Raw genomic sequence first — 288,358 nt, forward strand, 5'->3', positions numbered from 1 at the left:
CCCTCATTGCCAAGACAATCTTAAACTAAAAGAACAAAGCTGGAGGCATCACGCTACCTGACTTCCAGCTATACTACAAGGCTACAGTAACCAAAACAGCATAGTACTGTTACCAAAACAGAGATATAGACCAATGGAACAGAATAGAGCCCTCAGAAATAACACCACACATTTACAACCATCTGATCTTTGACAAACCTGACAAAAACAAGCAATGGGGAAAGGATTCCCTATTTAACAAATGGTGCTGGGAAAACTGGCTAGCCATATGTAGAAAGCTGAAACTGGAACCCTTCCTTACACCTTATACAAAAATTAATTCAAGATGGATTAAAGACTTAAATGTTGGACCTAAAACCATAAAAACCCTAGAAGAAAACCTAGGCAATACCATTCAGGACATAGGCATGGGCAAGGACTTCTTGACCAAAACACTGAAAGCAATGGCAACAAAAGCCTAAATTGACAAATGGGATCTTATTAAACTAAAGAGCTTCTGCACGGCAAAAGAAACTACCATCGGAGTGAACAGGCAACCTACAGAATGGGAGAAAATTTTTACAATCTACCCATCTGACAAAGGGCTAATATCCAGAATCTACAAAGATCTTAAACAAATGTATGAGAAAAAATCAAACAACCCCATCAAAAAGTGGGCAAAGGATACGAACAGACACTTCTCAAAAGAAGACATTTATGCAGCCAACAGACACATGAAAAAGTGCTCATCATCACTGGTCATCAGAGAAATGCAAATCAAAACCACAATGAGATACCATCTCACACTGGTTAGAATGGTGATCATTAAAAAGTCAGGAAACAATAGGTGCTGGAGTGGATGTGGAGAAATAGGAATGCTTTTACACTGTTAGTGTGACTGTAAACTAGTTCAACCATTGTGGAAGACAGTGTGGCAATTCCTTAAGGATCTAGAACTAGAAGTACCATTTGACCCAGCCACCCCATTACTGGGTATATACCCAAAAGATTATAAATCATGCTGCTATAAAGACACATGTACACATATGTTTATTGCAGCACTATTCCCAATAGCAAAGACTTGGAACCAACCCAAATGTCCATCAATGATAGACTGGATTAAGAAAATGTGGCACATATACACCATGGAATACTATGCAGCCATAAAAAAGGATGAGTTCATGTCCTCTGTAAGGACATGAATGAAGCTAGAAACCATAATTCTGAGAAAACTATCACAAGGACAGAAAACCAAACACCACATGTTCTCACTCATAGGTGGGAAATGAACAATGAGAACACTTAGACACAGGGTGGGGAACATCACACACCGGGGCCTCTTCATGGGGTGGGGAGAGGGGGAGGGATAGCATTAGGAGATATACCAAATGTATACGACGAGTTAACAGGTGCAGCACACCAACACGGCACAAGTATACATATGTAACAAACCTGCACGTTGTGCACATGTACCCTAGAATTTATAGTATAATATTTAAAAAAAAGAATTGTTTTAAAAGAGTAAAAAAAAAAAATGCTTGTGAAAAGTGTGCCAGCCTATTATCTAAGCAGGCAGGTAGCACTAATTCTCTGGGAAGGAGGTAGTTGAGTGAAAAGATGTAGGTTTCTGCTTCTTTGATGTATAGTTAGCTGATGTTCAACCAAGGGTTTTTGTGGGTGTGTGTTTCATTTTGAACTAAAAATCATCATTTTACAAGTATATCCAATTTCCCTTGATATTGAAAAGTGAGATGAGAAAATGGATCAAAATGAAATAATAAACAAAATCACAAATGGGAAATGAAAATTTAAACGTGAAGTATTTCATCTTTTAATTCCTTGGCTATGTGGCTAACGGGGACTTTGTGTTCCCCGCAGTCTCAAAGATTGTACACGTCTTTGATATTATGCTAAATAAATATCCCCAGGTAATCAGCATATGAAATACTATTTCTGTTAGATTATAAATTTTAGCACTTTTATATAAGAGGTACTTGATATTTTAGTCAATGGCCAGCTCACTGAGCAATATTCCTTTCACTCTCTCATCATGTTTTAAGCTGTTATTGTCTAGCTTAGGCAATCAATAATTGATCTCAATAATTCGGCTATCTACTTAGTCATAGAGCAGCAATCTGAAGTGAGGATATATTTCTACTGAAACTCTTGACTATGGCCCATGGGGCAGTGATTTTAATGTCAGTTCCATGCTTGATGAAACAAGTGCTCTTTGGTGAGCTGAACTCTTTTAATGAGATTATTTGTAAGTATAATGGGGAGTGTGGAAACGTGCCAATTGAGGAGTCAATGGAAGAGGAATAATAAGAATAATGAGAGAGAAACAGGTAAAGCCAAGGAAACTGGGCATATTGAGAACTCTGCAAAATCAAGTGAGTGAATTATGGCTGTGAGAGGACGTCTAATGGTAATTATTGATGTGTTTTATACCCCAGAGTGTGAAAGTCACTTTATGCATTCTCTTTTTGATAATTAAGAGTAATTTATAGGCTTTCCACCTTTCCTGTTTCCAGTGGCAAGCCTCCAGATGCCTTCTGGACTAGCACACTGCAGTGTGAAGTGGCAACGAAACAAGCCCTCAATAAGAGTGCTCAAATTCCTAAGTTATTTCTATCAAATACATGTGTTGTTAAGTAATTGTTATATTTTGGTTTTATTTAGCATATTCTTTTTAGTAGGGATATTAAACTGTATTTGATGATAGTTTGTGTTTATGCATTTTCTTCATGGGAACATAAAGAATCTAACTTTGACAGAACTGGAGAATAAATATCTGTAATAATAATTTAATGATATCTGCACTTGTATTTCTATTTCCTGAGGGTTTAGGCAGATAGATCTTTGAGAAACATATAGTGCAGATCTTTTCAGCATTTGTATCTCTTATAGATGATCGTTTTATTATTGCTGTGGTTGTCAAACTAATTATTTTCCCACATCCACAACTCAAAATATGGCATGTTTTAAGATGATGATAATTAGTATAGTTTTACATTTTTACAGTGGACAAAGGAGGAAATTGAATGAAGGAGGAAATTAGAGTGACGTAACAAATAAGACTAAAACCTGTTGTTTACTGCTATTAAAAACATGGAAAATGTATCTAGAGTAGGAAAGCAATGCCAATATAAAGGTAGGTTCTGTTGCTGTTTGCTTATTTTTAAATTTCTCTGCATAGTTGATTAGTGTCAATGGGGTCAAATATGAAGTTAAATACTATTTCTAATGTTACATTTGAATATTAGATGAATGGGTTAATCTTCATGAACTTTAGTTACCATTTCTTTGAAGTGAAGATTCTTACCTATTTCATAGATTTTTCACATGCACGTAATATGAGATGCTCACTATTTGATTTCCATCCCTCTCCATACACTTGTTTCTCCGTTTCTCTGCCTCTTCTCTGACCCATCACATTCCCTATAATAACAACTTGACAAATGTCATCAGTCTTACCTATGCCCCATGTTTTCATTGATCTCGATGCTCAATTTTACCCACATATCACTGTCAACATTTAAAACAGCACATCGTAAAGGCAGAAGCCAACACACACATGTACATTTTCCCACGTCTTTAATAGGTAAAATGTGTGATATAGTTTGTATGTGTGTCCCTGCCCCAATTTCATATTGAAATATAATCCCCAACGTTGGTGGGAGGTGATTGGATTATGGGGGCAGATTGCTCATGAATGTGTTAGCACCATCTCATGTAGTACTGCTCTGGCAATAGTGAGTGAGTTGTCCTGAAATCTGAATGATCTCCTCCCTTGCTCTTCCATGCTCCTGCTTTTGCCATATGATATGCAAGCTCACACTTTGCTTTCCACCGTGACTGGAAGCCTCCTGAGGCCTCCCCAAAAGCCAAACAGATGTTGCAATGCTTCCTGTACAGCCTGCAGAACTGTGATCCAATTAAACCTATTTTCATTATGAATTTCCAAGTCCCAGGTATTTTTTATAGCCAATGTGAAAACAGACTAATAAAACATGTTTAACTTATGGTGAATAAAGAACACCTAATATCTTGTTACAAGGCAGGAAGGAGAATGTAGAATCTGTGGGGTCTATCTCACTCTAGAATTCACAAGAATAATCTTGGTGTCAGATGAGTCCCCATTTCTAAATGACTCTGGTATTTTACTTCCTAGAGCACTGTACTTACACTTTTGTTGTCATTTGATCAATATAAAGGCAAAACTTCACATTTTTAGCTATAGTTTTCATTTGCAAGAATATTACATAAAATCAGACTTTAGTCTCTTCAGTCAGTAAATACAAATTGAAATCTATGGACACCTGGGAAAACTACAGATATATTTAAGGAATTTAAAGAAATGTTTCCCTTCAAAGTGTCTCTGTGTTACTCATATTTAAGATACACTTCTCTAATTTGTTGCTTTGGAAAAATCCCATTAAATACACACTAAAGTTTTATAATAAGATTTGATAATTTATATATATATATATATAGCACCTTAATAAAGTTGGTTCATCCTGTTTATTGAGATCAAAGTCATATGCAATTTATTCCCTCATTTCTGTCTTCCAGTAGTCCACCCTGTAAAAGAATGTGTATACATATCTGTTTATTTTTAAAATGGCACCAACAGAGAATCATTTTCTTTCAAGATAATGGTCAAATAGCACATTGGTGTTTTAGCACTACAATCTAAGTGGTTTTTTAATAAATAAAATTAATTACATGGGTGCTACACATGACATTCCTATACACAGGTTTTCCATATTTAACAATCAATTTAACATGTTTTTACTATATATTAAATATGTTAAGCCCTATACAATGACTTATATTATAAATTAAAACATTGAGTTTAACTGAGCTTTTGAAATCATACGAAATACTCTTGAGAATGCTGATTATAACTTTCTAATTTATCCACAATACATTTAATTTTTGTAAGTACTGGAAATCTGCATATAATAACTGTAAGTCAAAGGAATATAGCATATTATGAAGTCTGGCTAATTTATCATAGGCAGTTATATCAAGAACATCAGATCATTTCATTCTTACCAATACAGAATGAACATTTTTTGTAAATGCATTATGCTTTCTTCCACATTATTTTTCGGAAGAGCCACAGTGAGCTTAAATCTTTAAAAAAAATGCCATGTCGCAAAAGGAAGAGGAAGATTTGAACTGTGTCAGCTATACTATAAAAACCCTTTTGATCAGATAGTCTCTCAATTTTTGTAAATTCAACATTCTGAGCTTTAATTAACAGAAAATATGACATCCTAATACTGAAAACGTTTTATCATGTTGAAAATGCCCTTGAAGACTTAAAAAAATGACTTTGGAATTCTTACATATTTTCAGAGAAATAAAGCTGTTAAAGCAACTATATCTGGTTATTTGGCATGTTGTCTCAAATTGGAAACAACTTTCCAATTTAATAAATCATTTTTCAAAATTCCACATAAAATCTATTATCTGAATTGCAGGAGAAAATAAAAATGTATTTAAAAATAAGAGTAGGCACCATAGCAATGACTGGATATGATAATGAGACCATGAGAATAATTTGTCGTGAAGTGTCACCAACCACCTTCAGGTTCCTATTGATTCCTTTTTACCATTGACTCTAGGTAAACGTGGGAGGACAGTCTCTACACATGGAAAATGCCAGTGTGGGTGGATAACTGCTTTACGATTGTGCAGATCATTGAAATCTAACATCAAAACTGTTTCTGTTTTTGTTCTTTTCCTTCATTTATTCAGATAATTCAATGTATTCAAAAATAATATTTTCCTGAGCACCAAGATAGATGTTTATCATATGATCAAGAAAATAAGGCAGAATTCCTATATGTGTGTGTGTATATATATATATATATATATATATATATATAGCATCTTGTTGCCTATAGTCCATAGAGTAAAATAAATAATTTTTTGAGTTTGTTATAATAGTAATAATAATATAATTTTGTATGAGAATTCGAGAATTTTACAAACAGAGAAAATTTAATTTCTTACTTTGGTACACATTCAATGTTAAAAATAAGTGTTTAATATCAGTATGATTAACTTCAAACTTTTGTTGATGAAGATAATTTAATGATTTACAAATTTATTTTTGATAGTCTGTGAACTTATTTCTATTATATTTCTGCTTTTGATTTTCACAGACAAGTTGGTTACTTAGCTTTAGGCTAACATTTAACCTAAACATTATTATTATGGATGGTCTAGAAAGACTTTTTTCATTACAAAGAAAAGAAATGAGAAATTTAGATTATCTTCAAGTACCCTTGATAATAAAAAATTATATTTGCTCCAATTTTTTAATTTTGAAGCACTTATTATTTGAAACTTCAGCAAAGTTCAGAGCAGATTGTGACAAAAGTCTATTTTCATAAAAACTTGCTATTTGCTTTTTTGATGGTGTTTTCCAACTATTAAAAACTGTACAAATAAATAATTATTATTTAAAAAGAAATTTAACCTCCACATCCACATCTTCATACACACACACATACACACACACATATATAATACTTATATACACATACATACATGCACATGAATTCAAAACACAGACTTTTAATATGATTGAATAATTTTATAGACATACAGTATCAACACTAACCAATAATAAAGCCTGTTTTTTATTCCTTATACAGTATGTATCTAAAAACTAGAATGAAAACTGCGTATTTAGTGAAGTAATTCTATCATTAGCCATAGCCCACGTGGATGACTCAGTGCGGTAAAGATCAATAACAGATGGCCAATTATAGCCCAAGCAAAACAGTTAAACTCTCCCAGCAGAGCTTTTGGCTTAGCCAATGTATAAACTGTCTTAGTTTCTTTGGAATAAAAATTTACTCAATACAATTTTACAGGTGTGTAGAAAGTGGATTTCCCAAGAGTACTATATTTGCCTGGTCAAATTCAGAGCAAAGAAAAATGGTATAGATTTAGGAATTCTGCATATGTTGTTCTAATCACCTTTATTTCAATTATAAACCCAGGGTTTGGTAAATTTATTCATTTGGTGAATCATCAGTAAAAACAAAAAATCAAACAAAAATTCCTGGTCAAATTTTGCAGCTCTGTGAGAACTTCTCTCTGAGGTTCTATATGAAAGCAAGAGAAGGAAATTATTGAGATCAATTTTATGAAGTTGTGTTTTTTTCCTAAGCAATATTATTTAAATGTAAGAACATTGCTCCCTAGAGCATTCTAGGAGCCAGTCATAAGTATTAGAGAGCAGAGTCATGGGCTAATCATAAGTATAGTGGGGTTCAAATAAGAATCAAGAATAAATATATAAGCGAAGTTATTAAGGTAAGGGAGATTATTTGGGTCATAAAGAAAATCCAACAATTAAATTATGAAACGTTTAAAATTTAAGAATAACTGATACAATATTCAGTAGTCTTCTCTCTGAAAGTATAACATTTAATGTAGATATAATTCATGATAGATATAATTCATGTAGACGTAATTCATGATAAATGTAGATTTAATTCATTATATCATGTAGATATAATTCATGATAAATGTTGGCACCCAATATTTAATTTATATTTTATTATATTTAATTTATATTTTTACTGTTACTTTTTTGTCTTAAGATTTATATTGACAGCTAGAAAGTATAATGGTATACTCATCTCATTTTATATAACAGTTTCAGAAACAGATGAAAAAGTTCAGATAAGCTGATTTATATAAACATCTAGGAGATGTACATGGATTTTAATTTTTTATATGTTAGCAAAACAATCAATATTTTTATTTAGTTTCTATTCTAATAAAATACCATAGACAAATATGTAGGTTTCTATTAGTTTTTATGTTGGGAAGAGAATTAGAGCCACCATCAAGAGAGATTTTCCTGCTTAATTTTCCTGAATGGATATGCGTAAAAACACTGATTGACACGAGTCTATTCAAATCACAAATGGAATTTTAAGATCTCACTCACAGACACATTTCTGGCCCCAACATGACTGCTGTTCTTCAGTAGCCATTCAGAGTTTATCAAACCATACATATAGATCAAGGAGAGAAGGACCCTTTGCTCAGGAGAAATTCCAATGTATCTTGTCTTCTGTGATACTTCACTTTATCTCATTATATTAAAAAATATGGTTCATGGGGAACATGTGTAGATTTCTGATGATCTCACTACAGAATCTGTGGTGCTATAGTTTACAGTCTTCCCTATATATTTACTGGGAAGGCAGTCACCTTCTGTTTGAGTTAGTACCTCAACACTAAGCAGATGCAAATATGTGGATTATTTAAAGATTTAATATCAATCAATAATAATTAATACATAGTTTACAAAGAATAACTTAATAATATGTCAATAATAAATAACATAATGTAAACACATACACATACATGTGGCACACACACATTCTCCATTCTACAGTCCATATCTGGATTCTAGATTCTGAAGAAAAGAAATCCATTTGTGTGAAGCAGGGTAACTGTGCAGTACAGTCATTACTACTGCAACTCACTGCTTCTGAGGCTGCAGTTTTACTACTTGCCTGAATCCAGTGAGACAGAACACTTAAACGCACTACGATTTACATGATGTGGGTTCTTTACTTACAGAGAGACAGCAAGGAGCAACAGAAGCCTAGGATTCATCAGGAGCCAGTCCCACAGGATCAGGAAAGCTTCTGGGGCAGGTGGAGTCTCATGTGCATGTGCTCCACTTGCACCAAAGCTGAAGGACCCTGGAAAGTATCCCGTGGTAGGTTTTTTTTTTTTAGACAGAGTCTCACTCTGTCGCCCAGGCTGGAGTGTAGTGGTGCAATCTCGGCTCACTGCAACGTCCGCCTCCCAGGTTCAAGCGAGGATTGAACCTGCCTCAGCCTCCCGAGTAGCTGGGATTACAGATGCCCGCCACCACGCCCAGCTAAATTTTGTATTTTCTTTTTTTAGTAGAGACACTATGTTGGCTAGGCTGGTCTTGAACTCCTGACCTCAAGTGATCCACCTGCCTCAGCCTCCCAAAGTGCTGGGATTACAGGCCCAGCCCCATGCTGGGTTTTACAACCTGGGGTTGTATGATGAATCGAATTAAAGCAATGAAGGACATTCTTTCTAGGAGGGACTGGAACAGAGCCTGAGGCTATTCCAGTCACTTCCTCCTTATTTCAGTATGTTGTACTCTAGCATATTTTACAGTCATTCTTGAAAACTACAAGCAAGAAAGTGGGAAGAACTAGGTTGGTCCAAGGCCACCCAGTGAACTGATCTGCAATTTGATATTTAGACTACATATGGTATATGGTATACTCATTATGTCTGTGTTTGAATAGATATTCTTAGTTGTCAGCATGACCTTTGCAATAACCTGAACTTTCCAGTGATCTTGGTAATATTTTCACACTGTGTTTGGAAAGAATTCAAGAGACTTGGGATCGACTCCTGGTTTAGGCATTTTCTGTACGGAAATAGACAAATCACCTGTTTTCTTTGGGTATCAGGTGTTTTTATTTTCATTATTAGACAAAACAGAAAAAAATGATATGAAATAAAAGAGCTCAGACAAAAACTAATGGCAGAATTAGTGTGCCTATGCTTACACATAATGGTGTCTGAAAGTACTCGTGGATAAAACAAGCAAACTGGTAGTGACAGAGGGTAGTGAGTTCTATTATGAAACTTAATTAACCAATTAAATTCTTATATTCCTTAATAATTCCTACAAAGTTACCTATAGTGAAGGTCAAAAATATTCCTACATAGTTTTAAGATATACATACATATATATGTATAAATACATATGTACACACTTATACATATATCTTATAACAAAGCATAATGAATATATATGCATGCATACCTATTTCAGTCCAAATTATTTGGCTATAAGAAAAGTAGGCAGAAGCAGTTACTAAGAAACATGAGCCATTTGAAGGGGTCTTGAGGAGTGTATCAGACACATCCTATGAAGTTCTTAATTCTCTTAGATTCAGAGAACCTAAGATCAAAGAACCTTTGGTCACTGGTTCCAACTCCAGTCAACACTGTATAGCAAACAGTTTTACGTGGACTCTGTCCAACTTTCTGCAGGTCTAGATTGACAGCAGACTTTTTCTCATACTCATACTGCACATTCTTTGCCTTATTTTTGGGATCTCCCTGTCAAGGCTGAGATGTTAAACATGGGGACCACTGAGCACCATGCATTCACAACCCAGCAGTGCAGAGGAATTAATGTACCGTGAGGCAAACCTTTGTATAAACAGAAAAAAGACTCAGGAAAGAAACCTCTCTATCCCCTTTGGGTTGATTGTCTCAGGCAACAGTTATATAGCAGCTTACAAGACAGCTCTGAAAGCAGTCAGAGTGATTTCATATCATGCAATGGCTGATTAAAAACATAGTACCGGCTGGGCATGGTGGCTCACACCTGTAATCCCAGCACTTTAGGAGGCCGAGGCGGGCAGATCACGAGGTCAGGAGATCGAGATCATCCTGGCTAACATGGTGAAACCCAATCTCCACTAAAAAATACAAAAAATTATCCGGGCATGGTGGCAGGCACCTGTAGTCCCAGCTATTCGGGAGGCTGAGGCAGGAGAATGCCGTCTCAAAAAACAACAACAACAACAAAAAACTTAGTACCAATATGTTGACTGTTTTTCTTTCCTTCCCTGTCTCCCCTTTCCCCTCACTCAGGCCAGGATTGCATTCCCTTATACAGTGCTAGTACATATACCTTTCCTCAGGCTCTCCTCTCTGGGGAAATCAAGCTAAGACAACTGATGTTAGACATGACCCTAGAAAGCAGAACTCAGGATAACAGTACGGGTCTGAATTACTCATAGTTCTGACAGCAGTCAAGGACTCCATTACTGATGGTAGATATGGTGGGTATAATCACTGGAAAGGAATAGAACCAAAACTGTTAATAGTAATTTGGCTGACATACAGGATGGAATCTAAATCCATTAAGGCATTCTCAACAGCCACTACCTCCAATATCTGGGTATCAAATGCCATTTCATGGTATATTATGAGTAGCTTCCATTCAATTTTTTAGACACTGCAATATCAGGACAGAATCAAATTATAATACTGTAAGACTGTATGATATGATTAAGTGTGCAATTTCAAAAACTCACATTTGTCAGTGTGAGTTTTTAGAAGAGTAGAGACCTAAAATCTGTGATGGGGAATATGATTGGATAAATCTGAAAAATTTGAATTCTCAATTTCACTAAATGTATTGTTTCAGCAGAAGCTGCCCCTTATTCCTTTGTTAGAGAAAATAAGCCTCTTCTTGAATGGTGACCTTGAAATGACCTCACTTGAATCAGACATTTAATAAGATGGAGCTTATTTTCATAAAAGAACTTTTCCTGCCTTTCCTCATTGCTTCTAGGATAATTGTATTAGGCGGGGTTCTTTAGAGGGACAGGACTAATAGGAGTATAAATGAAAGGGAGTTTATTAAGGAGTATTGACTCACATATCAGAACGTGAAGTCCCACAGTAGGCCATCTGCAAACTGAGGAGCAAGGAAGTCAGTCTGAGTTCCAAAACCTCAAAAGTAGGAAAACCCACAGTGCAGGCTTCAGTCTGTGGCTGAAAGCCTGAGCGCCCCGGGCGAACCACTGGTGTAGATCCAAGAGTCCAAAAGCTGAAGAACTTGGAGTCCAGTGTTTGAGGGCAGGAAGCATCCAGCACGGGAGAAAGATGGAGGTCAGAAGACTCAGCCAGTCTGCTCTTTCCATTCCTGCTTTTATGCTGGCAGCTGATTAGATGGTGCCCACCCAGATTGAAGGTGGGGCTGCCTCTCCGAGTCCACACACTCAAATGTCAATCTCCTTTGGCGACAACCTCACAGACACACCCAGGAATAATACTTTGCATCCACCAATCCAATCAACACTCAATATTAACCATCGCAGTGTGTAAGGACAGAATTAAGCACAAACCAAAAAGGGAAGTACAATCCCTCTTCTAGAAGGATATAGATTGCGCATTACAGGAACTACAGAAACTAGCTAATTTTTACTGGTAGAAGCTATTGGACAATATGTAAGCATTGATATTGAGTATATTCATCAAAAGGGTATAAAATAAGGCTAACAGTAGATAATCTCATGATTTTGGAGTGAGGCATAACCATGATAAGATTCCTAGGATATCCTAACAACCTATTAGGATGGCTAGTAGAATCTTGCTCTCATTTATAGCAAATTAAGAATAAAGGTGCTTATTTCATTGACACAGCAATGAGAATGAAATCAGAAGGCTCTCAGAATATAGAATAAAAAAATAGAATTAATCCTTAAGAGCTAAGAACCCACCATGAGTCTTCTTCCTCAGAATAGCCTAAATAATTTTCTGTTTAATATAAAGCAGTAAGGAATGCATTGATAGGGGGTGCTATGATCCTAATGAGGACTATGTTTCCTGCCAGGAAAAACCAAATGGCTGCATGACTGGGATTGTCCGTTTTTTAGGTCTGTTTTATTATGTTTATTTTGGCATAATAGAATGGATGGATCTATTGTGAAATTTGCATGACACAGTAGAAAGATTTCTTTCAAGAATATCAGACAACATGCTTAAGCTGCATGAACAAGTGACCCTGATGTCTATGTCCCCTATCTCTTAGTACAAATGACCTATCTTCATCTCATGGTTATGGTTTCATGGGGTTCCCAACTGACGGAGTAGGATAAACCTCAGCCTGACTCACAGATGGATTATTGCAATATGTTTGTGACAGGTGAAAGAGGATTGCTGCCTCATTGCAACTCCAGAAATGAGTGGTATTAAAGTACAGTTATAAGGGGCATCATTCCAATGGGCAAAGCTGTGTGCAGTTACTTAGCTGTCACTTCCTATGAGAGAGAAGTAGACATAGATATATGGGTATACCTGGACTCTACGGCAGAAGTAAAGTGTTTGGTCCGTTAGTCTGGACCTGGAAAGACAAGAGAAGAAAATTGAAAAGTAACAATTCATAGCTCAAAGGAAAGACCCGTGGGAGTGGGCACAAAGCATGTCAATATGTGGATCTTTATTTTTCATGTCAATGCCTGCAACAATGACAAATACTGTAACTTTCAGTGAGCCTTTCTTCTTAGCCCACCCATGTTTGGGCAATAGCCCAGGGACAGTAAGATCATTGTGAAAGATGGAGTCAATGCATAATATATGTATTAGCACCTGTGAGCTGATCTAGCTAACTGCTACAGCTGAATGGACATGCTGCCTTTGGCAGAGACCAATGGTGTGCCTCAGTATGGCATCATTTCTCAGAAAGCTTGGTCATAAGCTTAGCTTTACATCGCTTGTTTCAAACACTTTCCCCTGATAAGAAAGAGGCAGTAATTCATACTCACTAAAACCTTTACTTACTCTGGATATGAGCTTACCTTACCATCTCACAGTCCCTCTGTCAACACCACTCCAAAATGCTTGATAATTAAACTGTCTTCTTATTAGTTCTCCCTCCTTCCCTTCTACCTTGCTCTCTGCTTTCAGCTCAGGTGTTTAGGATTGCACTCTCTAATGAAATGGCAACACAAAAACTTTTAACCTCAGGCTCTGTGTGCTGGGGGACTTGGATTAAAACAGAAAGTATTTGACAACTTTAATCATTCTTAGCAATCATATAAAAATTCTTTATTTTAGGTCACCATCTTCTCTTTCAAATTATGGTGGCAATCCTCTGTAGTCTTTACTTTGCATTCAAATTCACCTTCCTATAACTGAAATGTGATAGTTATCTTACATACAAATTTAAAATGATTATTTTAAGTAATAACGATCTTACTGTTCATTATTGCAGGATAAAATCCCAGCTTCATAGCACAGCATACATGGCCTTCCGTCCTTCAGAAAAAGTTCAGATTAACCTCATAGGCTGTTTATCCCCCATCAGTGACTCTGACGCTTACTTGCCGGTTTAGAATTTTTCAGATATTCTACTTTCTTTGCCTAAACAAAGCCCTTTATACTCATGATTTCTGGGTACCTACCTCATGACACTCATAACTTATCCTAGATAGAATATCCTAAAATTTTTGAGAATGATCAGGGCCAAGTTACATGTACCTCATCTGTTCTTCCATCACACATGGACATTTCCTAATCACAAGATTTAGCACACGTAATTTTATTGAGTTTTTTTGCCTATTATGAAAAAGGTGGAGAGAAACCATAAGAATGCATTATTTTTGTTGCATGATTTTATTTTTGTCTTTTTTTTTTTTGCTTAATTTGATAAATCTTGTCGTTGAGGGAAGAAAATATCTTTTAAGGGTGGGGACTTAATATTTTTTCTGAAGAGCTTATATATTTTAAAGTACCACATTTCTGACATGTAAACATCAGAGCTGCATAGAACTTATTTTCTCACATTTGAAAAGGGATAGCCCTCTTAAGAGGTACCATATTAATTTGTATTGATTATTCACTTTTTTCATAAATTAGTTTACAGAATTTTTCTAAGCATAATTGGAGTATACATGGAACAGAAGAGAAGAGCATGACGTGCTGGAAAAACTTAGTAACAGGAGATGACAAGGAGAGATTATAAATTAGAGAAAACACAGGAGATTGAGGAGACAAACACTATCTCACAGATACATCAAGACAGACCCTAGAATTAGAGTAAATGTCAAGATGTTTGTTAAATTAGTTTACAAAATGAAACTCAATGATATTATGTTAACTACTTACTGGTTTTGGAAAAACAATTCATATGTATACACAGAGAGAGAAAGAAATGAGGTGTGGGGGTGTGTATGCGTAATAGACACGGAAGGATTTGCAAAGAGAAACTGTAAAAAGAGCGTGCATTGCCTCTCCTGACGGCTAGACCTGAAGACCAAATTCTCTTTCCATTCCATTTTATGTCACAGATTTGTTTATGGCAGGAAAACAAGTTTCTTTTTTTGAAGTATTTTCTGAAACATACTAGCAAAGACTCACAGATCATATGGACCAATCAGAGGTCACTATCAAGGAGAAGAAAATTAACAAGGAACATTGCTAGAAACATTTACACTGTAGCCTGTAAAACAACAATAACAATAAAACAAAAGGAAAAGAAACAAACACAAATGCAAAACCAAAGGAAAAGCAAACCAAGAAGTCAGTTTGAGCAATCCCATTCCTTCCCTCAGAAAATAAAATAATGACATCAACATCTCAACAAAAACAACAATAGTAGTGGTAGTTGTAGTAACAGCAGTAGAACGACTAATAGTTTCATAATATTCATAATAACAGAATGTAATAGTAACAGTAAATAACTTATATGTGCAGAATTTAACAATATTTTTATATATTTAAGCATATTAGTTATCTGTGGAAGAGAATCTTACCTCAAGTTATATGTCAAATACTGCCAAAATGTAAGGGCTCAGATATGTGCATAAAACTGATAACAGACCCACGAGGGTTTATGCCAAGTCATAAGTAAAGAGTTAAGAGAAGTTGAAGGTCTCTCTTCAGACTGTGGATAACATTTCTTTCTGATCTACAGCAGCCACTCATTTGGTTACTGAGTGAAAAAAAAAATGCAATGATTATTTCTGCTGAAGACATGTATTATGGAAATTAAGTATCACAAATTATTTTACATTATATATTAGTGGATAAGCCCAAGAAATAAAAAGTCTTACAAATTATCAAGTCAGATGCTTTGAGAATCATTTATATCCATACAATGAGTAGCTAGTGCTACAAGTTTTTTTTAAAACGAACAAATAATAGGGTTAAGTGGAGCATTTGGCTCTCTATTAAGAAGAGTCTGCATCATATTAGATATCTTAATCTGTCATAAATTGCTTCCTGTACCAAAGTTTCCAGAAATTTTAAACATTGGTCAGTCAAAAAATTACAAATAAAAGTAACTAGCAAATGTATTCAGCAGCTTCTTCCACATGATTTTAAAGTTAAATACATAAACCAAGAAAAAGCACACCGAGATTTTCACTTTATCACTAAATTAGAAGAAATTTTGCTAACTTCCTTATTCTCCTTCTTATGACTTAAAATTTTTTTCATGAAAAATATTGATAACACAGAACATCTAGACCTCTGTGGGGCTTGATGATTGTCAGAAATAACTTTACTCTTTGTGTCACAATTATAAACTATATGCAGACATTTCATTCCATGAGAATTTTAATCTTTTTAATTTATAAAAATATTAATAATCACTACTTTTTTGTCTTTTTTTATTTGTATAAAGTTAGGGGGTACAAATGAAGTTCTGGCACATGGATACATTATGCAGTCTTGTAGTCTGGGTCTTTTGACTAAACTATTAATAACTAATGGTGAATATTACAAATATTAGATACTGTTATACAATTGAAACTGCATCACCGTAGATATAGCAAAACAGAAAAGGATTGGAATAAACACAAAATAATACAATGCTCTAAAAGATGAGATCATTGACCCCTATTCATTTAAATTTATGTGCACAAATATTACTGTTTTGATATAAAATAATTTTCAAAAGCAATAACTAATTCACTGAACAAATAAGGATGGAAACTTGCTAGTTTCTGCATGTGCTTACCTTCCAGATGTGCTTGCTCTTCATGTTATGTTTGTTATCAGTATATGTTTATTAAATTGAGCTATAATATGCCTTAGATATAATTATATTTTAGTAGCATGAGTCATTAGCAAAACTTACATTATCATAATTTTGAATATATATATATTTCTAGACTATTATAGTAAATATATGTTTCAATGTATATATATATATACACATTTAGTCAAATATATGGATAGACACATAAAAATGCATACATTCTTACTGAAACAAAAAATCACACATACATTGTTATACTTAATCAAGAACAAGAAATTTGCTTTTTAATTTCATGTTACAAATTTTATGACTTTATAATTGACAGAGATGATCAAAAGCTGTCATCTATCCAAACAATATTTGTGATCTGAAATTAAAAAAAAAAAATCTGTAGGAATTATTCCTTCTGGAAAAGAAATATCACTTATAGTCTCAGAAGTCATTAAAAAGTTCTTGGCAATGAAGTTTAATATAAGAGTACCTTGAATAAGGACTTAATTTTAAGTAGAAAAGCTCACAAATATATTAAAAGATTATGAGGTTCTCACTGGAGCAAAATAATATGAGAATAGAAAATTTTGTTCCTCTTTATTAATAAGCTTTTTTGTAACCACCTGGCATTTGGCAGTCAGTTCTTGAAACAAATCAGTATCACTTACAGAAAACATAAACAATGGAATTTAATCAAGATTAATTGTGAGTTTGTGTTTCACTCCAGAAATACTATAATAGTCAAAAGTACGAATAAAGCTATTCCTCTCTTTTTATGGCAGTAAAATAGAAAGAGATGAATGCTTTAAGTGTAATTCTGCCTGTGGTTTCAGTAGTTTTGGACAGGAAATCAGTCGTCAATCTAGTTTAGAAACTTTTGTGCATATATATATATGTGGACAGATGATAGATAGATGCCTTTATATACATTTAAATATGTAAATGTGTTACGTAATACTTAATCTAGAATAAGAAATTTGCTAATGTTGAATAGTTTCTTCAGTTTAAAATAAAACTGACTTTTATATATGAGAACAATTAAATCATATTGAAAAATGGTGTTTGGGATTACAGATAATTTTGGAACTCAGTATATAATAGAAATTAGCTTTGTCATGAGTAAGAATATTAATAAATGTTCAAATATCTCTAAGTATCAAATTAGTTCAAGTGATTAAGATTGACGAAACTACATGCTAACCTCCAGCAGTAGGGCTGCGCTTCTGATTTGAATAACAGAATAAATGACAGTATTAGTTTCATATTACTTTGCAACAAATTACCACAAACTAGTGAATTAAAATGATAGTTATCTATTATCTTGCAGTTTCTGTAGGTCATAGAACCCATATGGTTGAGTTCTCTATTCAGAACCTCACTGTCCTGAAGTCAACATGTTGGCCAGGTCTGTGGTCTCATGTGAGCATTAGGTTCTTCTTTCATGCCCACTCAATTTGTTGGCAGAGTTGAGTTTCTTGTGGTTGTAGCAAGGAAGTACATATTTTCTTGCTGGCTGTAAGCCTAGGGTTGGTCTCAGCTACTAAAAGCCACTTTTGGGGTCTCCCTTTTCACAAGCTGTTCATAACTTAATTGTTGACATTCTTTCTGGGCAGTAGAGAGCATCTGCTGCTGCTTCCTCTTTCTTTAAAAAGTGCACGTGATCAGGTCAAGCCCACCCCAAACAATTTCCCTTTTAGTTAACTCAAGTAAATTGATTACAGACCTTAACTACTATGTAAAATGTATTTTGCCATTGTATCAGTTTGCTTGGGATGCTGTAAGAGAATCCCATAGACAGGGTAACTTAAAAAACAAATATTTATTTTTACAGTTCAAAAGGTAGAGGAGTCCAAGATTAATGGGCCAGCAAATTAGGAACTTGGTGAAGGCTATTTTTCCGGCTTCTTGCTGTAGTCTGACGTGGCAGAGAGTGAGAGAGCTCTAGCCTCCCCCTCTTCTTATAAGAACATTATTCGCACATTGGGGGCCCTGTACTCATGACCTCATCTAAACTTAATCATCCCCCAAAGCTCCACTTCCAAATATCATCACATTGGGGGTTACAGCTTCAAAATATGAATGTTGGAAGGGACACAAATATTTAGTCCATAACATCCATGCAGCAGATTATAATTATGAGAGTGATATCTCATTATATTCACAGGCACTCTCTGCATTCAAAGGAAAGGGGTATTACACTGCATATGTACATCTGGGGACAGAAATTCTGGAGGTAATTGTGGAATTAGGCATAAGAAATTAGCTTTTTACTTTGTCAATTACCAGTTAAGTCAACATCAAAGCTGAGTCAATCAAGGGATCCAAGCCAAAAATTCAAAAAGCAGAAAACAAGTAGATAAATGGAATATAGAGATAGAGAAGGGAGAAAAGAGTGAGAGAAAAAAGAGAAATAAGAAGTGGAAAGAAAGAGAAATAAATATAAAAGTGAAACAAAAAATATAATTATGATTGAGGTAATAACCAGGATAAAGGCACTGGACAGAATACTCTAGTGTGACCATCTATGTTGTAATTTTATACTTATCAACATGATTCAAAATATTTAATAGTCTGAACAAAAAGACCTATACTATTTTCTTGTTTGTTGTAATTATTGAAAAGTTTATAATCAGATATTTCCTTATTTTACTAAAAAATAACACACTGGCTCACTGTTGTTGTCAGTAATAACATCACCACCACCACAATCTTTTCCCTCTACACCTTTTTATCTTCTACCTCCTTCTCCTCCTCACCTCATTCCTCTTTTCTTTATATTCTTTCTCCTCCTCCTTATCCTCCCTCCTCTTCTTCCCTTTTCCACTTCTCCTTCCTTTCCTCTTTTTTCCTCCTTCTTTGTCCTTTTTCTTCTTGTCTGTCATTATCATCAGCAGTATATCATAATCACTCCAGATAACCTGAGAGCCATGCTTGACCCTTCTCATTCAACACCATGTTCAACTGATCAATAAGCTCTGTCAACTCTGATTGCTAAATATCGTGGATGTAAAATACTGACTTCTCATAAATACTTCTAGTTTCTTAACTAATGCTTACATTGTTTGCATTATATTTTCCATGTCTGGTCTTATACTACTAAAATCTATTCTCTAAGGCAATAAATCCACCATTTTATTTCTCCCCACTTAGAATAATATAGTTTCCCCATAGTGGAAACATCATTTAACCTTTTTTTATAACTTGGTTTTTTGTTTACCTCCTAAGTTTTGAATCTGTTTTAAACCCTGTGCTTCATATTGTTCCTGTATAGATCCTGAGTGTCACACTATTTATAATCTACTTTTATTTGTACATCCTGCTCTCCTTTCTCTTGAGTGCTTTTTGTATGGTATAGAGGGTTGAATTGTGTCCTGCAAAATGATACATTCAAGTCCTGACCCTTGCAACCTAAGAATAAACATTATTTGGAAATAAATTACTTGAAGATATAATCAAGTTAAAATGAGATTATGCTGGATTAGAACTGTTCTTAAATCCAATGACTGGTATCCCAATAGAAGAGAAGAGTAAACACACCGGGAAAAAGGCCATCTGACGATGCAGGAAGAGACTGGTGTAAAGCAGCTACAAGTTAAGGTACACCAAGGATTTTTGAGAGCCATCAGAAACTACAAAGTCGGAAGAAAGGGATATTTGCAAGAGCCCTCAGGGGCTCTTGATCCTGTTGCCACCTTGAGGACTTTGAGAGAATAAATTTCTATTGTTTTAAGTCACCAAGTTTCTGGTAATTTATTACAAAAATCCTAAGAAACTAATATATATGGATAACTTCTTTTGGTTTTCAAAACTTAATTCAGTTGTTACCTATACTGGGAAATTATCACGACTTCCTCACTCTGAATTAAATCTCTTTCTATATGCATAACCCATTCATACACTATCATATAGTATAGGAGGAGTATTTCTTTGTTTGCTTGTTTACCTACACAGGTTGCTTCATGAGCTCTTTCAGCAGGATCCTGTTTTCAACACAGTGACTGGGACTCAATAAACACGAAATAAGATGAGTTTGAGTAAATAACTAAATCCATTAAATGCCTCATACAATGCGCTTGGCACTAAGATACAGAAATACGTAGGGTAATCTCAGTAAACATCCTCCAACACCCTCTACTCTCTTCCCCAACTCAAGCAGTGACCAGATCTCATTTATTAAAAACTAAATTCTTCTTTTTCAGCTCAGAGTAATGTTTCTATATAGTCATTTTGAACTTTCAAGATTATTTTTAACTCCATTCATGGTATCTTAAAGAAACAAAATTCCTAGTTTTGTTTCTTTAGTTAACTATTTAACCGTAACATTTGCCTTGAAATGGTTCCATCACTTCCACCATTCAGGCTATGACATGAAACTGTTCTCTAGAGCAGCTGCATCATGGAGTAATGCCTAAGCCATTTGAAATTTTGAGTAATTCAAGGGAACCCTGTTGGTCTGGCCTGGTGCAAGTTTATTGACTCTTAATTGCGTTGGGTGAGGGGAGAGGGAAGAAGAGAAGTGAGACTCAAGAGGCAATTCTCGGGTTCTCTCAGGAACTGCAATATAGATTCCATTTATTCATTTTGGCAGTTATAAACATAAGTATCTAAAAGGATTTGGGGAAGAAAGAGTTATTTGTTGCCTAATTCCAAAGCACTAGAGAAAGCATGTTTTACTTTCACTTTGTCAAAGTACTTATAAAAGTTACATTAAAAAATAACTTTGAGTAGCCCACATATCCTCACATAAAGCCTGACTGTGTAAGTGAGCCATAGTATGGGATTAATGCCTGAAAACTATTTTTTTTTTTTTGAGACGGACTCTTGCTCTGTTGCCCAGGCTGGAGTGCAGTGGCACGATCTCGGCACACTGCAACCTCCACCTCCCAGGTTCCAGCAATTCTCCTGCCTCAGCCTCCAGAGTAGTTGGCATTACAGGCAGCTTTTGAACTTCTGACCTCATGATCTAACTGCCTCTGCCTCCCAAGGTGCTGGGATTACAGGTGTGAGCCACTGCGCCAGGCCAGATGACTGAAAACTCTTAAAGAGCCCTCAAGATGATTCAAGTCCTTTATCTAGAAGTATTTACAAAAAAAAGATGAAGTTTATTTGCAGTAACTTTAGGTGGCAATATAATACTTAGGGGCATTTTGGGGTTTGGGGAAGCTATCAGAGAGGCCAATTATTAGAAACAAAAGAGATGACAGTGAGTAGGTAAGTGGAATCTAAGACCAAGATTCTCTCATTTTAGAGATAAGACCAAGACCACCATCACACGCATAAGAGGTCATATGTGAAATGGTTTTTGATACCCTTACTCTATGTTAATACTTGTTACCAAAATAAAACCATAGCAATAATAAGACTCAGAGAAACATATTTTATCTTTTTGAAACTATGAATCAACTTCATCTAACTAATGGTCACTTTTGTGCGTGTGTGAACTATTTTTTGGCTAGATGTAACATACTCAGTTTAATTTAGCATTTGTACAGATTTCTCATCTTCACTGACACTGTAAAGTGAGCATGGGGTGGGGAAACCTAATGATACTCATTTGAAAAAGAGATGGGGATGAATTCTCTTTCAACTAAGATGTAAGATTCAGGTTTTCTCCAAGATTGTGTAAGATGGTAGATCAAAGAAGTGATTTAGTAAATATTGCTGTAATATTTCATAGTGGTCTAAAACTTTGAATTTGAAATAGAAATCAAGTTCATTACATCCTTTTATAGTAATAATGTATCATTTTAATAGTAAAGTTCCTAGACACCTGTCAGACCAAACAACGGTAATTTCAGTGCTTCATGCCAATTGTATTAATCGATATAATTATACTTTTCTGACTATTCTTGAGTATAAATGCAAAAAGAATGAGGAAAGAATTGTCGTAATAGTGATGGGGAAATATTTATGTCACCTCCAATATGTAATAAGTACATGAGTACCTGTTTATTTATAATATACATTTTGCATTAATATGGTACAAGGAAGCACCACTAATATAAGAAAGACCTACTGAAATATCTTTAAAAAAAAACAGAAATACTAACCAAATGCATTTTCATATATTAAAAGTGCATGTCTGAGAGAAGATTCTGGAAAGATGGAGTAGAAAGAAACAGGAGTCTGTCTGCCTATCTAGACAACAATTGAACTGGCAGATTCAATTGATACGATATATGGCTATTGATATATGACTATTCTGGAACTTTGGAATCTATTGAAAAATTGTAACTTCTGGAGGAACCTTGGATGGTAAATTAAGTTAATTTTGGTCAGTTTCAACCCCTGGCATAGTAGCAGCTACCCATTCTCCACCCAAGCCCTGTGGCAGGTAGTTGTACACAGGTTCCTGAAACAGCTTGCATGTAGTTTGCAGGGTCAGGGTGGCAAAAAATGATGCTATTCTCCAAAGATTGGGTATTTGTCTCTGTTCACTGATTGTTGCTTCGGATCACTGAAGTTCACACAAAGAGGCAGATGATCATTATTTTTACACTTCCTCCTCTGGCTGAAGTGAGTTCCAAGGGATTTAAGGGTTTGACACTCTTTTTCTCCCTTAATCTTTCTCTTTTTTCAATTTTGGGAGCCAGACATTAAAGACTAGGACATTCAAAAGTGACTGCATATGAAGAAAAAATAGGAAGTTAATAAAAATGCCCAAAGAAAGGCATAGGATCAGAGACAACCTGAGAAGACCTTAAATACACACTTTAGGCTGATTCCTGGGACAAAGGCAGCCTACAAGCAATCAAAACAAAAGGCAATTAAAAACAAATAGCAACCAAGCAAAAACAATAAATGCAGGAAAGTGGGGGCAGAATCTGATTTCTAGAGTTGCCACATTGTTAGATTTAAATGTCCACTTTTTGATCATAAATCACAGTGCACACAAAGACACAGGAAAGTATGTCTCATTAAAATAAATAAATATACATAAATAAACAGGAACTGTTCCTGAAAAAGATCCGATGGCAGATCTACTAGACAAAGGTTTTAAAACAATTATCTTAATGAGTAATGATGCTCAAATATCTAAAGAAAAATATGGATAAAGTCAAGAAAATGATGTATAAACAAAATAAAGATATCAACAAAGAGAGAGAATCTAAAAAGAAACTGAAAACAAATTCTGAATCTGAAAAGTACAATATCTGAAATGAAATATTTACTAGCTAGATCAAAGTGTACATTTGAACAAATACAGAATTGGTAAACTAGGATATGGGAGAATGATAATTACTGAGTCTGAAGAATGGAAAGAAAAAAGATTGAAGAAAAGTGAGCAGAGCCTCAGAGACCTGTAAGACACCATCAAGCAGATCAACATACACACTGTGTGAATTCCAAAAGGAAAAGAGAGAGAAAAAAGGGTGGGAGAGTATATGAAAAAATAATGTTTGAAAATTTCCCAAATTTGACAAAAGACATCAAACATCCAAAAAGCTCAATGAACTCCAGGAAAAATGAACTCCACACCAAGACATTGTAATCAAATATTTGAAAGCCAAAGACCAAAAAAGAGTATTGAAAGTAGAAAAAAATAAAAAAGCAACTGATCACGTACAAGGCAGTCTTAGTAAGATCATTATCAGATTTCTCATCAGAAACTTCAGAGGCCAGAAGATAGCAGGCTAATAAATTTAAACTGCTGAAAGAGAAAAATAAAACCTGTTAAGTTAGAATTCTATATCTGTCCTTCAAAAGTAAGGGAGAAATTAAGGCATTTCCAGATAAACAAAATCAGAGGGAGTTCATTACCTGTAAACCTGCCGGGAATACATTCAGGATGAAATGAAAAGACACTAGGTTGTACCTTGAAAAAAAAAAAAAAAAAAGATTTCAGTAAAGGTAAATACATGAGTGATTATAAAAGCTAGTATTATTGTAATAATAATTTGTAACTCTACTTTTTTCTTTCTACATGATTTAAGAGACTAATAGATTAAAAATTATTTGTCTAAAAGCTATTAAAATTTAACTTTGATTTTTAACTCCACATTTGGTTTTCTACAAAATTTAAGAAACAAAAGTATATAAAAGAGTTATTAATTTATGCTTTCATACACACAATGTGTGAATATATAACCTTATGACATCAACAACAGAAGGGTGGTAATGAGGCTGTAAAGGGGCAGAGTATTCATATGCTACTGATGTTAAGTTGGTATAAATTCAGATTAGAGTGTTATAATATTAGGATGCTAAATGTAACCCTCATGGCTACCACAAAGAAATTTACTATATGATATACACAAGAGAAGATAAAAAGAAATTTAAACATTTCACTACAAAAAAATTCAACAAAACACAAAGATAGTAACGCAAGAAATGAAAAACAAAAAAGCCATAAGATATACAAAAAATAGCAAAATGACAGAGGTAAGTCTCTCATTATCAATAATTATTTTAACTGTAAATTGATTAACCTCTTCCTTTGAAATACAGAGATTGGCAGAATCGGTAAAAACACATAATCCAACTATATTCTGTCTATAGGAGACTTATTTTAGATATACATGCAATGGAATATTATTCAGTCTTACAAAGAAAAGAAATTCCGATGTATGCTACAATGTGGATAAACTTTGAGGAAAATATGCTCTGTGAAATAAGTTAGTCACAACACACACAAATACTGCATGATTACACTATGTGCAGGACTTAGAATAGCAAAATCACAAACACAGAGATTTGAAGGATGGCAACCAGGGGCTGAAAGGAGGGGAATTAGGGAAGTTTATCTTTAAAGATGAAGTTTTAGAAGATGAAAAGAGTTATGGAGATGGATGGTGGTGATGGTTACACATTATAAATATACACTTAAAAATAATTAACATGTATAGTATATGATACACACACTTGATGACAATGCTTTTTTTTGGAAAAAAAATTCATGTCCAAACATCTTCACATCTCTCACACGCCTTCCCTAGCATTGATATATTCAAAGTAGTTTCTAAATTGGTTATTTTCAGAATTAATGCAGAATGAAATTTTAATAATAAACTTACAATATATACCTGATATTTATCTTCTTAATTTGCATCATGTGTTATTTGTGGAATGAGAGACAGGACAGTCTTGGATTTATTCTGCCTGATGCAGAGACCATGCTCATCAAGTCACTGTATCAAATGCTGTACTAAAATTTCTTGTCATGTTGTTAGTTACTGTAGTTTGCTGCTATTCTATTTTGTCATGCCTGGTTTCTGAAGCATTTGGTGATTCACCCAAATATTTTATTTAGTCACAATTGCCTACATCCTTGACACTTGACAGATCTCTGATAGCCCCATTTTTACCACGAAATGTCATTTATCTTGCATATCAATAGCTCCATTGACTCCTCTATATTACTGTGGCAGATATGGGGTAGACATTGCCCAGGTTCCTTTGTCCATTACACACAAAGTCAACATGTTAATCGTACTACTTATCTAATGGAATGCAAAAATAATTTAATATCTATTGAATCAGAATAAATAAAAATAAACTTTTTTCAAGAACAGTAAAAATATATTTTTCTGTTACAAAAGTTAAAATTAACAAACATCTTTTGACAGAAAAGCAGCTGATAGGTTGGAAATAGACTGGAAAATAAGAATGGCTGTTTTAACATCCTGGATGAGAGATTAGATTAAAAAGTAAAAACCAACTGACTATCTTTGTTTATAGGGACCTGCAGATGAATGAATGAGAACACTGAAAAGAAAGAATAGAGGAAATAATGTGTGTTTTCTAAAGAGAAACACAACGGTGCTGTGAAAGACAATGAACAAAATAAGAAATGTATACAATGTATAATTATGGACACTGTATAATTAGGAGGCTTCAAAATTACTTTCAATGAATATCTGCCAATTAAACGTCTGTAAGGCATGAGTTCCTTTATATTGAGGTATGTATGTGAAATGACTTGTGTTACCTTTTGCAACAATTTTGTCAATAGTGAAATACTGTCATCACCTACTTTCCAAATTATTATTTTAAGCACTTATATCTTGACATATTTTAATTAAAATAAAGTATTTCTTTAAAACTCCTTCATCAAAATTAATTCCTTGACATTATTTTAGCTATATCTAAAGAGTATCAAAGACTACTTCAAAAATATTTGAGTTTTATATTTTTTTATAAAAATAAATTTTATAGAAGACAAATTTAAGAGTCTTTTAAATACTTTATTATATTTACATACATCCACAAAAAATGAGGAGTCTATTAATGTATTTGTACTATATCTTAAAATTTGAATGTCTAAAGTATGTACACTTTTGGCTTTCTTCATTCAGTTACTTGAAATAAATGTTCATAAGCAAATATTCATATTTACAAATGCATTCTCTAAATAATAACATTATAACTATATGAAATTGTCTCAGTTAAATAAAGGTTTTGTTTTCTTTAAGGGAACAAATTTGTACTCCTTATTTTTAAAAACTGAAGATTACTTTCAATCTTAAAATTATCACTTTTTTCATCATTATACAATTTATTTGAATTTAATTTCAATGAATATTTTAGGGTGTCTTTTGGTTATAGCTTCATTATGTATACATGTATATTAATCAGAAAAACAGGATCACTAACAAGTGATCTGTGAATGGGATTATGGGATTTAATTTAGGAGACAGGGTAGCAGGGTGGAAAGACCTGTTAGAGTGTCCATGAAGAAATCATTTTCTTCCAAAGTAAAAATATAATATTTGAATCTAGAACATGCCCGACTATTTCAAAAACATCTTAGCAAGTTGTTACTACTTCCCTCATCCTGAAAGGCAGTACTATGTTTATTGGTTAAGAATTTAGACTGCAAGTCAGCCTGCCAGGCTTGAAATCAAGCTCCACCATTTACTAGGTGGGTACATTAGAGCAAATTACTTAACAAGCCATATCTAATTTTTCCTAAGCGTACAAGGAGGACATTAACAGTGCCTACTTTATGAGGCTGCAATACTAAGTAAATTACTTCATCATACAACATTTAGAACAGCACACTATCTAAAACAATAAATGCTAAAAAGTAACCCATTAACGATTAGATTATTAATTCTGCTAGGTCTAACCTTGATGTACTTTACCTGGCTTCAACTTCTAAGCAATTTATAATTTAAATTGCAGTTTACTTTGCCCCTCATTTCATAACTTCCTTCTTAAAACAGAAAAAAAAAAAAGTGCCCTTTTCAACATAGGAAGTGCACCGAAAGAGAACCTGTAAAGCACATACCCACACGTGTTTTCTTTTAGGTACCAATTTATCTCCAGTTTTACATTTTCCTACTACAGTTTAAACTAATCTTAGCCTAGAAAATCACTTTCTCACTCATTTCAAATTGCAGAAACAGGTAGAAAGATCTTCTTATCAAACTAATCTGCTTTAAATAGGGTACCTTAAGTCTAACATGATGTGTTTCGTAGAAGTTATTCGACCTGAAAGAGAAAAGCATTGTATCTCAAAATCCTGTTCAGTTTCTCACAAGTATCTTAATATTCCAAGTACATTGTATTATTGTGCAGGCATTCACTCATTCGCTCCCTGTCCAACCACTCACTGCCAAGTGGTTTGTGCTTTCAGTAAATTAATTTCTCTTCCCTATCCTACTGAAAATGTCTGGCCAGGCGCAGTGGTTCACGCCTGTAATCCCAGCACTTTGGGAGGCCGAGGCGGGCGGATCACGAGGTCAGGAGATGGAGACCATGCTGGCTAACATGGTGAAATCCCGTCTCTACTAAAAATACAAAAAACTAGCTGGGCGTGGTGGCGGGCGCCTGTAGTCCCAGCTACTCGGGAGGCTGAGGCGGGAGAATGGCGTGAACCCGGGAGGCGGAGCTTGCAGTGAGCCGAGATTGCACCACTGCACTCCAGCCTGGGTAACAGAGCGAGACTCTGACTCCGGGGGAAAAAAAAAGAAAAGGAAAGATAGAGAAAGAAAGAAAGACAGAAAGAGAGAAAGAGAGAAAGAGAGAGAGGGAGGGAGGGAGAGAGAGAGAGAAAGAAAGAAGGAAGGAAAGGAAGAGAAAGAAAATGTCTCAGCCTTATGACTTGCTTTAACCAATGAAATTTGAGCCATTATGTTATATGCCATAGTTGTGTTATATGTAACATCAGAGTAGAATGTGTAAGTGGAATTGCATGATTCAACTCACCCTCTTTTCCTTTTCCCCTTTGCCACATAAAGAACATATTTCTCTTAGGGATTTAGCCTCCAGGTAAAGAAATTAGCTGGAGATATATAAAGGATTGGCAGATAGAAACAATCTGAAACAATTTCGCTTAAACTGAGACATAGCTCTTCTTTGGTCATCCATCTGCATGTAAGATAAAAATATTATTGTAAGCCACTTAAATTTTGGAGTTATTTACTATGTAGCAAAGATAAGACTTAAATGATGTAACTTCTAGGTATAAGACAGAGCAATTATGTAGTTATTTTGCTATTGGGCTTCCAATAACTCAGTCCTATATAGAGAGGCCCCTACTGTTATTCACCCTGCCTTTACTCAGCTTAATTTAAATTATAAAGATGGTGATTTTTATTAGTACTGGTTTTTTTTAGTCGCAAGTGACAGAAAATCTAAGCCAAAAGTGCTTTGAAAAAGAGTGGGTGAAATTTAATGGTACACATAACTCAAAAGAAATAAAATTTGAGATTCAAGTAATTTCCCCGTGACAAATCCTTCTCCAACTCTACTCTGCTCTGGATTCATTGTCAAGGTCTGTGTGGTGTCATGGTAGCTGCCAACTACTCTTGGCATACATCCTCAGAGGCACAATTACATTGATAATAATTAACCTTTGAGTGCTTACAATGTGCCAGACACTCTTCTAAGGCATTTGCATGAATTAGCTCATTTCATCCTCAAAATGAATATATCAAATAGAAACTAATATTATCCTAATTTTATAGTTAAAAAAACAGATGGACAAAAAAATAAGATGCCTCATAATAACATATATATCTATAGATCCATGTGTATATATGTATATATGTGTGTATATACATACACGACTTGTGTATGTGTGTGTGTATATATATCTAACACACACTCGACTTCTTATGGAATCTAACAGAAACAGTGATAGCAAGAATATTGCAAATAACCGTATTTGCAATAATCTAACAGAAACAGTAATAGCAAGAATATTGCAAATAACTCTATTAATCATAGTCTACTAGAAAATATATTGTTGCAAAAGTGTTCAAACAAAATATACTTTCCAGCCACAAAATATTTGTTATGGTTTTAAAATCATAACAACAAATTAAAGAACAAATAAAACCATACTGAGATGGCCTGCATGAAAAAAAATAATGTTTTATTACATAGGCAAAAATATCTAGGACACAGACCTTGGATACACTGCATATACCTTCTAGTACGATGATACAGGCTATGCAGTTGAGGGTAAGTACTTAAAATTGCTACAAATTATTCCTTTAGAATGTTAGGTGTAGGATAAAAACTAAAATTTTTCTATAAATTCTATCTGTAGCAACATGAGTTTTCTATAACATATTAAAGGAACACAGAATAAATCAAAAGTTGAAGAAACATAAATTATTTTTTACTTTAGCCAACTTATATACTTTTATTGCATAACTTGTAATTTTTGTTTATGTAAAGAAGAGCATTGGCCCTATGATTTTTTAAGCTTTGTATAAGAACTTGATGGTAACATTAAAAAGTAGCAAATCAAATATAATATAAAAGCAGACCTACTCAGTAACTTTCAGCTTATTGGGCTTTTGTACTAATATATTTGTTAATATTTAATAAATATAAGATGTTTTTGTACCTGTGGAAACCCCTTAGCTGCTCTTTGCTAAATACACAGGTGCCTTGGTGTTTCTCAAAGCACACATTGCTTCAGGACTTTTGAATTCCTTTCCACCTGCCAGCAGCATTCTTCTAAAATATTCCTCCATAATTCAAGTTTATGCTCAAATTTTACTTTAGAGAAAATGGGCTATATGGGTTTTTATAAAAACCCATGTAAAAAACATTGCTTTTCACACTAGTTATTCTTCTATGTCCCGTATTTATTTTTCTTCATAGCATTTATTACACACAACATGGTACCTCTTTGAAGTAGAAGCTCATGAGGGCAGGAATGTTACTTTGTCTATTTCTACATCCACTGTGTCTAGAACAGGGTCTAGTACATGGTAGGCATTTCACATATTTCTGTAATGAATGGTAATATAAGTAGAAATCATGATACTATTTAGTAAACCTCATGTACCAAGTGTTACTCAACACGAATAAACTCTAGGCAAAAGATGTTATTTTGGATTATATTAATAATTTCAGGACATACTTCTTACATATTGGTAAGTATTGTACCTTTGTGTGTCAGGGGGATGTTGAAGTTCAAATTTTACTTTTAAGATCTGGGAGAATGTTTAGTAAATTAATTGCTGATGATTTTAATGTACATAATATTAAAATAATCATGTTTATAATAGTTCAACAATAATTTCATAACAATTCACCTATTTTGTGAATGTTTAAGATAAGACTAGCTAACAATTATTAATACAAGTATGTACACACTTAAAATTTACACTTTACAACAATTCTATCAGTTAATAGCATTATTCTCATTTTTCCCCTTTGGAACACTGAGGCACAGAGAAGATTTTCAAATGCCCAAGACATGAGAGTACAGGTTTGAAATTTGGAAATGGAATCCATCCACACTAACAATAGTATTACTTTTCTTTTCTTTTTTTTTTTTCCTTTTTTGAGACGGAGTCTCGCTCTGTCTCCCAGGCTGGAGTGCAGTGGCGCGATCTCGGCTCACTGCAAGCTCCGCCTCCCGGGTTCACGCCATTCTCCTGCCTCAGCCTCCTGAGTAGCTGGGACTACAGGCGCCCGCCGCCACGCCCGGCTAATTTTTTTTTTTTTTTTTGTATTTTTAGTAGAGACGGGGTTTCACCGTGTTAGCCAGGATGGTCTCGATCTCCTGACCTCGTGATCCACCAGCCTCAGCCTCCCAAAGTGCTGGGATTACAGGCGTGAACCACCACGCCCGGCAATTAGGTGAAATTAAAGAAGATGAGGCAGTGAAATTGAGCACTTGTATTTCAAAAGTGTAGACCGCTTATTAAATTATATTGAATCATTATTCTATAATGTTTGGGAACTTATTGTTTATTTCCAGAGTAGAATTCAATTACTTTAACAGTAGATCATAGTGGGCTCTAGAGAATTAACAGTCTAATTAGTTATTTAAAAGGTTAGAATTAAACTTTCTTAAGTTCTTTAAGCATTTTATAATCATTAACATTTTCATAGTACTCCCATAATCATAGCACATGTAACTGGGTCTCATTTCAAAGTGACCAATTAAAAGAATTGGAAAAACAACTAACCCTGGTTTCCATGTTAATAATTGAATGTAGGGTGGATATGGGTATATGTGTCTATTATGCCTTTGTGGTATGATTATTTGTTAATATTGTCTGTAAGTAGGCTTCAGAAGTGTCCTGACATTGTAACTACAAGACAAATCATCCATAAATATAGGAAAGCATATCTTTAATAGAAGTCTGTAATTTTATCAGACTTTCTTTTTGAAATATATGTCACAAGAAGCACTGAGAATCACTGCTTTAAAAAAGCCACTGCTTGTGGCTTAAAATTTTGTGTATTTCTCATTACTCATATGACAGTTTGCATTACCAAGTATTAGTAATTCAGTTGTTTAGTTGGTTGGATATACAACAAATCATTTCTATCATCTGAATAATTTTGTTGAAAACTAGGCATCGTAGTAATTTTCTGTTTTCTGTTAGACTAATAGCGGGGCTTCCAGAACTGAGAAAACAATTTTCAGGAGGGACATGAAAAATCCATTCAGTCATAAAAAAAAGTAACAACTATATATTTACAATTTATTCTATGATAAAGGCATATATTTGCACATTTATACCTGTATCGTGCTTATGAGAATCTGAACCTCTCAGAAATAAGGCAGTTTCCAAAGCCTGATAGTCCAGTGGCATCAGAGAGTTAATATAATGTATCCTTTACTCCACATTCATAGATTAGAGAGTCAAAGATAATAGCTACGGTGCAAATCTTATAAATTGAGAATATACATTTTGTTTTTCTTTGTAATAGTTTGTTACTATTAAAAGATAAGCTTGAAACTCAATGTGAGTTTTCTTTATTCTTCCAGTACCACTCTTTTTCATGTTTCTTCTTAAGATAATTGATAGTCTCTAGAGAATTATCTATCCAGTGATCCAGGTCACTTTCTTAGAAACATTCTAGAAAAAAAAAAAAAAAGAAAGAAATTCTCTTTAAAGGTGGGAAACATATTTATTTCTCATTGGAAATGCCAAGCTCCTTTTATCTTATTAGATAAGGAACAGTTCATTGCTATTTTTAAGAAAATGCTTCATGCAGTTTCAAACCCAGTATTTATGCTGGGTCTGGATTTGAGACAACTTTCTTTAGACTCTCAGATTCTTCCCTCAGACTTTAGCAGGCACTGCCTACCTCTGCCACAAAGAAGTCTCAGGGTTCCTGCCACACTCCCATCATTCTTCTAAACAATTGGTAGGGACCAGAGAAAAGATTTAGCAAGAGGTGCACACAGTCATTAATTATGTAATTTCCAGAGATTTAAAAACTGTTATGTTGATCCATCCTTGGCTGATTAGAGTTCATTAAAATTTCAGCCAAAAAATAAAGGAAATACAGAAATACACAGAATCTTCCCAACGTGAGTTGTGAACTCAGAATAAAATAGAATAGAGTTAACATATGATTTGCCTTAAATGACTAAGCTTTTCTATATGTCTTCGTGATACTGTGGTGCAAACTTGTTATTTTTACTGTGAAAATTTATTTGTGATCATATGCTTTAAGGCAAAACATGATTTTGAAATTTATCAGCCTTGAAGAAACAAAACACAATTTAGCAGTTTTGTAGATAACAGAAGCTTTGTTTATTTTATATATTACTGTTTATATTGTACTGTTAATTAAATCTGTTCTCAAGCAAATTTCATAATTTCTGAGTTGTATCTCAAGAGAAATAATTTATTATATTTTGCCAATGTTTATAAACATTGTTAAAGTTGCTGTCCTCTCTTCGTTATATAGATTAGAGATGCACTGTCAAACTATTGTATAATACGATAGTCATCATTACTATCAATTCTTCTTTCTGAATTTTAACTCATTTAGTGATTAAAACATAGGTATATTAAAACACTGAAACTATCAGACAGTAAACAATATTTCAAAAGTAGCAAGATCCATCATCTATCATCTATCTACCTATCATCTATCATCTATATATATATATCTCTCCATATATATATATATCCATATATATATGGATATATAAACACGTGGCACTTTCATCAGGTTATCAAAACTAACAATGGAAGATTATGAATAGACCACTATTCATCTAAAACTAATAGTTTCAGTATGTAAAAGAGTGTTGTATCTTTGTAAGTAATTATATTTATTCAAAAAAGCTTTTGCACATACCTTGCTATCTATACCCAACCCCCTCAAATTGCCTAAATGTTTGCAGAGACTCAGCTATTGTCTGTTCTACTTTGGAAGCTTTACCTTATGAATAAATAATAATTATAGATCATCAATATTTTCTTTAGTTGAATTTGAAAGGCACTGCCAAGTAATTCAAGTTTTTAACATTATATATTTTTTAAAGTTAGTATTTATTAAATGTAGAACACTCTCCAAAATTACCTTTGGCATATTTTAAAATGCTTAGTATTATCTATTCTTAATGTTGCTAATAAATTTTGGAATACGTAAAAAATATTTAGTACAAATACCAGGCTTTAGAAGATTTCTACCAGCTTGATAAAAGCTTTGAGAATCTACCTATCTTGTCATTTGTAATGCAAATATACCCCTCTTTCCCCCTCAGCATACTGTGGATTATTAATGGTTAACTGTGAGTATTTGATGCTATTAGTAATATATTATTCATGTCCATACACCAATATTATTTTCTTAAATTGTCATACTATTAATATCAGCTTACAGAGGCAAGAGTGGAATCTCAATTACTGCAGAATTTTGTCTGAATATTGGTAGTAACGTATAACATAGTTTAAATAGGTTGCTATTCTGCAATGTGTTTACAACCTGAGCTAATAAATAAATAAAAATTTAAATGAAATTCAGGTCACTTTCATGAGGATTCCTCTGAAGTCAGCATTAATAAAAAGTTATATGAATGTCAAAAGATAATATTAATTATGATATTTCATTATTATTTGCAGCATATTAAAGTTGAAAAGTTCTACTATATTTATGATACTATTACATTTTGGATTAAAAGATCTGTTGAGTAAGAATCATAATATTGATAGTAAATAGTTCTACTTTTGTCCATAATTGGAATTGACATTGCCTTGACATCTCCTTGAAATTACTAGACCAGAAAGTAAAACCAGAGCACACAAAGAAAGAACAGGATCAGAGCCAGGAGACCAATTACCTCTAATCTTTACCACATCAGTTTTAAAAAGTCTTGTGGTCATTTCCCCTCATATGGGGTGACTGGTTTGGTCTTTACAGGTGGATTACTATGATAACTTAGACTTTCTCTATCCAGGATGGAACACACTTGAGAGCCTTGTCAGTGGCATAACTGGACATTTTTGATAATTGAGTGCCCTTCGACATATGTCCAAAGAAGCTGGTTTGAATTCCTGAATCACAAAATACACTTTGTGCATGATAATTTCTGGTGATGCATTTTTATCAAGTACACAAGAACATTATTATGAACGTGTAGGTCTAATACTGGACTGCCTGGATTAAGCCCTGCTGTGCAGAGAACTGAGAGTATGCTGTGGCTGGGTCAAAGTAATAACTGGATATGAATAAGATGACAAGGGATGTGTGACTGTTATTTGACTTCTTTAAGGACAGGAGAACACCTTTTACATCTGTTCTTAGAGTTGTAAGAGTGATGCTAAAAACCAAATTTGAGGAGGGCATTGAAATCTCAAAAAGTCAATGTAGACCCCTCTTGGGTCAGAGAGTTCTATAGAACAAGATCCTATCAAATGGCTGAATCCTTTATTCAATTACCCATTCACGAGTAAATAGAGCTTGTTGTAGAAGAAACATTGGGATGTGACACAGAGAAAACTACACAGTAATTGCCCATTACAACTACTAGAGGACAGAATAAATCTCAAAGTAGGAAATGGCTAGAGAGTTATTTAACAGGTTAAAAAAATTAAACAGATAAAATATCTACAGAATTTAAGAGATTCTTTTTTTTTTGAATATAGGAATTTGGCCTGGTTAAAAGGATGACTACTTTGAAAAGAAATGATTTGTCCATTTTATACTTTATGAAATTTATTATGAAGAAATATTACAGTCATTACTTTTAACATTATAGTTCAGTAGCAACATAATATATGTGGAAAAGTATATACAGTAAGAAAGACAAATATTACAAAATTACTTATTTTATAATAAGACAGACTCTATAGAAAAAAATATGTAAAACAGAACATTTTGAAAATAAAGTATTGATAAAAGTTAGAATGGGAGGGTAGTGGATCTATGATACAGAAGGAAGAAAAGGCACAGAGAAATAATAAATTTTTGAGGTAATGAGTATCCCCAATTACCCTGATTTGATCATTACACATTGTATGCATGTATCAAAATATCACATGTACCCCATAAATATGTACAAGTATTATGTGTCAATTTGAAAAGTTAATACATTCAAAAGAAATAGAACAGGCAGGTTTTGATGAGAAAGAACTAGAATTCGACTTTAAAATGAAAAGCTAGAGAAAAAAATTAATAGGAAACAAGCCTACTCTTAGAGTCCTTTTTACTTTTTAAAATATCCCAAGAGTAAATAAAGTCATCATCACAGGATGAAACTGACCAAGTGGGGTTAAATTATCTAACAAAATTACACCACACCTCATGATGATGGCATTTTAATGGGAAATACTGCGGGCAACTGGTGTGACCACCATCACAGGAAGAGTCATATGTGATCAATGTAGTCCCACCTTGAAGGAAAATCTGAGAAACTGTGGCAGCACATCATGAGTCAGAATAAGATATGAGAAAATAAGAGAAAAATAATGAGAGCTAGATATAAAACAGTGACCTTGCCCAGACTATTGCATGGTTTTGTATGACTGTACATATGTGATTTCTTATGGGGACACTTTTTACATCAACTATTTTTGGTGCACAACACCCTTAGCATTTCATTATTTTTTTCACGTTTCTCTTAGACAAAAAGAAAAATATAACTGAAACATATTAGGTCTAAACAATTTAATCATCGTCATATGCACAGTTTCTGGCAAATGTTGCAGTAATTCTCTCAAAAATGTTAAATACCATAGGGCACCCTTGTGAATTTTCCATGATGCCCCAGGATGCTTTGGCACATAGTTTGAGAACCATGTGTAGTTATTTGGTCGAGTAATCACATATTCATGTTGGCCTCCTTGTTTTACTCATTGGCACTGCTGGCGCAAACAAACCATTGATTGTAGGCCTCCGTAAGTTGACCAAGGTTTGGAATCATTCAGTAGCTTACCTCTCTGAACTCTTACACTTTCATCTCTCCAGAAGTTCAAACTTACACAGAATTAGATCCAAGGCCAAGCCAACTAGATCATCTAGAGTTGATGTGAAGGTACTCACTAGGAAATAAAATATCATAAAAAGTGTTTTTGTTTCTACATATATGTCTCTGTTTTCATAAGATATGTGTTTAGTTTTATGGCATTGCATGGAAATAACACTCTGAACCTCCATGGTGATAAACTTTGTATGATTTTTTATTTAATTATTCAATTATATATGATAGTTGATATCATTATTTCAATATTTTAGATGAGGAAGCTGTGACTTAGTAGGTCTATGAAAAATTTCCAAATTTGAAAATGACAGGGACAGATAATATGCACTTCACACCAAAGTTTTCTGACTCTAAATTTTATAGATTTTCTTTTAAATTTTATACAGTCTATATGTGTGTGTTAGAGTTATAAATAAGATTTAAGATGGTTACTCAAATAACAAAATCACTGAAGAAATTTCAGAAAGTATAGAGAAGTTTATAAAAGAAAATAAGTATATAATTATAAATTTGTAGATGGAGACATAGAGACAGATTGATGATAGCTGATAGATGATAGGTTTGTTGATAGATCAATTGATTGATTGATGGAGAGTGATATCTTATTGTTACTAGGTAGGGTCCTCTTGTCACAGGATCCTTAGAATGTGCCTTTGCTAGCCGAAAACCTCTGTGGTCAGTGGCGCCTTTGCCCGAGTTTTGCTCAGGCCCACTGGGCTCATTCAGCCCACTCAGCCTGGCAGGCTGCATTCGGCTTTCACTCTTGGCCCAGATCCCATGCCTGCCAAGGGCAAGCCAGGCGTGGAGCAGCAAGTGGTGTGTGAGTGAGTGTGCGCAGGGACCAGCCACTGTGCACAGCCAGGCACGCCAGCTATGGCGGGGCAGGCAACTCCAGGTGCTGGCATCGGTGCTGGCTCCTTGCTGCGGCTGGACCAGACATACCACAAGCACCTTGCACTGCAGGCATTGGGCAACACTGTTGGACCCTGAAGCTTGGATATATCAGGAACTGCAGAACCCCAAAGAGGGTGTCACAGCCCTGGCTTCGGGAGCTCCTAAGTCTGGCTCCCCGAAGGAATGCAGCTCTTCTCACCTTCTCTCTTCTGATCGCCTGCAACATGGCAAGAGGTGGGGAGAGGGACGTGTTTCAGCCCTCTGTGTTACAACTCTTCCTGTCTCACCATTTGGGGGGTCTCGCCTTCTTGTTCTGCGTCCAAGAATGAGGTACACGGACAACTAGAGAGTGAGGAAGGAAAAGAGGTGCTTTACTGAGTGACAATATAGCTCTCAGGGGACCCGAAGTGGGTAGCTCCTTTCCCCAGGCAGCTCGTCCCGACAGTGTCCAGCCTTTAGTGGAGGGGAGACTCACAGTGAGTAGCAGGCAGGTTGTCCTGTAGTTCACGGGCAGCTATTGGTGGGCCGGAAAATCCATCATAAGTTCTCACTCCGGTCTGCAGAACTGACAGCCCAGTCCCCAGGCTTCAGACTGGCCCAGCCTTGAAGGTGGGGCTTCACTGGGGACCCGCCCCTTTCTGCCCAGGAGCTGTCTCCTGCTGCCATCAACCTACTGCTACGTTGCCTACAGTGCCCAGGCTGTTCATGCCAAGCGCCAACTGCAGGCCCATGCCAAGCTGCCCTTATCCCCACCTCGGCCTCCCTCCCATGCTCCTTGGTGCCCAAAGTCCAAAAGGGGCAGAGGTAGCAGGGAGCTGGTGTGTCAGTGCTGTCCTGAGTGCAAGCACACCTAGAGGGGTTGCGACAGAGCCTGGGCTTGACTTTAACTTTGCTCTGAAATCAGAGAGGACCCCGGGAGTGGGGAGAGGCCAGGCAGTGGGAGCAGGTACTTCCAAGCCTGCAGGGTCAGAGGAGCTTCCCAGGCCCTTGAGTTGATAGGAATGCCTGGGTCCGCAGCCAAGCTTGGATGGCTGCAGCTGCGTCCTGGAGGGCGGGGCTCTCGCCCCTTTAACTCAGAAGCGGGTGTGGCTCCCACTTGTTACCCGCTCCCCCTGGCTCCCTGGAGTGCAGAGCCCCGGCCACGCCTTCCCTGCTGAAGTCAGCGTCTTTGAAGCAGATGGGCTGCTGCTGCCATAAATTCCTCTTCTGAAACGGTACATCCAACTGCCATTAGGGATGAAGATGATGATCGCTCTTAACTGCTGACAGGGGGCATTATTTTGGAGAAAACAGCAGTTAGATCTTTCTCAGAGGCCTATCTAAGGGTCCTCAGTAAAAAGGGAGCCAAGGCTCAAGTTGTGTGACTCCTTGAAGTTTGATGGTCTCTAGATGAGAAGAAACAAAATTTACCAGGAGGTTAAGCATGTGAAGGAAAAAAAATCTAGTGTCAACAATAACAGAAATAAGAAGTAAAACAGACTAATTCTTAAAACAATGTTGTGGCTAGAGCTGTCTCATCCTGGTGAAAGAAACTGAATCTTGTATGAGGGCCGGTAAACTTTAAAAGAGAAATAACTTTTAGGGGAGTAGGTAATCCTCTGGGAGTTCAGAATAGAGGAGTCCTTGACAAAGACGCCTTATGGTGAGGAACAGAACAAAGGTAAGGATGGTAAGCTAGAGGTCTCCCCAACTATAACTAAGGGGTTGGGGAAAATATTGGATTAAACTTTTTCTTGAGATGCCCTCCATGGTCCTACTAAGAGAGGAGTGGAGGGGTCAGATTAGAGAGGAAAACTGAAAGTCTGCTATGGTGTCCAGGAGGAGGTCCACCTTCCTCCCTTGAAATCTGAACCATCAGAGGTGGGAGAGGAGCCCTGGGACCCATCAGGTCTCCTGGACCCAGTGACCTGTGTCTCTGGAGACAGTCTGCCTTCTAATGGTCCTGTGATGGTTAATAGTAAGTGTGAACTTGATTGGATTGGAGGTTGCAAAGTATTGTTTCTGGGTGCATCTGTGAGGGAGTAGTCAAAGGAGATTGTATTAGTCCATTTTCATGCTGCTAACAAAGATATAGCCAAGACTGGGTAATTTATAAAGGGAAGAGATTTAATGGACTCACAGTTCCACATGGCTGGAGAGGCCTCAAAATCATAGCAGAAGATAAAGGAAGAGCAAAGGGGCATCTTACATAGTGGCTTCAGGCTGTCCCCGGCTTAAAGGTGAGGCTTCACAGTGGACCTACCCCTTTCTGCCCAGGAGCCTATCTGCCTCCTGCTGCCATCAACCTGCCATCCATGGCACTCACGGTGTCCAGACTGTTTGTGCCTAGGGGCACCTGCAGGCCCACGCTCAGCTGCCCTCAGTCATCCCTTTGCCTCCCTCCCTTGCTCATTGGTGCCCAAAGTCTGGAAGGGGCTGAGGCAGCAGGGGACTGGCATGTCATTGCTGTCCCAAGCACATGCAAACCCAGCCAGGTCACAACAGTGCCTGGGCTCAGCCTCAACTTTGCACCAAAATTGGAGCATGCATTGGGAGCATGAGCTGCATCCAGGATGGAGGGACCCCCCACTCCTTTAACTCAGAAGTGGTCATTGCTCCCATGTATTCCTAGCTTCCATTGAGTCTTGTGGAATGTGCAGTCCTGGCCATGCCTCCCCCACTGCAGCCAGCATCTTTGCAGCAGCCACTCCAGATGGTCTCCTATTATTATGAGATTAACACAGTTTAGTGTGTATTTGTATTTTAGTTTGATACTGTGGTTCTAAGTTTTATTATAGAAAGAGCAATAAGAAGGTTTATATTATGGTTTGAATGTTTGTGTGTCTTCCAAAATTCATGTTGACATTTAATTCCTGATGCAAAGGTATTAAGAGGTGGGGCATTTAGGAGGTGATTATGTCATGAGGACTCCATCCTCATAAATGGATTAACGCCTTATATGAAGTCTCAAAGGGATGTAGTTGCCACTTCTTTTCTTTCTACCATGTGAGGACATACTGCCAGTCCCCTTTGGAGGATGCAATGTTAAAGGTGCCATCCTGGAAACAGAGAAAGCAGCCTTCACCAGACACTGAACCTGCTGGTGACTTGACTTTGGACTTCCCAGTCTCCACAACTTTGAAAAACAAGTTCCTGTTGTTTATAAATTACTTAGTCTCAGATATTTTATTATTGCAGCACAATGAATTAAGATAGTTTACAATAACTTTATGAGTCCTGGGACAATAGGAAGAATGTAATGGCAATAAAAAATAACTCTGAAAGCAATAAGGCTTTAATTGTTTACTGCAATGGTATGAGAATGAATCTAAACCAGAAAAAGCAACAACTCCCCCTGTTACATTTCCCTCCATAGAGACTCAGAGTCACTTTAATCAGCATGGATGGGGGCGGGAGGATTATTTCACTATAGAGGGAATTCAGAACAAATGCTGTGGCAGTTTTATGATGCTATGCTTGGGGGAAATGATGGGAAAGGGTTAGGATTAGAAAAGCACTGAGTACTGAGTCAGTAAAGAAATGTGTGCTCAGCTAGGCATGGTGGCTCACTCCTGTAATCCCAGCACTTTGAGAGGCCGAGGCAGGTGGATCACCTGAGGCCAGGAGTTCGAGACGAGCCTGATCAACATGGTGAAACCCCGTCTCTACTAAAAATACAAAAATTAGCTAGGTGAGATGGTGCACACCTGTTATCCCAGCTACTGGGGAGGCTAAGGCAGGAGAATTGCTTGAACCCTGGAGGCAGAGGTTGCAGTGAGTTGAGATTGTGCCACTGCACTCCAGCCTGGGTGACAGTGCGAGACTCCACCTCAAAAAAAAAAAAAAAAAGGAAATGGGCATTCACGGTTTTCCCTCATCTTCTCTGTCCCCACTTCACCCTCCATAAGGAGGTCTTAGCAGAAGCACCTGAAGAGGGCCATACAGATGGCCTCATATGAAGATACCTAGAAATAGAGACACCTAGGCTAGGAATGTCGATGCTTACAAGGGCATGGCTTACCAGCGGGCCTGAGATTTTTATTGTCACACTCTCTGGAGACTGCAATGTAGTGGCTGTGCACTAGCTAGTTTGGAGAGGTAGTTTTTCTCCTGAGGCTTGTCAGGTAAGGCCTTTGTGATTGCTTATGGTTAGGCCTGGAAAAATCACACAGCTTCTTAACTGGGAGCCAGGACTCTTCAAGAGTAGACATGACTAAAAGAGCAGCAAATACATGTCCTTGGTTCAAGAAGCTATTAGGTAAAAAAAAAAAAAAAAAAAAAAAAACCAGAAATTATAACACCTCTAAACAGTATTTTGCATGGCACCCATCTGGATGAGAGAGAATTAAGATACATCAGTCACCTTATAAATCTTCTCTCATTTAAATCTTACAGTAATCAGTGAGATTGATGTCATTAGACACACTTTATAGAGAAATAGTGTTCTGAGAAATTTTTAAAAATTCATGAATTTCACAGTGCTTTTACTGGACAAAGAAAAAGTAGATTTATTCTATGTGATTGTTACTAAATATTCAAAAGACTCAGTGTGTTACCTGACTTCCATTTCCCTTAATTTGTTTTTAATACATGTAAATCATTTTTATAAAACTAATTTTGAAAACTGGATTGAGTTTCAAATTTTCATGTGATCACATTTATCACTTTTTGTGCAAATGTTTTTTTTTGTGAATTGTCTAAGACATTATTTCCGACTACAAACAGATAAATTAGTTGTATTATTTTTTACTATTCCTTTATATTTTAAATAATCTTAAAGATTTGTTTTCAAAAATATGATTATAATAAAGTTTAAATTAATAAATGTTATATGGTAGTTATCTACTAACCACCAACAATACTATTATCCAAATATGATTTAATGTACAGTTCATTTCTTACTTTATGCTGGCTGTAAGATTATTTCAGCCTACTAAAATCTATTTTGTAATATCTACTGTATCATATGTTATGTTTCTACTTGTGCATGGATCTATTTCTAATCATTTTATAATTAAATGTAAAGATAAGGAATGAATACCTGTATGCAAATTCAGTGATTCAAATCGTTTCCGCGTTTTCAAAAAAGAATGTAATAGCTTGAAAAATTTAAGTAAAATGGGTATGTTTTATATGCAAAGATTGCTTTGCTAATATTTGAGAGAAAATATAGAAAATTTATGAGTAGATACAGAATGGTGGTTTCACAGTTATTTGAAACATTATTTTCCAGACTTTTCTGGTTTTTTTTCAATATAAAGGACTTTTCAATAAAATCTTAGTATTCACTTTCCCTTAATGTCATAATGGAAAATTATTTGGCTATTTACTAATAAAGAGGTTTTAGACAAAAATAATTGCATTGCTGGACTGAACTGAAGAGTGATTTGTATTAAATACATCCCTAGAAGTGTCTTTCAAATGCCTGCAACTGCTTCTGTTAACTTATGTTCCCAGCTTCATTTTATTATTGGGAATGACCTTAATAAGTAGGCAGGACACAGAAACCATCTATAAGGTACTATTTTATGGGCACCAGGAAGGCCAACTACCCAAAATTTATACCCTGCAACCTGTTATGGTCTCTGAACTCAATTATTAAAGATTTATTTCTTTGTTGCTCAGACCCTTTTCAGTCTTCTGAAACACTGTCAGAATGCAAATAGTCCTCAGATTGTGCGGTCTGAAACCATAGCATTTACTAAAAAACAAAGGCGAATATAAAAACACAAGTGGATTTAATCCACATCCACACCACTTATTTGAATTATAAGAACTGAATGTAAATAATATAACCAATTTGTGATCAAGTCTGAAATCAAACCCAGGACTCATGACTGTCAGTCTAAAGCTCTTGTTTTATAATGAATCTATTTCTACTAGATAAATATAAAATAAAGACCAATTTGTTTTAAATGCATTTTGCCTTCTGCCATATGCTCTTGTAATAGGAAGGAAAAAGGCTGTCTCAAACTTCAATTTGACTTCTCCATTATCTTCTCTTTACTCATAAAATACACACATGTGCACACACACACACGCAACAGCAAAAAATAACCCTGTATCTATATTAATTAAAAGATTAAATTAAACCAATGGAGCAATTATTTGCTATATGTTATTTATCATTCACTTACTAAGTGACAGCAAATACATTTAATCTTAACATTTGGTTCATATTTCAGTTCCTCCACTATTCGGTCCTAATTTTCTATATTTACATTTATTTAGTAATTTTATATAACAAAAATAAATTCTAGTTTATGTAACAAGAATTCTTATATATGCTTAGTTGCCTATAAGTAAACTTCAAAGTGAAATAAAATTCTTTCAATTTCCAGAGCCATTTCTCTTTTCTTACTTTAGGCTGGCTGTAAGATTATTTCAGCCTCTGAGTATGGCTGTCTACCATCATTCATGATGATATACCTCTCCCCACTCTCATTCAAAGAAGTCTGCCCTATGTCTATTGCTTACATGATATTAACCACTGGTATTTAATCTTTCTTCTATATTAATTATATAAATATTGTCAAATATATGCTATTAAATAAAAATACATATTTTAGAATCTGGTATTTAAGAATTTTTTACAGCTTTTTTTTTCCTACAACTAACTTAAATATCCTGTGTGATGGTTAACACAGTAAGCCTTTATTTATTATGGCAGATAGATGCCTTCAATTATATTCCTCATGCTACTCACTCTAAAGGTGACAAAGAGGTTGTATCTTTCAGGCCAAATTCATTTGAATAAAGATCTGGTTCAAGGACACGGGTTCTGAGGCAACAAGCTGGACACTAGAGAAATAAGTGATGGCACAAAGGTTGTGTTATTGCTGAAGCATATTTGAATCTTGCTCCATGCCTTCTTTTACTTGTTCCATCAGTTCTAGCTGCCGACTCAATTCTCTCCTCCATGATGTATTTTGTGTTTATCGCTAATTCAAAATGTATCACATTGTATCATAATTTATGGCTTATCTATTCTGTTAAAAACTTAATCCATTAAGTAAAGAGTTTTATTGACTCATCTATTTTCAGTGCCCAGGAAGATGCTTAGCATATAGCCCAATACATATACTGAACGAAATAATTTTAAAAATGAAATTACATTGTTAATTTTTGTATAATGAGAAATGATTAAATTGAATAAAAGACCAATGTGGAAAACACATCTAAGGATTAGCAAACGTGAGCATGTCAAATTATTCCTAAAACATGAAGGTATACGTGGAAATTGCCTAATTATCTAATAAAAATATAAGTCAAATAAAAATTAAAAAGCTCTTTCATTGCCTTTTTAAAAGTAGAAATGCTTAGGCGAAATTCTATGCCAAAAGTCAATAATAATAAAGGTAGATGGCCAAATTAACATATAAACATTTAACATTTGTATATGTGTACATATATATGTGTGTGTGTGTGTCAGCTGTATAAAGGAAAATAAGCTTTAGTAGATTACCCCAGGTTGCAGTTTTTAGTGACTTCTTCATGCTAAGTGAATGTAACAGTACATTTGAATGTGTCGTATTATTAACGGTCCTAGAAAAAAACATAATGACTTTAAAAAGTTAACAGTGTGAAGAAAGTAGTACCAATCACACACATAATATATCAGATAATCTGTTTTCTGAAAATGAGCTTTTTAAATTAAAGTCAAGAATATGAATTAAAAATATAAATAAATCCAAAATGGAATAAATAGGCCTTTCAAGGACATAATTCTATATGTTTAAATATGATATTAAAAATTTTTATTCATGTGCCGTTGCTTCATTTTTTTTTTTTGCTCACTCAGCTTTCTAGTTTGATTGCTGTTAATATTTTGATAAGAAACAGCGAACTGTGGATAATCTTTCTTAAAAGTAAATATGATTCTACTTCTGCTACAATAAGAATGCTCAAGTATGAATAAGCACATCTAAATCCTTTAGGGGAACTCATTCAATGTGAAATTGAATAGATGTTCTGATAACCAACGAAACATATCCTCTCAGAAACTAAATTCACTATATACAAATTTGAACCTCTTCTCCAAATCTTATCTCTGTCAATGGCAACAGCATTTATCTGATATCATATAGACACTATTCTGGAGAATTTTTTCTTCCTTCCTTTCTTCTTTGTACTCTTGCATATGTGAGCCTCAGTTTCCATATCTGAAAAAAATAAGATATTGGAAATAAGGCACCACACAAAACCAACTACCACACTGACGTGGTTGATGATAACAAAGGTTAGTCCTCAAAATCGATCATGTTCACTATCACCAACACCACGTCTATTTGCAACGTTATGTTCCACACATGTCTACTGCACAATCCCACATTTGCCAAGGTTATTTTAATTTCCTCTCTGGATTTTAGTAACTGTATTTTTAAAATAAACTTTTGTATCTGCCTTTTTCACTTTCATTTTATGTCAACTTTAAAAAATAATATGTTCCCTGAAAAATTTATATATGTCAGAAGCCTAGCTGGCAAAATCTAAATTTATGGTCTTGACATTAAAAACCTTACATTAATTCACTCTACCATATCTATGTTACTGAATCTTTCTTTATTCACCTTTATTCACAAATTTATTTATGCCTTTTTTTTTTTTTTTTTTTTGGAGACGGAGTCTCACTCTGTGACCAGGCTGGAGTGCAGTGGCGTGATCTTGGCTCACTGCAACCTCCGACTCCTGGGTTCAAGAGATTATCCTGCCTTGGCCTCCCAAGTAGCTGGGACTACAGATGGGCCACCATGCCCAGAAAATTTTTTCTGTGTTTTTAGTAGAGACGGGGTTTCGCCATGTTGGCCAGGATGGTCTCGATCTCTTGACCTCGTGATCCACCCACCTCGGCCTCCCAAAGTGCTGGGATTACAGGCATGAGCCACTGCACCCGGCCTATTTATGCCATATTTTAACTAGAATTTAAATTAGCCTGAGATTCTCAAAGCACAATATAATTTACATCGAAGGTATAAAAGTAAATATTACAACTACTTCAGAAAGAAATTTACCAATAATTAGTCAAATTGAAGATTTGAATAGCTACATTTTACCTAAAAAACTCCTAGGAGTACACTTACTGGAAATTTTGGCTTCTGTGTACAATGATCAGGGTACCTGGCTATTCATTGCAGCATTGTGTGTGATAGAGAAAACATTAAATGCATGTATACATACTATTACAGGTAGGAGTATGCATCACTGTTGTAATAAATATAATGTAATATTATTTTTGAGAAATGCTTTGGAGCTGTAAGGAAAAATGGTGTAGAAAGAATCATCCACTCTATGGGTCTAGATTTAGGGTTGTTGCAATGATCAGAAAAACTAACACAGTTTGACAGAATGGATAGGAGGAAGCAGAAACTCGATGGTCTTGATGGTAGTATGAAGGTTGAAGAGTCCATTACAGTGACCCATGAGTAAATTTTCTGAGCACTAAGGAAAGCACTAGTCATGCAGATGTACCAAGAGTAGTTAGGGTACCTTGTATTGCATAAAAAAAGTATAATAAATTGCCAATTTTTAGACACCCAAGGATTTTCTTTCCTAACCCTACAACCTGCCATGGCAATACTATTACTTCTACCCAATACCCCTGAATTTGAAGGGAGGGATTTCATTGCAAAAGAGTTCCACCTATCTGGCTTATGAAAATAAACCTGAGAATGCCTGATTTCTAATAGGCATCATGTCTAAAATATTTTCCATGATATTACCATGGAAAATATCTGTTGATCTATGGTGATATGTTATATGTAGTTAATATCATATGAATGACAACATAATATATGCTATGATGATATTTTATACAATGATAATCACCAAATTTACATATAGTAATAATATCACAAATTGTTAACATATATTAGGGGCTTATTTTGTGCCAAACGCTGTTCTGTTCTCATTTCTTATAATCAATACACTTAATTATCAAAACAACCATAACATAAGGGTATTCTGAAAATTACCATTTTACACATGAGGTAAGAGAGGTCAGAGAAGTTGAACAATTTTTCTAGGGTCATACAACAGGTAGGTGGTAGAGTTAACTAGTATTATCAAGTTTGTCAGTCTCTAGACCACAGATTTTAAATATAATTTAAATTAATTTCTATATAATTTTATTCTTAGAAATTATATCTCAGAAGCATATTTTTATGTAACGTGTTTTATGTCACTTAAGTTTAAAATAATGATATTGGAGTGTGTTTTGAAAACAGAGAATGAAGAGGCAGAGATTAGAAGGAACAGCAAATTAATGGAGAAGACAGGAAGGAATGTCATCAAAAGAGTTTAATCCCATCAAGATCCCCAAAGAAGAATTGGATGCCAGTACTCTTTTTGCTTCTAACTTTCTACTCACATCAAGTTTTTCCCCTGAGTTAATGAGATATACATTTGGCCCTTGAACAACATGAGTTTGAACTGTACAGATCCACTTATACATGGATTTTCTTATGCCTGTTGCTCCGCTAAGATAGCAAGACCTACCATTCTTCTTTCTACTCCTCCTCCTCAGCCTACTAAACATGAAGATGACAAAGATGAAAACTCTCATTATGATCCACTTTCACTTAATGAATAGTAAACATATTTCTTCATTCTTACGATTTTAATAACTTTTCTTTAGCTTACTTTCTTGTAAGGATACAGTATATAATACATATAATATGCAAAATAAATGTTAATCAATTGTGTATATTTATCAGTAAGGCTTTTCATCAATAGTAAGCTATTAGAAGTTAGGCTTTTGAGGAGTCAAAAGTTATACATGCATTTTCTATTGTGTTAAGGGGCTCCCTTAACTCTTGCAGTGTTCAAGGGTCAACTGTACTTCAATTTTACAGAATATTTGAGACAGAAGAGAAGACCAGTGTTTGATGTAGTTCTTGAATTTGAGATATTTGATTTTCCAAAGTCTTATATATAATTTAATTATTTTCAAAAGCCTTATGATATTGATCATTTATGTTTTTGTTTTACTGTTAGCTTAAATATGAATGAATTGTTCATTCTGCCTAGAAAAAGTATGCTTTCAAGCCTATTCTGTCGCTCCATGTATTAAACAAATAGCTTATATGTGGCTGTGGAAATGAGCATTTTTTATCTCATGTCAAAATCCTACCTATATATTGTTCCTAGGTAGTTCAGATGTACCAAAAAGCCTTAGCCAGTTCTCACCTTTCATTGGTAAATGTTTTCTTTGGTTTTGTTCTTGTTTATTTACTTCCTACTCTGAGCATATAAACCTAGCAATATAATCTATTTGCTTGTGTTTGTTCATCCCATTAAACTGCCTTTTAAGGGCAAGGAGCAAATAAAACCTGTAAATCTCAAACTACTTACTGCAATGTCAGGAACCTGGGAATGCATGGTAAATATGAGTGGATGACATATAGTGGTGTCCGGAGCCATGAATAAAGACAAGGAGAGTGGGAACCTAGTACCACACAACTCCCAGGCAACTTGCCTTACCCTGAAAGGCAAGTTAAGGCCAGGAAATCAAGTTTTGTGTTGATTTGCTCTATGGCATCGTCATTTGTACAATGTAGAGGGCATACTGCTTAGTATCGATTTTACTCTGATGATTGCTTAACAAGCATAGTTATGCCTAAATGACTGATGAGACAAGTGACCCACCAAGGTGGCAGTGAGACAAAGAAATGTATCTACTATAAAGATGAAATAATTAGAATGAAATATACTGCCCAGGCTTTGCCAGTATTGACTTGCTGAGTCAAACTTTAAATACGTCTTTTCTTAATAGAAGGAAAAAAATGAATTGCATAGGGATATCAACATACCTTTCCCAAATATCTAATTTGTTCTGGAATTTGGTTTCAAAATAATTCTGCTAATTATTCCTATAAGCTAAAATTGATATGGTTTGTCTTATATTGATTGCATGGCCATCACTGTATTATTGAAAGTTCTGCTTTATCTGAAAAATAAAAGTTTAGGGACAAAATAGTTTCTGCTATTAACAGCAGAATACTTATGCTTTTGTCCCAAAGTGATATTTGAGTCTTTAAGACTTTTTTATACCATACAAGTGTCACTCACTCTGGTGACAGCACAAGTGTTAGAGTTTCCAATCCCAATAACAAATAATTTTCAATCATCTAGGGGTCTGCATACCAATCTGTCCTTGATTACATCCCCATATAACTGGAAACACATGTAAAAGTTTTGTGAAATACCACATTCTTTTGACTGGCAATTTTAATTTGATCTTGTGCCATAATTAAACATTACTTCCTATATGGGCCCAACCTAAACTTGACAAAGAAAAAAGCCCAAATGCAGCATAATTGGTTGATTAAATACATTAAATGGAAAGAAAAAAATGATTAAAGAAATGAATGTCCCAAGAAATAGGTTATCAGTAATATTTAGCCCAAAATGGAAGTTTCATATTAGTAGTAGTCTCCACATTTTCTGAATTTCATTTTCAAACCCACTCAACATTCAAGTTGATATTGTTTATCATTTCACTCTATTATGCCTCTAGTCATTTATTAATTTTAACCTGAAGTCTTTTATTTAGCTTATGATACAACTACTGAAATGATTTCTAGGGAAGTTCAATGATTATTTTGAAAAGGGCATAAGACCAGTTCAAATAAGGTTAAGGTTGAAATTTTTACACATTTTTATTGTCCAGAGTTACAAACTTAATTGGATTTAACAAAGGCCCTTGACTTTGAAGAAAAGCTGAAGAATGGAGGCACTAATGTTTGCTAAATGTAGTGTCCATTGCTCAGAAAATCAGATGATGTGTCTTGCTAGAAAGTGCAACTAGCTACACACTAAAAAGAATATGAAAATCAGAAGGTATATTTCACAAATTATAATAATATACTGGATGTGAACAGGAGAGACAGTTACTGAACACAAACATAATAACGCGGATCCTGTAACGCATGGTGTGTGTCAAAAAAAAACCACTGTACAACGTATTTTAAAACTTATGTACACAAAACCAAAGATTTTCTTTTTTACCTAGCCCAAATGCCATCCCAGCCTTAGAGTCCTGCTCTTTATAAAAATAAAATAAAGAAAAAGAAAAAAATTATAATAATAATTGGTCTCTTTTCACTAGGTGTTCAAGGGAATGGGCAAACATGAGTGACCAATAATTCATTTGACAAATAATTATTTTTGATTATTGTGTACCTAGCAATATGCAGAAGACACGAAACAGAATCATGGTAAGGAGAAAGAAACAAGTAGGATAAAGTATACAAAGTGTGAGAAAAGCTAAATTTTACAGTAAATTTTAATTTTACTAAATCCATGCATGCTGGGCTATCTTTTGGAGTGAGTACTGATGTGTGTGCCTCTTTTTGTCAAGGAGGGAGTAATGATAAAAGAATAGAGATGTGTTCAGTCATATTAACAATTCTTGTTTTCTCAACTTATTAATTTACTTTCATTATTCCTGCTTATTATTTGGGAGTGGTTGGAAGACATTTTAATTTTCAGAATGAGATAGGATAAACATTAACATAAATCAATATGGTATAATTATTGTGTGTGTCAGGCAATCCAATATTTCTGAAATATGTTCAAACTCAGAGGGCAATGGGAAAATGCAACAGCAAGGAGAATAAGTCAAGAATATTGACTTGTGTCACCTCTCTTTATTGACAGCTCATTGATTTCCTATACATGTGTATGTGCGTGTGTGTGTGTGTGCGTGTGTGTGTGCATGTGTGTGTGTAACATATTAGGAAACCAGCTAGAAATATTAGTAAAAGCTATGGAAAAGTACAAACTTTTCACTTCTTTTCAAACAAAAACAATGACATATTTTGATTTTATCTCATTATAAGTATCCACTGATTTTAACCATAATATTATGGGACAGTTGTGGATCAGTAGAGAAGAAGAGAGGATCTATTGTTAACATGTTGGAAATGCTGAAAGCCCATCTCCTCTAATCAGGAGTCACTAATATGATGAAAACCAAATATAAAAGTGTGTCTCAAATAAGAACATTATCTATTGAGTATTTTTCAAAACATTTGAGGGTATGTATATAAGGGAAACAAATTTAGAAAGCCCTAGCCTATAGACACACACACACAAGGACACACACAAGCATGTGAGCCCATGCGCGCACACACACACACACACACAAACCTATAAAAATGTATGAAAATTTCACAACAAAATATTTTAAGTATGATAAAATTCTGTTTTGCATTTTTATCCTTGTAAAATAGATAGTATCGCCAGTTACTTGCTACTTTCCCACTGCTTGGAGGTTTTGAATTAGGACATTTAAGTATGTTTGGGATTTAGGAACACATATATATATATATTCACAGTCATGAAAGCATAATAAAATATAACCTTATAAGATAACATATGTGGGAAACTTAAGAAGCTGGTGATGTTTGAGTTATGTACATTTTATATTCCTACATAGTTTGATTCAGCTGGGTGTAGTTTTCTGTGTTCACCTAGTCTTTCTTGCAAATTAAATCATGCATAAGCAAGCAAATAACTCCCATTACATTCAGAGTTTTCTGTAATATAACAATCATGTAGGAACAAATTTGCAGTTTCAAAAAAAAGTATTTTAGCTGAACTGATTGTGTTTGTCTATCTTGACTCTTTCCATGTGGCCTCAAGGCTGTGCAGTTTCTAAAGTAATTCTCACAGTACATTTGTTGCTTGCTGTTGAAATTATCTTATTTATATCCCTTTTATGAGAGACACAGATTATTGGTAATAGACACAGAATGAGAGAGGGATATGGATTGGGAATAATTGCTACAAACATTTCATTTTTTGCTTATGGAGCACCTGTGCAAGCAGTGTTAAGTCTTCTCTACCACTTCAATACAATTTAGAACACTAGATTATAATAATAAATGGTATATGCATATTCCACTTTTTGGAAATATGCAATTAATCTGGAATTCAGATACACACAAAATTACTCTCTGTCTCTCTCTCTCTCTCTCTCTCACACACACACACACACACACACCATAAATCAATATCTTTCCTAAAAGTGATCTCTATCAGGTAAGTCCCTGGGTAGTCCAAAAAGTCTCCTTGGGCTTGACATCCACAGATGATGAATCTCCAGTTTCATGTCAGTTCTAGCAAGGTTCATGAAAAGGTTTAGGAAGTTTGCTGTCAGGCAGTGGGATCACTTCCAGCCTGTGCAAGACTTCAATGCTAAACCAAGTTAAAAACAAACAAAAAATAAATAGGTAAGAAAATAAGAATGAATAAAGTAAGAAAAAATAGCAAAGGTAGAATTTGTATTGCTGTAAGTCAGATATCTCAAAAAGTAGTCTAGGGACTTCTAGCATTCACCACTTTCAAAACTATTTGCATAATAATACTAAGCCATTATTTACTTTTGCATTCTCATTCTCTCAAAAGAGAAAAGTAGAATTTCTGAAGGCTACATGAATTTTGACATCACAAAATATTAAAATACAGTAGATTTGATAATCTAGTTGTTTTTTATTGTCAGACTTTTGAAAAAAGGAAAATGACTCTACACTTTTATTAATATTTATATTTAAATATACTTATTTTTATATATTTTATTTATATTAACATGTAATGGGTACATTATTGTTAAATTAACAGAAATATTTTACAAAATTATTTTAATTTTCAATATGGTAAATATTGATGCATATAGCCACTTAAAATGTATTTGGAGTCTCAATAATGTTGAATAATTTAAAGTTATCTTGACCAAGAAGTTTAAGAAGTGTCACAGTTAATTTAAAAAAATCTATTATAGCAAATAAAGTAGTTGAAAAAAACAACTGTGAAATTAAATGTCTAAAACTGATTTGCATTACATCTGTATTAATGTCATGAGATAGCAATAATCTGCAGAATACTGTAGCAATTTTAAAATTTTTCCCATTCATTTAGAGTCACACTTAAAATGCATGATAAGTGAATCCATAATAAATGATAAAATCAAGTAGAAATATTGCTGTTGGAAATATGTTAAGCTCAATTGTTTGTAAGTTCATAAACAATTTGAACTACCAAATTAAGAAACATCATCCATTTAAATGAACCTTCATGAAAGTAAGACATATATAAATCCAAAACTAATAATATGGAGAGAACCCATTCTGAAAAATAAAACACGTAAGTTAAGAAAATATTGGTTGTTTAATAACAAAAATGGCCTCTGCCTTGAAGTACAGACTAACAACCATCCATTTGATTATTCCCTTTGATGTTTACTTTGCAGTTTTAACTGGACTTGAGTAAAATTAAACTTTTTACCTTGGAACAAACCTATATGTCCTAAAGTTACACTGATTTAAATTTTATGGAGAGAAAAAATATAGAGACTGAGAAGACCTAGACATGGGAGTTACTAGACAAAGACTTTAAATTAGTTATTAAATATGTTCAAAGAGCTAAATGCTAAAAAACAGAAACATGAGAATAATCTCCCACCAAATAAAGAAGAGCAACAGAGAGAAATTATTTTACAAAAATAAATTTAAATACTGGGTTTTTAAAAAAAATAATTAAAATTTATAAAAACCATGCTAGAATTTCTTAATAACTAATTTGAGATGGCAAAAGTAAGATTCAGCAAACTTGAAGACAAATTAAAATCAGCCTTCTGGGGAGCAGAAATACATCTGAATGAAGAAAATTAAACACAGAAACAGTGACATGAGGAATATCACAAAGCATCAAGCACTTCATCAGGAAAGTCATGTAATAAAAGAGGGACAAAAATGTCATAAGATATATAGCAAAAGAGAAAAGTAGTATGCATAAATCCTATCTCATTAAAAATTGAATTAACTGTGAATGATTTTAAAATTTCAATTAAAAGTCACGGTTTGTAATATTGAGCTTTACAAAGTGATCCAATTATATGCTCTCTATAACAAATGCACTTTAGATTCAGGCATAAATAGGTTGAAAGTAAAAGTATGGAAAATATATACTATGAAAATCAAAACCAAAAGAGAATTGAGGTGGGTATAACAATATCAGACTAAATAGACTTTAGAAAAAAAAAGTTACTAGAGATAACATGTAGAGGAATATATTATAATAATAACATAAAGAGGAAATATATTATAATAACAAAAGTGTCAATCCCTCAGGAAGATATAAGAAAATTATACACATATAAGCATCTAAGAACAAAACCTCAAAATAAGTAAAACAGAAACTAATAAAATTGAGTGGAGAAATAGACAATTTAACAACAATAACTGGAAACTTTAATATCCCACTTTCAATAATGAATAGAACAAATAGCAGAATGTCAAGAAAGAGAGGACTTATAAGGACGTTATAAGCCTACTAGTCATTATACACATTTGTAGATGTGTATAAACAGCAGAATACACATTCATCTCTAATACACATCCCTCTCACTTTCAATAATGAATAGAACAAATAGCAGAATGTCAAGAAAGAGGGCTTAAACAACACCATAAGCCTACCAGTTATAATACACATCTGTAGCGACCTCCATCCAACAACAGGAGAATACGCATTCCTCTCTAATGCATATGGAATAAACAGGCAATAAAACATGACTCAGCAAATCTAAAAAGTAAATCATACAAAATATGTTGTCCAGCCAGAAAAGACTAAAATTAAATATCAATAACAGAGGAAACTTGGAAAAGTCATACATAGGTGAAAATTAAACAGGAAACTACTAAGTAACCAACTGATCAAAAATAAATTACAACAGCATTTAGAAAATATTTTGACATGAAGGAAAATGAAAACACAACATGCCAAACTCATAAGATGTATGGAAATTAGTGCTAAAAGGGAAATGTATAGCTATAAATGCACACATTAAAAAACAGGAATTATTTTAAATTAATAATGAGACCTCCAATTTAAAAAACTATTAAAAGAAGAACTGAATACAGAAGAAAGAAAAGGAGGTACATGTTAACAATTAGCTCTATTTTAGTCCATAAAATAGAGAATAGAAATACAATTTAAAAATGAATGAATAGCCAGGAGTGGTGGCACACACCTGTAATCCAAGCTACTCAGGAGGCTGAGGAAGAAGAATTGCTTGAACTCGGGAGGTGGAGGTTACAGTGAGCCGAGATTGCGCCACTGCACTCTACCCTGGGTGATGCAGTGAGACTCCACCTCAAAAAAATAAAATAAATTAAAATAAAATAAATCAATAAATACTTAAAAAATCAATGAAACAATATTTATTCTTCAGAAAGATTTTAAAAATTGACAATCTTTTAGAAAGATTTGAATACAAAAAAAAATAGGAGACTCAAATTACTGAAGTCAAGAAATAGAAAGGTGACGCTACTACTTACCTGAAAAAAAACAAAAAAGGATTGTAAGAGAATAGTATGAGCGCACCATTGCCAACAAATTAGATAACCTAGATGAAATAGGCAAACTCCTACAAAGGCACAAACTATCAGGACTGACTTAAGAAGAAATAGAAAAACCTAAATAAACCTATAACAAGTCTATATCCACAAATAAAAACTTAGCAATGCTGAATTCTATTAAATGTTTAAAGAATAATTATAATGGCCAGGCGCGGTGGCCCACGCCTGCAGTCGCAGCACTTTGGGAGGCCGAGGCGGGCAGATCACGAGGTCGGGAGATCGAGATCATCCCAGCTAACATGGTGAAACCCCGTCTCTACTAAAAATACAAAAAAATTAGTTGGGCGTGGTGGCAGGCGTCTGTAGTCCCATCTACTCGGGAGACTGAGGCAGGAAAATGGCATGAACCTGGGAGGCGGAACTGGCAGTGAGCCGAGACTGCCCCACTGCATTCCAGCCTGGGTGACAGAGCAAGACTCCGTCTCAAAAAAAAAAAAAGAAGAATATTTATAATAAATCCTTTACTAATTTTACCAAAAATGGAATAAGACAGAACATGTCCTAACTTTATCTATGAGGCTGGTGTTGCCCTAATACTGAAAATAGACAAAAGCATTACAAAAAAAGAACACCAGTATCCTTTATGACTAAACACACAAAGATTCTGAAAAAAATGCAGGGTAACTGAAACCAGCAGCACATAAAAAGTATCATACACCATAGTCAAGTGTGTTTTATCCTAAAAAACAAGATTGGTTCAACATACCAAAACAAAACAAAATAAAACAAAAATGAACAAAAAACAGTGTTGTAGGTTATATTACTAGAATAAAAAGAAAAAATACCCATAGCCATTTCAATGACCAAATCCAACAACCTTTTATAATTAAAAAAACAGTCAGAAGACTAGGACTAGAGAGGAACATCCTCATTCTAAAATTGGCATTTGTTAAAACCCCACAGCTATTATCATACTTTATAATAAAATATTAAAAATCTTCCACCACAGATCAGGAAATGGATAAGGATCTTCATTGTTGCCACTACTATTCAAATTTTACTGGAAGTTCCGGCGATTAGGCAATAAATAAATAAATAAATAAATAAATAAATAAATCTAGGTAAGAGAGGATGTAGCAAAATTATCTCCATTGAGGGAGACATGATATTCTCTGTAAACAAACATGAGGAACACAGAATAAAAATACTATAGAGCTGATAAGGAGTTCAGTAATGCTGCAGGATAAAAGATCAATATACAGAAATCAATTGTATTTTTATATGCTAGTAATTAACAATCCAAAAATGAACTTAAGAGAACAATATCATTTGTAACACTATCAAAACAATTAAAATATATAAGAATATTTAAATAGATAAGTGCAAGAATTGTACACTGAAAGTTACAAAGATGGTAGTATGTCCTCAATTGATATACAGATTAAACACTATCCCTATAGAAATCCAAGTGGCTTCTTTTCAAAACTTGAAAAGTTGATGCTAAAATTTATATGGAAATGCATAAGAGTAAGAATAGCAAACACGATTTTGACAAAGAAGAATATAATTAAAGAATCCATACTTTCTGATTTCACAACTTGTTACAAAAATACAATAAACAAAATTTTGTGATAGCAGCATAAAGATAGACAAATTGAGCAGTGTAACAGAACGGAAAATCAAGAAATAAACCTACTTTTTATGAGCAATTGTTTTTGACAAAGGTATAAAGAGATTACAGTGAGGAAAAACCTTTTTAACAGATGGTGCTGGGACAACTGTATATCCACATGTAAAGCAATGAAGTTGGACATCATACTCCACATTCTATGCAAAAAAGAATAACTCAAAATGTATCAAAGACCCAAATATAAGAGCTTAAACTATAAAACTCTTAGTAAGGCTGGGTGTGGTGGCTCAGACCTGTAATCCCAGCACTTTGGGAGGCTGAGATGGGCGAATCATGAGGTCAAGGGATCAAGACCATACTGGCCAACATGGTGAAACCCCATCGCTACTAAAAATACAAAAAATTAGCTGGACATGGTGGCACGCACCTGTCGTCCCAGCTACTTGGGATGCTGAGGCAGGAGAATCACTTGAACCTGGGAGGCGGAGGTTGCAGTGAGCCGAGATCATGCCACCGCACTCCAGCCTGGTGACAGAGCAAGACTCTATCTGAAAAAACAAACCAACAAACAGAACTCTTAGTAAATCATATGGACATAACTCTTTGTAATCTTGAATTATGCAGCAACTTCTTAGATATGACATGGAATGTGGAAGCAACAAAAGAGAAAATAGATAAAGTGGACTCCAACAAATTTTAAAACTTTGTACTCTAAGGAATCTATCAAGAAAATGCAAAAACAACCAACAACGTTGGAAAAAAATTGGTAAATAATATACAAGATAATGGTCTAATATTTTGAATATGCAAAGAACTCTTACAAGTCAATTAAAAGACAACCCAATAAAATTATGCAAAGGATTTGAATAGACGTTTGTTCAAAAAATATATACAAATGCTTAATAAGCAAGTGAAATGATGCTCAAAATTATTAGCCATTAAAGAAATACAAATCTCACTTCACCTCATTAGTGTGACTATTATTTTAAAAAAGGCAGATATATCAATTCCTGGCAAGGTTGTGGAGAATTTGGAACTATCCTACCTTGCTGGTGTGAAATGTAAAATAGTGTAGTCTCTTTGGAATATGTTTTCCCAATTCTGCACAATTACACATTATTACAGTATGATTCAGTCTTTCCAATTCTAAATATATAGCCAATTGAAAACATATATCCACACAAAAGTATTTGTATTAGTTTGTTCTCACACTGCTATAAAGAAATACCCAAGGCTGGGCAATTTATAAAGGAAAGAAACTTAATTGACTCACAGTTCTGCATGGCTGGGGAGGCCTCAGGAAACTTACAATCATGTGGAAGGCAGAGGAGAAGCAGCCATCTTCTTCACAGGGCCCCTTATAAAACCATCAGATCTCATGAGAACTCACTCACTACCAAGAGAACAGCATGAGGGAAACCGCCCCCATGATTCAATTATCTCCACCTGTTCCACAATCAACATGTGGGGATTATGGGGATTACAAGTCAAGATGAAATTTTGGTGGAGACACAGAGCCTAACTATATCAGTCTTATATTTGGATATTAATAGCGGCATAATTTATAATAGCTAAAATGTATAAACAAACAAATGTCCATCCACTAATAAATGAATGAACAAAACACAACATTTCCATACAATGGAATATTTTCATCTAGCAAACGTAATAAAGAATTGATTCATGCTAAAATATGGAGGCAAGTTGAAAACATTATACTGAGTAAAAGAGACCAGCACAAAAGGTTAAATATTGTGTGATTCTATTTATATGAAGGGATCAAAATAGTCAAATCCACCAATTCAGAAAATAGGTTGCCAGGTTTGTGGGTAACCAGGGAGTTACTGCTGATGGGTACACGTTGTCTCTTTGGGGTCATGGAAATATTCTGAAATAAAGTATTGCTGGTATTTGCACGATTTTATTAGTACATAAAAACCACTGAATTGCACACTTTAAAAGGATAAAATTTATGTCATGTGACATATCTCAATTAAAAGCATCATATGTGGAAAGCTGGATTTGGCCCAAAGGCAGAAGTTTGTTAACTCTTTCATCTCCTCATGTGAACCATAAAAAAGGATCTAAATTACTAACCTATTGTCACTAGGTAAATTCCACAAGAGCAATGACAAAGATACTAGAAATGTCCTCGTTTCCAAGGTCTTTATTTTGAATCATCACTTGTTTAGATAGAATCAATCAGTTCTTCCTTCTACTTGGTTTGAGTTGTCACATGTGGATTTGCTTTTTATTATATTAGAGTCACTCAAGGAAGCATTATTGCCAGGGTTCATTAAATTTTGAGAAAATTTTTCAAATTTTATTAATATATGAACTGTTAAGTCAAAAATGACTTGGCATCTTAAAAGCTTCACAATTAAGCTGATACTGAAGATATTTTACCACATCAGTTCTCTCAATGTTTCCAAATTTTGGGGTTAGACTTTTTATAAGCGAACTTGATTTTATCCATTGGCTCTTTGAAAAATCAAAAGCCTTGGTTTAGTTGATTGATAGATTTTTTTCCTCCAAAATTTTGTTTGGAAGATTTATTGCCAATACATGATTGCATTATCTTATTGCTACACCTGTGATCTGCCAGCCCCCCACACCCAAAATTGGAACAATTATTTCATTAGTGTTTCTAACTGGAAACTATTTGGCTCTTTAATGGTAGATGATCACAATTTGTCTCATCGTCTACTCTAATCTCCTTAGGAGTCCTAGATTTAGTCCTCTGATAAGATGCCATAAAATAAAATAAAGAAAACTCTAATCTACAGACCTTACTTTAGTCTGCTCTGATATTGAATGTTACTTTAGAGAAATCTGAAAGTAGCATTTTTTATTCATGAGAAATTTATTTCTTAATATTAGTGATTCACATCAATTTCCTTGAGAGCATATAGGAAATAGAAATGATCAGTAACATTTATTGAATGCACAAACTATTTTTTGAAACTAAGTAAAATATTTCAGTATTGTTAGACAATTTCTGGTTTCAAAAATATTAAAAAACATCTTGGATTTAATAAAAAGCAGTTTAATATACTAGCTATTATATGCAAGCTATTCATTATGCCACTCAATCAATAATACTACTCTGAAATAATGATCTCAGGTATACCGATAAGGAAACTGGAGATCGTATGGAGAAAGACAAATGATAAAAATTACAATAAAGATATGAAAGATGAGCTGCTAAAAGCCAAAACAAATGATGACAGACCTTCTTAGAGAGAGAGAAAGTAACTTTCTCTCTGCGGTGGTCTGCCTAAAAATGAATACAATCATGGACTAAAGGAAGTAAATGATTGATCATAGATGACACAAACAAATGGAAAAGTATTTCATATGCATGGATTAGAAGAGTCAATAATGTTAAAATGGCCATATTGCCCAAAGCAATTTACAGATTTAATACTATTCCTATCAAACTACCAATGACATTTTTTGCAAAGTTAGAAAAAAAAACTATTCTAAATTTCTTGTGGAGTCAAAAAATAGCCCTAATAGCCAAAGCAATCCTAAGCCAAAAGAACAAAGCCAGAGACATCACATTACCTGATTTGAAACTATACTATCAGGCTATAGTAACAAAAACAGTATGGTACTGGTACAAAAATAGACACATATACGAATGAAACAGAATAGAGAACTCAGAAATAAAGCTGCACACCTACAGCCATATGATCTTCAATAAACTTGATAAAAATAAGCAATGGGAAAAGGACACCCTATTCAATAAATGATGTTGGGATAACCAGCTAGTCATGTTTAGAAGAATGAAACTGGACACAAGATGGTTTAAAGATTTCAAAGTAAGACTTTAAATTAGAAGAAACCTAGAAGAAAACCTAGGAAACAGAATTCTGGACATCAGCCTTGAGAAAGAATGTATTACTAAGTACTCAAAAGCAATTGCAAGAAAAACAAAAATTGAAGAATGGGCCCTAATTAAACTAAAGAGCTTCTGCACAACAAAAGAAGTTATCAACAATGTAAACAGGCAACCTACAGAATGAGAGAAAATTTTTGCAAGCCATGCATGTGACAAAGGTCTAATATCCAGAATCTATAAGGAACTTAAATGAATCAACTAATAACCCTACTAAAAAATTGGCAAAAGGCATGAACACACACGTCTCAAAAGAAGACATACACATGGCTAACAAACATGAAAAAATGCTATCATCACTAATCAGAGAAATGCAAATCAAAACCACAATGAAATACTATCTCAGCCCAGTCAGAATGGCTGTTACTAAAAAGCCAAAAAGCAACAGATGCTGGTGAGGCTGAAGAGAAAAGGGAAGGCTCATACAATGTTCGTGGGAATGTAAATGAGTTCAGACACTTTGGAAAGAAGTTTGGACATTTCTCAAAGAACTGAAAACAGCTATCATCAAACCAGCAATCCCATTACTTGGTATATATCCAAAAGAAAACAAGTTATCCTATCAGAAAAAACACGTGCCGTTTTATGGTCATTGCAGCACTCTTCACAATAGCAAAGACATGGAAACAACCTACGTGCCCATCAATTGCGGATTGGATAAGGAAAATGTGGTACCTATACACCATGGAATACTATGCAGCCATAAAAAAAAGAACAAATTCATGTTTCTTGCAGCAACATGGATGCAGCTGCAGGACATATTCTAAGTGAATTAATGCAGGTACAGAAAACCATGTACCACATGTTCTCACTTATACGTGGGAGCTGAAGACTGGGTGCTCATGCACATAAAGATGGCAATAATAGACACTGGAGACTACTGGGAAGGAAAGAGGGAACGGAGCAAGGGTTGAAAAACTATTAGATATTATGCTCACTACCTGAATGCTAGGAACTGTGAAGACCAGAAGAAATATTGATAAGTTATCCTGGACCCTGATACCATCTCAGAAGAAAATATATTTCTGGATAATTGACAACCCTTGAGACTCAGGAAAGGAAAGCTTATGGATATATTTATGTAAAAGAAAAACTAAATTTAGGAAATTTTAGTGACGTAATTAGTCCTAGTATTAATGAGAGAGTAGTTTCCTGCAAATGAATTCACTTTCAATGATGTAATACGATTCGGAATTGTTCAGAGAATGAACAAAAGGTTCTAAATTCACTTTTAGATAAACATATTACCTCCAGCCAAAAGGACACTTACAGTTTTATTTCTTGTTATTTATGCAAAACTAGGTATGATATATGTGCTCTTTCAAACTGTATATCTTTGATCTGATATTATACCCTTTTGTCTTCCATGTGTCAGAGACAGATATACCACAAGGTTTGATTTGCTTTAAAAATGCTATTTGTTTTACTTAGTTTTACTTTACACCAATTTGGAGTATTAATAAGTTTGTTTTAGTTCAAATGATCCTGCATTAAGTGTTGATAAGGCAAAGGAAAACATTGATCTATCAACAGGACCAGTAAAATCTGAAAGAAAGTCTAGCTTCGCAAATATAAAAACATATATAGAAAGAAATAAATGTAAGGAGATTGTTGAATTAGTGCATCCAGCATAATCAGTTTTAACTATTCTGTGAAGTACTCAAAATCGAAGTGACAAGGAATAAAATTATGGCCTTTGTTATCATTAGGCCATTTAAAGTCTCAGGAAATTACAAGGTGACAGTTTAGCAGAAAGTGACAGAGCATGGACTTTGAAAGCAAGTAAGACCAGATATGGACATTGCAATTCATGTCTGGAAATACCTTTGATAAGTAGCTTGGCTTTTATAATCATCAATTTAATTTATTTAACCTCTATAGCAAAGGCGATAATATTATACATCATTTAAAGATTTTTGTAAAAATTAAATGAAACAACAATGTAAAGTGTGTAGGCTGTCACACAGCTTTTAGTATATATTAGCTATTCTATTATTTGCACAGGTTTCTATTATTTGTATTTTAATTTTGTATGACAGGTCATACTACCAACATCAAAAAGATGTTAAGGTTTTCCTTTTCTTTTCAGTCAAGGGCAAGTTATTTTTATTTTTATTTATTCATTTATTTATTTTTTTGAGACTGAGTCTTGCTCTGTTACCCAGGCTGTAGTGCAGTGGCGCGATCCAGGCTCACTGCCAGCTCCGCCTCCCGGGTTCACGCCATTCTCCTACCTCAGCCTCCTGAGTAGCTGGGACTACAGGCGCCCGCCACCACGCCCAGCTAATGTTTTTGTATTTTTAGTAGAGACGGGGTTTCACCGTGTTAGCCAGGATCGTCTTGATCTCCTGACCTCGTCATCCGCCCGCCTCGGCCTCCCAAAGTGCTGGGATTACAAGCGTGAGCCATCGCGCCCAGCCAGTCAAGGGCAAGTTCTATAACAAAATAAAGAACAATCATTGCATTATTTTTTTAAAAACAATTTGAGTTCTGAAATTTTTAATGCCAGTTTTAGGATATCTCTTTACTGCAATAGCATCATCCAGTTCTCTGTACTGCAGAGAGTATGTATTGCAACTTTCTATGCAAATTGCATTCACATTTACATGTTGAATGCACAGATTTGATCATGCAACTTCACTCCTCAAAAAAGGAAAAAAGGAACCCTAGTTTCTTAATGTATAAAACTTGAAGTTTAATACCTTTAGAATCAAATTTAATTATCTTCCCAACTTGGCCCCAATCTAACTTGCCTTCGATTTTCTTATGTCACTCCCGCCCCCATTCCTGTAACATATGGATAGTCAAATTTTAGTGGGACGATTTGGAAAGATTTAATTGCTTTAATATAAAGATTTCAGGCAAAATACTCAAAAGTACAGCCCAACAATACATATCTCTGTAATATGTGTATCATATTTTGAAAGCTACAGAAATAGCAATTTAATGTTACAAAAAGATGTTTTTATCCTTTTACTTCATAGCTGTTATCTTTTAAAATTGTAAAAAATCAATACCCTAAGTCATAATGACATGGTTCTTACTACAACTTGTGATTCTTTTAAATTTATAAATTAAGACTAAATTGTGACTTAAACATAATGGATTTAATGTTTGTAAAATAAACAAATTTTTTAAAATATACATTAATATTTAAATCTATTAAAGTTAATACTAAACATTAACTTTATTATCTAAAATAAAATCAATTCTATTATATTTATCTTTTAAAGTGGTTAATTCGTGAATTTTGTTCACTAAAGAGAACAAATTAATGGCATCCTCTACTTTAAAATGGCAATCTTAGTTTGATATTTATGTAACAACCTCTCACTGCAGTAGCTCCGATAAATTATTAAAATCACTAGTGACTTGAATACTATCTATCTATTTAAGTTATTAGAGGCCTGGACACAATGCACACTCCTGAAATTCTGAAAAATATTAACATATGTGACACAATTATATTTATTCATATAAAAGCTCCTATAAGTAAGACAGCATTATAAAAAGAAATATCCAAATTTTGGTTAAATTAATGTTAAAATAAAACAAAAACAATGAAAATTAACTTGCTGGAAAAAAAAGAAAACTAAAATTAAATATCAGAATTTAAATAAAACTCCAGCTTTTATGCAGAAATAGGCTGAAATGAGCAATGTGTAAAAGAGCAAGCGATGGGAGCAAATAGGGATTTGGTGGTAACCTCCAGGATTTGCATGAACAGATGGGTTTCATACTATGGGAACATGTTGTGGACCCTTCAGGGCACCCCTAGAGTAGACTGTGTGCTGAACAGAATGGGAGTACTCTAGAGAAGGTTCCTAGAGATGACAATTATGCAAGGTAGAGATAAGAACCTCTTCTTGTGAATAATTTTTGCTAGCACAATACGTTAGGAAGGAAACTTGTGAGTGCAGAAGTGAGATATATCACAGCTATGCCTTTGAGATTTATAAATATTAATTATGTACATATGTATACTTCTACTAAGTCTATAGAATAATGCCTATGTCAAGTAATTTTAACATAATATATTTACTTTAATAATAAATGCACATCCTTTGCATTGATTAAAGATCTCTAACTCATCTGTATCAAAAGTAAGATTCTAATATTTAAATTAGGCCTCATTCTAATAACTTAAAATTTCATTTGCATATGCATATATACAAGTATATAAATATATTCCTAAGTGCATACTAAATATCTAATTGTTTCAATCACACATAGCTTTTCTCTTTTTCCAATATCAAAATGTTGATATGTGTTTGCTTTGTAAAAGAAAATACCCAGAGGTATATAGTATTGTAAAAATCAGTGAAAAAATATTTAGAGATAAGCTTTATGAATAATCTATTTTATAGAAGTTATTTCTTCCAGAAGTAAGATATTTTTAATCACAGAAAACCTCCGAGTTAAGTATGTAAGCACTAGAATGAGTTATGAATAAATAAAGCGGCACTATCTATAAACATATTTCATTCTTAAGGAGGAAATTTCTGAAATATCAAAAACACATTGTTTGTATCCTTATGAAATAGGCTTAGAAGTAAAAGATAGCCTAACAATAATTTTTAAATTATTTTTAAAGCTATGAATGCATTTTTCTTCCTTACATTGTATTTTCATAGTTTAGTATTTGCCTGAAGTACTTCAACAAAGATTGAGATTGGCAGGGTAAAGGAAAAGAGTGCTCCCTATGATATCCCATCAAAGGTAGAAGAAAGAGAGTGGTTAGGTTAAAAAAAATTTTTTTTCATGGTAGATACCAACACAATCATCCTGTTATTATTATCTGTTGAATTGATGACAATTTTCAAGTGGCACTTAACACAGACACAAAAGTCATCTATAGCCTTCTCTGGTGTTTACAGGTACTATGCAGTCACCAGGGACTTCATAACTGTGCTTGAGGCTATTATTCCTTTCATTAGGCTTTCCTTTTTTTTATTATGTTTGGGCTTTGAGTTTTCACCGAAGGTCAAAGTATAACTTTCATGCCTGAAAGCCTGTTTTTTTGAGTACAAAGAAAGTGTCAGCTAAAATAAAACATCTTCCACTAACAAACCCATTTCTACCTTCAAGTTTAGCAGGACTTTTACAATGAAACTAGAGATAGATAAATTCCCTAGCTGGGAGAAGAAATATGCAGGACTGAGTTAGTTGTTACTCTATTTACAATAATATAATAATAGAATAATTGGTGAAAATATTTTAAGCACACTGTCATTCATATAAGTCCCAATGTGAAGAATTTTTCACTCTGTTCTCACCATAATTTTGGTTATTTCCCTTTTAAAAATAGTAAATTTTATTGCAACATACTGTTCATTCCCCAATTGGGTCAAGCCTGGCAATTTCCAAGCAGGGCTGGTGCAGTTTAGTCAATGTAGCAAGAGCACCATCTTTACTCTTCAAATTGAGGAAACAGTACAAAACTAAGTCCACAAGAAGCAAAGGAGAGAAAAAAGTTAAAATGACCAACACAATTCCTGTGAATTTCCATATGTCCTTAACTTTTAAACTTCCCACAGTCCTGACAGGTGGGTGGTTTCCCCTACTCTTTCTCTTTTATGTTATGCTGCCTCCAAATTTAAATATGCTTTCAGCTAGGACCAAGATGGGCCTTGACACATGGAGTGTAAAAAAAACCTCAATGTCCATACTTCCAAGGGTGTTAGGTCCTAGTTCTAAATGAGACTGGTCATTAAAGTTGTTTGTAAATGAGAAAATGTGGAAACAAAGTATAGCCTCATAAAATGGGCCAGAAACACTTTTAAATTGAGTCAGATCACCAAAGCTCACCAAAGCTAAGGTTTAGGGATAGGTTGCTATCCTCGTGGAGAATTACCATGTGAAATTCTCATGGTGAAATTACCTTGTGAAATAGGAAGGACTAGGGCAGAGACGCCATTGAGCCAAGTGAAGACCATCAGTTTGAGTTAGATAGAAAAGTTCAACCCTGATCATCACAGAAACTTCTCAGGTGGCTAAATGTCTCTCAAAGACATATGGGCAATAGTGTGGGGGATGGTAACAACAACAAAAACAACTGCAACAACAGTAGGAACAACCATAAACAGTTCACATTACTCAAACTTCTGGAGATACAGAGAAAACACAAAATTGAAATAAAAAAGACCTAAACTGAAGTCTTGCTCCATCTATTACTAGCAAGGCAGTATGGATCAAAAGTTTCTAAGTTATAATAATTACACATTATTGTGGCCCATGAGCTAAAATGTGCTGACCTGTGTTCTATTAATTTATAGTAAACAAATGAAAAACTCTTATTAGGAGAAGTTGTAAAGGCAAAATGGAATCTTTCTCAAATAGTTCCAATGCCCCTGTATCTTACTGCCTTCTTCACATTTCTATTTGTATATACAATAGACATATCAATCATAATATTCCCAAATTAGAGCTCCAGAGCTCCCCACCTTCCAACCCACTTCTTTGATAGTCTTTGTCAACTCAATTTCTGGTAACTCCACATTTCTAGTTACTTAGGCAAGAATTGAGAAGTCTACTATGCCTTCAAAAAGTATGTCTTTAAAATTATTTAAGGTAATGGCACATAGCTTTCACTTGAAAATGAAAAATTGCAAGGCGTCCTAAGAACTAGGATAAGAATTGGCTGTCAGATCTGCCTCATTTTAATGGCCCAAGCAAATCACAAGCTGCACACTAAGAAATGATGAAGAGAAAATATACCTTCCTCTTTTCATAGGAGGGTCTACATAGTCTCATGACAAAAGGAGTGGATACAGGAAAAGTTGAATAGGTAAGGATGAAAATGAAATATACCAAAGGATAATTTAACCTCCCCCTCATGCTTATATTTATTCATGAAACAAAAAATACTGTCTACTCTGTGCTAGATTTGTGTATAGGTAGTGGCAAAATATTTTTTGTTCCTTTTTAATGATATTTTTAAGTGGAAGAGTTAAATAATTGAACAATTTAAAAATCATGTAAGAAATATATAGTTTGTGATAAGTACTATGAGTAGATAAGCAGCATGCTCTGATTTTTTTTAGAAAATTTTATTTTGCTTAGCCAGGTAGGTGATTAAGTTGAGATATGAAAGATGAAGGGAGAATACATAAGAAAAACTCAAGCAAAAGTCATTTAAAGAAGATCAGTGCAAGTAGGGGTGTGTGTGTGTGTGTGTCTGTGTGTCTGTGTCTGTGTGTCTTGTGTATGTGTGAGATGGGAAAAACATGAACCGTGGCACCAGAAGTACTAAATTTAAATCCTGCTCTTTGTTTAAGTTCCTGGTGCTGCAATTACAAGTACTTCATACAATTACAACAAAAGCAAACACTGACAAACGGGAGCTAATCAAACTAAAGAGCTTCTGCATAGCAAAACAAACTATCAACAGACTAAACAGGCAAGCTACAGAATGTGAGGAAATTTTTGCAAACTATGCATCTGACAAATGTCTAATATCCAGCATCTGTAAGGAACTTAAACAAATTTACAAGAAAAAAAAACCCCATAAAAAAGTGGGCAAAGGACGTGAACAAACACTTTTCAAAAGAACATACATGTGGCCAAAAAACATGAAAAATAACTCAAAATCACTGTCATCAAAAAAATGCAAATCAAAGCCACAATAAGTTAGCATTTCATGCCACTCAGAATTATTATTATTACTATTATTTTGAGATGGAGTCTCGCTCTGTCACCCAGGCTGGAGTACAGTGGCCCAATCTCAGCTCACTGCAAGCTCTGCCTCCCGGAATCACACCGTTTTCCTACCTCAGCCTCCTGAGTAGCTGGGACTACAGGCGTTCGCCACCACACCCAGCTAATTTTTTGTATTTTTAGTAGACATGAGGTTTCACCGTGTTAGCCAGGATGGTCTCGATCTCCTGACCTCATGATTGCCCACCTCAGCCTCCCAAAGTGCTGGGATTACAGGCATGAGCCACTGCGCACAGCCCGGAATGGTTATTATAAAAAAAAAAAATAAAAGGATGCTGGTGAGGTTGCAGAGAAAAAGGAACACTTACACACTATTGCTGGAAGTGTAAATTCACTCAACCATTGTGGAAGACAGTGTGATGATTCCTCAAAGACCTAAAGACAGAAATACCATTAGACCCAGCAATCCCATTACTGAGTATATACCCAAAGGAATATGAACCCTTCTATTATAAAGACACATGGACACATATGTTTATTGTAGCACTATTCACAATAACAAAGATATGGAATAAATTTAAATGATAGACTGGATAAAGAAAATGTGGTACATATACAACATGGAATACTATGCAGCTATGAAAAAGAATGATATAATGTCTGTGCAGGAACATGGATGGAGCTGGAGGCTATTATCCTTAGCAAACTAATGCAGGAACAGGAAACCAAATACTGCATCCTCTCACTTATAAGAAGGAGCTAAATGATGAGGATACACGGACACATAGAGAGGAACAACAGATGCTGGGGCCTACTGAAGGTTGGAGGGTGGAATGAGGGAGAGAATCAGGAAAAATAAATAATGGGTACTAGGCATAATACCTAGGTGATGAAATAATCTGTACAACAAAACTTCATGACACGAGTTTACCTGTATAACACACCTGCACATGTACCCCTGAACCTAAAATAAAAGTTTTTAAAAAGGAATATAATAATACTGAGTGTGGAATCCTACTTGGATATTGAAGGACAATACTGAAGGATCACTTTTGAATGATCATAGACATAAACATTCAGAATACTACTCTATACATTATAAAAATTATTTAGGTCAACTGCTTGAGATCAATGTGATCATCATCTCTGTTTTATAATTCAGAAAATAAAGATTTGTAAAAGCTAACCATTTGACTACAAAAACAAGACTAAGACAGCTGAAACTGGAATTTGTTCCTGGGCTGTATGCTTAGCTACTGTAGTCTGTATCATTGTATATTACTTTAGAACATTTAAAAACCAGTTTGTATTTGCGTTATATCACGCAAATAAAAGACAAATTTAAAAAGAGACACATTATTTTTCTACCTTTTTTTCCCTCACATTTGAAATATCTTCCGTGGACAACCTCCACTTTCATATCTCTAGTCAGAGAACTATGTGGTGCTATGAAATTTACATAGCAGTTCAGGGTACCACACCCTTTTATTTTACTCTAAATTTAATCTAAAAAAGTTTCTCCAAGAATTCCACCCTCAGTTTTTTTTTTTTGCTCTAATTGTTTTTCCCTAGCAATTCCATCTATTCTAACAATTAAATTAATTAAAGGCTATTCTGATCCCTTCTACAACTGTACTTCTAGTATCAGTTTATTCACTGCGTTGAGAAGAAATGCATAATTCTAACAACCTGCCAGATAGTTCCGTCTTGAAGGTCTAAAGTCATTTCAACAAGACCAACAGAGTGATAATTACTCTTTTCGCTACCAAAACTTGTTCTTAATTCCCAACTTTGTATCCAGTTAAAAATATTAGTGCTGATCTGGCCGGGCGTAGTGGCTCATGCGTGTAATTCCAGCACTTTGGGAGGCTGAGGCCGGTGGATCATGAGGTCAGGAGTTCAAGACCAGCCTGGCCAAGATGATGAAACCCCGTCTGTACTAAAAACTACAAAAAAATTAGCCAGATGCGGTGGCAGGAGCCTGTAATCCCAGCTACTCGGGAGGCTGAGGCAGGAGAATCACTTGAACCCGGGTGGCAAAGGTTGCAGTGAGCCAAGATGGTGCCACTGCACCACTCCAGCCTGGGTGACGGAGTGAGAATCTGTCTCAGAAAAAAAAAAAAAAAAAAAAAAGTTAGTGCTGATCGAATCCAATTTCAGAGTTATCATCAACTTACAATTTTTCTTTCAATATATATTGCCATTTTTGGACTAATAATTTCTTATTGATGCCAACAGAAATATTGATTTCGTATTTATTGTATTGAAAATTTATTAAAATTGCCATATTTATAAGGCTTTTCTTTATTTTTCCCCCTCTCCCATTTTTTCCACCAATGGCCCCTCACCACCTGAAACACAGATGTGGTTTTATTTCTATGTTTAATGATTGTGTTAGACTAAATAAGTCCCTACAAAATTCAAATGTTGAAATGCGAACCCTCAATGTGATGGTCTTAGGAGAAGGGGTCTTTAGGAGATGATTAGATAATGAAGATGGAGACTTCATGAACACCATTATTGCCCATAAAAAGGGACCCCAGAGTTCTCTAGACCTCTTTCTTCTATGTGAGGATACAACAATTATATAGCTACATATGAACCAAAAAGTGAGCCCTCACCAGAATCAAGCCATGCTGACATCTAAAATATCCAGCTTTCAGAACTGTGAAAAATAAATTTATGTTATTTGTAAGCCACCCCATCTATGGTATTTTGTTATAGCGATAGGACTAATATGATGTTTTTCAATGATATCTACTTTTTAATGTTCACTGATTAACAAACAAATAGGAAAAGAAAACAAGCTTAACATATGATATATGATTCTCTACATTTTGCTCCCAAACTTTTCTGAAGTTTCACACAATGTTTCTTCTAGTATGGTAAGATTAAAACCATTTGCTATTAATGGTTCCAGTGAATTTCCTTAGACTCATCAAATTCCTTTAAAGTAATCACTTATACATCATGATGTTATAAAATCAACTTTTCAAACAGTGAGTATTTGTATACTTAATTTTATTTACTGGCCATCACAATTCTTATATTTATAATATATCTTTTATAAATATTTTTTCCTAATAATCATGTTTAAATCCTTCAGTACAGTCCACAAAACACCTACCTGTTTACATTTCAAGGCATGTTTTGTTATTTGTTTGTTTTTGATTTGTATGAATATTTTCTCAATTTTAAATTTATTTAAATTTAGTGTTATGGCACTAACTAAATAATATTTTATTGAAACTCTGAATGGATATAGTAATATTGACACATGTAGAATGATATACTTTAGTTATCACTGTGCAGATATAAATATTCCTGTGTGTGTGTATTAGTCTGTCAGAGTGAACCACTTTGTTTTATGTACAAGACAGTAGTCTAATGGCAAATGTTTATTCTGGTACAAGTCCTTTGCTGGACAATTTTACTTCAGCTTTAATATATCAGTATGACTATTCATAATATGTAGTAATTTTACAAATGTGCTTGAGTAGGCAGCAATAATTGCTGCAATATGTTGAGAATTAAATTAACTGAAGATAACAAAAGTAGCAGGAAGTAATTAAAAAACTGGAACAAGAATGAATGGAGATGTTTTCAAAGTACCTTATGAAATGTTTAGTAGCCAGTTCATTTCTGAGAGAAACACATATTATAATTAAGAAATTATTCTGTTCCAGATGTATTGAAAATTTTTGCCTTTACTAATTATTTTGGTGTTAACAAACATATAAAAATAATTAGTTGGAACAAATATATCTCTGGTATGCCTGCGAAATTCGGGTTCTAGGGAGGAATAATTAATAATTAACAAATTCAATAAATATTTTTATTTTGTATCTACTACATGTAAATAAATAGACTAAATTATTTGAGGAATTAAAGACTGGCAATACTTGGCCTAAGGAATAATGCTATTTACTAGGGAAGATAAAAGGCACTTAAGCTTGATGAAAATGACAAAGTAGGATGTTGAATGATACCAAGATATCAAGAGAAGATTAAAGAAGGGTATTTCACGGAAAGAATATAGGAACATGGCATTGTGATTTAAAAAAAAAAGCAATGTGTTCACAGATACCACATTCTTTTTCTTCCTTGGTACCCAACACAAGTAAAGTATACTCCAGCCTCGTGGCAGTTGGATATGTCCATATTACCGAGTTTTAGCCTGGGGACATTTCCAGCCCCTTGCATAAAACTTCCCTTCTACTCCTCTCCATGGCCTTTCTGGAATCGAAAGACTCTGAAGCCACAGAAAATAGTGGAACTCCATTATGGAAGGATCTTGATTGCATGACGCCTCTGTTTAGTAAACATGGTGTGATAAATACCCAGTATAGTTATATGAGTCAGAAATAAACTGTGTTAAAACACTAATATTGGAAAGGTAATTTGTTACAATATCAGCTGATTTCTAACAAAGGAAATGTATTCAATTTCACACAAATTCATACAGATCATCGGTAAGATGAAGGAGTATAGTGAGAAGTAAAAATGGAAAAATGGGAAAGCAGACTGAAAGCTGATATAAAGAGAACCATATTCAGGAAAAAAGAATTTTAAAATTTATTTTCCAGACAATAAGATAATGTCAGACAAGTTACGATGAAATAGGATGAATAGAACTTGTGTAACCAAGAATACTCTGGCAGCAAAATAAAGGATGGAGGATAAAGAGAAGATAACAGGAACAAGAAATCAGCAAGTAGTCCATGTTTAGAAGAACTAAATTACTTTAATTCCACAAAATAGAAGTGTAGGTTTAAAATAGGGTTAGGGATAAAGTTAACAGGCTTTTTAAAAGGTATTTGATAAGTCAGGCAAAGCATGAGCACCCAAGAGTTGGTCAATGATTCCAGGAGGAGCTTAGAAAAAGACAATGAGAAAGCTTAACAGAATAAACCCCCAGCAGGGTTGAAACTGGTTTTGCTCAGGGATGGCCTGACAAAGATATTGACCTTTGATTCTCCCAGGCTCACAGTAAATTTTCAGTACTGTGTCAGGATTATGTTATTTATGCCAGTTACTTATGTGTGATGAGTAGGTAACATGGCCAGAATCTCAAGTGTGCAGTGACTGACAGACTGGCCAAAGTGAGATCATCATGCATGGTGCAAGCCTCATAGTAAAAAATTGCATTTTCTTGTGGGAGACTGGAATCTGGATAGTTCCAAGAAATTGAATTCTTATTATCTTGAGTCTAGTGTGAGTGAAAATCTTTGAATATCAGTATCATTTGTCATTAAAAATATGTAACTGTGCCTTTTATAAATCTTTTGATCACATCTTGGGAAATCTACATAGCAAAAAGAATAAACAACAAATCAGTAGAAAGATGATGTTTTTAGAGAATAATGGAGAGTTTACATTGTCTTCTTATTTATTTATTATTTTCTTTTAACTTTTAAGTTCAGGGGTACATGTGCAGGTTTGTCATATAGGTAAGCTTGAGTCATAGGGGTTTGTTGTACAGATTATTTCATCACACAGTGATATGGTTTGGTTCTGTGTCCCCACCCAAATTTCATCTTGAATTGTAATTCCCATGTGTCAAGGGAGGGACCTGTAATCCCCATATCTTGAGGGAGAGAGGTGATTGGATCATAGGAGTGTTTTCCCCATGCTGTTCTTGTGATAATGATGCTTTTATAAGTTCTCATGAGAAATGATGGTTTTATAAGCATCTGTCATTTCCCCTGCTTACACTTCTCTCTCCTGCCACCATGTGAAGAAGTTCCTTGCTTGCTTTTCACCTTCCACCATGATTATAAGTTTCCTGAGGCCTCCCCAGCCATGTGGAATTGTGAGTCAATTAAACATCTTTCTTTTATAAATTATCCAGTCTTGGGTATTTCTTTATATTAAGTCAGTGTGAAAACAGACTGTTACACTCAGGTATTAAGCCTAGTACCCATTGGTTATTTTTCCTGATCCTCTCCCTCCTCCCATCCTTTGCCCTCCACCCTCCAATAGACAGCAGTGTGTTTTTTGTTTGTTTGTTTGTTTTTGAGACGGAGTCTCCCTCTACTGCCTAGGGTGGAGTGCAGTAGTGAAATCTCAGCTCACTGCAACCTCTGCCTACTGGGTCCAAGCGATTCTCCTGCCTCAGCCTCCCGAGTAGCTGGGACTACAGGTGCATGTCACCACGCCTGGCTAGTTTTTTGTATTTTTAGTAAAGACAGGGTTTCACCATATTGGCCAGGCTGGTCCCAATCTCCTGACCTCGTGATCCACTCGCCTGGGCCTTCCAAAGTGCTGGGATTACAGGCGCAGTCTCAGCTCAGAAACTGTGGCCTTTAAAAATATATAACTTTTTTTTATTCTGTGAAGTTTCCTCTGAAACAAGAAGTTTCTTGTCCCTCTTTATATATACACCTGCAATATTTATCTTCTCATTTCTAGCAGGTCCTTTCTCCACATATGAATCTATATTTGCCTTTAATTTCACTCTGCCTATGGACACTTTAGTCTAGGCATATGAATTATGCAAGAGTATCACTTTTCAAAATACATAAAAACAAGCTATCCTCCCCTTGGTCTGGCATCTTTCCTACCTCCCTGCTAATCCTCTCATGCGCACTTCTAGAAAGACTGCTTTATGCTTGCCTCCTTTACCTCCGCAGATACAGTAATAACTTTTCAATGCATTGTTCTTGGCCTTTTTATTCTCTGTAAACTGTTCTTGCAAATATATCTGATATGGTTTGGCTCTGTGTCCCCATCCAAATCTCATGTTGAATTGTATCTCCCAATGTTGGTGGAGGGATCTGGTGGGAAGTGATTGCATTATGAGGGCAGATTTCGCCATGGTGTTCTCACTATAGTGATTTCAGTCTCATGAGATCTGATGGTTCGAAACCGTGTGGAACTCCCCCCTCGTTCTCTCTCTCTCCTGCCACCATGTGAAGAATGTGCTTGCTGCGGGGAGCGGTGGCTCACGCCTGTAATCCCAGCACTTTCGGAGGCGAGGCGGGTGGATCAGGAGGTCAGGAGATCGAGACCATCATAGCTAACACGGTGAAACTCCGTCTCTACTAAAAATACAAAAAATTAGCCAGGCGTGGTGGCGGGCGCCCGTAGTCCCAGCTACTCTGGAGGCTGAGGCAGCAGAATGGCGTGAACCCGGGAGGCGGAGCTTGCAGTGAGCCGAGATCGAGCCACTGCACTCCAGCCTGGGCAACAAAGCCAGACTCCGTCTCAAAAAAAAAAAGAAAGAATGTGCTTGCTTCCCCTCCGCCCTCCACCATGATTGTAAGTTTCCTGAGGCCTCTCAGTTATACTTCCTGTTAAGCCTGTGGAACTGTGAATCAATTAAACCTCTTTCTTCATAAATTACTCAGTTTCAGATAGTTCTTTATAGCAGTGTGAAAACAGACTAATACAATATCCAACATCATACAAATTTAAAAAACGGAAATTTTCCTGTCATACAATTGTACTTTGCTGATAATATTTAACACTATTAGTTGTTTTTTAAACTTTGTTTAAATCTCTACCTTTTTTTCCAGGTTTCCTACCCTTTCCCCTTCACTTACCGTGTGTGTTTTTAAATTGAAGTTAAAAGTAGAAAAGATAAATTGTGCCTTTTAATTGAAATATTTTGTTTGTTGACATATATTGTTTTCTTTCTTATATTTGAGTTTATGTAGACCGTTTTTCTTTACTGTTTGTCTCAACTCTTTTGTTTTTTCTTTACTATATTACCTCCTTTGGGATTAACCAAGTTTTTTTAATTCCAATTTTTCCATTTTTCCTATGTTACTATCAATATACATTTTTTAACTACTGTATTATCCCAGCAACATGAATCTTTGACATATTATACCCATGTATAAATAAGAAAATTTACAACTTGTCAGATAATATTATGACCTTAAAACAGTTTACTCCTCTCACCATTTATGTGATTTTAAAAATTAATTTTATTTCTCTATGTATTTAACACTTACGGGTGATCAGCTGGTTCTTTTCTTCTTAAATATTAATTTACTTGTATTGTTACCATCTCTATTGTTCTTTATTTCTGTCTACATACTTATGCTTCCCTCCAGGATCATGTTCCTTCTGCCTAAAGTGGCACATTAATATTTTTTAAAAACAGGTCTACTAGGACATTTTTCAGCCTTGTATTATACCATGCTATAAATTTTATAATGAGGGAGGGCCCTTTCCTCTTTTAGGGAGTGGCCAACATTTAACGTATTTCAGGAAAACATTAAAAATTAAACAGGACAAGTACTTGTTTTTTTTATTTTTTATTATACTTTAAGTTCTAGGGTACATGTGCACAACGTGCAGGTTTGTTACATATGTATACATGCGCCATGTTGGTGTGCTGCACCCATTAACTTGTCATTTACATTAGGTATGTCTCCTAATGCTGGACATGTACTTGTTGATGGCTTACTTTTATTTCCTTAATTTTCTTTGCTTTTATGAAACAACCAACAACTTTCCTCTCATCCTACTCATAACAACTCTCCATTTACTAGTATCCACTCACAGAGATCAAAATTTGACATATCGACATTATATTTTTGACCTTGGTATTACTTAGGAAATGTTTTGGTCCACTTTGGATTGCTACCAAATAGAGTGGTGACTAAGTTTTAGCACATTTTGGATCTTGACAGTGGCCCAGTGTAGAGGTGGTGACCTACTTCCCAGCAGGGCAGACTTGAAGTCCAGATGAATGACTGTGGTAGATGATGGCTATGTGGAGTATAAGAAGCAAACATTCTTAGTATGCTTTTCTTGGAGAGAAAATTGTGCAGAGAAAATACATTTTCCTGATCCTTTCAGAAAAATTCTACCTCTGAAGGGAGTGGAGGTTGGAGAGTGAAGAGGTTGAAGTCTTCCCAAGTTCAGTGTTGTTTTTTTCTATGGGTAACTGTCTTTCTCTTACAGTAAAATATATACATAAGTTAGATAACACCTATCAGTAATACCTTAGATTATTTCTACAATGTAGGCTGCAAAACATTAAAGGGTCAAGCAGTTTTCACATTTTAAGCAATTTACTTTTAATTAACAAAAAATGGTTTTACTTATTTACGGTGTGGCATGTGATGCTTCAATAAATTGATGCACTGTGGAATGACCATATCAAGCTAACAAATTTAACATATTTATTATCTCACATATTTACCATTGTTTTTTGCAGTGAGAAAACTTTTAAAATCTCCTCTCAGCAACTTTGAAATATATAATACATAAATATCAACTCTAGTCCCTTCACTGCGCAATAGATCACCAGAAGTTATTCCTCTCATTTAACTGAAATTTGTGTCTTTTGAACAAAATTTTCCCTTTTCCCATCCATGTCCTCCTCATCCCTCAGGCTCTGGTAACCACAAATCTACTCTCTGCATTTATGAATTCAAATTTTTAATTCTGCATATAAGTGAGATCATGTGATAATTGTTTTTCTGTGTTTGGCTTATTTTACTTAGCATAATATCCTCCAGATTTGCTTATTTTGTTGCAAACCTTAAAAGCTTAATAGAATTCCATGCTCTCTCTGTCTCTCTGTGTTTGTGTGTGTGTGTGTATCTATGTGTTTCTGTGTGTATCACATTTTAAAAATGTATTTATCTGCTGATGGATACTTATGTTTCTTCCAAATATTGCCTACTGTGAATAATACTGGAGTGAATATAGGAGTGCAAACATCTCTTCACCATACTTATTTCAATTCATTTGAATATACCCAAAAACGGGATTGCTGGATTAGATGGTAATTCTATTTTTCTTTTTTTGTGAAACTTCCATAATATTTTTCCAAAGTATTTTTCAAAATGTAGACAGTTATATATACCAAAATATATGCATATATGAGTAGATATATACAGCATTGTGAAAAAGAGAACAAACATGGAGTGGGATCTATCTTACTTAATGTTACAAAAAAAAAGAGAAGAAGGATTTTTCTGAGGAAATAATGCCTGTTCCTATTTTATGTAGTAAATGAAAGTTCTTCAGGAGAAAAAAAACTGAAAAAGAGTAAGTATAAAGCAGTTATGCCCAAAGAAATAAAAATACAAAATAGCCTGTGTTATTCCATTTGTGTCACTATAAACAAATACAGAGGCTGGAAAATTTATAAAGAAAAGCCATTTAATTGGCTCACATTCTGCAGGCTTCTACAAGAATAGTGCTGGCATCTGCTCAGCTTTGGGTGAGGGTGTCAGGGAGCTTATAATCATCACAGGAAGTGAAGAGAGAGCCACGGTCTCACGTGGAAAGAGGGGAGCAAGAGAGAGAGCGGGGAGGTGCCACACTCTTTTAGACAATGAGATCTCATGTGAACTCCGAGGGAGAACTCCCTCATTATTGTGAGGACAGCGTCAAGACTCATGAATGATGTATCCCCATGACCCACACACCTCCCACCAGGGCCCATCTCTAACACTGGGGATGAGTTTTCAACATGAGGTTTGATTTTTCAACATATCCTAGCCCTACATGAAGTTTGGCATGCTCTCTGTATCTCTGGGCAGGTATACCTTTCTCTCTGTCAGAGTGTCATTTTCTATTTCCATTCTCAACTCAGAAAGTGTGGACTTTAAAAATATATCTACTTTTTTTTGTCTGTAAACTTTCCCCTGAAACAAGAAGTTTCTTTTCCCTCTTGATATATACACCTGAAACATTTATCTTCTCATTTCTAGCAGGTCCTTTCTCCACATATGAATCTATATTTGCCTTTAATTTCACTCTGCCTATGGACACTTTAGTCTAAGCATATGAATTATACAAGAGTATCACTTTTCAAAATACATAAAAACAAATAAGCTATCCTCCCCTTGGTCTGGCATCTTTTCTACCTCCCTGCTAATCCTCTCATGCGCACTTCTAGAAAGACTGCTTTATGCTTGCCTCCTTTACCTCCGCAGATACAGTAACTTTTCAATGCATTGTTCTTGGCCTTTTTATTTTCTGTAAAGTGTTCTTGCAAATATACCTGATATGGTTTGGCTCTGTGTCCCCATCCAAATCTCATGTTGAATTGTATCTCCCAATGTTGGTGGAGGGATCTGGTGAGAAGTGACTGCATTATGAGGGCAGATTTCGCCATGCTGTTCTCATGATAGTGAGTTTAGTCTCAGGAGATCTGATGGTTTAAAACTGTATGGAACTTCCCCCTCGTTCTTTCTCTCTCTCCTGCCACCATGTGAAGAATGTGCTTGCTTCCCCTCCACCTTACACCATGACTGTAAGTTTCCTGAGGCCTCTCAGTTATGCTTCCTGTTAAGCCTGTGGAACGGTGAGCCAATTAAATCTCTTTCTTCATAAATTACTCAGTTTCAGGTAGTTCTTTATAGCAGTAATACTCTGGGGCATACCTAAGTCTATATATATAACTAACATGCTAGAACAGGTCTAGAATTGCTTTGGTAGATAAATGAATAAATTAATATAGGGTGGACATTTGCCTTTTTTTGGTGAACTTTATACTTTGGGCATATACAACATTGCAATACAATTTACTAAAGAAACAAATCATGGTAGATATTCACTTTACTAACTTTACTTGTAATTCAACAACAAGCCTATGATATTTTCTTTGTCAGTCAAATAAACCCACCCCAAATTGAGTTATTTGAAGGAGAATGAATCATGCAGATGAATGGTGTGTTATATGTGTCATGAGCTAAATCTCATTTTCAGAGATAACATTGGCAATGAATCTAGGGCAGTCTCTAAAATCCATTGTCTGTTGGCAGTGCTAACTTTGAGTTCTTAAGGTAGTGGAGGTTAAATATCCTTTGGACCATGAATTCTTTGCACTATGATAAAAGGATAAATTAAATCCTAATTTGGGGAGACTATTTTGATGATATCTATTCAAATTCATGTCTTTTGACTCAACAAGTACACACCTATTTGATTGTATTATAGATTTTCTTGCTCATTAGCCACAAATAAAAATAATTTTTGTTTATTGTTTAGCAGGATTCTAAAAACAGCACATTGGTGAAACAGTGGTAACTATATATTCATAATACAGAAAAATACTATGGGTCTCACAATCTGCTATCAAAGGTGTGTATTTATCTGGAGTCTCAAATGGCAAAATAACTCACTTCCAAGCTCGTGTAGGCTGTTGGTAGAATTTGTTTTCTTGAAGCTCTGTGGCTGAGGGCTCTGGATCCATAAAGGTTGTCAAATGGAGGCCACCTTTAGTGCTTAGCCATTTATTTTTTCTGCCACGTAACCTTTTTCGTAAGCAGACCCTCACCAAAACATCTCAGTTTGCTTCTTAAAGATCAACAGGACAAGGAGAGCTAGCAGAACAGTTTTACACAGTGTAATGTAATCACAGATGTGACATTGCTTTATGTGTGTCATATTCTGTTAGTTAGAAGCAAGTCACAAATCTAGTTCACATTCTAAAGAAGGGGATTACACAAAGGCTTTAACACCAAGAGATTGAAAACCTTAGGGTCTGTCTGCCACAACAGAAAGAATCAAATATTAAGAGAGAAAAATATGTTCCATTTGCATATAGCACAGAGTGCCTAAAGAAAATACAGAAATGTGTTAATATTTATACAGGATGGTGATATATATAACTTAGTAAGTAAAAATCTGTACCAATTGCATTGCATTTTCAAGGGAGTCTTAAATAACATAAAACATTTGATGACTAAGTACTAATGAAGTAGTATTCCTTGACTGTGACTTTGTGCCAATAATAAAATATTCCTTTCTCTAGGCTAATTTATTACTTATTTTTATAATAAAATATATTCTGTGTAATCAAATTGAAAACACATATTTTCAAACTAGTGATATGAGTGGATATGGTGACATTTTAATGGAGGTTACCATGCTTTATATAATTTAACCGAGGATATAATCTTATTATTTGCATTACAACACCAATCTCAGTCCAATAATTATGGAGTGGCATTATTTGTACACCTCCAGATTGTCACTGTTTAACCCCTCTGATGAAGTAATCAAGTGTCTGGTTTTCAATATTGTTTAAAATACTCTTAATGTCTCTAGATAGTGGAAATTAGGTTAAGCTGAAGCATCTTAAAGCTTCATAACACCAAACAGATGTTCTTAAAGCTTCATAACATCTTAAAGCTTCTTAACACCAAACACTATGATCAGGAGGTAGTGGTTCATTTCCACCCTATTTCCTCTTACCTTTCATGAACTCCATTCAAACATATGCATGTTGCTGAGATATAGTATGGTGCTTAATATCGCTGGGGAAGGAAATAGAAAAATAATAACTACATTGCATTGAAATATGTGCAAGTAATAGTGTTCTAATAAAGGTGTAATATATTTTGTTGAATATAGAAAAATTGTGTAGTGTAAAACATTTTCCAAACTTTCTGTCTATTGTATTATATTTGTAAGATTTAAACTGATGCTCCTTAGACTGTAAAACAAATACTGCCTTTCAAAAATAACTAAAATAATTAGATTGTGTTTTCAGATGAATTTTCTGGTGCTCATATAATTAAAAAATAGTCCAATAGAATAAGAACTTCCAACTGAAAAAGAATAAAGGCATTGCCTATTGGAGTAACATATATACAGCTGTCTCTTGAGTAAAATACTGGAAAATAAAGATGCAAGTACCTCAATGACATAATACCTAACATTTTCTAGCACATTATAAAATGTAGTCTACAATTACGTGTATTATTATTTATCTCCTGCAATAATGTAAGCTTTGTAAATGTAGAAATTTCTGTCTATATTGTTCTCTGATATAAAACTACTGTTTAGAGTAGTGCTGAATACAGGGTATATATATATATGTAACTTTTCCTAAAATTTCTAGATAGTTGCAAACTTTACAGTTTTAATAGTTTGTTTTTTAAAAAGCATAATTTACAAAGCATACATGTATGCCCTTCCTTCCTTCCCTTTCTTCCTTCCTTTCCTTCCTTCTTTCCTTCCTTCCTCCCTCCCTGCTCGCTTGCTTTCTCTCTTTTCTTTTCATTTTCTTTCCTTCCTTCCTTCCCTCCCCCTCCCTCCCTTCATTCCTTCCTTCTCTCTCTCTCTCTCTCTCTCTCTCTCCTTTTATTTATTTTTTTTTTGTGAGACAGGGTCTCATTCTGTCACCCAGGCTAGAGTGCCATGGTGCCATCTTGGCTCACTGTAACCTCCACCTCCCAGGCTCAAGCAATCCTCACACCTCAGCCTCCTGAGTAGCCTCCTGAGTAGCCGGAACTAGAGGAGTGTGTCATCACGCTGGCTAATTCTTGTAATTTCGGCTGGTCTCGAACTCCTGGGCTCAAGCAATCCACCTGCCTCTGCCTCCCAAAGTGCTGGGATAACATGTGTGAACCATCGTGCCCAGCCCAGCACGTATTCTTTTTAAATACAGCCCAGGTTTTCCCATCTACAGTTATTTGATGTTATGACTTGTTCAAATAATCAAGTTATTCTTAAATTTTGTTTTCTTTTTCATCTAAGCAAAAGTTTATGGATGTTATATCAACTACATTTCATGTGGGGCATGCTTCACTACTATATATATTTATTGGTAATTGGGCGACAGAGTGAGACTTCATCACACAAAAAAATCTAAATCTTTAGTAGTGTAATTTAAAAACAAGAATTTTATTTCCACACCAGCTTGAAGTCTGTGGTTTTAAAACAATTTCTTTTTAAGGTGTGCTTTACCTCAAAACTGGGAGAGTCTGTCTTTTATCTCAAACAAAACTACATGGAGAAAAGGTACTAAAGAAAGACAAATGCATTAGATAAATATTTTACCGTATAGTTGTCAGTAAACCAACTTAGAATTATCCTGCAGGGATTACATAAATAAATAAATACATAAATAAACAAACAAAATAAACACCTTTATGAACACTCCGACTGAGTGGAATATGTCTATATTCTTATAACTGCTTCAGTTCTAAAAGCCGGAGACACAGGAATCATTAAGAGGGGTTGAGTCAAGATGGCGGCCTGGAAGTAGCTCCTGCGCGCTGCTCTCACAGGGAGGAGACAAAGGGCTGGTGAACACTGACCCTACAAGCTGATATCTAAGAAACCGTGTCGGACTCGATCAAGGCAGCAAGCCGACACAGAGAACAGAGAGGAGTGCAGCTGGGCAGCAGCCTGTCTGGGATAAACGCGGAGCCAGGAGAAGCTCCCCAACACAGGAAAGGGTGAGTGAGTAAGAGGCCCCTGAGGGCTTCACACTCTCCGCGGGAACCTGTGTAAGGTTGCGAATGGAAGACCCCCACCACCGCCCCCCTTCCCCCCGCCGGCCTCCCTGCACCCTCCCCCCAGCTTCTAAACTGAGGCAGAGAGCCACCGGAAATGTTGCAGCGGCAGCTCTCAAGTCCAAGGGGACCTCCACAAGCCTTGGACCCTGGAACAGAGGCACCAGTGCCATCTCCCCAGTAGAGACTGCAGTCACAGTGCCCAGGAGCAGCAGGATTGTTCCCCTCCCTCCAGCCGCCAGCCGCCCCTCCACCCTACACATGCACAGGGTTCAGCGCCAGCTTCCAGGCCAGCAGCCCCACGTATGCCTGAACTTAGCTGGTGGGCGCAACCACTTGTTCCAGGAAACATCCCTCAGAGAGCAGACAGTGAGGTAGTCAGGCAACGCCCGCTAGAGCTCCCAGCCCAGCTTTCCTGCCCCTGAGTGAATTCATCCGGCAGGTGCAGTCTCTTGTTGTCCCAGGAAATCCCTGAATATCAGGAGGGGATGACTCCGACCAACCCCACCTCTCCTAGCCAAGCAAGCCACGCCTGCTAGAGCTTCCAGCCTAAGGGCCTTAACTCTCCCTGAAATCTGCTGAGCAGCACAGCCTCCTATAGCCCTGGGAAATACCCAGAGGGCAGGGTGAACAGCTCCACCCATCCCCGTCTTTAGCAGACGAATGGACCACACTCACTAGAGCTTCCAGCCCAGCAATCTTGCTTCTGCCTGAATTTGCATGCGCAACCCTGTGTTCTCCTGGGAAGCACCCGGACAGCAGATTAGGTGACCCCCACCCACAACACCCCTGCAGATCCCAGCCAACGAGGACTTGTTGGCTTGGGCAGTACCCAGGCAGAGAGAAGCCCTAACTTTCAGATCACTGAGAGGTGAGGTGCCCAGCTTTGCAGGCTGGTTGAGGAGCAAGCATGTGTCTCCCTCCCAGCATCCAATGGGTAAGGATATGACTTGTCTGCCAACCAACCTCTGCCTTAGTGAACCCCGTGGGCCAGAAAACCTAGCAAAATAAACCTAGGCACAGAGTCAGTAATCGGAGGAGATTCCTCCAAGGCCCAGAAGCGGACTACGTGAGGGAGTCATCACTCTCTTCCCCTACACCACAGAACTCTACTGACCAACTGCAGAGGAAGAGCCTCTCTGCTGCCTAACATTCCCATGTCTTTGGCTTGTGTTCTCATTCCTTTCACATTTTTATTTTTTTTATTTTTTATTTTTATTATTATACTTTAAGTTCTGGGATACGTGTGCAGAACGTGCAGGTTTGTTACATAGGTATACACTTGCCATGGTGGTTTGCTGCATCCATCAACCCGTCATCTACATTAGGTATTTGGCCTAATGCTATCCCTCCCTAGCCCCCCACCGCCAAACAGGCCCCAATGTGTAATGTTCCTCTTCCTGTGTCCACGTATTCTCATTGTTCAACTCCCACTTATGAGTGAGAACATGCCGTGTTTCATTTTCTGTTCCCACGTTAGTTTGTTGAGAATGATGGTTTCCAGCTTCATCCAGGTCCCTGCAAAGGACATGAGCTCACCCTTTTTTATGGCTGTATAGTATTCCATGGTGTATATGTCTCACATTTTCTTTAACCAGTCTATCATTGATGGGCATTTAGGTTGGTTCCAAGTCTTTGCTTTTGTGAACAGAGCTGCAATCAACATACGTGTACCTGTGTCTTTACAATAAAATGATTTAAAATCCTTTGGGTATATACCCAGTAAGGGGATTGTGGGTCAAACGGTATTTCTGTTTCTAGATCCTTGAGGAATTGCCACACTGTCTTCTACAATGGTTTAACTAATTTACACTCCCACCAACAGTATAAAACTGTTATTTCTCCATATCCTCTCCAGCATCTGTTGTTTTCTGACTTTTTAATGATTGCCATTCTAACTGGCATGAGATAGTATGTCATTGTGCTTTTAATTTGCATTTCTCTAATGACCAGTGATGGTGAGCTTTTTTTCATCTGTTTGTTGTCCACATAAATGTCTTCTTTTGAGAAGTGTCTGTTCATATCCTTCTCCCACTTTTTGATGGTGTTGTTTGTTTCTTCTTATAAATTTGTTTAAGTTCTTTGCAGATTCTGGATACTAGCCCTTTGTCAGATGGATAGATTGCAAAAATTTTCTCCTATTCTGTAGGTTGCCTATTCACTATGATGATAGTTTCTTTTGCTGTGCAGAAACTCTTTAGCTTAATTAGATCCCATTTGTCAATTTTGGCTTTTGATGCCCATGCCTATGTCCTGAATGGTATTGCCTAGGTTTTCTTATAGGGTTTTTATGGTTTTAGGTCTTACATGAAAGTCTTTAATCTATCATGAGTTATTTTTTGTATAAGGCATAAGGAAGAGGTCCAGTTTCAGTTTTCTGCATATGGCTAGCCAGTTTTCCCAACACCATTTATTAAATAGGGAATCCTTTCCCAATTGCTTGTTTTTGTCAGGTTTGTCAAAGATCAGATGGTTGTAGATGTGGGACGTTATTTCTGAGGACTCTGTTCTGTTCCATTGGTCTATATATCTGTTTTGGTACTAGTACCATGCTGTTGTGGTTACTGTAGCCTTGGAGTATAGTTTGAAGTCATGATCAAGTTGGCTTCATCCCTGGGATGCAGGGCTGGTTCAACATATGCAAATCAATAAATGTAATCCATCACATAAACAGAACCAATGACAAAAACCACATGATTATCTAAATAGGTGCAGAAAAGGCCTTCGACAAAATTCTACAGCCCTTCGTGCTAAAAACTTTCAATAAACTAGGTATTGAAAGAATGTATCTCAAAATAACAAGAGCTATTTATAACAAATCCACAGCCAATATCATACTGAATGGGCAAAAGCTGGAAACATTCTCTTTGAAAACCGGCACAAGACAAGGATGCCCTCTCTCACCTCTCCTATTCAACATAGTATTGGAAGTTCTGGCCAGGGCAATCAGGCAAGAGAAAGAAATAAAGGGTATTCAAATAGGAAGAGAGGAAGTCAAATGGTCTCTGTTTGCAGATGACATGATTTTATATTTAGAACACCCCCATCGCCTCAGCCCCAAATCTCCTTAAGCTGATAAGCAACTTCAGCAAAGTCTCAGGGTACAAAATCAATGTCAAAAATCACGAGCATTCGTATACACCAATAATAGACAAACAGAGAGCCAAATCATGAGTGAACTCCCATTCACAATTGCTACAGGGAGAATAAAATACATAGGAATACAACTTAGAAGGGATGTGAAGGACTTCTTCAAGGAGAACTAGAAACCACTGCTAAAGAAAATAACAGAGGACACAAATGGAAAAACATTCCATGCTTATGGATAGGAAGAATCAATATCGTGAAAATGGCCATACTGCCCAAAGTAACTTATAGATTCAGCGCTATCCCCATCAAGCTACCATTGACTTTCTTCACATAATTAGAAAAACAACTACTTTAAATTTCATATGGAACCAAAAAAGAGCCTATATGTTTACAATATAGGCTAAGACAATCCTAAGCAAAAAGAACAAAGCTGGAGGCATCCCTTGACATTTTTATTTGCAGAGCATAAGTGTTTAATTTTAATCAAATCTAAATAATCGATTATTTTTTTTCATGGAGCATGCTTTTGGAGTAGTTTCTGAAAAGTCACTGCCATGCCACAACTGATAGAGTTTCTCTATGCTATCCTCTAGGAGATTTATTGTCTTGTGTTTTACATTTAGGTGTGTGAAAAATACATCTAGAGGTAATTTTTGTGAAAGGTGTATGGTCTGTGTCTAGATTAATATTTTTGCGTGTGAAGGTCTAGTTGTTCCATCACCATTTATTGAAAAGATTACCCTTTCATCACTTTTATTACTTTTGCTCCATTGTCAGATATCAGTTGATGATATTTGTATGGTTTCATTTTTGGGCTATTATGTTCCATTGATATATTTGTCCATTCTTTCACCAATTCCACACTGTCATGATTACTTTAGTTTAATAATGAATCTTAAAGTTAGGTAATGCCAGTCTTCCAACTTTGTTCTCCTTTAATAATTTGCCATCTAACTTTCCTCTTTTGTCTCTCAATACAAGCTGAAGAATCAGTTTGTGATACCCACAAAGAGCCTGCTACGATTTCTATTGGGATGGCACTCAATCAAGTTGAGAAGAACTGACATCTTAACAATATTGAGTTGTCCTATCCATTCACATGGAATAGCTCTCTGCTTATTTAGTTTTTCTATAATGAATTTTATCAGAGTTATGTAGTTTTCTTCGTATAGATCTTGTACATTTCTTAAACTTATATATGCATAAGGATTTATTTTGGGGAGGTACAAAAGTAAATGGTATTTTATTTTTATTCTTAAATTGCACTTGTTCATTTCCGGTAAATAGGAAAGCAGTTGGCCTTTGTATATTAATCACGTACCCTGCAACCTTGCTATAATCACTTATTAGTTTCAGGAGTCTTTTGACTGTTCTTTTATATTTTCTACATAGATAATAATGTCGTCTACATCTGAAGATAGTTTTCTTTCTTTCCAATCTGTAACTATATGTCTTGTCTTGTCTTATCGGATTAGTGAGGGCTTCCGGTATGATGTTGTAAAGAAGCGGTAAATGGACATCCTTGCCTTGTTATTGATCTCAGCAGCAAGTCTGTGTGTATTTTTCAAAATTCTTTGTATCTGAATTTTGGAAGAAAAAACTTTGAAGCTTCCACATAGGTTTTAGTCACTGAATAAAGTTGTATTTTGTACTGCAATAAATTAAATAGGTTACTAAAAGCTTGCAATTTATATCAAATCTAGTGATAGCTAACTTTTACATAGTGCTTACTATATGCCAAAAAATCTTCTTAAAGATTCACATGTACTGATTCATTTAATATTGTGTTATTATTTTTCTAGTAATCAGGTAAGACACCAGGAGCAGGTGGAGGTTTAGTAAGTTGCACAGCCACTTTGCTACAGAGCCAGCTTGCAGAATCAGGGAGTCTGGAAACAAAGTCTATGTGCTTGACTATGAGATTATAGACTATCACATCAAAATTTCTGCCTTCCAGTGTTTTGTAATGTATTCATAAAGTTAATGTATGTAAAAATTAAAGGATTTTAATATGATTTTGTTAATAAATAACAATAGTTAATGCTGTAAGAATTTCAACATGGATAAAACATACTTTATACCATTCAATAGAAAGATGTAGATTAGTCATTACATTTGAGGGAGTGGGAAAAGAAGAAGAGAAAGTATTGATGAGCAGGTTCTACATTATGAACTAAGAAGAGTTAGATGGATAATGGGGTAAATCATTAGAAAACAGATGAATTGTTCAAATGGTGTAAGGACGAGATAATATTAACTGTATCATTTTTATTGAGATAAATAGAGATAAATATCTATATACTTTGGGATTGTGATTGGTATTTTTAAAACACAAAATAAAAGACACAAAAGTCAATGGTAAAAGTTTATCCCTCTGACTTCATTTTCAAATACTTTAATTTACGTGTATTAATTAAAATTATAAATATAATAGCAAAATTATAAATAGAGAAAAATACTAGCAGCATATGTTACAAAAGGTTAATATCATTTATTTATACATAATTAAAATAATAAGCCAATAAAAATGAAGATCAACATAGCAATGGAAAAATAATCAAAACCTACCAACATTATGTATTGTTGAATTACATAGAATTTAAAAAGAAAAAAATTAAATTTACTTTTCAGTTAAATCTAAACTTGTTTCTTAGAATATAGGAAAATAACTTTGTTATTTTACACCATAACTAAAAGTATATATATATATAGCAGTGATATCAATACAAGTTTCACAGAATTATCTTTTCAGATAAATAAATGCCTCCAGTATAAGCTAACAGATATTTAAGGTTAAAGTTATTCAGAATTTTTGTTTAATATAGATGTTTAAAAATATACTTAGCATGTGTAAGATTTCCAAAGAGGTAGCATTCTTAAGAATTATGTAAACACTGAAAATCATTAAATAATTCAGGTTCCTAGTTATGCAACCTAGAACAAGATACTTAAACTTTTTGCTTCAATTGCAACTGCAAAATAAGTATATAGTAATTATATGAGTATGTAGTAATTCCCATTTCAAAGATTTGTTGTAAGATTTGTGTTTTAATATGTATAAAGTTTTTAGGACAATGGTTAGCACTAGTTACCTATTCAAGAATTACCTGTTATCTTATGGCATATTTGTTACATTTAAAAATGATTAGTATTGTAATTAGTTATTTTAGGAAGTCAGAACAGCCAACATAGAGTGAGATGAAAGGAATAAGTCTTTTTGTGTTTCAGTTTGTCCACATACACAACAAAGTTTTTTCCTACAAATCATTTATGAATTTGTCCTTTCCTATTTAAACTTCCATTAACCTCCAGGCTGAAGTCCAAGCCCCTTCCCTTGGCCTCCTCCAAATAGCATCAATATTTCAGTATCACTTTATCTCCTATCATTTATTTCTCCTTACCTTTGGCAATATCCATAGGACATTTCTCATGTTCCCCAGATTTATCACATTCTTTAAAACTCTATGCTTCTCCAATACTATTTATTCTATTTGTAATACTTTTTTTTCTAGATCATATTCTCCACTTAAAAGTCTATTTGCCCTTAAAGACATAGATTTTATGCCATCTCTTCTGAGAAGTCACATATTGCTTCCATTCAGGTTAAATCTTTTCTCCTATAGATTGTAAACACCGTAAGAACCTGTGATGGCCTGATTTGCATTTTCACTTTGTGTCTGCATTATCCTTTGAACATCTCCAATCGTGATTTGTTTCAAAATGTTTGATTTTTAAATTTTATTTTATTTATTCATAATAACAAAATAAAATTATAATCAGTAATATAATTTCTAAATGAATAATATTAAAATTAAAACTGATCCATTTAGCTGGGCATGGTGGCTCACGCCTTTAATCCTGGCACTTTGAGAGGCTGAGGCAAGTGGATTGCCTGAACTCAGGAGTTTGAGACCAGCCTGGGCAACATGGTGAAATCCCATCTCTACTAAAAATACAAAAAATTAGCTGGGCATGGTGGTGTGCGCCTGTAATCCCAGCTACTCGGGAGGCTGAGGCATGAGAATTCCTTGGACCTGGGAGCGGAGCTTGCAGTGAGCCGATACTGTGCCACCGCACTCCAGGCTGGGTGACAGAGTGAGACTCTTTCACAAAAAAAAAAAAAAAAAAAAAGAAAAAATTGATTCATTTAACAAGATGAGTAATTTAAGAATTTTATAATTTAAATAAACATCTGTGGGGTATGACAATTAAAATAACTTCTTAATATATTTATCAATCGGGTAATGTAACTATGAAATTTTTAGTCTAACATTCTTCAGTATTCTTCAGTTTTTTTGGAGATTTTATTACCATATTACAGCTATCTATGCAATAAGAAAAAGATGGAGAAAAGTTAAATGTTATTATAAGATTATTGATGTGGAGATTTAAACCTTTGATGGACAAAAGTACACACAATTTTTGTAATACAGAACATTTGAAATAATCACTGAGGCCACTCATATATTGTAACACATTTTCCTTCCCTATGGCCCTCAAAGTAACAATATTAATAACTAAATTTATCTTCCATTTGAATGTGGAATATAGACATTACCTCCAAGGTAATGTGCTTCATGACAGTGTTAAGAGAACAAAGATGATACAACATTGCATAACCAAATACAGGTCAGAATTTGTTTAAGTGTGAAGAGATTAAATGATAGCTAAAGAAAAACCAGTTAGGTACCAAACATAGTAATCTAGAATTGAATTACTTTGTGAAATGAAAATATCCTTGTGGAATGCTTGAGATCATAGTGCAGTAAAGCAAAATCATAAGCTTCTCAGTCAATTATGTAATAAATGTGAATGATTGCTAATCCCTAGAATACAGAATTTTGGGGATATGTTTCATGACACATGTGGAAGGTTTGTTTTTTTAACTGCAATAATCAAATAAGTTTGCAAGATATAAGTGCAATAAATAATATTTAGAGAAAGAAAATATGGTGTAACCGTGTGAAATTTTAAGCATATGACAAACGTAATTTTTGTGATCCTGATTAGAAACTATACTGAAGCTGCTAAATAATAACATGATCACATAGAAAATTACAAATATGAGACGATAAAGTGGAAATGATGTATTAGTTTTCAGATTCTACTATAAATAACCCTTATGTTTTATTTGTATAATAATAAATCCCAAGACAGGAAAGCTGTGAGGATTATAAAAAAAAAAAAAATCTGTGATAGAGAGCCCAGCATGGATCCAAAAGCATCTGAACTGGACCTTTTTAAATATATAAAATATAGGTTGTTATTTCTTTTGACAAGAGCATATTGGTGTCATAATAAATAAGATCAAGGTTAGAAATCAGTATGGGCTCCCAGCTGAATGACTTTCACTGTTAATATTTTCAGAATGAGAACAGTTTGTGCCTGAGCTTAAATAGTGTGTTTCTTTCTTGCCATTGCTTGAAGTGTCATAAATAGCTGTAGTGGCAAACACCACAAAGGAAGCTGAGAGGAAGCTGTTAACGCTTCATTATTGGAGGGGGTGGTAAAAAGGGAGTAAGGGAGTGGCACTCTATGTTTCAGCCTAGTGAAATTAATCTAACAGATTTTAAACAAAATAAAATATATTCTGCTTAATATATTAATAGAATTAATATATCAAATAGTTTTATACAATAATAAACTTTTACAGTATCACTAAAGGGAAAAATCAATCCTAACATTAAAGAAAATCAAGGCATTCTGCACATTGCTCCACACCTATAGAAAACTTGGAGAAATTATGCATAGGATTGCTAATGAAGGGCCACAAAAATGAAATGAGATTTTTGACTCTTTTTGAAATAATTCAGATTTTCAGTCTGTATTAAAATATGGAAATTCTGGCACAAAATACAATAAACACTGAGAGACAGTTATATTGAGAATTTTCAAGGAACTACTTCTTAATGTATAGCATGTTATGATTTCAAAGTCATGATTCTTTTTATTCATAATGACTGGTTTAAGCCTTCATTTTCTTTCCAGATTCTCTTTCGAAAGCTTAAATTAGATAGAAAGAAACATTGAAACCTGAAGAACTGTTATACTTTCTAGGAGTAGATACTTTTGTACCATTAAAATCTTTGAGTTTGTGGCTCTTCAAGAAAGTGGAAGATCTCTTCATGTGCTACAAAGCCTGTTTTTGTGTCTGTTTTTTCTGTTTCCTTTGACATTCTTTTAAAATACAATGTAAGACATACATTTAATATATGGAAATTTGATCATCTGCATAAATGAAATTACAACTTTAATACATATTAAAATGCCATACAGAGTGTATTTAAATTTTGTTTCTGCCATGGGAGTGTATAGAGCGAGTTTTCGGTAATTTAATAAGGTCCAGGAACAACTCTGTAAGTGGAATTGACCCTTTTTCAGTATTGCCATATCAATAATTGAATAGAATTACACTTAAGAATATAAAAATGCTTAGGCACACTCATAACCAAATGATCATAATCTGGATGCTTTGTTTAAATTATGTGATGAATGGGAGAAATTGTAGTATTTCTGTCAGACAGATTTCAAAAAGTGTAATTGCTGGAACAAAGGAAATATGAATACTTTAAGGCTGACACTGCCAAATTAATCTCCAAATGTTTATACTGATGTAGGGCAGGTGAGCCCCAAAGTGGAGCTTAACCCATGAAGGTTCTTGGCTTTGCCCCATAAAGAATTCAAGGGTGAGTCAGTGGTGAAAGAAAACAGCTTTATTGAAGCAGCAGTGTTAAGCTTCAGGGGTGTTGAAGCTCTGGCCGTGTTACTGCTCCATGACTGCTCCTGCAGACTAGGGATACCCCATAGGCAGTTTGCTGCAAGTGGCACTCTAGGGCAACTTTGCAGTCATGTTTATACCTGCTTTTAATTACATGTAGAATAAGAGGCAGTTGATGCAGAAATTGCCAGGGAAAGGGTGGTAAACTTCAGGTTGTGGGACCATTGCCATGGAAAGGGGCGGTAACTCCTGGGCATTGCTATGGCAATGGTAAACTGATGTGGCACACTGGTGGGTGTGTCTTATAGAAAGCTGCTTACAACCAGGCACTGTTTTAGCTAGTCCTCAATTTGGTCCAGTGTTTGAGTCCCAAATCCCACCTCAGTACAACCTTACAACGGAAACAATCATACACGAAAATACTGATTCTTTCCTTCATGACCAGTTCTGAATTTTATGGGAGCCCATCATATTCCCAAAAGACACAATCCTGAATACTGTAATTCCCTATGTTGAAATTCCAAAAGATCAAAATTCTGAAAATACCATGTTAGAAAAATTAATAAGAATTATTTAAAATATCTTTATTTTCATTTTTAAATGGGATTTATTTGGGAAACATATAAAACATGACAGAACTCTTCATAGGCCATTTTACACAATAAAATAGGCAATAATAACTTTATATTTTGTAAGCATACTTAGTTATACAAATGAAAGTCACATGCCTATAAGTTATGAGCAGACAAATCATATTAATAAAGAAATAGGTCAAAAAGCAAATTATATAAATGTATGTCACTATGGTTGGTAATCATGTGCATCCAGCTATATTCAGATGACTGATCTGAAATGTGATAAACAATGTAAAGGTCTTTGATGGCATCATCAATAACCATGATGGGTCACAATCACATATGCCATCATCTGAAGAGTCTAGATCTTGAGAAGTTTTATCTTTCAAGAATGCACATGTACAAAAAGGACATATCTTCATTTATTGAGAATGATTCAACATTTTTATGTACACACACACAATGCTTACACACAAAGTCAATATTGTGATAAGACACTTTTCCAGAGTCAAATTTGTGAAAATTGCATAAAGCGAGTTAAAACTCTCTGAAAGCCTCTACAGAATTTATACCTGCAGTACTGGAAATGATGCAAAGATGAAATACATACCATTGTGAATTGCTAAAAAATTTAAAAATAAATAAAAACAGGTTCATGCTTGCAATTTCCAATGCTTTGGGAGGCCAAGGGAGGAGGATCGTTTGAGTCCAGGAGTTAGAGACCAGCCTAGGGAACATAACAAGACCTTGTCTCTAAAACAATAAAAATAATGAAAAATTAGCCAGGTGTGGTAGTGTGTGCCCGTAGTTCCAGCTACTTGGGTGGCTGAGGTGGGAAGATTGCTTGAACACAGGAGGTCAAGGCTACAGTGGGACTCGATGGTGGTGCCACTGCACTCCAGTCTGGGCGACAGAATGAAATCCTGTCTCAGAAAGCAAATAAACCAAAATGCTAACAATTTAAAATAGTGGGGAAAAAAAAACTTAAAAACCGAAAAGAAAATTCTACATATGAAAAGAAGTGTATTACAAGGAAAGATCATGGACAATTACACAAAGTCCCTAAGACCTGACTAACTTTCATGATGACCAACTCTATTTTGAAGTTTTGCTTCATGATGAATAGCTGCTTTTATTTTTTAGTCTTTTAGAACAGTGCTCTCCTTACAGAATACATTTACATTCATTTTCTAGTTGGCATTGCTCTTTTTAAAATTCAGTTATGATTTTATATACACCAACATATACATTCTCTATGAAGTATTTCCATGGCTCTGTGTTGTTTGATGACACACAGAAATCCATTCTGCTTTGCACTCATATAGAGCACAGGTTTGACAGAAACAGTGCTGGTGATTGGATAGCAGTGCCATTGCCTAAGTGTCTTCTTATTTTGCCAAGCACATAATTATTTTCAAACCAGTCAGTAAGTTGAGTGGCTTCTTCAGGCAAATGAAGCTTTGAAAGTTCCTAGAATGTCTTCAGCTGGAAGGAATTCCAATGCAGGCAAATGACACAGTTTTAAGCTAAGGTTTTCATTGTTGTGATATTTGTGTGGCTCATCCACCCATCTACATTTTCTGCCAAATGTATTGGGCTGAATGGAGGAAAACTAACGTTATTGGTAACACTTTGAAATCCACTTTTAAAATCCTTGACCACGCCCAATTCCAAATCTGTCATGATGGTGTGGGATTCAAATGAAATGCATTTTCTTCTGTAAAGTCCACCAGATCTTCAAATAAGCATTTATAAAGTGCTTCATTTGTTCCAGTCATTAATACATAAACAAGCAAATAAGTTATAGAATTTGTGGATCCAACAGGGGCATGACTTGTATATAGTTGATTAAAAAAACAGTGGGGACAGTTTAGAAAGTGCCATCCCTTAGCCTGAGTGAAGCATTTGCCAGTTTTTCTATGTTAGATTTAATATTAAGTACAAAAACTCTATATTCGACCAGGCGCGGTGGCTCCCACCTGTAATCCCAGCACTTTGGAAGGCCAAGGCGGGCGGATCACCTGAGGTCCTGAGGATTTCTAGACCAGCCAGGTCAACATGGCGAAACTCTGTCTCTACTAAAAATACAAAAATTAGCCGGGCGTGGTGCTACGCGCCTGTAATCCCAGCTGCTGGGGAGGCTGAGGCAGGAGAATCACTTGAACCCGGAAGGCGGAGGTTGCAGTGAGCCGAGATCAAGCCACTACACTCCAGTCTGGGTGACAGAGTCTTGCTCTGTCACAAACAAACAAACAAACAAACAAACCTCTTTCTTTTTCAACAGTCAATTCTGTAATCAAGAATAGTTCACTGTTCCTGTGTTAGTATGCTAAGGATACTGGTCTCCAGCTCCATCCATGTGCCTGCAAAGGACATGATCTCATTCTTTTATGGATACATAGCGTACCATGGTGCATATGTACCACATTTTCTTTTGATGAGAACACATGGACACATAGATGAGAACAACACACACCAGGGCCTTTCAGAAGCTGGAGGGTGGGAGGAAGGACAGGATTAGGAAAAATAACTAGGGGTACTAGGCTTACTATCTGGATGATGAAATAATCTGTACAACAGGCCCTCATGACACACCTTTACCTATGTAACAAACGTTGACTTGTACCCCTGAACTTAAAAGTTAAAAAAAAAAAAAAGAATAGTTCATGGCTATGCAAAGTGGCTCAAGCCTTTTATCCCACCACTGGGAGGCTGAGGTGGGAGAATCCCTTGATCCCAGGAGTCTCAGACCACACTGGGCAACATGGCAAAACCCCAACTCCACAAAATATGAAAATATTAGCCGTGCATGGTGGCTCGCGCCTGTAGTCTCAGCTAATTGGGAGTCTGAGGTGGGAGGATCACTTGATTCCCAGAGGTCAAAGCTGCTGTGAGATGTGATCATGCCACTGTGCTATAGCCTGTTCAACAGAGCGAGACTCTGCCTCAAAGAAGGAATAGTTGTTCATTTAATGTGTTTTGTCACTGAAGGAACCTCAATATCTGAAAGTGTCTTCAGTTCACAACGTCACTGAGCTTGTTAAATTCTTTTTATTCTCTGACAAAGAGAGTTTTGGAAGGCAAGCATGGTTCTATGTTAAGAGGCAGAAGGTGTACACGATTGAATAATTTGGCAGGGGAGATTTCTTGTATTTTTCTCCGGTGTTTTTACTTTTATGATCTTCAAAGCACTCTGCACTTGTATTGAAGGGTGGCTGTGGTCTACACAGTTTGTAAGTAATTTATTGTCCATCTGAAAGTCTGGTTATTACTTGGCCATTGCATTAAGCAATTTTCTGCTTTTTCAGTACCAATAATAATCAGCTTTTAGACTTTATCTTTCATCATTAAGTAGCCTCGTATACTTACTTATCACAGCCTTTTGGTGAGGGAACAATTTCACTGTTCTCTCCTATTGTGTGGTAAGGAATACAGTAAGAAGAAATGATAGTTAATTTCCTCCAATGCCAAATATGTATTAATCAGGGTGTACCAGAGACACAGAACGAATAGGATATGTATATAGATATATGAAAGAAGACTCCACAAGTTGGACACCCTTGGATGCTGGTAGTGTGGCTCTGCATAAAATCCTTGAGACCCGAGGGGCCACTGGCATAAGTCCTAGAGTCCAAAGACCAGTGAGCCTGGAGTTCTGATGTGCAGGCAGAAAAAGGAAAGTCTGTCCCAGCTCTCAGACAGAGACGTGTTCACCTTCTATATTTGTTCTCCCGGGGCCCCCCGCTGACTGGATTTTCCCCACCCAGTTCACTCAGACTCACCCACTAATCTCCTCTGGAAACATCCTAGCAGACACTCAAAATAATACTTTATCAGGTTTCCTGATAAAAGCCTCAAGCCAGTCACGTTGACTCCTAAAATCAAATCCACCCCTTGTCAATTTGGCAGCTATATGCATCTCTTTAAAACATACTTAATTCCCAAATAAAGACAATAACAAAGGAATCGTCTGTCTAACATGATGCAATTATCCTGCGATTGTGATTTTCAGAATTTCAGACCTTAGGAATTTTAGACCTTAGGAATTTTAAACTTTAGAGCTTTAAACTTTAGGGATTTTAATCTTAAAATATTTCAGCATTCAAGTTTGTGACATTTGGAATTGTGTCCGTTAGAATTATGACTCAAACCTAGATTTTATAGACTTTTTATAGGTCAGAATTTTATTTTTGTCAAAAATAATGAAAAGGCATATCACAATATTGCTTTAATTTACATTACTTTTAGAAAAACAGCATCCTTGGAATTTTAGACAATTTTTTAAAACTGTGAAATGCCTATTTATATATTTTGCCTATATTTCCTTTGGTTGTTTGTTATTATAGATAATAGGAGGGAGACATTGTATTTTAATAATATTAACACATTTGTTTTATTAATCACAAGAGGACTTCATTAGTAATTTATTTGGTTTTTAACTTTTTTAAGTGAAAAAAATCGTTATTTTGTAGTCTACTGTACTATCTTCTGCATCTTCAAAAATTAAAATTTAACAAACGATTTTATCTTAAAGTTAGATCTAGTTTATTCACTTTCTACAAAAAATATATATTGACAGAATGTCAACCTAGCAATGAAAAGGTTTTGAAGAAACAAAGAAACTGTATGTGAATTTGATGTTTTAAAAGCCCATACTTTTTAGCTTAACAATTTTTGTGGCAGTTTCATAATAAGCCATACTTTTTTGGCTGATAAGTTAGAAAATCACACAGATGATAGCATATTTCAATAGCACATAAGATACGCTCACCCTACTTTACTGAAGTGACGCAAGCTGTCATTCTATGTATTTTTCCTGATAACTTCTTAAAGAATGTTATGTTTTTTCCCCCACGGTACATACCAGGATTTATTTTGCACAGAATACTGAAAAAAATGTTTTCAGCTCTGTTCAATGTTTATTTTTTGTGTAGGCAGTTCTTGGCATTTACAGTCTGATTTTTAAGGTGGGATTGAGTTTTAAAAGTACGTGGAAAGGCTTGAAAGACTAAAAACAGATATCTGTGAATTCTAAATCCTAAAATATGAGTCATTAATTCAAAGTCATGAAAATGCTATACATGGAAATTTCTGATAAAAACTTTAGTGTGAAACAGATACACAATCAGGTAAAATGATCCAATGTTTGGTGGTAAAACATCTCCTACATGTAATAGCATTACACAGTAAGTATGATAATGTTTATATATGTGCATTAAGGGGTATATTGAGTTGAGACATAAATCAGAAACCAATTCTCCCAGACAAAATATATCTCAATCTAATACCTGACCTTATATTGGTGACTAGGCATTTCTGTCTCACCAAGAAATGTGGATGTTGCAGATTCAGTCACTAGCTCAAAGGTGGTCTTTCTTGGAACCTTTGTTACTTGGCTCTTTGAGTGTCCTCAAGCTGTCTCTAAATATAAGCTTAAGTTTCAGGCTGAAGTCCCACACAGACCACAACACTATATCTTATTTTTTTAGTTTGTTGAAATATAGATTTTGCTGATTTTTAAAAAGTCTGCGTGCAGAAAGAAAACATGGCAACAATTCCAAGCTTGAGTTCTGAACACATCTAGTGCTCTATTTATACATGTATACAGTTCAAGATATCCTACCAATCCAGTAATTGTTCTTATATTAAAACAAACTTCAGAAAAGCAATAATATATGTTTAGAAAACAAATCCACTACATACTTTAAAACCAGAAGAGTTAGTAACAAAATAAGGTGTATGTATGAAAGGAGAAGCACATAAACATTTTAAATAAAGGAGAGGCACAATATTCATTTTGAAGAACAAATGAGACTATGACATTGAGGCAGTAAATTAAATTTTTTTGCTCGTTAATTATTTAAATTTTAGAATGTATTATGTGAAGTTATGTGGATTATGCTAGCTGCTTTCATCATAGCACTCTTTCTGTGGCTGTACAAATCTAAACTTTCATACCTATATATTTATGAGGCTGAACGTATACCTTTCCAAATATTCCCTTTTAAAAAACTTTTTTTGCCATCATTGTTAAGAGACACTTGAAAGAAATGAACGTGATGAGAGCCAGGTAAGGAGCAGTAAACTACAAATAAAAACAAAATAAAACTTTATGGATCCTATTGCCAATGTTAGGTCAGTAGTTTTCTAACTCATGCCAGATGACCTTCAGTTGTGTCTTGGGTACTCTCATTATTTTTTATGACTTCACTGTGGTGTTTACTCAACCAGGAATAGTCACTACAAGCTAAACCATTTTGAAATTTCTAAGTAAAAGTTATGGAGTGATGAAAATTTGGGGGTTTTCTTCCCAACTTTTGATTATAAGTGGTATGTATGATTTGTGGACAATTCAGACCCATCTTATTTTGATGTGGTTATCGTTTTTCTATGGATGTCTGATGGATTGTAGAACAATTTGTAGTAAGATGCATGTATGTGCATGAAGGTTGTTCAGAAATTTCCACAAGGCACTAGGTAATAAGCAATGCTTTCTCTATAATCCCTTTCCATAGATCCAGTCTTCCAAATAGATAGAGCCTAGGGGATATCAAGTTCAGTATGGACCCAGAAGCCACTGTTAAGCTAACAAGGAAACTTAGAATAGAGGTGAATATTTGACAGTGTCGGCAAAATATTCTCCAGGTTTTGAAATCTTCATCAGCCCTCTCATGCTAATTTCCTGTAACCTGTACACCACAGTCCTATAAATTGCAGACTATAAAATCAGAAGAATTGGAAGGGTCTCAGGTCACCTATTTTTGTGGCAATTTGATGTCAAAGTGTTTGTCAGTTCAAGGAGGAATTACTTAGCCAAATTTTCTCATTTTGAGTTACATACTTCACCTGACTCTTCTGTGGAGGACTAGAAGTCTGCAATTACCATTTAAGTTGATAAGTTCTAAAATATGTAATGTATTTTCCACATCTTTGTGTTTGAGGATGTCCTAAGACATGCAGTTTTCAAAACATTGCAACCAAAAGAATTGCGCATTTATTGATGTTCAAAGTTACATAAAATTATGTGTAATTAAATTTGGATATTTTATATGTCTTTGAGAAGAGAAAATTCCTACTAAATGGTATGTTTAATTTATTGTTTTCAAAGTTGATAAAATAAATGGGTAAATAATATCAAGAAGATTGAATAACAAAACTCAACAGAAACATTCTGTTGTATTCACAATGACTATATGTTAACTTTTCCTTTTTATATCATTATAGACTCATGACTTTTTAGAATTACTGTATATCATTGATCTCAGCCAATACTCCCCTTTTCATGCTCATGTCTCTCAGCTTATCCAGTGACAGCCCACTTTAGATTGGCTTCTTTGTCCTTTTGATGCAGTTCCATTAAGTCTTGGAAGCTGCTTTCTTTCTGATACAACAAAATGTTCAAAAATCAATTTGTCTCAACTCCAGACATAAAATCAGCCATTTTTTCAAGGAGAACCAGTTTCTTTTAATAGAACTTGTATTAGAGATATAAATCTGAGATCTAAGGTAGCTTGTGATAAAAATATTAGTATACTTTCCATTTCAGTGACACATATACAGAAAGTATATCTTTATACTTTCTAAAATTTTATTTAAATGTGAATTTATAGATGAATTCATATTACTTTTTGTGATTTTCACTGTGATTGTAGTAGGAAAGTTGTTTTATTGAATTTTTTTCTTACACTGAAATTCTGAATTCTTAAAATATAATTACTTTTTTGCACTAGCAGATTTTACAAGTAAATTGTTGCAAAATAACAATACATTATTAATAATACTATACAATTACTGAATTTCAAAATATTCTAGTGGTTTATTTAGTTTATAGAGTTTATGCTATTAAATATGTGAAGTCAAATTTCTTCTAGAATCGCTTATACTTTCTCAGTCTTTGTGGCTATTTAAATATTTATTGATGAATCTTGTTAGTTATTCTAGATTAGGTCAATTGTTTCAATTTGATTTTCATATGAGAGTTCTGGCATTCTACATCTCACATTTCTAAATTTCTAGAGGGTTGAGGTTTTTCTTGTGGCAATTTTTATTTACTAGAAGGCAGAAAAGTTGGTTCAAACCTGAGAAAGGAGAAAAGAACATTTTAAATAGGCCATTCTCTAACATTTTAAGATTCCATTTGATTTATCTTAACACTAAATACGATGACTTACTACTGTAAGTACCCCTTTGTAATCATGCTTTCTGGAAGAATAAACAAATTTTGCCTACTACTGTTCAATTTCATGTAATATCAGAATCCATACACTTAATTATTGACAATTATTGTTCTGATTTTCTAACATATGAGTAAAACATATTTTTAAAAATTATGATACACTGATCATGTTTTAAAATTCTCATTATATATTTCTAAATATAGTATTTGAATTTTAAAAGGCATTTAATTAAAAAATTGGAATAAGTAGTTTTTCTAGGTTGAAAAAAGCACTGGCATTCTAAATTTAGTCAAACAAAGAAAATACAGATTTATCCTTTGCTCTACCTTCTTCATAATTCCCCTGCAAACTGTCTAGAAACTGGAATTTAACATTCAAAGAAATTCTAAACCCATAAATTTAGAGCCAAACTTCATGTAAATTCCTTATTAGGTATCACATTCTTATTATCCGGTTTGTTTTTTGAGCTTAAAACTACAAAAAAGGAATTATTGGTTGGAAATATGTTTAATCATATGTATCTTATATTTTCATATCCAGATATAAACATTTATTCTGTATTTCTGATTAAAGTAAACTGCAATGCATAATTGAAATTTAGATTTAAAAACACAACTTTTACTACAATACCACCACAAAACATGAAATGCTTAGATATAAATCTAACAACATATGTACATGATTTATGTGAGAAAAACTGCAAAACTCTGATGAAGGAAATTAAAGAAGAACTAAATCAATAGTCTGTGTTAATGGATAGAAAGACTCAATATTGTCAAGATGTCAGTTCTTCCCAACTTGATCTAGAGATTCAATGCAATCTTAAACAAGATCTCAGAAAGTAATTTTGTGGATACAAGCAAATTCATTCTAAAGTTTATATAAAAAGGCAAAAACCCAAAATTGACAATGCAATGTTGAATTAGAACAAAGTGGGAAGATTGACGCTACCCAAATTCAAGGTTAATTATGGAACTACAGAAATTAATACTGTGTGGTATTGGTGAAGGGATAGTCAGAGCAATGAACTATTTAGACAGTCCTCAGAATAAACATATAAATCTAGTCAACTTATCTTTGGCAAAGGGGCAAATGCAGCCTAATAGACCAATGATAATCTTGAAACAAATAGTGCTGGAACAATTGAACATCAGCATGTAAAACATGAATGTAGACGCAGATTTAATACTTTTCACAAAATTTAACGCAAAATGCAGCCATTTTGAAGACAGCTTGGTGGTTTCTAATGACTAAAATCCACAACACTGGCAAGACAAAATGTTAGTGAGGATGTGGAACATCGATTTTTATTTATTGCTTCTGGAAATGAACAATGGTACAGACACTTTAGAAGATAGTTTGGTGGTGTCTTACAAAGCTAAGCATACTCTTTCCATATGATCCAGCAATCTCACTCTTTAGTATTTGCAAAATAAGTTGAAAGTTTATGTCTACACACAAATCTACATGCTGGATATTTATAGCAACTTTATTTATAATTGCCAAAACTTGAATATAACCAAGATGTCCTTTTGTAAGTGAATGAATAAATAAACTGTGGCACATCCAGACAATGAAATATTATTTGGCACTAAAATGAAATAAGCTATCAAGTCATAAGAAGACATGGTGGAAACTCAAATGCATATTCCTAGGTGAAAGAAGCCAATCTAAAAATGCTATATACTGTATGATTCCAACTACATGACATGCTGGATAAGGCAAAGCTCTGAAGACAGTCAAAAAAGATCAATGGTTGCCAGGGGTTCAGGGGATGGAATGAAGAAGTGAAGCACAATGAGAATATTTTGTAAAATACCCTAATGATAGACACACATAATTATACACTTGCCCCAAACCGTATAAAATGTGCAATACGGAGAGTGAACCTAATGTATCCATGAACTTTAGGTGGTTATAATGCGTTACTGTAGGTTCATCAGTTGTAACACATGTACCACTCTGATAGAGGATGTTCGTAATGGGGGAAGCTGTCCATGAGTGAGGGCGGGAGTATATGGAAATCTTTGTTCCTTTCTCTGAATTTTGCTGTGAACCTAAAACTGCTCTAAAAAAAAATAAACTCTTAAAAACATTAGCCCATACTCAATATATATATTTTGTATATATATTTACTGTATCATATATTATATGCATTTGTATTTTTAAGGATACATTTATGCAACATCCATCACAAAGTGATAGATTCATCAAAAAATCTTCATTTCTCTATTTGAAGCCTGGTTTAATCATGAATATTATCAATGAGTACTTGTCACTTAAAAACAATTTTTTAAGATCAATATGTGTTCCTCAATTAGTCTTGGCATTCAGATCATTCTTCACTTGAAGGATTAAAAAACTGGATAAATTTTAATTGTGGCTTTGAAAAAACTTTACTTATAAATTTACTGCAGCTTGATGAATTTTATTGTCATTTGTTGCATCATTTCTTCGTGAATCTTGACTATATCAGCCACTAGATTTCCGATATTTGTATTGCAGTAGTGAAAGCTTAAAGCATTATGATGTTTTTCTTATAAAATACAGTGTACTATTTAAATCTTAAATATTCCTTCTGTATTTCTGATGTATTTCCTTAGAATTTAAAAAAAATTCTGTCAATTTCTGTTTTTTTAAATTCATATTTCCTCATATTTGTACATATTCTTTTATCATTTATTATATTTTATCTACTAAACCTTATCCAGCTTGATTCACCCAGCATTTGTGGTTCAGATCTGGTCAAACAGAAGTGCTTTGAATCCAATATGACTGTAATTTACTGGAATTGTACACCCTGAGTCAGGATTTAGAGCTCAGTATTCTTATCTTGACTGTTTTTGAATCCAGTGAAAACATCAAGGGTTCTCTCCTGGTGTTTTTAGTGAAAGGTTCACTTTTATAACTCCCTATTATTGTAGAAGATTGTTAAAGCTCATACTGAATTGGAAATGTTCTAATATCCTATTGCAGTTTTAGTTGTTTTAATTAATAATAATGCATGCTGCAATATCAAACAACAATATTTCAGTGACTTAATAGGTGGAGAGGCCAAAGGAAAACTTCCCCTTTGCCCTCTGGGCAGTCCCTAAAAATCAAGTTTCAAAAGGTGAAAAGGAAATAAGGAAGTACTTTAGAGGAGTAATAAAAGATTTTTAGGGGAATTCAGTCGGCTTGGAGAGCACACAGTGCCCTGGGACAAAGTCTGCTGGGCCCACAGAACAGACGATGGTTTGTGAAAAATATCTCTCCTGGTGTGTGGAAAGACTTCAGTCTTTCTTCCTGTGATATGAGTTTTAATCTTCTCTGGTTAATAAATTTCAAAGACCATTGTATTCCTCCTCAGCAGGACTGGTCCCTTCATAAATCTTCATTCTGTGCTTTGGGAAAGACAGATAATTTAGTTAGGAGGAGAGAAAGGTCAGAGAGACCTTGACTTTGCTTCTTTAGTTCAGTTCTATTTTGGAGTTAAATAGTCTGGTTTAGTCCATAGGCAAACATTTAATACCTGTTCATACTCTCTGTCTTTGGTAGGTCAAGAGGCTGTCTTAGCTTGTTTGACCTGCTTTGACAAAAATACCATATACTAAGTAGCTGATAAAAAACTGAAATTTACTTCTGAGTTGTAGATACTGGGAAGTCTAAGATCAAGGAAGATTAGGTTTCTGGTGAGGGTTTGCCGTCTGGCTCATAGAGGGCGCCTTTTCTGTCTCCTCACATGGTGAAAGGATTAAATGAGCTCCCTCAAGTTTCTTTTATAAAGGCTCAAACATATTCATGATGGCCCTGCCCATATGATCTGCTTACCTGCTGAAGATCCCACCTCCTAATACTATCATCTAGCGGGTGAGGATTTCATCATACTAGTTTTTGGGGAGGATGTAAACATGCAGACCATAGCAAAGACTTTTCAAGTAACGGCTCAAATACCAGAACCCATTTCATCATCTAGCTTCACCATATCAAAGGAAAGGAAGGGAAGCAGAGAGATGTCAGGCTATTCAAGAGCATTTCATATTTAATTATATGTAAAAGTTACTTTTATATTTTAACTTGACTGGGTCATGTACTGCCCAGACATTTTGCCAGACATTGTCATAGTGTTTCTGTAAACATGTTTTTGGATGAGAAAAACATTTAAATCTGTAGGCTGAGTAAAGCAAGTTACTCTCTGCAATATAGGTAGGCTTCATTCACTCAGTTGAAGGCCTGAGTAGAATAAAATGGCTGACTCTTCAAACTGAGACATCAGCTAGTTTCCTGCTTTTAAACAGAACAGAAATGGTGGCTTTTCCTGTGTGTAAAGTCTGCTGGTTTTTGAGCTGGCTTTTGAACCATCAGTTCTCCTAAGTCTCTAACTTGTTGAATCACCCAGAAAATCGTGGGATGTGTCAGCCTCCATAATCTTATGAGCAGTTTCCTTCTTTATAATCAATTTCTCCCTATGTATATAGATATTATAAGGGACTAGCTTACAATAAATATTAATATTTAAATAGTAAAATACTATATATGTGTATATGTGTGTGTGAGTATATATATATATACCACTGCCATATATATATTTTATATATAATTATATATTAATGATATTAATATATATATATATATATATGGCAGTGAGTGTGTGTATTTGTGTGTGTGTTTTCTATTGGTTCTGTTTCTCTAGAGAACTATAATACAGTATGGATGTGTTGAACACCACCTTTCCCCCCATTATATTGACCAGAACCAGATTTATGGTCTTGTCTAAAAGAAAGGGTGGTAAGTAGTATAGTTTTTCATACATCCAGAAAGAAAATTTAAATGGCTTTATAATTAATAATAATATTTCTGCCTCATTCTGTCCCTCTACTGATCAGTTATGCAGCTCATTTCATTCTTTGTCCCTTAAAGCACCATCAGTTTTTTCAAGGGAATCAAACCCGAGTCCCATTCCAACGTTGAATTCAGTTTGAAATACAGGAATATGTCTAGTTGATATGTAATCTTTTTATCAGACCCAGATATAGCTATTCTTGGAGAATGTGAGCAAGAGTGAGAGGTGTCTCCCTAGCTCCAAATATACAATTATAGAACTCAAATAAAATAACATTAATAAAATTTTTTAAAATTCCAAATATTACAAGGCAGGCATTGCAACATTCTTGCCTGAGAGAGGAGGTAAAGTTCCTTTATTAATTCATTCATCTGCTCTTGGGGATAGGAGAATACTTTGTCCAAGATTATTGACTCTGCATTCTGGGAGGTTTTTCATTTACTCTTTATGGTCATGTCTAAAATAGACATTTTGGAATATGCACTTGTCGGATTCAGTTAACATTTACAGCTCCCTTCCTGAATATGTAAGGAAGAAACAGAAGTTTGTTTTATGTCTTATTTACTCAAAGCATTTTTAGTACAAGCTGGTGATTTCTCAGCAATGGAATTCTCTCAATATTTCAGTAGAGTTCTTTCTGCTTTCAATCAATTTCATGTGCCAATAAATTCAAAATTCTTTCCTAGTTGTTACTCTCAATGCTAGTTTAACAGACTTTCTCAACCCAATTCTCTCAATTCACTGGTGACTGTTTTTAGGCTCTCCAGAAAAAGAGAAGGTAGGATCATTCCCTGAATCTTGTCTTTCTCTTGAGTTGCTGTATTTAGTTGAGAAGTTTCACTGGTCATTTGTCACTCAAAGTATTTATTAAATCCTATTTCTTATTCTTTGGGATCAAAAAGAAGGCCGTGTTTTCACTCATATAAGAACAAAGAAATAAATATCCCAATCTCACTCTTCTCCTAACTTCTGATCTCTTGCTGCTGCTCTCCAATGGCCAAACACATCAGGGAGCAAATGAGACTTTTGGTGCAGGTCAGTGTCCCAGGGCACAAAGCAGAGACGAATGGAGAGTGCATTTGGAGAGACAAAAAGCGGATAGCACAGCACTTACTTCTTACGATTTTTCTTCATGTGGATATGGAAACTCTTTTGGTTCCAGTTTATATTCTTAAGCCCTCCATCGTTAAAGGAACACAGAAATCTTTAGTAACAATTCTAAGACATATTACTACATATTTAAAACCTAGACATATGCAATTGAATTTTTCTTTAAATCATTCATAAATTCACTATCAATCTCATAATTGTGAAATCACAAGATATATCTACTTGAAATTCTGAAGGTGATACCAAATGTTATGTCCAAAAGTGATATGGTTTGGGAAAAAAAATTAGAAAGAGAATATACTAGTATTTCTGCCAATCATGGAAATAATTTAAAAATATTGCGGTTGCTCAACTTGTTCTATAACATAGAAGATTCCATTAATGTTAAAATAAATCTTACTCAAACAATATATTAAAAGGACTTAAACTTTTGCTTTTTATGTTTTTAATTTTTATAATGGCTTGTTGGCATTTCAATATTGTCAAGAAAACACCACGAATACACACCATTAATTTCAGTAATTTTTGGATATTTTACATAATGTATTGCCAATGTAAAAATAACTTGAATGAATTCTTATGACTCCTAAGGGGATTCATATGAACTCATTTCAAGATTATAATAGGGGAACCAAGAATGTTTTTTCTTAGTTTGAACTATGACAAATGTATGAATAAATCGTTATTTGATCCTATTGCCTTAGGAAATTCAAAAGATGCTTATGGGTAAAGAAAAATAAAAAGGAAAAAGCATGACTTAAGACATATCAAAACAAATGTGTATTCAGACTTTTTTAAGTTATAGAATTCTTATATAAAATATATAAAAAATGTATTATACAGATCTAACATAACTTCTTTTTAAATGAAAAATGTCTGTATATTTTTAATGCTTTGCTGCTGCATGTTTGTACTTTGTTTCAAATACCATCAAACTATTAAAACAGCAAATAACTGGGTACAAAAGGATTGACTCAGAATGCCTAATGGAACAGCAGTAACAATCATGAAAAATGTTTAACTTTTTTCAGCACTGGCTTGATGGTATTATTTTGAGCTCATCTAGTATATTGCTGAGGATTGCTAAAAAATGTTAGCAATTTGTGAAAATGCCATCATGTTAATGTACACAACTTTCTGTTCACATTTAATAAAATAGCATACTTTATTTTGCTTTTGTAGATTGCCAAAATAAAATATTTCAGAAAGTTTTCTGAGTAAAAGCTTGGGATTATCATTTTTTCCCTTGAAATTTTGTTGGTAATTCATCTTAAAAAGGCAGTAATAGTAAAGTTTACTAAAGTTTAAACTTGAAAGCAAAAAAATGATTTGAAAAGAATTTGATGTTCACTTGAATGAACAATTGCAATTTATTTTTCATGAATAGTTTAAAATTTGCCTGGATATTCTTCTTTCAAGAAACATCTTTGTTTTGTAATATTGTATTATTCTTTCTTATGACAGCCTTGTCAAAATGATTAGATGTTATTCTTGAAGGATAGTCATTCAACAATTATTATCATCAATTGCATTACAGAAATTTTGCCCCATGCTTTTGTTCCTAGGGCCTTAGTTTAATAGATACCTTGTACTCAGAACATAATTAGGATTCCTGCCTTATAAATAATATTTTATTTTTGCCTTTCAATAATATTATAATATGAAAGAAAAATAAGAAGCAAACAAATTAATGTCATTGATTTTCTTGAGGTAAAAATAAAGTAATGCCTCCAGAGCATGCTTGAGACAAGTATAAATTTAGCCAAAAATATATCCTTTTCTCATGCAGATATGTACAATACATGGCCAAACACAATGTCCAAAATTAGTATCCTAAAAAGTAACATTAAATGCACACGCACTCATGGTCCTGTGTTATAAAAGAGGTTTAATTATGATCACTATCATCTAGTTACAAAGACAAAAAATTCAGCCAAACTGGCTGAAAAAGAAGACGCTTTCTTGTCAATACAACTTTCAGATTTATCTGACCTTTGGACATGTATCTTGGTTTTAAATGTACATATATGCGTATGCATCTATAACTGAATATAACCGTGTGGATGCCATCTATATGTCTATGACTGAAGAAAAAGATAGTGCTATTTTCAAATATGCTGTCAAATGACACTGTTTTAGGCTTTGTAAAATTCATGGGAGGCTAGTCAGCTAGTCATCTTTGGAAGCAAATTGAAGAGTCAAAAGCGGTTAAATTTGCAATATTTTATTCAAATATTCACAATTTTGTAATGCTGAGATCTATTAGAAACCACAGAACACTGAATATCTACTTCCATATTTCATACAGCAAATTAAATGATACAGACTACACTTAATGAAATTCTTGCTCAACATAATGTAAGATAGAGAAAAAAATACATGAACTTTCTGAAGTTGGAGATTGTCAAATAAAATACAAATCAAGACTAGAAGAGAGAGGACCAGTGATATGCTGCAAACTGCTTACCAAAGTTTCCCAATTTTTATCACTGATAACAATGAATTCTCAATAAGTGTTAAATGGTTACTCAATCAAGAAAAGTGTATTTTGCAAATGATCACATAATTTAGATATTAATAATGGAGTGAATGCATGAAGTTTCTCATATTTTTATAGCATTGTGATTTTAGCCATATAGTTTATTTATAATACATGAAAAATTTTAGTGTTTTGGCACATAAATGCTCAAAAGATAATTGAAAATTTACTTAGTATGTGCACAAGTTTCAGCACCCCTAAAGCACATGAATAGAAGTTAATCAACATAATTTTTAAAAAGCATAAATCAGAGTTTTGAGAGTCTGAGTTGGGAGGATTGCTTGAGGCCAGCTTTGGCAACATAGTGAGACCCCATCTATTTAAAAAAAAAAGAAAGAAAAGAAAGAAAGAGAGAGAGAGAGAAGAGGAGAGGAGAGGAAGGAAAAAAGGAAAAGGAAAAGGAAAGGAAGAAAGAAAAGACAAGAAAGAAAGACAAGAAAATAAAAAAAGAAAAAAAATAAGTAGTCTTAGCTACAAGGGAGGCTGAGGCCAGAGGATTACTTGAGCCCAGGAGCTTGAGGCTTCAGGGAGCTATGACTGCACCACTGTACTCCAGCCTAGGCAACAGAGTGAGACCCTATCTCTAGAAAAAATAAATGTGTTAAATATCAGGCCAAAAGTTTAAACTTTACTTAATATGTAATAGAAACCAAAACAAAACCAGTGGATATGGAATAAATTTAGCAGAAGTAAGAATAAAGTAATTCAATGCTATAAAAACATGAAAAGGAAAAGATGAAAACAACATAATATTTGCTCTCATGGAGCTAATAGAAATTGGAGACCAAAGTAAAACAAACAGTTAAAATTCTATAGAAAACATTATAATGGGTTTACCTATATGTGCTATTTGAGGCACAAAAAGTTAGACATTATCTCTATCCTGGAGAAACCAAAGAAACATTTGTGACATATCATTTGACCCAAGTCCTTAAGAATTACTGCAGAATTTTTAATTCTGTATATCCTTCAAATTCAAGTTCATATTTCTTCATTACAGCATTTTAGATGCAGGAACACATAGGTAATTTCTCTTGAATGTCCCTAAAACCATATTTATGCTTTGGAGCTAAACTTCTGTTCTAGTTTATTCTGAGTGTGTATACATATATTATCTACATTAATAATTCAATTTGTGAGAATTTGATTGCAGTTTGATTATATTTATATCTCCCCAAGTACCTACCTAGTGCACTAAATGACTGTAACCTACTTAGGACAGGAAATCCCAAGAGTCATTTTGATTATGTAATGCTTAAATTCAATAGTTGCAATATATGAAGACTCTATTTAGTACCTTGAATCTCAGTAGCAACTACCAGTTACCAGAAAGTTTCTATAACCTAAAGTTATAAGTATTATTAGTGTGTGTGCCTGTGTCTGTGTGTGTGTGAAGAGAGAACAAATGACTGAAAGCACTATAATATTTTAATAGATACAGATTATTTAGTTCTTATTAATACATAGAAGGCATTTTTTTTTTGGAGGCGGAGTCTCGCTCTATCGCCCAGGCTGGAGTGCAGTGGCTCGATCTCCGCTCACTGCAAGCTCCGCCTCCCGGGTTCACGCCATTCTCCTGCCTCAGCCTCCCGAGTAGCTGGGACTGCGGGCGCCCACCACCACGCCCAGCTAATTTTGTGTATTTTTAGTAGAGATGGGGTTTCACCGTGTTGGCCAGGATAGTCTCCATCTCCTGACCTCGTGATCCACCCGCCTCGGCCTCCCAAAGTGCTGAGATTACAGGCGTGAGCCACTGGGCCCGGCCCATAAAAGGCATTTTTTAAAGTTGTTTGAGCTCAAGATCTGGCAGCATAATACTTGAGTAAAAATGTTAAAATAATTGTTATGCCCTAAATACACATTTAAATTAATAGATATTTAAATACATTTAAAGTTGAACTTGAACCTTAGAGTTTTGTAAAACAACTGGTAGTGTAGTCATTTTTTGTTTTAAAGCTCCCTATCAAAATCACATTTCTCTTGCTTCCTATAGTTTGTTATAGAGATATATCTTTAATACAAATTACTCCTTATCATATAATTGGAATTTCGGAAGGGAGGAGTATCTACATTCTGTATTAGAATGTAATGATGTACAAGGTATAAAATGTACAAGGTATAAACTAGCAAAGAAAAAAATTGGTCAGAATATGGGGATTGTCACCTGAGATGAATAGGTGAATTTGCCAAGTATAAGACAGCTATAATTACAAAATTAATAGTTTTGGATACTCTTAAGGATCTAGAGAGATGAAGAAACAAAGGGATGGGCAAGTTTTCTGAAATTGCCATGAAGAAACTGGCATGTTTTGGAATGACAACAGCCAACATGAAAATCTTCGAATATAAAAATATAAAAATTGGAAATAAGTATCAGTCAAAAAATGATGAAAAATCTCTTGGATTTAAATTTGCATTTTGTATATATAAAGAAGAAAACACATTATTGCGGCTAAAAAATGTACAGGGAGAAGTTGAAAGTTAATTTGACTCAGCCTAACAGGCACTTTAATAGACAGTAGTACGTTTCCATTCTTGCATGTTTATTTTTGTTGTTTCGTATAAACCTAGCTTTGTAAAGTGTAACACATCCCTGTAATTAGTATGCACACTGTACCTTGAAACAGAACAAACTATGGTTATTATCTGTACCTTGTCAAGACAAGGTGTGACATTTGATAAATAAAGCATACTTCTGGGAGTTTATAAGGAAAACTGTCTTGAACAATACTGTGGCTTTTCTCTGTATTTTCTACTTATCATCTCTGCGATAGTATTAAATCCAAAAGAAGAGCAATTATTTCTCTTGGGAGTAGAATGAGACAAAAATGTTATGTGGCTGAAGTAAAATAACTCTCCCATCCCTCTTTATTTTTCTTTCCACTGAGCTTGTTTTCTTTTCTTAATTTTCCATTTTCATTTGCTGCATGGGGTCTATTCACCACCTTTCCTACCATCTGTTACCTATCTTCTTTCCACTAGAGAAAATTTAATAGAGTTTAAGGCCAATAACTTCATATGCATTTCCCTTACAATTTTTTTTTCTAATATCCACATTGATCTAAAAAAATCACCATAAGGTGTAGAGCTGTCTCACATAAGGCATTTATTTTAGAGAAAGAAAAAACATTTCTGTAGCTTCTATTTGTAAACTGAATTCCAGTTTAACTCAGTACTTCTGATTTCACTAAAGCATGTACCACATTAAATTCTTTATAAATTTCTGCTACAGAATCGTAAGAAAATCATTTAGCTGCTTAGGATTTTTTTTTTTTTTTTAGAAAAAAGAAGGTTAAATGCTAATTTGTTAAAACATTCCCAAATTTGTCACTTACACACAGCCTTAGCACTAATTACTGCCCTGGGATGATGGGATGCAACTTCCAGCTAGAAAAGAGCAGTGAAGTAGCATCTCAGGACACCAGCTGTCTGGCCAAGAAGCTGTAAACATGTATCCAGAGGCTATTTAGTTCTGGACTAAATTCTTCTAATTCGTCTAATGCTAATGATCAGTTCTGATAGAATTCTACTATCACCTTCTTGTACTATATCTGTTGGAGTTTTTTTGCTTGTTTGTTTTTTTACATTTGCTATTTGTCTGTCTGTCTACCCAACCATTGATGTACTCAGTTTTTACTTTTTAACAGTTGTGTCAGTTGGGAGAATGATGATTTTAAAATGTTTTAATTATCAAGCAAAAGAAATATTTAATATGTCTTTAAATTCATTAAATGTATTTTGGTAGGGCATAAATTAAATGTGTTTAAAATTTCTAATGTCTACAGGCATGGGGGTTTTCTTTATATTGTATCTAGAGAGAATAAGAATACATTCTAATAATAAATTTGGGGTAAATACTGCTTTATTTTTTAACTCACAGACTGGTTAAAAAATGCATAAAGTCAGAAAAAAAATTGTGTGTGTGTGTGTGTGTACTCTAACACCTTGAGATCATTATTTGATTTGTTATTAAATTTCTAAGTAAATGATATTAGATATTAGAAACTATAATTGTATTTCTATGTTTTTACATTTGCGTATGTTCTGAAATCAATTTATGTGAATTTGGAGAAGTATATTCAGAATTCAACCCCTTCTCACTACCTTCATGGCTGCAAACACGATTTGAGTCACTATCATCTTGCATTAGATTAGAGATAATCATATAAATGGTCTCCCCAGTTCTTTCTTGTCACCATGTATTCTCGAACTAGTGATTTCTTTAAAGGACTCTTTTGTCCTAATCCCTTCAACGCCTTCCATTTCACTGAGATAAAAATCCTGATTTCAATATTCTACCAGGTTCTATGTGATTAGGAACTCTATTATCTCTCTAACCCCCTCCCATTCATCTCCCTCTTCCTCACTCCTCCAGCCATGCTAGTCGGTTTGGTGTTCCTTTAAAATCCAAGTATGTTCGTTTCTTAAGGTTTTTGTCCAGAATGCTCTTTTACCATGTAAAAACCTGGGTGACTTGTGCACCATTTTTCAGTTTTTGCTTAAATTTGCTTTTCACTGAGATTTGCCCTAACATTGTTTAAAATTAAATGGTTTTTGGCATACTTGCAACTCTTGTCTCGTTTTCTCCTCTGTGAATGTAATTCATTTGGTTGTTTAGTATCTGATCATTTTCTGTCTCTCTACCATACAATGGAAACTCCAAGAAGGCAGGGACTTTTCTTTTGTTCACCAGTGCATCCCAACCCCTGAGGACACTACCTGGCACCTGGTGGGGGGATCAAGACACGTTTGGTAAGTGAATGTACCTATGTGTTACATTGAGATCAGCACTATAGAGATGGTTGTACTTGGTTATACTGTGGCTGTACTTTGTTTATTTCCCACTCTTCTCTCTCATTTTTAGATCAAGGGCTGTTTTTCCTTCACCTGAATTCACCATGAATCAGAAACAAAGATGTAAAGATATACATGAAACTAAATTTACTTTGAGGGGGGAAATCCGGTGAAACTAATATTGGGTAAGAATAGAGTAAGATTGGAGAGACAATTCATAACAAATGGGAAGAGAAATGTAATATACGGATTTGAAGGTCAAGGGTGAGAAGCCACCAACAGCAAGGACCAGGGAACTGGTACAAAAAGTCTATTGGACAAGCTATTCTCAGGTGTTGATTGAGCTGCACCAAGTCAGTATTTGTAGCAATATACTGGTATCCTGAAAGGAAATGCAGTTCTTGAATAACAGTATTTTAAAATAAATGGTAAAAACAAGAAATTCTGTCAATAGCAAATTATTAAATAGGTTATACTCCATCCACATTATGTGGCATAATTCAGCGGTACAATGTTTAGGTGTAGCTACTGTATAATATGAATATATATGTAAGTATGCATATACACATATATATGTAAATGTGTACACATGCATATAGGTATGCATATATATATGTGTGTGTGTGTGTATATATATATATATGCATATGTAAGCCTAGAGAAAAAAAAGATTGGTGTCCCCAAGCCATTACATATTTTATTTTGTGTATTTATAGAAGGGTGAGGGTGGGGTTGAGTAGGACTTGCAGAAAACTTAACTTTTCTTCCATAAAATATTGGATTTATAAATAATACCAATAAATACCTTTTTGTAAATACAAAAGGTTCTTTTAGAAAAAAAAAACTTGCCTCCCTAAGTTTATAAAGCAATCTCACTTATCAAACTCGCATATAATTAGCCTTTCCAAAAGAAGTGATAACAAGTGAAAGTTGCCATAAAACAATAGCACTTATCTAATAAGCTAATAAGCTCAATATGACATTTCATTTTACTGACTCTTTAAAACTAGTCTTTTTACTTGCATTTCACATTACATTCACTATGGTTATGATATTCTAGTGTTTTTATATTCTAAGGCATGTCATTGAATAATGAGTTTACACATGACCTCTTTATGTTTCCTCATAGATGTTAAATATGTTAAGGAGTGTATGTGTGTATTGTTTTTTGTTTGTTTGAAAAATTGCCCCTTTTTCTTTGGTGACTGTTAATAGAGTTGTTGATGCTGTTATTCACTTCTATGGTGTAACTCAAACAATCCAATTTTTTGAAAAAACATGTACATAAAGTATAATCTGTGTACATTCTTACAAAGCCTTCATTTGAGTTAACAAAAATGTCTACTGAATTTAAAACTATACTAATAACTGAATATCATATGTTTTTCTTTGAAAAAGATTTACTCCAATACTACCATTTAATCAAGAATTCCTTCAGAAAATTTGAAGACTGACGCAAAGCATTCAGAAAAGATAACCTACTTCATTTTCGCTCTCTAGGCTCGATAGGAAGAGGCTGAAGTGCATTACAGTATCGACATTGTTCTATTTTTAGTTAATCTGAATCCAAAAGTGGCTCTGAGACTAGATATTAAATGTAATGAAGCAATAGCTTATTTGGAAAATCAGTTGCATATTCAAATCAGAATAATTTAACAAACTTATGAAATTGATTTTATCTAGAAGTCTTAGCAGCATTTTTGAATTTGCTCATGGCCACATATTAACTGATTATAAATGAATGTTTTAACACTGATGTGTATGACAGCCATAATTCCATAAGGTTTTATATGTAAAAATGTAGCAAACTGACTATAAAGTTTCTTCAATGAATATTCTTCACTTGTGCCTGTGTGCATTAGCTCTACAATGGATGATTATATTTTTATTGTATTTTTATAGACTTGAAAAATGTTTTTAAGAGCATCTTTTGAAATGTGAGCCTTAAGTGTATGTGTGTGTATAAATATATAAAATATATGTAATATATAATATATATAATACATAAATATATATGTATATATATAACATACAAAATAGTGTCTGGAACACAGTAAACATTATGTTAATGTTTTATAGTTATTAACTCATTTAATCATTCTTTTAAGCAATATATTACAAAATGCTTGGCTTGAATGAGTCTACCTAATTTTTGCTAGCCTTTCCATTACAGGTTAAAGATTTATCTTTCTACATAACAGTTACTTTATGCAGCTTCAACAGCACATCAATTTCTATTTTCATTGAAAGCACTGTATTATTTCCTAGCCATGAGGAAACATTTGGGGGACCTTATTTAAATTCTACCCAAGAGTCTTCTCTAAGAAAACTCTGCTCCCCAAAGAGAAATTGTCCTTTTAATAATATATTCTTAGATTAGAAGCTCAACATGCTGTAATTTTCTCGTGAAACATCCTGAGTTGGCTGTTCATAGGTGCCTACTTGTGGTGATTGGCGTCCATTAATCCTGGTGAGGATATGAAAACCACACAGCTACTAGTTTGACAACCACTGCAGCAGTGCCTCATGAACATAGTGTTTTCATCGTTCTTCCAAACACTGTCAATTAGGCCTTTGAGGTATAGATTTGCAGTATAAGTAAAGGACAGTTTGGTAGCCATGTAGCAAGGATGAGCTAAAAAGACCATACCAATTTGAGCTCAGTAAGTTCCAGTACATACACAAAACTGAGCCCACATCAAAACAGAATTTTTACACCAGGAGCAACTTTGAATCTTCATTGGGCTTGCATGAAAATGTCAGTGTGGCTTATGGTGAAGAATGGGCTCAAATTATATAAAGCTGAGTAGGGTAAAGACTGAATGAAAGATAGATTATATTCTACTTGAGTAGAGTCAGTAATGGATAACAAGGCATAAGGACATAATTTCACATTTGAATGGTGTTTTATTTTGAAGATATGTAAGAATGCACACATATACTACTATACACATACATACATATGCATTCACCAGGACTATGTCTATATTTCTTATTGCATTATCATATGTTGTGTCTATTTGTCCTGTTTGTGCAGTAGTTTCCTATAAAAGTGAGTGAAATAGATGTAACAATAATGAAAATGCAGAATATCATAATTGAAATTTAGATTATTTTAATCTTTCTAATTATCTGAATTTATTTTCACATTAAATACCCATTATACCAAGAATAATTCCTTCAGTTCATCAGATGTGATACTACCATTGTGATCTTGTAAAAATAAACTTTACATGGGTTGGGCATATTCTCCATCTATATTAAATTGTTTTAAAAACAATATTTAAAGCACATCTTATCTCAATGATTGTTTTGTTAATTTCATGTTTGAAGAAAGAGAGAAAAATGAATAGCATATTTACCTCAATACTACCAGTTCATCAATAATCTGTTCAGAAAATTTAAAGACTGAAACATAGCAATCAGAAAGGATAGTTACCTTATTATTACTTTATTGGCTCTATAGAAAGAGGTTGGAATTCTTTATGTCATCAAAATTGTTTTTTTTTTTTCTTTAGTTAATCTGAGTCAAAAAGTGCCTCTGCAGGCTGGACCTTAAATATAATGAAGCTAGAAATCGTGCATGCTATAGTAAAACCTGGCGTATCTCCTAGAATCACATGCTCTCTTTCCTCTGAGAACTGTTAGAATGAATCCTTCAGTTATGGAAAATATAAACCAATACTAATTCACTAATTTGGGTCATGCACTTTTACACTGAGATGTCAGTGTTAGAAATGTCATTTAGGTCTCTCAGTATCATTAAGCCCTGGCACGGTGAGAAGAATGTTTTACCACAAGTCTGAACCACAGTTTCCCCCTTGCTAGAAATGTATGCACATGTTTTTTTCCAAAAGATAACGTGAAAATCAAGAATAAAAATTGTTGTGACGAAGATGAAGTCAGTGTATCTTCGGTTTGTGATGTTAGCAACTCAGAGCCTGGATAGTCTATCAAATTCCATATGTGATGCCACTCCAGATAGTTTTTCTCAGAGGTTGGAAAATATAAATACTGAAATATTGAAATTGCTTTGCTTTGTTATGGAGACTATTACAGAATGTTAGTTGATCCCCGTCTCTGCCCTCCACAAATCTATTCTCTCCATTTTTCATAGTTTTGGAAGGTTATCGAGGCACGTGGTTTTGTGAAGATTACATTTCACACCTAGCCTTACAAGTAACTTTAACCATGTGACTAATCTCTTGGCAGTAGAATGTGAGTGCAAGCAATGGTACAAATGCCAGACGACTTGTTAGCTAGCCATTTCATTTCTTTTCTATTTCCACCAGCTGGAATTTAGGGATGAAGTTTTAACAGCTTTGGCTATGAATAGTATAACATCTTAGGATGATGAAGCAAGAAGGTGGAAGAAAAAATGGAGTAAAACTACTTACCCATCCCAGCACCCTCATTTATTTCCAGACTGTCATGTGAGAGATAAGGAGACATATATTTGAGAATCCATTTCAGCACCCTATGCTTATATCTTAACCAATACAGGAATCAGACCACACATAAGTTGAGGGTTTTCACTACACTTCATAGTGATTCTCACTGCCATTTACTTGAAGACAGAAATTAGGCAGTAGTTAGATTTGAGATAGAAGGGCTTTATCTTTTTATTTTTCTTAGTATTTGGTTGAAATATCATGGAATCCATTTGTAAAAAGGTATGGCAATTCTCATAGACGAATGTTGAGATGACTTCACAACAATTAGACGTGTTAAAAACTAGGCAACAACTAACAATTTTGAGACCAGTATTTGAAAATTAACTTTAAAGAAATTATACAGGAAACATTCACATTATAATAATTTGACATTCACAAAAATTCTAGGTTAGAGATACATTTTGAGAAGGACTAAATATCAAAACTAACTTTCAAGTCCAATTACTAATATTTAGATGTTTAAAAAAGAATACAACTGAACATAATTAGCTCTAAACATTGGGATATTAAAGATAATTATTTTAAAAATTCAAAATGTGAATTGCTTTTATCCCAATAGAATAGAAAATTATGTTTTCAATAAAATTTTTAAACATGAAATAGGTTGGTGCTAATCTATGATGCTCCTTTTAATGAGTATTTATTTTCCATATGCAAAATATGTTTATGTTCCTCTCAATGTTCTCAATTTTTTTATTTTATTACGATATCAGTTCGAAGTTCAAAATCTCATCAGCTCTAAACATTTAGAGGTCGTTTTCCAATCTTTTAAATCAAGTACCATTGAAAATCTTGAATATACTCTGTTAAGTAAAGATTCCCAAAATGTAATTCTTCTCCATATGTGAATTCAGGACACTAAAGGAATAATTTATCTTACCTTAACATTCTCAATATAACGTGGTGATATGTGCATAGCATAAGCCTTACAGACATTCCAGTTCAAAAAATGGAGTATGTAGAAGGCAAAAATAATTCTCTGATTCAAAGAATCTGTCAACTTAACAAAACATATCAGAGAAAAATGTATTTTAAAATAATGATTTTATTAGAGAATAAGCAGAAAGTATTGTATTCTGGGATGCACAGATATAGCAAGCCACAAATGCATCTGAAGCAGGGAGGGTAAAGGGAAGGTTTCTTTCTTTTCTTTTCTTTTCTCTTTCTTTCTTTTCTTTTCTTTTTTCTTTCTTTTCTTTTCTTTTCTTTTCTTTCTTTCTTTCTTTCTTTCTTTCTTTCTTTCTTTCTTTCTTTCTTTCTTTCTTTCTTTCTTTCTTTCTTCTTTCTTTCTTCCTTACTTTTTCTGGCAAAAAAGGAGTTTATTTAAGCTGCTTGGAAACAGAGTTTATTGGTTTTTGAAGCCCAAAGTCAAAGATGCCATCAGTACATTGTAATTCATTGGTGGAGATGCTGTTACTGGGAAAATGTTCTTTCTGGAGTTGCTACGTGCCTATACAATGCCTAGTGATAAATCTTGTCGTAGAAACGTGTACATATGCAAAATATGCAAGCTGTTTAAAGCATGAGATGCATGAAGGGTGTGAGAGAATTGATTGCGGGGTTATTTTTAAAAGTCTTTGAAACAGTTTTGATCCTCATACATGCAAGCATGAACTCCTCTCCTTTGTACTCTCCTGGCCCCAATATTTCTTGCTCTGACTACACTGACTTCATCATAGTATCTTAGACTTTCATAGTTTTAATATCAACTGGGCAAATTCAAGCTAGAGTTCTTCAACTGGGTTTCAGGCTTGGGATGAATCCTTTGTGGTTCTCAGTTACGTTCTCTGAACTCTTGGTTCTGACTACTAGGCTTTTAGTTCTAACCCCTGATTTCTAGCTTCTACCCTCTGAGTCATCCGTCATATTTCATGGAAATTACCACCTGCTTCGAACTAACTAGTTTATCAGCCTACGCTGGCCAGTATAATTTTGGGGGTCCAACAGGATTCTTCCATTCTGTGCTCTCTCTGTCCTTTTCAGTCCCAAACGGAAGGATTTCTGATGGGAAAAATTCAAGAAAATCATGGGCCATGCATGAATTGCACTGGGTTTCACCCTCTTAGACAAAATCCATTTCCAGACATATTCCTGCTGTAATATTTTTTCTATTGTTGGCTTTAGTCAAGATGGCTGTGGGAAGCTCTTAAGCTTCCTCTGATTTGATTAAGAAGAACTTTGAAGCACACCCTTCCTCTATTGTGCATAAACATACTGACATGTTGATCTGTCCAAAAATTCAGGAAAAAACTTGTACAGAAATATGCTCCCTTTTTTCTATACCACACTTTAAGCTGGGATATCATACTTTTAGTATTGTTACTATCTGAACAGGCTAAAATTTCCAAAATCTCTACCTGGTTGCCTTTTGTCTAATAACTATTACCTTAATATATTTCTCTTTCCTTGCATTTTACTGTAAGCAAGAAGAAGCCAGGCATTATATTCAACACTTTATTGAAAGACTTCTTACTTATATTGAGGTTTGGCACTTAAAAGTTCTGCTTTCTTGATATTTGTAGGATGCAATTTTGCCAAGCTTTCTTAACCACATTTCTCAAACTCCTTCCTGTAGTTTGGAATAGGATGTCCTCATGACTTCTGAGCCCTCCCTAGCAGTATTCCTTTTTTTTTTGTTTTGTTTTGAGATAGAGTCTGGCTCTGTCGCTTGGCTGGAGTGCAGTGGAGCGATCTTGGCTCACTGCAGTCTCTGCCTCCCGGGTTCCAGCAATTCCCCTGCCTCCGCCTCTCAAGTAGCTGGGACCTCAGGTGCGCGTCACCATGCCTGGCTAATTTTTTTGCATTTTTTAGTAGAGACGGGGTTTCACTATGTTGGCCAGGATGGTCTCGATCTCCTGACCTCGTGATACGCCCACTTTGGCCTCCCAAAGTGCTGGGATTACAGGAATGGTCCACGGCGCCCGGACAGCAGTATTCTTAAAGTCCTAATTTCTGATAATGGTCTTCACGTGACAATTTGTGCTTTCTCTAAGGCAGTTTAGGATTTCTCTCTCGTGTTCCTTTCTTTTTTTGAGCCCTCCTCAACATCTTCAGTAATCCATACTTTTACTAAAAATCTGTTTAAGGTAATTCAGGCTATTTCTACCATACTCTTCAGAATTCTTCCAGCCTTCGTGCACTACCCAATTCCAAAGCCACTCTAGCATTTTATGTATTTCTTTCAGTAGCACTCTGTTTTAAGTACCAAAACTTTTTATTAGTTTCCTATTTCTGCATAATAAATGATCATGAAATCAATTCAGAACCTTGAATAATTATTTTTCTACCTAGTCATCAAGTCACACACCATATACTTACATTATATCCAGCTACCTTATAACTGGCAATTATAAAATTTTAACATCAAATTTACTTCACATTCCTGAATACTATGCAAAAGCATAGTTACTATGAATTTTTCAGAGTAGGTTGGGGATGTATTTTCCAATTTAATGAAATAAGAAAACATTCTAAGGTGGTAACACAGCTGCAGCTAGATAAAGGAAATATATCCCCGAGTTTTCATGTAAATCAGCTATGTTGTAATAATCTGAGGGAAAAAAATTAATGATTAAATGGTAAAGGAAAACATAGTTACTGTAATAATCAAATGCCAAACTTATTTCAAAGCAAAGCTTCAAAAATGTATTTGTCATTTATTATTAAAGCCTGAGATATGAGATCTCAAAAACACATTTTTATAAATGTAACTCCTAAAATAATTTCAAACACTTCCTGCTGACAGTTATCAACTAATGATGCACATTAAAACTAGTGAAACAACTGTATTAAACATTTGTTAACAAACTGCCATAGAATTTAATTCTAGTAAGCTTTAATTTCTCTTTTATAGGTAGAAATTTCACAAATTGATGGAAAAATTAATGTGTTTTTATTGAGAAATATGTTAGCTTCAACAAATATTTATTAATGGAAGATATTTACTAAATATTTTCATGTTGACTGTTTCATTCAAATATCACAATGATCCTAAAGGTTGGTTATCATTAATCACAATTTTATAGATGACAAAGCAAACCCAGAGTTCCTTAGTGATAATTATATATCCAGATAACTGCTAAAGTAGATTTTTATCCAAGTATTATTAAACTAAGTACAATGTTTTCCTCTTATTCTATGAGAATAATGAATAAACATTTTTACCTTAACAATAAAATTAGCATCTCTTTACGATGATTAAGTGTGTGTGTTTGTGTGTGTGTGTGCACAGATCATAAATTAGATATGTTTTGCCTTATTTCCTTGTATTAGTTAGAATTATTATCAACTAGAAAAGTATAGCTTGTAAATAACTATTTTCATTTTAATATACCTACAGATACTAAGAATTTATTTTCATGATTTTTATCTATCATTTTCCTTTGATTTTTGGTATAATTCATGAAGATAATTTTTTTAATACAAAAGTTTTTCTTTTCTAAATAGTTCTATATAATATTGGCAGCCTTAATTGTGTTCTGATGGTCTTTCTCTAAGTTGGAAATTATTTTTTGATCTTAACATTTAATATTAATATTTTTTTCCGAATTTTTGTTATACATAACATTTTATCAAAAGTGTTAGAGGTTTTAAACATTTTTTTCAAGTTTTCTTGCAATTTCACGAAAGTAATGTGCTGTAACCTGCTAGCTGAGCTTAAAATCTTCTGCTTTCTCTGAGTTGACAGATTGACTACATTTCCAAGCTTCTGTTGTTAAGTGTGGCAATATGACTAAACCAATGGAGTAAGAGGGGAAGGGATGCATGCCTGTGAAAATTCTGACCCATTAAAATTACTCTTTTCAACTTCCCCAAGTTCTTTTCCCCTTAGTTGGCTAGAATGAATAAAACTCCCAAGACAAACTTGGAAACTATGTGTGGGATATACAAAGGTCTCTGGCAGTCTAGTTCCTTGAATGGACATGGGAGAATGCAGGAGAGATGTTCTGAAAACATAGGCATACACCATCCACTGTTACACAATTAAAAACAAAAACAAGGCCAGGCGCGGTGGCTCACGCCTGTAATCCCAGCACTTTGGGAGGCCGAGGCGGGTGGATCAGAAGGTCAGGAGATCGAGACCTTCCTGGCTAACACGGTGAAACCTCGTCTCTACTAAACAATACAAAACAAAATTAGCCGGGCGTGGTGGCGGGCGCCTGTAGTCTCAGCTACTCGGGAGGCTGAGGCAGGAGAATGGCGTGAACCCGGGAGGCGGAGCTTGCAGTGAGCCGGGATTGCGCCACTGCACTCCAGCCTGGCCGACAGAGCGAGACTCCATCTCAAAAAAAAAAAAAAAACAAAAAAACAAAAAAACAAAACAAAAAGAAAACATTCTTTTGGTGTACTGAGCTATTATGTATTTTGTTTCTGTTTTTTTATAGCTGTTAGCACCCTTTCTCTCCCCACCCCAAAAAACAAAAACAAGTTGTCTGTTCTGAATATAAGTTCAGTTCCCTTCTGTGAAATTGCTGACTATGGTCACATTTGTTAGCCCTTACAGAGTGAAAACTTTTGTTCAATATTTTAGGCTGATTTAAGCTCTATAACTTACTTTTTAGTCTTCTTTCAGTTATTTCCTAAGCATATCTTTTTCATTCATAGCTCATTAGGATATCAGAACCAGTGTGACAGTACCCTTCCTTCCAATTGCTAGCCTTCTTAGAAGCCTGCTTCGTTATTACTACCCTCATTCATTCATCCTGACACTGGTAAAGTGTCGATTGCTCCATGTGATTTCCTCAGAAGCTGGATCCTCTGTCAGAGGGCACTTCCTTTCTTCTCTCTTTCTTTTTATGCTTCATTGCCTGGAGCTCTGGCAGATTTTTTTTAAATTTTATTCAGTTCCCCAATGGGGTAGACCAAAGTTTAGGAATCCCCAGTTCTCCCCAGTGAAGTCTAGTAGTCCCCAAAACTCATTCTGGTTTTATTACCATCATTGTATATCACATTTGTGGGAATATTGATATATAGATGAATTCCTTGTTTCTAGCAATATCACAGACTGATAGTATTGTATTTATTATATTAGTTTGGTCATTTATGTAGAAAATTAGAGAAAAGGGGAGTCAGTTTTATGGACTTAGAATATCATGTTAAATTTGGAAGCCAAAATTCTATGCTAAATAATTAGGTATTTCTGGAATTACATATGGATATATAAGTATGTTAATCTATTAAATATTACCAACAAAAAACATTATAACATTTAATAACTGCATAAATTTAAATATCACTTACTTTCAAATTCATATTTGCATTTTAAGCCAGGGCAAAGTAGCATTGAAATAGACTTGTAGGCAAGAAAGAGTAGTAAAACTATTGTAGGAGTGCTGGTAAGAAAATGTTTAATTATTCTAAATAATGTTTAAAGACACAAGATGTGAAAGTTAAATAAATGTAAGAAAAATTTTTATGTAAAGAGAAACAATTTTCTAGAAGTCAGTTTTAGCATCAAAGTTAGAAAATATTCTCAATTCTAACCTAGAGATAAATTCTAAACAATGGATTTTAAGGGACTCTCAAATTAAAAGAATTTTTAAAAACAACATTATAAGATTAATCTTGACAAATATCAATAATCAGAAAAACTCCTACTCTAGAAAAAGAAGAAAACAGATTGCTCGACGAAGGAAAAGTAAATAAAATTACAGTCAGTCGCAACAACATAGTCAGGGTTTATATTTGTGTGGTAGTCCTGTATGAATCCTTGAAATGTCTAGTACTTTAGAGAATACGGTTTGGAGAAATCTGTTCTCACAAACATTGCCATTTGTGGGAAAAATCTTTCCATGAGAATTACTGTGATTCTAATTATATATAGTTAATTCTAACTATATTATATATATATATAGTTGTGTATTCACACATACACACTTGTACATGCTGTTTTTCTATTAAAAATAAAAATATAAATTAACAGATATTTATGCAGAATGATTTATGACATTTGAAAATAAGCACTTGTGACAAAGGTTTAATAAATAGATAAAACTGTACATAAACTGCAGAAGCATAAATAATGGTGTTAGCTGATTAAATTCTAATATTTTAATATGTTATCTCTATAAATGATTCAATAGAAATATATTTAAAGGATTTTATTTTTAATTTATTTAAAATTTTTATTTCCAATTTTTATTTAAGTTCAGGGGTACATGGTCAGGATGAGAAGGTTTGTTACATAGGTGTATTAGTTTGTTCTCACACTGATATGAAGAAATACCCAAGACTGGGTAATTTATTTATGAAAGAGGTTTAATTGACTCAGAGTTTCCCATATCTGGGGAGGTCTCAGGAAACTTACAATCATGGCAGAAGGTGAAGGGGAAGTAAGCACCTTCTTCACAAGGTGTCAGGACAGAGACGAACAAAGGAGGAACTTCCAAACGCTTATAAAACCATCAGATCTCATGAGAACTCACTCACTATCAGGAGAACAGCATGGGGGAAACTGCCCCCGTGATCCAATCACCTCCCTCCCTTGACATGTGGGGATTACAGGTCCCTCCCTGGACACATGAATTACAATTCAAGATGAGATTTCGGTGGGGACACAGAGCCAAACTATATCAATAGGTAAACGTTTGCCATGTTGATCTACTGCACAGATCATCCCATCACCCAGGTATTAAGCCCAGCATCCATTAGCTATTCTTCCTGATCCTCTCCCTCCTTCTACTCCCCACTCCGATAGCCCCCAGTATGTGTTGTTCACCACCGTGTGTTTATATGTTCTCATCATTTGGCTCCCACTTATAAGTAAGAACATGTAGTATTTGGTTTTCTGTTCCTGCATTAGTTTGCTAAGGATAGCTCTAGCTCTATCCATGTCTATCCATATCTTCCAGCTTTATCCATGTCCCTGCAAAGGGCATGATCTCGTTCCTTATTAGGACCACAGAGTATTGCATGGTGTACATGTACCACATTTTCTTTATCCAGTCTATTACTGATGGGCATTTAGGTTGATTCTATGTCTTTGCTATTGTGAATAGTCCTGCAATAAACATACATGTCCATGTGTCTTTATAATAGAATGACTTATATTCCTTTGGGTATATATACCCAGAAATGGGATAGCTGGGTTGAATGGTATTTCTGCCTCTATGTCTTTGAGTAATTGCCACAATGTATTCCACAATGGTTGAACATATTTACACTCCCAACAGCAGTATAAAAGCATTCCTTTTTCTCCACAACCTCACCAGCATCTGTTTGTTTTTTTGACTTTTTAGTAATAGCCATTCTGACTGTTGTGAGATAGTATCTCATTGTGGTTTTGATTTGCATTTCTCTAATGATCAGTGATGTCGAGTTTTTTTTCATATGTTTTTTGTCTGCATGTATGTCTTCTTTTGAGAAGTGTCTGTGCATGTCCATTGCCTACTCAAAAAAATTTTTTTCTTGTAAATTTAAGTTCCTTATTGATGCTGGATATCAGACTTTTGTCAGATGGATAGATTGCATAAGTTTTCTCTCATTCTGTAGGTTGTCTGTTTACTCTGTTGATAGTTTATTTTGCAATGCAGAGATCTTTAGTTTAACTAGATCCCATTTGTCAAATTTTGCTTTTATTGCAATTGCTTTCGGCATCTTCATCAGGAAATCTTTGCCTGTGCCTGTGACCTGAATGGTATTGGCTAGGTTTTCTTCTAGGGTTTCTATAGTTTTGGGTTTTACATTTAAATCTTTAATTCATCTTGAGTTGATTTTTGTCTGTGGTATAAGGAAGGGGCCCAATTTCAATTTTCTGCATGTGGCTAGCCAGTTCTCCCAGCACTATCTATTAAATAGGGAATTCTTTCCCAATTTCTGGTTTTTGTCAGGTTTGTCGAAGATCACATAGTTGTAGGTGTGTGGTCTTATTTCTGGGTTCTCTATTCTTTTCCACTGGTCAATGTGTCTGTTCTTGTACCAGTACCATGCTGTTTTGGTCACTGTGGCCTTGTGGTATAGTTTGAAGTCAGGTAGTTTGATGCCTCCAGCTTTATTCCTTTTGCTTAGCACGTCCTTGGCTATTCAGGGTCTGTTTCAGTTCCATATGAATTTTAAAATAGTTTGTTTCTCATTCTGTGAAGAAGGTCAATGGTGGTTTAATGGGAATAGCATTGAATCTATAAATTCCTTTGGGCAGTCTGACCATTTTCATGATACTGATTCTTCCTATCCATGAGCATTTTTCCTGTTTGTTTGTGTCATCTCTGATTTTTTTGAGCAGTAGTTTGTAGTTCTTGAAGAGGTCCTTCATTTCCCTTGTTAACTTAATTCATAGGTATTTTATTCATTTTGTGGCAATTGTGAATGAAAGCCTGTTCCTGATTTTGCTCTAAGCTTGCCTTTTCCTGGTTTATAGGAATGCTAGCAATTTTTGCACATTGATTTTGTATCCTGAGCCCTTGCTGAATTTGCTTATTAGCTTAAGAAACTTTTGGGCTGAGCTGATGGAGATTTCTAGATATAGGATCATGTCATCTGCATACAAAGACAGATTGATTTCCTTTTTTTTACTTTATTTTTTTTTTACAATTTATAAATGATTTTATTTATTTATTTATTTATTTTATTATTATTATACTTTAAGTTTTAGGGTACATGTGCACAATGTGCAGGTTAGTTACATATGTGTACATGTGCCATGCTGGTGTGCTGCACCCATTAACTCATCATTTAGCATTAGGTATATCTCCTAATGCTATCCCTCCCCCCTCCCCCGACCCCAGAACAGTCCCCAGAGTGTGATTGATTTCCTTTTAATTCACTATTTCTTCCTCTTGCCTGATTGCCCTGGCCAGAACTTCCAATACTATGTTAAATAGGAGTAGTGAGAGAGGACATCTTTGTCTTTTGCTGGTTTTCAAGGGGAATGTTTCCAGCTTTTGCCTATTCAGTATGATAGGCAAAAGCTGTGGATTTGTCATATATGACTCTTATTATTTTGAGATATGTTCCTTCAACACCTAGTTTGTTAAGAGTTTTTAGCATGAAGGATGTTTAATTTTATCAAAGACATTTTCTGTATCTATTGAGATAATCGTGTGGTTTTTGTCTTTAGTTCTGTTGATGTTACGAATCGCATTTATTGATTTGCATATGTTGAATTAGCCTCGTATCCCAGGGATGAAGCCTACTTGATCGTGGTGAATAAGCTTTTTGGTGTGCTGCTAGATTCGGTTTGCCAGTATTTTGTGGAGGATTTTTGCGTCAATGTTTATCAAGGATATTGGCCTGAAGATTTCTTTTTTTGTTATATCTCTGCTACGTTTTGGTGTCAGGATGATGCCGGCCTCATAGAACGAGTTAGGAAGGAGTCAGTGCTTTTTAATTTTTTGGAATAGTCTGAGTAAAAATGGTACCAGCTCTTCTTTGTACCTCTGAGAGAATTCAGCTGTGACTCCATCTGGTCCTGGGTTTTTTGTTTGTTTGTTTGTTTGTTTTTCGTTGGTAGGCTATTTATTACTGCCTCAATTTCAGAACTTGTTATTGGTCTATCAGGGATTCAATTCAGTCTTGGGTGGGTGTACATGTCCAGGAATTTATCCATTTCTTCTAGATTTTCTACTTTATGGGCTGCCATAACAAAGTATTGCCAACCAGGTGGCCTTGAAAACAGAAATGTATTGTCTTATAATTCTGGGAGCTAGAAGCCTGAGATCAAGGTGTTGGCAGGGTTATTTTCTTCTGGGAATTGTGAAGGAGAATCTGTTTTATGTCTAACTCCTGACATCTGGAGGTTCACTAGAAATCCTTGGCATTCCTTGGCTTATAGAAGCATCACTCCAATGTCTGCCTTGATGTACCCAAAGTGTTTTCCCTGTACACATGTTTGTGTCCGAATTTACCCTTTTATAAAGAGGCTAGTCATACTGAATTAGGGTCATACCCTACTCCTGTATGACCTAATTTTAACTAATTACATTTGCAACAATCATACAGCCAAATTAGGTTACATTCTGTGGTATTGAGGGTTAGTACTTCAACATCCAAATTTTTGAAGGACACAATTCAACAGGTTGCAGTCATAAAGAATATTTTCCAAAAATACTTTGCAAACAAGTCCCTGAATACAGTGAATAGAACATGAAATGGAGCTTAAAACATGTCTTTTGACATAAAATAAAAGGCCTAGGGATCCTTAATTCTTCAAAGCCAAAATAACGAAGTTGAGACATTAAAGGGCAAATGTGAGTTACTGTTTTTCATTTAGTTGTCTGTTTTTTTTTAATTTGATACTGTATTTAAAATATATTGTTCCATTGTATCATCTTAAGGCTGGTGTAATGATAAGTTTGTAATCCTTAACAGTATCAATGACAATGATAAACATTGAAAAGGCAACAGAGGAAAGCATGGTGTTTTGTGCCAGAACATAGAGGAGTTTTGAAGATATTGAGTTGAATTTAAAATGTCTACCAGGAAAGTAGTTTCAACCTCAAGGAAAAGGAAGAAACTATCAATGGAATGAAAATTACACTTTATCAGAGATATCTACTTCTTAACGAAGGTTCCATTTTTATAGAGAAATAGCATAAATTACCCAAAAAGTTATCAAAATTGGCTGCTAGAATAGAATTTAAGTGCAGAGTAAACAGGGAATTTGAGAAGATGTAGTGTCTTAAAATTCTGTAAATTTTAATAAGTATGAAGCAACAGATTATTATCACACTGAATTGAATTTTCAGTTAAATTCAGTAATTTGCAGTCATATGCCTTTTCTGTTTTCCTGTATTCATTACTTGTAAGTCAACAAAAGCCATTTCTGAAAACAAAATTAGACTTTAAAAAGTTTTCTTTATATTTTAGATTCATATTCTAATATATACAAATATTTTATATAACTGTTTTATTGTTCATTTTGTTATTTGGTATTTGCAATTTCTAGATAAATAATTGGCTCTATATTCTGTTCATATCCAACATATTCCAACAGAGGACACTTAATATTTCCATAAAAATAAAAATGCTGGTGAAAATGTGTCCATTTTTACAGTCTATTTACTCAGCATTATTGCTCATTCATATTTATTTGTTATTTTCCTGCATTTTCTGCAATAGTTATCATATCTCAAACTGACAGCTTCCAAAATTACTATTGAGTCCAATTCTTTTTTGTGGATATAGGTAGAATTGATTACCACCCTCTTTGATACTCAGGGGACTTTTTTCTGAATTGCTGCACATAAGCAAAATATTTAATGCTTATGCATATAGGGCTAAGTATAGAATAGACACTTAAGAAAAGCTTTTAAATAAATGAATGTGCTATGGATAGATTAAGAGCTAAGAGAGCATATGACAAAATGAATGCAGTAATCAGTGAATGACAAGAAAAACTGCTAACCCCGAATTATAAAAAGATTTTTCATTTATGGATTTGCCAATTTTTATCAACTGGATATCATTACCATCGATACTAATGAGGTGAGTGTTAATAAGTATATATTATTTAATTTCTGAGAATAGTACTCCTGAAGAAGATTATATAAAAGAATAACACTAGAAGGGGAACATCATCCCCAAATATGAAGATTCAGAAATCATTGTGCACTATCCTTAAATTTAAAAAAAATATATATATGTGTGTGTGTGTGTGTGTGTGTAATTTGTAGGTGTGAGTTTATTGTGTTTGAAAGATAAAGCAGCTTTATATTTAATTAAATTGGTTTTTTGAATCACACTTAAGCAAATACTTAACACTTGCACAAAATCATGTCTGACTTTCTAAATTCTTTCTAATACTTTTTGTTTTGTAAATTTTTCTACACATGAATTATATTACAAATTATGTTGTAATTCAAATTTGTTATACTTTGGTGGTCATTTTTTCTAAACAACTTCAGAATTGTATTTTTAGAGATTTACATATTTCAATGTTGTCATGCACATTTCAAAGAAAATTATATGGACCAGTTTTGTTTCATGTAACTGTACTATTTTAATATGATGGATGACTTCTTCTTTAGTACTTGAGTAAATGTCTCTTATTACCTGAAATTTCTCTGCTTTATTCATTCATTTTTTCCAACTTTATGGTGATAACTTGTTTAAAAAGCACACTTTGTTTCTAACTTGGTAAATACAATGTTTTCTTCATTGTCTTATGAAAAATAGTGTTTATGTACAATCAAATATTATACTTTTTCACTGAAAAATTATGGCTGCTTCATATTTATGCTGTAATGATATTTACAGCATTATCCAAGGTTATGGTTTTATAGTGTGTGGATTTTGAGTGCCTCCGTAATATCTCAAAAACGTCTCTTTGCAGCGTTTATTTATTTCCCTTAAATGAAATAAACTTGATCTTTGAGACGTAGGTCTATGATTTTTAAATATGCCCCAAATGTTATTATGTGACATTTTATAATGTTTACCTTTTTTTCCTCTGGGAAATAAAATTCAATTGAAAATAATTAGTGAACAAATAAATAAATAAAAACAGACAAACACCAAAAAACACTAGAATTCTGAATTTTATTATCTAATGTTAGGATAATTAAGGACATATGTGACCATGTTAGAAATAAAGTTGAAAATATGCTTTTAATAATTTGAAATGCATTAAGGATTTTGTACAGTATATACTATTTTCTTAAAACATGAAGATGTTGCTGATTTATTTTAATTTTTTCACTATCAAAACTGTATAAATTATATTTTGAATAGTCAAGATAATGGTATTATATAACATCATTTAGAATTTTTCAAATAATTACATTTTTATAAACTATGTTAAATATTAATTTTCATAGACGAAGTTAGCTTTTTACTTGCACACAATGTGGAATTTTGGTGAAGCAGAAAATCACCTCATTATGAAAAATATATTGATGGTTTCAATATCAATGAGAAGGAATATCAACGAAAAATCGTGTATATCAATGGAAAAAATCAAACATTTAGTTCATGTTTCACAACAATTTTAACAATGTAGTGATTCTAATTGCCCTATTTCAAGTTTAAATAAATTTGTAATATATAATTTGCATTTAAATGTTTCCCCTAAATTTTGATTTATAAACAACATTTCAATGGCTTTGTTGAGTCAACCATAGAACTCAAAAATTCTTATTCAGATCTTTCCCTGTTCCCACTTATGTTGCCTATGCTAGAATTGTCAGTGTTGTGGGACAGAGACAACTAGGTGAGTCCCAGTAAAAGTTTTCACTTCCTCTATTGTAAGAACCCTTTACCTGTGAACATAACCACCAAAGTCTAAAAATACAGTATTTAGGCTGTCTTGCATACAGTCTGGCCTGTGACTAAGTTCTGGCATAGAAGTGTTACAAGGAATCTTCTAAGGATCCTTTGTCAAAGACAATTCGAACACTTTATTCTTCTCTCTTATATCGCCTGGAATAAGGATGGGGTACCTGGAGCTCTGGATCATGTATTTCATAAGGGATAAATTGTTTAGCACAAGGGAGTATCAATCTCTAAAAACTTCATGGGCTAAGAAGTTTTATCATCATTAGACCACCTGGCTCTTGACTATTATGAGGGAAAAATAACTAACTTATTGAAGTCACTGATATATGGGTTATGTGCAACTCAGAAGGAACTTAACATTTGCTGCTACAAATTTGTGCTAACAGCTTCTGTTTATGGTTTGCTATAATACATCTTACAAATATAAGGTTAAACTTCGTTTCTATTTTATACAAATAAACACAGCGATTAAAAAGATAATGCTTCTTACATGAAACAATTGTGGTAGATACTAGCTAGTGCATCTTGGATATTTGTGGATAACAGTTCTGCTCTACCACTAGCCCCAGGGTACCTCACCATCCCTGCCTATACCCTTATAAATGTGTTGCTTTATTAAGGCATTTGAAATGACTCCCTCTGAGTGTGTTACCTGTGCAAATTGAACACTGAAAATGGCATAATTAATACTAAGTTTTCCACTAATTGGCATAGGATGAAATGTGGGTGTAGAGGCAAGCAGGTGACAGATTAAGTCGTTTGGCAAGTATAAATACTACACATAATTTAGCTTCATTTAACTGCTCTAGAGGGAAACTAGTCAGGCCAAATGTGTTGATATGGATAAACTAACTCAGAATTAGGAAATACTTTAAGTACCTGGGAACTGTCAGCTAGCTTAGTTAATTAAATTCTCAACTCAGATGGGACTTTAGTCAGTGAGATACAAATTTCGGAATATCCCTGGAATATAGAAGGGGAAGAAACCCAGTGACTCAGGGAGAATAGCAATTTTTCAGCGGCCTTTGATGAGTAGCCTATGGGTATCTAGGTGTCCTATTCCCCAGGCACCCTAAGTATTACTTTGTGTCTCCATGGTTATTCAGTTCAACACAAGCAACTTGTTTCCAGGTGGCTGGAATTACCTCTGAAAAGTGGTATTTTATATGGGCTGTATGTTGGTAGGTTAGGCACTTAGCAATGAGGGTAAACAGATTATCCATGGTGAGCAAGGGTCTATTTTTAGTGTCCATGGAGAGCCTCAATATTTATCACATGGTCACTTTGTATATGGACCAACAATTCATGCTTGGTTGTTAGAATTATTCACCTCGGCCAGTTAGAAAACTGACCTCTTTTTCTGCCTATTGGTTCAGTGGCATAAATCTCAAAACTGTTGGCAGGTGGGTAAGAAAAGTCAGCCTCAACTTCCAAACCACTGAAGATGTGAATACTTTTCTAGGGAGAAATATTTATCCATTGAGTACCAAAACTTCCAGATGTCCTAATCTGATTCAAGATTTGGAAGAAACAGTATCTTACATATATCTTACAATATCTTCTATATCTTTAGTTGTAATTGGGAGAGAGCTCCTGCCCCTGTCTTCCACCCAATTCTCAGACCAAGATATTCTCACTAAGGAGTAGTTGTCACCACATCCGATTTCTTAAAATCTCTGGCATATCATCCCATCATTCTACTTGAGCCTGCTCTTCCTAATCATGTGTTCAAACCAATAAATCCTGTGCATGTAATCATATTGTTATATTTCCTTTACCGTAAGTTAAGGAAAGTGGTCCTATGAGATTACAAGTTGATACATAGGCATTCTGTAAGACCATGAGAGGTAATAAGGTATAAGGAAGGGGTCCAGTTTCCATTTTCTGCATATGGCTGGTCAATTCTGCCAGCATCATTTATTAAATATGGAATCATTTCCTTATTGCTTGTTTTTGTCAGGCTTGTCAAAAATCAGATGGTTGATGTGTGGTTTTATTTCTGAGTTCTCTATTCTGTTCCATTGATCTGTGTACAAGTACCATGTTGTTTTGGTTACTGTAGCCTTGTAGCATAGTTTGAAGTCAGGTAGCGTGATGCCTCCAGCTTTGTTCTTTTTGCTTAGGATTGTCTTGGCTATATGGGCCCTTTTTTGGTTCCATATGAAATTTAAAGTAGTTTTTTTCTAATTCTATGAAGAAAATCAATGGTAGTTGGGGATATAGCACTGAATCTATAAATTACTTTAGCAGTATGGCCATTTTCATGATATTGATTCTTCCTATCCATGAGCATGGAACGTTTTTCTGTCTGTTTGTGTTGTCTCTGATTTCCTTGAGCAGTGGTTTGTAGTTCTCCTTGAAGAGGTCCTTGACCTCAATTGTTAGCCGTATTCCTAGGTATTTTATTCTCTTGTGGCAAAAATTAACTCAAGGTGGATTAGACACTTAAATGTAAAACCCAAAACTATAAAAACCCTAAAAGAAAACCTAAGCCATACTATTCAGGACCTAGGCATGGGCAAAGATTTTATGATGAGATCATCAAAAGCAATTGCTACAAAAGCAACAATTGACAAATGGGATCTAATTGCATTAAAGAGCTTCTGCACAGCAAAATAAACTATCATCAGAGTGAACAGGCAACCTACAGAATGGGAGAACATTTCTGCAATCTGTCTTTCTGACAAAGGTCTAATATCCTGTATCTACAAGGAACTTAAGCAAATTTACAAGGATAAAAATGAACAATCCCATTAAAAAGTGGGCAAAGGATAGGAATACACACCTCTCAAGAGAAGGCATACATGCAGACAACAAACATATGAAAAAAAGCTCAACATCACTGATGATCAGAGAAATGCAAATCAAAACCACACAGTGAAATATCATCTTGTGCCAATCAGAAAGGCAATTATTAAAAAGTCAATAAACAGATGCTGCAAGGTTGAGGAGAAATAGGAACATTTTTATGGTGTTGGTGGGAATGGAAATTAGTTTAACCATTGTGGAAGATAGTGTAGTGATTCCTCGAGAATCTAGAACCAGAAATACCATTTGACACAGCAATCCCTTTACTGGGTATACACACCCAAAGGAATATAAAGCATTCTATTATAAAGATACATGCACACATATGTTCATTGCATCACCATTTACAATAGCAAAGATGTGGAATTAACCTAAATCCCCATCAATGATAAACTGGGTAAAGAAAATATAGTACATATACACCATGGAATACTATGCCACCATAAAAGGAAGATCATGTCCTTTGCAGGGACATGGATGAAGCTGGAAGCTATTATTCTCAGTAAACTAATGCAGGAATAAAATAACCAAACACTGCATGTTTTCACTTACAGTGGGAGCTGAACACATGGACACAGGGAGCGGAACAATAAACTCTGGGGCCTCTTGGGGAGGTGAGGGAGCATCAGGAAAAATAGCTAATGCATGCCAGGCTTAATACCTAGGTGATGGGTTAATAGGTGCAGCAAACCATCATGGCACACATTTACCTACGTAACAAACCTGCACATGCTGCGCATGCACTCTGAAACTTAAAATGAAATAAAATTTAAAAAAAGAAAGGGAATAATGCCAGAAGCATTGCAATAAAGAAAGGACATTTAATACTCAGAATATATCGATACTTATGAGAATAAACTCCTGACTCCGCATTCACCCACGGACATTTTTAAAATCTCATGTCAAAGAACCAACAAACTGAAAAGGGTGACCAAAGTGAATAAATCTAATTATCAAGCATGAACTAGGATACTGCTACAAAACAGGAGTAAATAAGACCCAAGGCAACTCACTGGTGTTCCTAATACTACTTTGCTCAAAAGGTTTAGCCAATAAAAAATTACATCTATTAAGACAGTACTGATGTAGATACAGATAATTCAGGAAAAAAATAGCTTCAGATTACCTTCACCTCAGGAAATAACCCATTTTATCAGATTTCCAGCAAAAGATAAGAAGAATATGGAATACCTGAAAGAAGAAAGCAATGTTTATAAAGTTAAATCTTGTGATAAGCTGCAAAAGAGTGGCTCTGGGAGTGAGAAGAATTAAGAATACCAGCTATGCTTTAAGTCAATTTTGGTTTTCTTCCCTTTACCCAACACCATGCCCAAAGGATTTAAGTCTTTGAGAGCCTGACAAAATTGACTTGTATTATGTGGTATTTTTATACCACATTTTCTTTATTCATTTGTCCGTTGGTGGACAATTAAGTTGATTCTCTATCATGATTTCTGTTAATAGTGCTGCAGTCAACATGACTGACTTTATTTTATTTTATTTATTTATTTATTTATTTATTTATTTATTTATGAGACAGAATTTCACTCTTGTTGCCCAGGCTGGAGTGCAATGGTGCGATCTTGGCTTACTGCAACCTCTGCCTCCTGAGTTCAAGTGATTTTCCTGCCTCAGCCTCTCGAGTAGCTGTGATTAAAGGCATGTGCCACCATGCCCAGCTAATTTTGTATTTTTAGTAGAGACGGGGTTTCACCATGTTACCCAGGCTGGTTTCAAACTCCTGAGCTCAGGTGATCCTCCTGCCTTGGCCTCCCAAAGTGCTGGGATTACAGGCATGAGCCACTGCGCCCAGCAGACTGACTTTATTTTTTTGGGGTATATATCCTGTAGTGGGATTACTGGATTATCCTCAAAGATAAGTTAGCTTATTATACTTTGTATATCTATTTTGGGAAGGTGCATTTTCATCTTAAGAAAAGACATATATATATGTATTTATGTATACATATATATATTTATGTATACATACATATGTATTTATGTGTATATATATGTATTTATGTACACATGTATATAAACAAATATACACTCACACATGTATATATACACTTATATTTATATATAAAATATACATATAGCACAAATACATATTTGCATGTCTGTATACATATATATTAATATTTTTGTATATTATAATTTTAATTCTATTTGTAACCTAATCTGGAATAGAACAATAAATTGGGAAACTCTGGGTACATAATTTTTTTCTTCATTATGAAATATTTTATTACATTCATTTTTATATAACAAAAGATTTAAACTACAAAAACAAAAGCATGTGTATATATAATATTATATTTTACTAATGTAATTGAAATGAAACTTTTAAAAGATTGACTGTTCAGTAATTTTCTCTTGTTTGTTTTTATTCTATTTTTAATTGACATAATTGGACATATTTATTTGGTACAGTGTAATGTTTTGATACATGTATAAATTAGGTAACAATGAAATCAGGCTATTTAGCATATCCATCACCTCATACATTTATCATTTCTGTGTGGTAAGAGCATTCAATATTCCCTGTTCTAACTATTTTGAAATATATAGAGTTAACCATAGTCACTCCACTGTGTAATAAAACACCAGAACTTACTCCTATATAACTGAAATTTAATATACTTTGACCTACATCTCCTGAATGCCCAACACCCATAGCTCTGGTTACCTCAATTTAGCTCTCTACTTCTAAGAGAATTAGAGTTCAACTATTTTAGATTTCACATATTAGTGAAATCATGTAGTATTTGTCTTTCTGCGCCTGTATTATTTCAATTAACATAATGCCTTTCAGATTCTCTCATGTTCCTGCAAATGACAGGATTTTATTCTTTTTCATGGATTAATAGTATTCCATTGGGTATATATACCACAAGTTCTTTATTAATTTATCCGTTGATGAACAATTAAGTTGATTCTCTGTGATGGTTTTTGTTAATAGTATTGCAGTCAACATGACTGACTTTATTTATTTTGGCTATGTGCCCTGTAGTGGGATTACTGGATCATATGGGACTTCTCTTTTTGATTTTTTGAGGAGCCTGCATACTGCTTTCCATAATAGTACTAATTTTCATTCTCACTAACAATGTATGAATTTCTCTGATTTCACATCCACACGAGTATTTATTTATTTTGATAATTGCTACTCTAATTGGGGTGAGGTGATATCTCATGGTTTTGATTTGCATTTTTCTAATGATTAGTGATGTTGAGCATTTTAAGATATATCTATTGACCATTTGCTTGTCTTCTTTTAAGCAATGTCTACTCAGATCTTTTGATTGTTTTAAAAATATTGCTATTGAATTATTTATGAATTTCTTATATATTCTGGATATTAAAACCTTATCAGCTGAATAGCTTGCCATTTTTTCTGCATTCTGTAGGTTGTCTCTTCATTTTCTTAATTGTTTACTTTGCTGTGGCAGTAGCTTTTTGGCTTGATGTAATCTCATTTGTCTATGTTTTCTTTTGTTGCCTGTGCTTTTGGGGTCTTATCCAAAAAATTCTTGTGCAGACCAGTGTCATAAAGTGTTTCTTTTATGTTTTCTTATAGTAATATTACCATTTAGGATCTCACATTTAATACTTTAATAATTTTTAGTTGATTTTTGTTTATGGTGAGACCTAGGGGTTTATCTTCATTCTTCACTGCATGTGGACCTCCAGTTTTCCCTGAACCATTTACTGATTAGAGTACCTTTCTCCACTTTGCATTTTTAGCACCATTGTCCATAGTAAGTTCACTGTAAGTGTATGGAATTCTTCTGTGTTCTCTATTCTGTTCCTTTGGTCTATGTGTCTATTTTGATGCCAGCACCATGCTGTTTTAGTTACTCTATCTTGATAATATATTTTGAAGACAGAAAATGTCATGACTTCAACTTTGATCTTTTTGGTAAAGGTTACCTTGGCTATTGAGAGTCCTTTGTGGCTCCATATGAATTTTAGGAGTATCTTTCTCTGTGTCTGTGGAGAATGTCATTGATATTTTGATAAAGATCCCATTGAATGTATATCATTTTGGGTACTGTGGATATTGTAACAATATCATTTCTTTCAATCAATGAGCATGGAATATCTATTTATTTGTATCTTCTTTATTTTCTTTTATCACTTTTTTTGCTTTTATTTTACACATCTTTTACCTCTGTGGCTAATTTTATTCCTAAGTATTTTATTTTATTTGTAGCTGTTGTAAATGGAATTATTTTCTTGAGTTCTTTTTCATATAGTTTGCTACTACTGTACAGAAACACTACTGATTTTTGTATGTTGATTTTGTATCCTGCATCTATATTGAATTTGTGAATTAGTTCTAACAGTTTTTTGGTGGAATCTTTAGGGTTTTCTATATATATAAGAACATGCCACCTATGCAGACAATTCAACCTCTTCCTTTCCAATTTGGATTCCCTTTATTTCTTTCTCTTGTCTGATTACTCTGGCTAAGTCTTCCAATACCATGTTGACTACAAGTGGCAAGAGTGGCCATCCTTGTCTTGTTCCAGATTTTAGAGGGCAAGCTTTCAACTATTATATTACCCCTGAGTTCATCATATATGGCCTTTGATAGATTGAGGTACTTTTCTTCTATACTTAACTTTTTGAGAATTTTATTATAAAGGGATGTTGAATTTTGTCAAATCCTTTTTCTGAATCTATTGAAATTGTAATATGATTCTTGTCCTTCATTTGTTGATATGATGTATCATGTTTATTGATCTTCATATTTTATGTTCAACCATTCTTGCATTCCTAGGATGAGGCCCACTTGATCATGTTGAATGATCTTTTTAATATTAATAGGCTGTTGAATTTGTTTTGCTAGTATTTCCTTGAGGATTTTTGCATGCATGTTCATTTGGAATATTGATTGGCTTGTAGGCGGTTGTTTTGGTTTAGTTTGGTGTGAGTGCATGTGCATGTGTGTGTATGTTTGTGTGTTTGTGTCCTTGACTGATTTTGGTGTCAGGGTAATGGTGGCTCAGTAGATGAGTTTAAGAGTATTTCTTCTCCTTTTATATGTTGAAATAGCTTCATAAGAATTGGTATTATGTTTTCATTAAATGTTTTATAGAATCCAGCAGTGAGGTAATTTTTTTTAAAGGAAACTTTTTATTACTTATTCACATCTTAGTGCTCATTATTAGCTGTGTTCAGATTTTCTATTGTTTCAAGATACAATATTGATAGGTTGCATGTGTCCAGATATTTATCTGTTTCTGCTAGCATTATCCTATATATTGGTAATTTTTTGTATTTTTATAATATCAATTCTTTTTTTAAATTTTATTATTATTACACTTTAAGTTTTAGGGTACATGTGCACAATGTGCAGGTTTGTTACATATGTATACATGTGCCATGTTTGTGTGCTGCACCCATTAACTCGTCATTTAACATTAGGTATATCTCCTAATACTATCCCTCTCCCCTCCCCCCACCTCACAACAGTCCCCAAAGTGTGATGTTCCCCTTCCTGTGTCCATGTGTACTCATTGTTCAATTCCCACCTATGAGTGAGAACATGCAGTGATTGGTTTTTTGTCCTTGCGATAGTTTGTTAAGAATGATGGTTTCCAGTTTCATCCATGTCCCTACAAAGGACATGAACTCATCATTTTTTATGGCTGCATAGTATTCCATGGTGTATATGTGCCACATTTTCTTAATCCAGTCTATCATTGTTGGACATTTGGGTTGGTTCCAAGTCTTTGCTATTGTGAATAGTGCCACAATAAACATACGTGTGCATGTGTCTTTATAGCAGCATGAGTTATAATCCTTTGGGTATATACCCAGTAATGGGATGGCTGGGTCAAATGGTATTTCTAGTTCTAGATCCCTGAGGAATCGCCACACTGACTTCCACAATGGTTGAACTAGTTTACAGTCCCACCAACAGTGTAAAAGTGTTCCTATTTCTCCACATCCTCTCCAGCACCTGTTGTTTCCTGACTTTTTAATGATCGCCATTCTAACTGGTGTGAGATGGTATCTCATTGTGGTTTTGATTTGCATTTCTCTGATGGCCAGTGATGATGAGCATTTTTTCATGTGTCTTTTGGCTGCATAAATGTCTTCTTTTGAGAAGTGTCTGTTCATATCCTTCGCCCACTTTTTGATGGAGTTGTTTGTTTTTTTCTTGTAAATTTGTTTGAGTTCATTGTAGATTCTGGATATTAGCCCTTTGTCAGATGAGTAGGTTTCGAAAATTTTCTCCCATTTTGTAGGTTGCCTGTTTACTCTGATGGTAGTTTCTTTTGCTGTGCAGAAGCTCTTTAGTTTAATTAGATCCCATTTGTCAATTTTGTCTTTTGTTGCCATTGCTTTTGGTGTTTTAGACATGAAGTCCTTGCCCATGCCTATGTCCTGAATGGTATTGCCTAGGTTTTCTTCTAGGGTTTTTATGGTTTTAGGTCTAACGTTTAAGTCTTTAATCCATCTTGAATTAATTTTTGTATAAGGTGTAAGGAAGGGATTCAGTTTCAGCTTTCTACATATGGCTAGCCAGTTTTCCCAGCACCATTTATTAAACAGGGAATCCTTTCCCCATTTCTTGTTTTTGTCAGGTTTGTCAAAGATCAGATGGTTGTAGATATGTGGCATTATTTCTGAGGGCTCTGTTCTGTTCCATTGATCTATATCTCTGTTTTGGTACCAGTACCATGCTGTTTTGGTTACAGTAGCCTTGTAGTATAGTTTGAAGTCAGGTAGCGTGATGCCTCCAGCTTTGTTCTTTTGGCTTAGGATTGACTTGGTGATGCGGGCTCTTTTTTGGTTCCATATGAACTTTAAAGTAGTTTTTTCCAATTCTGTGAAGAAAGTCATTGGTAGCTTGATGGGGATGGCATTGAATCTATAAATTACCTTGGGCAGTATGGCCATGTTCATGATATTGATTCTTCCTGCCCATGAGCATGGAGTGTTCTTCCATTTGTTTGTATCCTCTTTAATTTCATTGAGCAGTGGTTTGTAGTTCTCCTTGAAGAGGTCCTTCACATCCCTTGTAAGTTGGATTCCTAGGTATTTTATTCTCTTTGAAGCAATTGTGAATGGGAGTTCACTCATGATTTGGCTCTCTGTTTGTCTGTTATTGGTGTATAAGAATGCTTGTGATTTTTGTACATTGACTTTGTATCCTGAGACTTTGCTGAAGTTGCTTATCAGCTTAAGGAGATTTTGGGCTGAGACAATGGGGTTTTCTAGATAAACAATCATGTCATCTGCAAACAGGGACAATTTGACTTCCTCTTTTCCTAATTGAATACCCTTTATTTCCTTCTCCTGCCTAATTGCCCTGGCCAGAACTTCCAACACTGTTGAATAGGAGCGGTGAGAGAGGGCATCCCTGTCTTGTGCCAGTTTTCAAAGGGAATGCTTCCAGTTTTTGCCCATTCAGTATGATATTGGCTATGGGTTTGTCATAAATAGCTCTTATTATTTTGAGATACATCCCATCAATACCTAATTTATTGAGAGTTTTTAGCATGAAGAGTTGTTGAATTTTGTCAAAGGCCTTTTCTGCATCTATTGGGATAATCATGGGGTTTTTGGCTTTGGTTCTGTTTATATGCTGGATTACATTTATTGATTTGCGAATGTTGAACCAGCCTTGCATCCCAGGGATGAAGCCCACTTGATCATGGTGGATAAGCTTTTTGATGTGCTGCTAGATTCGGTTTGCCAGTATTTTACTGAGGATTTTTGCATCAATGTTCATCAAGGATATTGGTCTAAAATTCTCTCTTTTGGTTGTGTCTCTGCAAACACATTCAAAAGCTAGCAGAAGGCAAGAAATAACTAAAATCAGAGCAGAACTGAAGGAAATAGAGACACAAAAAACCTTTCAAAAAGTTAATGAATCCAGGAGCTGGTTTTTTGAAAAGATCAACAAAATTGATAGACCACTAGCAAGACTAATAAAGAAGAAAAGAGAGAAGAATCAAATAGATGCAATAAAAAATGATAAAGGGGATATCACCACCAATCCCACAGAAATACAAACTACCGTCAGAGAATACTACAAACACCTCTATGCAAATAAACTAGAAAATCTAGAAGAAATGGATAAATTCCTCAACACATACACCCTCCCAAGACTAAACCAGGAAGAAGTTGAATCTCTGAATAGACCAATAACAGGCTCTGAAATTGTGGCAATAATCAATAGCTTACCAACCAAAAAAAGTCCAGGACCAGATGGATTCACAGCCGAATTCTACCAGAGGTACAAGGAGGAGCTCGTACCATTCCTTCTGAAACTATTCCAATCAATAGAAAAAGAGGGACTCCTCCCTAACTCATTTTATGAGGCCAGCATCATCCTGATATAATATCAATTCTAATGTCTTACTTTTTATCTCTGATTTTATTTATTTAAGTTGTCTTTCACTTTTCCTCAGAGTCACCAAAGTTTTTGAATATTGTTTATCTTTTAAAAAAGCAACTGTTTATTTTATCTATATTTTGTGTTTAGTTTTTTGTCTCAATTTGTTTCCTCTTGAATATCATTTATTTTCTTCTAATAATTTGGGGTTTAGTGTGTTTTTATTTAGTTCTTTGAGGTGCTATGTTAGGTAGTTTATTTGTGATCTGTTTTCCTTCTGATGTAAGTTTTTATTGCAAGAAACTTCCCTCTTAGAAATGTGTTTAACTGTGTTCTATAGGTTTTGATATGTTTCATTTCCACTTTCATTTGTCTTAAACATTTTTAAATTTTCCTTTTAATGTCTTTACCCATTGGTTGTTTGGGAACATTTTGTTTAATTTCTACATATTTGTAAAGTTTCTGTATTTCCTCTGTTATTGATTTTTAGTTTTATACCATTGTGCTCAGTAGAGATACTTGATGTAATTTTAATCTTCTTAAATTTCATTTTGTCTCATGGTCAAATATATGGTCAAATATATGATCAAATATATTGTCTCGTGGTCAAATATATATCTATATTTGATCTATGTTCTATGTGCAACAGAGAAGGATGTATATTTTGTACCTTTTAGTTGGAATGTTCTGCAAATGTCTGTTAGGCCCATTTCATCTAGAGTGTAGTTTAAATCTGATGTTATTTTTATAATTTATTTTACTGGATAATCTGTCCATTGTTGTAAGTGAGATGTTGAAATTCCCTACTATTTTAGTATCATAGTCAATTTCTCTCTTTAGCTCTATGAATATTTTCTTTATATATTTAGGTGCTCCAATGATAGGTGCATATATATTTACAATTGTTATACTCTCTTGCTGATTTGACCTCTTTATCATTATGTCATGAACTTCATTTCTGCTTCTTTTGTAAAATCCAAAGTCTATTTTACCTGATATAAGTACAGCTACTCTCACTGTGTTGTGGCTTCCATTTGTATGAAATATTTCTTTCTATCCCTTCACTTTTAGTCTATTTGTGTCTTGTAGGCAGCATATCATTGGGTCTTTTAAAAATCCATTGATCCACTCTTTTTATTTTTATTTTTTCATGATCTTCATTGGTTTATCATTTTAGGGATGGGTTCCTTCTGTGTTAGGCTGGAGGGCAGTGGCTATTCACAGGCACAATCACTTCACACTACAGCTTTGTACCCCTGGCCTCAAGCAATCCTCCCACTTCAGCTTCCTGAGTATTTGTGACTACAGGGACATGCAAAACACTGGGTTTTATTCCTCTTAATAGTACAGTTTAATCCATTAATATGCAAGATGATTATTGATAGGTACAGATGTATTACTGCCATTTTAAAAATTTTCAAATTGTTTTATAGATTCTTTCTTTTTACCTGTCCTCTTGTGTGGTTAAATAATTTTCTCTAGTAGTGTGTTTTGATTTTTTAATTTTTATTCTTAATGTACCTATTAAAGGTTTTTGCTTTGTGGATAACATGAAGCTAACAAATAACATCTCATAGATATAACAGCTTAAAATAACTTGTTATATATATGAGATGTTATTAACTCTGACCTTAATGTTTTAAGAAAAGGACTCTACAATTTGACCTCACTGCCTCCAATATTTTGAATTTTTATGTCACAATTTGCATATTTTAATGTTGCATATTTCTTAAATTATTTTAATTTTTACTATTTCTAATATTTTTGTATTTTAATCTTTATATTAGAGATATAAATGATTCATACACAATCATTGCAGTATTAGAGTATTCTTTATTTGACTCTGCACCTATTTTTATCAGTGAATTTTATACTTTCAAAATATTTGTGTGTGTGTGTGTGTGTATGTGTGACTCATTAGCATCCTTTTCTTTCAGCTTGAAGAACTTCCTTTACCATTGTTTATAAGACAGATTTGGAGTTAAAAAACAAATAAAACTCCCTCAGCTTTTGTTTGTCTGGAAAAATGTTTATATCTCCTTCACATCTGAAGGATGGATTTGCTGACTACAGTATTCTTGGCTGGCAGTTTGGTTGCTTTTTTCCTTTAGCACTTTGAATATATCAACCCACCAACCTCCTGGCTGGTAAGGTTTCTGCTAAGAAATCCACTGATAGTTATATTGGCACTCTTTTGTATATGATGTGTTTCTTACCTCTTGGCTGCTTTCAGAATTTTTTCTTTGTCTCTTTTTTTTTTGATAATTTGATTATTTTATGTTTTGTTGTATTTCTCTCAGGGTTTAATTTTCTTGGAGACCTCTATGCATCCCATATATGTGTGTTGGTATCTATCACAGGTTAATGCAGTTTTCAGCCATTATTCCTTTAAATGTGCTTACTGGACCTTTTCCTTTGTCTTCTTCTGTTGATTCTATTATAAAAACATTCAATCTCTTACATGTGTCCTATAATTCCCATAGATTTTCTTCATTCTTATTTATTCTTTTGTCTTTTTATCCTCTGACTGGATACTTTAAAATTTGCCTTTCTGCTTACTGATTCTTTCTTTCTACTTGATAAGTTCTTCTGTTAAAATTTTCTATTACATTTTTTATTGCAGTCATTGTATTATTCATTTCTAGGATTTCTACTGATCTTCTCATTTTTTTCAAATACTGGTTTCCAAACTTCATTAAATTTTCCATCTGTATATTTTTAAATTTTACTGAACTTCCTTATGAATATTATTCTGTATTATTGATCAGTCTTTGCATAGATCTCTATTTATTTGGGATTCATTATTTGAGCTTTATTTATTTCTTTTTGAGAAATTATACTTCCCTGATTTTCCATAATCTTTGTATTCTTATGTTGTGACCTTCATATGTGAGGTGACAAGTCCCTTTTTGGTCCTGCACAGATATATTAGCAGACATAGAGCTATTTAGTCTAGGCTGTGGTCCTGGAAGGTTCAGCTGGTGATGATCCTGGAGAGGCAGAGTATGTTATAAGTTATCCAGTTGGCTGGGTCACTGCCTTTGCTTTGATATTGAATGGGGTTACTAACTGGGTTCTGCTGACCAGTGAGACCATTGGTTGGACTCTGCTGTTAGGTGGTATGCTGGCTCATACTTCAATGGCTTCTGGTTAGACCCGGCAACATATATATTCCCTGGATGGGCAGTTTTGCTATTTGAAATCTGCACTTGAGCAGGGCTGAAAGTTGGACTCTAAGATTAGGTGGAGTCACTACTCTGAACAGGCAGGAGCTTAGGCTGTGCTCCTTAGAAACACACAATTTGAGATTGCCTCCTTGTCTGGGTGGAGCTGTGGAGTGGGCTTTTGGCTTAGTTCAGTGGCTGTTTGACTTCCCAGATCAAGCAGGACTGGCCTCTAAGTTTCTTCAAAATGTACAGAAATGGGAGTCTCTCTGCCTGGTTGGGATTGTTTTGTGGGCTATTTGTCGTCCCTACTTGCCTTCCTGGCTCGAGCCAGTCTGGCTTCTTTGCTTCTCTAAAATCTGCAAAGATGGGAATCTGTCTGCCTGGGCGGGGTCATTGGCCAGGCTTTTTGGCCATGTGGCACCTCTGATTACCTTCCCACATCAAGCATGTGTAGCTCCTTCACATCTCTGAGATCTGTGAAGACATGAGTCTTCCTGATTGGACAGGTTTGTTGTTGGTTCTGGAGTTGGCTGGGGAGACTAGCTGTCTAAGGGCTCACTGTATGTGAGCTAGATTGTGTTTCCTACTGTGCTTTTAAAGGTGACAAGCTTAGCTCTGTGAGTGAGCTAAGAGGTTGATTGATGCCTCTGACCAAGTGCTACAGCTTGCAGGATGCAGTGGTAACACCAAAATCCTTGTCATTTGCTTTGTTTTACTCCTGGGTGGTCAAGCCATGCCATTTCTCTTAGTATTCCTCATTAAGTGAGACCACAGTGGACTTCCTGAGAAGTTTTTTAGAATGGTAGTGAAGTCAGATAACTGTTTCAAGTTCGTTTTTCCCCTCATAGAAACTGTGAGTCCAGGAAAATCTTTATCTGGTGCTATGCTACTTTGGTAGAAGGGGAGGTGGGGGTGCAGTCAGAGTGAGACCATTCCTCTTAGCCATCAAATTTAGATTTTGTTTACTTCTGCACACCACACAGGTGTCTCAGGCTTGTTTCCAGATGCTGAGGTTTTCAAAAGGATGTTCTGTCTGTAGATAGTCGCTAGTTGAAAGTTCTGTTGGAGCAATGGGGGTCAAGGTTTTTTCTTTGCCACATTGCTGACATCCTTAAGTTTGAATTAATAATGATTTTATTTTAATGTCAACTGAATAACTGATATTTATTTTTTAAAATATTTTTTAAGAAAACATCTGAAATCACAAGCAGGTTCATCATGAAAATATAAAAAAAAATTATTGTTAGTCATGATCTATGAAAGAAGCAAAATATCATTTTTTTCCAAGTATTTATGATTGCTGTCTTTAAGGTTTTTTTTTCTATTATTCATAGTGATGATAGTTTTGACCCAAATATGATTTCAAGTCTTATTTGCAAATATTTTAAGGCACAACCAGGCCTGAATGTATTTTCTACTGCCCAATATAGAAGCAAATTTTGATTAAATCTAAAAACTTTTAATAATGCTGGAAATGATTATATGCCTTGCATGTAGGAATTTATTATATGCTATGTAATCAGTATATTGGAACCCTCATTCAAATAATTATGCAAAACTGAACTTTATTTAAATAAATAAATAAGTAAACTTTTAAGGTGAGGTTTCACTTAGTTCCAGAATTATACTTACTGAAATATTACTATATTTTAAAATTTGCTATATATTATAATATTACTTATACTGATGATACTGATGGTTATGAAAATAAATAAAATATATTTATGGATATGTCAGTGTGACTCCAGTGATTTATAGTTGTGTTTGTGTTTTTTTTTTCTAAAGGATTTGAACAACTTGCAAATACACCATGCTGGACACACTAAGATAAGCAAAATCAAGTAAGACCATATGCAAAATTGTATAATTTTTAATTGCGAAGTTTATTGCATTTAAAGCACTGAAATAACTTTTTAAAAAACATTTTATTTCACATACTTTTTCATATTCTTATTAAAAACATGATCTATTCATTTCAAACAGACTTATCCTGAAACTGAATATATAGACGTACTTTATCTGGAGAGACTCTTGCAAGTGATATTGAGCACTATGGTAAAATAACTTTCCAATATTTTATGTAATTTTAATTGAAGGAGGATATACATACAAAAACTTTAAAGAAGTTATTGCAAATGTACAAATTGATGGATTTTCATTAAATGAATTATCCTTATAGCCATCAGCTATATCAAGAAATAAAGCATCACTAGCCCCCAGAAGCTACCCTCAGCTTCCCTCCAAGTCACTAAAATTCTCCAAGTTGATAATCTTTCTGATGTTCAACACTAAATACTTTGTATATTTGTGTATAGTGTGCAAGATGGAATTTTACTGTATAGATTATTTTGCATCTGGCATTTTTTATTTAGTGAGATATCCAGTCAATATTAATTTTCATCATTGTTATGAAATATTTTATTATATGAAAATACAAAAATAGTGTGGGTGTGTGTTTGTGATCTACTACAAATGTGTAGTTTTCAGGGTTTTTTGGCTATTGTCTAACAACATTGGCTATTGTCTTTTTTATTTTATTTATTCTAGTGTTTGTGTACTAAAATTTAATCGTGATTTTATCTTGAAGGTCTCTGTTGACTAATGAGGTAGAGCATGTTTTCCTGTGTTTTAGCTGATCCACTTTGTAGGCATCTTTTCCAGTGTTTGCATTTTTGATCTCTTGAATTGTCTGACTGTTATGGGTTGAATTGTGTTCCTCAAAAATTCATGTGTTGAGTTCCTAGCACCCAGAACCTCAGAAAGTGACTTTCTTTGAAAGTAAGGTCATTGCAGATGTAGTTAGGTAAAATGAGGTCATACTGAAGTAGGGTGGGCTCTAATATAATATACTTGATGCTTTTATTGAAAGGGAAAATTTAATTTCTGATACACAGACACATAGCGAGAATACCATGTGAAGATTAAAGAAGACATTGAGATGCCTTAGCAGAAGTCAACAAATGCCAAACATTGCCAGCCCACCACCGGTAGCTAGGAAAAAGACATGAAACTGATTTTTTTCCTCATAGCCTTTAGAAGGAACAACCTTGTGACACATTGATCTTGGATTTCTAACCTCCAAAACTGTGAGACAATACATTTCTGTTGTTTAAGCCACTCTGTGGTTATTTGTTGCAGTTGTAGCAAACTGGTGGACTGTCGTTTATTGATTTGTAAGAATATTGTATATATTCTGGATATGAGTTATTTGTCAGTAATATAAACTGTAAATTAGTCTGTGATTTGTCTATTCATTCTTTTAATGGTGCCTTTTGATGAATAAAAGTCATTAAGATTAATGTAGGTTAAACGTTCATATTTTACTACATGGCTTATATATTTTTGTCCTGCCTAAAAAATATTTGCTCACTCCTAGATCATAAAGATCGAAATATATTTTCTTCTAGAAAATAGTATTTGTCTTTTATATTTAAGTCTACAATGCACTGAGAATTGAGTTTTGTAAATACAATGATGTAAGAGTCACGATTTATATTTTTGGTATTTAATTGGCTCAGTATCAAAAATAAATTCTTCCCCATTTCAATATATATCACATTTTTATGTGACTCCGTAAGTCACATAAAAGACTCCATAAGCCTTTTTCTGGCATTTTATCATATTCTTCTTGTCTAGGTGTCTATTTCTGAGTTAATTGTATATTATCATATTTATTATATATGTATATTTTATAATTATATCTGAAAATAAAAGTTCTTCAGCTTCTTTAATACTTCTGCAAGATTTCTCAAACTATTATTGGCTCTATTTTTCATATAAGTTTCAAAAACAACTTATCAAGTTTTGCCAAGAAACCTGCTGGGATTTTTGTTGGAGTTGCATCAAATCAATATATTAATTAGGAGAGATTACATGTTCACAATACTGACTTTTCCCAACCTTGAACCTTGAATAGTGTACTTGTTTAGAGAGTCTTTAACTGACAGTTTTTACATTTTGTAGTTCGTATTGGAAGGTTATTGCTCGTCTTCTGTTAGATATGTTACTATGTATTTTATCTTTCTAATGCTATTGGAAACATTTCATTTTTATCTTCTATTTTCTATGTTTTTCCTTATAGTGAGAATTACATTGAATTTTTGCCCTTGCTAAATTTCCTTACTAATTATTATGTATCTATAATTTTGAAAAATCCTATATATGCTATATGTAGAAGGAGCAGTTTTATTTATTGCCTTCCAATCCTAATGCCACTGTCTTTTTAAAAATGTCTTTTATTATCACACGATGACTTCCAGTACCATGTTGATAGACCACAAAATAGTTTTCAAAATCCATAAAATTTTCTCAGATTAAAAATGCATGTAAAATTTTTTTAGTAAACATTCTGTCATTTGCTTTCATTCACAGTGCAGTCATTTAAAATAGTATACCTAGTAACCTTGGCTCTTCACTCCCCAATCATTCTGCAACTGAACACATACTGACTTCCTCTATCCTATTTCAGTGACACTATAAATGCTACCTGCCACTCTCTAATTTGCACTCTATTGTATAATTTTCATTTCAATTCTGTATTGTATCTGTAATCCTTTTGGAAGTTTTTGTTTATTGCCTTGTATGAAGCCACTCATAGTGTTTTTTGACATTAGTTTTTATAACAGGAGTTTTGGAGTCAGGAAAGGCTTATATTTGTGTCTATAAGGAGTTTCTTATTTAACCCTTTCAAATTCTCTAATTCTTTAATACTTTTATCTTCTAATATATACTTACAAGACTTTTGTAGGAAAGAAATACATGTAAAGTGCCTAGTACATGGCCAGGCACATGACAAAGGGACAATAAATTATAGTTCTTTGGCATATCTATGTCTATCCTTGTGCTCCTCAAAATTAGGTTTTCCTGCAGGTTTTCTTTTAGAAATTTGTTCTTCTCATTCTAATCGCCTATCTTGAGTAATATCTTATTGTTACCTTTTAAAATTCAGCTTAAGCTTTATCCCCTTTATTCTTCCTGAGCAAATCTAACATATTTTCTTCTGTCATGTTTTCATAGTATTCTCACTTATCACTTGCTATGCTTTACATTCTAATAACATATGCTTATTTCCTCAAACTTGAATGCGAGTTTTTTATTTGAAAGAAAAATTGTGTTTCATTTCTATAATGAAAATCTTGAGACTTGAGCTTTCATAAAGTCATTTAATCTTCCATTTGCAGATACATTTTTTTCAGAGTATCACTAATATATGTGGCTGCTTAAATTCATTGCAAGGATTTTATTATTATCATTCAGGTAAATTATATGATGAAAGTATATTGGGGGTAAGATAATTATCCAGAAAAGTATAAAGGCAGAATAATATACACACATTAATATAGGCTTACCATTTATGTCCTATTTCCTACTCCATTCTCCCTTCCTTCCTTCCTTCCTTCCTTCCTTCCTTCCTTCCTTCCTTCCTTTCTTTCTCTTTCCTTCTTTTCTTTTTTTTTTTTTTTTTTCTGAGACAGAGCCTTGCTCTGTTGCCCAGGCTGGAGTACGGTGGTCCAATCTAGGCTCACTGCAAGCTCTGCCTCCCAGATTCAAGCAATTCTCCCTTCCTCAGCCTCCTCAGTAGCTGGAATTACAGGCTCCCGCCACCACACCTGGCTAATTTTTCTATTTTTAGTAGAGAAGGGGTTTCGCCACATTGGCCGGGCTGGTCTCAAACTCCTGACCTCAGGTGATCCATCCACCTTGGCTTCCCAAAGTGCTGGTATTACAGGCATGATCCACTGCACCCGGCCTCCATTCTCCATTTCTAACCAGATTCTTTCCAAATTTGATTTTTCAAACAATGCCACATTGAATTTGTGCCTCCTTATAGAATACTTGATAGGGGTAGGAAATGAGCACTTCAAATTTTACCAATTTTACCATTTTATCAAGCGATTCTCCTGCCTCAGCCTCCCGAGTAGCTGGGATTACAGGTGTGCACCAGCACACCGGGCTAATTTTGTATTTTTAATAGAGACGGGGTTTCTCCATGTCGGTCAGGGTGATCTCCAACTCCCGACTTCAGGTGATCCACCCGCCTTGGCCTCCCAAAGTGCTGGGATTACAGGCATGAGCCACCGCCCCCAGCCGTCATTTGTTATATGTAAATATCTGTTTCCAGTTTTTAAAAATTTTTTTAACATTAATTATTATTCTGGTTCATTTTTAATTGTTGTGGGTACATAGTAGGTGCATATATTTATGTAGTGCATGCCATATTTTGATACCGGTATAAAATAGATAATAATCACCGCAGGGTAAATGGGGTATCCATTGCCTCGAGCATTTATTTTTTCTTTGTGTTACAAAAAACTCTAATTATACTCTTTTATTTTAGAATGCACAATAAATTATTGTTGACTGTAGTTACCTTGTTATGCTATCAAATCTAGATCTCATTCATTCTATCTAACTATATTTTTGTACCCATTTACTGTTCCCACTCTCGTGCAGCTCTCCTCTACCCTTCGCTACTCTTCCCCAGCCTCTGGTAACCATCATTCTACTCTCTGACTCCACGAGTTCAATTGTTTTAAATTTTAGCTCCTACAAATAGGTAAGAACATGTGAAGTTTGTCTTTCTGTGACTGGCTTATTCCACTTAACATAATTTGCAGTTCCATCCGTGTTGTTGCACATGACAGGATCTCATCTTTTTATTATTATGGCTGAATAGTACTCCATTGTGTGTACGATCACATTTTCTTTATCTATTCATCTGTTGATGGACACTTAGCTTGCCTCCAAATCTTAGCTATTGTGAATGGTGCTGCGGTAAACATGGAAATGAAGATATCTGTTTGATATACTGATTTTCTTCCCTTGGGACATATACTTAGCAGTGGGATTCTACATCATATGGTAGTTATATTTTTATTTTTTTGATGAACCACCACATTCTTCTTCACAGTGGTTGTACTAACTTACATTCTCATCAACAGTGTATGAGGGTTTCTTTTTCTCCATATCCTCACCAGCATTTGTAAATGCCTGTCTTTCGAGTAAAAGCCATTTTAACTGGAATAAGATGATATCTCATTGGAGTTTTGGTTTTTGTTTATTTCTTTGTTTTGAGACAGGGTTTCACTCTGTAGGGCAGGTTGGAGCATAGTGGAACAATCATGGGCTCCCTTGCAGCCTTGATTTCCTGGGTTCAGATGATTCTCCCACTTCAGCCCCACAAGTATCTGGGACTACAGGTGCACACCATCATGCCCCACTAATTATTGTTTTTTTTTTTTTTTTGTAGAGACAGGGTTTCACCATGTTGCTCAGACTGGTCTTGAACTGTTGAGCTCAAGCAATCCACCTGCTTCAGTCTCCCAAAGTGCTGGGATTACAAGTGTGGGCCAGCACATCCAGCCTCATCGTAGTTTTGATTTGCGTTTCTCTGATGATCAGTGATGTTGAGCACCTTTTCATACACTGTTTGCCATTTGCATGTCTTCTTTTGAGAAATGTATATTGATGAAACTAGACCCCTTTCTCTCGCCATATACAAAAACCAAATAAAAATGGAATAAGACTTAAATCTAAAACCTCAAACTATAAAATTACTAAAAGAAAACTTTAGGGAAACTCTCCAAGGTATTAGAGTGGGCAAATATTTTTCAAATAATATTCCACAAGCACAGGAAATACAAAAATGGACAAATGAGATCACATCAAGTTAAAAAGCTACACAGCAAAGGAAATAATCAACAAAGTTAACAGACAACAAACAGAATGGGAGAAAATATTTGCAGACTATTCATCTGACAAGGGATTAATACCCAGAATACAAAGGAAGCTAAAATTACTCAATATTAAAAAAATCTAATAATTTGATTAATAAATGGTCAAAAGATTATTGAGCTTTTGACATCACAGGTTTTAAAATTTTAAGAGTCAAATCTAATATTCAAAAACATTTAACAAATTTATCCATTAAGTTTTGAAAACTTTTTGTAGCTTCATATAATATATGAATATATTCATCGAATTAAATGTTTCCTTTCATATTTTAAAACATACTAATTATTTGTTATTGTTGATTCATTGAAATGCTACTACTTTTATATTTTGATACAATTACTCTGCTAAATACATCTTAGTTTAAAGATTGATTTTCTTTTAGTTTCTGCATCATTATGAGATTTATATTAAAACTTTACCATTTTCTTTTCATTTTCTACTTTCTGTTACTCAATTGTTTTGTTGTATTTCTTCAGGTAAGACTTCCAGTATCCTGTAGATTATTAGTTACATTAGTGGGCAAGCTAGCACTTTGCGTATAGTAGGAAAATGACTGCATTTCCCTTCTTTAAGGATGATTTTGCTTGGATTTTTGAGAAGTTTATCAAGCTGCTATAATCTATCACATTTGGTACGTTTTTCTTAGATGCGTTTTCTGGATCTACTGAGAGTTTTTCTTTTTTTTTTCCTATAATCAATTAATGTGGAGATTTTAAATGATAACTTAAAAATATTAACCTATTTTGCATTCCTAGGGTAAATTGTACTAGTGTAAGCTTTAAATTTTTATTTTGTAAATAATACATAGTTTTCTATATAACAAATAAGACTATCTCTATCCCATCTATTTCCCTAAAATTAGATTTTAATAATATGTGGAACATGTACATTGTCAGGGGAAAAGTTTAGACTATAGATTTGGTTTTTGAAAGGCTATTTTTTTGTTGGAATTTTTTTTTATTATTCATAAATCACTCTTATACTCTTAATAATTGTATTAGTTTGCTGCAGCTGCATAACAAATTACCAGAAACTTACTAGGTTAAAACATCACACATTTTCTTATCTTACAGCTTCCATCAACCAGGAGTCTGTATATGCTTTACCTGGTTCCTCTGCTCAGGGTGTCCAAAGGCTGTGGTCAAGGTATGTGCGGAGGCATATTGTCAAAAGAGGTCTAACTGGGGGAAGTTAAGCTTTCAGGTTTCTTGGGTTGGTGGCAAAATTCACTTTCTTATTGATGAATAACTTACGGCAGCTTGCTTTTTCAATGCAACTGTAGGATAGAGGATCTTTCACCTTAGGAGGGCTGCAATCCCTCTTTTAAGAACTTTAACCTGTTTGAATTGGACCCATCCAATATAATCTCCTCTTGATTAACTCAGAATCCACTGATTTGGGACTTTGGTTACATTTGCAACATTCTCTTGCCTTTGCCCTATTCTGCTAGCTAGAAGTGACTGCTTCTACTTGACATCAGGGGAGAAGACTTTTCAAAGGTGTGGCTCATTAGGGTATATCCACCACAAAATGTGCCTTTATAAAAATGATTTGTGTAGGATATGTGCATAAGTGTCTCATTTTAATATTTCTAATACAATATATTTAAATATTTTTTCTTTGTTTCTCATCCATCTTGCTGCGGTTGATCCATTTTATTAAAAGTTGAAAGACATAGATTATTGCTTTCATTGATATTTGACAGTTTTTACAAGAAAATCATTATATAATTATGAGAGTGCATCATTTTCCTACTCATATAAAAACAACAGTTTCCTTTGGGACTTAGAAATTACAGATGAGAGATCGGATCTTTTTTAAAAAATATAATTTATTTTTTTAGAACACTTTAAGTTTCACAGCAAAACTGGGTGGAAAATACAGATAATTCCTATATAAGACTTGCTCCTTCACATTCACAAACTTCATCATCTACATTCAGCACAACAGGAGTGAATTTGTTACTGTTGATCAACCTACATTAACACATCATTATCATACATAGTCCATCATTTACACTAGTGTTTACTCTTGGTGTTGCATAGTCAATGTTTTTTTTTCATCAAATGTATAATGATGAGTATGCACCGCTGTAGAACCATACAGAGTAGTTGCACTGTCCTAAAATCCTCTCTGCTCTGCCTGTTCACGGCTCCTCTTTTCCCCTGAAACCACTGAGTTTCTTACTGTCTCCACAGTTTTTCCTTTTCTAGATTGTCATATCATTTGAATCATACAGCATGTAGCCTTTTCTGATTGCGTTATTTCACTTAGTAATTTGCATTAAAGATTCCTCCATATCTCTGCATGGCTTGTTAGCTCGTTTCTTTTTAGTGCTGAAAAATAATCCATTGTCTGGGTGTGCCAGTTTATTTGTAGCAGTTTGTTCAGCTACCAAAGGAATCTTAGTTGCCTCCAAGTTTCAACAATTATGAAAAAGTGTTCATAAATGTCCCTATGGAGGTTTATGTGTGAGCATAGTTTTTAACTCATTTGAGTAAATACTAAGTAGAGCTATTGCTAGATTGTATTGGTAAGATTGTGTCTAATTTTGTAAACTGCCAAATTATACAAATTATTCTCCAAACTTTCTATAGCATTTTTCATTTCCACCAGCAATGAATGAGAGTTCCTATTACTCTGCATCCTCATCAGCATTTGGTATTGTGTTCTGGATTTTGGCCATTCTAATAGGCATAAAATGATATCTGATGGTTGTTTTACTTTGCCATACTCTAATGATATATGATGTTGAAGATCTTTTCATATTCTTATTTTCCATCATATTCCTTCTTTGATGAGACATCTATTTGGGTCTTTTGTCCATTTATTAACATCTTTGTTCCTGTTCTTGTTAAGTTTTAAAAGTTGCTTGTAGATTTTTGGAAAACAGTCGTTTATCAGATGAGTCTTTTGCAAATATTTTTTCCAGTCTGTGGCTGTTCTTTTCATTTTCTTAACATTTCATTTCCTGAGCAGTTTTTATTTTAATTAAGTTCAGATTGTCAGTGATTTATTTTACAGATTGTGCCTCTAATATTATATCTAAAAAGTCATTCCCATACCCCAGCTCATCTAGATTTTCTCTTATGTTATATTTCAGAAGTTTTACATTTTTGGTTTTACATTTAGATCTATGTTCCATTTTGAGCTCATTTTTGTGAAGCGTTTCCAGATTATTATGTTTTTCATGTGGATGCCCAGTTGTGCCAGCACCACTTGTTGAAAAGATTATTTTTTCTTCATTGAATTATCTTTGCTCCTTTATCAAAGATGAGTTGACTATGTTTATGTGGGTCAGTTTATAGATTAATATTCTGTTCTATTGATGTAGTTGCCTAATAAAAAAAAAGAGCCATCACAATATGGCACAATTTAGCCTTTACTTACGGGCACAGTTTGTGTTTTTGCAGAATGGACTCTCCATAGCAAAACTTAAAGCGTTTTTTTTTTCTTTTGGCGGGTTGTTTTTGAGTTATTAAGTGTAGATATGGTGTGTTCATTAATAATGAACTAAATGACTCTCAGGTTTCCCCGCCTCCTTGGGAATTGACACTTTTTGTGTAAACAATTTAAAAATGAACTGGGACAGGTGCAGTGGCTCATGCCTGTAATCCCAGCACTTTGAGAGGCCAAGGTGGGAGGATTGCGTTAGTACAGAAGTTCGAGACTATCCAGGGCAAGAGTGTGTGAGACTTCATCTCCTCCAAAAATAAAAACACTATACTCCAGGAAAAAAAAAAAAAAAAGAAAAGAAAAAGGAAAAGAAAAAGAGAAAAAGAAAAAAAATATGAATGGCAAAAGACCCAGAGTAGCCAACTTATTACTGAAGGAGAGCAAAGTTCTACTAGAATTTAAGACTTACTGTAAAACCACAATATTTAAGACAATGTGGAATTAGTAAAAGAATAGGCTATCTGTCCATGGCCATAAATAGAGGCTAAATTGTGCCACAGTGTAATGGCTCTTTTTTTATTAAAATTTCTTCGATATTATAGCAAGGATGTTGCAAAGGATAAATAATGCTAAATTTTAATTTCTTTTTTTAATACTTCAAATTAGTAGTGGCAATATTTATTCAATTCAAATTATCTTTGCTTCTCAAGCTATAAATATATATTCAAGATAACCTTGTACTGAAGAGGTAACTCAAGTAACTTATACTTTTTCCACTTTACAAGTCCCCTTTCTTGGTTATAACTATTTTTAGGAGCTATTTTATTTGAGGACTTCATAAAAGTAATGTTTCTGTGAATGACTAATGAGAAATTAAAATGCTGGATACTCATGCTCTTTTATCACTATGACTCATGTAGTTAATAAAAACTGTCTTATTTTATTTTATTGCAAACATAATGCCATCCACACAGTACTTAAGTCAATATGATTTCAGTGACATCTCAAAAAAATAAAAGTCAAAGGAAACAAATATACCATAAAATACTTCTCAGAGTTTCTCATAAGTGAAAATAGAACTTCATCAATAATTGAATCAATCTTTGTTATTAAATTCAACTAAAGAATCTGTTGCATACTCCTAACTATAGCTCTTTAATAAACAATAATTTTCAATGCTTTTGGAATTGCTGAGATATCTTTTTTTCCATGGTTGTTTAAAATTCACTTGGTTTAATAGTTGTTTAGCTCTTATAATATGCCAGGTACAGTTCTAAATTCTTTACAAGTACTGTCTAATCACTTAAAATAAATTCAATTTTTATATAAATGAGAAAAATAAGAACAAAATCAATTAAGTAACTTATCTACATAGTAGATCCAGGTTTCAATATCTTGATAGTCTACCTCTGACTTAAAGGAGAAATCTTTTATTTGTATACCTAAGTAAGCAACACCCCCATTGTGAACAGACTAGCCCATCTATTTGTATGCAAACTAAATCATTTCCAGTGACTTCATTTATCATAAGTTACTATGGTCTCAATAAAGTTTCCTAACTCTAATCACAGTATCTAGAAGACAACTTACAATATTGTCTTACATAATTTCATTACCCTCTATTAGATATCTCTTCTTTGATTCTCTCTAAGGCTATGTGAATTTGGTGCTTTTATTTAGCTTTGATCCATATTGTTCAATGGCCCTTCTTCACCATGGGGTAATATGAATAGGATAAATGTATCCACGAATAGGAAAAAAATATATTGTCTTTATTCCTCTAGATGTTGCCCCTAATTTGGTGTATCACAGCAATACCCAAAGATTAAGATGCAAAGTCTAGGGCAGGAGTGTCCAATCTTTTGGCTTCCATGGGCCACATTGAAGTAGAATTGTCTTAGGCCACACATAAAATACACTAACATTCCTAATGATAGCTGATGAGCTAAAAAAAAAAAAAAAAAAAATTGTGAAAAAAATTGCAAAAAAAACACCTCATAATGTTTTAAGAAAGTTCAAGAATTTGTGTAGGGTCACATTCAAAGCCATCCCGGGCTACATGTAGCCTGTGAACCACAGGTTGGACAGGCTTGGTCTAGGGTCAGGAATGCAACCCTCCTGGGGTAACTGCATATTTGCTGCTTCACCTCCTGAGGTCTATAACCTCCACTGCCCAAATACTATAAAACAGCAATTCCACTTACCTTTTATTTATCTCTATTTTCCTGTTTCACATTTTTTCTCCATAGATCTTATCAAGAAGTAACATATTACATATATTTCATTGTTTATTTCCATTGTTCTATGAGTTAATCTAGCTTCTCTGAGATGCAGACAAGATGAAATTACTCATGCAAGAGACCTGCCGGGGACAATGTCTTGGAGGGATAACAGAAGGGAACTGGGGGAGTCTGAAAAGTTGTCAGACCTTGATGCCAGTTGGCCCTGGGCAAAGGATAAAAAGAACAAAGTAAAGGATGAAGCAACTTAGCCTGCTATACAGACCTAAGAGACTTGACAAGGCTATTGTAAAGTTCTTGCATCAAAATGTCCCATCAAAGAAGAACCATATCACCCTCCTGAATGAGATCACCTTTAACACCCTTGCCTTATTCAATCGTTGGCACAGAGAAACAACAGAAAGCATTCCCTTGGCACAAATGACTAATTTTAGAGCATAATATCTGTAATTGGCAGTTAATTACATCCCTCACAAATGGAGATCTGACAGGCATGCATCAATTCTGTCTCTACCTATTGAAGTACAGGGGCTTCTTTATTCATCGAACTATGCTAAACACCTACAAGAGTACATGGGTCACAGTAATAATCAACAAATGTATTAGAATAAATGAATTGTCTCTGGCAAAAAAAGATGTTTGTATTTTCTCTAATGTCTTCTTGGAAATTAGTCTTCTTCCAAGAGCTACTGGTCATCTGGAATTATAGACTACCTTGGGGGATGTCTGAATCTTCTTGAAAACTTCACAATAGGGCAAGAAAAATTTTTTTAAAGGAGCTATTTGACCAGAAACCAGAGAAGTGTCCTTGCAGAACACAAATTATCCCTAACACCAGTCACTGAAAAGTAATTACACGGGGTTTCAATGGCAACTGAAACAAGATGAGTGCTGATGAGTTTCAGAATGGAATGTGAGCAATCTAGAGTTCAGAATCCTTGTGGTGTCTATGTTCTACCTCATTAAACATAGCCAGAGTTTCAAACAGTTGTATTATCAAAGTGCAATGTGCTCTATTATTTAAGAATATACAATTCTGCTAAAGATGATGAAAAATAGTAGAATGGGTAAAAATCATAGGATGTATTAAGCATACAGAGTGAGCAAGCAAATAGCTTATGAGACAAAGGAAGAATCCATAAAATTGTTACGAATAAGTTAGCAAAGTATAATATAAAGTAAAAGATAAATAGAATAAATGGTGTAGATAAAGGCAAAAGCAAGAGTTCTATTATGGATAGAAAGGGATGGAAGGAACCAGTAAATCTAAAATATTAATAAGCACAAATCATACCCCCTTCAGTTTGACAGTGAAATTATCCCTAAATCACTCACCCATTGGTGACATTTATTATGATCCAATGTGGAACTCCTGTGTGCTCTACTGCAGAAATGTGGTTAATAAGCATGGCTGCTCTGCAAATCACAGGCAAGGTATATTTACTGAACAGGCATACTGGCTGCACATCCTTCCAATAGAGCTAGTATACTTGGCTCCAGGCATCCTCTTTGTGCTGAATCCCCTTGCTCAAATCTCACCTTTGATTCTCATAACCACATTATCAACAGAGAAGGATGTTGTGGCAGAGAGAGAGTAAGAGACACAGGACATATGAATATTGTGTAACTCAGGGTACATTGTGGTCATTCCACCCAACATGTGCCCTATTCTAACTGTGTTAACCTATCCCATTTCTTTGCTATTGATTTATATTATTCTTTAAATTGATTCAGTAGACAATGTAATTCAAAATCTTAAGGAGATGTGTGTGACTTTCAACTCCAGGAGCTCCGTGATAGCTTGCCTCATATTTTCCTGAAGATTACCATTGCAAAATGGTGATTTTCCACCTGACACAACTTGTTCTCATTCAAAAAATTTCTCTGTAAAGTATTACAGGTAACAGAATAACTGGAGCCAAAATTCCTCTTAGTAAGGAAACTTATGTTAGAGGAAAATAGCTGCTTAGAATAGAATGTTTAATGTAGAATCTCGTTAAATGTGGGCTTCTCTATGACAGTTAATGGAAAGAGCTGGACACATAAGAGATGCAGCAAATTCTTTGAAAGAAAAAACCAATTCAGTAAAGAAAATGTGATACTTACTTTAAGGGATTTCTACAGAACTGTAAAGACCTAATCCTACCCAACCCAGAAGAATTAAATCTTAGGGAAGCAAAATGATGTTCATTGGAAATGGAATATAGATTCAAACTTAACTAGAGTTTAGTGACACAAAACCTTGAAGTGCTTTCAGGATTACATAAATTTCTGGTTAAAATTTAAATCTTTCATCTGATGGAGTAGCTCATTAACTTCCAGGGAGAAGGGAAAATTATATGAAGTAGCTTACAAGATAGAGGTTCTTGGCCCAGCAAAGGTTGATAACAGTGGAGAGTGTGCTAAAGTTTTGCAGAGTTATTGATTTCCTCAGCAGACAGGTGAACTGAGTTGGGCCTATGTGACCCAGAGCTCTTTGTTCTGGCAACTCAGGCTGTGAGCAACCTTTGACACATCAATTTTTGTCACGGATTATTATGTTTTCTGTGTGAGCCATGATATGAAATTGCTGGGAATCAATAATTTATGATAATACATTGAAAGTATCCTGAGCAATGGGGAATCCACGTGGAGTAAAGCACCAGGCTGTGGGGAATCCTCAGAGGTCATCATATTTCTTTACAACGTCCCCAAAGTGATAACTGGCAATATTTCACTTACAGTTGATAATAACTTTTAGAGGTGGATACTATTATATTGCTTATTTTATAGATGGACTAACAGAGGTCATTCAAAGACCTCTGCTGAATAACCTTTCATCTTTATAGAGGCAGCCAAACCACAATTTTTACAGGGGTAAAATGCACCCAGACAAAGGATTAGATTTTCTGAGAATCAGTTGTAAAGACAGGTGATTGAATTTTCCAAAGATGACAAACAGTATCTCCTACAAAATATGATTTTCTGGAAATATGCCACTACTCCTCTTTAATCTGCAAAGGTTTATGTATGCGTGCAGGAAGAGGCTGCATTCAAATTATACCGTGTGATGTTCAAGTCTAGGTTAGCAAAGAACTCAGCTTCTGTGCTTTATGTTGGATGTTTACTCCTAAGACACATCAATGAGGATGACTTCAGACTATTTCAGCCTACATCCGTTAAGTTACTCCTAGCTTTTCAGTCTGTCTAGCTGAGGCATTAATCATTTTGGAGTAGAGACAAGCCATTATTTCCACATCCTTTCTAAATTCCTGCAAACATAACAAAATGGTAGTTCTTTTATTCTACAAAGTTTGAGGTGATTAATCAGTGATAATAAATGGAGCAGAAGCTAACTATAGTCAAGTGAATAAGTTTGGGCCAATGAGATATAAATGAAAGCTGGAAATTACTTAGAAGTTCCTTTTTTTTTCCTTTTGTATTTTTATTTATTTATTTATTTATTTATTTGAGACAGAGTCTCACTCTGTTGCCCAGGCTGGAGTGCAGTGGTGCGTTTTCAGTTCACTGCACGCTCCGCCTCCCGGGTTCACGCCATTCTCCTGCCTCAGCCTCCCGAGTAGCTAGGACTACAGGCGCCCGCCACCACAGCTGGCTAATTTTGTTTTTGTATTTTTAGTAGAGATGGGGTTTCACCGTGTTAACCAGGATGGTCTCGATCTCCTGATCTCGTGATCTGCCCGCCTCAGCCTCCCAAAGTGCTCAGATTACAGGTGTAGCCACTGCGCCCAACTGGAAGTTTCTTTAAGGAAACAAATGGCTAAACTAGGTTATAGTCCCTGTCCTTCCCTTTTCTACCTTTATGCACCCTGAAATGAAGATGTAACCATCATTATTAGAGCTCCAGTTCCCATCATATAGCATTGAGGATGGAAACCTGAAGATGGCAGTAGAGATAGACATATAGGAGACTAAATTTTTGTTGACTTAATCAAGTCTTCCTAGAAATTCAGAATCGTTGGCCATTAGAATTAATCTTCGTGAGAGAAAAGTAGCCAGTATTTAAGACACTGTTATATTGGATTTTCTTGTGTGTGCTGCCAATCTTAGAAATAGTTTTTTGCATTTTAAATAAACCAAGTCACTTGCCCAAGTTAATTAGTAAAAAGCAAGGATTTGCACTCCAGTGGTCTGTCTTCAGGACCTTCAGTTTAATTACAGCATACTGCCCTGGAGGCAAAAGTGCACTTGTCATGAATGTGAAATATTATAATGCTTTTTAAAACATCAAAAATAAAATCTATCATAATGGTAGAATTTTAAAGATATAGAGGATATAAAATATTTTATCATGGAGAAACTCTGCAGCAATTAGACTCTCTGCCACCTGCTCTTGCCATCGTCATCATCAGTCACAGAAGTAAATCTTTAATACCTGTGAAAATTTATATTAGACTAAATATTTTTGTTATTCTATCCCATGGGTATTCAGTAAAATTGTTTTACATATTGATTTAATATTATATGTATGTAAAATCTTATAATTTATTGAAAGAAATGGTATATATTGGGGTCAAGTTTGTCCTGTTTTTTTATGGATTCAAATTCATTAAATATAGTACAGTCATATAAACAAAAAATCCTGGTTGTAAAACCAAATTCTAAAATGAGAAACTTTTTTACGGCCCTAGGTTACAAATAATTAAGGAAACATCCAATTCGGTATAAGTGAAAAATTCATTCTTTCTGATTTTCTGTGCACTTGCACATTTGTAACTCGCTAGTTTCATTTGCAGCAGAGATATTGAAAACACATTTCAAGAGCTCCTACTGATTTGAGAAATTTATTGTACCTTAAGGGCTGTCAGAAGAAATTTGCAAATTACTACTCCAAATTATTTCAACAAGAAAACATACTGATATGTTCAGGTAATGGAAAGGGGAAAAAAGATTAACGTAAGTGTCATAAGAAAGCTATTGTGCTGCATAAATCACAGGTAGTCAAATATGTTGTGTAAAAAGGATGCTGTGCTAAAATGCAAGAAAGAATATATATTATACTTTGTTTCTCATTCAACTCAGAGTACTCCTTTGATTTCGATGTTAAAATACACACTTCCACATTTTTCCATACCAAGAGTAGGGATTTAAGCCATTTCTTTCTTCCTTAAAATACTATTTGGTGAATCAAAACCTGTTGGCTTCCATCTACGAACATATAGATATATTTCGATATACATGAAAAAATTTAGTTGAAATATTTGAAGATTCAGCAAACCCAGACAAATCAATTAAAGTAGGCATCATGTTTAATCACTAATAGTGGGATTAAATTTAGTTGTATTTTAAAGAAATGGATCCTGTGACTAATGCTTTCTTTATAAATTTTATTGAAACAATATACTTAATTTAACCATCAATATAGTCACAGATATAATGTACTCTTCAATACAAACAATGGAGAAAAGCATTTTTAAAGTATTTTAAAAGCTGGGATCTATTAATGGAGGAACATTGCTTTTTTAGGGAAACACCCGATAGCCTATCAAAGTGTGGAAAAAAATTGGACCTAGGCAATATGTGAATGGAAACAGCAAGCACAGAGTATTTTCTTCAGAGCTGAACTGCTTTGTTTAGGAAAATGGAAGCTTTCTGTATTAGTCAGGGTTCCCTAGAGAGACAGATCTAATAGGATAGATAGATAGATAGATAGATAGATAGATAGATAGATAGATAGATAGATGCATGCATACATACATACATACATAGATAAATAGATGAGAGATATAAAGGAGTTTATTAAGCATTAACTTACACAATCACAAGGCCCCACAATAGTCTGTCTGCAAGCTTGAGGAGCAAAGAGAGCCAGTTTGAGTCTTGAGACTGAAGACCTTGGAGTCTGATGTTGGAGGGCAGGAAGCATCCAGCATGGGAGAAAGATGTAGACTGGGAGGCTAGGCCAGTCTCACCATTTCAAGTTTTTCTGCCTTCTTTATATTCGCTGGCAGCTGATTAGATTGTGCCCTCCAGATTAAGGGTGGGTCTGCCTTCCCCACCCCACTGACTCAAATGTTAATCTCCTTTGGCAACATCCTCAAAGACACACCAAGGAGCAATACTTTGCATCCTTCAATCCAATCAAGTTGACACTCAGTATTAACCATCACACTTCCTATTCATTTCTATTTAGTTTATTTATTTATTTATTTTTCTGAGATGGAGTCTCGCTCTGTCGCCCAGGCTGGAGTGCAGTGGCGTGATCTCGGCTCACTGCAAGCTCCGCCTCCCGGGTTCACACCATTCTCCTGCCTCAGCCTCCCGAGTAGCTGGGACTACAGGTGCCCGCCACCACGCCTGGCTAATTTTTTGTATTTTTAGTAGAGATGGGGTTTCACCGTGTTAGCCAGGATGGTCTCGATCTCCTGACCTGGTGATCTGCCTGCCTTGGCCTCCCAAAGTGCTGGGATTACAGGCGTGAGCCACTGTTCCCTGCCCTATTTAGTTTATTTTTCAAAAGAATTTTTTTAGGGGAAATCACACTGGTAGTGGAGGTAATTTGTTTTTGCAGAAAGAAGTGATAATGTTGTGGGAGGATAAAAATAGTGGATTGAAAATGATTGTAGAGCATCAAAACACCCAATTTTATGTTATATTTTCTGTTGTGTTGTAATTAAAATTTTCATTATCTGTGACTTCAGTAAAGCTTCTACAGAACAAAACCTTATCACCTTATTTACTGTATGGTGCAAGATGAAGTATGTGCTTATTAACCCTCTATGTAGTTTTAAAGAATGTGAGGAAAGTGACTGAGCTCCATATGCAAATAGAAGCAAGGAGCAAGACATCAGTCAAATTGGACAGAAAGAAAAAACACAGATTTTGGGATGATTTAAACAGCTTAGAGCTATCCTCCAACCATCACTATGACTACCAAGTCTTTCAGGGATTAGCAGGGATGCGGTGCTATAATCTGGAATAAAACAATACTAAACATCAAATAATATTTGAGTCATGTAAATTTCAAAGGTTGTATTGTTGATACAGAAACACCTGCTAGTGGAAATATTGTCAAAACTTTGTGTGTGTGTGTGTGTGTGCGCATGTGGTGTGTGTCTATGTGTGTGTGTAACAAAACAACATTGAACTTTGGCAAATAGACTTGCTTAATCCAAAAAATATATTTTAAGAAAATAATACACTGCATTAACCTTGCACATGTAAAGTGATTGTCTGCATTCCTTAATTTTTCCCAAGCATTGTTTTCCATAAATGCAAATAAAACACTAAATCATTTTTTCCAATTGAGAATGGTAATGAAAGGATATAATATGTTTTATTATTCTAATATATTTAAATTAGGTATTTTGTTTTGGTAGTGCCTGACATCATATGTGTACCAATTTAAACGAATTATGTAGTAAGATCTTAGTGCGGCAGATAAGCTAGATAATTAAATGATCTATTCATCTGTTTATAGGTTTATCTGTCTGAAACACAAAACTAACTCGAGAAGAGTTTCAGTAGTGGTCGTGAGATAATATTTGCACTAGATGAAAGTTGCTCACATCTTGTTCTCAGTGCAATCCTTAAGCAAAAGAATTCTGGCAAGAAAATATCCATTAAATAAACAATCTGTGTTTTTAAAATTTAATTACAATGACAACAAAAAGCATACTTTTAGAAATAAGTCCAAAATATATGATTCCTAATTTAATGTAATTAATACTATTGTTACAATACATAAAATAAATATATTGAATACATTTTAAAGGCAGAACTAAAGGGCACATAGAAGCACACTTTCATTTCTAAAAAAAATCTTTAATAACATTGTGTAATAAAGCTTATTATTCTTGAGGAAATATATTTTGGTCTTGGGGTAGGGTTTTGTTTCTAGGAACTAATGCATATTTTACTTGAGACAATTTTTGCCAGTTTTAACTGAAATTTAAGATTACTTCCTATCCCCAAATTGTTAGTTTGCATTAACAAGCTTCCATAGACAAGGCACACTGATTAAAAAAAAAAAAAGCTGGTGATATTTAGCCTGTAGCTTACTAAAATTATCAAGCTTATAAAAGATATGTCACTATGTTAATTAGTTAGAATAATACAGAGCAAATTACTGTAAACACACTATCAGATGGTATTATGAATAAGTGTTCTTGAAAGTCACTTTTATATGTAGAATTACAGAAATGACCTGCGGAGTAGGGGAGATCTAGATGGGCCATAGATAAGTTTTATAGTGATTGTATAAGGAGCGTGATGTAAATTCCACATGAATAGAATATTATGATAAAGAAAACAGTTAAGAGTTTTGCAGCATGGGAGAAATGAGATTTGGGTCCAGTTTTGGCCTAGCAACTAACAAGATATATGTGTACTCAGCAAATTAATTAAACTTTTTGAACTTTAGTATCTTTACTTTTATGCAATCTGTTTGATCTTCTAATAACTGTATATAAGAAAAGTCACATTTCCTTATTTATCCAAATAAAATTATAATAAAATTTGAGTCTCTCTTACCTACCAGTTTGGTCAAACATCTAAAATATCTACTCTTAGGTGTTTTATTGGTTTTTTGTGTTTTTTTTGTTTTTTTTTTTGAGACGGAGTTTCACTCTTGTTGCTCAGGCTAGAGTGCAATGGTGTGATCTCGGCTCACCGCCACCTCCGCCTCCCAGGTTCAAGCAATTCTCCTGCCTCAGCCCCCATGTAGCTGGGATTACAGGCATGCACCACATCTGGCTAATTTTGTATTTTTAGTAGAGATGGGGTTTCTCCATGTTCATCAGGCTGGTCTCGAACTCCTGACCTCAGGTGATCCACCTGCTTTGGTCTCTCAAAGTGCTGGGATTACAGCTATGAGCCACCGTGCCCAGCCAGGTGTTTTGTTTTTGTTGTTGTTTTTTTTCCACCGTTTTGGACTATGATAGATATAATTTCTTCTTCTATCCTTATTGATACACCATACCAGTTAAGTTATTTAAACCCTTAAGGCTTAGTAATATGATCTGCAAAATGAAGATTATAATAGCTATCTCCTGGGTTTTTTGAGACTTCTAATATGAAAAGTGAAAATGAACTGATTATTGTAGTATCTATTTTATGGCAAATGTCCAATTTAGTTTAATTAAATTTTTGAAGAGTAAGGTTTTTATGATATCATTTCAATAGGAATAGAGAATAGTTCTAATTTATTCTTAACTTGAAGTTTTGAAAAAAAAATCACTTAAAGTCCTCTTTAAGATAATTATTCCCTTTGTTAAGGAGATTGGTTTTATTTTAATATAAAATACAATATTGGATCCTTCATTTTCTTTCGAAAGCCAAAAAAATAGTTGTGCTAACATTACCTCAAATACATTTCTTTGTCTATAGATTATTCAAATGTGGAATATCTTTGTCAATCCAAAAAAAAAGATATTAAATAGATTGTTCTGCTTTACATTTTATTGTTTTCAATATTGTTTTAGTTAAATGGCCTTTGACTTGTGCTCATAAAACTTTTTAAAGCAAGACATTTATTTTTTGTTGATTTGCTGTCATAAACCAAAAGTTTGACGAAGCTGCTAAAAGATTTATATAGTATATAGTTAAAGCATTCTAGAAAGACTCACAGAAACACAAAGATCTCCTTTGATAAGAGAAACAATAAAATTACTCCATTCCGCATTCTATCACCCTTTCCGGGTCTTGTTCAAGGTAGTTCTGGTCATTGACTCACGAATTGAGTGGTTTTAGATAAAGCTGTCCTTGGTCATAAACTCTCTCAAAAAGTAATAAAGGGGGGATTTCTCTTATAGGGCATAGTGTATCTTATTTTGAGATGAAATGATGTGCAATGACCACTGACAGTCTTTTGAGTTGTGTTAAAAAAGAATAACAAAAGGCAGCTGGTTGAGGAAAAGGATAAGAATATATTAGAAAAGGATAAGTATATATTGGAAGAGAGATCCAGAGGAAAGCAGAAAACTGCACACTTCATTGCTGCAGAACACACAAAAAAGTATAGAAGCTGATGAAGAATCAGAGAGCATATGTAGGTGTGGATGTTTAAAAAAATAGCAGTAGAGTCTTTGACACTCCTCCTGGTTAGTGTTAGGGTATATGCTTCCTCCCATTGAATCTGGGCAGACTTTTAACTGCTGTGACTGTAATCGAGTATGGCAGAAGTGATACTAAGGCATGTCTGATGTTTTCATAGGCTGTGACAGTTGCACAGACTTTCTGTGATTTTGATGATTTTGACATTTAAGAAGTACTGGTCAGGCAGCTTTAGAATGTCCCTCACTTGTGACCTGTCTCATATTTTTGTCATGATCAGATTAGTGTTATGGAATTTTAGGCAGAAAACCATGGAGGTAAAGTGCCATTCTCATCATGGATATTGAGGATGCACAAATATATTATTAGAATGACTCATTACTGTTAATTTTTTTTTTTTTTTTTTTTTTTTTTTGAGGTGGAGTCTTGCTCTGTCCCCCAGGCTGGAGTACAGTGGCGGGATCTCGGCTCACTGCAAGCTCCGCTTCCCGGGTTTATGCCATTCTCCTGCCTCAGCCTCCCAAGTAGCTGGGACTACAGGTGCCCACCACCATGCCCAGCTAATTTTTTGTATTTTTAGAAGAGATGGGGTTTCACCGTGTTAGCCAGGATGGTCTCGATCTCCTGACCTCATGATCCGCCCGCCTTGGCCTCCCAAAATGTCATTACTGTTAATTTTTAACTTGATTACCCTGCTGAAGTGTTTGTCTGGATTATCCACCATTAACTTACTCTTTCCAGATTCCCTTTTGATACTATACTCCTTGAAAGAAAGTCACCGTATACAGCCCCCTTCAACAAGTGTGTGTTGGCGGGTTATATTCCACCAGATTCAGGGTAAAGATTCTACATAAATTATTTGAAACTCAACATAATTTTTTTCTATTTCTCCTCATTTATTTTTATCCAATCATTTATTTATATTAGTATGGATTGATGAATATACTTTGAGCTGTTATCCAATAGTACTTTATTTTGTTCCTCAAACTGTCCCAGCTTTGGCCATTGTTATCGTTTGGTTGTTTTTAGTACTTTTTTACTTTGTGGAACAGAAAGAACCTCTGGGCTTATATTATATGTTTTGTGCCCCAATTCTAGAACTAGCTATTTTTCCAAGGGACTCTATCTTCTTTTATTGGAGAATGGTATTAGAAACCAAGACCATGGTGCTAGTTATAATCATTTTTAATGGGGTCCCTTCGTTAGCTGACAGGGTAAAGAAATATACAGGTAAATTCTAACCTGTATTTAGGTAGCTATCTTAAAAAGTGTCCGCATCTATCATCTGTATCTATATTAAAATAAACTGAGCTCATACTGATTGCCCTAATTCATTACCATATCAATCATTTCAGCTTTCTCATCTTGCTTATCTGTAACTTTAAACTCCTATAGTGAGATACCAGTTTTCACCACCTGCTATCCATTAACTTAATTCTTTGATCTCATTATATTTACATATACACATATATATATGGTGGTCTCAGTATTATTAGTTTTATACAACAGTGAGAAATATCTTTATCAACTAGGGTACAGTATTTACAGGCAGTACTTTTGCCTTCAGTCTTACTTAGTCATTTTGCCTTTAGTCATTTCCAAAGTTACTTAAGAAAGCACCATTTTCATCCACCTCATCATTGAAGTTCCACAATACAACTCTAATATAGTTTAATGCTTTGGTCACAGTCTGTTTTGCATCCTGGAATCCTTTACCTCCTAAATTATTTTTATCTTGAATATATTAAGGTTTGCTGTTTTGTTCTAAACATCTATGGGTTTTGACAAATGCTAGTATTATGTACCACCACACAAGATCATACAGAATAGTTTTACCACTATAAAAACTCCCATTCACCTATTCAACCACCTTGCCCAATCTGATCCTCTGGAAGCCACTGATCTGTTCACATCCTTATAGTTTCACCTTTTGCAACATGTCTTATTATTGTAATCATACAGTAGGTAGACTTTCAGACTTGCTTGTTTCACTTAGCTTTCTGAGTTGTATGGTGAAGCTGTGCTAGGCTTCATAACAAATGGCCAAACTGGCCACTGAAGTGTCTGTACAATTCTGCCTTCCCACCGACGATGAATAAGAGTTCAGTTTCTGTTGTTCCACATATTATGAGCAATTAGTATAGTCTTAAAAATTGCTATTAGAATATTTTATAGTGATATCTCATTTTTATTTTGATGTGCATATTTCTAATGGTAAGTTTTGTTGAGCTTCTTTTCATATACCTATTTATCATATTTATATCATCTTTGGAAATGTGGGTTTTCAGAATTCTTGCCTATTTTTAATTGGGCTTTTTGTTGGGTTATTATTAAATTTTAAAAATTTCCTTAAAGTTTAATTTGATTTTTTAAATACAAGGCCTTTAATGGATATGTAGTTTGCAAATATTTTCTCCCAGTCTTGATTTTTTTTTTTTGCTTTTTTTGTTACTGTTTTCTGTCTTTCACAGAGCAGAAGTTATTAATTTAATAAAGGTCAACTGATTAAATTGTTTTCTTTCACGGGCATTTTTTGGTGTTTTATTTAGAAAATTGTCACCCAAATCAAGTTCACGTAGTTTCTCTCAAATGTTTCATTCTAGAATTTTTAGGGTTTTCTATTTAACAATGAGATCTATGATTAATTTTGAGTTAACTTTTGGAAAAGGTAAAGTTTGTGTTCATATTCTTTTTTTGCATTTGAACTTTGAATTGTTCTACCACCACTTATTAAGAAAAACTGCCCTTTTGCCATTGAATTGCATTTGCTCCTTTGTCAAAGTTTCATTGTTACATTTGCATTGATCAGTTTTTGGGCTCTATTCTGTTCCATTATTCTGTGTGCCTGTTCTTTTGCAATATGGTACTGTTTTAGTTACTGTAGCTTTATAGCAAGTATTGAAAATGGATATTATATTTCCTCCACATTTTTTTCTTTTTCTTCAGTAATTTTTGGCTACTCAATATAAATTTAAGAATAACTTTGTCAGGATCTGCAAAATATATCTTGCCTGCATTTAGATTGGTATATGTGTTGAATCTATAAATTACATTAGTAAGATTGGTCATCTTAACAATATTGAGTCTTTCAAACAATGAAGATGGAATATCTCTCCACTTATTTAGAACTTCCTTGATTGAATGCATCAATGTCTTCTAATTTTTTATGTATCAATTCTATACATATTTGTTAGTGTTATACTTAAATATTTCATTTTTGGTTGATTTAATTAATGATACTTTTTTTTCAAATTCCAATCATTTTTTGCTAATAAAGAAGTAATTGACTTTTGCATATCATCCTTGTGTCATGTAGTCTTGCTGCTGTTGCCTCCTAGTTCCAGGATTTTGCTGTTGATTCTTTGTGATACTTTACAGATAGTCATGTCATTTGTGAATAGATGCAATTTTATTTCTTCATTTTCAACTTGTATATCTTTCATCTCATTTTCTTGTCTTATTGTGCTGGGAAAGATTTACAATACAATGTTTAATATAAGTGTTCTGTGAGACATTCTTGCCTTGTTCTTGATCTTAGGGGGAGGGAGACCAGTTTCTCACCATTAAATATAAACTGTAGAGTTTTGAGGGGTGCTCTTTATCAAGATGAGGAAGTTTCTCTGTTTCTAGTGTCCCAAGAGTGTTTTTTTATTGTTGTTGTTAATAATAGATGTTAGCTCTTGCCAAATACTTCTTCTGCATCATTTGATGATCATATATATATTACATATATATTTTTTCTACATCACTTGATGAGCTAATATATATTTATAATATATTATATAGATAGATAGATAGATAGATAGATAGATAGATAGATAGATAGAGTTTTTCTTTGTTAACACTTAGATGTGGTGGATTGAATTGAATTGATTGATTTGCAAGTGATGAACCAGCTTGAATAGCTGGGTATATCCCACTTGGTCATGCTTTATTCACTTTTTTCCTAAATGTTTGGTAAAATTTACCAGTGAAACTACCAGGTTTGGTGCTTTTTTAAAAACGTTTTTAACTATTGATGTGACTTCTTTAATAGATATAGCACTAGTAAAATTAGCTGTTTCTCCTTGTGAGAGATTCTGTAGTTTTGTTGTTGATGTTTTTCAAGGAATTTAACCGTATCAACTGAGTTCTACTATTTTGGCAGAGTTCGTTAGTATCCCTTCATCATCTTTTTAATGGGAATAAGCAATGATAGGTGATCTTTGATTTTTGATGTTTATAATTTGTGTCTTCTATCTTTTTATTTTGATTTTCTTGACCAGCCAAGAACCAGCCTATGATTTCATTTATATTTTATGTTATCTTTCTGTTTTGACTTTCATTAATTTTCTTCTAGTTTTTATTATTTATTTTATTCCTTCTCTCTCATATATTATTCATCTGTTTTTTCACTATGTCTACTTCATCTGTTAGAACCCTGGAGTCATTAATCAGAGGTGTTTTTAATTCTTGTCTGATACACCATCTGTTTCATCTCTGAGTCTGGTTCTGATGATTGCCTTATCTCTTCTTAGTGTGTTTTTTTCTCACCTTGTGGTATTTTTTGTTGAAAGCCAAATATAATGTATTAGGTCATATAAACTGAGGTAGATAGGTCAGCAAAAGAGTTTGTGTTAATCTAGATAGGAATTTGACTGTACTTAATATTTGCTATATAACAAGTATCAGAGACATTCAATTGTGCAGCATCATTGTTTTTGTTATTTTTCCTTTAACTTTCATGAGCACTCCTCCCTTATAAACAGCCTGTTTCTTGAAGCGCTTTCAGCCATATCTGCTATTAATATACAGATGGATGTCTCATTATTCACCATAGTTTATGTTCTAACAAATACTGTGCCATTGCTGCTAAAGGAAACACAGAGTTAAATTCCCTTGAGCCTCTTACCACATTTTCACCCACTGAAATGCTTTTTGTGTTATATAGGTCCATTTACTATCATCCTTAAAAAGAAATCCACTGTCATCAAGGTTGAAAACCTGTTTTTCACATAACCCTTTTCCCATGTAACACTTAGCAGATTAAAAAAAAATTACTTTGCAGCCTCGTATTCTGCAGAAACTGCCTCACCTATAAGTTTAACATTTTTGTGCTATATTATTTTTTGAAATGTGTGAGTCATCTGGTACTTGCTAAGACTGGTTTAGCATTTCTCTCATCCTGCGTAGCATGATTGTTCATTTCTTTGGCTTTTGACCTCAAAACGACGCTGTCCATTATGTTCTTTTTATTATTGTTATCTCATGAATCCACACACTTAGCCACTTTTGCATATTTTCAATAGCTTTATCACACACTGTAGATGTTACTTTAGCACTCTTTAGATAAGCCTCATGTACAGATTGGTGAATTTCCTCTTTCTTTTTATGGTTGTACCATACTGTGATGCATAACATTGAACTCACAACCAACAGTACTATAACTCATGCCTGAATGAAACAAATCTAACACATATTTTTTTTCTATAAGGCACATCACAGCCTTTTTATATTTACTTGGAAACCCTAGACACCACTTCATCTTTTCCCTTGTGGGCCATTTTAAATAATGAGATCACCATCACCAATAACAACAAAAATCACCAACGATTTTTTAAATGTAGCACTAATTAGACCACAAAAAGGACATTTGCTTAAAGTATGAGAGCTTCTTGTTTCAGCTCTTACTTTGTTCCACCTCAGCTGGGACATATATGTCAGGTGATTCAAATTTTTCAGCACTCTGCATGTCTGCATGGGATGTGATTATAAAAGCTCCGAGAGGATTGAGTTAGAGGTTACAAGTATGTTTTAGCAAGAAGGAAAATGAACAAATACAAAATCTCCAAATTATGAGGATCCATTCTACCCCTGCTGCTCTGACAGCGGTGTGGGAAGGGAATCTTATAATTTAATTTCAGTATTTTATGGGGCCTGTGTGTCTGGGGTGAGACCTTCACAACTCTTTTTCCAGTGGTATAGCTGTTTTCCCCATTCAGCTGGAACTGGAGAGTAAGAGGAGGCTACAGTTGAAGGAATGTTCTTCCTTCGTTGTGATAAGAATCTAGGAAAGTCTTTTCTACTGAAAAATCGGCTTTTGTAATGCAGAGGTTTCTGAAGGACTCTCTCAATGACTATTCTTCCCGTCAAAAGGGAATCATTCTGGGATCTTCATTTTGAAGACCTTATGGAGTTCCTGGAGGTAAAGCTCAGGAAAGAGTAGCGGGCCTCCTGACCGAGCGCGGTGTCTCATGCCTGTAATCCCAGCACTTTGGGAGGCCAAGGCAGGTTGATCACCTGAGGTCAGGAGTTTGACACCAGCCTGACCAATGTGTTGAAACCTTGTCTCTATTAAAAATACAAAAACTGGCCGGGCGTGGTTGTGGGTGTCTTCAGTCCCAGCTACTCAGGAGGCTGAGGCAGGAGAATCGATTGAACCTGGGAGGTGGAGGTTGTAGTGAGCTGAGATTGCACCATTGTGCTGCAGCCCAGGCAATAAAAACAAAACTCCGTCTCAAAAACAAACAAACAAAAAAAAAGAGTAGGGGCCTCCTAAGACTGTGGCCACCATAAAAGTCTCACTTTTAAGCTAGCCCATAGTTCAGCCTCTAGAAAATCTTCAAAAATCAAGTGTTGTTGTCACTTTATGGTCCTAGCAGCTTCTGCTCCAGGTAATCAGATCTTAGCAGTGTCTGCCAAATGCTCTAAATCTGGAAAGCCAGATTCCAGGGTGATTATTTGCCTTGCAACTGCAATTGGCTGAAAGGTTCAGGAAACATAATTTATTTGGGAGTGATGACTTGTAAACTCTTTACCTTCGGAGCTGAATCTAGAAATTCCATTCTTTTTAAAATAAATTTATTTATTGTAATTTAATACAATATCCAAATGTATACAGATCATGCATATATATGCCAATGAATAATTACAAAATAATTACATTTGTATTGTAGCAGGAGGAGTCATAGAGAAAATCCCTCAGATACTGGATTGAGGAAGGAAAAACCTTTATTCAGCTGGGAGCATCAGCAGACTCACATCCTAGAAACCGAGCTCTCCAAATAAGTAATTTCTGTCCCTTTTAAGGGCTCACAACTCTAAAGGGGCGGTGTGAGGGGGGGTGGTTGTGATCGATTCAGCAAGCGAGGGGTGCGTGACTGGGGGCTGCATGCACTAGTCATCAGAACGAAACAGAACAGAACAGGGAGTTTCGCAATGCTTCCTCAAACAATATCTGCAATCTATAGATAACACAAGTGGTGAGGTCAGGGGTTGAATTTTAATTATCATGCCCAAAATGTGGTGCCAGTTTGTCTGACTATGAATTTCACTGCTGCTTATTCTTTCAACTTCTACCTTTACAGTAAACAAGAAATTAAGTATAAGACAATATGAGGAATGGTTTCCTCTCTCATTCCCCGCTTTGAGAACCTCACTCTCTAGTGGGAGTTCTCACTTTCATCCTCACTACCTATATCTTCCTGCAAGACAGATCAATAGTGATTCATATAGTACACATGTGCTAAAGCATTTTGGTGAACTAAGGTAGCAATTAAGCTTTTTATCATTTGAAGGAGTACAGGTAGCAAGCAAGGGAGTAGCAGGCAGGTTCCTATCACTACTATAATTCCTATTATAAGAGTTTTAAATCCTCCTATCGCTGGGAACCATTTTCCAAACATAGCCCCAGGATCGAATCCGTGCCACACTTGCATGGGCACATGTGTCAGCTTTGTCATGTCTCTGACTATGTCTTCGACTACTTGCCCTTGATCATCTATGTGTAGACAGCAATTAGTAAGGTTAAATTTTCCACAGACCCCTCCTTCAGCTGCCAGCAAGTAGTTGAAAGCCAGTCTATTTTGGTAGATAGCATTTCTCATCTGAGTTTCTTGTCAGGCTGGTAAAGTCAAGGCTTGGCCGGTTTTATTAGTGATGATTTCTAAGACAGCTTGCAACCATATGATTCAGTTGAGCATGTAAATGGGGGTCCAGTATCCCCATGAGCTGTCTTGTGCCCACGTAGCAGGCCCATAGTACTGTATAATTCTTTCAGGGGGCCATTCATCATCTTTCCAATTACCTATGGCTATGCTTCTCCTTTCGCAGGAAGCGTAGACAGGGAAGCCTGGAAGTTCGCCTGTTTTTATGGGCAGTAGAAGAAAGATGGTTTAATAGTAACAATAACACAACTACCTGTCCATTGGTCAGGCAGCTTAGCATAGACTCTATGCCCACACCTCCAGTATAATCCAGTGAGAGCTGTCTAATCCCAATGGGACTCCAGGTGGGTCCACATGGTCAGCAACTTTGGAAATTTACTAAATAGATTGTTTTCAGTGAAGTTTGAACTCCACCAAATGGCTGTTTTGGTAGCACTATTATACAGTTTCTGCCCAAGACAACTGAGCTGTCCTACAGGGTAGGTAATTCTTTTCCTTCTCTAGCTATGCAATATTGTCCAATTATTGAGGTTTTTAGGACCTAGAAGTTATCAGGATGATTCTTTTGGGCCAGGAATTCATTGGGAACTGGGTCTGTAGGCACTAATTCTCGGGCTTCCCATGGCCACTGATCTCCCATTACAGTTCTTCCACAAACATGACATGAAGTGACATTAAGAGACTAAGCTACATGCTCGGCTAATTGCAAAAACAAGTTTCTAGTTTTTCCTGGAATTTCTGGTACCGGTACATTTAGTTCATCATAGAAAGTTTGAAATACTGGTTGGGGAGAGCATTTTTGGACTTCTCCTCATATCAAGATATGGACTCCAGGATCAAGACCGGTCCCATCAATTCCTAGGGTTACATATTCCCCTGTTTTCCAGAAGGGATCTAGTGGGTTAGCAATTATTAGTTCTAATGGGTTGCAATTTCCACTAGTGCAATAAGAGTTACTTTTTCCTTTCTGGAGGTTGACGAGGTCTTTTCATCTTTTTTCCAAGTAGACGAAATGATGCAAGACCAGTAGAAGCAACCTCCACAATTTCCTAGTTCATGACATATATACTTATTTTCTGGTGTATAGCTTTTTTCCCAATTGAGGGATCCGCATCCTATTCCTAACCTCTTGCTATGAATGACTGCACAAGCATCAAACTTTAAAATAATGTTTTTAGGAACTCCCCTTTCTTCTACCCTAGTTAGTACTTTACTTGTATCTCTTTGAAATGAGGTCCTTAACCTTATTTCAAAAACTGTGAACATGGGAGGCTCAGAGGGGTCATGGCACATGTCTGGCTGGTCATTTCCTGGGCTACACACTTTGTATTGAATGTTGTTATACAAATATGTTCCTTTTAAAGTTCCCAAGCATTCATAATAACTATGGAATAGATAGTCTTAGTTTGTTTCCCTACCTCTGTAACCTGATGGAGGTACTGGGAGCAATCTTCCATTTGGGGAAAATCAGTCGAGGTTTTTATTATACAAGTCCAAATCTCTAGAAAAATGAGTCTCACGATGAGTTTCCTCATGCTTCAGCCGTGCATAGACCAGTCAGCTTCCAGGTATGACTGGAGCTGGGCTTGTCATCTTCCTCAGAGTTACTTTGCAGGGGTTGTCCGGGCTCGGTTTTGCCTCCCAGGTTTCAGCAGCCGCAGATAGTAAGTCGGTGTTTCGCCGGGCCTGACGTTTGCCTTCTTTACAGTTTTCCCTGCGGCTGGTTGCATCTTTGTTCACAAACACTTGATTGGCTATTTCCAGTAACTGTGATGTATTCATAACTGCAAATCCGGCCTGTTTCTGCAATTTTCTCCTAATATCTTCTGCACTTTGGCTAACTAGGGCCATGTTAATCATGTGCTGATTTTCAGGGCTGTCTGGATCAAAGGGGGTGTACATATGGTAAGCCTCACACAATCTCTCACGGAATTGTGCCAGACTTTCCTCTTTTCCCTGGATAACTTCAGAAACTTTATTCATGTTTGTAGCCTTTGAGCCCCTTTGTTTAGATCTTCTAATAATGCCTCTCTGTACCGCTTTAGCCTTTCCATATCTGGCCCATTGTTCAGGTCCCACTGGGTGTCTGTTCCTGGCAGCTGAATTCTTACGTATTCTTGAGGGTTTTGGAAATCGGCTGGGACGTGTTCTTCCAGCCACTTGGTTGCTGCCTGGAGTACCCTTTGCCTCTCATTGGTAATAAAGAGGTACATGAGCAGCTGGTGACAATCAGCCCAGGTAGGATTGTGAGTCTGTAAAATGGTTTGGAGCAGATCAATTAAGGCCTGGGGTTTCTCAGTATAAGAGGGTGTATTGTTTTTCCAATTTAAGAAATCAGCAGAAGTGAAAGGCTGATACAGAAAGGCACGTCTTTCCACCATGTGCCTGTCCTCATCTTCCCCAGTACATCGCTGCTCCCTCAGGGGTGTTTGGATTCCAGTCTTAGGTCATAAGTGGGCTGTCAAGGGAGAAGATTTCCTGCAGCTTCACTTCCTCTTTTGTCTACTCTGGGTGGTCTAGGGGTGTGGATGTCTTGCGAGGGTGTAGGTGCTATGGGCTCAGGAGTGGGGAGCCCTCCTTCTCAGTAAGGGGGGACCATCAGTGCCATCTCCTGCCAGGAGTCATGGGGCATCGGGTCAGATAGGACTTTAGGTGCCGACCTCCCTCAGCAGGTGGAGTGAAAACCTTCCTGAACTGACTATCCCTTTGCTACTAGTACTGCTGCTGCCTGCCCTCTTAGCCACTGAGAGGGATCTAAAAGTAGCTGTAACCAGGAATCTATATACGGGAACTGATCTGGGTGCCCTTGCTTACAGGTTACCTTGTGCCATACCTTCGAGACAAGGGACCTACCCAGGCTTCCTTCTGATGGCCAACTCACTTCTAAGCCTGGCCAGTCTATTTCACACAGTTTTAAGTAAGTTTCCCTGGTGTCATAGTAACTCCATAATCCCCATTAAATCCCTTTTTGAAATTCTTTGGCATAGTTCCTAATGGGGTGGGCTTACTTTGCACCTGACCCATGTTTTTCTCACACTCTCACCACACACACACACCTCACACAACGAAGAACGAGTAAAAGGGCACACACACAACTAATAATTAAAACCAAAATCTGAGTATCGAGAAACCCGAGCCAAGTCAAAACCAAAACCAGAACCAAATACCAAGCAATTTAAGTTAAGACCAAAACCGAAGTACCGACATGGGCACGTCGTGGGTGATCAGGCCACGTTTCCACTCAAATGGAGTGGGCAAATTCCAAAGACTAGTATTACCAAGTTTTGGACGTCTGGACCCCTTGTGCCAGTTCCTTCCCAGTGTTCAGCTGCTGCGTGGATCCCTCCTCGGGGGCCTGCCACACGCTGCTCTGGCGAGGCATCCCACCAGGGCAGTTGCCTACCTGGGAGCGCTCTTTGGGTCTTCATCACTCAGGCTGGGCTGAGTCCCCCGCAGGGATGCTCCACAGGGCAGGCCAAAGCCACTTAAGCGGCTGCCTCGACCCTCCGTCAATCACCTCTCTTCCCGGTCAGGGAACCAAGAGATGTAGCAGGAGCAGTCATAAACAAAATCCCTCAGATACTGGATTGAGGAAGGAAAGAGGTTTATTCAGCTGGGAGCATCAGCAGACTCACGTCCTAGAAACTGAGCTCTCCAAATAAGTAATTTCTGTCCCCTTTAAGGGCTCACAACTCTAAAGGGGCTGCATGAGGAGGGTGGTCATGATCGATTCAGCAAGCGAGGGGTGCGTGACTGGAGGCTGCATGCAGTAGTCATCAGAACGAAACAGAACAGAACAGGGAGTTTCGCAATGCTTCCTCATACAATGTCTGGAATCTATAGATAACACAAGTGGTGAGGTCAGGGGTTGAATTTTAACTACCAGGCCCGAAATGTGGTGCTGGTTTGTCTGACTATGAATTTCACTTCTGCTTATTCTTTCAACTTCTACCTTTTCAGTAAACAAGAAATTAAGTATAAGACAATATGAGGAGTGGTCTCCTCTCTCAGTGTAAACATGACACACATAATGTCATAGAATACTAATAACATACTAGTAGTCCCAACTGCCCCTTCCCAATCACCATTCCATTCTTTCTTTCCAAAATACTGACTACATTATATGACTGCAACTTTTGTACAATGTTATTTTTAGTATTTATGTAAGTGACATCATTCATCATTATTTTGTGTCTGGCTTTTTCAATCAATAATTTATTTTAATACTTATGGATGCTGTTGCATATAGCAACAATGTTTTTGTCTTTATTGCTGTATGGTATTTATTTTCCAGAGATATGACAATTAGATAGTTGTAATTATTCAATGGGAATTTGTTTTTTCTCTAGTTGTTAATCTGTTTCAATGTGAATGATTATTCTAGAATATGTTATGTGGACTATATAGTAGGCATTATTTAGGAGTATAATTCCTAGATCATAGTTAAAAGAATAGTTTATTTTAGTAAATAATGCCAATCAGCTTTCCAAAGTGACTGCACAGATTTTCAGATTTTTATACAATCTATTGTATACATACATGAATGTTAACCAATTAACTTCTTCTGATACATAGGCAAGAAAAAATCCAATTTAAGTTAATTATAACTTTATTTTTAAAGGTTTTATTTCTTAAAGTTTTACTTCTAGAGACTTGCCCAGATAATATACCTTCAATATTGCATATATATGTTTATTAATTGTGCCATTATTTATTATTGCAAAATGAAAAGATTAAAAACTCTACTTGCTCACATATGCAATTAGTTAAGTAAACTATGGTTGAATAAACTGATAGGGAGAGACTTTGAGGATATATTATTACGTGAAATTTGCCAAAAAAAATCCCCAAACAGTATGTCTATTTTTATATATTTGGTAATTTTTTTTAAAAAGAAGACAAATAACCACAAACCTATGAAAGTGATAGAGGCATGGATGAGTAGAAATGAAATAAAACGCATGTGAGAGGGAGCAACCATATTCTCGGTTCACCTTTTTTATTATGAATTTCACTATTATAACCATGTTAATGTTCACATATTCAAAAATTATATTTAATTCAATAAAGATAGAAAAAACAATATATTATGAAGTTTGTTTAGAACAGTTAAAGATACTTTACAATTATGTTCCTAAAATTAAAATAATATGGTGGGTTAAAAGCTCCATCTTTGAACCTATTTTTAAGCTTAGAATTCTATAAATGAAAATCCTTTCCTTCTGCATGGAAGGTATTTTCCCTTCAGCTGTGCTTTTGCTAGCTATAAAGTTAAATATTTGAACTGAAGGAAATATATTCTGAAATATAATAAAAATAGGCTATTGAAAGGAAATATATTCTGAAATATGATAAAATTAGGCTATTGAGAGGAAATATAGTCTGAAATACAATAAAATTAGGCTATTGCGATTGGCACAAAACTCTAATCCTCATTATACTGTTCTCAACTTTTTCATGGAGCTATAGAAATCAACTACAGCTCCTTTTTTTTGAACTGTTATATTACAACAACAGTGTAAAAAAAACGAACTTTTCATGCATGTATATACTATTAAAAAATCTATGTTACTTACTATTCTAGAGGTGATATGTAAACCATTATAAAGAATTTTTGAAATACTACTATATTTTGTTTTTCAGTAGTGCTTAAAGCTTTATGGCCGGGCGCTGTGGCTCACGCCTGTAATCCCAAAACTTTGGGAGGCCGAGGCAGGCGGATCACGAGGTCAGGAGATCGAGACCATCCTGGCTAACACGGTGAAACCCCGTCTCTACTAAAAAAATACAAAAAAAAAATAGCCGGGCGTGGTGGCGGGCGCCTGTAGTCCCAGCTACTTGGGAGGCTGAGGCAGGAGAATGGCGTGAACCCAGGAGGCGGAGCTTGCAGTGAGTGGAGATCGCGCCACTGAACTCCAGCCTGGGCGACAGAGTGAGACTCCGTCTCAAAAAAAAAAACCTTTATAAATCAATAACAAGAGAGGTTTTAGCCCAGTAGGCTGTAACAGCTTGTTTGAACTTGTTATGATCCATTTTGTCAATAAGGTCTTGGGAGATCTTTAAACCTGTGCTTATTTGACTATTAGGTATACATTATAACCATATGTTGAATTAATGTTTACAACATATAGGTGTAAAAAAGAATTGAAACTCCTTTCTCCATGATATTTAAAAAAAAAATGATTTTAACAAGCTTTTTTGTTTGTTTGTTTGTTTGTTTGTCTTTTGAGATGGGATTTTGCTCTGTTGCCCAAGCTGGACTACAGTGGTTCCAACATACCTTCCTGTAAACTAAAGCTCCCAGTCTCAAGTGATTCTTCCTCCTCAGCCTCCTGAGTAGCCAGGACTATAGGCACACGTCACCACACTAAACCAATTTTTAAAAACATTTTTTGTAGAAACCAGTCTCACCATGTTGCCCAGGCTAGTCTTAAACTTCTGGCCTCAAGTGATCATCTCACCTTAGTAAATATATTTTATTCCCTAATATTAACACATTAAAAATATTCACTGTCCTATGGACTGCTTAACATAGCATGATATTTCCAGATAATCTGTCTGTTAAAATTTCAGTGAGTTCTTTTCAGTGCTTGAGGGTAATGTCCAAGGATAATTTAAAGGGTATTTGTAGATATCATGCAGGTATAATGCAAGTTCATTTTAAAGCTGAAAGAAACTGGGACTCAGAGTTCTTAAGTGATAAAATCGGGATGCAAGACCGGATTTTCTGCCTCCTTGTCCAACTTTTTTCTACTTCTTCGAAGGTTGTTAATTTTTCTATTTCTTTTAAAATATATTAGGGTTTTGTTGGGTTATCTTCATGAAGATATAAATTAATATATTCTGTTATATTTACATGCAGTTGATATATTTAATAGTAACATCAACTTATTCATGCAACCATTAATTTCTTTATCAATAAAATAAATACTTTCTTGACACCCAGTACTTTCAAAATTCTGTAATAGACAGCTGGGAATGAAGACCAATAAAACATCCTTTTATTGTCATGTCAATGTAGCAAATTATGTTTTAGACATGGTATACACAGAAGTAAATAATTACAGTGGAGAAATTGCTCGACTGAGGAAGTGATTGCCTCAGCCTAGATCAATAATTATTACAGTAGAGGGAGTGACAGAAATATTCACAAAGCAACACCTAATTTGGAAATTTGAACACATTAACTAGCTAAAGAACCAGAGAACAAAGATATTGTATGCCAAAGACAAGACTGTTTCATCAACTTTGGTGTGATTTCCATGGAGATGTTAACTCTAACTAGATTACTTGATATCAGGAATAATTTGCCTCCTAATGCCCATGTATATGTAGGATGTACTTAGTATTGGCCTTTCTAGAATTAACATCTGAGTTGCCTGTAAGTGAACCCATCACCTATCAGAAGAAAATATTGGACAGTAAAGTTGCTGCACATCTTATCTCCAATGACACTGCCCATGTGATTGAATACCAGCAGTCTAGCAATCTAAGTATCTTATAAGAAAAGTCATTTTAGTTTGGCCGATAGAAAATTCTTCTAAACTATGTTTCTCCATTGAGTTTATTTACTTTTCTAAGTTTTTCTTCTTGAAGTAATGTAAAATAAGTCAATATCCTCTTCTACATGGCAGCTTTGACATATTTTGTATGTCTTTAAAAGATGGCTTATGGATTTTGGAGGTCTTAGTATTCCAGTGATTTCATTCTTTCATTATTTATCCTGTTGCTATGTTCTCTAAGACACATTCAACAGTGAAATTATATGATTCAGTTTACCTTATTAAACAATAGAGTATATTAAAATATGGCATCTGATTGCCTCTTCTGAAATTAGGATGAACTGGAAAAAAGATAAAGAGGAAAACAGAAGATAGCATCAGAAAAACAAATTTCAAGCAAATGTTTTTACATTTTCTAACCCCAGTTTCCATGTTTAAATAATAGAAACAAAAACATCTACTTGGCAAACATTTTACTTAGATTAAATGAATTTGAATTTAATAAGATAAAGTATGATTATGACAGGCATAGAAAATAATAAGTTTCGTCAAGGCAGTTCTCTAAAAAAGAAGTTGCTTGTCCGTAAGTGTTTTTATGCGTAATAATTCTGGTGTGTCTTCATAATCTGAGATTTTGATGATCCTGCCATTTGTCTCTACATTCTGCCAGTGCTCTGAACAGAAGGTGCTTTATTTAAGCCATTTTAGTGTGAAAAATAAGTACTTGATGGGGACATGCTTTGATAATGAGGTAGGAGACTGGCAAGACTTGTTTTCTAGTTATCCTGCTGACCAAAACTGGATCTGGTCCAGACAGGAAAAAGTGAAAAAAACAGCAGGAACCAGCAGACAGCAACAAAAGCAATCCCTAGCTGCCTTCATTTCTCATTAGGATAAGACACTTCCACCGGCACCACAACAGTTTATAAATACCATGGCAACGACCTGGAAGTTACCAATCCTTTCCATGGCAACAACGCAGAAGTTACTGCATATTTCCTAGACAGTTTTAAGTAACATGCCCCTCAATTTGCATTGACTCATCCTTTAATTTGCATGTAATTGAAGTGGGTTTACATGAGTATAAATACATTTGCCAAGCACCCACTGCCTGTAAGTTATACCTGCTCTGCAAGGAGCAGTACCTTCCCATACAAGATTGCTGTCTAACACCACCAGCTAGCCCTTGAATTCTTTATTTGGCAAAACCAAGAACTCTCCCAGGCTAAGCCTTAATTTTGGGTCTCACCCGTCCTGCAACAAAACCATGTCTTTCCCTGAGTGGACAAGTTGAAAAAATATCAATTATTTTACCGTGCCTTTCCAACACTTTTTGACTACCATGACATGGTAAAGGCAATTGTGCCAATTGTTAAATTGATTAATATTTCAGATTGTGACGACCATGAGATCCTATACAATAACTTGGAAAATTATCTGATGTAGATTTGTAGAAAAACTTGCTACACATGTTTTAAAGGACTTCAACTCCTTTTGGCTGAAAATTCTGGAAGAAAGAAATTATTGGCATAACCATGACCATCCAGAAAACGTTGTTGATGCAATGGCTCATGCAATTTGGAATATTTTCTAGTGGTCCCTGTTGACTAATTTGATCTTACTAAGTAATTCAATACCACTTGAACATATTGTAGTGCTGGAGAAATCAGTAGCAGCAGTGTGAAACTAGCAAGAACTCCACATTTGAAGAATACTACCTTTCCTACAGGAATCCCTTGAACTTTAGAAAATTGATTAATCCCTTTGAGCTTAAGTTTTCTCATCTAGTAATAAAATGCATATCCCAATAGTTTCTCTTCACTGCATTGTTGGAAAGATTAAAGGAAAAATGAGATCTCATGAAAAGCACTCAGCTCAGTATTGAGCACACAGTGAGCTACTGATAAGTATGAGCCATTATTGCTTCTTAAGTGTTGCTGAAAATGGATATTTTTCATCTTTGTGGTGTTGCAGAGCAGTTGAAATAATGAAGAGTTGTGAGGAATAATTTTTAAAATAGAAATAAATTTAAAATTACATTAATTTCAAAGCTGTACCAGTTAGTCAATTAATGGGCATATTAGTTAAGTACATGTGGACTACAACAATTAGGTAGAATTTTTCCCTCTATTTCACTAAACACTATCCTCATCAGAATTCATTTTACCAAAAGCAGTTAATTATAAACAATATTTACATTTCTAGGCCACTGAATCTTTATATTTTGGGAAGACAGGTAGGGGAAAGATATTTCCTTTTCTTAGAAAAGTACTCATGACCAGTTAGCCACTCTTTTCTCTAGAATTTCACGACTTCCAGTACTCCAGAAGGGTCAGCAAAACCGAGATAATGAAGTCCTGATCTGGACGACATGTTTCACCCATAAACCCCAAATGTTTTTTCTCTCTCTCTCTTTCTCTCAATCTCAATCTTTCCCTGTCCCTCATACTCTGTCTCCCTACTCCCTACCCTCATCTCTCTATCACACACACACACATACACAAGTCTTCTTTTTAATAGTAATTTAATTTCTAGAGTTCATTCTGCAATAGAAAACTTATTGTTTCAATATTGAGTATTGCTAATGGCTTCCGTGTGGTATCTTCTCCTTTCACATAAGAAAATAGATTTATTGAGAGACATTTAGGGAACAGTTTTACGCTTGCTAATGGCTTTAATTAATACAATAGCATTAATCAGACTATATAGTTGCATTTTCTTTTTAAACAAATGACATTTTAATTTTAATCCAATAACAATACGATAGTATTCAATGAATTGTCCCCAAAGTGGATATTTAAAAATACATATTGATATTTTAGTTAAAGACAATCCTAGGTTATATTGAAAGACAAATCAGAAAAATCTAAAACAGTGTAGACATTTGTTAAACATTTATCAAATGTATCTATTTTCTTTCATTATTACAAAGTTATATTAGTTATTTAATTAAACAGCAAATATACTTGAATTCATACACAATTTAAAATCATACTTTATTCACTATTTCTAGAAACAGTCAAACTACTTAGAAACCTGGACTTAAATTGACATTGATTTTTCAGTGATCTCTAAAGCAAATAATTTACCTTTTTTATTTTGCCATGGTTTACATTTTTATCTCATGCCATTTTCTCCATTTCCAAATGACTATACAAATTTTTAGAAAGAAATAAAGAATACTACAAACAAACATTAAAATGATTTAAAGCAAAGAGTTCTCATGTGCAGGAGGTTATCTTTATCAACAATTTTTTGAATAGTGCTTCTATATACATTATTGTTTTATAAAGCTCTTGATATTAATAAATTCTCTAAGATGGGAAAAGTAACCTTCTTACATTGTTACTGAATGCATTGATAGCAATATACAACTAGATTCAATGATTTATATTTCTTCATCAGATTTTCAGTTTGTGGAAGAAAGAGTTTGTTACCTGGCACAAAAGACCTAATATATTAGATTTAACTTCGTCAATGTAGAAATATCCACTTCTAGACACAATGCTTTTCTCTTGATTGCATCTAACACATAATGGTATATATAGCCTGAATTCATAGTTCACCATCATTTTAACAACATTTTCTGTGTAATCGGTGCTATTTTGTTAAATGGAGTTTATTTGAAACTGTCCATTACTTACAAGTTAGTAAGTCTGTCATTTCCTTGTTAGCCAAAAGGAGTTAACTTCTGGTATATTTTGCTAATAAAAATTCACAAATATGTATGCATTTTAAAAACATCTACACGTAGTATTCTGGGTTATAACAAAGGTAAATATTATACCTTCTCTGATGCTTCTTTTGGTTGCTATCCAGGCCACATGTGTGACTGGAGCTTATAAAATTTGAGAAGACAGGAGCCTTTAAGTCTGTGATTCCCAATGTGGCTGACTCTCAGTCCCCTGCTAGGGAATTTTGGAAATATCTGTACATTTTTTAATTTCTCATCAAGTGGAATCTAGTGGGTAGAGGCTGAGTTTTGATAAACAGCATACAATGCACAAGATACCTCCCAACACACACCCCAGGAATTGACTGTCTAAAAGTGCCAAGATTCCCACGTTGAGAAATACTACTTGAAATAAAAGAATAAAATTTGTTAAAAATAAAATACAATTAGATACAGAAGTAAGTGAGGAACTCTGTAGAACAAGCTTCTTTAATTTTGTAGGTAAAACTGCTTTAGCGATTACTCCAAAACAAAATTCCAAATCAAACGCATTTCTTTTTGAATAATGAATTAACCCTTATAAATTTCTACCTCTGGCAGAAGGTTTTTGAAAAGTAAAGAAATTAATGTGCTTTAAATTGAAGGTTTCTGTCTAATGAATTTAAAAGACAACTACATAATACTTCACGATAATGAGGTTGGCAAGCACAAGGTACAGTGATTTGATTAAGTTGATGGGGTCTACAGCGGGGAGTCAGATAAAAACTGTACATACTGCAGGCAGCATTTTCCTAGAAGTAACACAATAAGTAAGAAATACTTCTAAATTAGTTTATAACTTCTTTTATAGCTTCTGTACTTCTTTGCCATTCAAGATATAATAGTTTTACACAACTCAACCCTATTAAATTGTATTACAAGCCTTATATTCAAACGCTTGTTAGTAAAACAGAGCTACATAAAAGCATGTCCATGAAGCCTTGTTGCCTGTGGCACCGACTGATGTATCATGACCTACCTCCCTACACACACACACATGCGCGCGCGCACACACACACACACACACACACACACTTATTCCAGGATTTTAAAAAACAGCCTGACTTGTTATACCATGAGAATTTTAAAAACAAACAAAAACATTTTAAACTATTTAAATTTTCTATATGCTTACAGTAAATATATTATGGTTTACACGTAGTGTCTAGTCTAGCTAAGCTTAGGCTCAGGGTCCTATATTCTTTACTGTGTATATATTTGTCCTATATATTATTTGAACACTGAGAAGTCACCACTTGGTCCTGTATTGAATCACACATTATTAACTTGTAAATTCGTGTGACATCACACTGTACACCGACACACCTTCAGAAATATTTATATTACTTTAAACAGAGTTTCTGCAAAGTAGGCTATTTTGTTAAATAGAGCAGATTTCCACATTTTAGAAAAAGTGGATCTTGCTTTGGTTATTTCAGAGTTTACATTTCAAAGGGAAGGTAAGTGTCTCAGTCAGTTTTCTGTTGTTATAACAGAATACTATTATACACCCTGGCCAATTTATAAAGAAAAAAAGTATTACTCACAATTCTGGAACTAGGAAGATCAAGAGCATGGCACTGGTATCTGGAGATGGTAGAAGGCATCACATAGGGAGTGAGCACCTGAGACAGAGCGAGACGCTGGGGGCTGACTGGCTTTATAATGACCCCTCTCCTGATAACTAACCCACCCTCACAACAATGACATTGTATCCATTCATGATGTCTCTGCCTTGGTGACCCAGCCACTTCTTATTCGGCCCTACTTCCCAACATTGTTGCAATGGGGATTAAATTTCCAACCCCTCAACTTTTTGGGGACACATTCAAACCATAGGATAGAAACTGGTAATGCAGGCTATCATATATATTTTAGAAATATACTAAATATCCAAAGCAATGTTTACTTGCACCTAAAAATATAAACTTCCTTATCTTCAATGCTCATGATTATTTATAGCTTTGTTTTCCCCCTTTTCAATAACAAGCTTCTCAGAAGAATCCCCCGTACTTGATGTCTCAATGTCCCTGCTATCCACACAGCATTTAGTACTTCCTGCATTCTACCCTCCCTCTTCTAGTGCCAAATTGTGAATGCTTTCTTGATAGACATCATTGAGCTCCTAGGTTCATATATGTTTGCATGTTGTTAGCTGTTCATTTTATTGGCATCTGTGTCAACTGACACAATCGTCTTAGCTTTACTCTTGAAACTTTCATAGACTTGATTATATCTTTTTTGTTTTAATGAAGATATCATCTCTTCAAATCAACAATAGTTTCATCTCTATGACTCTATTTCGGGGTGAAGATCCCTTCTAGGGGCACACATGGCACCATGTTTGCAGTTATGGATTGCCTCTCTGTATATTTTAATTGTCCATTTAACAGCTTTATCTTCTACGCATAACTTGCTCAGGGACAGACACTGTGTTTTATTTTGTGGCATGTATAACCCCTAGCATGATGCTAGCAAGTGTGTGATACATATTTATCATTGCAAAAATGATCTAGATTCCCTGTTTCTGTTTCTTCTCTTTATCTTCTTCTCTGCTTTCCCTGAGCCTACAAACTAAAATGTCAAGTATTATTTTTCCGAAGTACTTACATTTTTTTAATACTCTTTTCATTGGTGAACTAATCAATTGCCACACTTTCTTCTGTGATTTGTGGTCTGCTAACAGATGGCTAAGCCTGTGTTTTTAGTCCCAAGATCCAGTTCTACAATTCAAGATGACTGTCTATAAACTGAGATACTCTCATAAGCTACGTTTTTCATCTTTCACTGTCACCATTTCCCTTAAAGCTCTTCCTTTTGAACTTTCTCATTCTTATATATGTATTTTATTTTTTAGTTGACAAATGTTTTGAAATGCATTTACATTGTGTAATGGCTCAATCTAGCTAATCACCATATGCATTACCTCACATACTTATCCTTTTTCTTTCACCATTTATAAAGATAAAATTTTAAGGAAACTCTTAAAATTTACTCTCAGCAAATTTCAAAATAAAATACATTGTTATTAACTATAGTCACTGTGTTGAGAAACAGATCACCAGTACTCATTCTTCTTATCTAAATGAAATTTTATAAAAACACTCCTCCAAAAACAATGTTTTGAAATATATATACATTGTGTAATGGCTCAATCCAACTAATCACCTTATGGCTTACTTCACATACTTGTTCTTTTATTTTCATCATGAGAGCCCTTAAAATTTACTCTCAGCAAATTTCAAAATAAAATATATTGTTATTAACCATAGTCACCATGTTGGGAAACAGATCACCAGTACTTATATCTCCCACCTAAATGAAATGTTATATCCTTTGATTGGATCTCCCTAAGATCTCATAGGCCCCAGGCCCTTCTACTTTCCACTTCTTTTTTTTTTTTTTAAGAGATGGGATCTTGTTCTGTTGCCCAGGTTGGAGTGGAGTGGCATGATCCTGGCTCACTGCACCCTTAAACTCCTGAGCTCAAGCAATACTCCTTACTTCAGCTTCCTGAGCAGCGAGGGCCACAGGCGTGCATTTCTTTTTTTAGATAAATTTTTTATAGAGGTGAGGTCTTGGTGTATTGCCCAGGCTGCTCTCAAATTCCTGACCTCAAGCCATCTCCCTGCCTCAGCCAAATTGCTGGGATTACAGGCATGAGCTGCCACTCCTGATGTCTACTCTATACTTCTGTAAGTTCAACTTTTTTAGATTTCATGTATAAGTGAGATAATTCACTATTTCCCTTTCTGTGCCGGCTTATTTCACTTAACATAACGCCCTCCAAGTTCATCTGTGTTGTCACAAATGACAAGATTTCCTTCGTCTTTTAAGGCCAAATAGTGTTTCAGAGTGTATATAAATTACATTATTTTAATCCACTCATCTGCTGATAGGCACTTAAGTCATTTACATATCTTGACTGCTGTAAATAATGCTGCATTGAACATGAGAGTGGAGATTTCTCCAACATATTGATTTCATTTCCTTTAGTTATATACTCAGTGCTGAGATTACTAGATCACATAGCAGTTCTATTTTTAATTTTGTGAAGAACCTCTGTACTATTGTCCAGAATGGTTTAATACTGAATAAATAAGATGCCAAGTCAATAAATTTCAAAATTTAGATTTTAACATTTACTCTTCTTATTCTCCCACATTATTTAAATTGTTAACCACAGTTAATTTTACTTCTACAACATCACTTCTTCCTTATTTTAGCTTTCATTTCCATGGACATTTTTTAAACAAGTCATCATTTATATCAAAACAAAAACAAGCAGGCACCCTGATATCTGATTAATATTTCTCACTTAGATTTCTAGATTGGATTTTCACCTCCTTAAATACTCCCTTGAGTCCCCTGACGATCATAGCTAATTGACAACGCAAACTTAATCTCACACAAAAATCTTTAACTGAAAATAGGCCATGAATTATATTTGAGGTGATTATGTACCTTAATAAATATTCATTTGGGAGCAACCATTGCAGCATCAATAGGTCTATGACAGAGCTATTGGTTAAAGATATGTGATTATAATCTCCTGGGATTATGTGGAAAAGTTTTAAATTTTATGATAAAATAGGAGTGATGTCGCTGATGTGACTATTCCATAGTTCTACTTGATTTGTAGGAATATGATATGTAAAATTACAGCAATCATCATTATTATTATTATTATCATTATTTAGAGACAGGGTCTTGCTGTGTTACCCAGGGTGGAGTGCAGTGGTGCAATGAGAGGTCACTGAAGCCTAGAACTCCTGGGCTCAAGAGATCCTCTCGCCTCAGCCTTCTGAGTAGCTGAGACCACAGGCTCCCGCCACCATGCTGAGCTAATTTTAAAAATATATAATAATAATAATAATAATGAAAATTGTAGGCCGGGCACGGTGGCTCAGGCCTGTAATCCCAGTACTTTGGGAGGTCGAGGCGGGTGGATCATCCAAGGTCAGGAGTTTGAGATCAGCCTGGCCAACAAGGTGAAACCTCGTCTGTACTAAAAATACAGAAGTTAGCCAGGTGTGGTGCTGGGCGCCTGCAGTCCTAGCTACCCGGGAGGCTGAGGCACAAGAATCACTTGAACCCAGGAGGCAGAGGTTGCAGTAAGCCGAGATCACGCCACTGCAGTCCAGCCTGGGCGACAGAATGAGACTTTTTCTCAAAAAAAAAAAAAAAGAATGAGAAGAAAAAATTCTACAGGGCCAGGCACAGTGGCTTGCACCTGTAATCACAGTACTTTGGGAGGCCAAGTCGGGCAGATCACCTGAGCCCAGGAGTTCAAGGTTGCAGTGAGCTGTGATAATACCACTGCAGCCCAGCGTAGGCAATATAGTGAGACTTTGTCTTTTAAAACCATACATATATGTACAGACAGGTATCTATGTTTTGCTTGTCTTTTGAAAAGATGACTGTATCCTCAGTGTGTGCATTTACAGCCCCTGACATTCAAAATTAACCTCTGGCTTGAAACCTCAATTTTGTATATTTTCCTCAAATCATTATAGCGACACCTTATGCTTCAAAAGGTTTAGATTCTCAATGCTCTTCAAAACCCCACTTGAACTGAATTGCATAGGAATTTTAACAAGTTGGTTATAGAAAAACAGAAACAAAAAACAAAACAAAGAAATGTTCTTTCTATTGCTGCATGAAATCTAGTAATAAAGATCTTCTTGGTAATAAAGTAGATGATTCTGTGTTACTTAAAAATGACAGAAGTATAATAATTTGGAGCACTAGGATATTTAGAGACATTAAAGGATATATGTTTTTTTTAATAACTCAGAGTAAAAATCATAAAAATTTTGCGAAGATTCATTTTACATATTTGAGGCCTCCAGTCTTTACAGGTACTTTTTGATTCTCATTAAATATTTTGAAATTCAAGGTTAAATGAAAAATGCTTTCTTTGTAATTAAGATAGATGCTAGGTAACTGGAGATGCCTTTTATATTTTTAAAACCAAAATAGAGAAGTAAAGCTTTAAAAGTACTCCAAGAGAAAATTGGTATTGTCAGCTCACTTTATCTATATCTGATATCTGAAGTGTGCAAAATTAATTCAGGCTTTGCCACACATAGCTGTTAAAGAGATAAGTATAGTTAATTTCAGCTATACTGTAATCAATGACATGAGAATTAAATTTTTCATATATAAATATCTACATCCCACTGAAAATGTGAAGCAAGCAAAGATGATAATATAAAAGTGCAAAATCAAGTTTAAGGCCATCCATTATCCTTTTCTATTAACATATATCATGTTACTATTGGCTCGTCTACTTTTAAACAGCAATTCTCTTTTATGTAAATTAACTAAGAGTTCATTTAGAAATGATATTTCCCCTTATAAGTATTCATTTTGTCAGCTTAAGTAAGAGCCAAATGATCTCAGATCAGATTCAATAGGGAAACTGCTGAAGGGAAAATAAGAGAATCATGAAAGAGAATAGAAAATCAATACATAGCAATTCCCCAGAAATTAAATGACTCTAGGGTGGAGGGGTCCCATGGGACATAGAGAGAGGTAGCTGGTTCTAAGGATTTGTCAGGTCTAAACCATTAGCATTTCCATTACCAACTCTTCTTTTCTGAAGGGGTATTAGAATGAATTAGAACCTGGTCTGAGTGCTTAGATAGAGCATTATCATCAACAAAATCAGTAATGTTGTTAGCATCAGGGAAGACACACATGGAGCATTTTCCCTCTCCTAAGCAGAAAAAAAGATGGAAATCTTCCTAAAGACTCAGGTAATATGAAGCATATGTACATGTTTTCGAGGACATGAGCCCTTTTGATTCATAATTCAGAAGTATTTCAAATAGAAAATCCAATGAACAAAGCCTTTTTAAAAATGCACTTTTGACAAAATATTTGAAATATACAAGAAGATATGTTCAACATACACTTAAGTCATGAAGCATAAGATAGAATTGAATACCTGTGGAGCACAAAACAAATAACAAACTATTATTAATATCATTGAAATAATTCCTATGTTTCTTCCATGTCTCATGCTGTCATCTTTCCTGCATCCTCACTCACAGAAAACCATTTGTACGTATAATTTGTTTATCTTGTTCTTCTCTTTAATAATTTTATTACCCAAGTAAATATCTTTTAAAAATATTTTTTATTGGCCGGGCGTGGTGGTCACGCCTGTAATCCTAGCACTTTGGGAGGCCGAGGCGGGCAGATCACGAGGTCAGGAGATCGAGACCATCCTGGCTAACACGGTGAAACCCCCGTCTCTACTAAAAATACAAAAAATTAGCCGGGCGTGGTGGCGGGTGCCTGTAGTCCCAGCTACTCGGGAGGCTGAGGCGGGAGAATGGCGTGAACCCGGGAGGCGGAGCTTGCAGTGAGCTGAGATGGCGCCACTGCACTCCAGCCTGGGCGACAGAGTGGGAGTCACTCTCAAAAAAAAAAAAAATTATTTTGCTTATATTTCATGACTATAAGTATAGTTTTATACTGTATGGAAAGTTCTAGGGCTAGATTTTTTTTTCCACTTAGAATATATTTATAAGATTCATGAAACCATAGTTCATTTTCTTTTAAGTGTGTATGTCTCCTAGTGGGCACACACAATTGTTTTTAGGGTATTGATATACTTTGGCTTTGTGTCCCTACCCAAACCCCATCTCTAATTGTAATCCCCATGTGTAGAGGAAGAGACCTCTTGGGGGGTGATTGGATCACGGAGGTGGCTTCCTCCGTGCTGTTTTCATGATCTGTTCTCAGGAAATCTTATGGTTTCAAAAGTGGCAGTTTTCCCTGCATACTTTTTCTCTTTTGCTTCCTTGTGAAGAAGGTGTTTGCTTCCTCTTCCCCTTCTACCACGTTTGTAAGTTTCCTGAGGCCTCCCTAGCCATGTGGAACTGTGAGTCAATTAAATCTGTTTTCTTATAAACTACCCAGTCTCGGGTAGTATCTTTATGCCAGGGTAAAAAGGAACTAATACAGGTTTGTAGCTATAAAGAAATTTGTTGGGTCATTAAATTACTTTCACAATAAAATATTTCATTTGTACTTTCTTACACCAAAGTGCCACCACAAGCTTTCAAAATGTAAAACATACATTTTAATGCATTAAGTTGTTTAAGAAAAATGTCAAATGACATTTTAGGAAGTATAATAACTGTGCTGAAATTAATTAAACTATCTGATTCAAAGGTTCATCTTGGCTTGAATAGCAGGAATATCCTGCCTAGCTATTTAGAAATCCATAGGAAGAGTCATTAATTATTGTGCTTTTTTCCCACCTAAATTGAAATAATTATTTTAAATACTAATTATTTAATGCTTTGCTGGAACTCAGAACTGTAATCAAAATAAGTAGCAATCCACTAAAACGATCTTTTTTACTGATTATTTCATCAGAAAATTTATTTCTAAATTATCAAAATCTGTCTTAAAATCACATCTCTTTAAACCTCAAAGAAGAATCAAAGAAAAAATGTTTATGTATGTTCTATTCTGCTTTAGAGAAAAGATATGTATGTAGATAATAATTGCTAAGGAAAAACTCTGGAAAAGTCATTATTCATTAGGAACCTGTAGAATCCTTAGCTTTGCTGTCTATATGTAGCCAATCAAGCAACATAACTCATACTTATTGATGAGAGCTGTTTTCCAAGTATGCCGCTATGATGGAAAGCACAAAAAGCATCCATCTAGAAACATTTTATCATCAAAAAAGATAGATAGCAATGGGGATTTCTTCTTAGAAAGGTAGAGCAGCCATGCTTGATAAAACTAAATAAAGTGAAGTTTTAAATCATCATATAAATTCCATCTGCGACTCCATGGACTTCAGAGAACATGTGAATGTTGATTTGTCTGATTATGAGTATTAAAGTGAATTAAAGTAACTTTCAAACTAACATCTGTAGAATGCATAAAAAGCATAATTTTCCAAAAAGTTGCTAGTTTTTTCTGCTAGTTGCTGACTAGATCTTTATGAGCTATCGGAGCAAAATGAATTCTGATTGAACAGGTAAAGAAACGAGGCTGGCAGTACTTTCACTGTATTTTCTCTGTATCTCGTGGGACTACTATTAGTCTGAACTTTTTTGTGTTCTGTGTCGGCAGACATTCATTTTGTTCCTTAGACCATCTTTTATTTCACTGGAGCATTGTACAGGATTTTTTTTTCCAACTTTTTAGTAGCTAAAGACTATGTGTTTGTGATTATGTCCCAACATTAATGTCTCATTTATCTGAGGTCAATAAATGAACACAAGTACATCCTTTATGATGGTGATGATTTCAGTGAAGTGAGGCAGATTATTTTCACACTTCCCAAAAGAGAAAATGCTAATCACGATATGCATGAGAAAAGCATTGTGGATCACCCGAAAACATAATGCTACTCAAAACATCTAGATTCTACAGCGTTCTTGGCCAGGGTTGAAAGGAACGCAAGGGAAACATTAGCATCTGAATACGTAGAACAATAGAAAGGCTCATCCACATACAGTTAAGTGCGTAGTTACAAAACACAAGGACTAAAGTACTACAATACCTGTGACAACACAAAATCCTCAAGAACATAAAACTAAATTTAATATATTACTGCCAACATCATTTAGCTTATTACAGATATTTTCTTTTAAATCATCTTTTGCTTCATTCCATACACCCATGTATTTCATAATATACAGAATACAGAATGCATGACAAGAAAGTTTTAAAAACATGCAAGGATTACTATTCTATGTTTTAAGAAAAGTTTTTATTTAGGAATAGTTTTATATTCATAGTCAGACTGCCGAGATAACAGAGAGTTTCCATACACCCTTGACCTTCTTTCTCCTAATATTAGGTGCTTACGTGACTATAGGAGATGTTTAAATTCCAAGAGATTAACATTGGCAACCTACTTTTTACTGAGCTCCAGATTTTATTTGACTTTATCTGTTTTTACACTGTGTGCTTTTTCTTTTTCAGGATTTCATCAAGGGTACCACATTACATTTAATATAATGTCTCCTTACTCTCTCTGAACTGTGAAAGTATGTGAAATAGTTCCTTGGCTTTCAAGACCTTGATATCTTTGAAAGGAACTAGTCACATATTTTTATGACTGTCCCTCAGTTGGGGAGTGCCTGACGACTTCCTTAGGTTTCATCTTGGCTGAGTGTCCTTCTTAAACCATCACATGATGAGATGCATCCTGGGATAGAATTTTAATAGATAGGGTAGTGTATGGATGGACAGATAGATAGATACATAGGTAATTATAGATAGGTGGGTATGCACAGATTAGACTGCAAACATATATTTTCTAGTTTTGTTTGCACCTAGAAACAGTAAGACCTCAATAAATCTTCATTTCTAAATGCTATTCTTCAATAAAAGGAATCATGCCTCCCTGGAGAAAGGATTGACTGATTACAGCCTCCTTGGAGAAAGAGTACTGTTAAGTGCCCTTCTTATCTCATCACATGATGAGATGCATTCTGTGATAGGATTGGGTGCATGATGTCAGCATGACTTACTATTGGTGACGTTAAACTTAACCACTTAGTTGAGATACTGTCTTCAGATGTCTCCTCCATAAAGTTTCTATCTTTTTCTCTTTCCATACTCTGAACATAAGCCACTAAGAATATTTCACACTCAGGGTGGAAGAATATAAAACTAAATTTAATATATTGTTGCCAACATTATTTAGTTTCAGAGATGTTTTATTTTAAATCTTTTGTTTCCTTCCATACACCCATATATTTTTATAATACACAGAATGCATGTAATATACAGAATACAGATCTCACCTAATAGGAGGAGATTTAAGTCTACCTCCTGAAGGGAACAGTATCTACATATGACGTGGGATTCTGTAAGGAAAACTTGTCTCTTCTCCTTTATTTATTTTTAAGTAATTTCCATTAAGGTATTCTTGTTTATTTTAAGATATTCTTTTTTATTTTACCTTTTGAGTGATAACCTAATAGCACATCATTATTTTGCTGCTCGAATTGTCCAGGGCTCCTCCAGCTTGGCTCCTGTGTCCCATTGACACGTGGCCTCCTTTTAGGCTTCCTAACACTTCTTTATTGTATTATACTTCAAGAGGTTCCAGGGTCATCTTGCAGTATTTCCTGACCCAGCATTCAAATCAGTTAGTTCTTTCACCAAGGAGGTGTGATTCCTTTATTAGAGAGTAGCATTTAGGAGTAAAAATCTAGGCCGGGCGCGGTGCTCATGCCCGTAATCCCAGCACTTTGGGAGGCCGAGGCGGGTGGATCACGAAGTCAGGAGATCCAGACCATCCTGGCCAACACGGTGAAACCCCGCCTCTACTAAAAATACAAAAAATTAGCCGGGCGTGGTGGCCGTTGCCTGTTGTCCCAGCTGCTCTGGAGGCTGAGGCAGGAGAATGGCGTGAACCCGGGAGGCGGAGCTTGCAGTGAGCCAAGATGGCGCCACTGCACTCCAGCCTGGGTGACAGAGCCAGACTCCGTTTAAAAAAAAAAAAAAACAAGAAGAAAAAATCTGTTGGAATGTTACTGCTTCTAGAAGCAAACAGAACTAGAAAGTATGTTTATAGCCTAACCCATGTATATCCACATATATGTAATTTTCTATCATCTATTTCCTTAATCTATCCATCTACCTATCTATTAAACAGAAGTTCATACCAATGTCTCCGACTCCAGTCCAATATCCCAAGTTTCATTCTAGCTTCCCTGATGTATAACTTGTTTCTCTGATAGTGAGAAATCTAGCTTCCATTACCTAGCATTTACTTACTTTTTTTTTTTTTTTTTTTGAGACAGTCTCTCTCTGTCGCCCAGGCTGGAGTGCAGTGGCGCGATCTTGGCTCACTGCAAGCTCCGCCTCCCGGGTTCAAGCGATTCTCCTGCCTCAGCCTCCCGAGTAGCTGGGACTACAGGCACCTGCCACCACGCCCGGCTAATTTTTTGTATTTTTTTTAGAGACTGGGTTTCACCGTGTTAGCCAGGATGGTCTCCATCTCCTGACCTCGTGATCCGCCCACCTCGGCCTCCCAAAGTGTTGAGATTACAGGCGTGAGCCACCGCGCCCAGCCTACTTACTTATTTTTTAATCCTAGTACAGAGGTAAAGTTTTTCCAGTATTCTTAACCCATACCCTTCTGAGAAACAAATTCACAGAGTACAGTATTTATATACAACTATTTTATTACATTTTCCAGTCAAAATACTCCTATCCAAAGTTACTTAAGTCAGACTCTTTTTTGCGCAACCCCTTAGTGAGATTATATCAGGCACTTATATCACAGATTCATTTATTACAGCCTACGTTCTATCCAGAAATCCTCTAACATACTGGTTTTTAAAATTTGTATATATTAAAGCTTTACAGTATATGATATAGAGTATTTTAGGTTTTGAAAAGCCCATGAAGTATCTGCTGTACAAATGCCATACAGAGCACATCCTCCTTTTACTGACAACAATCTACAAATTACATTTTACTTCCATCTGGAATTCTGTGTTCTGAACGGTTCTCTTTGTCAGGTAGGTATATGTTTTCCCTTTAAGATTCAGCATAGCCATTGCCATTTTGTTGAGAATACCTGATTCAGGAACCTTTAGAATCTCCTCCCTCAAGGCTCCATATCAGCTGCCTGTATTCTGAGTTGATGCTTTCACGTTTTCCTTTTGATCTCTGCACAACAATGCTGAGGGTAGAACCTAGAGGAATCACACAGCTGGTGCCCTTTCACGCTACTGACACTGGTAACAGTTTGTTCACCAGATTCTCTAATAATAAGGCAAAAACCGTGTCCACATGACAGGTTTCCTCTGGTTTTGCCTTCCTTTGTCACGTGATACGCTTGTATCCTTCTTTAATGATATTGCTTAATCCTGCTCCTTCTCCCAGTTCCAGGCCAGCGCTTCTACTGAATCATTAAATGTTGACATTCACAGTTATTGTGCCCTTAGTCTTCAGAAAACATAATCACCTGAGCCTTCTCAGCTCTGCTTAAAATAACCATTCCAAGAGAAAATTAATAACCAATAAAATATGACTTTATTCAAAACTTAGTGACTTGTATATTTTCAGAATTAAGTACCTACAGGGAAACTCTATAGCACAAATACACTAAGCTCATCATTAGCTAAGAAGAATTTCCCCTAAATTGGCTCATTCTGCTATATTTACCATACTGATCAATGGAAATGTTTATTATTATTATTATTCTCCTAAGTCAGAAAACTGGGCAGTAAGTTTTAAAGCAAGTACAAATTTTCAGTAATTTTCTGTTCAATGATACCTCAGTATAGTCCACTCTCTCTAACATGCTTTCACCAATAATCATTTAATACCATTGCAATTGTTAACATATTGATTATATCAACAATTTATAGTCATTTATCCACCAGTATTCATACTTAGTACCCTGCCCAGAATAAATTGCATAGATGATGATAGTTTCTCTCTTGCAGCCACCCTGATTTCCTTTGCCTGTTGTTGCATTGGTTTACTCCTTTGGAAGAGGAAGAAACAAACTGGATAAATCAAACACAAAATCACGATAACTGGTTCGTTTCTCCTTAATTCCAAAAGAACTTATTTAAATGCTGCTGTTAGCTTTAAAATTCATTCTCCTGAAAGCATATCCTGACTAATAGTTTTCCCAATTAATTTTTCAAATGCTATTTAAGTATATAATTCAAAGAACAACTCATTGTGAAAAAAATTATTTTTTATAGTTCATAATTCTAATGATATTAAAAATCTTTATATAAATATAATATTTAGCTTATAACTTGTTTCTGACCAGTACTAGTCCAGTATTACCTTAGAATAACAGATTATCATATTTTTTACACTTTTTATTGAAACTCTTTTTCACTGTGGAGAAATTATCTAGTATTATACAAGTTTGATAAAGATGGAGTCCTTTCTCATAATTTAAAAGATTATAAACATTGATTTATTTTATGTGTGTGTTTGTGTATTTGGTGGCAGGGTATGCACTCGTTTTGTTGTTAGGAATTTTTTTAACTGTTCATTTAGATTACTTTTGAAAATGGAGATATGATATAGGGATAGTCATAATTTAAAGTTTTTAAAATTATTTTAAAGTTTATGAACATTAGGTGTTTAATTATGAATTTTTTATTATATTTTAAGTTCTGGGGTACATGTGCAGAATGTGCAGGTTGGTTACATAGGTATACACGTGCCATGGTGGTTTGCTGCACCCACCAACCCGTCATCTACATTAGGTATTTCTCTTAATACTACCCCTCCCCTAGCCCCCCGACCCCCAACAGGCCCCCATGTGTGATGTTCCCCTCCCTGTGTCCATGTGTTCTCATTGTTCAACTCCCACCTACAATTGAGAAATTGCGGTGTTCAGTTTTCTGTTCCTGTGCTACTTTGCTGAGAATGATGGTTTCCAGCTTCATCCATGTCCCTGCAAAGGACATGAACTTATCCCTTTTTATGGCTGCATAGTATTCCATGGTGTATATGTGCCACATTTTCTTTATCCAGTCTATCATTAATGGGCTTTTGGGTTGGTTCCAAGTCTTTGCTATTGTGAACAGTGCTGCAATCCCATTACTGGGTATATACCCAAAGAATTATAAATCATTCTACCAGAAAGACACATGCACACGTAGGAATTTTTAATTCATTTCATTAGTTTTTTTTTAACCTTATTGATCCATTTATTATTATTTACAAAAGTATCCATCTGTGGAGGGGTTTAATGACTTGAAATTGGAGCATGGTGCAGTAGTTTTACAGACTAAGGATTGTATATCTAGAGAGAATTTCCATAAAAAATTCAGAGAAAGGAGAAACACTTACATATACACCAGAGAAGGCATGTAGAGAATTTTGGAACCTTCCAGCAGAATGAGTCAAGGACTTACCAACGCCAGGCAGTTACATTGTAACTCAAGGGGAAAAAGGAAGTGTGTGCCCTGAAAGGCACGTTTCTTTATTTTTAATATAATTCACTCTTTAAAACAGCTTTATGCTTACAGAAAAATTGAAGAGATGGTACAGAAGGTTCCCATTACCCCACATCCAGTTTCCCCTATTATTCATATTTTATATTAATATGGCATATTTGTTATAATTAATAAACCGATATTGATACATTATTATTAAGCTCATAATTTATTTATATTTCCTTTGTTTTTAGTGACTGTCCCTTTTTTGTTCCAGAATCCCATCTAGGATATCATATCACATTGAGATGTCAAGTTTCCTTTGGCTGTTCTTGGCTGTGGCAGTTTCTCAGACTTCTGTAGTTTTTGGTGAGTAACAGTTTTCCCAATTAATTTTTCAAATGCTATTTATGTACATACTTCAAAGAAAAACCCATTGTGAAAAAATTATCTTTATAATTCATAATTCTAATGATATTAAAAATCTTTATATAAAAATTCAGCCCATTTACATGTCAAGGGGCTTCAGAGGGATAATTAGACATAAACCTGTGGCAATTAGATGGTTCCATAGAGCAATACAATTTTATACCTTCTTCTACATGGTCTTAGGCAATATGAAGCAATGTAATAATTTGTGCCTAATGAGCCCTTTATTTATTGTGCATTTCTGTTCCAATTTTTTTATAAAATTACAATGTTGACTTTCCAAATATATTTTCTTTCAATATATGTATGTATTTTTTATTTCTTTCTTTCGAAATCAACGAATATTTTGAGATATGAAGAGTCTTGGAGATCAAAATTCTACTTGCCTTTCCTTCACACCATTTTCCCATAAGGGACAGTTTAACATTTTTGATGTTTTGTTTTTAAAAAACTGTAGGATATAGCAGTTAGGAGAAAATATACAATGTTGTGGAATTATTTCTTTCTACCATGAAAATCGCTGTCAGGATGACACATAGAACTCATTTGTCCATCAGCAAGCACAAATACATTCACTGCCTGGTATGTGCCAGCAGAGTAAATACATGAAATGAAAATATAAATAGATATGGCCTCCTTCCAGGGAACACCGCTGTTCTATGATTCACTCCTATGCATTCCAGCCACAAATAATTATTTAGCACCTACTCTATGCTAAACTCTCTGACAGGCCTTAAATATTTAAAGACTTACTGTCCTCAGGGAGCTTGCAACTGGTAGGAAGGACAGAAACTATTTCAAATTTTTATATGTCCTATGCAAAAATTTGTATTGGTTGCTATAGGTATATTGTGGGGGTAGAGGGACTAAATCTGCTCCATAAGACGTGTTTACTCTGCATTCACACCTAGAACTCTAACAATACTAAAAAAAGACCATTCCCTTTAAATGCACCCATACATTAAATCTACCTGCCCTTTATGGTTTTGTGCCAGAAATTTTCTGGGAATAAAAATTAAAGTTGTGTGCTTGAATTTTGGCCAAGGTGTGATTTTGTGATGCAGATGGCACACTAGTGCAGTAGCCTGGTGTTTATCCTATTGCCATCCAGAAAAATGAGCACAGAAAGAGTACATGAAATCTGATTAGCAAGTCTTCTTTTTATAAGCAGATGTTGTGCCTCATATAAATTATTCTTTTAGATTTTGTAACATATGCCAAAGTATTTATCACAGATTAACTGCATGAACTTGCCTGCTATTCTCAAACTTTCTGAGTGTGAAAATGAGTGGATGCGTCTTTCACAGTTCTGATCAAAAGATATATAAGAATGAATAATTGTAATTCAGACAAGAAAAGTACATTTTGAAAGCTAGTAAAAGATTATATGCAAAAATGAAGCATTTCCTACTTGTTCTGTTATTCTTTTCCTTATTGAAAAGCAATTGATGCTGAAAAGTTCTATTTCGAATTATTATACTTCATATTACCAATGCACCTTAACACTAAACGTTTTAAAAGATTTGCTCAAAATATTTCTGTATGTTCTTCTCTTGCTTCGGATTGTCTCACATCTTTCATAAATGAGGTTCTTATTTCCAGATATTTTCTAAAACACTGTGTTTGAAATCATTATTTTGTATTGTTGCTTTGTTGAAAATTGTCCATTATGTGATTCCAAATCCAAGAAGGAATTTACTCAGCACCAGATAATTTGAAACATAATAGTAAAAAAGGGGTTTTAAAAAATAAATTTCTATAATTTCAGTGTTTTGTGTCTCATTTTAAGACATATGGGATTGTGCGTAAGAAAAATAAACTTCCTAGGTCATAATTAATATTTTTCCCTCGGTATTATTGATATCAAATTCTTATCTTAAATTTGGTACTTTCAGAATATAAGCACTAAGAGATCCATACAATTTAAAAGAGGAGGTGGCTATTAACACAAATATTACTTGTTTTGTTGATGTGACTTTTAAGATAACTTCTAATGTTTTGGCTCTGCCAGAACAGACTAATACAAGGAGAAAAAATATTTTATATTTTCTCATTAATTTATTCTGTAGAGATTCTCTTTATTTTTAAAGAAAGTCAAATGCGAAAAAAATCGATGCCAGAATTATATTGCTTTCATATAAACCCTGGATCGAGCCTGGTGAGGTTATAGTTACCATGGTAACAGAAGTCGGCTCTTTAAACAGTTTCTATCCTAACTGCTCTTCTACTTATACTGAGCGATTTCTTCAAATATAGGACTCATGGGGGTGTAGTTATGAGAAATTTCATTCCCCATAAGGATACATGTCCATATAATTTGTAAGGAGTAACTCTGGCACACGGAGGTTAATTAGATATAAATGTTACCAACATAACTTTTAAAAGCACTGTATTCCCCCGGTACATAGGCAAGTGTAAAGAAATGTAAAATGAAGTATCCCAAAAAGGGAACTCAGATGACACCGGAACTAATATAAGTATATTTCATATTTATGAATAAATATGGAAATATCTTTCAGAAAGTGTGAGGATAAGAAAATTTATTTTATATGTTGAACTTCTGCAGGTTGAAATGGGTGCATTACTTTTAGTAAATTGCTTCAAAGAGACATAGCAGTGATTTTTCTTTTACAATGTTTAGACACATTGAACTAAATAAGGTTTAAATCTGTATCTACACAGACACATACACACACATATATAATTAAAGTGATAATTCTTCACACAACATGTTCATTGTCCGCCCCCCAAATTTTTAAAATATTGACAGACTAACTATATTACAACTTTACATTTTGATATTTTTATTTTGTTTTTTCTATAATTTCAAGAAAATCTTGGTTTCAGCTATCTCTTTCCATTTATACATAATGATGCTGCTGTTAAGCCACCTTGCTATGGCTATTTTCCACTCCTAGTTTTACTTGACCAGTTGGTTAAACATAAAACTTTCCTATAAAAAAGACAATGGATCTTGAATCATAAATCTCTTACTACCTACGTGAGTTGAGACACTCAAACTTTCTGATGTTTAATTTCTTAAGCTCCGGCACTGTGACTATAATCATTGCTAACCCTTTTGTTTTATTTTTAATATATGTCAACTAAAAATAAATACGTCAGATGTATTATTGATCAGTTTCGGCTGCCATAGCAAAATACCACAAACTGAATGACTTAAACAACAGAAATGTATTTCTTCGCAGTTTTGGAGGCTGGAAGTCTAATGTCAATCACAAGGTGCCAGCTGAGTTGGGGTCTGATGAGGCCTGTCTTTCGGGCTTATAGATGGCTGCCTTCTTGCTCTGTGCTCCCATGCCTGTTTTTCTGTGCATGTGTGATGAGAGAGAGAGAGATCTCTGCTATGCCTTCCTCTTCTTCTAAGGATACTTGTTTTATAAGATGAAGATCTTACTCTATAACCCTATGTAACTTTTATTATCTCCTTATAGGTTTATCTCAAAATATAGTCATATTACAGTTTAGGGATGGAGCACACAAAATTTGGAGGGACAAAATTCAGTTCATACCAACAGAGTTTTGCAAACTATAAATTACAGAATATATATAGATGACAGTATTTCTGTTTTTCACTTATTATAGGAATATCCTCCTTAGAAAATTACTGAAACTAACTACACTATAAAATGTAATACACTATATACACAACTTTGTTTTTAATATATATTCTGATCAACTAAATAGACTAGATCTGTTTCAACAAAGAAAAATAGAAACAGGTTTCTTTAAATGTCTCTGGCAATAGTGCTGCTTTATCATTTTAGAAGGATGGTATTTCCCAGTTAATTTTTCCCTTAATTATTAGCTGAGTTATACTCAGTAATTACAATGAGTTATATCATCAGTAGTTCCTGTCTCTTCTGGCTTAAGTGACACTCATGTTTCACATTCAATGCATAGTGTGGATTCACAGTCATCATCCTTTTTTTTTTCTTTTACTGAGTTGTGTTACACAGTAGCTCATGAAACAGAAAGTAATTTGTTTTTAAGTATAGCTAGGGAAGATATGTGTCATAGGGTATAAGGGAGCAAAAACAAATTGCTACGCGGTCTCTGCTTTGGGGCTAACACTCTCCATCCTGCATCACTGGAGTAAAAAGAATGGTTGCCAAGGCATCAAAGTCTGGAAGGTTTCCATGATAATCCTTCCTCACAGAGGTAAACTTGTCATTTAGAGACACATTTTAAATGGGACGTAGAATTCTACACTAGATAAAAACCAGTTTTAGGTATAAGACTTCTATTTTTTGTCACCCGTCTCTATAAATATTTTCGAAAGAAAGAAAGAAAAGAAGGAAAGAAAGAAAGAAAGGGAGGAAAGGAAGAAAGAAAGGAAGGAAGAAAGGAAGAAAGAAAGAAAGAAAGAAAGAAAGAAAGAAAGAAAGAAAGAAAGAAAGAAAGAAAGAAAACCCAACCATGTATTTGTGTAGAAATATCAACTCGGTGGAGTGACACTGTTTTAAATACCTGTGACCTTGAGAAAATGCCTTTCTTGCCCTTGAGAAGTCAATCTAAGGAGGATGCAGCAATTGGCATGACATGAGTAACCTGCCACATGACAGAAACTTGATGACGATAAATGACTATGGAAAAAATTAATTTGAGGAGTAATGAATCATCAAAAACTTTACATCGGAAGGCAAAGACCGTATCCTTGTAAGTCCTTTGGAAAGTTATGAGTACAAGTTACAAGTATAAGTGAACCTTTTGGTATGAAATGAATAAAAAGACATAAATGAATGAATAAATAAAAGCATGCAAGATAGAGTTTATCTTGTTTTGTCATATCATTAATGTCTTTCTAGTCAATGTTTTAATTAAGAAGGAATAAATTATCATAGAACAAACCACATCATTTTTCTTTTCTAATTTTTTTCCATTTCATCTTTTTTTAAATTTTTTATAAGTAAGCTTTAGTATGTATGAACTTGATTTCACATACAAACTTAGAACGGCAATTTCACTTAAAATTAACTCATTAAAAAGTATAACTACCACAGTATGGATATGTATCACTGGGCCAGGGGATGCTCAGATGTTTTGTTAAACATTATTTCTGGGTGGTCTGTGAGGGGGTTTGCAGAAGAAATCAGCATTTAAATTGGTGCGCTCAATAAAGTAAATGGTCCTTCCCAATGTAGGTAGACATCATTCAATCTATTGATAGTCTGAAATAGAAGAAGACGATGGAGAAAGGTTGAATTCTCCCTCTCTGCATGACAGTATGAGCTGGAAAACTGATCTTTCCCTGCCCTTGGAGCTCCTGGTTCTCAGACCTTCAGACTGGAACTGTCACAGTTCCCAAACTCCAAACTCCAAAAGGTAGTGAAACTGGTGACAAATATTGCTATTCATCTTTTGATGGATTATAACAACAGCATTTATGAAACTGGTTCCCAGACAAGTATATACCACTCGCTCCTGTGCCTTAGGGAAAAGAGATGTCATAACAAAGGCATTATTGATGCAGTAATTCATGGACAGTTTTTTTCTCATTAACACTGCTAAAATTACGTTCATATTTTTTTACTTTGTGTGGGAGCTGATGACTCCTGCCCTTTTGTTTTTTGAGGGCTATCTTTCAAGGTGAGGACATCAAACCCACTCATTCCGAAATGCATCATTATGGTTTATTGAGGAACATATTAAGACATGATAGAAAGAGGCAAGAAGATAAAAGCATCCTATGAATTCAAAACTGAAATGGAAAGAGGGGAAAGTTCTCTTTCACATTGTACCATGTTAACAGATCCTTTATTTAAATTGTCCAGCTTTTGGTTGTTTGTATCATTCTCCGTATGTAACATTCCAAACACTTGGGAGGGTTAGCCTGCTCTGTATTTGTCTGCAAGCCTGGCTTTTCACTCAGACCATGGTTGTTTTATAGCATTTGGTTTATGCATTTTTAAATGTTTTTGGATGTTTCATTGTTTAGTCAGCAGGTTGGTAGCGAAAAAAATAGAAAAAAACCATATGCTCCCTGAATTGAGAGAGCATTTTGGAAGAAGTCAAAATAGGGCAACAATATGTTTTAAATTGATTTCAAATTATAATGTCTTTGGAAAATAATATAAAACCTCCCCAAAGTGAGAAATCTTATGGCAAATTTATATTTTCAAATGAAATGTGACTGTAATCATACCTTTAAAAAATAATTATTTTTTTTTACCAAATGTTGTATCTACATAGACTTTGTTTTCATGGAATAATAATCATATCAATCTATATGATAAAACACATTACAGGCAGTCATTTATATGGTAATTTGGTTTTTAGGACCAAAAAAATGGTTTATATGCAAAACCATTTTGACCTTGAAAAAATAGCATCTTTTGATATATTTTGTCTAAAACTTTAAAATAATATTAATAAATCACTACAATTATTTTTGTGCTAAACGTAAATACTGAACATCCAAACTTGATAGGCATATTTAAATATTGCAAGAATTATTTATATATAAAAACTATTTTAAAAATATAAATCTAAATATATGTGTGAAATAATGGCACATAATAGATATTTTCCAGCCTGGCACTTTAACCATAAATTTCTTCTAAAACAACTTAGCCCATGCATACTCTAATACAGACGTCACATCCTTTTCTTACTTCTTCACTATAAATGTTATATGTAAAATACAAAGAAATTGTCTCTTTTGATTAAATTTTGGCCGTATAGTTGAAATGTTGTCTCTATTAGCAGAGAGTTCTGCTAAAAACAACTATGATATCTGGCAGGTGGATGTCCAGTGATAACTTTTATGCACCAAAACTTTGATTTCACCTTGATGTAGCTCTGTGGATCCAGTACAAAAAAGAATATCATCTTTGAACCTACTAGTGAATATTTCAGTTCCCCAGTTGGAATGGAAATATTCTCAGAAATCCATCTCAATTGGAGCCCTGAAATAATTTTAGAATCTGCTCTCAGGATACACCATCTTCCTTAAAATCAAATTCCTGTTAGTCTCTGGCTATAGAATTGCTCTAAACTGAACAACATAAAGTCAGTCCTAGATAAATCACTGGCCTTTTTCATCCTAAGAGCATTATCCCTTTAATTCTGGTATCTGCCACCAGGTAGCAATATTATGAGTAGATTATGAATATTCAGCATCCACACTGGACATAGATATCTGAAAAAGGTTTAAACGACAATTTAATCATTTAGGTATTCATTCTTAAATTAATATAAAATTAAGTGACTATTCTTACATCAGAGTTATTATCTTAGTTTCAATAACCTCAGCATCTTAGATACTGGCTAACAACATATAGTACACAATCCACATCAATAATTATTGAAGGAGGTAATTAACAAGATTCAAAAAATAAAATACCCCTTGAAGCAAAATATAAGGAAATAAATAATGCAATAGTTAATTTTATATATCAACTTCACTGGGCCAGGGGATGCTCAGATGTTTTGTTAAACATTATTTCTGGGTGGTCTGTGAGGGGGTTTGCAGAAGAAATCAGGATTTAAATTGGTGCGCTCAATAAAGTAAATGGTCCTTCCCCATGTAGGTAGACATCATTTAATCTATTGATAGTCTGAAATAGAAGAAGAAGATGGAGAAAGGTTGAATTCTCTCTCTCTCTGCATGACAGTATGAGCTGGAAAACTGATTTTTCCCTGCCCTTGGAGCTCCTGGTTCTCAGACCTTCAGACTGGAACTGTCACAGGATGCTTGGGGTGTTGCTTCGCCAGCTGGAAACCTCTGTAGCCAGTGGTGCCTTTGCCCAATTTTTGCTTGGCCCACTGAGCTTGTTCCACCCACTCAGCCTGGCAGGCTGTGCTTGGCTGGCACTACCAGGTTGGATAACATGCCTGCCAAGGGTGAGCAAGCTTGGGATCTGGCCACTGCGCACAGCCAGGCACTCTGGCTGTGGTGGGGCAGGCAGCTCCAGGCTCCAGCATGGGTGCTGGCTCACTGCGAGGCTGCAGCTGGACCAGGCGTACCACAAGCAACTTCCACAGTTGGCATCAAGGGCACACAGTGGTGCCCAGAAGCATGGAGATGCCAGGAACCATAGAGCTACAAAGAGTGTGTCACAGCCTGGCTTGAGGAGCTTCTAAGTCTGGCCTCCCCAATGGGACCCAATTGCTGTTCTCTCCTTCTGTCTTTTTTTTTTTTTTTTTTTTTTTTGAGAAGCAGTTTCACTCTTGTCACCCAGGCTGGAATGCAATGGCACAATCTTGGCTTACTGCAACCTCCGCCTCCTGGGTTCAAGTGATTCTCCTGCCTCAGCCTCCCAAGTAGCTGTGATTACAGGGATGTGCCACCACACCCAGCTAATTTTTGTATTTTTAGTAGAGATGATGTTTCACCATGTTGGCCAGGCTGGTCTCGAACTCCTGACCTCAGGTGTTCTGCCAGCCTCTGCCTCCCAAAGTGCTGGAATTACAGGTGTAAGCCAAGGCGCCCAGCCTCCCCATCTGTCTTCTGTTCTCCTTGTTGTGTGCAATGTGGTGAGCAAGGGGTGTGTTTCAGCCCTTTTGTGCTATAGCTCTTTAGCCTCACCATATAGCAGGTCCCAAGTTCTTGTCCTGTGTCCAGGAAGAATGAGGTATGCAGACAAGTGGAGGGTGAGCAAGGCAAAGAGGAGCTTTACTGAGCGACAGAACACCTCAGAGGAGACCCACAGTGGGTAGCTCCTCTCTGTAGGCAGGGTGTCCCACTGAATGTTCAGCTCTTAGAAGAGAGGAGACCTGGAGTGTGTATCTCCTCTCCATGGGCAGGTCATCTCAAGTGCTCAGCTCTCAACAGACAGGAGACTCTGGGGTGGGTAGCTCCTCTCAGCAGCTGGTTGTCCCGTTGCCTCGCTGAGTCTGGCTGAGTCTGGGGGTTTCTAAGGGCTTCAGAGGGGAGAAAGTGTGTGCTTATTGGTCCATAGGTGGCCATGGGTGGGCCCAGAAAAGGCACCACCACTTCCTACTCCAGTCTGCAGGGCTGGCAGCCTGGTCCCCAGGCTTCAGGCCTTCCCTAGCTTGAAGGTGAGGTTTCACAGGGAAACTGCCCCGCTCTGGCCTGCAGTCTGTCTGCCTCCTGACACTGTTCATGGTGCCCAGGCTGTTCATGCTGAGGGGTACCTGCAGGCCAGTGCCAAGCTGCCCTCAGCATCCCCCTGGCTTCCCTCCCATGCTCGTTGGCACGGAAAGTACAGAGTCAGTGCTGCCCCAAGCATGTGCACATTGGGCCAGGTTGTGACAGCACCCAGTCTCGGCCTCAACTTTGCTCAGATAGGAGCAGGCTCTGGGAGTGGGGAGAGGCCAGGCAGCAGGAACATGCACTTCTGAGCCCCCTGAGAGTGCAGAGATGCCTGGGTCTGCAGCTGTGGCTTGCGCAGCTGCAGCTGCACTTGGGATGATGGGGCTCCTGCCTGCTCCCAGCTCCCAAGAGCATAGGGAGGCCCAGGTCAACAGCTGTAGCTGGGTGGCTGCAGCTGTACCTGGGGAACGTGAAGTTCCCACCATGCCAATTCAGAAGCGGGCAGGGCTTTTGCCTGTTTCCAGCTCCCACTGGCTCCCTGCAGCACGCAGCACCGGCTGCACCTCCTCCACTGCTGCCAGCGTCATGGCAGCAGCTACTCAAGGTGGGTCGTCACTGCCATCAGAACTAGAATCTATGCAATCAGCTCTCTGGGTCCCAGGTCTTCTAACTGCACCACAGGCTTTCCTGGGTCTTCAGTATTTGAACTGCACATCATGAGACTTCTCAACTTCATAACTGCATGGGCAAATTCTATATAATCAATCTCATCATATATACTTGTGTGTATATATATTCTATTGGTTCTGTTTCTGTGAAGAATCTTGACTAATACAAATAATTTTGATATTATCAATGTTTTCTTTTCTATCCTTTGTTTATCCTCAGCATTGCACATTTCTCTATTATACCTATGGCTCCTTTTCCAGAAAGGTGGCCTGGCAATTTGACTTTTCCACAAAAATGGATTCTATATATTCCATTAAAAATTATTATCAAATGATGTCATAGGATCGATGTATAATATGTATTTTCCTTTGTCATAATTCACACATTGGTTTGCTGATTTTCTCAGCTTCTATTTTTACAAGTATTGAACTCTAATTAGATTACTTTGATATTGTCTGATGGAGTTACTTTGGGGTATTTTAAACTTAGTTATAAATACTCCTTGTTGCTTTCTGCTGTACTTACTCTTTAGTTAAGTTAGAGATAAATATTTTCTTTACTAGAAATTTTATAAGTATACTAATTTAAAATACATATATTCCAAGGGATTTTTTGAGTGTTCATATTATATCAATACATTTAACAAATATTCAGAGAAAAGGTACTACATATGATGGCTCATACATGCATATAATGTGTAACGCAAAGTAAACATATAATATGTTTTGTAGGTTTTGGAGAAAAATTGTTGAGGACAATGAATACATACCCCTACTTCATGGACTAGGTGAGGGGGGGAATATTTTAAAAGTGCATTTGGAGTGTGTACAGAATTTAGCTTTAGCCACAAAAAGTATTTGGTGACACATTTGCTCTCTGTCTATTATGAATAAAATAAAATAAAACTGAGCAAAATATGAAGCAACCAATTTCAGACAAGTAACATAGACCTGTGCTCACTGAAAAAACAAAACTTGATGATGTGAGATGCAGGCTCACCTGGGCTCCTAAAAGGGTAAGGTGGAGCCCAAGCATCGTACAGTGGTCTCACTGAGTTCTGCAGGCATAATGGGCAGTTGGAAGCAGCTTAATTTGCTAGATTTGCATACCAGCCTGGAGAAAATGGAGCTGAGTGAGTTTTGGGAGGCAGAATTCTGTACTAGTCTCCTGTTGGTCCATGTTTACATTCACTCTGAGACCTCACAACACATAGCAGAGAGCAGCTCCTATGAGATTTAGAAATGAATGGTCATGCACTTTAGAAAAATGCTGAAATTCTAGATTATCCAGAATGGAAAAACTTCACAGGGGATGTAAGAAATTCAGCTGAGCCTCTAGAAAGACCATGATTTAGGAGAAAAAAAACAATAAGTAAATGCTACACCTTAGGAATGAAGTTAGGAAATAGACCTGCTCTAAAAATAAGATCAAGCCTCATAGAATAAAAACGATCCAGCAGGAATTTAGCTGTCTGAAAGATCAAAAGTAATTACCCTCTAAAGGAAGACAAATGTATGCAATCTGTCAATCAACCACCAGGACCAGTATACAAACAACACATACAAAAAAGTAGAGAATGTTGATCACTAGTTTTAATAGTTGTTATTTAGCTTCCTAGTTATTATCCATATACATAATTATGTCATTTGCAAATAGGGGAGTTTAATTTCTCTCTCTTTTCTCTAATTTTTACAACTTTTTCATGCCTTATTGAATGGGTTAAATGATATATATTCTTTTTTTTTTTTTTTTGATATGATGTCTCCCTGTGCTGCCCAAGCTGGAGTGCAGTGGCACAATCTTGGCTCACTGCAACCTCCGCCTCCCAGGTTCAAGTCATTCTCCTGCCTCAGCCTCCGAGTAGCTGGGACTCCAGGCACCCTCCACCACACCCAGCTAATTTTTGTATTTTTAGTAGAGACAGAGTTTCACCATATTGGCCAGGCTGGTCTTGAACTCCTGACCTCGTGATCCGCCCACCTCGGCCTCCCCAAGTGCTGGAAATACAGGCGATATATACTGTATTCTTTTTCCTTAGATCGAGTTTTTTGAAGAACATTTGTATCAGTGTAGCAACCATTAAATGCAATTCATAGAGGTATAGGTAAACATCCTTTAAATAGAATTATCTATCTATATGTATATGTCTGTCTACGTATCCGTATCTATCTATCTATCTATCTATCTATCATCTATCTATCTATCTATCTATCTATCTATCTATCTATCTATCTATCTTCTATCTGTCATTCTATATATCTAAATATCCCAAGAGAATTTTTAAAAGTTAAATGAAAGAGAGGAAAGAAAAGAGATGGGTCAGATAGCAAACAAAGACCAAGAGGTGAATGTAAACTCAAATACCTTAATAATTGTTTTAAAATTAAAGTATAGAATAAACACTGCCTATATGCTGTCTATTAGAGATACAATTTAAACATGGAGACACAAGAAGATAGAAAGTATAAAAGTGGAAAAAGATATACCCTAAAATCATTAAAAATGAAAAAAGTTTGAGTGACTGTATTAATATCAGACAATAGTGATATCAAGGTAGAAAGCACTAGTTAAGATTTTAAAAGGAATTTTTTAATGGTGAAATGAAAAATTAAGAAAGACACAAAAATCCAGATATGAATTCACCTAACAAAAATGTTTCAAAATATCTGAAACCAAATCACATGGTAGTGAAGAAAGAAAACGTCAAAACTGCAATCATAATTAAAGATTTAACACCATTTTCACATTGACTGATAAAATAAGAATACTAAATAATCACTAAGTCTATAAAATATTTAACAAGAACTATCTGCTAAATTTAGTAATCAACATTTATTAAACACATACCCCAAAGTTGTAGAAAACATTTAGCAACTTAGACCATAACTTGGGCCATACAAAAAGTTTCATGAAATTTCAAATGAGTGAAGAAATTTACATAGTAAGTTAACAAGATTACAGAATACAAGGCTAACATACAAAAATTTATTTTATTTCTATATAATTAAAAACTGGAAAATAAAATAAAAATTTAATATAGAAAAACATGAAAATATGCAACAAAGGTTAATTTAACAAATGATATGTATAAATCTTCCACAAAAAAATAGAAAACATTAGAGATAAAATTTTTTATCTAATATGTATACCTAGATATTTTTATCTAACATATATATCTAGATATATATATAGATATTTTATCTACTACATATATATTGCTTTATATAAATAAAGATACCATAATTATAAGTTGGAAGACTCAATTTTTTTAAATGTTAATTGTCCTCAAAGTAATAGTCATTAATGCAACTCCAATAATAAATAATGCAACTCCAATAAAAATTGTAACAAGTGATTTCATAAAATCTAAAAGTTAATTCCAAAATTTATGGATAAATACAAAGAAAAAAACAAAGCAAATTTCACTAAGCTACAGAATCCACAAGAAAGGATTCTGTAGCTTCGAATTTTATATCTTGATCAAATTATCTGGACAATTGCAGGTCCCCAGAAGAGTTATTCTAATTCTATTGGGAGGGTTAGAAAAAGATTGCTGGGAATTGTAAAATAATTTTCTCTATAAGTTAGAGTAGTTTTAACATTGAATAATTTAAAATTAAATATAAATATTGATAATTGTAATAATATTTTAAATCAATTATTTCATGAATTAGATATATGCATTTCATTTTAGTCATTTGCTGTTTGTAAGAGATTCAAGTATAAGGGAATATCAAATAAGTTCCCATTATAAATCAAATATAAAATTCTGTTGAATAATAGAATCAAACTTTAGGTTTTAAAGGTAGAAGAGAACTGTAAGTATTTAAGTAATATTAGCATATGCAGAAACCATAATATTAACCATATTTATGTGTTTTTTGGAGTAATATGTGATGGGGTTTTGTTGATTTGTGCTTGGAAATCAAATATGGTAAATTAGTAAATGCATTTTTAAATACTTAAGACAATTTAATTACAGAAATTGTATAACCCACTAATATGGTTTGGCTGTGCCCCCACCCAAATCTCATCTTGAATTGTAATTCCCACAATTCTCACGTGTCATGAGAGGAACCCAGTGGGAGGCGATTGAATCATGGGGGCGGGTCTTTCCCATGCTGTTCCCATGATAGTGAGTCTCATGAGATCTGATAGATTTAAAAATGGAAGACTTCCTGCACAAGCTCTCTCTTTGCCTGCTACCATCCATGTAAGACGTGACTTGCTCCTCCTTAACTTCTGCCATGATTGTTAGGCTTCCCCGGCCACGTGGAACTGTAAGTCCAATTAAACCTCTTTCTTTTGTAAATTGCCCAGTCTCAGGTATGACTTTATCAGCCGTGAGAAAACAAACTAATACAGTATATAGGTATCAGTACAGTGGGTTGTTGCTGAAAAGATACCCGAAAATGTGGAAGCGACTTTAGAACTGGGTAACAGGCAGAGGTTGGAACAGTTTGGAGGGCTCATAAGAAGACAGGAAAATGTGGGAAAGTTTGGAACTTCCTAGAGACTTGTTGAATGGCTTTGACCAAAATCCTGATAGCGATATGGACAATAAGGTCTAGGCTGAGGTGGTCTCAGATGGAGATGAAGAACTTGTTGGGAACTGGAGCAAAGGTGACTCTTGTTATGTTGTAGCAAAGAGACTGGCAGCATTTTGCCCCTGCCCTAGAGATTTGTGGAACTTTGAACTTGAGAGAGATGATTTAGGGTATCTGGTAAAAAAAATTCCTAAGCAGCAAAGCATTCAAGAGTTAACTTGGGTGCTGTTAAAGGCACTTAGTTTTACAAGTGAAGCAGAGCATAAAAGTTCAGAAAATTTGCAGCCTGACAATGTGATAGAAAAGAAAAACCCATTTTCTGAGGAGAAATTCAGGCTGGCTGCAGAAATTTGCAAAAGTTACTAGGAGCCGAATGTTAATCTCCAAGACAATGGGGAAAACGTCTCCAGAGCATGTCAGAGGTCTTCACAGCAGCCCTTCCCATCACAGGCCCAGAGGCCTAAGAGAAAATGGTTTAGTGGGACAGGCCCCCTGTGCTGAGTGCAGTCTAGGGACTTGATGCCCTGTGTCCCAGCCACTCCAGCTGTGACTAAAAGGGGCCAAGGTACAGTTTTGGCTGCTGGTTCAGAGGATGGAAGCCACAAGCCTTGGCAGCTTCCACATGATGTTGAGCCTACAGGTATACAGAAGTCAAGAATAGAGGTTTGGGAACCTCCACCTAGATTTCAGAAGATACATGGAAATGCCTGCATACCCAGGAAGTAGTTTGCTGCAGGAATAGGGCCCTCATGGAGAACCTCTGCAACAGAAGTGTGAAAGAGAAATGTGGGGTCAGAGGCCCCACACAGAATCCCTACTGGGGCACCACCTAGTGGAGCTGTGAGAAGAGGTCCCATCCTCCTCCAGATCCCAGAACGGTGGATCCCCTGACAGCTTGCACAGTGCGCCTGGGAAAGCCGCAAACACTCAATGCCAACCCCTGAAAGCTGCTGGGAGGGAAGCTATACCCTGCAGAGCCACAGGGTGGAGCTGCCCAAGACCATGGGAACCCACCTCTTGCATCAGCATGACCTGGATGTGAGACATGAAGTCAAAGAAGATCATTTGGGAGCTTTAAGATTTGACTGCTCTGCTGGATTTCAGACTTGCTGGGGCCTGTAGCCCCTTCGTTTTGTCCAGTTCCTCCCACTTGGAGTGGCTGTATTTACCCAATGCCTCTACCCCTGTTGTATCTAGGACGTAACTAACTTGCTTTTGATTTTACAGGCTTATAGGCAGAAGGGACTTGACTTGTCTCAGATGAGACTTTGGACTGTGGACTTTTGAGTTAATGCTAAAATGAGTTAAAACTTTTGAGGGACTGTTGGGAAGGTGTGATTGGTTTTGAAATGTGAGGACATGAGATTTGGGAAGAGTAAGGGGCAGAATAATATGATTTGGCTGTGTCCCCACCCAAATCTCATCTTGAATTGTAACTCTTATAATTCCCATGCCTTCTGGAAGGAACCTGGTGGGAGGTGATTTAATCATGGGGGTGGGGCCTTTCCCATGCCATTCTCGTGATAGTAAGCCTCATGAGATCTGACAGCTTTGAAAACAGTAGTTTTCCTGCACAAGCTCTCTCTTTGCTTGCTGGCATCCATGTAAGAGGTGACTTGCTCCTCCTAGCCTTCTGCAATGATTGTGAGGCTTCTACAGCCATGTGGAACTGTAAGTCCAGCTAAACGCCTTTCTTTTGTAAATTACCCAGTCTCAGATATGTCTTTATCAGTAACGTGAAAAAAGACTAATACACTCACTTAAAGGTGCTGGCTAGTATTTACTGGAATTATGTATAGCATAAGTGTTTCAGTTTGAACTAAAAAAGTGTAAAAGCAAACTTCTTAGTTTTTTAAATTTTGGCAAATTGTATATTAACTTTTAAAATGATGATAATACTAATGATGTTTTTATCGGCAATAAGTAAGCTGAGTTCAAGGATACCAGATATTTTGCATGTGTGAGTTTAAATTTTTTTTATTTAAAAAAGTGCTACTATCTTTATATTGTTCTCCCTCTTGGCAATGTTTTAGCCATTAAATTACTTCTTCATTTATTAGGCAATAACAGTTTTCTTAAAACACTCAATCCTTTGTCTATAACTACATCAGGACCTTAAGAACACCCCAGAGGTTATGAGTGGGTTTAAGTGCGCCATCTGTGGTTCAATTAACTGTACACACATTTAATGTATTTAATACAGAAATACATTTTTTTAATTTTTTTAAGCTTTTATTTTAAGTTCAAGAGTAGATGTGCAAGTTCGTTACATAGGTAAACTTGTGTCATGAGGGTTTGTTGTACACAGTATTTCATCACCCAGGTATTAATGCTGGTACTCATTAGCTATTTCTCCTGACCCTCTCCCTTCTCCCACCATCCACCCTCTGATAGGCCCCAGTGTGTGTTGTTCCTGCCTGTGTCTCTATGTGTTCTCATCATTTGGCTCACAATTACAAGACATGGAATCAACCTAAACGCCAGTCAGTGATAGACTGGATAAAGAAAATGTGGTACATACACACCTTGGAATACTATGTAGCCATAAAAAAGAACAAGATCATGACCTTTGCAGGGACATGGGTGGAGCTGGAAGCTATTATCCTTAGCAAACTAATGAGGCACAAAAAAAAGATACCACATTTTTCTCAAAAATACATTTTGCAAAGAAGGGAGACCAAAACTTTAGAGATACTCTCTAAGAAAAAAAATGTAAAAACTACTGATCTTTAAAATTAATGTATGAGTTCTTAATTTTTGTAGAAGGACCTACAAAAGTTCATGTTTCCAAATGTCTTTAGCTCCTACTCATTCTTTATTTTTTTGAGACAGAGTCCTGCTCTGTCGCCCAGGCTGGAATGCAGTGGCGCGATCTCGGCTCACTTCAAGCTCCACCTCCCGGGTTCACGTCATTCTCCTGCCTCAGCCTCCCGAGTAGCTGGGACTACAGGCGCCTGCCACCACCCCTGGCTAATTTTTTTTTTTGTATTTTTAGTAGAGACAGGGTTTCACTGTGTTAGCCAGGATGGTCTCGATCTCCTGCCCTCGTGATCCACCCGCCTCAACCTCCCAAAGTGCTGGGATTACAGGCGTGAGCCACCGCGCCCGGCCTAGCTCCTACTCGTTCTTACCCAGTAACACTACTCTGTTTTCTTCACACATTGGGCTGCTACACAACTCTGTCACATTGCTCATCAGAGTATTTTTGTACCTTCTAACCATTTCTTAGGGCTCATTGTCTTATAACTCTTCCTCAATCATGTAGTAGGACCAACCTCAGAGGCAATATGCTTGAGAAAATTTTTTCTTCAATCTGAAGATGAATCAATTGACCCTAATTATACTTTCAGAGCACTTTTTAAATAACTTAGTGTTAAAGACTACCTACAAGTCATTGCAATTATGTGTTTGTATTTCTACATATCACTAGACATTCAGCCCCTTGAGTGTTTTTATGCTATTTAGCTTAATCATGATCACAGAGCTCAGGGAAAGTCCTCCCTAAAGTATCTTTTTTATTGAATACATGGACTCTTGAATACGAGGCACCTTATTTAGCTTGTTGATACAAACCAATAGAATACTAATGATAACTTATTTCATATTATTATTGAAAAAAATTTTCTACTGCCAAGAAATTTGTTTCAAAGGCATTGATCTATTTTATTGAATCTCTGCCTTTATTTACTAACCTTTCACCTACACCTTAGAGAGGCCAATGCTTCAGAAAGAGCTAGTCAAGAAGCAAGCTGAATAGGCTCTGCTCAACCTGGGCACATAGTCTAGGAATCCAGTGGAGGCAAAGAGTATCTGTCCGAGTCAGCTAGATAAAGGTAAATAAATCGACATATACACTGAACCTGATCAACCAGCAGAATAAAAAACAGGTCAGGATTACCTAACAAATGCATGCAGATTTAAATTTATTCTTCTTTTAATAAATGATTGTAAACTCCTTAGAAACTATTTCCCTGTCTTCCCACAAAGGCATGTGCTTCCACCTACTGGTGACCTTTTTTGCATATGACTGTTTCAGTTACTGTTAGAGAGCTATGAATTCAAGCCACAGTGAGATACCAAATACACACCTATTAGATGGGCAAAAAGGAAAAAAAGGCTTACAATGCAAAGTGCTGGCAAGGCTGTGGATCCATGGTAACTCTCATACATTGCTGATGGAAATAACAAAAATTACAGCTACTTAGGAAAATGGTCTGGATGTTTCTTAATAGGTTCAATTACACACTTGCCATGTGACCCAGGTTTCATTCTTAAGCATTTACCCAGGAGAAAGAAAACCATCTCTACCCAAAAGCTTGTATGCCAACACATATAGTGGCTAATGTTTATTTGGCAATTAATAGTTTCTAAAAACTTGAAACACAGAAATGTCCACTAACTAGTAAATAGGCCGAATATCTGCTTCAGACTCTATATTCACACAATGGATACCACTTGGAAATTAAAATAAATGAACTACTGATATATGCAATATCATGAATGAATCTCAAATGTGTCATGCAAAGTGAAAAGGAGTCCAATTCAAAGGCTACATACTACATCATTCTATTTATATGACATCTGGGAAAAGACAATGTCAGAGTGACGGAAAACAGATCATTTTTTGCCAGTGACTGTTTGTTGGGGAGGCAGATTTACTATAAAAGGTGCAAAGAAATTTTATAAAGTGATGAAGATGTATTATATCTTTATTTTGGTGGTTATTACCCAACTAACACATTTGTCGAAACTCATAGCACTATGCACTTTAAAAGGGTGAATTTTATTCCATGCAAATGATACCTTTAAAATTTTTGACCTTCAAAATCTTTATAACACCCTAAAGATCCACAAGAATGAATTTTTATATTGAGAAATATAAAGCATTTTTCCCAGTTCATCAAAACAATGTTAATAAAAATGTTGTTAAATATTTTCTTTATGCAATCCACAAAACCTTCTTAACACACTGACTTAACCAACTGATCAGTGCAGTTCACCTCTTTACCAATCGTCAGAAAACAACATCATTAAAAAACTAACACATTCTTTCCAAAAGTGTTGGTTTTGTCTGCTATATGGAGTTCATACAATTACACTTCACCATAAGTAAATTATTTTAGACACTTTAAAAAATGTAAAATTATATCTAAGTTATTACATGGCTTGTACAGAGAAAATACTGTTGAAAATGTTGAAAGATCATGATCAGAAATTACTAACCAATAGGTTTTCAATCAAGGAGTAGTGATATTACATATTAATTACCTTTTTCTCCAAGTACTTGCTCAGTCTCTTTTTAATAATATAATTTTCTTTCTCTAATACTAATTCATAAGAAGGTAGTAATTTGGCTATATGATAAACTTTTCAAAGTACCATCGATTTTGTGTGTATGCATAACTGCAAAAACACATACAGCCATAAGTGTCAGATAGCCAGGTAGATGGTTGATTGATTGATTGATTGGTTGGTTGAAGACACAGACAGTTGATGACAGAGAGACAGAAAGATAGAAAGATGTATATGTAAAAGCACAATATTTTAAAGAAACATAAAGTTCAGTAATTTTCCCAAGCTGAAAAGTATACCTTTGAAAAGCAATTTTAATGTGCTAGGCTTCTTTTTTCCTAACTCTAAAAAGCATGATCTTCTAGTTTTATTCTCTTACGTAAACTTTCAAGACCTCTCCTTTTTTGGCAATCCAGTTTTTATCCAGTTTTGTCTCCACTTGAGACTAGGTCTTTGGTCCTCCTTTCTCATTTATGAGTTCCCGGGGTTAACTTATTTATTTAGAGGCAGGATCTTGCCCTGTCATTCAGGCTGGAATGCAGTGGCGATATCATAGCTCATTGTAACCTCAAACTCCTGGGCTCAAGTGACCCTCCGTGCAGCCTTTGGTGTACTATTGGATTTGCTTCAATGATATCTATAGTAATTATTTTTTCTCAAAATAGTTTTATTCTCACCCATTTTTGTGTACATACCATGCTGAAATAAAGGTAATATACAAACATTTGAGCTCCTATTTCTAGTAAAATAAAGTGAAATACCTCAAACAACTAAACAATAACACATGGTTCTAAAGGATTGTATGAAGAATAGGTCATACTTTTAACATTCTGGCAGCATCAAATTTAGAAAATGAAGGCAATGAGAGCTTTGATGTTTTTGAGAAGTGATGAGTTCAGATCTCAAAGACTGTAAGCCACAATCCTTGCAACATTTACCAAGTAACTATGTGCCTATGTGCTGTATAAATATCATACAAAAATCTCAGATAAAACTATGGGACATAAAACAATTAATGAGAAATTAAGATTTAAATATCCTTGGATTTTTAAAGAAAAATGTGCATTTCATATCTACACCAACTAGTTGAAGTTTACAGGAAACATGAATGCACTTTTGCCTTATTATTATTTATAACGGTGCAGTTTTTATCATCATTTACATTTAAATGATTTTATTATTTTCTCTGTGATTTATCTTCCTTTCCTAATTTTCTATTGTGGTAAAATACACATAACAAAATTTGCCACTTTAACCAATGTTAAAGCGAACAGAATATGGCCAGAGAAGGGCTCCTTACTTCTATATTTGAGTCCTTGTGGATGAACTGCAGCATAACAATAGGTAGACAAGATTGAAAACCTAACTTAGGAGTATGCGTCTGTAACAATAGCTGAGTCTTGGTCCATCCCAGCAGCCACACCTCAACCACTTACAGACTGCTGAGTGTTTAAACTGTGTTCAAATAAGGCAAATGTCAACCTGTAACCAATCCAGCTGTTTCTGTACCTCACTTTCCCTTTTCGGCCTATAAATTTGTTCTGACCACGAGGCATCCCTGGATTTTTGTAATCTGCTGTGATTCTAGAGGCAGCTAGATTTGTGAATAGTCTTTTTTTCCCCCTGCTCAGTTAAAATCTGTTAAATTTAATTTGTCTAAAGTTTTCTTTTAACACTAATTTTAAGTGTGTAGTTCAGTGATATTAAATATATTCACAGTGTTGTACAACCATCACCACCATCCACCTCCAAAACTCTTTTTATCTTGTGAACCTAAAACTCAGTACCCAATAAACACTAAGTCTCCATCCTCCCTTTCTCCCAGCCCCTAATCACCACCGTTCTAAACACTGTCTCTATAATTTTGACTCCTCTAGGGAGCTCTTATAGGTAAAATCAAGCAATATTTATCTTTCTGTGCCTGGCTTATTACACTTAGAATAATGTCCTCAAGATTCATCTATGTTGTAGCATATGTAGGAGTTTTCTTCTTTTTTAAAGACGGAATATTCACTTTTTAATTATATTATTTGGGGTTTTTGTTTGTTTCTTTCTTTGTTGTTTTGAGTTTCTTGTAAATTCTGGATATTTGTTATTGGTCAGATGCATAGTTTGCAAATATTTTCTCTCACTCCGAAGTGTATCAGTTTACTCTGTTGATTTTTTTTTTTTTTCTATGCAGAAGCTTTTAGTTTACCTCCCACTTTCTATTTCTGTTTTTGCTGTCTGTGCTTTTGAGGTCTTAGTCAATACTTCTTAAACTATACTAATGTCCAGAAGTGTTTTCTTGGGATTTTCTTCAAGTACTTTTATAGCCAGGTTTTACATTTAAGTCTTGAATACATCTTGAGTAGATTTTTGTATATGGTGAGAGATAGGGGTCTACTTTCATTCTTCTGCACGTGACAGTTCAATTATCCTAGCACTATTTCTAGCAAAGGGTGTTCTTTCCCTAGTGTATGTTCTTGTTCACTTTGTCAGAGATAGGTTGGCTGTAAATATGTGGCTTTATTTCTAGGTTCCCTATTCTGGTACCTTGATTTATGTGTCTATTTTTATTCCAATATAATGCTATTTGGATTATTATACCTTTGTAGTCCAAAGAAGACGTACAAATGGCCAACAGTCACATGAGAGAATGCCAACCATCAAAGAGATACAAATTAAAACCAGTTCACCTACACTCTCCCCACCCCCACCACCTCCTAGATGCTGCTTTGCCTGCAGGCACTCACATCATGGCCACACCCCACGTCACTTTGCTGTCACATGTGTGGGGGCGGACCTAGCCTTCCCTTCCCTGCCAGCATGTCTGTGCATGTGCACCCTGCCATGCCACTGCTGCCAGTGTGAGTGCATCCCACTCCCCTCCATCTTCTCTCCCCCTGCTGCACTGCCATTGTTATCAGAGCACTGGTGGGCACAGAGCCTGCCAGCCCTGCTCCTGCCAGCACCGTGTCACTGCATCTGGGCGACCGGCACACAAAAGTAGGCACAGAAAACAGCTGACCTACCCATAGCCCTGAGTGGACACTGCTGCCAGCATGAAGGCACAGAAAGGATGCATAGAGTCCTTTACTCACCAGAACCCCACCCCAGTGCTAACCATTATCAGTGGGAACATGCAGTCACTGACAGCGGACCCTTGACCCCCAAGACACCACTGCTTCTGCAAACGTGTGCACAGGGGCTGACATCCTGATACCCATTAGCACACTGTTATAGCTGATGAGCATGCACCCCACCACACTACTTCTGCCACTTCTGCTGCCATATGCAAACAAGAATGAATCTTGCTGTCATTGCCCTGTGAAGTGCCCTGGCCAGAAACACACATTGAAGTATTGTGACTGGTGGTCTGGGAGCACCTTGGCCTCTCCAGTGCAATAGGTTCCTAACCATGAGGTGCCACAGATCAAATCTAGGGCCCCAAACCAGTCCCCCAGAGTTAAAGCCTGCAGTCCAGGAGTCCTGAGCTGAGCCTTGACCCCATAAAATCTTCCAGTAATGAAGCCAGTCAATTAAGACCTCCTTATTCCACAGTCAAATCACCAGGGTCATCAAATAAAATTAAAAATAATCCAAAGGACAGCAACTTAAAGGATTAGAGGAACATCAGCTCACAAAGATGAGAAAGAACCAGTGCAAGAACTCTAACAACTCAAAAACCCCAAGTGTCTTCTTTTCCCCAAATGACCATACTACTTCTCCAACAGGAGTTTTAAACTGGACTAAGATGGCTGAAATGACAGAAATGGAATTCAGAATATGGACAGGAATGAAGATCATTGAGATTCAGAAAAACATTGAGACCCAATCTAAGGAAGCTACAAATTATGATAAAACAATACAGGAGCCAAAAGACAAAATTGTCAGTGTAGAAAATAATCTAACCAACTGAATAGAGCTGAAAAATACTCTACAAGAACTTCACAATGCAATCACAAGGATTAACAGCAGAATAGACAAAGCTGAGGAAAGAGTCTCAGAGCTTGAAGATTGGCTTTCTAAAATAAGAAAATAAAATAAAAATAAAGAGAAAAGAAAGAAAAGGAATGAACAAAACCTTTGAAAAAATATGGGATTATGTAGAGAGCAAATCTATGACTCATTGCCATCCCTGAAAAAGATGAGGAGAATGGAACCAACTATTTTAGGATATCAACCATGAGAACTTCCACAACCCAGCCATAGAGGCTAACAGTCAAATTCAGGAAATGCAAAGAACCCCTGCAAAATACTTCACAAGAAGATCATCTCCAAGACACAATCATAAGATTCTCCAGGATCAAAATTGAAGAAAGAATGTTAAGGAAAAATTTACCAGAGAGAAAGGGCAGGTAACCTGCAAAGGGAAGCCTGTCAGACTAATAATGGACCTCTCAGCAGAAACTCTGTAAGTCAAATGATAATTGGGGGCCTATATTGATTATTCACAAAGAAAATAAATTCCAACCAAGAATTTCATATCCAGTCAAACTAAGCTTCATGAGCAGAGGAGAAATAAGATCCTTTTCAGAGAAGCAAATGCTGAGAAAATTAATTGCCACCAGACCTGCCTTACAAGAGCTCCTGAAAGAAGCACTAAATATGGAGAGGAAAGACCATTACCAGCCACTACAAAAAACACACTTAAGTACACAGACCAGTGACACTATAAAGCAAGCACACAAACAAGTTGGCATGACAAACACCTAACAAAACAATGACAGAATGAAATTTACACATATCAATACTAACCTTAAATGTAAGTGGGCTAAATGCCCCAGTTAGAAGGCACAGAGTGCCAGACTAGATAAAGAAGTCAGGCTGAACAGTATGCTGTCTTCAAGAGACCCCTCTCACATGCAATGACACCCATAGTCTCAAAATAAGGCAATGGAGAAAAACCTACCAAGCAAATGGAAAACAGAAAAAAGGCAGGGGTTGCCATCGTAATTTCAGGCAAAACAGGTTTTGAACCAACAAAGGTAAAAAAAAAAAAAAGACTAAGAGAGATATTACATAATGGTAAAGGTTAATTCTACAAGAAAACTAACTATCGTAGCTATGCATGCACTTGACACAGGTGCACCCAGATTCATAAAGCATGTTCTTAGAGACCTTCAAAGAGACTTAGACTCCCACACAATAATAGTGGGAGACTTTAACACTCCACAGACAGTATTAGACAGATAATTGAGGCAGAAAATTAAGAAAGATATTGAGGACCTAGACTCAACTTTGGGCTAAATGGATCTGATAGACATCTACAGAACTCTCCACCCCAAAACAACAAATTATACATTTTTCTCATCTGAATATAGCAAGCACATACTCTGAAATCAACCACACAATGGGATATAAAACAATCCACAGGAACTTTTAAAGGACACAATTATACCAGCCATGCTCTCAGGCCACAGCACAATAAAAATAAAATTCAATACAAAGAAAAGCACTCGAAACTATACATTTACTGGAATATTAACCTGCTCTTGAATGACTTTTGGGCAAATAATGAAATTAAGGCCAAAATCAAGTTATTTGAAACTAATAAGAACAAAGATACAACATAACAGAATCTCTGGGACACAGCTAAGGCAGTCTTAAGATGTCAATTTAATCACTAAACACTGACATCAAAAAGTTAGAAGGATCTCAAATTAACAAATCAACATTACAACAACAACAACAACAACAAAAACTAGAGAAGTAGAGCAAACCCACATCAAAGTTAGCAGAGGACAAGAAATAATCAAAATCAAAGCTGAACTGTTGGAGATTGAGGCAAGAAAAACCAGCCAGAAGCTGTTTTTTGAAAAAAATTAATTAAAAAGACTGCTAGCTAGAATAATAAAGGCGGAAGTGGAGAAGATCCAAAAAAAAACACAATAAGAAATGGCAAAGGGGATATTACCACCAACCCCACAGAAATACAAATCATATGGTTAGGCTTTGTGTCCCCAGCCAAATCTCACTTCAAATTGTAACCCCCATAGTCCCCATGTGTGGTGGTGTTACTGGCAGGTCTTTGTTCTTAGAGCTCCCAAGATGGTGGCGGGCCACTCCCAAGATGGTGGCGGGCCACTCCCAAGATGGTGGCAGGCCACTCCCAAGATGGCGGCAAGCCTTTTGTTCTCTGACCTGGGGTTCTTGGCCTCATGGATTCCAAGGAATGGAACCTTGGGCCATGCGGTGAGTGTTATAGCTCCATTAGAAGCCGTGGGTCAAGGAAGAGAACCGTGGAATCCAGAGACTAGTGTTCAGCTCAATTAGGGCACTTAGCCATGCAGGAACAATGGCGAACCTTTAGTCCGATCGGGAGTGGCAATGGACACCTTGCTGGATCAGGAGCACAGCAGACACCGTGCCGGATCCGGAGGGGTGGAAGTCAGTGGCAGGTCTGCCACGGCGACAGCGGCAAACAGCAGTGGTGGACGGCTAGCGAAAGCTCAGCTCCAGCCATAATAAACACGGGCCAGAGGAGTGTGCAGTTGCAAGATTTAGTACAGTGAAAACAGAGCTCCCATACAATGGGAGGGGACCCAAAGGGGGTTGCCACTCCCTGCTCGAATGCCTGGGTTTATATCCCGATCATTGTCCCTCCCTCTGTGCTCTCAGGTGATAAGTGATTTGACTATTTCTTTACCTTCTGCTTTAGCCTAATTTGTATTTTAGTGAGCCCTCTTTACTACCTGATTGGTTGGGAGCGAGCAGACTTACAAGCCCTGTGTTTAAAGGTAGGTGCAGTCACCTTTCCCAGCTAGGCTTAGGAATTCTTAGTCTGCCTAGGAAATCCAGCTAGTCCTGTGTCTCAGTGGGTAGGACATGGTTGGAGGTAACTGAATCATGAGGGCAGTTTTCCCCATGCTGTTCTCATGATAGTAAGTGAGTTCTCATGAGATCTGATAGTTTTATAAGCATCTGGCATTTCCCCTGCTGGAACTCATTCTCTCTCTTGCCACCCTGTAGAGAAGTGTCTTCCACCGTGATTGTAACTTTCTGTGGCATCGCAAGCCATGCTGAATTGTGAGTCAATTAAACCTCTTTTCTTTATAAATTACCCAGTCTTGGGTATTACTTCGTAGCAGCGTGATAGTGGACTAATATAGTAAATTGGTACCAAGATAATGGGGTGCTGCTGTAAAGATACCTGAAAATGTGGAAGCAACTTTGGAACTGGGTAACAGGCAGATGTTGGAACAGTTTGGAGGGTTCAGAAGAAGACAGAAAGATACAGGAAAATTTGAAAATTCCTAGAGACTTGTTGAATGGCTTTGACCAAAATGCTGGAAGTGATATGGACAACGAAGTCCAAGCTGAGTGGTCTCAGATGGATATGAGGAACTTCTTGGGAACTGAAATAAAGGTGATTCTTACTATACTTTAGCAATGAGACTGGTGGCATTTTGCCCCTGGCTTAGACATCTGTGGAGCAGTGAACTTGAGAGAGATGATTCAGGGTATCTGGCAAAAGAAATTGTCTAAGCAGCAAAGCATTCAAGGGGTGACAGAGCATAAAAGTTTGAAAAATTTGCAGCCTGACAATGCAGTAGAAAAAATAATTATCTGGGGATAAATTTAAGCCCTCCAGAAATTTGCATAAGTAACAAGGAGCCAAAAGCTAATTGCAAAGACAATGGAGAAAATGCCTTCAGGACATGTCAGAGACCTTCACAGCAGCCCCCTCCCCTCACAGGTCTGGAGGCCTAGGAAAGAAAAATGGTTTCCTGGGCCTGGTCCAGGGCCTTCCTGCTGTGTACAGCCTCAGGACTTGGTGACCTGCGTCCCAGCCAGGTACAATGTCTCCAGTGGCCTTTTAACAATGGTGCAAGCCCCAAGCCTTGGCAGCTTCCAATTGGTGTTGGTCCTGTGGGTGTGCAGAAGACAAGAATTGAGTTTTGATCGCCTCTGCTTAGATTTCAGAGGATGCATGGAAACCCCTGGATGTCCAGGCAAAGTTTGCTGCAGGGGCAGAGCCCTCATGGAGAACCTCTCCTGTGGCAGCGTGGAAAGGAAGTGTGGAGTTGGAGTCTCCACACAGAATTCCCACTGAGGCACTGCCTAGTGCTGTCCTCCAGACAGCAGAATGGTAGACCTCCTGAAACCTCACACTGTGCACCTGGAAAAGCCCCAGACACTCAATGCCATCTGGTGAAAGCTCCCAGGAGAGGGTTTGTACCCTGCCAAGCCACAGGTGCAGAACTGTCCAAGGTCGTGGAAGCCCAGCTCTTGCGATCAGCATGATCTGGATGTGAGACATAGCATCAAAGGAGATCATTTTGGAACTTTAAGGTTCAATTACTGCCCTATGAGATTTCAGACGTGCATAGGCCCTCTAGACTCTTTGTTTTGGCCAATTTCTCCCAAAAATAAACAGTCATATTTACCCAATACCTGTATGGCCGTTGTATCTTGGAAGGAACTCACTTGTGTTTGATTTTACAGGCTCATAGGCAGGAGGGACTAGCCTTGTCTCAGATGAGATTTTAAACTTGGACATTTGGGTTAATGCCAGAATGAATTAAGATTTTGGGTACTGTTAGAAAGACATGATTTGCTTTGAAATGTGAAAGGGACATGAGATTTGGGAAGGTCCAGAGGCAGAATGATATGGTTAGGCTTTGTGTCCCCACCCAAATCTCACCTTGAATTGTAACCCCATGTGTCATAGGAGGGACCTGGTGGGAGGTAATTGAATCATGGGGGCACATGGATCCATAATGTCTAGCATTTCAATTTTTTTGGTACCCTCTGCTTTTTGTTTCTTTTTCCCCTTGTTTTGCCTTAATTTAAATAACAGTATATTTATTTAGAATTATATTTTAACTAATCTTGGCAATATAACATTTATCTATTTGCATTATTTTAGCTCTTGCTCAAGAGATTATAATATATAATTGTAACTTTTCACAGTCTATTAAGAGTTGCACTGTACCACTGTACCACTTTATGTAAAATGTAGATATCATACAATGATTTAAGACTATTTATCATTTCTGAAGTACTTTATGCATTATTTTATGTGTATTATTCTTCTATTTATCATAAGCTCCTGGAGATACTGCTATAATTTATCCACAGTTATATATTTTAAAGAAATGTATACGACAAACATAGTCTGCATGTTTACCAAATATTATACTTTCCAGGGCTCTTCATTCTTTCTTGAAAATCCAGATATCTACTCTGCATAATTTCTTTTTTGTTGAAGTACTTATTTGTTTTATTATGCAAATTTTCTTCTAATATATTTAATAATGCTTTTAATTTCACTTGCATTTTTAAGGGTATGCTTATTAAATATAGAATGCTGTTTTATTTTGATTTGGGTTTGTTTGTCTTGATGGTTTGTTTTCTTGAAGACTGGTTTCTTTTTTAGCAGTTTATAGATATCATTCCACTGTTTTCTACTATCTCCTGTTTCTGATAAAAATTGACTAGTTATTCAAATTGCTCCTGCCTTGTTTACACTGTTATTTCTCTGTCCTCTTATAAGACATTGTCTGTATCTGGGGGTTCAGAAATTTGCCTATAATATGCTTACTATAAATTTATTTCTAACTGATTATGCTTCTATGATTTTTTCGCTATCTAAATTTATGTCTTTCAATAATTTGAGGTGTATGGGTCATCACCTTTTAACATATTTTCTCTGTATGTTTTATTTATCCTTTTCTTTTGGGTCTCTAGTTACATCTATGTTAAGTATTTTTATATTGCCTCACAAGTTCCTGATACTTTGTTCATTATTATTTCTAATCTTACTTCTTTTTGTACATCAGATTAGATAACTATTTTATTGATCTGTATTCATTCTCACTTATTTTTCTGTCCTCCTAATCTTCTGCTAGGGTCACTTGGTGATTTTTTTTTTTTTTTCTATAATTTTCTGTACTGTGTCTTTCAGTTGTTTAACTTCTGCTTTTCTTTTGTAACAATTTTTTTTTTTTTGTCTTTGAGCATACTTTCTGGCGTACTGATTCTAACACCAAAGTCACCACTGGGTTGGCCTTCATTTTCATTTTCCTTGAGTATGGGTCACACTTGCTGTTACTTTATATGCATAGAAATTGGTATCCTGTCTTAGATATTATGAATAGTAAAGTTTGAAGACTTTGGATTCTGTTTTTCAAAGTTATTTGTATTAAATTTTAAAAAAACCCAGACAGTTAGTAAGAGCTACATTCAGACTCTAAACTAAAATCTTATATCAGTTATTTTCACCTGACTTGTGCTGCTAGGAATGTAACTATGAATGCATACTTTAAAGATCAGACAGAGATTTGAGCAGAGACTATGCAAAGAGTTGTTTTTTTCTGCAGTTGTCTCTGTTTCAAAGTTTGCCCTTTTTGCATACATCTTAGATTCAGTTATTTGGTTCTTCAAAGAAGACTACAGTTTTTCCATTTGGAATTTAACCAGCCCACAATTGGGGTGTGCCCTCAGGCAGAAATGGACAGATTGGTAACTCTCCCAGTACGTTTTTCTCTGCCAATGGCCTTCTATTCTTGTTCACTCTGCAATGCCCTCAATTGGTTGTGATTTCTCATAATTTATACTTATTTGCAGAAGGGACTGGTTGATTTAATAGAAGCTACTATACCAGGACCCAGAAAATGAATTTTTAATTGTAGGGCAATAATTTTTTTTTTCTGAAACATTCAATAATCGTTGATATCCTTGTGTTTCTTCCCTATTCTTAATCTATAATTCTGTGACACGCTTGGAAAGTTATCCTATTTCTCCAAGTATTCTATTTTGAGGTTGACACTATTTATTGAAAACCTTAGTAATAATTGGCCAAAATATCCTGAACTTGCAGTGTTTTAATCTCATTTTGTTTGAACCCTATAGGCATAACATAATACAGATATGACAGCATTTTTTTTATTTCTCCATTAACTTATGTTGTTAAGTCCAACGGCTTCAAGGTGAAGCAGTTGCTATAATATTTATGAAAGTCATATTGTTGCAGAGTCCATTACAAGAAAGGAAGCAGCTGGATCACAGGTTTTAGATATAACTTTTACTGCCCAAGGCTGTTATTTAAACTCCAGGACTGACTAAAGTGGTGTGATCACCATTTTTCAAAACATACTTACCATTTTCACTTGATTTTAGCCAAAAGGCTGAGAAGCAATAACTTACCATTTTCTATTAGTATTTTCTATGAAGCCAGAACCAAAACATATGAGGACAACTGCATTTATACATATATCCATATTATATTTAGCATTCCATTTTTTTGGTCATAAACAACACTGAGAGGTCTTAATAGTGTTCATTTTGTGATTTGATAAGAAACATATTCAAAATTCTGATGAGCAGATGTTTTCTGCGTTTTTTTTTTAGCTATCATCAACAATAGAGCTCCTTTAAGAGAATATCATGAAAATCATTTAGCTCTTATGTGTAGTATAAAATGTGATAGTTTAGATAGCATTGCAAATGAATGCTGACTATAGAAAAAAATGTTGGAGGAAAAAAGACAGAGTAGGCAAACAGAATTTTTAAAGATTTCTTGCTAGTTTTAATTTTGAAACAGGACTTTTCTCTGGCTACCTTATATTGAAGACTTTTTGTGTGATTTCATCACTCTCATGACTGAAATCTCAGATTTTTATTTCTAGCCAAGATTTTTCTCTTAAATACACACACTGTATATGTTATATTATTAATATGTTGTACATATTAATAATATAATAAAATATAAATTATATATGCATGTATCTATCTATATATACACACATATATATACACACATATAATTCTATATAATAGCATTTAATTTTTTTACATCACACTTTGAGGATGGACTTTGAGAAGGAAATGTCGGTGTGAGGAGTTTCATGGACCCATATGCCAATGAAACAACAATGTCTGTTAAAAATTTTTAAAATAAAGTCTCTGGAAATTATCCTGAGCAGATAAAACCAACTAATAGACATTATTTTAAAAATACCCTAAAATACAGTAAATCTTGGTAAGAACAAGGAAAATCTGTGTGCTTGAGCTTTAACCTACCAACTTTTTCTTTCCCCATCTCCCATTCTGGAATAATAGAAACACCATTCTGGGTACTGTGGCCATGAAAATGGGATTCTCGCTTTCCTCAGCTACTAATCAGTAGAAGCAGAAAGCCTACAATTTTTAATCTACACAGTTTTTGGTGAAGAGTCTAAATTCCAGGCAAGTGTGTGGCTAAGAAATCTGTTGCTCCTTCCCTCTACTTGGCACCTCGGATTAAACAGCAGGCTATACCCCAAGTATGGCAGACTGAGAACACTGGGGTCGTTTATCATCATCCAGACCACTCATAAAGAGGAAAATGAATATGAGTAAGATGAGAGGCTGCCACCCTTGCCTAGCACCATACTTAGAAAACAGAGATGTCCCCAGCACTTTGGGAGGCTGAGGCGGGTGGATCATGAGGTCAGGAGTTCGAGACCAGCCTGACCAACATGGTGAAACCCCATCTCTACTAAAAATACAAAAGTTAGCCAGGTGTGGTGGTGCGTGCCTGTAATCTCAGCTACTCAGGAGGCTGGGGCAGGAGAATCGCTTGAACACGGGAGCCAGAGGTCACAGTGAGCCGAGATCATGCCACTGCACTCTAGCCTGGGTGACAGAGCGAGCCTCTGTCTCAAAAAACAACAACAACAACAAGAACAAAAAAAACCAGAGGTGTCCTATTGAGAGTAGCATGATGCTTTCCCACCCCCATTCCTGGATCAGTAATTCAGAGATAGTGCCCAGGAGAAGAGGCTGGCCTTAAGAACAGAGCTCCAACTTCTCCGCAGATGAGCTGACTTTAGTTGGAAAACAGTGTAAGTAAGTTCAAGACCAAAGGTACTCATAGAAACAATGGAGACTTCTTTAGCAAGCAATTAGTAGGGCTATGACAACCCAGTGGGAGAAACAGCGAAACCTTAGGGCAGCTAGGGTACCAGAGGCAATTAGAGAAAGAACAGAGAAAAAAAAAAAAACCTCCTTGTGGTATAAAAATAAATCTCCAAGACTGGTCCCAGTCTTTTACTGGCCTAACCTGTAATAACAAAGGTGGCAGTAATTATTTGTTTTAGGCTTTGAAACAATTTATATAGCAGAACATTTTTTAAAACAACCGGTAAAATAATCGGTACTTAATGGAGCCTAACAGTTGGGTATGATATAGTGAGCTATGATGCAGACAGCATAACAGTGACATCAGGAAAGAGAAAGTCAAAGAAAGCCCTGGTAAAACCACTGTCAGCTAAGATGACAGAGAAACAAATGAAGAAAACCAAAAATTTCAAACAAACAGGTTACTATAAAGAACTCAACAAATATGTGTTTATTTTTTCTTATTTTGTTTTTTAAAAGACAAAATTGCATAAACTAATAATTGTAGCAATATATTGTTGGCTTTCTAACATAGGTAGATAGAATATGCATAGCAACGATATCACAAAAAGGAGGACGGAGAAAAAGAGCTCTATATGGGTAAGGCCTCCACATTTTGGTTTCTCACTAGAGTTAATATAAATCTGAAGTACATTCTAACAAGATAAGATGAATGTAATAAACTCTAGACCAGCCACTGCTGGGGCTCAGAATATGACACCCTAAAACCTGGCACCTTTGAATAAGCAGAAAGGTCATTCTGAGCCTTTGTTTTGTTTTGCTCCCCTGAGATTATAAAAAAACAATTGTGCCTCCTGTCTCCCCTGAAGACCCTCATGTGAGAGGTGTTCTGCCTTATGCCCAGAGGAAAAGAATAAACACACAGAGACACAGAGAAGAATCTGAGCAAACAGGCCATGCTAAGTTACCTCCTCTTTATTACTATTAGATCATACTCTTTTTGTCCAATCGCACATTTATGTGACTGTTCATTCTTCAGTAAACCTAACTATAAAAATACAGAATTTTCCTTGGGTCTTTGGTCTTCATTTTTCAAGATGTTTGTAGTACATAAAGTTTTTTGTTTGTTTGTTTGTTTGTTTGTTTGTTTGTTTTTGTGACAGCGTCTTGCTCTGTCACCCATGCTGGAGTGCAGCGATGTGATCTCAGCTCATTACAACCTCCGCCTCCCAGGTTCAAGTGATTCTCATGCCTAAGTGTCCCAAGTAGCTGGAATTACAGGCATGCACCATCATGCCTAGCTAATTTTTTTATTTTTAGTAGCAATGGGGTTTTGCCATATTCATATTGGCCAGGCTGGTCTCAAACTCATGGCCTCAAGTGATCCGTGCACCTCAGCCTTCCAATGTGCTGGGATTACAGACAAGAGCCATCACACCCAGTTTCTGTCACATAAAACTTTGGTAAAATAAATTTATTATGCTTTTCTCTTGTCAATCTGTCTTTTGTTGTAGAGATACTAGCCATGATCTTATAGTGGTGAGAAAAAGATTACTTTTTCCTCTGCTACTCCACTAAGAAAAAATTCAAAAATTATAAAGGATAAAAGCACTAAAGAATTAAGATGTTACAGTAGAAAATAATCACAATTCAAAGGAAAGCAGTAAAGAAGAACAGAGTAGCAAAAAAGATAGAAAACAAAGAAAAAAGTTAATTGGTAGATGTAAATCTATTATATGAATAATAACATTAATAATTATGGATCCAAAAAAGTTCAATCTAAGGCAATGATTGCCAGGATAAATAAGTAAAAATAGGGCCTAACTATATGCTGTCTACAGGATACATAATTTAGCCACAAGATAAAAATAGCTTGAAAGCAGAGACATACAAAAATCTATATCATGCAAACAGCAAACATAAGGAACTTAAAATGGATATACTAACATCAAACAAAAGTATAATTTAAACAAAAGATGTTTAAGACATAAATTGATTAAAGGGTGAATTAATTATGATATAAATACTATCAATATACACGCATCTAACAACAGAGTTGCAAAGTACAGGACGCAAAAATTAACAGGGAGATATAGACAAAAAAAATAGTGGTTGAAGACTTCGATAAGTATCATGGTTAATTTTGTGTTAAACTTGACTGAGCCATGGAATGTCCAGAGAGCCGGTTGAACATTATTTCTGGGTGTGTCTGTGAGGGTGTTTCCAAACCCAGAATCCAGAAGGCCAGCCTTCAAGCCCAGACTGAATTCTGTGCCAGGGGAAGCATCAGAGCCCTGGCATCAGGAACTGGCCAATTCGCAGGTTGGTAAAAAGAATTTACCAACTACAGTATAGGTTTGAAAAAGGAAAGTTTATTAGAAAGCACGCTGCAAAAGGGTGCAGTGGGGCACCTCTGCATGAGAGGACTGAGTGTGCCATGGCGGATTTTCCTTAGGAGCATTTATGGACCTTCAGGAAGAAACTTGAGGATAATTTGGACCACACTAGTCAGGTTTGTCATGATACATGATTACATTTGTAGTAATTTTGGTGCCTTAATGTAAGCATGGGTTGCAAAATGAGTTGTGGCATGGCATTCTGGAGAAGAATAGAAATTCTAGTTATAAATTTTACGTTGAAAAGAGGCCTGGAACCAGATGCTGACTTTAGATGCTAGGGAAGTTTAAGTACTTTTAAATTCCCGCAGATAAGGAGTTTTGCCTCCAAATGACCTGTTTGATGGTCATCAGGTGGTCTTTGCTCTCTTCTAAATTCCTCAGATAAAGAGTTTTTGTCTCATGTCCTGTTCAATGGTCACCAGGTGATTTTCGCTCTCCTCATTCTGCACTATTGGCTCTCTGGCTCTCAGGTCTACTAACCACACCACCAGCATTTCTGGGTCTCCAGTTTGCAAACAGCAGCTTGTGTGATGTCTCAGCCTTCATATTCATGTGAGACAATAGGCTAGAATAAGAGAAAGATATAAAGAAGGAGATGATAGATACATAGATAGATAGATAAGAGATAGATAATATATTGTTTCTCCAGAGAACTCTGAATAACACAAATATAAAATATTCAATAAGGAATGGAAAAATTGTTCAGAACAACAAGGAAAAAGAAAACTTAAATAACACAATTAGCCAACTAGATCTAATTGCTAGATCTCATAGTGATATATAGAAAACAACACCAAACAACAACAAAATACACATTCTCTCAAGTGTACACGGAACATTCTCCATGATAGACCATAGCCAGGCCACAAAATAAGACAATAAAATTTAAAAGATTTGAATCACACAATGTATGCTCTGAGTCCATAACATAAGGGAATTGGAAATTAATAACAAATAAATTTGGAAAATTTCCAGATATATACAAGTTAAGTATAATACTAATAAAAAAAACCAGTGGTTCAAAGGAGAAATCACAATAGGAATTAGAAAACATTGAGATAAATAAAAATAAAGACAACATAACAGAAGTCATGGGCTGCACCTAAATCAGTGCATAGAGGGAAATTTATAGCTGTAAATGCCTCTGTAAAAAAAGAGAAAGATCTCAAATTATTATGGGGTGAATTTTGTATCCCTCAATATTCACATGCTAAAGTGTTAGCTCCCATTACCACAGAAAATGATTGTATTTATAGTCTTTAAAAAGGTAACAAAGATGAAATGAAATCATTAAGGCAGACCCTAATCCAATATGACTGGATACAGACAGGTACACAGGGAAGACTATGTAAGACTCAGGAAAAAGGCATCTACCAGCCAAAGAGTGAGACCTCAGAAGAAACCAATGCTGTCAACACCTTGATCTTAGAATTGAAGCCTCCAGAAATGTTAGGCTGTGATACTTTGTTTTGTGATACTAGTTTTGATACTTGTTTATGATACTTTGTTTTGTTTTGTGATATGTAGCAAATTAATAATTTAAACTTCTACCGTAAGGCACTGGAAAAAGAGAGAAAACTGAATTCAAAGTAAGCAGAAGAAAGAAAACAACAAATACTGGTGTGAAAATCAATAAAATAGCAAAAAGAAGTGATAAACAAAAAATTTGTCCTTTGTAAAGGCAAATATCTACAAATATTTGGCTAGAGTGACCAAGAAATGAGAGAAAACTCAAATTATTACTATCAATAATGAAAGAACATTACTACTGTTCTTATATAAGTTTTTTTAAAGATTATAAAGCAATATTGTAAGCATTAGATAACTTAGAGAAAGTGAAAAATAGACAAAATTAACAAAACTGACTTAGGAACAAATACTCAATCTGAACTGACCTACAAGGAAAATGATTGAATTAGTGATTGAAAAAAAAAATTACAACAAAGAAAAACCCAGATACAGATGACTTCAGAAGTGAATTCTAGCATACATTTGATGAAAAATTAATAGAAATTCTTCACAAACTCTTTCAAAAATCAGAAACAAAGAGAACAGTTCACAACCCACTTTATAAGGCTTAATTAGTTTAATACCAAACTCAAACAAAGACATGGTAAGAAAATAAATCTACAAACCAATGTCTCTTATGAATATAGACACAAAACATTCTCAGAAGAATATTACCACATCAAATCCAGCAATAAATAAGAAGAATTATGCACCAAAACTTGGGGGTGGGGAATTTACCCAAGGAATGTAAGGTTGTTACCATATCAAAAAAAAATCAAATAATGCTGTGAGCCATATTATTAGAACACATGACACATACACACAGCATTATACAGGAAACACTAGCCAGGGCAGTTAGGAAAGAAAAGAAAGGCATAAGTTAAAACTGAAAACAATATAATAGTCCCTATGAGAAAATAACCTAATTTTATATTTGAAAAATCCTAAAACGTCTAGTACAAACGAATAATATCTTTGGCAACTAATAAATACAATTGAAAAGATTTCAGGACATAAGATCAATATATAAAAATAAACTATTTCCAGTGAACAGTCAAAAGTAAGATTGAGAAAATAATTCCAAAGGAATAAAATAGAATAAAATATCTAGAAATAAATTTACACAAGGAAATGAAAAACTTGTATATTTAGAACTGCACCCCATTGCTGAAAAAAATTAAGAAGGCTTAATTTAATTTTAAATATCACATATTCATAAATTATGAGACAATATTGTTAAGTTGACAATACTCATCAAAGTGATCTACAGATTCAATTCAATCTCTATCACAATTCTGACAGCTTTGTGAAGAAATGTAAATGTCAATACTCAAATTATTATGGAATTACAAGGGACCCTGAATGACAAAACAATATTTTAAAAGATATCTGGTGAAGTAGCTCATACCTGTAACCCCAGTACTTTGGGAGGCCTAGGCAGGAGGATCACTTGAGCCCAGGAGTTTGAGACTAATGTGGGTAGCATAGTGAGAGCTCTTCTTTACAAAAATATTTAAAAAGTAGCCAGGCATGGTGGTGCATGCCTGTGGTCCCAGCTACTTGGGAGGCTGAGGTGTTTATTGCTTAAGCCTGGGAGCTCAAGGCTGCAGTGAGCTCTGATGGCACCATTACACTCCAGCCTTGTTTGGCAGAAGAAGACCCTGTCTCAAAAGAAAAGAAAAAAAAAAAACTGGAGGAGTGTTACTTTCTATTTCAAAACTACTAGCAATATTATGTTGTACCAAAATAAGGTCAGACATATCGATGAAGGGAATAGAACTGATAGTCCATAAATCAACCCTTATATTAACAATCAATTGATTTTCAAGAAGGTTGCCAAGAAAATTCAATTGAGAAAGAATATTCTTTTCAATAAATGATTGGACAACGTAAGCACATGTAAATAAGTTGGAACCTTTCCTCACACCATATACAAACATTAATTCAAAATGTATTACAGACCAAAATGTTAAGAGATAAAGAACTCAGAAAAATACATTAGTAAATATTCATGGCTTTGGATTAAGCAAAGCCTTCTTAGATATCACACCAAAAGCACAAATAACAAGAAGAGAAATTAGGACTTTATCAAAATTAAAAACATTTGTTCTTCAAAGGATATCATCAAGACTGCAACCATAATTCACAGAATTTGAGGAAATGTTTGCATATTATAAACCTGATAAAGGATTTGAATTCTAAACTCTGACAACTCAATAGTAAATATGTAAATAAGGCAATCCCAAATGAGCTTATGATTTTTTAAATACTTATATATGCAAATGACCAATAAGCACATGGATAAATGCTCAACATCATTGCTATTAGATACATGTGAATCAATCCCACAATGAGATACCACTTCACACCCCATATATGGCTATAATTTAAAAGACAGATTAAAAAAGAGACAGATAAGTGTTAGTAAGGATGTGGAGAAATTGAAATCCTAGTATGATGTTGGTAAAATTGTAAGATGGTGAAGAAAGTTTAAAAAGCAGTTTGGAAGTTCATTAAAAAGCTAAACCTGGCCGGGCTCGTGGCTCACGCCCGTAATCCCAGCACTTTAGGAGGCCGAGGCGGGCAGATCACAAGGTCGGCAGATCAAGACCATCCTGGCTAACACGGTGAAACCCCGTCTCTACTAATAATACAAAAAATTAGCCGGGCGTGCTGGCGGGTGCCTGTAGTCCCAGCTTTTCGGGAGGCTGAGGCAGAATGACATGAACCCGGGAGGCGGAGCTTGCAGTGAGCCGAGATCGCACCACTGCACTCCAGCCTGGGCGACAGAGCGAGACTCCGTTTCAAAAAATAAAAATAAAAATAAAAAAATAAAAATATCCAAACTTTAGAGTTACTATATGACCTAGCAATTCCATTCCTAAGTATATGTCAAAGAGAAAATAAAACATGTCCATACAAAAATGCACAACAGTGTTCGTAGCAGTATTATTAGTAATAGTTAAAAATAATGGAAACAACTCATATATCCACAACCAAGTAAGTAAATGTGTTATGTCCATACAATAAAGTAAGTAAAATGTTATATCTCCATACAATGAAATATTAAGCAATAATAAGTAATAAAGTATTGATACATGCTACAACAAAATGAATCTTGCTAAATTAAAGGAGCCAGCAGCCAAAGACCACATGTTATGTGATTAAATTTACATGAAACATGAAGAATAGGAAAATCCATAGAGACACAAAGTAAATTTTCAATTGCCTAGGTGGGGAAGGTAGAGGAGAAATTGACGCATAGTTTATGGATGTGGTGTTTTGGGGAGGGTAATGTAAGTATTCTAAACTTGATTGTGGTCATGGTTTCACAACTCTGCGAATATGATAAAAAGAAAAAACATTGAATTATACACTTTAAATAGTTGAATTGTATACTTTATGAATTACACATCAGTAAAGCTGTTATATAACAAAAACCATTCAGTAAAACAGTGTCTTTATAATTTATATTATACATATGAAAACAGTAAGACAGGTGCGGTGATAACTTTTAAAAAGCCAATTGAAGAGTTAGGAGTAGAGTCCATGTTTGTCTAATTCTGTCTTCTTGCTGTGGTCTAGATGTTACTGTATATCTCCAACTGGATGTCCCATAGACATCCAATCTCATCAAATGTGGAATTAAATCAAATATAATGTTCTTGTCACATAAAGCAGCTGCCTTCTCAATATTTTCTGTTTTCCTTACTTTTTAAAATGAAACCACCTTGGATATCCCCTAAAGCACATCACTCTCCTTCATTCCTTCTGTTTCACCAAACCCTATCAATTAGACCATCTTGACCATCTGGCTCTCTTCTCTGAGCCTTTCATGGTCTCGTATTTGCCTGAATTACTGTAACTCTTCCTTCTTTTAATCTCAACTTCTCTAATCCATTCTAAAAATAACATCTTATTTATCTATTGCTGTACAGAAAAGAACTTCTGCACAGCAAAAGAAACTATCCACAGCGTCAGCAGACAAACTACAGAATGGTAGAAAATATTTGCAAGCTATGCAACTGACAAAGGTCTAATATCTAGCATCTATAAGGAGCTTAAACAGATTTACAAGAAAAAAAGCCATTAAAAAGTGGGCAAATGACATAAGCATACACTTTTCAAAAGAAGGCATACATGTGGCCAACAAACATATTAAAAAATATTCAACATCGCTAATAATTAGACTGTAAATCAAAACCACAATGACATACCATCTCACACCAGTCAGAACGACTGTTATTATTAAAAAGTCAAAAAATAACAGATGCTGGTAAGGTTGTGGAGGAAAATCAACACTTATCCACAGCTGGTGGGGGTGTAAGTTAGTTCAGCCATTGTGGAAAGCAGTGTGGCATTTCCTCAAAGAACTTAAAACAGAATTACCATTCGACCCAGCAATCTTATTACTGGGTATATACCCAAAGTAATATTAATCATTCTACCACAGAGACACATGCATGCATATGTTCATTGCAGCACTATTCACAATAGCAAAGACACAGAATCAACCTAAATACCTATCAACAGCAGACTGGATAAAGAAAGTGTGGTATACATACACCATGGAATACTATGCATCCATAAAAAAGAATGAGATAATGTCCTTTTTAGCAAAAAGGATGGAGCTGGAGGCCATTATCTTAAGCAAACTAACATAGGACCAGAAAACTACATACAGCATGTTCTCACTTATAAGTGGAAGCAAAACAAGAAGAACACATGGATATTAGGAGGCATAAACAGACACTGGGACCTACTTGATAGTGGAGGATGGGAGAAGGGAGAGGATCAGAAAAAATAACTGTTGAGTACTGTGCTAATTACCTGGGTGATGAAATTATCTGTACAACAAACCCCTGTGACATGTAATTTACCTATATAAAAAATCTGCACATGTATCCTTGTACATAAAATAAAAATTAGAAAATAAGAAAACCACTTTAAAACTCAGTTGCTAAAAACAACAACAGTTTGTTATTTCTTATGATTCTATAGAAGAGTTGGGTTCACTTGGTTGGTTCTTTCCTAGGTTTCTACTGTGGTTCCTCAGATGCTATTTCAGTCTGAGACTAAAGGGTCTAAGGTGTTCACGTCAGGAGACTTGGTGCTGGCTGATGGCTGAGGCTTTCTCCATGTTGTGAAAGGAAAATAAATCCTGGGACCCCAAAATCACTAAGCCAAGGGGCAAGTCAAGCTGGAAACTATGTCAGGCAAACCTGCCTCGCATTTTATTCCTAAATAACATAGCTACAAAGATAAGAAGCTTCATATCTTCCTCACAATTTGCCCACAAAGAAATTCCTTGTGGACGTAGGACAGACAGAACTCAAAGTCATCCCTTTGCTTATGTGAGACTAATGCATATCTGATTGTTTCCTTTGCCTTATTGTTTCACTAAGCCAGGTTAAGGCATAAGGGACTATTCCTGTAAGTTACATATTCACTAGAAGGCTAATCAGAAATTCAAAAGAATGCAATCATTTGTCTTTTATCTACCCCTGACCCAGAAACCCCCTCCCCTATTCGAGTTGTCCCCCTTTTCTGTACTGAAACAATTACATCTTACATATATTGATTGATGTCTTCTGTCTCCCTAAAATGTATAAAACCAAGCTGTGCCCTGACTACCTTTGGCTCATGTGGTAGGCCCTCCTGAGGCTTTTCACAGGCGTGTCCTTAACCTTGGCAAAATAAGCTTTCTAAATTGATTGAGAACTGTCTTCTTGGTTTATAATGTGATTTCTCATACTTTGTAATACTAGCCCAGCCTGCCTCACATGGTAGAGGGAGGAATTTCATAGAGTAGGCACAGAAGCTTCGAGGCCTTTTAAATTCTAGGGTCTGGAATTCACACAATATAATGTCTGCCCCATTCTGTTCACCAGAGTAAGTCCTAAATGCAACCCAGATTCAAGACTAAGGGAAATAGACTCCTTCCTTTGATAAAAGAAGCTGCAAGGAATGTTTAGTGCTTAATGAATATAATACATGTGGCAATGCTTAAGCAACCAAATAAATATGATTAAAAATTGCTTTGTTAATCCCAGTTGATGTTTACCCATGATCTACATGACAGTTACAGAGTATTATATAAATAACATACATTTATAACAAAATAACATAAATTCAAGGTAAGAATATGTTTTAGCTAGCTGGCATCAAATATTGCAATTTAATATCTTGAGATGGGGAATGATATTTTTAGTTTCCCCTTCACTTTGTTTTGTTAAACATTTAAATTACTTGTCTATCCCTGTAGAAAACTGAATTTGTAATCTTTAGATTACAATGAAACCAAAAACTAAATTAAAAAAAATTATACTCCTAGCATGCTAAGCAATTCCCCATTCATATTCTCATTATATGACTTTTCAGCTAAATATTACTATTCCTCTCAGAAGTTTTACAAGTCACAAAAACTATTTGATTAATTATAACTTCCAGGCTTTGTGATGATAATGCACACCTCTTAGGAATAAGGAAGATGAATATCCAGTTCATTGGAAACAGAACTGGGGAAGAAATAGGGATCTCAGTAGCAAAAATTTGGGCACCAGGTATTCAGAAGACTACCATCAAATGACTTAACCAAATCCTCAGGCATCTTTTCAGTTTCACATGCCTGAGAGATACTCTGTGGAATTTGCATGGATTCCTAAATCATCCTTAAGCCAAGGGAGTAACAGCAGTTGGGGCTGGCTAATGTCAGTCTCATCCCAATCACAATTGTCAGAGACACAGATGTCAGATGGACTAGTGGGGACAATGTAAAAGAAGAGAAAGGGAGAAACACTTGAAGTTGCCAGAATTTAGCGAGCTTTTCAAAAACACTACATCTCTGACTCTACCTTTGCTGTTCCTTCTGCCCAGAATTAACTATATAAATGCGTGGAACAGAAGGCTCTGAAGATTCACTTCAACCTGACTTAATTTCAACAGAATACAATATTTTTCATATAGGAATATTTTAACAATACTCTGGAGGAACTGATTACATACTTATGTAGAATAGAATAGGAAAAATGGTAATATGATGAAAAGACTAGAATTTGCATTCCTATATTAGCACTTATTAGCCATGCATTTTTATTTTTAAAACAAATTACTTGCTACCAGAATAAATAAAGCACCATCTTCCACAGTGATAAAACTTCAGAACCTTACAGGCTATATGGAGGATTTATCTGAGAACCCATATTTTTTTTCCTAGTGTGGAAATGGGAATTCAACTTCAGCTCAAATGCATTCTGCTTGTCTCCAGGAAGCCTTGCCCTACACACTCTCAGCATCCTACCTACCAGGACAAACATTTTCTTGTAAAACCACCTGCCCAAAAACTTCACTTCATATTTCTGTTTCTACCTGTACAACTTCAGGCAGGGGTCTTTTAGGCATATTGGCCTCTTCCTCCAAAGGACTGCTCCTTTCATTTCCCTCTAACATTGCTTAGTTACTCTTCCTCCATATCTCAGCTCAACCATCTCCAAAGCAAAATCCTTTGATCTTCTTAATTATATCAACTCTACTTACTGTGTCCTTTACAATCATTAATGCCCCACCGAAAAGTTGTTTTCTGATACAAATTACTATTTTTTTCACTCAGGTCATCTGTATATGCTGGAACACTCTTCCATCTATATCATTCTTATCTTTTATTTTGGGACTAAATGGTATCTTCCCAGTTATTGCCTCTGAGAACCTCTTACTTGTCTTTGTTAGTAACATAAAATAATAATAGATCATTATTTTATTTTTTATTTAATAATATTAACCACACTAGTATATAATCTGCACACAGACAGGCTCTGTCTTATTGGTTACTGTATACCCAGTTCAATGACAGCTGCACAATAGATTAGCAAATGAATGATTTAGTGAATGTATCAGCTGACATGCTATGGCAAGGGTTGTCTCTTTCTTTAGCTTATACTGAGCCCATCACCTCTCAGAGTTTTTTGTTTTTTTTTTTTCCTAGTGCATAACACAGTACATCATCCTAGATATCCTGTGAACAATTTAGTATTTGCACATGAACCTTGCTTCTCTTGCATGGTTTCATATCTCTTTATTCATCCAATTTATCTGCCTTATTCATAGAAATTTTCATTTCCTTGAACATGTTTCATCACCTGTGGAATAAAATCATTATGAGGCTTTGATTACATTAGACCTATACGAAATGTTGTCAAATGTAAGGCATTCTGCAGATGATTTGTACTAATAGTACCTATAGACAGTGAAAATGACCGTAACCAAAATCTTGAAAATTTTTATCACTGGACAGTATAATTTAAGAACCTTAACGAATGCTAAAATACTAGAGTTAAATGCATTGCCTAGCAGTAGTTTTCCCAAAAATTTAAATTCAAAATTTATTTTTCTGTTTTACCATGTATGTGGTCAGCCCACATTTATCTTGCAGTCTGGGATACATAAATGATATAAATAGACCAATAGACAAAATGAGAAACAATATATTGCTTAATCACAGTTCTTTAAGTCTGACATAATGAGTTATAATTACTTTTAAATAAATGTCATTGCTAACTGGAAGAAGTCTTTTTTTATATTCAGAATTAAGTTTCGGTATTTCACTGAAGAATAAACAAGTCTTTTATAATAGACCTGTTTTCTTTTGTCTCAATATCATAACAACACTGCAAATCAAGCAGAGTTGTTATGATGAGCACAATAAAGTTTTTTTATTAGACATAGCAAAATTCTCACAAAACAAAATGTAAGAAAAATAAAACTGTATATCTTAAGTTAAATTGTCCTATACATGTTACGGTAAAATATTTCTCTATTATCATGCCAATTACTTGTCTACAAAAATGAACATTCATTGCTGTCCTAATCAATAGACTGAAGTAACAGAATTTATTGATTAAATATACATTTAATTTATTGTACTGTTTTTATAGTATATTTATGTAAAGCATTACTTAATAGATTCCATTCTAAAAATTTACTAATTTTACCAGTAACACAAGTTATTAGTAAATAAAAATTAAGCCATATGCAATTTTTCTACTGCTCATAGGTCTTAGTTACCAACTTTTATATTGGTTATTGATTTTGAATTATAACAATTACACTTATAAAACAAGTTAGCTAGTTATAAGAAAAAATGGCATTATGAAATCATAAAGGAATCCTCAGAAATTTTTACCTATAATATAAAGCTCAAATTTCAGACCCTGTGTGACTAGGAAACAATAGCAAGAAGAGACATATTGAAAGGCAATCTCTTGGCACTAGAACTTTACGTTCATTGCAGCACTATTCACAATAGCAAAGACAACCCAAATGCCCATCAATGATAGACTAGATAAAGAAATTGTGGTACATATACACCATGGAATACTATGCAGCCATAAAAAGGATTGAGGTCATGTCCTTTGCAGGGACATGGATGAAGCTGGAAGCCATTATCTTCAGCAAACTAGTGCAGGAACAGAAAGCCAAACACTGCATGTTCTTACTTATAAGTGGAAGCTGAACAATGAGAACACATGGATACAGGGAGGGGAACAACACACACTGGGTCTGTTGGGGGCTGGGGTGCGGAGAGGGAGAGCATTAGGAAAAAATAACTAATGCATGCTGGGGTTAATACTTAGGTGATGGGTTGATAGGTGCAGCAAATCACCATGGCACACATTTACCTATCTAACAAACCTGTGCATCTTGCACATGTACCCCGGAACTTAAAAAATAATAAAAAATAAAGAATGCAAATAACATATTTAAAAATGAATAAAATAAATTTTGCAATACCTCATTCAGTAAAGCTTTACATTGAAGAGTGAATCTTTACATATTAGTTTTAGTGCAATATTAAGAAAAATAAAATATATAAATATTGGATAACATAATCAAAAGCTATGCAAATAGCAGAAGAGTGAAATTGATTCATACAAGTAAAAGGTGTGTGTCTACTGGAAATCTTGTTTGTAACTAAGTACAGATTTTGATCAGTGAATAGTTTTAAATTGATTTCAAACTTATTAAAATTTTTTATGTCTTCTGGGAGAGGAAAAAAGAAAACAGAGATAAATATATAAATCAAAATTATTTTGTGACATATATGTTTTTTCATATTTCAGCATTTTAGTGGAGTATTAGTGTAATTTTGCAACCTTAGTTGAGTAGCTAGTTGGTCCTGCTAAACTAATTGTCGTGAAAGTTTTATAAATACTCTTCGGAGTCATTGTCCTCTGAAAAGTTAGCTGAGTGTACATATTGGACCACAAGAGGATTAGAATCAGACATGGAAATATTTATGATGAAAGGGCAGATGTTTTACTTCACAGACGTGCTTCCCAGAGGGAAAGGTGCATTGTGAGTATTCCTCACAGATTGTCAAAAAACAAAAATGACTTGGAGAAAAGGGGAGTGTTCCTAATATGATTGGCTTTTGAGAGTTTTTTCAAATGCAAAAAAAAAAAAAAAGAATTAAATGGGAGCCAAGAAGGTTAAGGGAAGTAGGTAAATTTGAAAATGGTGACTATAATGCTACTGATTATGGCTACTTTCCTTCAGTTTCAAGTTTCTTGTTTAGATATCTATGGGTCAGTGCCCTAACATTTTCATTTTATTATTTTGAAGATAATAAAATGAAAATTAGTGAAACTTAAATTGACTTGTTTAAGCTAGGCATTCAGTTACTACATAGGCTTTTATTTCTACCATTCTGAAGTACATAATTATACCAATCCCTTAACAGAAAATAACAAAACAATTGTTGAAAAGGATTGGAGAATAACTAAGTCAGTCAGGATGGAGTGGACAAAAAATCCCATAGACAAGGAAAACATGAGAAAGTAAGCCTCAGATTTGCCACTGCTTTTTCTCTTGCGTTATTTGCTAGTTCACAGAGCAGGGAATAAAGGCTTAAGGTAAACCTGGGGCCACTGACTTGCAGAGGTCTTGCTGAGATGTAAGATCAGGGTAGATAATTTAGAATTTGTGTTGCCTAGAAGTTGAACACTCCAAGTTCAAATTAAGTAAGCCAAAAATTCTGTGTGCAGTATTCCCTCCAGGCATTTGTCAAATCTTAAACTGTCTATTCTCAGGCTGAAATGCCCAAACCCAAAGCAAATAACAAACAAACAAACAAAAAGAACAAGTGAGTGGATAACAAACTCACAACTATAATTTTCGTAATCTCTCTGTTAGAGAGAGACACAAGTTTGTTTAGAACTCAAAAGCTAGAAGAGACCATTTAAAAATTTCAGACTCTAGTTTTGACCCAAGAAGAGCTAACCTTGATGGGATGTTGGTTAGCTACCACATTTGGTCATAGAACAATCTGAAGCAAGCTGGCTCAATTATATTATCTACGAAAATAATTACAAAATACGCATGTGCATACTCATCTACATAATATAATGGTACTGTCTTAAAAGAAATAATAGGAAAAGTGAAAAGTTGTGTAGTCACATTATTATCTTCTGCCTCAGCTATAATTCAGTTGTTTTTAGGTCAAATAATGCAAAATAACTTAAAGGTAGCAACATTCAGAGAAAAGCTGTTGTGCTTTTTTGCTTAAAAATTAAATATCGCTATTTTAAAGTACAATTCAATTAGTTTATAAATATTGCAGTATACTATTACAAATTCAACCTTTATATTAAATCATAATGAAATTGAGATATAATTATGTTGACATAAACAAAATAAAAATCATACTAAATATCTAATGCTGCCATCAATACTATGTTCATAAATGCCAAGACAAATAAGAATGACTCTTCAAAGTAATAAATTACATAGAAAATGTAGAAAAATTAGCTGAGACTATGATGTAATATTTATTATTAAAATTTATGATCAATTACTGATTATTTTTAAGAATGTGGAAATAGAAGTTCATCCAAAGAAATACTCCACCAACAATACCAATAGTCATTTAGCCAATAGCTAAGGATTCTCTTATAACAAATAATTTACAGGGACTCTTTACATTTGCAAAACTGACAATAGCTATCTTCTGTTAGTTTTTATATTAAAGTTTGAAGTTGCTTAATGAAATTGCTATAACATAAATGCCAAACATAATACACAGAAGTGTGAAAATCATTGATGTATTTGTAATATAAACAAATAAAATAATTCATGTAATCATAATTAAGTCACATTTTACCTAACCATAAACTATATAAGGAATAGCAAGCAAGAGTAAGTCCAGTAGGAAGAATTCAAAAAGTTGTTCATAGACTTCTGTTCTAAGCAAATTGCATGGAATTAGCATTTATAACTGTGAAAGAAATAAGAGTGAACAATTCTGTTTTTAACTTTATTTTTTAAATAATCATTCACTGAATATGCAAGATATAATAATATACTACATGCTATCTAAAGTGTAGACCCACCGAGTAGAGTTTATCTGAAAACTGCTTGTTGAGAGTTAGCTACAAGACAAGTATAAAAAGTGAATTAGTGTTTAGAAACATGTAAAGCACATTGCAATGACACTTTTTTTGTATATTGTAGAAGTATGGAATATTTTTTAAAAGTGTCTTGCACTACAGTGAGTTTAAGAAGCATAGTAATAGAACCCAAATGATGACTACAGTAGAGAAGAATAAAAATAAGGGATGGGATGAGGAGGAGTGGTTGAAATACTACTAGTAATAAAATATATTTATTATTGCTTTTATAACATCCAGTCATATTGCTAAGAAATTTACACAGATGTATACATTTGTTTTATTCTCTAAACAGTAAGTTTAAAAGTATTATTATTGTTGTTTACAGATGAAACTGTCTCCAAAATATTAAATAACTCTGAGGTTTCAAGAGTAATATATAAAGAGAGGAAATTGCATTCAGATCTAAACTAAAATCTGGTGGTTAATCATTTTTTATTTTGTGCCTTTTCCAAAAGCAAAAACAAGCATTATAATGGCACCTAAGATGATATTTGTAAGTGTACTATATCAACTACAAAGTTTTACACAATCTGGTCTTGAATCAGAATATTCTCAGCTGTAACATGAAAATACAAATAAGAGTAAGAAGATATTACTTAAATTATGTCTTTATTCTCCGCTGTATGTGAGACAGTGGATTAGATGTTTTCACAAACATTATTTAACATAACCAATAGCTATCAGCAAGTCAATATAAATGTTCAGGGCTGCTTTGATAGTAGAAATTAACTATGCCTATATGTTACTGTGTGTTCAACAAATAGTTTACAGTTTACATCTCTAAATTTGACAAAGGATTCCTTCTATGAAATTCACTAAAATCTGATAGCACACAGTCATTATTAGATTAATTGAAATCAGAATATAGTCATTAGAAATATAAAGAAAATCCAAACATTGAACAGGGATAGAATTTCCTTTATTTTTGTGTTTTGCTGTAGAAGCTAGTATATTCCTTCTCAAGGATAAAATTATAGAACTCAGCAGTCCTAAGGAGACATAGACATCTTATGCAAATTTGTATTATATAGCCATGTATACTGACATCCATGTAGATACATTTTTCCTGAAATGATGATTAGTGAAAAATTGAGTCTACATTATTTCACTTCAATAATTTAAAATTTTATTGAAGAGTTTATTATACAGCAATAATAAAAAAAGATAAGTATTTCCATTCTCATGATGATTTTGGCCACAATGAAAAGGGAGGTGCATTCCAGGACTATAATAATGGTTCAATACTGGGAAATTTATTAATACAGACTAATATACACAAATTAAGTTATAGGCCTTAGGAAAAAACTATATGTGTATATTTGCAATACTTTAAAGCCTTTCAGAGAAGTCAGCATCCATTCCTAATTACATATATTTTTCATGAGAATGTAGAAAGATATGGTTAATTCCTTCAAGCGATAAAATATATATACCTCAATTGGAAAGTCCACATCTTAATGGGTAAAAACATACAGGTAGTCCCACAAGAGTACTGAAAAAAAGTGCATGCCCACTCTCCTCACTGTTATTTAATATTGTTATTAGTTGATGCAGTTAGATACAATTGTCACACAAACTAGAGCAGCAGAAAAAAAAGTGTCTCTATTTGCAGATGACAATAATATATATCAATAATATATATAGATGCCTAAATGATAAAATATAAAATAATGCAAGTTGGCAGGTTATATTTTTAAAAAATCACTATTATATCTATATTCGCCTACTTATCTGTTTATTATCTATTTGCCATCCAACTTTCTGTTTATGCCAATTAGATAATGGAAAGACATCCTTTTTTCCTCATTTAGAACCACTCAACATCATCATGAAGTCATTTCTACATAATTGATTTATAAATTTGACGTTATCCCAAGATAAATCATAAGCGTTTTTATTTATGAAGCTAAATAAATGAATACTAAAATTATTATAAAAATAAATACACAGAATAGAGAAATATTTAAAAGTAAAGCTGTGAGGGAGGACTAGCCTTATTGAATATAAAAATAGTTCACTAAGGTTTTATCATTGAAATGATAACTATGTGTGGATACCCAAGAGAAGGGTATAGAAAGCTGAAAATAGACCCAGTTACATATATTAATCTAGTTAATAATGAAGGTGTTATCTCAAATTACTGAAGAAAATTGAACTTCTTAATACATGAATATTTATTTGAAATATGGTAAAATCAGATTTAATACTCAGAGCTTATATAGGAGAAAAACCCAAATTGTTCAGAGATCTAAATGTCAAGCATAGAATGTTGAGAGGCAAGAAAGAACCCCATGGTTTGAATTGGAATAAGGGATTTCAATGTGAACTTATGATGTCTAAAATATGTATATGCATGCATATATGCATATGTAATATATATTTCACTTATGTATAAATATGTGTTTTATAATAAATAATATATTTGTACACTTCTGCATTTACTTATCTCTATTTGTTAAAATGATCTAAATGCAAAATCATTCCAATAGCAATGAGTTCATATAACTATCTAACATCCAGATCTTGTTTTTTAATACCATTCTTCACTAAAAGAAGTCAGCTCTTTCACAGAATTGCTGATTCTAAGGGTAGGCCAGAGGAGGTAAAACATGAGTCTGGAAAATTTTATTTGCCATAAAGGAGGAATGTGATCAAACAGTAGAAAATTATGGAGATAAACAATGTTGAACATATATCACAAAGACACAGGAATCAGCTTAAAGGGGTTCCTCATAGCCAAGTCTAGGACCATTTGAGCACCTAAGTATTTAAACTCAGTGATAAATAATACACCCTTAAGTATAAGAATTCAGGGGTCCATAACTATAAGAAGAAATATGTGGGGACTTGTTACAGATCATAGATTAGTAAATAAAAAAAATGGCAATCATGCTGTGGACAAAATCAGCAAATATCATTCGCCAGGTGGTCCAAATTAACATCACTAATGCCAGGCAGATGGCATGAGTTTCCAGATGTTACTTTCTGTCAAGGACATGTTGGACTTAGGTAATAGGCAGCCTGAGGATGTGTAAGCTTCATTTATAAAGAAGGAAGTATAATACATATTTAAAAATCAATTTTAATAAAATTGGAAAATAAAAAGGGAAAAAGACTGAAAACTTCTATGTCAATTTAAGAAAAGTATGAAGAATTTTTCTAGATTGAAGTAGACTAAAGAGAAATGATATGCAAATGTAACAGGTGATCCCAGAATGGATTTTCCTTGGAGAGAGAAAAATGTGCTATAAATCATATTATGTGCTCAGTTGGCAAAAATGGGTATGGAAGGTACTGTATCAGAGTTAAATTTGTTGAAGTTGATAATGTCATTTTTTAAAGGAATTTTCTTGTTCCTAATATATTTAATGTAAAGATCGATGATATATGCATCTAACTCTCAAATAGTTCAGCAAAATTATATATATATAACTACATATGTGTGTACATATATATGTACACATATATCTAATACATAAGATGTATATATACATGCATACATACCTACACAGAGAGCGCAATGGGGCAAAATATCAATGAGAGGTGAATCTGACTGGTAAAGGATACTCTTTGTACTATTCTTGAAATGCTTTGTAAGTTCAAAATTATATCTGAAATAAAACAAAAAAATTTCAAACTGAAGATATTTTGATTATATTGAGACTGATGTTTTAAAGTCCCAAGAAGCAGGTCCTGAGATAAAAATGGGTAAGTCAATGATTTTTATAAAACCTGGTGGCAAGACAAACAGGTAAATCAATGGCAAATTTAAGATTAGGAAGTGGAACGAGCTCAACAAGGATATGATTTCATCCTTGAAGACAGTGTTCAGCTTGATCCCATAGGGAACTTAGAAATGAAGTCAAGCCCCAGTATTGTTCTGCTCCATCAATGGCAAGGGAGCTGAACTTCTGGCTTTCCTGGATGGCAGAAAAAGGAGGCTCCCATTAGGAGGAGTGCAATTCTCAGAAGAATTTGGGTGGCTGGCCTGTGGAAAACGGATGCAGTAGGAAGTGAGGATGAGGGCTTACAGAAAAGGTAGAAAGGAATCTCAGAAGAGCTAGATGAAACACTACCTCATGCTTTTATAGTTTAAAATTCCCCTGAATAGATTTTTAAAGTAACATGTAAATTTGGAAGAGATGAAAACTTTGAATTATTTAAATACAGAGATGATGGTTGTTCCATTCCAGACATCATTTTTGAAGGTTAGCTATCATGTGCCAGATGTCTTACAAAAAATAGGTGTGTGTGTGTGTGTGTGTGTGTGTGCTGTTTTTGTTATTATTTATCTTAAACTCTCTGGACATATAAAACCTGTTTTGCTTTAGTAATTAAAGGCAACTTTTTTTCTAAAACTTAGTGCTAAGTGCTCAATACCTAAGGAGAGAATTAGATCAAACAATGTGGTTTTAATATACTTTTTGTCTTCACTAATATAAGGAGATAACCTATTGGGGGTTTCATATTTTCTCCATAATGTTCATAAGGTGTGCTATCGGCATTTCAGCAATATAGCCTCCTTGTGGGCTATAGCATTTCAATCATTACAGGAAATTTCACTTCTCTGGACTCCATCTGCAAAAGATCAGTAGCGCTCTTCCTCCCCCACATTGAATTACATAAAAAACTGCTTTCATCTGTATATAACATGTGATTCTAAACATCCCTTAGGTTTAAGTGGCTATAGTATGTATTAGCATAATATTGAAGTTTAAGGAAAGTAAGAGTTTAAACATTCAATGTAGACATTGCTAAATGTTTTCTTCCAATTTGAAGGGTTACAGCATGTTACTTTTTTTCTTGAGTGTTATCAAACTCAAAAGATAATAGCTAATTTACAGAACATTATTTCTACTGGGAAAAAATAATCACATTTAATGTTATCAAAGATATGGATATAATCTAAATAATTTTAACTGTGCTTAGGTTATATTTAAACATTAAAGATAGCATTTCTTAAAAATTAGTATTTTTTAAATTTTATTTTATTTTTTATTATACTTTAAGTTTTAGGGTACATGTGCACATTGTGCAGGTTAGTTACATATGTATACATGTGCCATGCTGGTGCGCTGCACCCACTAACTCGTCATCTAGCATTAGGTATATCTCCCAATGCTATCCCTCCCCCCTCCCCCCCCCACCCCACAATAGTCCCCAGAGTGTGATGTTCCCCTTCCTGTGTCCATGTGATCTCATTGTTCAATTCCCACCTATGAGTGAGAATATGCGGTGTCTGGTTTTTTGTTCTTGAGATAGTTTACTGAGAATGATGATTTCCAATTTCATCCTTGTCCCTACAAAGGACATGAACTCATCATTTTTATGGCTGCATATTATTCCATGGTGTATATGTGCCACATTTTCTTAATCCAGTCTATCATTGTTGGACATTTGGGTTGGTTCCAAGTCTTTGCTATTGTGAATAATGCCGCAATAAACATACGTGTGCATGTGTCTTTATAGCAGCATGATTTATAGTCCTTTGGGTATATACCCAGTAATGGGATGGCTGGGTCAAATGGTATTTCTAGTTCTAGATCCCTGAGGAATCGCCACACTGACTTCCACAATGGTTGAACTAGTTTACAGTCCCACCAACAGTGTAAAAGTGTTCCTATTTCTCCACATCCTCTCCAGCACCTGTTGTTTCCTGACTTTTTAATGATTGCCATTCTAACTGGTGTGAGATGGTATCTCATTGTGGTTTTGATTTGCATTTCTCTGATGGCCAGTGATGATGAGCATTTTTTCATGTGTTTTTTGGCTGCATAAATGTCTTCTTTTGAGAAGTGTCTGTTCATGTCCTTTGCCCACTTTTTGATGGGGTTGTTTGTTTTTTTCTTGTAAATTTGTTTGAGTTCATTGTAGATGCTGGATATTAGCCCTTTGTCAGACGAGTAGGTTGCGAAAATTTTCTCCCATTTTGTAGGTTGCCTGTTCACTCTGATGGCAGTTTCTTTTGCTGTGCAGAAGCTCTTTAGTTTAATTAGATCCCATTTGTCAATTTTGTCTTTTGTTGCCATTGCTTTTGGTGTTTTAGACATGAAGTCCTTGCCTATGCCTATGTCCTGAATGGTAATGCCTAGGTTTTCTTCTAGGGTTTTTATGGTTTTAGGTCTAACGTTTAAGTCTTTAATCCATCTTGAATTGATTTTTGTATAAGGTGTAAGGAAGGGATCCAGTTTCAGCTTTCTACATATGGCTAGCCAGTTTTCCCAGCACCATTTATTAAATAGGGAATCCTTTCCCCATTGCTTGTTCTTCTCAGGTTTGTCAAAGATCAGATAGTTGTAAATATGCGGCGTTATTTCTGAGGGCTCTGGATCATTTTAACGTGCATTTCTCACTTTATGTTCTTTGCTAATGACTTACTTCTTGCTGTTTATTTTATATGTATTTTAGACCATGGAAATCATATTAGACAAAAAGCAATTTCAAGCAATTTTCTTATTCTAGTTCAAAATGGGCCATAAAGCAGTGGATACAACTCACAACATCAACAACACGTTTGGCCCAGGAACTGCTAACAAACTTACAGTGCAGTGATGGTTCAAGAAGTTTTGTAAAGGAGACAAAAGCCTTGAAGTTGAGGAGCATAGTTGCCGGTCACTGGAAGTTGACAAGGACGAATTGAGAGCAATTGTTGAAGCTGATCTTCTTACAACTGCATGAGAAGTTGCTGAAGAAATCAATACTGACCATTCTATGGTCATTTAGCATTTGAAGCAAATTGAAAAAGTAAAAAAGCTCAGTAAGTGGGTGCCTCATGAGATGAACAAAACTAAAAATAAAAGTAGATTGTCATTTTTAAGTGTCATCTTCTCTTTTTCTATGCGACAACACGAAACCGTTTCTTGATAGGATTGTGACGTGCGACAAAAAGTGGATTTTATATAACAACCGGCAATGACTAGCTCAGTGGTTGGGCCGAGAAGAAGTTCCAAAGCACTTCCCAAAGCCGAACTTGCACCAGAAAAAGGTCATGGTCACTGTTGGGTGGTCTGCTGCCAGTCTGATCCACTACAGCTTTGTGAATCCCAGAGAAACCATCACATCTCAGAAGTGTGCTCAGCAAATCGATGAGATGCATCAAAACGGCAAGGCCTGCAGCTGGCACTCATCAACAGAAAGGGGCTAATTCTTCACAAGGTCCAGTGGCACGTCACACAACCAACACTTCAAAAGTTGAATGAGGCCGGGCGTGGTGGCTCACGCCTGTAATCCCAGCACTTTGGGAGGCCGAGGTGGGCGGATCACGAGGTCAGGAGATCCAGACCATCCTGGCTAATTTATTAGAAACCCCGTCTCTAATAAAAATACAAAAAATTAGTTGGGGGTAGTGGCGGCGCCTGTAGTCCCAGCTACTCCGGAGGCTGAGGCAGGAGAATGGCGTGAACCTGGGAGGCAGAACTTGCAGGGAGCTGAGATCGCCCCACTGCACTCCATCCTGGGTGACAGAGCAAGACTCCGTCTCAAAAAATAAAATAAAATAAAAATAAAAATAAAAATAAAAAGTTGAATGAATTGGGCTATGAAGTTTTGCCTCATCCACCATATTCAGCTGACCTCTTGCCAACCGACTACCACTTCTTCAAGCATCTTGACAACTTTTTGCAGGGAAAATGCTTCCACAACCAGCAGGATGCAGAAAATGCTTTCCAAGAGTTCATCAAATCCCAAAGCACGGATTTTTACGCTACAGGAATAAACAAACTTATTTCTCATTGGCAAAAATGGGTCGATTGTAATCATTCCTATTTTGATTAATAAAAATGTGTTTGAGCCTAGTTATAATGATTTAAAATTTATGGTCCAAAACCGCAATTAACTTTGCACCTATCTAATATATTAGGAGATACACAAACTGAAAAATAGATGAAATGTTCTTATTCTTATTTTGATATATGACTAAATAAAAGAGGTTAAAAAGAGGGAAAATACATTTGTGTGTGTGTGTCTGTGCGCCTGAGTGTGTGTGTTTAAGTCAAGTGTGGGAATTGTTTACACAGGTCAGAATTAATTATAATCCCTGAGGTAGTATCAAATAAGGTAACAATAGCAAACCAAGTATAGTGACTCATAGTCTTTGACAACTATAATAAAGTATATCAAAAAAAATATTTTTGAGAGTTAGCTATGTATAAGAAAATAATGTTATGTTATGTCTTCATAAAAAAACTATCACAGAGACATTGCTCATTGTGATTAAAATGAAATGTTTCATTTTAAGTATGTGTATGGACAGTTTAAAATGGAATTTAATGGAATGTCTGGAAAAAGAGTATATATACTTCAGAATCCTTATAAAATAAAATTGAAACTATAAGAAACATGAGATAAAATATTTTATAAATACATAACAATTATTTTTTAATCAACTGATTGTAAGTCTAGCAATTATTTGGTATATTTGTTAGAGATATAATCAAGTCACTTTCAGTCTAACATTTTGGCATTGAGAGGTTAGTTTTCAAAAACATAATAATCTTAAAGTCCATGATTGACCAAAGAAATATAAAAGTCAGCTAAAGCCACTGAAAGCCCACTCAGTGTAGAGTATTTGATGACATATTTGAGATAATATAAGTCAAATTCTATGAATTTAATGGAAAGATGAGAATGGAGGTAAAACTTGAACTTGTACCTTTAAAGAGGTAATGAATTATAATAGGCTATCTTATTCCCTCATATAAATATGAATTCATGTAGATGAACATTTTATTTCCAAAATAGTTATCTTAGCTCTCAGAGACATTACATTTCCAAGAGTAAGACATAGGCTTACTGTAAGACTTTCTAGTAGTCCAAAAATGTGGTGATTGAACAAAGATCCATAACTTTTTATTTCCCAAACTTACATAGCTTTGTCTAAAATATCAAAAATGTATATCCGTTTCCTAGGATTAATGAGTAACTTCAGTATTGAAAATATTAAAATTTATATTTTTAAAGTAAAATTTGGTAATTAACAAAGTTATTTTAATGCTTAGAGGCTTTCAATATATATAAACAATATAAGACATTTATTTTTACTTTCTTACATGGACGTGGCAGTTTATTATTTTAAAATACACAGGTCTAAATTTTTGAAAAATTGTTTATTTTGACAGGACAAAGTATAGAATTTTTCTTATCAATAGCAGACTCAAGGCTAATTTTGGTTTTAAGAGAAGTGAAATAATCATACTACATATAAAAGGATTATAAATTGATATAATTATACTAGACTCTCTTTCATAGTATATTTCATGAAGCATTAAAACATTTGTATTTATAATTTTATCATTTCTACTTCTAGAAATCCAGCCAAGAGAAATGATCCTACATATGCAAAGTTTTATACAGAAAAATGTTCACTGTGGTGTTACTACTAATGATAAAAATATGTAATCTAGATATAAAATATATTTGATGGTTTGATAATCATATGAAATCCATTAACATAACCATCAGGGAGTAATTGAAATTGTACTTACAATAACATTTAATCACTTGGAAAATTTCTAATTTTCTTTTGCTAAGCTAAAAAGCAAGATACAGGTTTGCACACAATATAACATTAGTTTTAATTATGAAAATGACCTAGACTTGGGACAGAAATTGTCAAGAAATGTATTAATTTACAGCATCATAAGTGATTTATGTGCATAACAATTTCACCATATTCTTTTAAACACTTCTCATTTTAAGAGTCTTAAATTTTCCTAATGTGAGGGTTATAAAACATTCTATCATTAAAGTCTACATCTGTGTCTACCTAACAGTTAGAAAATGTGTAAATAATTTTATTTCCTATAAGCTATTTGCATTAGTTTCCTAGGGTTGCCAGAGCAAAATGGAGGCCAGACAAAACATAAAAGGCCAGACAAAACATAACAAAAAGTTCACACCTCTAGAGGCCAGAAGTTCAAGATCAAGGTGTTGGCACGTTTGGTTTCTTCTGAGGGGGTCTCCCCTTGACTTTCAGATGGCCACTTTCTCGCTGTGTCTTCACATGGTCTTCGCTCTGTGTACACGTGCCCCTGGTGTCTGTCTCCCTCTGTGTCCTAATCTTCCCTTCTTATAAAGACACCACGCATATTGGATCAGGGCCTGGGTTAACTTAATTATCTTTTAAAGGCCCTATTTCCAAATATAATCACATTCTGAGGTACTGGGAGTGCTTTGACATAAGAATTTTGGAGATACACAATTCATCCCACGACACCATTCATCATTTCTCTTCAGAGAATCAGGTTTAATATTTTCTATATCTTTCTCCTTACTTCTTGTTTTCTTAATGATTTTGCATAAGACAATTTATTTAAAAATATTTCATGATTTTTGACATACAAAGTTTCCTGGGTTTTATAAATACATAATTTTTTTTGGTCTCTTGATTCTTTTCAGCTCTGTTATTTCCAATGATTTCGTATTGTGTGTGATAGAAGCAGAATAGTAAACAAAAGCTTCATTTCTGGAATTAGATTGCCTGGATTTTGTTATAGTTTTCCCACTTACTATCTGAGTAACTTTGAGCTCGTCCCTTCCATTGGTTTCTTCATCCCTTATAAGGGAAAATAGAACCAACCTTGTAGAGTTGTTGTCAGAATTTAAGTAATATGGGCAAAGCACACAGAACAGTTTCTAAACCACATTAAACAACAAATGATTAACACTTAGGAATGACACCTTTAGATAGCTCCATGATTAGTACATAAGAATCATATCAAAAGAGTAGGTGTTACCTTTAAAATATAAAATATGAAAAGTAAACAAGAGAAGAAGCATAGGTTTTGTGAACAAATCTGTGCTTCTGTAAGAAAGCAGTAAATAGAAGAAAATACATCAGGCTTTGCCATCAAAATTGATACTAAACATTTTAGCTGTGCAAACTTAGAAAAATAAGCTCTCCTCTCTCAGCTTCACTTCTGACCTGTAAGACCAAAAGAATATTTTCTGTATATCAGGACAATGCTTGTTACATCGATTAAGAAAAAAAGTGTCAGTTTTCTAGTTTCTACTTCTTCAGGATGTCTGTAAATTCAAAATGGTTGTCCAGCTCTGTGAAGTTAAAATTTATTCACAATTCTATAAACAGATTTGTTTTTTTGCCATGTGTTTCTGCCCAAGACTTTTTAAGTCCTCAGAATGAATCCTGACTTGTTATTGTGGCCACTTTCTATGTTGATGTGCGCAGCACACATGTCCATCAAAGTCTTCCTCTGCAGTTAGTTAATTCACTGGGGCACAGGCTACCCACACCAATGGCACAAGGCTACAGAAATCTAATACATCATCTTCCTTTTCACTGTAGCAGAACATCTCTTTTCACTTTTAACTATATGTGCAAAACCGCATAGAGGGAAAGATTAACAAAAATATGCTCTCCATCCACTTTAAACAGCCTAAAAAAATGGCTCTCTGCAACAACATGGACTAATCTGAGAGAACAATTTAAATGTAAACCTTTGTCCTTTCCATTTGGGTGGATTTGGCAACAGATAACCCAATAATCTGATTTCCATGAAGGGTCCAGAATAAAATTCATATTTTGGCCAGAATAATATTTATGTTTTACACTCGCAAAATAACAACTGTATATTGGCAATGCAATGGTAAACTAGTTAAAAAGCCCCCTGCTCTGAAGAACTTAAGAATTGAATACTGCGAATCAATTTAAGTCAAAATAAGAGTGTGTGTGTGTGTGTGTGTGTGTGTGTGTGTATGAATAAAGGAGGTAATATTCCATGTCAAATTCTGTAAGAATGGAAAGAGAAAACAGATTGAGAATAGATGAACTTGGCAATCAGAAATTTACAGTAGAATAGAGGAAAATTATAGTAGTATAGTTTGTGAGTAGTGGAGATATTACTATGTTTGAAATAAAAAAGCATATTTTTAGTAATTTAATAAAATATTTAGTTGATAGTACTTTTATTTTTGATGATAAATATAAATGCATTGTTTTATATTTTGTGAAAACACACATGGAAGATATTACCCAGGTGTGCTGAATGTTTCCCATTCCTCCCTCCTTACATCCCTGTTGACCTCCAGGAGGCTATCCAGGAAGCTGATCTCAATAAACTGCATATGCATACAGAGTTTTCATGACCTTTGGCCTCTAGGTGGCTTTGACTACAGGAGGTACTCATGAATCACAGGGTGTTATGGACTGAATTGTGTCCACATAAATGTGTATGTTGAAGACCTATCTCACATTTCCTCAGAATGGGACTATATTTGGAGATGGAGCTTTTAAAGACAGCAGTACATTCATTAAAATGTGGCCTTTGGAGTGGACCTTAATCCAATATAATTGGTAGCCTTTGTTTAAATAAAAAAGATTAGGACATGCAGGGGGAAAAACCAAGAATGTTCCTGTACAGAGAAAAGACTAAGATGAAGACAAAGTGAGAAGGTGACATCTGCAAGCCAAACAGAGAGCCACAGAAAAAGCCAAACCAGGCAACATCTTGATTCCAGATCAAGCCTCTAGCACTGTGAGAAAATCAGTTGTTGTTGTCAAAGCCCCTGATCTGTAGTAATTTGTATGGCAATCCTAGGAAACTAATATGGAGATCAACATATTTTTTCCCAATCCCCCAACTCTCCCTCCATGCAGGTTGCAGTTTGGCAGTGGCTGAAGTCCAGAGCCACAGCTTCTGTTGGGCAGCCCTCTCCCACAGACACAGTTCTCATTAGGTGGTTTCCTTTATGAAAGCAAAAAGTGTCTGCTGTCTTCTGTTGGCTTTTCTGTCTAATAACTCTGTCTATTAGTGTCTTTCTTCTCTGTGTAAGCTTTTATATTGTCTCTTCCTTAAATTCTCTGCAACTGTCCCTTTGAAACATGTGATTAGTTTTCTTTTTTTTGAGATGAAGTTTTGCTCTTGTTGACCAAGCTGGAGTGCAATGGTGCGATCTTGGCTCACTGCAACCTCTGCCTCCTGGGTTCAAGCGATTCTCCTGCCTCGGCCTCCTGAGTAGATGGGATTACAGGTGCGTGCCACCATGCCCACCTAAATTTTTGTATTTTTTTTTTAGTCGAAACAGGGTTTCACCATGTTGGCCAGGCTGATCTCGAACTCCTGACCTCAGGTGATCCACCTACCTCGGCCTCCCAAAGGGCTAGGATAACATAGATGCCCATTAATGAGGAAAATCAAGGATGTGTTTTCAGGGCATAGTGTTATGTTATGATAAAGTGACTTGGATTCATTATATATTATATATTATATGTTATATAATAATGCATTATTTGTCATATTCTATACACCATATCTTATATGTTATATGCAATATATTGTATATTTTCCATTATATCACTGCCAGTGGTGGATACATTTTGATGTTTGTAATATAAAGTCAGATGATCAAGTCATTAGAGAGGTACATCTTTTTCTGTACATCAGAGGTATTTATTCACATACTGGAGATATTCAGTTGAATGAATAGATTTCTTTATTCTATGAGTTGTTGTTATGGTTTGGCTACATCCCCACCTAACTCTCATCTTGAATTGTAGTTCCCATAATGCCCACATATCCTGGGAGGGACCTGGTGGGAGGTAATTTAATCATGGGGGCAGTTACCCCTATGCTATTCTCTTAACAGTAAGTTCTCACAAGATTTCATGAGGTCTGATGGTTTTATAAGGGGCTTTCCCGTTCACTTGGCTCTCATTCTTCTTCCTGCCACCCTGTGAAGAAGGATGTATTTGCTTCCCCTTCCACCATGATTGTAAGTTTCTTGAGGCTTCCCCAGCCATGCTTACTGTGACTCAATTCAACTTATTTTCTTTATAAATTACCCAGTCTTGGGTATGTCCTTATAGCAGAATGAGAATGGACTAATACAGTTGTCTAACAAGGTATATTTGTGACATATAAATTCTCAAAAAAATAGACACAATGGAACAGAATACATGGATTCATTAAGTCTCCTTAAAACCTCAGCTTGAACCCAGAGGTTCAAGAAAATAGGGCTCTTTTTTACTATTAGAAGGAAATCAGTTTTGTCATACCAGTTTCTAACTCTCAATAGAAGATGTACAGTAATTTTCTTTTATTCGATTTAAAACCCAACTCCTAGAAATATGGCCCAATTGATGTTTTTGAACATGAATCTACCCTTGCTTCTCCTCTTTGGGGGTCTGTCTCCATTTGTCCTGCATAATCCTTATGAGTGATTGGAGCAAGAAGAAGGAAAATATCTGTGCTTCCCCTAGAGTTAGTATGATTATTACTTCACCACTCATAGCACACTTACCATATGCTGAGCTCTGGGAACAACTTGGGGAAGCAAAAGGAAAAAGAAAACACACACATCTTTGGGTTTAAGAAGAAAGCCAGCAAACAAAACAACAAAGCAAAAAAAACAAAACACATTAATGACATAAAATTGCACATCCCAGGTGGATGTTGGTGAGGGAGGAGCAAATATTCTCTGATCAAGATACTAATGATTGCACTAGAGGTTCAAATAGCATCCTTCCAGGTGGAGAAAAACTGAGTTGGGTTATGCATAGAAATCTTGTCAGGCAAGTATTTAAAATGTGGAGGGTTGTCCACAGGCAGGCATTCCTAAGTACTATATTAAGGTAAAAAGGTAGGACTCTAGCTCACGCCTGTAATCCCAGCATTTTGGGAGGCCAAGGTGGGTGGATCACCTGAGGTCAGGAGTTCGAGACCAGCCTGGCCCACATGGTGAAACCCCGTCTCTACTAAAAATACCAAAAATTAGTCGGTCGTAGTGGTGGGTGCCTGTAATCCCAGCTACTCAGTAGGCGAGACAGGAGAATCGCTTGAACCTGGGAGGCGGAGGTTGCAGTGAACTAAGATCATGCCATTGCACTCCAGCCTGGGTAACAAGAGCAAAACTCTGTCTAAAAAATAACAATTAAAAAAAATGTAGGATTCTAGTCATCATGAAGGGGAAGATCCTGACAGACCCTCATCCTCACAGGAAACTAAAGTACTATTTTAGTTACTGGAAGAGTTATTCCAGATAGCACCCAGAAGACTGGGGACAGGAGGTAAGAAAACTTTGCCTTCTCAGTACAAGATTAGGGGATCCAAGTACGAGAGTGGAAGCTGCAGCAGGGCTGAACTGAAGCTGATGAGACAGAATATTCACCATTTGCTTTTCCACTATTGCATTGCATTTTAAGCATACTGGTCATCCCGGGAGATATGTATCAGGGTGATAGAAGGGAAGATGCAATAATGTCCTGCCTGAAATGGGGAAATATGAGTGGTTTAACCACTTATTGCTTTAAGCCTCACATTGACTGGGAACTGAGACAGGCCTGAGCTTGACAGATAAAGAAGCCAATGCACGTAGGGGGAGTGGAGGAGACCGAGGCTGGACAGACACTTGGCACTGGTAGGTGATAAGATGATGTGGAACAAAAGTCCTCCTCTCAAAGTCATTTTCAGACTCCAGCTATCATCATTCATCCAAGAATCATTCCATATTTCAGGGATTCATAGAATTTATAGCAAAGGCCTTCAGTCGCCTAGGAATGTTTAAATTTTGTAGCAGTATGTTTTTTGAGTATGCTTACACTGACTTAGTTTGGCCAATTGTGTTGTGTAGTGTAAACAATCAAACAAATGACATGGTGGGATTTCTGAGCAGCACTGTCTGGTATCTTGCTGATGGTGTCTTTAATAATAGATGGCACTTGATTTTAGATATAAATACATGAAAATAGTTTGAATGTTGATATTGTTTACTTTGACTTTATGTTGCTGCAGGTTTACAAATCTGAGAAAAAAAATATTTCTGGAAAACATAGGAACTGCATTTTGTTTTCTGTTGCTGCATGATACTGAATAAAGAATGACAGCAATCCATGATGGGAGCAGGTTTCAGCACATCAAATCATCATCCTACCGACTGTCCAGGAACAGTTATTGGATGTTTTCCTGGGATGTCAATAATTTTGAGTGATTCATAAACCATATAAATTAGGTTTCAAAATAATTACACTTGTGTGTACAAAGTTTGCCTTCCTACTGGCGGGTATCACATTCCAAATTGTAACAAATCAAATAGTGTCACAAACATACAAATCAACCTATAAATAATATATGAAAAGCCATAAATAATAAATACCTTCTTATCGTATCTCAAGTTAACACCAAACTCAGTTTCTTCTGTGAAATTTGTAATTTATATTTCAGTAAAAATCACTGTTTCCTCAGTATTTTATAAAAATCGATCTGTCATATCTTGTGTGTCTTAGACCTCAGCCAGGCTCCATAAAATGAAAACAAAGTTAAACAACTTCACAAGAGACAGAAATGGCCTTTTAAGATTCATAGGAGTGTGCCTTCTTGTCTAATCTGAGCAGCCATCATGGCAAGATTGATGTACATTGGCTGAGAAGCGTTTCGTGAGGCGGCTGTCTGCTCAGTAGTACCAGAATGGAGCTATCTGTCTTCATTGTACCCCATTAACATGCCCCTCAGATCTATCAGGCAAATGTCTGCATACCTACTTTATAAATTATTACAAGCGACAGTTAAATATTTCAGAACTTGTTTGGGGATATCACTCACCTTATAGTTTTTAATTTATACACACTCATGATTTTAAACATTTTAAGTTCAAGGATTACTTGGAACTACTTTTATATTTTCACTTTACATGAGCTTATTCTGCTGATAGTAATCCATCCAGTTTTGAAAAGTGCGGTCAGTGTATTGAAGTAAATTTTAAAAATTCAAATTATTCACTAACAAACAGCACATTTTCTTTAACAATTAAGTAGCCAAGATTTCATAGCAATATAATAAAAAAAAAATGTTATTCGTTTTCCTTTTAATGCAAAATAATTCTGAACTAAAAAGAATGCATTCAAATCATGTTTATCTGAAACTTTTGCTTTTTAAATTACTTTTATTTACTCACTTAAATTTTATTAGCCTACTGACACACAATATTTCAATTTGTAGTAATAATGCTTTAAAAGCCCAAGGTTTTACTTTAATAATTTTAGTGTGTTAATTTTTAAGAACTCAAATTGTTAAGTATTATTCATAGAACAATTATTCCAATGTTCTCCTGAACTATAAAGCTACTGTACACGAGAGTGAATTGGTTATAGAAATGGAGACAGGGAGCAGATTTTTTTCAATGTAATTAAAATAAATTTGAACTGAATAAAGTTCAATGTATTTCAGATTTAATAGGCATTGTATTTACTAATAAAAAAATTGCATGCTTGAACTTACTTAACCTTGGAGAGTAGAGGTAGCTTTTCATTAATCTCCTTTTTTAAAGTTGGATGAGGTTATGTAACTGAAATAGACATTAAAATTGAAGAGACATTCTTCATGGATTACAGAACAGTATTTGGAAGGAAACCAAATCATTAAAATATCACCAATAAATAATTAAATTTGCTTATTACATTGAAAGGACAGAACTAGAATAAAATTTATTGAGGCTACTGTGAGCCAAAGGCTTTATATAAATTATTATGTTATATCTTCATAATACTCTTTTGTGGTAGATATTTTCTCATATATTAAAGTTGGAAAAACAGGTTTAGGGAAGTTAAGTCAATTTCAAAAATACCAAATGAGTAAGAAGTACAAATCAGGATCTTATCTAGTTCTGTCTGACTCCAGTGGCAGTGATGTGTGCATTACATATTTGCGTGTGTGTGTCAAAAGAAGAGCAAAGGAGACTTTAGAAGAGATGCTGATTAAAGAAGATCAGAGGCAGAGACGGGCGGATCATGAGGTCAAGAGATTGAGACCATCCCGGCCAACATGGTGAAACCCTGTCTCTGCTAAAAATAGAAAAGTTAGCCAGGCATGGTGGCGGGTGCCTGTAGCCCCAGCTACTCAGGCGGCTGAGGCAGGAGAATGATTTGAACCTGGGAGGGGGAGGTTGCAGTGAGCCGAGATCACGCCACTGCACTCCAACCTGGAGACAGAGCAACACTCTGTCTCAACAAAAAAAAAAAAAAAAAAAAAGAAGATCAGAAATATCTTTTTTACTTTCTCTTCCCATTTTTTTAGAATTTTATTGAAGTATAAATGAAATACCATAAACTGCAAATATTGATAAATTTTGATACGTGTATGTCTAGTGCAAATAATGAAGATAATGAAAATATTGCATATCTGTCAACCAAAAATATGTTATTTATACCCGTTTGTACTTTCTCCATCCTGCCTCTTTTTACTACTTCCTCCCACTCCTAACAACAGCTGATCTGCTTTCTGTCACTATAAGATTAGTTAGTATTTTGTATAAATGGACTGATTACAGGAGCCACCTTTTTTTCTGACTTTTTTCATTTAGGATAATTATTTTGAGATTAATCCATGTAGCTACAGGTATCAAAAATCTGTTCCTTTGTATTGTTGAGTAGTATTCCATTGTAAGGATATACTGTAATTTGTTTGTTTATACACTTAATGGACATTTGGATTTTACTAGTTCCTGGTTATTGCAAAGAGAGCTTCATCCTTTTCCAGAGTTCATATGAACCTACACTTTTTCTCCTATTCATGCAACTCATAGCACCTATCATATGCTATGTGAATGTTTATGTGTGTATATATAAAAACATATATATACACACATATAAACATATATACACATATATAAACATATATACATATATAAACATATATACACACATATATAAACATATATATACACATATATAAACATATATAAACATATATATATACACATATATAAACATATATATACACACATATATATATATTTGATTAAACTCTTTTTGGAGTAGTTGTACCATTTTACACTCGCATCAGCAGTATATGAGAGTTCTAGTTCAACCACATCCTTGTCAACACTTTGTATTTTTTCTTAATTTTCTTTTTGAAAAAAATCTAGCCTTCTAATAAATGTGCATTGACATACTATTACAGATTTGCTTTGTATTTCCCTAAAGACTAATGATTTCCAGCCTCTTTTAATAAATTTATTTGCCATTCGTATATCCTTTTTTATGAAGAGCCTCTTCATATCTTGAGCACAGTTTTAAAATTTGAGTTTTTTTCTTATTATTGTATTTTACAAGTGCATCATATATCTTAAATAAAATCCTTTACCGCATACAAGATTTACAAATATTTTTTCTAATATCTGGCTTAAATTTTTATTTTATTTCTAATGTCTTCCAAAAATTAGAAGTTCTTCAATTCGATAAAGCACATTTTATCAATTCATTTATTTTTTAAATAAATTATGATTTTGTTGTCTTATTTAGGAAAACTTTGCCTATTTCATGGTCACACAGATGTTCTCTTAAGGTTTCTTCTAGAAGATTCTGTTTTAGATTTTAACTTTAGGTCTATGGTGCATAGTAAGGATAAAGATACCATGCATATTTCCTTTTTTTAAAAAAAATGGACATTAATTATTGGTTTTGTTTGTTTGTGTTTTGAGACAGAGTCTCAGTTTGTTGCCCAGACTGGAGTACAGTGGCGTGAACACAGCTCACTGCAGCCTTGAACTTCTGGGCTCAAGTGATCCTCCCACGTCAGCCTCCCCAAGTAGCTGGGACTACAGGTATGGATCATCACGCTCATCTAATTTTTGTATTTTTTGTAGAGACTAGATTTTGCTATGTTGCCTAGGTTGGTCTCAAACTCTTGGGCTCAAGTGATCAGCCCACCTACGCCTCCCAAAGTGCTGGAATTACAGCCTGAGCCACCGTGTCGGCCATTAATTGTTTTACCACTGTGATAATCAGCCTTATGTGTAAAGCTGATTAAGCTATAGTTCCTAATTATTCAATCTAACATCTAAGTTTTGTTCAAAGACGTTTCTGTAGATATTATTAAGTGAGGAAGATGATTCTAGATAATCACGGTGGGCCTGAATCAGTCAGTTGAAAAGCCTTAAGAGAAGGCGGGAGTTTTCCCTGAGGAGGAAGCCATTCTGCCCATGGACTGCAACCTCAGCTCATGTCTAGAATACGTGAAGTGTTTCAGCTTGCCCTCCCTGACAGCCTTCCCTATGCCAATGCCTTGCGATAAATCTCTGTCCTCTCTCTCTCTCCTTCGCTCCCACCTTCTCTCTCCCACTTACTTACCCTACTGGTTCTGTTCTCTGGTGGAACACTGACTGATGCTACCACCGTTTCCTGAAAAAGATTATTTCTTTTCTCCGTAAATTGCCTTTACATTTTTGTCGAAGATCAATTGTATGAATATGTGTAAGTCCATTACTAGGCTTTCCTATTTTTTGAGACTGAGTCTTACTCTGTCACCCAGGCTAGAGTGCAGTGGCGCGACCTCGGCTCCCTGCAAGCTCCGCCTCCCAGGTTCACGCCATTCTCCTGCCTCAGCCTCCCGAGTAGCTGGGACTACAGGCGCCCACCACCACGCCCGGCTAATTTTTTGTATTTTTAGTAGAGACGGGGTTTCACCGTGTTAGCCAGGATAGTCTCGATCTCCTGACCTGGTGATCTGCCCGGCTCGGCCTCCCAAAGTGCTGGGATTACAGGTGTCGCCACTGAGCCCGGCCGTCCATTACTAGACTCTTATCTGTTCTATTAATTTGTTGGACTATCCACCACTACCTACCATGCTGTCTTGACTACTGCATTTTTATCATATATATTGGAATCAGATAGCATAAATTTTCATGGGAGAGAAGCTGAGATAATTGGTTTGAATCTTTTTGTTCTTTTCTAATATTGATTTTCATTGTTAAAAATACACCTGAAAATACTGACTTAACTGAATCTCACAAATATATACATTTCAGAAATATATATTACATATTTAAAAATTAGATAAGTTTGGTTGATAATAATGCTCATTTCTACCACATTGCTACTAGTTTTCTATATGTATAATGTTTATTATTCTCCCTTTTCTCGTTTCCTAGGAAATAAAAACATAAATTTAGAACTCTTTATCCAACACAAGTTTTTAAAAAAATGAATGTGTTGTAAAACCGATGTAATGACTTAAGATTTAAGTCTTTATAAAGACTATCAAACATATATAGATTGGAAAGAGTCATCACTTGCAGAGCAACACTATAAGAAATGGTAATAAAAAAGCTTTAGGCAGGAAAATAATACCAGATAAAATGCTTTAAAAATGGCAAACACATAAGCATATAAAATATCTTTTTATTTTTGTTTATTCAAAAGATAACTGGATGCTAAAAAATAATGACAATGTATTCTTGACACACCAAAATAAAAATTGTGTCATAAGAAAAGAAATCAGCTTTGACCATCTACCATACCCAGAGAACAAAATAAAACATGACTGTGTGAGTTAAATAAGACCTTTTCTGCTTCACACCTATCCCCACTTCCAAAACTCCCTGGAGCGTGTTGTTGTTTTTGTTTGTTTATTTGTTTTAAGAATGTCCAAAATACACAAAATCTATCAGAAATTTAATCAAGTGACAAGGAAGAAATAAAATGAGTACAAGTCCTTAGTGGGAAATTTTAAAAGTTGTTTGTGAATGTATCCTATCAAGAAGAATCAATTCAACACAATGATTTTGTGGATTTTGGAATGTTTAATAAAACTATATACCAAAGCATTAAAAATGATGTATTAATGGAGCAAAATGAAGGTTATTTTTTCTATTTTACTTTATATATTTGTGTACTCTTTGGGGTATTTTTAAAAACATTTATTACCATTAGAATCAAAATTAAAGATATTTCAATTATTTAAAGTTATAAAATTGTATTTAACTTTTTTTGTCATTATCTGATGGTGATCTAAAAGCAGTGCTTCTCAAAATTGTATGCATTAGAATCACCTGGGGAGTTTTCTAAAGCAAAATGTGCTGTACCCCATTCCCAGAGTTTCTGGTTTCAGTAGAATACGGGATGGAACCTGAATACATCCAATTTTAAGATGTCATCAGATCATGTTCATGTTCATTTAAGAATCATACTTTATGAACCAGAGGACTGCAGTATACATTTGATGTGTCCTTTGTCAAGAAAGTATCAAGGATGTTGATCAAGTTATACATATCTAAGCATATAATTGTCCTTCAGCACACACAGGGGATTGGTTCCAGGACCCCTGCCTATATTCAAATCCACACATACTCAAGTGCCACAAAAAGCCCTCTACATATGCAGGTTTGGCTTCTCGTGAATACTATTCATTCAATGTTTGGTTGAAAAAAAATTCATGTATAAGTGGATCCACACAGTTTAAACCCATATTGTTCAAGAGTCAACCATATCTCAATTTTGTTATTGTACAAGTGTTAACAGAAGTTCTCTGAGAAGGAATATGGAGAAACAAGACTTTAATCCAGTGAATAGTTTGGAAACCTGGGAGATGCAGCTATTGGTGGAAAATGAAGCTAACAGTCTAGAGAACAAAGACAGGGTTTGGTTTTATGTTAAAAGTTCTCAGGCAGGTTCCCAATCTGTTCCATTTATGCAAATGAAGAATTCAAACTTGCTTAGTTCGGATTTTGACACAGCTGAGTCCTGATTGGTTGATACAGTTGAGTTCTGAGTGGGTCTGTCTAGGCAGATGTGCTCTGACTGATTGGTTCAGGTGAGCTCTGATTGGTTGGTTTCCAAGTCCAAAAACAGATTTCTCTGCCAGATGTTTTCTTCAGATGACAGGTGATATGGGATTCCAGCAGCAGCTTATCTTGGCACTAAACACAGAAACTTGTTTGGCTTAATTGTAGGAAGTGAGGTCCTGTGATACTTTACATCTTTTTAATCTTTCTGAGGACACAGAGTATGTGACTGCTCCCTCAGTCAGCCATGGGGATTTTGTCTGTTGGCCAGGGTACTTGGGGCAGATTTTAACATAAGTGAAATAATTTGGCTGAGCATATTAACCTTGAGTATAATCTCCTGTCAGTACTCTCATAACATTTATTTTTTTAAAGATTGCCATTGTTTGAACTAGTGCACTTTTTTTTTTAACTCTTTCCCTGGTAGAAGTTCTGATATCCCTTGATAATTCTCATTCCCGGTGCTATGGACGGGTCTGATTCCACCTTAATGAATGAGAATGTGCTTCTCAGTCTGAGCCAATCCAGTAGTGTGCCATCAAGCCAAGTGCATTTGGTTCATGAGCTGAAAAATTATCCAATCCAGACCCATTAAAGTAGTGATAAACAAATCCAGGACTTCTGAAGCTTTCTGATTATGGTATCAAAAATTCAAGATGAAATCCAAATAGCCCTGACAGCCATGTTTCATCATGTAGAGATTACTGAGAATGAAACCACAATAAAGAAGGTAGAAGGGAAAAGACAAAGTTGTGTGTATGTGTTGAGGGGGTGGGGAGTGTGTTGTATGCTTCAGATGCAGCAATTATTAAAATACCCTAGTTTTTACTCAGAAATTTAAATCATATGACTAACTAGAGCATCTCTCTCCTTCTCCCTCAACCTTTATTTATATTTATTTTATTTTCTATGTAGTTATTTAAAACAGGATTTTTATCACTTTCAGTGAAGTATTCTAGAGAATACGGATTGATTCTGGTTTGTATCATTTGAAATATTAATCTGTTTCTTATTGAAGTCTTTAAGAAATATGCATTTTAGGAAGGACATTTTAACAAATATTATACTAAGTATTATGTCTACTTAAGAAATATTTTTATGCTGCATTATTTTACAGCTCAGTAGATATTTTTCCCTATTTTACTATTCTTATTTTTTTCCAGGATATTTCTTATGTAATTTCTGTGGCACTTACATACTATTTATTTTCTTGTTTTCATATATTTCATATTCTCATTGTTTTAAGTATTACCATATTGTTTTCTTTCTTTTTTGTGTGCGTGACGGGGTCTCACTCTGTTGCCCAGGCTGGAGAGCAGTGGCACGATCTTGGCTCACTGCAGCCTCTGCCTCCGGGTTCAAGCAATTCTCCTGCCTCAGCCTCCCAAGTAGCTGGGATTACAGGCATCTGCCACCAAGTCCAGCTAATTTTTGTATTTTTAGTAGAGATGGGGTTTCACCATGTTGACCAGGCTGGTCTCAAACTCCTGACTGCAAGTGATACGCCCACCTCGGCCTCCCAAAGTGCTGGGATTACAGGCGTGAGCCACCACACCCGGCCTTACCATATTGTTTTCTTTTAGCAGGTTCTCATGAGTATCTCTTCTAGTCAATATGGTTTTCATATTATTATTTCTGATTCTAAAGATAATCATAAATCTGATTTTTAATTTTAATATTTTTATTTTATTTCATTTTATTTACTTCATTAAAAAAGCAAGCGATTACTTTCTAAAATGTTTTGATTTCTAAGAAAAATGCTTTTTGTACATAAGCTTTCACGTATCTCCTCCTTTTATGCTGTGAAATATTTTTCCCCTATGTCAATTCTTAAACATATTTGAATCACATTTTTTTTACCTCAAGGTAAAATGCCTGTATTCTGAGAAATTTAGCTTCTCTCAAGTTGCCTTTAGGGTACTCCATTCAAATTTGGGTTGGGACTTGGTAAATGAGTACTTACCTGACAAGTTTATCATTCTACTTGTTTGTAATGAATAATTTTAATTAAAAATTAATGTCACAAGCAAACTGCTTCCCTATTTCACACATTTCACTTCATATATACCTAAAATAGGAGAAGGAAACAATATCTATCTCCTGGTTTCTTGTAAGTGAATTGTAAATAAAATTAAATATAATTTAATGCATTTTCTATTGCAAGTTAAACGTCTAGTTTATTTTCTTTCTCTACTTCCATTCCTAGAATATAGAAAATGATAAAAAGACACATCTATATTATCTTTTACAAATATTTGTACCCATTTTAATATTGAAATAGTATAAATGAATCATAAAATTTTATGCATATCATTCAAATTACTATGCTTTAGAATGCTTTTGGTGATATGACACATTGCTTTCGGACTGATAATTTCTCTCAGAACAATTTATTTCCATTAGAGAATAAACTCCTTGCATGTATATATTACCATATAAATGGAATTCTTCATACCCTTTATTGAATAAGTCATCTTACTACTATATAATTTATATAGAAATGTGTCTTATGATATTGTTTTGAAGAGTTTGGTTTAATGTTTTACTATACATATATTTATTTCAATTTCCTTACTTAGATCAAGTTCATGGGGGGGACAAAACAGTATCAATAATTTCCTTTACAAAAATGCTTTTCTAGATCAAAATATTTATAAATAACTTACATAAGGTAGTTCATAATTCTTAGGTAAATATGAATAATAAAAACTGTATGCAAATCCTTCAGTTTTACTGTTCTATAAAATCACAATGGAAATAGATTTGATTAGTGAATTGGAAAAATGTTAACCAAGTAAAAATGCTGGCCTTTCCTAACGTATCTTCTTCCACATAGAAAGGATTTTATGAAAAACAGAGCAACATAGCACATCAAAATTAGCAATTCAATAGTAAAATAATTTAACTGATTAATTAAAATACATAATGTACACGTTTTGATATTAAATTGGATACAAATGTAAATGATGTACAAGGCTTCATAGTTGATTTTCTTAGCAGTGCAATTATACATTTTGTAATATTTACCTTACACCTAAGCCTCTAGTTCACATTTTAAAATTATTGTATCAGTAATATTTTCCCTCAGGGTCCACTATCAAAGAGAGAGCTAAAAAGAAATTTGATCTTTTTTCATAAAAAATGTGAATTGTGAATAAACTTTTAAATATAGTACAATAGGTTTAATGGTAGGCATATATAATATTAATTTCTGGGTAAAAAGGGAAACTTGAAAATATTTTATAAGCTAAGCACATAATTAGTAGTAGTTATGTTTCTTTATCATGTAATTAATTGTGAGAGAAAAAAATAATTTCCAAATGATTTATGTTCATTACAGCATTCCCTCCTTTCCATAGAAAGTTGACCCTTGAACAACTTGGAGCTGAGGGGCACTGATTCCCCACACAGTCAAAAATCTGCATATAAGTTTTGACTCCACCAAAACTTAACTACTAATAGCCTACTCTTGACTAGAAGCCTGACCAATAACATTAAGTAGTCAACTAACACGTATTTGTTATGTTATACACTGCATTCTTAAAGTAAGCTGGAGAAAAGAAAGTGTTACTGAGGAAATCATAAGAAAGAGAGCATCTGTTTACTATTCATTAAATGATAGTGGATCATCATAAAGATCTTCATTCTTGTCATCTTCACACTGAGTAGACTGAAGAGGAGGAAAAAGAAGAGAGATTGGTCTTACTGTCTCAAGGGCGGCAGAGGTGGGAAGAGAATTTGTGTATAAGTGGACCCACACAGTTCAAACCTGTGTTTTGCAAGGGTCAACTGTATACTAAGAAAAGTTACTTTAAATATTTTGATGTGGTTTCAGGAGATGAATTATGCTAATTTAAAGTTAAGATTTTAGTCTTGAAAATAGAAAATAATTCTTGGAAATAATTAAAATAATGCATAGGTAGAAAAATACTATATTCTTTTACTCGTTTATTTTGCAAGTGTTTTCAACATGCTCATTACATTCCTGCAAGGTCAGTGTGGCACTTTACATATAGTATCCCTTTAATATCATTTTTTCAGCTTTTATTAGGAAACCTGAGGGCAAGCATACTTTTATGTGAATAGAATTTTGAAGCAGTGAGGTGTTATAATTATCTTCAAATGTTTCATCTTTACTCTCTCCCAATTTACATAAAATGCTATTACCAGAATCACATTTTTAGTAGAGTTCTCCCAGTATTTTTATTCAAAAGAGTATGGTCTTTTCAACATTTTGGAATACTTAGAAGAAAATATAAAACTTTAGCTTCCAATCTGTTATTATCTTGCTGAATATTTCTGATATATTTGATACTGGTGATCACATTCTTTTTCCTTAATTCCATTCACTTCCATATCAACACACATTCTGGATCTGCTCCTAACTCTCTGAACAAATCTTAAATGTAGATACAGCTTAGAATTTTAGCCTTGCTTTACCATTCTCTAAATTCATTCCTGGGACAGTATCATCCACTCTCACAGTTATATGACTTACATTGATATGTTCAAATTTGAAATCTCTATCTCCATTCATATCCTTTTCCAGAATTTTGGATCCCTGAATCCAACTTCTCATTTGTCAACTTATATTTTCAATGGTACAATTTGAGGTACAGGTATCTTCAAAGTTAACGTAGCCCAAATCAAAATCACATTCACCCAAGAACTAGTTTTGCTGCCCCTTCCCTATCTTAGTTATATCCATCATTCTTTTATTTTTCCAAATTGTAAACCTAAGAAGTATCCTTGGAGCACCATCCCCCCCCTTTTTTTTTTTTTGAAATGGAGTCTCGCTCTGTTGCCCAGGCTAGAATGGAGTGGCATGATCTTGGCTCACTGCAACCTCCGCCTCCTGCATTCAAGTGATTCTCCTGCCTCAGCCTCCCAAGTAGCTGGGATTACAGGTGCCTGCCACCACGCCTGGCTGATTTTTGTATTTTTAGTAGAGACAGGTTTCACCGTGTTGGCCAGGCTGCTCTCGAACTCCTGACCTCAGGTGATCCACCCACCTCGGCCTCCCGAAGTGCTGGTATTACAGGCATGAGCCACCACACCCAGCCCCTTTCTTATTTTATACATTAACTAATGCATCAAGTTTTTATTTTACTTCCAAGTAATTCTCACATCTGTCACATTCTCTCAAATTATACTCCTTTGGTTCCAGCTTAAACTCACATAACCTCAGACATAAAATATACTTATTGTCTCATAACCATTCTTTCAATATTTACATTTCAGCATTATTTTCAGCTAGGTTGACCTATGTGAAACACAAATTTGATAACATTTTTCCTCATTTGCCAATACTCTATAGCTCCAACTCTACTTTAGGATTAATCAGTGGCCTCTTCGCTTGAAAAAAAAAAAAAAGGATCTTCATGACATTTCTGAGAATTGCTATTTTTGCCTTATTTTCTCTCTCTGAACACACTTTACACTCCAGCAACACTAATATGCATTATATTCTGAAAAAATAATGCAATGTCTTCTTTTAGCGACTTTACTAACATTGTTAATTCAGCTTGGAACAGCGTTTCTTCCAGTTCTTTGCGTAATTCCTAATTATCCATTTCCTCCCTTCTTTGTAAAACTGCAGTTCTGATAATGGCTAGGAAAACATGTCCTACAGTGCTAGGAAGGCCTATAATGATGCTTTGACTTCATCTGTGTCAAGGAGGTAAGGTTGCTAGATTTAGGGGAACAAAAAATAGGATTCTGAATTAAATTTGAAATTCAGACTAGCTATGGCTTTTAATATAAGTATGTCTCACATGATATGTTGGACATACTTATACTACAAATTTATTTGTTTTTTACATGAAATTCACTTTTAACTATGCATCCTTTATTTTATCTGGAAATCCTACAAGCATGACAAAAGGCATTGCAGAGGGTGGAGAAACCAACACAAACACGATAGGCAATAGGAGTTGAAAATCTGGCCCACTGTTAAGAAATTTGGTGAGAGGCCGGGCGCGGTGGCTCACACCTGTAATCCCAGCACTTTGGGAGGCCGAGGCGGGCGGATCACAAGGTCAGGAGATCGAGACCATCCTGGCTAACACGGTGAAACCCCGTCTCTACTAAAAATACAAAAAATTAGCCGGGCGTGGTGGCGGGCGCCTGTAGTCCCAGCTACTCGGGAGGCTGAGGCAGGTGAATGGCGTGAACCCGGGAGGCAGAGCTTGCAGTGAGCCAAGATCGCGCCACTGCACTCCAGCCTGGGCGACAGAGCGAGACTCCGTCTCAAAAAAAAAAAAAGAAATTTGGTGAGAGAAAAAAATACCAAATGCTTTTTTTCCTGCTCTAATAAAAAAGTTCCAACTGTACAATCTTGGCAAAAGTTATGGTGCAAACCATTATTGCTATTGATTAGTGAACTTATATGCAAGCCAGAGACAAACATTGCAGTGATGTTTCAAATCAGCCTATTCCTTCTCTCCAGAATCCAAAGTTTATATACCAAGGCTTGAAAGGACAGGCATGCTAGCTCTGATTTCTAGCACATTCATGAATATCTCTGTTATTTAGCTAAAAATGAAAGTAGGAACTTAGGTTGGATCTAGTTATTGACTTTGTTTATTTATTACCATAATTTGCGGTAGATCATTCTGGGTGATGGCAGCAGCCCATCTGCTTGGACAACGTTTTCTTTCTTCCCCTTTTACAACTTTATTGAGGTATAATTGACATACGATAAAATGTACATATTTTAAGTAGTCTGACAAATCCTTATGCACATGGAAACATCACCATCACCACATCAAGATAATGAACACATCCATAATTTTGATATTCTTTCTCTAATTCCTTATACCCAGGCAACAACCGATTTGCTTTTTGTCGCTATGTTTTAAATATGTAGAATATATATTATTCTAAATATATTATATATATAGGACTAATAAGTATCTACTGTATAATGTTTTGTATTATGCAGTATTATTCAACAAAATTATTTTGAGATTTATCCATTTTATTGTTTGTATAAATAATTCATTTATTTTTATTGCTGGAAGGGTACATAATTATAAGTGGTGTGTGCTTCAATTTGTTTATCCACTCACATGTTGATGGACATTTGGATTGTTTACAGGTTTAAGATATTACAAATAAAGCTGATACAAACTTCGTGTACAATCCTTATACATGTATGGACCTACGCTTTCGTTTCTCTTGGGAAAATACTTAATACTATAATCATTTAATTATACTATACATATGTGTTTGAGAAACTTTCAAATTGTTTTCTGAAAGGCTTGTAACATTTTCATTGCCACTAACATTGCATAAATATTCCAGTTACTCTACATTCTTTTCAATACTTGAAATTCTTAGTCTTTTTAATGTTAGACTTTCAAGTATGTGTGGTTTTACTTTGTATTTTCATAATGGCAAATGATGACTATCTCTTCTCGTGCTTATTTATGATCTGCAAATCTTTGGTGAAGGGTTGTTTAAATCTGTTGCACAATTTTTAGTGATTTGATTCTTATTATTGAATTTGTTAAACTCTTTACGGATTGTGGATATGTTTTTCTTCAGAGATGTGCTTTTACAATATTTTCTACCAATTTATAGTTTGTTTTTAATTCTCTTGACAGTGTTTTGCAAAAAGCAGACTATCTTAATTTGGGGTGACATTCTTATTTTCTTCAGTGGAAACTCCTAATTAAATTAAATAACATATAAACTTTTTGACCTGACACTATTGCTTTATTTTAAAAGGTAATGTAGAGCTACACAGCTATTTTGGAAACACCAATATATGTATTTAAAATCACTGAGGTTTCACAGGTTGAAATATACACAAATATAGAAATTAGGCACAGGACTATCAGATGTCAGAATTATTATACAAATAATATGCTGCAGTACTCATGCTTCTATCTTTAACCCAAATGGCTAATATTTCTCTCTAAATTATTAGTACTTATTCACATATCCAACCAGTAACAGTGGAGAAGTGCAGGCCCCCAATAAAGAGACAGAAAACAATTTGATTATACTTTATCTATAGAAAGCCAGGTCTAAAAGTTTGTGGATAAAGGAGTTGACAGCCACTTCCTTCATCAATCAGGTAAGTCATCCCTTCTTCCATTTTCAGTAGTTGTGATGGTTAATACTGAGTGTCAACTTGATTGGATCAAAGGTGCAAAGTATTGATCCTGGGTGTGTCTGTGAGGGTGTTGCCAAAGGAGATTAACATTTGAGTTAGTGGTCTGGGGAAAGCAGATTCATCCTTAATCTGGTGGACAGAACCTAATCAGCTGCCAGCGAATGTAAAGCAGGCAGAAAAACATGAAAAGGCGAGTCTAGCCCAGCCTCCCAGCCTGCATCTTTCTCCCGTACTGGAAACTTCCTGAATCGAACACTGGACTCCAAGTTCTTCAGTTTTGAGACTCAGACTGGCTCTCCTTCCTCCTCAAGCTTGCAGACAGCCTATTGCGGGATCTTGTGATCATGTAAGTTAATAATTAATTACCATATATAATATATATAATATTTTATATATATAAATTTTATATGTATAAATTTTTATATAATATATAAATATATATATTATATGCTGCAGTACTAATAGGATATATATCCTATTAGTTCTGTTCCTCTAGGGAACCTAGACTAATACAGATTTTGGTACCAGGAGTGGTTCTAGAGGAACAGAATATTAAGGATGGAGTTCTTTCATCGGTTTTGGGGTGTCTGGAGTTTGCTGCTTAATATGATTAGACTCAAAATGCTAAGGACTCTACCTCTAATAGTATGAAGAACACTGATAGTCCTTGGTGTGAATTGTTTAGAGAGGTATGCAAAATAAATGCATTTGACACTCCTGATTGACTGCTCATGATAGGCAAGGAGTTTAGTGACTCTCTACACAATAATTTTGACCAAGTATGGAAAAACAAGGAACATAATGAAGCTGGTTGGTTACTCCTAAGTTCAGGAGACAAAGTGATGAAAGAAAATGATCAACTCAGGGATTCTGTCTCCGGGCTTCAGAAGCAGATACTGAGCCTCAAATCTCCTAAGATTGCCCTGAGTGAGAGTCTTATCTTCTGTAGAGAAATAGCTGAAATTGTGGAAAAAGAGACACAAGCGCTTACCACGCGAGTGGCTGACCTGCAACAAAAGGTGCACACACAGCCTCGCCAAGTGTCTACTGTTAAAGTGAGGACATTGATTGAAAAAGAACGGGACCCTGCAACTTGGAATGGGAACACGTGGGAGGACCCTGATGAAACTAGGGACACTGAGTTTGTAAACTCTGATGAACCTTTTTTGCCAGAAGGAACAGCTTCCCCATCCCCAGTAGTGGCAACATCCCCTCCCCAACCCATGGTACCATCACCCTTTCCACCTTTGTCTGAGGAGGTAAACCCTACACTGCCTGAGGCAACAGTGATGGGCTTTCCTGAGGCAGTTGCCAGGCAAAATAACGTTGATTCTCCTCAGGAGTCAGCCCCAATGCCCCTGTTTGCTTCTAGACCTATAACTAGACTAAAGTCCCTATGGGCCCCTAGAGGTGAGGTTGAGAGTGTGACCCACGGGAGGTGTGGTACACTCAAGAAGAACTGTTTGTGTTCTCTAATTTATATAAACAGAAATCTGAAGAACAGGCATGGGAACGGAT

General features: G+C 35.1%; 2 long non-coding RNA genes across 2 annotated transcripts, besides 5 other annotated features; one reads left to right on the plus strand and one right to left on the minus strand.

Moving 5' to 3' along the window:
• Nucleotides 38,535-39,035: an enhancer, noted in NCBI's record as "H3K4me1 hESC enhancer chr21:21226074-21226574 (GRCh37/hg19 assembly coordinates)". NCBI's record gives its function as "activates a minimal SCP1, AML or CMV promoter by ChIP-STARR-seq in naive H9 embryonic stem cells {active_cell/tissue: H9 hESC(naive)}" and the evidence as "EXISTENCE:reporter gene assay evidence [ECO:0000049][PMID:30033119]".
• Nucleotides 78,054-84,530, minus strand: LINC01683 (long intergenic non-protein coding RNA 1683). The gene is made up of 3 exons (NR_146910.1): nucleotides 84,476-84,530; nucleotides 82,798-82,859; nucleotides 78,054-78,348 (listed from the first exon to the last, which is right to left on the minus strand). It is a non-coding gene; the product is annotated as a long intergenic non-protein coding RNA 1683 (long non-coding RNA).
• Nucleotides 84,531-84,558: 28 nt separating this feature from the next.
• On the plus strand, nucleotides 84,559-207,440 carry LOC105372745 (uncharacterized). The gene is made up of 4 exons (XR_937603.2): nucleotides 84,559-84,788; nucleotides 151,449-151,504; nucleotides 158,471-158,543; nucleotides 207,355-207,440. It is a non-coding gene; the product is annotated as an uncharacterized LOC105372745 (long non-coding RNA).
• Nucleotides 201,264-201,869: an enhancer, noted in NCBI's record as "OCT4-NANOG hESC enhancer chr21:21388803-21389408 (GRCh37/hg19 assembly coordinates)". NCBI's record gives its function as "activates a minimal SCP1, AML or CMV promoter by ChIP-STARR-seq in naive and primed H9 embryonic stem cells {active_cell/tissue: H9 hESC(naive and primed)}" and the evidence as "EXISTENCE:reporter gene assay evidence [ECO:0000049][PMID:30033119]".
• Nucleotides 211,784-212,983: an enhancer, noted in NCBI's record as "P300/CBP strongly-dependent group 1 enhancer chr21:21399322-21400521 (GRCh37/hg19 assembly coordinates)". NCBI's record gives its function as "activates an origin of replication core promoter dependent on BRD2, BRD4, P300/CBP, MED14 and CDK7 cofactors, with strong dependence on P300/CBP, by STARR-seq in HCT116 cells {active_cell/tissue: HCT116}" and the evidence as "EXISTENCE:reporter gene assay evidence [ECO:0000049][PMID:35650434]".
• Nucleotides 229,365-229,872: an enhancer, noted in NCBI's record as "H3K4me1 hESC enhancer chr21:21416903-21417410 (GRCh37/hg19 assembly coordinates)". NCBI's record gives its function as "activates a minimal SCP1, AML or CMV promoter by ChIP-STARR-seq in primed H9 embryonic stem cells {active_cell/tissue: H9 hESC(primed)}" and the evidence as "EXISTENCE:reporter gene assay evidence [ECO:0000049][PMID:30033119]".
• Nucleotides 229,873-230,380: an enhancer, noted in NCBI's record as "H3K4me1 hESC enhancer chr21:21417411-21417918 (GRCh37/hg19 assembly coordinates)". NCBI's record gives its function as "activates a minimal SCP1, AML or CMV promoter by ChIP-STARR-seq in primed H9 embryonic stem cells {active_cell/tissue: H9 hESC(primed)}" and the evidence as "EXISTENCE:reporter gene assay evidence [ECO:0000049][PMID:30033119]".

This window comes from Homo sapiens, chromosome 21 (assembly GCF_000001405.40).
Source record: "Homo sapiens chromosome 21, GRCh38.p14 Primary Assembly".
NCBI classification, from domain to species: domain Eukaryota; kingdom Metazoa; phylum Chordata; class Mammalia; order Primates; family Hominidae; genus Homo; species Homo sapiens.